The sequence below is a fragment of the Python bivittatus genome, unplaced genomic scaffold (assembly GCF_059951505.1).
Source record: "Python bivittatus isolate LINGU-HERP-01145 unplaced genomic scaffold, Pbiv_v1 ctg000850_np1212, whole genome shotgun sequence".
Classification (NCBI taxonomy): Eukaryota; Metazoa; Chordata; class Lepidosauria; order Squamata; family Pythonidae; genus Python; species Python bivittatus.
The window spans coordinates 34,878,231-35,166,588 of NW_028277112.1; the positions used below are offsets into that span (position 1 = coordinate 34,878,231).

The 288,358-nt window shown below is 37.7% G+C and overlaps 1 protein-coding gene across 1 annotated transcript; it reads right to left on the bottom strand.

Annotated features, from left to right (window-relative positions):
• Positions 1–47,341: 47,341 nt before the first annotated feature.
• Positions 47,342–239,634, bottom strand: NTRK2 (neurotrophic receptor tyrosine kinase 2). Its single transcript, XM_088130010.1, has 23 exons — positions 239,535–239,634; positions 238,485–238,585; positions 238,050–238,400; positions 219,248–219,322; positions 218,827–218,898; positions 215,986–216,054; positions 208,705–208,862; positions 193,750–193,886; positions 190,587–190,719; positions 189,443–189,739; positions 185,155–185,205; positions 182,412–182,444; positions 178,191–178,294; positions 177,258–177,357; positions 160,248–160,274; positions 136,733–136,762; positions 128,734–128,742; positions 121,026–121,214; positions 93,748–93,878; positions 87,424–87,596; positions 78,012–78,246; positions 51,320–51,478; positions 47,342–47,527 (listed from the first exon to the last, which is right to left on the bottom strand). The coding sequence occupies exons 3-23, from the start codon at positions 238,295–238,297 to the stop codon at positions 47,342–47,344; spliced, it is 2,616 nt and encodes an 871-aa protein (XP_087986136.1). The 5' UTR covers positions 238,298–238,400; positions 238,485–238,585; positions 239,535–239,634.
• Positions 239,635–288,358: the final 48,724 nt, after the last annotated feature.

The following is a 288,358-nucleotide window of genomic DNA, read 5'->3' on the forward strand; positions in this document are numbered from 1 at the left end:
TGGTAAAATTTCATTCCAATGTTTAGTAAAAACCCATCAGAAAAGTTGCCAGATCAGGCAAGGTTGATGGAAGCCAAGAGGCTATTTTCCTTTGAAATGGCTTTGTGACTAGGCTTTATAAATAGGCCTGCCATTTTAAAGGTAAAAATAATAACAAAATGATAGCATAGAGCCCTTGGTCTGCTACAGTACTCCTCCCAACTGCAGGTAGGGTGATTTTGTTCATCTGGTCATGGATTCACTGTTGCAATATATTCAAATTCTCCCAGCACTATGGCAGGCTTCTTTTTCATTTCTGAGGGTGATCTTATTAGGGTAGGTTAATATAGTAATAATGATTCTGTCTCTAAAGTCCTAATCCACTACAGCTGTATCCTCTTGCTTGCTTGCTTGGATTAGCGCAATATTTATACTGAAGAAACTGTCTTTGGAGACAGCCCTCAAACTTCAGCTTATTCAAAGTAGGATAACAAGATTGTCCATAATTACATTGCAGTGATAAATATGCATTGCTAGTGAATTGGTATTTTGTTACCTGCATTGCTTTTAACAATAGACTAAACAGACTTTCTTTTGCATATTTTTAAATAGGATAACTAGGACCTTTTGATGCCTCTGACCTATCAGTTTTTTAATTTTTCAATTTGTGAGGGTGTGTGCATGTCCGAGTGTCAGAGTCAGTGAAATAAAATGCTTAATTAGGTTTATCTCATAGAAACAATATCACACTGAATAAAAATAAAATGATAATATACAGATTATTTTAAAATAGATATACAGTAGTTTCATCCAAACAGCACAGAATGTCAAAAGAATTAAAGCACTTAGACTGCAATGTGATATATTTAAATTGCATATAATGTTAAACTCATTTGGGCTTACATTTAACTTCTAAATGTATGTGTAGAACCATACTCTTCCTCCTCCTTAGTTCACTGTACAGAGTTCGTTTGCCAAACCCTGTGCCACTCCTTTCATGCTTCCATCAGCTTACACCCAGGAAAGGAGTCGCCTTGCCTGCTTCTCCCCTCACTCACACCCAGAGCTATCCTTGAGAGTTGTTATGCATCCAAGGATTCATACACTGATAATAGGTGATTCACAATTGCTGAAGAACCTATTTCAGGAAAATGATCAAGGTGCACCTTTCATTTAGAAATCATTAGATTTTCATAGTTAATACTAGTGTATATAAAGTGAGGGGGAATCCTGGGACAGTCATGCTAGTAATCATCTTTAGGAGGCATTTTGGGGCAATCATATCTAATCCAGATTGTACTAATCTCAGTTGTCATTGTTATGCTATTATACTATGCATTATCTGTTTTTCCTTTCCTTTCCTTTTTCCTTTCCTTTCCTTTCCTTTCCTTTCCTTTCCTTTCCTTTCCTTTCCTTTCCTTTCCTTTCCTTTCCTTTCCTTTCCTTTCCTTTCCTTTCCTTTCCTTTCCTTTCCTTTCCTTTCCTTTCCTTTCCTTCCCTTCCCTTCCCTTTCCCTTTCCCTTTCCCTTTCCCTTTCCCTTTCCCTTTCCCTTTCCCTTTCCCTTTCCTTTTCACTAAGCAGTACCATTTGCTATTTAGGAGCTCTAATGCTAATCTTTGGAAGTTTTCAGTGTAGAAAACTAACAAGACCTAGATAGGAAAAAAAAATACTAATAGCATCCTATGGAGTACCTTTGTGTTATGCTGTTTTCTTCTCAGCTTTAATTCAGGTAAAATGGCAGCTGGAACGATATTTTCTGCTCTGAATGTGCAATGTATTTATATTCAGACATAAGGCCTCCTGGTGTGTGAATTTCCAGAAGAATGACAGTAATAAACACATGACAATTTTTATCTGTTTTATTCATGGATGAAATTTAATAACATCTTAAATTCAGAGTGAATTTCAGTGAAAAATGATGCATTATAGAACACATTGAAGTTGAATTTATGAGCTCTTTTTAATCAAATTAAATTTAGACAAAGCAGAGTAAAATGAAGGACACATTGCAAAGATATACACAGTAAGGAAAGCGATGCCCCACATTCTACTTTTGGTGGAGACTTTAACTGCCAGCACACTGTGGGAACAGATTAAATTTTGCAGGAAGCTGAACATTATAAATTATTGAGCAATGATAATCTCATATTTCTGGTCTTCCCTTCCCTATTCTGTATAGGAATTATGATTTACTGATTAAATCAATGGTGACAGACGTACACATCTAAATGAGCAATGAAACAGATCTGGTAACATTGGGCCTATCATTCTCTCTCAGCTGAAGCTATTTTACAGGGTGATTGTTGAGACATAACAAAGGAGAAAGCCTATAGGCTGCTCTGAACTCCTTAGTGAATAGGTAGGATTAAATTCAACAAATAATAATACTAAGTTTTGTAATTCTAGTTTAGTCATATCCAGAATGTGTGTCAATACTTGTGAGTTGATGGGATGTAGGCAATGAAACATTGGCTTGCTAAATAGTCTTTACAGAAGAGATCCTAGCTTGCAGAGAATAACATGAACACATCTGGGATAAAATTGGGCTTTGCTTGCACTTGTGACATAATGACCAAAATGTAGTCTACACCTTATCTATACTGTCTTACTAAAAAGCATTATATGAAAGCCTCAATAGACCAAGATGGAGATCAGTATCTGTGGGCCCACCTAGTGACTCTAGCATAAGGAAGACTGAGACTTGGAATGTAAAAGGAAGGATGAATGGGAAGAAGGAAGGAAGGAAGGAAGGAAGGAAGGAAGGAAGGAAGGAAGGAAGGAAGGAAGGAAGGAAGGAAGGAAGGAAGGAAGGAAAGAAATAGATTTGTCTCTGTAAGGCTAAGAAAAGGAACAAATATAATAGATCTGAGGAAAGGTAGTCTGATTCTGTGAATCAATTGTTCATTAATACATGCAGAGAGGTGACAATATAGGTTTGATTATGAATAAAAGATCTATAATATATGTCAGAAAGTATGAATTGGTGTCAACTAGTGTATAGGAATCCATAGATTGATAATAGTTGCATGTTACGCACCAGTGAACAATGATAATGGAAAAACCAGGGGTGAGTTTTAGAAAAAATTGTGCCCTATTCTGAATGAATGTAATCCAAGGGGAGGGGGGGATATTGTGTTAGGTGACATGAATAGATGACAGGGAATGAAATGAAATATAACTGAAATCGATGGTTCCATTCAGAGACCCAAGAATGAGAACAGTGCCCACTTCTTGAAAGTCTGCCTAGAAAACCAATTTTTCCATATATGGTTTTATGTACAAGTATTCATATGTATACATGGCAAGAGAATGAATATAAATCTAAAAGCATGATTCATCTGGTTATTTATGATCAAACATTGAGAAAATTAGTGAAGGGTGATGAAATGTTCTGAATATGGGATATACAATTTTGTAGCAATGTCAGAAGTTGATCTGGGTGGAAACTGGGCATGGAAAAAAAGGAAAGAAGTGGAAGAAACTAGAGTGAAAGTAGATGGACTGCAGGAAGAGAAAGTTTAGGTCCTGCATATAAAAGCATTAGAAGATAGATTAACTTCCCAATATAATGGAAAGAGAATATGGAAACTGCTTGGAACAATGTGAAAAGAATTATATTTCAGAGTGCCAAGGAAAAGTATGCTAATAGGAAATATGAAAAGAAGAGCATGGCAAAATGGTGAAATGAAAGACAGTGGGTGAGAACAAAAAACCATTTAAGAGAATGATTACTACAAAAAACAAGGCTGAGAGAATGTATAATACATATATAGAGAAAAAGACAATTGCAGAGAACGTAATCAAAGAGGAAGGAATGGTTAAGATTTTAAAAAGGAGAAAATGCAGATTGGTGTTGATATAAATAAAAATTATTTTGGAAGTGAATGAAAAGAGTGAAAACACAGTCTCCAATAAAATAAATGGAATTTTTAAAAAGTGATGAAATTATTTGGGATGAAACTGAAAGGAGGGAATGCTGAAAGTGATTTGTGTGGATAAGTCAGAGAGTGGAATTGAAGCAAATACTATAATTGCCCAAGGGAAAAAATGGATGAAAAGGAAATAAAAAATGCAGTGAAAATGATGGAAACTGGTAAGGCTCAGGAGCAGATGGTATAACTAAAGAAATGTTAAAATATGGATGTGATTTTGCTTATAGAGCAGCTGTGCAATTTGTTTAACTTGTGTGAAGAGTGTATCTGTGCCTGATGATTGGGGAAAAAAAGCTGTTATTGTTCCTTTATACAAAGGGAAAGTTAACAACACTGACTCTAAAAACTACAGGGGCATTCGTTTGTTAAGTATATCTGGGAACGGGCTTGGCAGAATTATGGTTAAAAGTCACAGTGAGCAAAATTTAGGAAGTCCCAGGCAGGGGATATGTAGTCTAGATTTTTGCTCTTCAGGAGATGACTAAGAAATGGATCTATGTGAGAAAGAAAGTTTATTGCTCTTTTGTTGATTTAAAGAAAGAATATAATAAAATAAATAGGGTTGAATTATGAAGTGTTTTGCATGAATGTGGAGTTGAAGAGAGAGCCATATGGTGTTGTGGTTAAGGTGCTGGACTAGGAGCAGGGAGGTTCCAGTCCTCCCTTACACATGGAAGCCAGCTGGGGGATTTTGGGCCAAATAGTCTCAGTGAGCCCTAGATTGGGAAGTCAAGAAATATCCTGCACTGGTCCAGTGGGGTAGATTATGGTTTATAACCTTAACCTTAAATGAAGAGGGCTTCATTCTACCGTGGATTGATTCAAGCTGATAACCACAACAGCAACAACCGAGTTGAAGGTTGACTGCTATATGTGATGAGAGTGTAATACAATGGAAATAAAGCATGTGTGATAATAAATGAAATGTTTATTGAATGGGCCAACATTGATCGGAGGAAAGGACATTTTGTTATTCAGTGTATTCATAAATAAATGTATAACAAATGTTTATAGTGTTAGAAGCTGGGAATTTGTGTTGTTAGCTGAGAACTCAAATAATTTGCACTGAGTATTTAATGGTAGATTGTGTAATCCAGTAGAAGTATGGATTTGATAATTAATATATGAAAGATCAAGATAGTTGGGATTAACAGGGGAAATGTGATAATAAGGTAGAAAATGTGGAAAAACTAGAACAAGTAAATGAATTTGTATAACTTGGTAAAGTGTTTCCCATAAATTGGAAAATGGAAGGAAACATTTTATGACAGACAAATGTCATAGAAAGGTAGTATATAGCATTTGTTCTGTGGCTCAGAAATGAATATCTGTGAAAACAAGCAAAAATAGTTGCAGATAAGAGCATGCTTCTGCCCGCTTTGGTATATGGAAATGTGAGGTGGCTATGTTAAGAAAAGCATAAATGTTGAATGCGGTGGGAATGCAGTACTTAAAATGGCGTTGAAAATAAGACAAGAGGTGTTAAAAACAAATGTGGATTAAACAGAAGAGCAAGTGCTACTATAAAAGAAGTATTTTATTTATTTATTTATTTATTTTTATAAAAGAAGTATATTTATTTCATTAGATTATATGGCTGCTTACTCACCAAGTAAGAATGGGTTTTGGTCATATAGGCAGAATGAAATGCAAGACACATATATGAAAGAAGACTGAAAGATCAAAAGGAATGGGAGGACTGAGAAAGTCGTGGTTGATTGGAGTTGATGACATCCTCAAAAAGAGAACTGAGAAAGTTTAAGAACTAAAGAAATTGATGAAGCACTATATGGATTGAAAGAAGACAAGAATGATTTGCAAGGATATGGAAATATGGAAAAATGGTTTACGTTTAGTTAGATAGCCTTTTTTGTTTCTTGCTTTTGATTTCTCTTCTTTATTATATCCTATTCACTTTCTGTTGGTTTGAAAATGTTAGCCTACCCAGAAAGGGAATAATGTGATATGTATGTATGTATGCATGTATGTATGTATGTATGTATGTATGTAGTTTGTCTGATTATTCTCTTGAAAGAAGTAATTTCTAGCATTAAATACCCACCAATGATAAAAGTGAAAATGGATTTCCAAGAATAATCGGCAGTACCATATTATCGTAAGTAGATCAACCTATAGGAAGTGGAATGCAACCTGGTCATTTTTCCCAGTCTGCGTCAGCCCCACTAGATGGCCCAGACCAGGAACCCAATTCCCCAGGAAAGCTAAAACCACTTTTACTGAGATTGGCTATCATAGCAGAATCTTGCAAATTTGATGGTGCTGTACCTCCTCCTTCTTATAGTTCAGTGAATTAGGGAGGCATCTGCCTGAGCCACTTCTGAATGTGATTTCACTGTTCTAGGTTTAAAAAAATGTTTCATCCTCTTTTGCTTAGGCAGCGGCTCCTGCATGTCCATCAAAGTCATCTTCCTTACTATATCATCCAGATTTAGTACTCTTCCATTATCCATAACCATCATGGGAACATCAAGTGAAGATGTCTACAGTATAGTTTCCTGAAAGGATCTTAAGGCAAACACATCTTAAAGCAAAGTATAAGTTATTTTTAAAAGCAGAACATGCAACCATAATCCAATCCAATCAAAAGCTGTCTACTTCTCTTGCTTCATGGAAGAAAAAGAAACCTTACATTCATCTAAGGCCATAGCTGGGTCATACTTTTATTAGGACCAACCAAATAAACATTTAAAAATGAACACGCTTTTGGGTTCTCCGCCATTAGGCTGATGTTCTATTCAGCTATGAATCCAATCAAAGTTAAACCTTTGCCCTGAAGAAGGACAGATTCATGTTTATGCTTTATTGTATCTCGCTTGATAAAAATTATATTTACAATGTACCCTTACACGGGAGATTACCTTAAATTAGTTTATACTGAATTGTGAATACTATTCATTTTAATGATAATATCTTGCCAACACAGTGTTCCTTGGATGTGAAAAAAAGCCATGGGATTAAGCTAAATATTGTCATGGTAACAGTAAGAAAAAGAAATACTTCTAAAAGGATTTCCCATAAGTGAGAACAGCTCACATTCAGTAAGTAGCCTTCAATAGAAGTTGACATCTGTTATTCATTTGTTGTTTCTTGGTTTCAAGAAAAGGCAGGGATAATTGGAAATAGTCAAGTGTTCTGGGAACACACTGAGTGAAAGAGCTCTTAGAGCTTCTTAAATTCTGGTCTGTTTATCCCAAAAAACATTACGTATGTACCTTCCTTGTCCTTATTACTCCCTGAATGGGCTAGTTGGATAGTTGTCTTGAGTCACTTATTTTTGAGCAATAGAAGATCAAAGCAGACCCTTTTATGAAAGAGAAGAGAAGGCTGCAGTTTAGCAGTACAAGTAGCACCTCTCTTTTGAACTTCCAAAGGTGTGTGGGAAAGAGGACAAGAGAGAGGAGGCTTATGTTAATTTCTTATATTTCATGATGTTGATCTCTTCCTTTCCTTGGATAGATAGGCAAAATAACCCTAGCCCAAATCACGTACCTCTCAACCATCGTAGTGCATATAATCAGGATTTCATAGAAGAGCTCAGATTGGAGATGTGATGCATGCGGATGACCCAAATCAACAAAACCATACAGAAGCATCTTGTGATATCTGTGATGATAAGAAAAAATGAAGCACTATATTACATCCTGCTGTCCCTGATACCAGAAAGCATAAGGGTAGCTTGCTACTGTGGAACAGCTTTGAGTGATCATGGAGAACTGAATGCAGAGCTATATCAAAGGAGTCCAATTCTTTTCTCTGTGGAGAATAGGACTCCCACTCCACTTTTCTTGTTCTATTTATTAAGCTTTCAAAATTCTCAAAGCTTGGAAAATTGAGCCTATTTCCTCATCAGGCAGGAACATAATAGGGGAGCCAACTTTTTGAAAATAGATGGAGCCATATCATGCATGAGGGTGGGTTTTCTTTTTTCTCCCACTTAGGGTTTGAGTTTTAAAACACTGTGTAAGCCTATTGAGTCTGCATTATAGTTTTAATGTGTTTCCTGTCCCCAAATGGTAGGAAACGTGGTAATTGTGGCCAGAAGTGGCATTGAGGGTCCAAAGAGAGAAAGAAACAAAAGAGCTCCCAGTGATTTTGGGACTAAGATTTCCCACCCCAGATATAAACTGTGGAAAGTTTTGTAGAATATGAGGAAAAAAGTAGCTTGTAAGACCAAGATCATATGATAATGGAAGGAAAGATGAATGTGTCAGTGACCAGATTCTTTTTGTTTATGCCCACATTGATATATAGACTTGGACAGAAATGCAATTGTAAGGTTGGGGTAATGGAAATGTATGTTGATTAAGGATACTACACTGCATCGTGCTAAGAGCGCTGGTTCTCACCTTGATAGAGGATTATTTTGTAAACAGTCTCTATGTGATGGAATGGAATTATGAAGGCCAGACTCAGGGAGAAAAACGTTTTCTTTCATCTCCTGAGGCGCGAGGGAAAGATAAGAGGATGAGACTGGCACCTCCCTGAGGAATTCACAGTGTTGTGACTGGCATTACTTGGGAGCTGGGGTTTCAGTCTGGGAAGATTCTTGCTAGAGGTTGTAGCTAATAAACATTGCTGGACTGAATTTACATGGTCTCTTGGAGTTCCTTGGGCTAGGCCTGACATCAATCAAAGAAAACATTTTTCTCCCTGAGTCTGGCCTTCATAATTCCATTCCATCACACTCTAGGTGCTAATTGTCCACTTTCTCAAAAGAGACAGGCCACCTCTCCCTTAGATGAAAAGAGCACAGAAAAGAGAACAAGAAATGAAATACAGGTAGGTCACAATTAGTGTGAGTTTGAATCGTGTGATATTCCATTTAATGTAAATTATAAATTGATAACAGATCATGTTTAATGCAAGCCAAAATTCAGTAAGTGTAAGCTAGTGCCCACGCAGCTGAGGCTAGTGCACACACAGTTGTCACTGGGGTTTTAGACGCTAATCGTCTTGTATGCAAAATGGAGAAAAGGAAGGATCCATTCCAGGAAAACTCCAAAAAAAAAAAAAAGAGGCTAATTTTGAAGGCCTACAGCAGAATACAGAATATGACAGAATGCGTGGAAATAGCAGGTATGCTTTGGATATGGGTTTATCCTCTTTTCCTGTTATACAATATTTCATTAATAAATATACAAAAAATTATGTTTAAACATTTTGAATTGACTATTTCCATCGATCTGGAACCAATTGCCGTATTTTCCATAGAAATATCACTTTGAATAGTGTGAATTCGAATAATATGACCATTTCGTGGGATTCAGTAACCCCACTAATCGAGACCTATCTGTACTTTGATTTGCCTATAAATGGGTTTCTCATTTGAACACAAAGTACTTGACAGAATTTTTGTGTTGGTACTTTAATCATTTTTCTTAACACATTTAGTCATCTGAAATGAGAGAGAGACTGCTTCCTGGATTAATTGTTTCCGATCCCAAATGCAGTTGGAGAAGTCTGACAAATGTCATCAATCCTGCAATTCATATTTGATCTGTCTATTCTGGGGTTCCATGAAATTGTGAGCATTACAGCCAGAACATCTGGAAGATGGGTTCGATCAGCATCATGCCAGATTACGATCCACAGTAAGAAAGCCCCAGCAAAGATGATAACGTCTTCATTTTCCTTGGCCAAGGGACGAATGTCTCGTTCATATGATCTTAGCCAAAAGGCCAAATACATATAAAATAAAGACAATTAATGTCTTGATGCATTATTAAATTGCAGCAAAATCTCAGTACTCCAGCAGCAACTAGCACCTGTCTGTTTAATTGTAACATGCACTGCAACGTAACATCTAATGGGCTTGTTGAGAGTTTGTTTCTATCTTGTGAGATTTTTTTTTTTTAAAGTAGAATAATAGCACACGTTTAGCTCAATTATCTTGGCAATCAATTAGTGAAGGGCATCAGTCATGCTACAAAACCCTGCAGCTGACCATTAATTATTCATTATTTTGTATGCTTTCTGTATATCATATGGAGGATTCAAATGCCGGAGATCAATAAGTATAATGCATACCAGCATAGCAGACTGAAAAGGTATTTTATGCACTGTTGGAATTAACGAGTACATATAGGCGATGATTTATTTTCTTCCAAAAGCGGTCAAGGCAAAGGTTAAACTATTGACAATTTGTGCTATTGGACTTACACCGCAGCCTAGACCAATGGTGCACCCAGACTATTCCATGCATATCTCCATGTTTTGCAAAGGGTTCTGACCTGCTTGATTCTCCTCTGCAAAGCATGTATAGAGAGTATGCTTCTGAAAATCCAATCAATACTATATCAGCTAACAGCCTCAGTCTGGCTGGGCAACCTATCCCTCACCCCCAGACCAAAAAAATGTTAACTGACAACCATTAGCATTTCCTTCGGTAAATTTATAAGGGGTTATTGTGTGTATTAATGTACACGTGTTTTCTAAGTATTTTACTGAGCCTGAAAACTTGTACTTGAGCATTGCCATCTTCCTAGCCAATTCATCACTAAGTGTGATTCTAGCTCTTTTGGTTTGCATCAACATGTATACAGTATCTTCAAAAACTAAAGGAAATTTACTTCTACAAGTATACTTTTATGACATTTTTAATTGAAAGAAGTTCCCCTTATGAGCAGTGTTTACTGCAAAGTTAGCTACTGTACAATTCTGTAAATGTATTATTGTGTTTTTTATTACACAGATGTTTTGCCTGGTTTTACAACAAAAGTATTGTGTTTTTGGTAAAAGTTTTTGGGCTTGAAACACTGAAGAACATACATAGGATCCAACTTCATTTATAGTGCCAGTGATTGCAATTTGGCATCAGCCTCAAAGCCTAATCAACTGTATTATTCTCCCTCCCCCTCCAACATTTTAAACATTTAGCTTAAAAATGGTTGGTTGTTACTGCTTTTGACCCTTTTAAACTGTGCTGAAATACTGCAGTATATCCTTGGTATCCTTTTACAAAGTTTTAATTTTAGTTTCATGTGATTAAGATAAGCATTGAAAAGTGACAGAAGGGTTCAGGCTGATTTCTGCCTATTCTCCATGCAACAATACAAGCATAATCATTTGAATGTTTAAAGTTGGCCCCAGATTGGCTCAGGTTTTGTTTCTGTGCACATGGACATCTGTTTGTTAAGTCTGGATGAACAACATTAATAATCATAACAGTGTCTTTAGAAGACCCTTCCTTCCCAGTGAGCAGCCATTTGATTTCCCACAATGCCCTTGGAGCCATTTTTGAAGCACTGGGGAGATGGAAGGGATAGCTTGGAGCCTCAATCCCATGGTGTAGATGGCTCAAGATGGCTATCAGTGCTACATGAACCCCACAGGCCCCCAATACATGCCTGAGTATGCTAGATGCTGATCCCATTCTGCGACATATTTGTTCATCTAGTTAGTATCAACTTTGTTTCTATTTCTTTCTTTTCCTTTTAGCCACGGCATCAATAGTTTTGGGATTATTAATATGGCAGTCCCAAACCTTTGTTTCTTTCTTATGTGGGAATGGAAAAGAAGATTTGCACAGAATAAGCCATGATGGGAAGGAAGTGAGGTATTACTTAACTCTTCACAGCTCACTTTTTGCTTTTCTTCTATTTATCTTTCTCCTTTTGCTTGAAAAATCCCACTTTAGGGCCATGTTGGTTTAGGGATAGGTTGCAGAGGAAAAGTATTGGTTTGAAGATAGGGTAAGCAACCCCCCTCTGGGGAGTCAAACTTTTCCTTTGGAAATGCTTCCTTACCATATTGTGTCACAGAAGAGGGAATGACAGTTTTGCATAGTCCCAGGATGGTTCATTCTGCTCACAAAATCTGATCTGTTCATACATTTGCGCCTAGAGGTATGGAACTATTAGAAAGGTCTAATAGTTTCTGAATGTTCCCTGACATTGTCTCTATGCTTAACATAGCCTCAGATTTCCTGCAGCTCCCCTGAGACAGCATGAATTTTTCTAACACATTAACCCTTGCTGAGGAACTTGCTATGTTGACTTTATGCCACTTTTGGAAATCCTAGCATTTGTGATTCTCTCCATTTCCTGTAACCCAAAGAAGGCAAGACAACAGAAAGGACGATGGATTATGTTCAAATGGAGTGGCTGAATGAAAATCAGGATAGTGGTCGTTGTTTTAAACTCAATTATTCACTGGCAAAATTTTCACGACATAACAATGCTTAAAAGACAAATACTGTTTTTTATTGCTAAAGCCAAGGCAGGACTAACTGATGACAGAAAGAGACCACTTGTTTTGTTGAAAAGGGGCAGGGGAAAGGTGATGGCCAAGTGAAATTTAGACAGGCAAGACAATAAGATGAGATCATTCTTGCTTTCTTTCAATTTTTTGCCTGCTGAAGTGCAGCAGAAGGTTGTTTGCACTGTTGTTCTGAAGGGCGTGAAAAATCTTCTCACTCAAGGTTATCTTTGGTACTACCATTTGAAGATAGGCAGAAATCGAATGATTTATTCTCACTGAACATTGTTATCTCAAGATAATTTATTAAGGATGTCCCTAAGGTGAAGAAAACTTCATTAATACCCATCTGTGCCCCAATGGTGCCCATTTTGCTGGTTCGTGCTAATGTGATCCATTTAAATCCAGGATGGATTATTTCTTTTTCATCTCTAAACTACATCTCCAACCTTCTAGCAGATCATAAGATCACTATTACCTATAATATAGCCAATTTTTTTGCCTCACTGCCATGAGGGTGAGGCAACAAATATTGTCTAATAAAACTGCATTTCTTTGATACTTTCCAAATGTTATCTTCTCCTCCTTTTTCTTCTGAACACTTTTCATTCCTTTTTAACTGTTACATTTATGAACTATGTAGAATTTTATGTATATATGTATATATATTGATAAAAGACAGTAATATAGTTTACAACCTACTTATCATCACTAAAACATGATCAGACCAGAATATTAAATGCAGGTCTTGGGCCAGTGCAATTGTATTTTATTGGGTGATCTAGAGCAGTGCTTCCCAATCTCAGCAACTTTAAGATGTATGGACCTCAACTCCCAGAATTCCCCAGTCAGCATGGGAGTTGAAGTCCACACTTCTTAAAATTGATGAGGTTGGGAAACACTGCTCTAGAGCAAACCACTGACTTCCAGTCTAAACAATTTCCTAGACACCATTCCTAGTGTGATATGAATATTAGCTTGAGTTTGTGTCAAGAGTGATAAGCAGATGTGGTAAACAACAATATAGAGTGGGGAGGTTTGCCCGCTGATGTTCAACAGAGTAGAGAACGGTATGGATATATTGTTCAGAGTATCAAGCAACATGCACCAGAATCTTGACCAAAATAATATATGTGAAATTCAAGTTCTGCAGTTCAACATTTGAAAAAGTGTTTCCATTATGTAGAAATATGTTTTTCCAATTGATATACAAGCTCAGATGTGAGGCGCAAAGGCATTTCATGTAACCATGCACACTTCCGTTTGTGCTCAATTACAGTAAACTTCCGTCTCTATTACAGTACCAACCTATTACCCTTCAAAGTGTAAAGGAAGTAAAAGCTTTTGTTTCTCTGAGGTTAATATTGTGGTTATACAGCAGCCCTATAAGCAGAAGCCTTTTTGCATTTCATCACTCCCAACTGGCTGTTTTTTCATTGCCTGTGGTTTATTGTCTAAAGTCTTCAGGAAGATTAATTATCTGATTGCTCACGATTACAGTACATGATCTGAAAAGCTCAAAGCCAAATTCTTTCATTGTCTCTGTGTATGCATATATGTGTATTGGGGAAAAAAGAGAATCTGAACTGTTCTTCACCAACCATAAACTTTAGAAAATGTTTAACCATTTCTGATCATGTTATCTGTTGACTATAGCTCTAATTTGTCAAGCTCTTTTCAGTTTGTAGGGTTCAAGAAAACAGCTAGTCCAACTAACAAGGGATGTATAAATTATATTTTCTGCAAAACTTCCACAATTCCTTATCCATTAGAAAGCCAGTGTGCATCCATGCCTAATACAGTGGAACCTCGGTTTACGAACTTAATTCGTTCCGTGACTCTGGTCGCAGCCCGAATTGGTCGCAACCCGAAGCAAATTTCCCCATAAGGTTCAATGTAATTACCGTTAATCCGTTCTGGCGTGGAGGACAGGGAGGCGGCTATTGCTTGGAGGGAGAGTCCCCCTCCCTACGACCACGTGTCAGGGGCATAAAAATGGCCGCGGACCACGTGTCAGGGGCGGAAAATGGCCGTGGACCACGTGTCAGGGGCGGAAAAATGGCCGTGGACCATGTGTCAGGGGTGGAAAAATGGCCACGGACCATGTGTCAGGGGCGGAAAATGGCCACAGACCACGTATCGGGGCGGAAAATGGCTGCGGACCATGTGTCAGGGGCGGAAAAATGGCCACGGACCACGTGTCAGGGGTGGAAAAATGGCCGCACACCATGTGTCAGGGGCAGAAAATGGTCGCGCACCACGTGTCAGGGTGGAAAAATGGCCACAGACCGTGCCACGGGAGGGAAAATGGCCGCGTATCCTGTTCGTACCCCGAGGCGGAGTTCGCAAACCGAAGCAAACTTTTGCGGCCGGAGCTGGTCGTAACCCGAAAAGTTTGTTAACAGAAGCGTTCGTAACCCGAGGTTCCACTGTAGTAAGATTTTCTGATTTGTGTTCTGAAATGTATTTTAAAGATGCATTGCTGCTTGTGGCTTTATTTTACAGATTCTCTTACAATATTTTGATCAGTTGTGTGATGTTGTTAATCTCTTTCTTCTTTTTAGCTCTTTATGCTAGCAAGCTGATCCTCCTATTTTATCTTGAAGTTGCTGGCTCTTGGCTTGTACAAAGCTACATTGGTTGAAGGAATTGTGAGTTTGTTCCTAACAACATTACTTTTCCAGTGCTTTGCAAAGTCCTAATAATTAATAGACTAAAACAAAACAAAAGTAATTGTAATTACAATTTTTGGAGACAGTAAGGAACAGAAAGCTGAATGAGCAGACAGAAAGAAACATAGCCACCCCACCAACAGGCACAAACAAAAAACACCTCTCCCACCTGCAATCCAGGAAAGTTAACCGTATATAAAATTTTCCATAGAATATACAACTCCAGTATTATGTTCATATGCACTTTGTATCTGTCTTTCATTCTAAAAAATAAAAAAAAAATGTTGTCCTTCCAATGTACGGATGCCCTATATTATAATGTTGATGTGTGCTTTTAAAAATTTCTGCACAACATAGGAGAAAACTACTGTCACAAAAATTAAGTTCATACTTGAGAATCTCTTAATAGGTTACATAGTGTAGAACATGTATTGTTGTGTGACTTGGAACTTGTGAAGGATTCGGGAATGACCATTTTATTGCACTTCATTAATTTTGAAGGAGAGAATGACTAATGCAAGTGACTTTTGGAAAATTGGCCCTTATCGGAATATTCACACTGTATAGTGTTGCTCTGCTATCCGTGTTATTCTTGGACTGCAGCCTACCCTTACCTGATTTCCATGGAATTTATTTAAAATCCTCACTGCCTTCTTCTAAATAAGGGCTAGGAAGACTTTAATCTTGCAACATTGATTTGTTTTCTACCTAAATCACGAGAGACACCTATTGGAGCTTAGGTGTGAAATAGCAGTGTGGGAAGACTTACGCTCAAAATTGCACAAGCATGTGCTCAGCTATGATCCAGACCAAAAACAAGCCCAAACATATTGTAAAAAAAAATCTTGTTGCCTCTTAAGCATTCTTTTTCAACAAAGACATTTTATAGTCAGAGTATCTAATAAATTAACGTTTTCCAGGATTTCCTCAAATTTTAAATTGAATCTGTAAGGGTCTTGCTATGAACTTTGTAATATTTTAACTGTAATATCTAAATCTCTTTAATAAACTTGCTGTTTATTCCTGAGTTCTCTCTCACTCTCTTTTTTAACTGGCAATTTTGGTAGTTGTTTCTCCAGTTATAGCTTTCTTCATGTTTTTCCCCAAATTTGAATTTCTCTAGTTTTGTCACTTATTCCTAGGCTTTCCAAATATATAATATTTTATTCTGACAATTCTTTAATAATCTTGATCAGATATTATCCTCTTTTCTCTGCTGTCTATGTTTTAAAAAAATTCATATAGACATGAAGGTAAGACTGGGAAAAATGGCAAATGGACTACGTTTGGTCTCAAATTCATTCTGAGAGCCTTTGCCTGAGATGAAGTGCTTCCATAATCCCTGAGTCAGCAGAAAATTATACCAGCATAAAACTTGCTGTCCCCATTGCTGATCCCTATCCTGCCTCTATTGCTTCAATTTCCAGTTATTGCCAGTCACCTGCCTTCCTTTCAAGATCATCTGTACCAGACCCTAACAGATTTCCACACCTTACATCTGCCCTTGGATGTGTCAGAATAAGGGTGGGAATACTATATTACTAGCATAGGTAAGGATAACTTAAGCCCGCTTCATAACTTCCATGGGTTGGAGGTGAAATTTAGGCAACATCATGGAAACAATGGCACAAAAAGTATGTTGCCAGGGCATGTTTATTCTGTGGTTAGATGCAAGTAGGAGAGAGCCTAAGATTTGCACAAAGTGTGGCTCTAAAGATGTGAGGGAGAACTGCTCTCTCTCACAATGTTCCACAGCCAATAACTCAGCCATCAACTGTCCTGTAGAGGTACTGATATAAGAATCCTGTCCACTTCCTCAAGTCCAACAGATAATAGAGCAAGACTCCACCTAGGGATCTCTACCAGACCCGCAAGAAAGCCAGCATCCAACTGAGAATGAATCTGAGCGATTTTATCCAACAGATGCTGGGAAAATTCCTCCACACGTCCCTGTAGAAGATTCTCCAAGCCCTCCTTACCCAGGAGGGCTCGTGTCACCTGAAACAGGGCCGCAGCGGTGGCTATCTGTGGAACCAATAAGAGCAGAGGAGTAATGACACTTCGCTGCCCTTATCGCCACTAGGTAGGCCTTAATAGCAACTCTAACCTGTGTTTGGTCAGGTTTGTTCCTCGCTTAGCACCAGCAATGTTCTAGATGTCTCTTCTCTCACTTCCTCTCCCTCAACTCTTACGTAAACCATGGAGAATGCTGGGATCCCCAAGAGGAGAGAGGTTGCATGGTGGGATCTGATCCAAAGTCTCAGCCAACCCTTATTCCAAGTGGCCACCAAGACTTCAGATGGACCATGCAGCAGACCAGCAGGAACAACCTCCAGCTCCTCTGGAACCCATCTGGGTCCATTAGTCACTAGGGGCAAACCAAACTAATGGGCCCAGCCTCCCTGCAGTGGATAGTGGCACTAGAGAATCCCATCATAATCAGACCATGACAAGAGGGACACCAAAATCTCCTCCAATTTCAGATCACATAGCCACTGCTCCGAGAGGAACACCAGATCCAGTGTATGGCCACTGAACCATACTTGGGTTCTAGATTATTTGGGATAGGCCCATAGCTGTCATGGTGGCCACAAACAACCAAGCCACATTGGACTCCATCCCTAGAGAAGGCAGATTGAAGTCCCTCAAGACCATAAGTCTGGGGAACTCCACTGCCAACCCAGTGGAGTCACTGCCCAGCCAATGGCGTCAAGATGCTCAAGGAAGTTGCTGTGCAGCAGGGAGGCTGGTACAACAGCAGCAAACCCAACTGATTCCTACAGCTCAACTTAATGAACAGGGTCTCAGATCTTGTGACCTGTGGTGCAGCGCCCCTGAAAGATGTAAGAGATTCCTGGATGACAATCGCCACACCTCCAGCCCTGCCCTGGGATCTCAACTGATACCACTCTTGAAACTCGACTGGGTATAATTCTGAGAGAGCTACCCCCCCCACCCCCCCCCCCCCACACACACATTATGAGCAAGTCTATTGCTCATAAAATCTATTACACCCATTTTAAGGGTGTTTCTCTGTTATAATTTTTGTTGTGTGACACTAGGTTGAGAGGGGAGTGGGAGTGGAATGAAGTCAGGGTAGTCATTTTTCTTCACTAGTATTTTTTTCTTTCCTAAGAAATCCAGTACTAAAGTCTGCATGATGTAACTTGTTGAGGTAGATTTCAGACATACAAGCACAACTTGATATTGAAGACAGTGAAATATATGAACTGCATTAGAGATATTGCATGCACCACAGAAATAATGGATTGGAGCTAAAATACAAGATTTGTTGGAAAGGGTTGGGAAGAAAACATTTTCTCCTTCATTTCCTATAGAAAAAGGAAAAAAAACAAACACCAGATTCGGGAACTGAAATCTCCATATATTTTACCAATAATATCTGCAGAGAAGTTTGCTAATGCCTGCAAGAAATCTTTACAGTAAATCAAGACAGAGTGTTACTGTACACTCTAATATCCTTGACTATAAAGATTTGATGGACAACACATGAAATTTTTATCAGCAACTGGAAGTAAATTAATGATAAACTAGTAAATAAAATTAATAATAATAACATATCAGCAATAACATTATAATTATGCCATATTTTCTAACACATTGCCTGTAATGTCGACTTTTCAAATATAAATAGGGCATGTTTAAATTAAGCTTAATATATTTAAGAAATCTGTTGTTGCACATTATTCTGATCAATGTATTTGATTCTTTTTTGGATTTCATGAAACTGTTCTAGCTTTTGTTATTTTTTTCAATAATTTTATTAGAAACTGTTCTAGGTTCTGTTACTGTTAGTATGAAGTCACTGATTTTTTTTGTTCTGCTTTGTTTATATGTGTTCATACATAAGTGGGTAAGTCTCACTGATGTGAGCTCGCATATTAATATGGATGTAGTAGCAAGTTTAAATATCAAGTACAATGTTAAAAGAAAGATAAAGAACTAGAGAATAGTGGCAGTAATTCATTAGATTGCCTGTTTTTTAAATGTAGATTTAAGATATTGTAAGCAGTTTGGTTTATATCCTATTTTTAATATGACTCTGGTCCATCTTGAACATATAGAAAAAAAGAATGCCTAACGTAATGAACACAAATGACAGTTTTCTAGTGCATGTACCTGGGCATGAGAAAGGCTGACATCCATTTATTCTGAAAATGTTAAAAAAAAGAAGACCAGTATGTATGTAAATGCTTTCCTGAGTCAGATTTCTTGTATAGGCACTTCTCCTTGCTAGAATCTGAGATGTACAGATTCATCTTGATCAAATCTGTATCTGTTTTGCAAGTAGGCAGAGATAAATCTATTTGACTAAATTTCTCCATCAAATTAAAAAAGGCTAAAACATGCACATTAAATGTTGTGTGCAGTTTTCCATAGACACGTGTATACTACTTTCCCTAACAAACACATGTTGTATGCAGTTTTTGAGCAACGAACTACATTGCAAAATTCGGAGACATACACAATCTGAAGAATAGCTGTTCTGGCCCCATATTAGCCTGAGATATATGCCATTAGGTTAATTGCTTAAACATATGGACTAATGAAATTCTCTATCATCTCTAGCTAATATCCCATATCTGGTATCAGGTTGCACACAGAGCTTCTCTTGCTTCCTGTGGCAATATATAAAAATAGAGATGATTATCACTGATAATTGTGAAAGTGGCTTGAAATTAACAAGAGCTTGAAGTTATTCAATATTCTCAGCAGTGCAGACTAGGAATATAAAATAATTTGGCTGAAGGTGGGGTTGGGAATTTTGTTTCCACTGCAAATTGCAGTGTATGAATAATAACTCCAGGATAAGTCCACTAACGTCCATCTCTCCTCAACCAAAACTTTGCAGATATAAAGTTTTGAAAAGAAAGTATGCTGCAGCAGTAATTGCACTTTTTAAAAAACACTTACATTAGGGGAATGTGCATTTTTAAAAAGTTTGAATTGTAAAAAATTATATGTCAATGAAAATAGAGTAACTTGATTTTTTTTTTTTTTGGTTATCATTGATAGTAATATCTATGTAAGGTAGGGAAAATTCATAGGAGATACTATAACATTTTCTATGGATTTCTTCCAGTCCATTAAAAAAAAAGTTCAATAAGATCCATTTAACCAAACCAAGAACATGTGTATTTCCTTCCTTCCTTCCTTCCTTCCTTCCTTCCTTCCTTCCTTCCTTCCTTCCTTCCTTCCTTCCTTCCTTCCTTCCTTCCTTCCTTCCTTCCTTCCTTCCTTCCTTTTGGAAGCAAGAAATCAGCAGATGCTGAGAAATTTATCCTGTGAAGTTATTCCTATCCCAGAACATGTGTGACAGAAGCCAAAAGTAATATATTCCATCATTTTCCTTGACATAGCTTCTAAAAGGATTGAGATTTTCTCCACAACTAGCTCTGCCTAGCCTTGAAGGTGTTTTTTCCTTTCTCTTCTTGCCCAAACACATGACATTCAGTAAAGACCTGATGGGCTTCTTTCAACATTTGAAGTCTATAAGCATCAGAGCAAAGACAGTCATGAAACATATTAAAAATTAGCTATTTGCTTTCATTCAAATTTAATCACTGGCATAGTTTAACTTGCATTTTCATGATTGCAAAAACAAAACAAAACTAAATCAAAGATGAATTTAGAGCTGGAGCCAAAGAACCTTGTCAGACAGGAAGAGAATGGTCTCCTTGGTAATGTTTAGACTTACTTTCAGATCCAAGTGCTTTGAATTAAAGCGTTCCCAGCAGTTGAATTGCATTGTTAGCTCTTTAACGAATGGGGAATTACAGCTAAACCTAACCAGCATAATAACTAGGAGAACAGAATAACTAGATAATGGCTTGCTATTTTATAAACTATTAAGCTGTCTTAATTTCATATTCATTTTTTTAACCTTTATTTATATATAAGAATCTGAGCTTGGCTGTTTTCTTGCAAATGTTTCCTTACCCGGCTAGGTAACATGTTCAGTGCGAAAATGGGATGGGGTTTGCTCTCTGCTTATATACTGTGGCCTGCCTTGCCAGTGCTGGTGGGGGTTTTGTTTTGCTCCTCTGGTAGTTCCTTGATTAGGGTATGTTCACTGCTTGATTGTGTGCCTGGTGGTAACCTTTGCTTATCTGGGTGATGATTGCTGGTGAGGCGATCTTCTGATCTTTTGTCTCTTTTGAATAGTATGTAGATGCTGTTTATCTCTATGTGTCTGTTAATGGCTGCCTTCCCTGAATACCAAGCTTCCAAGAATTCCCTCGCATTTTTGGATTTAGCTTGGTCTAAGATGCTGACAGTTTCCCAGTTGAAACTATGGTTAAGTCTGTCCATGTGTTGTGAGATTAAGGAGTTTTCATCGTGTCTTCTGATTGCTAGTTGGTGTTCATGGATGCACTCTGCTAGCCTTCTGCCTATGTGTCCTACATAGTAGTTGTTACAGTCCTTACACTGTATGTTGTAGATGACTCCTGTTTTTTTCTTCTTGGGCTACTGGGTCTTTTATTTTGCTTAAGGTGTTTTGGAGGGCTTTAGTTGGTTTGTGTGCTACAGAGATGCCATGTGGTTGTAATAGTCTGTTGGTAGTTTCTGAGACGTTTCTGATGTATGGCAGTGTTATCCTTTTCATAGCTTGTGTTGGTTGTGTTGTAGTAGGTTGAGTGGTCAGGCACTTTTTGATAAAGTTGTGTGGATATCCATTTGGTTGGAAGATGTTGTATAGGTGGTCTGTTTCCTTTTTCTGCTGTTCTGGGTTGCTGCAGTGCATTTGTGCTTGTTGAATAATGTTTGTACACAGCTCCTCTTGTGGGAGGTGGGGTTGTTACTTTGGTAATGGAGTACTTGACTAGTGGATTAGTATTTGTTATAACCAAGCATCCCTGGAAAGAATGACAAAAATCTGCAATCCTATGATCTCTAGAAAGGCATCCCAAATCCTGTATTTTTTTCCCTCTTGGAGAGGGATATCATTCTGGAAACCTGTTTCCCATTTCCTATAATACCTCTGATGATAGGGTCCCCCCCCCCCCACTTTTTTTTCCTGGTGCTTAAACATCATACTGGAAAGAGAAGAGAGGTATGGAGAGAACTGGCCAAAGAGGTATTCTGAAAGAAAGGTAGCTTGCAATCCATTTCCAAACTAACGCCTAATATTTACCAAATATGGAGCTGGTAAGCATTTATCCCCTTCTGTTGGAAAGGCTAATAGTGGCATCCTCTGGGCACAAGCCATTGCTGTGTTGGGGTTCTAGAGGTTTCAATATTCTCCATAACTGCTGGTAGAAATGCCCTGTTAATCTAGTGTTTCTCAGCCTCAGCAACTTTAAGATGTGTGGACTTCAACTCCCAGAATTCCCCAGCCAGCTATTCCCTCTCTTGGCACTGGCCTTTGAACTAAGGTCTCTCCTGAAGGCGCTGAAGGCCAGGTGGGTTTCCCCAGTCTTTCAGTCTGGCCCCAATCTGGCCCCAGTCTTTCAGTCTGGCCCATGCTGGCTGGGGAATTCTGGGAGCTGAAGTCCACACATCTTAAGCAGTGTTTCTCAGCCTCAGCAACTTTTAGTCTAACATTCCTGTGAAATATCAGGAAACCAAAATGCATAAAACTTCTGGCATTCCTTAATACTCATTTTAGGCCAGCTATTAGTGGCTACCTTTCTTCCTTTTATGATCCACTCTATACTCAGACCTCCCACGACAGCACACAAATAAAAAGAAAATAGAAACCTAATCATTAATCAATAGTAAAACTTTAAAAACAAGAATAAAAGCAAGTGAACCTGGAAGATAAATAAGCAGGCAGAAAAGAACAATTTTTAAGAATTCATTTACTTATTTATTTATTTAGGGAAGCAAATATTTGGGGGGGAAAATTAAGAGAAATCCTAATTTTTAAATCTTAAAAGACCTCAGAAAATGAAATGGTTTTTACCATGTACTGAAAAATGTATATTAAAAGGGCCAATCTAGGGAAAATATTGCACAATTTGGAGGGCAGCACACAAACAAAATGCAACTATACATGGTTAAAAAGTCACCTGCTAAATCTTGTAGTCTATTTTTTATGTAGGTGGAACAAACCAGAGTAAGGCATAAAATATTATTCTGAAGGCATAAGCAGGAACTGATCTGAAAAAGTGAGTTTTTCAGATATTGAGGCTCATATGTCTTGAAACATTTTATACTTTCCACTTAAAACCTGAACTTAAAAAACAAGCTAATGATTACGTAGTTGAGATACAAGGTTTTGGATAGTTAATATATCCTTCTCTTGTGAGTTATCCTGTGCTGGCGGTAAGTAAATCTGTCAATCTGGGTTATATTCTAGTTTCTCTTTTTTAAAAAAAAATCACAGCTTTTGCAAATAATTTTCTTTAACGTGATGCATTTTTGTCAATTATTTTACAAAAGATACGACATAAGAATATATGTTATCTTTGTATTTTCAGATATACATATTTAAAATTCTTGGCATGGAAGACGAAATAAGAAAGACTCTAGAAGCATTTCTTTCTATTTTTCATAGGATGCCTTTCTTCTTCTCCATTCGTAGCTTTCACCTGCTATAACACAAATTGCCCAACTCTCTTGACAATCACACCATCCTGTCAAAACACCAAAGTTACACAGTCTCAATAACCAAGTCAAACTGTCTCCTTTCTTGCTGAATAATTAATGCTTTATTATTGCAGTTAATAGCAGTTACCATCAGGAGGAATAGAAAAACATTTCTGGTAGTGGCCCTTGCACTGTTGTTCATGTTCTGTGGTTGCTATGCAACCAAATGTCACTACTGATGTTTCACTAGGGTCTTATTTCAGATTAGGACAGAGAAGAGCAGAAATTGAAGCAGGCACAGATGCAATTCATAGAAAGGTCAACGTATCTGCTTTTGGATATCATCAGTAAAAAATTCTATTCAGCTATGCTCTATATTAAGGCTATTTGTTTTTATACCCAAGATAACCTGCCATAGATTCTCTTGGGGAACATTTCTGTGTGAAAATCGCACTTGAGAAAGCAGCCTTCTTTTCCCAAATGCTGCTTCTATATTCCACTAATTTCCTACTGGATACCTAGGAGAGAGACCTGGGAACAAAGGATCTTGCTCTCGCTGTAAGTCCATCTTCTGCTTCAAGGGGTGGTTCTTTTAGATGAGTGTTTCTCAAACTTGGCTCCTTTAAGATGTGTGGACTTTAACTTTCAGAATTCCCCAACCAGCATGGCTGGCTGGAGAATTCTGGGAGTTGAAGTCCACACATCTTAAAGGTGCTAAGTTTGAGAAACACTGTTTTAGACAGTCCCTGAAAATTGACCTCTACATTTCAATTCTTCAGGAAGTATAATTTTTCACATTAATCTTAAATATAACTATAGGGTTATATTTGAGATTTCTCAAAGGGTTTGAGAAAATGGCTTAAAATATTTATTTTACCCAGTCAAACCACTCACTACATTACATTACATTATATTATTATTTATGTCTAATTTTCCCAGGAACTTCTTGTATGATCACCCCTCTGTTGAAAGGATGAGGTACTGGAAGTGTTTCTCCCCCATCCCTGGTGTAGAGAAGAAAGGATGGTGTTTTGTTTTACCTTTTCTTCATGTTATAATTAATTTCCATCAGTGGAACAATGCGTGCAAATTAGCTTCAGCATGCACAAGTAGGCATGTACAAGAATGGGTATGTAAAAGGATAATTATCTGGGCTGCTTCTTATTCCATAATATCCCAGTTAAAGTATAACTTCCTGTTTGATGTGACCTTGACTGAACCTCAAGCAAACCACAGAGAATCAATAAAATCGTTAGTGACAAATCTTAACAAATGATGTGATTTCATTATATACTGTACAACGCTACTAATGCATTTTAGGTATGATAAGCATTGTAGATAATTATGCAATTCCAACAAAGATTAGATTTCGAAAACAACAACACGTTTGCTCTCAGGGGACCTAACTTCAGCCACATGCCAGTCAGGGATGACACTGAGACTGCAGTGACTGCATGTTGATATGGCATCTACTTGAGTAGCACGTACACTGGAGTCCCTTTCATATTTGAGGCATCACATCTGTATTTGGGAGGAGAATTAGAAGGTGCTAGCCAGGTCCCATGTTTCTGGAACCCTGTGATATGGCAGCTGTAGGCTCCTTCCATACTTGTTTCTAATTCATATATTTACTTTTGATTGTGCGCACTAAAGAGGTCTAGAAAAAGATTAAGATAAATGTGCTTTAGCATATTTGAAGCCACCTTGCTGTTTGTTTAATGTACAGTACCTCTTGGGAAAAAAAAGATTTTCACCACTAGTGTCTTCCCCTCCTAAAGGCTCCAATAATGCATGCAACTTTACTTTTTACTTGGTTATTTATTCCACCTATAGCACCCTCATGACACTTCAAGGAAGTGCTGCTTCCCCAGGCCTGTTCATATAGGTATATTCTGTTCCTCCATCCATTTCTGCAGTTCAAAATCCTCTTATCAAGAAGCTGCAATACCCAAAGCTTCAAAACAGTTATGTCCGTCAGCACATGGAAGCTGAAATCATTCCAAAGAATCACCAGAAATGCAGGCAAAAGGAAAATATGGAAATTCTAAATAATATAAAAATAACACCCTGGGGAGTGTGGAATGGGAATCAGGAGATATACAGTATGTCACAATGCCAGGATAATATATTTGGGCAGATTTGTCCAAATCTGGCTATAAGTTGGTTTCACAGTATGTCAAGTCAGCACAGGTGAGAGTAAATTAAGGAAAGATAAACAGTTCAAAAGAAGAGATGATGATGATGATGATGATGATGATGATGATGACAACTGTAACAATAACAGAATGTATTTTCCTAGCCAGTTTAAATATTTGCAAAAACCTCTAATTTTGCCTCTACCTTAATTCTTATATTTACAGTTTGATCCATCAGTTGCTGCCTCCTCCTCCTCCTCCTCCTCCTCCTCCATCTTCTTCATCCTGGTTAGTTGCAGGGCCCATTTATTTTGCAGTACACACTGTTGTTTCAGTGAAGCTGATCAATGCATGCTACCACAAAGGGGTTTTATTTTTCAGCCAGTTTGTCATAGAAGCTGATGGTTTGATTTTGGGCTGAGAGGGAGTTACTGGCCCAGTGTCACCCAACTGGCTTCCATACCTGATGGAGAACTAAAACTGGCAACCCCCACTGCTAGGCCAGCTCCTCAACCACTACACCACACTGGGTCTCTCCGATCTGTAGGTGTTTTATCAAAACAGTTGGAGCTTCACTGGATATAAACAGCCCAGCAGGAATACCTTCAGGCATCCATTAATTCTCTATAAAACTTTCTCTTAGTTCATTTGCATGTGTTTTGTTGTTGTTCCTGATTGTAGAAAAGACCTTTGAATTGCCTGTAACAAGGAATATGCTGTATATTTTTTGCATGAAAGAAGCAAACAAAAGACAGAAAAATAAAAACAAATCCAACTAGTTAAAGACATGAGTATTGCTATATTCTGCACATTTTTGAAGTCCCTCTGATTTCCTTTTCATCCAGTTTCTGAACTGCAAAACGTCTTTCTTATAATTAGACTGAGCAAGAGGAAGAAATGAAGAGTTAGATGCAGACATCTCTGTGTTCACAAATATTTCATAAGTAGCCTCATGAGTACAGAATGCAATGTTTCAAGTAGAGCCTTAGTCTGTTTATTGCATAGCTATTGATGTGTATTGGACTTGTTCTATTTTTGAAACAATGCCATGGTAACTAGTCTCACTTGACAAAGACCTGATGTCACAGCGAAATTAGAGGACGTAGAGACTGAACTTCAGGTAGCCGGTGAGATCAAGGCTGTTAGCACAAGAGTCACATCACTGGAAAAACAAGTTGCATTTGTCTTTTGTAGATGTACTCCTGATTGGAGACGATAGCATGAATCGTCAGTGAATCAAGGACAGTTGTGTTTTTTCATTCCTCCAGTGATCCCATCATTTCTGCCTGCCTTCATAAACAAATAATACTGGACAAAAAATCGAGACCACAAGCAAAAAGGCTTCTGAAACATTTTGGTAATAATGAACCTATTATGGAAATATAACATGCATCTGAATGTGAAAAGTTCTTAATTACTGCTGAGAATGGCATCTCCAGTAGTAAAAGCAGAGACCTGTAAAGGTTTGCTTTTTAACCCCAACCATTCACTTTCATTAATCTGCACATTAAAGACTCCTTGGGCAATGTAAAATCTCCATCCAGAGTTTACTTTTAATCCCCTTGCATACATAAAAGGAGAATTCCAAGTCAAAGAAAAATGCATCCAAGGCGTATTCCCCAATATCTACCTTAGCAACACTGAAAAAAAGACAGAAAATGCAGATGGGGAAATGTATTTTCACTGGTTAGCTACCAATAAAAGAGTTAGTGTTCAAAGCTGTCTTGAAAACCAGAATCGTGGGATACTGGAGTTGCTCTGAGAGGAAAGGACAAACCTCTGCATTGGGGTTGTGGTGGCGGTGGTGATGGTTATTGTTTAATAGGTTCTAAAAGAGTCCACACTTATGATTCAATGTTAATTTGAATCCAACTGCTGCAAATTGCTAGTTAGGGATGCATAACCTGTGCTTTCAAGACTGCAAGTAACTCTCAAATCTTGGGGGTGCCTCCCCTGCAAAAGTGGCCAATAAATTATAGTGTTGTATATAAGAGAAGAGAGCCAATTTGGTGAAGTGGTTAAGGTGCCAGGTTAGAAACTGGGAGACTGTGAGTTCTAGTCCTGCCTTAGGCACAGCCACTCTCTCTTAGGGCGAGTCCCTTTCTCTCAACCCTAAGAAGCAGGCAATGGCAAACCAGTTCCAAAATCTTGCCAAGAAAACTATAGAGACTTGTCCAGGCAGTCGCCAGGAATTCAGCATTGACTTGAAGGAACCAGATCTCTTTCTCTCTTTCTCTCTCTCTCTCTCTCTCAAGGGCAAAGTTAGTAGACATAAGGGGCATAATTGTATTTACTATTACAATTACATTTAATTAACTTCTAATTAAAGTCAATCAAATGTACGTTTTCTCCTGGTTCCACCCACTTTAAGTGGTATGGCCCTGATATGGTACTTGAAGGCCACATCAGTCCTCAGCCTGAAAAATTTGTGGCCCTTTCTCTATTCAGTTCTGCGTTCCTGGGAGTTTAGGGACTTGGAATAAATCATACAGGCTTTGTCAGATTCAAATTGCTGTCACAATGTGTTGAAGCTTGACATTCAGGTTTCACTTCATATATTCTCCAGAGAACAAGTTTCATGAACCTCACTTTTTCTGATGCTTCGCCTAAAGCAGATTTACATATTTTTCTTTCTTTCTTTTTCTCCCTCTCTCCCCACACACACACACACAGACACACTATTATATTTAGAACTATCATTGCTCATCATCTTCCCTTCAAAATATGCTTACAGCATGCAAGAAGTAATTCTTGACTACCAATTATAATTTTAGCAATGTCTGTTTAGCTTCTAAGAGGGAATGTTGGCCTGTTTCCAATTTTTTACAATTTTTCCCACATCTTTCTCATTATTTGAGAGAAGGGAAAGGCAGAAGCTACACCACACTCTGAGAATAAAATCTATGTTGGAAACATCATCCCCGACCACCAAATTGTTTCTTTTTTATGATGCAAAAGAGAGGAGGGATTACCTGGTGTCCTACTTTCCATCTCTATTCTGTCGCTTTGTACATGAAAGAATTAAATCTGGAATAACCAAAGACCGCTGCCTTTGGGACTTTCCATACTAATCTCCCACAATATTGTTTCCAGTTGCTCTGAAAAGTGTTAGGGTTAGGGTTCTTGTTTCAGCAATAAAGATTTTGATATATAGATATCAAGGCATATAGATAAAGTAAATGTTTGCCTGCTGTTTCTGTCCCTCCCTTCCTGTTTTTGCCTGCCTTTTTTGTCCTCTTTTGCCAGTTAACTGTTTCTGATGTTTAATACATAAGCATTTATTTATTAACTTTTTTTGTTTTTTGCTGGCTCAACTGAGTGACATGTGTGCTTGCTCTGATCTAGAGACAGGAATAGAATGAGCGTATGCTGGAGTATGTTTAGCTATCTAAACTGGAAATGACCCACAGTAATTTTCCAACAATCTATCACCAGATTGCATTAAAGTATTTAAATCAGTCTCACTGCGCAGAAATAAACTAACTAAGTTATTAGAAAATTATGTTCAATGGCTGAGTACAATTTTTTTTTTCTCTACCACCTTTCCATAATAGAAGAAATCTTACAGATTTGGAGTGGTTCATTCACTAGCATCGTTTCTCAACCTTGGCAACTTTAAGATATGTGGACTTCAACTCCCAGAATTCCCCAGCCAGCATGCTGGCTGAGGAATTCTGGGAGTTGAAGTCCACACATCTTAAAGTTGCCAAGGTTGAGAAACACTGCACCAAGGCATACAAATTCATAAACCATGGTATATTTGCATGTGGGCATATAACTTCAGCATTTGTAGAGTCAAAGTCAAATCCAAATGTCCCTCTAAATCTAACAGCGGTTATTGGAAGGAAAGATAACTTGCATTAGGATTGCAACTTGAAAGGAGTATCCTTTCCATATAATTAAAAATAGCTTCCTTTCTGATGCCCGGAGCAGCAGATGTCACTGAAAGTCTTGTTAATCTTAACTTCTTTAATGTAAAGAGTACGTGCATGGGAAAACAAGTGCAGTTTCCTGCAAGTCAAGTCCAGCTCCTGGTGGCTTCATAGCCATTTAGCTATGTAATTTTCTTGATAACATTATGGAAGTGGTTTGCCACTGCTACCTTTTTCAAGTTTCCTGGCTAGTCTATGGCCCTGTATTCCCTGGAGGTCTCCCATCTAAGTACTAACCAGAGTTGACCCTTCTTAGCTTCTAAATCATGTAAGTCAGCTTGTTAATTTGGAATGTTTTTATTGATTAGCCACTTTATGGTTGTTTATGCCGAGTAGTTTATAACTGAGTTTTCAAAGGTTTTCTTAAAAAAAAAAACTAATATATTTTGCAAAGTTATATCTGTCTCCAGAAGGTTTGCTGCTCTAATCCTGTCTATGGAAACACAGGAAAGGGTCTATCTGCAGAATAAGAAATCTACCTGCAGAATAAGACCTTCTTATTTGTCTGAATAAGGAACAAATCAAACTGGTTCAGATGATTCCAAGTGTGAAACAGCTCACTGCTACCTCTGTTACAGAAAGTGGCCTTTCTGTTATACAATCAATTCAGTTCCTTATGCAGCTGGACTCTTTGAGCTCTCTCCCATTGTGAATCTACATATTCCACTCTAAAGATTGGGGTATGGAGACTGAATACACAATACAGAAACTATAGATCAGGCCAGGGAAGCTTAAGCAGTGGAAGCAAAATGGTTCCTATCTATTTTAAATGTCCCAAATTATGGATTTGCTGTTTGTTCTCTTTTAAAATGTATCCCTAATATTTTAGAAAGGAAACAGGGCACTGGATTTGACATCCAATGTTATTTAAACAGCAATGTGGCAACTATAAAAATGTAATAATAAACAGCAATATATTTATGTAAGGGTGGATGGTTGATAGATAAGACTACACTCATTTTTTTTTTAAATGAAGTTCAGTTTTAAACTTTCTGCCCTCTTGGTCAGAACTGGAACCATTCTACCTTTAAAAGGGGGCGTTTGCTTTATTTAAACTTGTCTAAAAAGATTTATATCTCTTTAACACATCCTATTTTTGTCACTCACCAGTTCCTACTTCCAGTTTTGACTGCCTGAAATGTTGACTTGAGGATTTGGGAGTATTAATGGAATTCTCTTAAATAAGTAACTTCAGTGACCAAAATATAATTTGATGTATAAGAACTCTATTTTAGAAATAGCAATCAAATTCAACAAAGGCAAAATGCGCAAATGCTTCACACACAGAGCTCTGCTCGGCAGCCAGGTCTCTGGGATTTTTACCTACCCTGTTGCTAGGAGACAGGACATCTATATTTCTACTGGCTTGAGAATCAACTGGTGTGTGTGTGTGTGTGTGCGTGCGTGCATGCGCGCAAGCATGCATGTGCACACACATGCCAGTTCCCAAAATATTGCAGAAATATATTTGGAGAAGAAAATGAAGGAAGGTAAAACCAAAGTTAGAACAACCTTAGAAAGGCCAAAGATACTGGGAAGGAATAAGTAAAGTTCAACACTACACAGGATCAAGAAGAAGGAGTTGGTTGAGAAGCAGGAACCACAGATTACAAATGAAATGGCTTTGTGAAATGGTCTCCTATTCATGTTTGATTTCAGTTATTGTGACAAGATAAATGAGTCAAGAGTGCTTGAACTGTGTAGATGGAGAGACATTTACAGGGTTATTGTATATTTATAGATTAAGAGTTTCTTGCAATGTACCCAGGATAATAAGACCAAATCATAGACCCTGGTAATTCAATCTCAAAACCACAACAGTCATAAAACACAAAAGTAAGCTGTTGCCGTGTGTGTATCTATAGAGCAGAGATTGGCAATGGTGCTGGAAAGGCATTTCCCTGTCCTCGTTTTCTCTTCTCAGTTTGTTAGGGTTTTTGTATTTCTTTGTATGATACCTACCTCCTACTTCTGCTCATAAGGCACTTAAGGTAGCTAATAGTTGAAATAGATATGATACTTAGCATTTCATAAGAAGTTAATACTGCTATTAAACTAGCTGAAACTACAGAGGCCTGGAGGTTACTGCATCTCAGATTAAGAAGAAACTGCATGACAGAGAGGGGTGGATGAACAGGGCAAGCAGCAAGGATTTGAGTACGTTGGATATGAAGAAGAGATGATGTGAGAAGGGCCTGCCTTGATTTCTGAACAGATATTTGTGAAAAAGAATTATTCATATTTTTATATCTATTGTACACATTGACAATTTTTACTCTGAATAGTGACAATGCCCTTACTTAGTGTCAGCATTCTCTGTATATACAACTATAAGCATGGGAACCTCTTGAGGAAAATACAATAACTATCAGAGCAGTGGGAAGGCAATGTGCATTTTCTCAATAAGGGAGGACACCCCCATGGTCTGGACATTCCACATTGTCACTGAACGTGTACACTAAGCCTTCTAGAACATTTTATAATACAGTAGTCATTTTTTCCTTCTGCATCCCATTTTCACATGTTGGAAAGGCAGCCAAACACAGAGGTAATAGAGCAAATTTAACTTTGGTTACTCCAGAAGATAAGAACTGAATCTACAGATTCAAATTACAAGAATTACTAGAGTAAACATTATGAAGAACTCTTTGATAATTTGAACAGTTTGTTTTGATCATAGCAATCATATCTGATCATGATATATAAGCAGAGGCTAGATGGTCACCTATCAAAAATGGTACAGTTGGCAGAGAGTTGGGCTAGATCAGGGATGGCCTACCTTCTTCTGCAGAGGCTACACATTTTTAAAAAATAGTTTTGCCTCCAGTTTCCTAGTGTGATCTTGGGAGACAGAATAAGCTGCATGAAGTCAGGGGCTCCCCATCACTACATCAGATGATTCTTCAAGTTTTACCATTTCTGTGCTTCTGTGCATGAGTTAGACTTTATTCCCATAGCATCAAACTAGGAATTGATATCAGAGACATGAATGATATTTCCAACTTTTCCTTCAGAGAACCCCTCTTGGTCAAGGTTACAAATGAATGCTAGACTAGTAAGTGTTGAAGGCATAGTGAGCCCTCCTTCCTGGAAAAGTAACAAATGTTCAAGATAAACAGCTATGCGTTTACAAGACTTGACGCATTTTCGTTAACTCTCTTCTTCAAAGGAATCAGTTTATATAAATAAAATACTGAACTCAGAGCAGGTAAACTGTAGTAGACTTACCCTCACTGAGTAGAGTGCAGATTTTCCTCCTACTGTTTCCCAAGTGTACCTATTTATTTTTACTTAAATAAACTAATGGTTGCCATTCAGTTCTATGAAACGAAAAATATATTGTATAGGTAGATATCACTGTAATAAGAGAAAAATCTGCTGATTGATTTTTCACAGGATTTCACAGGAAGGTGAAAATGCTTTACCACATACTTTTAAATTCACGTATATGTATGCATGCATACACTCTCTCACACACACATGCATCCCCACGGAATAGCATAGAAGATATAAAGATTTTTTTTTTTTACTATCTCTCTATTTTTATTTATTTATTTATTTATTTATTTATTTATTTATTTATTAATTTGTCCCCGCCCATCTCCCCACAATGGGGGACTCTGGGTGGCTTACAACATACTAAAAAACATGAATACAGTTAAAAGTTATAAAACCAAACATTAAAAAAATAAAAAAGCTAAGAAATCCAAGAGGCCGCTGGGGCCACAGCATACCACTAAGGGGCCAGCCAACCCCAGTTCTGATTTCTTCCCTCCCTGCCCCAGGCCAGATGGCAGAGCCATGTCTTTAAGTCCCTCCGAAAGGCCTGGAGTGAGGGGGCCTGTCTCACCTCCGGGGGAAAGATGTTCCAAAGGGCAGGGGCCACAGCAGAGAAGGCCCGCCTTCTGGACCCCGCTAATCGGAGTTCTTTTACCACGGGGATCCGAAGCGTGCCCTCTCTGTGAGATTGGGTGGGACGGGTAGAGATCGTGGGGGCGAGGCGGTCCTTCAGGTAGCCTGGCCCCATGCCATGTAGGGCTTTAAAGGTGATAACCAACACCTTGAATTGGACCCGGAAGCAAACTGGTACCCAATGCAGCTCACGGAGCAGAGGTGTTATATGGGTCCTTCTTCGGGCCCCAAAAATCGCCTCATTCCGCGCGGCCTCATTCTGGACCAGCTGCAGCTTCCGGATATTCTTCAAGGGTAGCCCCATGTAGAGCGCATTGCAGTAGTCTATCTGGGAGATAACGATGGCATGAGTGACTGTTCGCAAGGCATCCCGATCCAGGAAAGGGCGTAACTGGTGCACAACCCGAAGCTGTGCAAAAGCCCTCCTGGCCACGGCTGCCACCTGCTCTTCGAGCAGGAGTCGTGAGTCCAGGAGGACCCCCAAGTTACGCACTGGGTCTGTCTGGAGCAGTGCTACCCCATCCAGAACCAACGATGACAACGTCCCGGATACAGGAGAGCCATTAACCCACAGCCACTCCATCTTGCCAGGGTTCAGCTGGAGCCTGTTGTTCCCCATCCAGACCCTCACAGCCTCCAGGCACCGTGAGAGGGTGGAAACAGAATCACTTACCTCACCAGGGATGGAGATGTATAGTTGAGTATCATCAGCATACTGATGATACCTCATCCCATGATGATGGATGATCTCACCCAGCGGCTTCATATAGATGTTGAAAAGGAGCGGAGAGAGAACCAAACCCTGAGGCACCCCACAAAGGAGGAGCCGAGGATGGGACCTCTCACTCCCTATCACCACCGATTGGGATCGGCCCTGGAGAAAGGAGGTGAACCAGCACAAAACTGTGCCACCCACCCCCATATCCCTGAGCCGTCCCAATAGGATACCGTGGTCGACGGTATCAAACGCCACTGAGAGATCAAGGAGAGCAAGGATGGTCGCACTACCATCATCCCGCTCCCGCCAGAGATCATCCATAAGTGTGACCAATGCCGTTTCCGTTCCATAGCCGGGCCTGAAACCTGACTGATAAGGGTCCAGATAATCCGTTTCCTCCAGGACCCTTTGGAGCTGCAAAGCCAGCACTTTCTCAACCACCTTCCCCAAGAAGGGGAGGTGGGAGACTGGACGAAAATTGTCCAGTATAGTAGGATCCAGGGAGGGCTTCTTGAGGAGGGGGTGCACCAACGCCTCTTTAAAGGGTGCCGGAAACACTCCCTCCTGCAAGGATGCCTTAACCATCGCCTGGATCCAACTACATGTCCCCTCCCGAGCTGCTTTCACCAGCCAGGAGGGGCATGGGTCCAGATGACAAGTGGTGGCCCTCACAGACCGAAGGATCCTGTCCACTTCCTCAGGAACAACAGGATCAAACCATTCCCAGTTAACTGGGCAAGAACGATCCCCCGGTATCTCCCCAGACCCTGCGCCACACTCGGAATCCAACTTGGAATGAATCTGAGCGATTTTATCCTGCAGGTGCTCTGCAAATTCCTCCGTGCGGCCCTGCAAATGCACCGCCACATCCCCCTTACCCAGGAGGGACTTGGTGATGCCAAACAGGACCGCCGGGCGGCACTCTGCAGATGCAATAAGGGTGGAGAAATATTGGCACTTCGCCGCCCTTATTGCCACAATGTAGGCCTTAATAGCGGCTCTAACATGTGTTCGGTCGGATTCAGTCCGTGTCTTCCTCCAGCGGCGCTCTAAACGTCTCTTAACCCTCTTCAGCACCCTCAACTCCTCCGTAAACCACGGGGAGTGTCGGGGCCGGCGTGGTAAGAGAGGTTGCAAAGGCGCGATCCTGTCCAAGGCCCCAGCCGCTCCTCTATTCCAGACAGCAGCCAGGGCCTCCACTGGACCGTGCAGCAGGTCCACAGGAATATCCCCCAGCTCTATCTCCGTTTATGCAACAAGAAAATAATTGCAAAAAATATTTTTGTATGAAAAATGCAGTTGACATTATTTATTTTGTCTATTTGAAAAAGTATTTTTGAGTTTCCTATTACCCAGAAGGGTTCCCATAAAAAAATGTAAAAGTACAAACCTTGAACAATTAAAAAATGTAAAATATCACATGCAGCAAAATTAAGGTCAGAAAAAAACTCCAATCCTGTACCAAACAAATGTTCTAATGCATTTTAAATCCTTTAAAAGTCATATGGAAATGAACATGACTTAACAACTAACTCAAGCTAAACAAAATGCCTTAATGAAAGAGATTACGAATGTAGGAGACCATGGAGAAAGGTACAGTCCTGTGGTCCCACCAACCTAATTTCTCTTGGTGATGAAAAGATTCAAAATTATCTCCAAAGCGTATCTTAGAATACAAACAGTTTATTTGGAAATGGTGGTTTTTCAGGCAATAAACTGAAACCAATTATGGCTTTATACTTAAGCCCCTATGTCTTAAACATTACCAGAAATAAGCTTATGTGCAGTTAACGAAAGAACTGTGTAAACTATCAACAATACTGTACTTGTATCAAAAAGTGAAATGGCTACTGTATTTTGTATTGACGTAGCTTCTTCAGTAATTTCATCATGAGAATATTTAAGACAAACAGGAGATGTTTAAAAGCATGACTTGCTGGGGTTAGATTTATCTTCTCCAGAAAGGGCACCATTGTGCACGTCTAAATTGGGAAAAGATCACTTCACCTCCAGGAGCAATGCCAGATCCAGAAGTCCCTTTAAGCTCTGTTTCTGATTATTCAGAAGAAGTATAATCCTATCAAGAACTGACTATAGGCCCAATCCCCTGTTAATGTTACTACTATCCAACAGTCCACATCTTGTACTTGGACTGAGCTGATACTTATTAATCCACATTCATACATTTCTTTGTCTAAACACCAATTCAGGACTTTTACATCTTCCATTGCAATTTGATAAATAAAGTTAAATATGACCACAGTATGAAGACCCAGCCCACAAACTTTGCATAATATTTTCAAGCAACTTTTGAGAAAGGTTGGAAACCACAGAAAATAAAACATAGCCCCGAGAAATTTGCAGACTGGAAGTGATGAGGCAAGCAATAATTCTCTGGCCACACTTGGAGATAATGCTTGATCAGATAAGCTTAGTGTCAAGCTGTACACCCAAATCCATGCTAATTGAATACCCCAGAAAATATAATGGGTAATGTACTGAACGCTGTTAAAAATTCCAGAAGAACCAATAAACACCATTCCTTTTGTCCAGTTAAGGTAATCTCTCTCCAAACAACTAAAATCCTTTCATAGTAAAAAAAATATACGTGTCTGAGAGAGGCTTACAGTCATGATTGTCTGGAAAGACCATCTCCTCAGTGCTGACTAACTATGAAATGTGGCAGAAGAAATTTCTAACACTATTCTATAGATACGGATATGGATATTATCCACATTAATAAAACACATTAATTTTTCACCATGCCTCTATTATTTTATCATCTGGCCAAAAAGCATACTTGCAAGATAGTTGCATAAATGTGATAGAACTGCAAACCAAGACTTTCCTTAATAGTTGAAATGTTGCATAACATTTAGGTTGAAAAATATTGGCCTTCAGTATTTTTTGTGGCACATTTAAAATCTGGTAAATATTTCAGCAGAAGGCCCTTTCAACTTATCAATGAATGTATGCTTTTCTCAGCAACTTAGCCTTTGTACATACTTCCTTTCCCAACAAGCAAAATGCCACAGTTTGATTTCCAATCTGTATATAATGGGTAGAATTAAGAAAATTGTGCTTCTCCTACAGGGACCAGCAAGCAGGAGAACAGCTGAATTGCTTGCTGGCTGAAATATAAATAAAAGCAAACTAGTTGTGGGGATTTCAGAGTTGGGGGATGCTTAACCTCATCAAACAATCTAAACAAAGCTTTCAGAAGCAAAAGATTTATTTTGAGAGTTTGATGTTACAAGAGGGACAGGAGCTCAGGGAACTAAGACAGCACACGATTTGTATGCAGAAGTCTGAAATTCCAGTTTAAGGAATTGATCATGGATGATGGGAAAGACCTTTCATTACCTCAGTCCAGAGAACCATCACCTGAGAAAGCAGATGGTGCTTGGTGAGATGGTAAAGACTTAGACCTTTATCTGTATAAATTGGTGACCTTGCATTTCCCTATTCCTAAAATGGCTTTCAGAGCAAAAATAAATGTGGGATAGCTTGCCACAAACAGGAATATTTTGTGTGAGATGGGCGGCTATATAAATGTGACATATAAACAAATAAAATAAAATAAAATTTAACTAATATATTGTTTTAAAAGGCTGAAATTCCCCTCTGCAGTTGAAATCTGTAGTTTATCATTTGAAGTCACACATCATTTTTAATGCAGGCTAATGACTGGTTAATTTCAGGTGGCCTTTGGCTTAAGGAAGAAATCAGTTCAGATCTCTGGTAAGAATGATCTGTCCCTTTTCTGTAGCTTGCTGTGTGGAGGGAAAGGAAAGGAAAGGAAAGGAAAGGAAAGGAAAGGAAAGGAAAGGAAAGGAAAGGAAAGGAAAGGAAAGGAAAGGAAAGGAAAGGAAAGGAAAGGAAAGGAAAGGAAAGGAAAGGAGGGGGGAGAGAGAGGGAGAGGGAGAGGGAGAGGGAGAGGGAGAGGGAGAAGGAGAGGGAAAGAAAGAAAGAAAGAAAGAAAGAAAGAAAGAAAGAAAGAAAGAAAGAAAGAAAGAAAGAAAGAAAGAAAGAAAGAAAGAAAGAAAGAAAGAGGAGGGAGGGAGGGAGGGAGGGAGGGAGGGAGGGAGGGAGGGAGGGAAAAGTCTGAGAAAGAATATGGTTGGCTTGGCTCTGGTTCTACCCACATGCAGCTACTAACAGATTAGATCTGAGACAATGAGACTTTCAAGAAAAAAAAGGTGCCTCTGGTGAGAAGCAATTTATACATGCGGGGTCTGAATTTAATTTGAAGCAGTTTATTAAGATTAAGAGGATTAAGAAACCTCTTAATCTTGTCGCTGTGTGTGCCTGGCAATTCACAGAATGTGACATATTTCCTAAGGCTAAATCCCATGACTCCAGACTAGGCAGGGAAGTTGAAACACCATCCCGAAGGGTGGTAAGGACAACCTTTTTCCATAGTTATGTCAAGAAAATAACATAACACCTCTAGGAATTGAGCTTGACTTGAAGACATTTCCCTTATAATTCTTTACAATGCTGGATAGAAATTATGTAAAAGGCAGCTGGAAGTCTATCTGTTGGTTGAGCTTTCTGCCCATCAGTGTAATAGTTCTCCATAAAGAGAATAGAATGGGACCGAACTTGGAGTGAGGAGTGAAGCCAGCAAAAGAAACACAGAGTTTGAATCTGGGGTGGGTCATGTTGGGGACTGCAAAGAAAAAAATGCCTGAAAAATTTGTCAAGTTCATCCCTATAGAGGATAGAGTTGGGCAGAGGCTTGGAAAGTGCAGCTTACTCAGCCATCTAACTCCCCTCTCCCCCCTCCCTGACTTTCCCCAGTCACATGACCCAGAGCAGAGCTACTATGAAGGGTTGGAAAGCATTCTAGAAGCCATGCTCTGCAGGCTTTCCTTAAAAGAAGCAAGCTCTGCCCATGCTGGGCTAATGCCCACTTCCATTGGCTTATTATCCTTAGATGTTTATGCTCTTGAGCTATAAAAACAAACAAAAAAGTCCTAATTGAATCCAAAACACTTACAGTATTTGTGGCCTTGCGAAAATGTTTCAGCGATAAACATGACCACAGGATTGTCTTGATACATGTCAACTGAAGGTACATGGCATTCCTAAAGTGAATTTAGGCAGGGGACAGAAGTGGTTACATATAGCAAACATGGTTAGACCAGTGTTTCTCAACCTCAGCAATTTTAACATGTGTGGATTTCAACTCCCATTTCTCCCATGCTGGCTGGGGGAATTCTGGGAGTTGAAGTCCACACATCTTAAAGTTGCTGAGGTTGAGACACACTGGTTTAGACATATTGCTCCTTGCAGTGGAAACATTAGACCGTCACACACTTAGAGTTGCAAGAAGAAATTTTGCTTAAGCATTGCCTTTCAGTATAAGCCCTGATCACAATCTATAAAGCCACTATATCTTAAAGGTTGACTCTAAATAAACCAGAGATAGGAAAGTTGTGGCTTTCGGGTCTTCAAGAATGGTGATACATGACCCTCAGGTTCATTTCCAAAGTCCTGCAAAAAAAAATAAACCAGTTGTAATCCCAGCCAAGTGTTGACTGACAGCCTGTTTGTTGCAAAGCAGAGTGTGTGAGAAAAATAGGTAGCAGAATGTAGTGCGAGAGACAGGTGTACAAAGAGTGATCCCATCCTTATATATTGCAAATATGCTGCTGATAGATTACCCCCCTCCCCCTACCCAGAATGTGGTTCTCATACGAAAAATCACACACTCCTGACAGCCAGACAGTGATCTGAAGAAAGCAAGATACTGCAGGTCACTACAACGTGTGCTTTCTTAAGTAATAGTCATTATATAGCTGATTTCATTCCTTTTTTAAGGATGACACTGTTTATTTTTGGACATAATTTGTATTAAATACACTTTAGTACAAGAGACTTTCCATGTCAGACTGAGAGAAGCTGATCACATGATTCATCATGAACAAAACTTCTAACACTGCTATTTGGGCTTTACTTCAATTTCAGCCAAGATGCAACAGGTCTTTCATTTTATTTAATTTTTTTAAAGCAATGGAAGTTGGTATCAAAGTGCAAAACAAGAACTACTAAATATCTCTACGGAGACATCACATTCAGCTAAAAATTAAACAGGATTAAAGGAATTCCGAACACCAGGTCACAGCTTAAGTGACATTATAGGTATTTTATACTGATATCTAGATCTTTCTCTTGTTTATCACACACCAAAACAGGAGAAGCACAGAGAAAAATCTAGAACCATTATCTATATACATATATCTATGTACGTATACTACAAGTAGCCCATAGCACTGGGATGAATAGTTTTAAAATTAAACTTATTTATGATGCAGTTAAACTGTAAGTAGGGCTACTTACTGATTTACAAAACATTCTCAGCTGTTCATTCAACATGTAAGTTTTTTTTTCAAATTACAGAAAGATATTTTTAAGAGCTGCATGTAGGTCTATGAAAAGGTTTGATTTCTTCTATCTTCCTGTCGCACAGTCTCAATATGAACAATTTCACAGATGTTCCTGCTCAGATTTGGCCAATTATCAGTCAAACTTTTCCCAGCAAGCAACATACGTCATAATGAAACCATAGACCTGGCTTTGAATGCATAGACAGTAAACATAACATATAACAATCCCAATTCTGCTCCTGAGACATATGTTTAAAAGATGGCAAACCAGTCGCTTGGTTGTTTGTGTGAAATTCACAGTGTTTTCCCTGCAACATGCATTTTTTGCTTCATATTTGCAATGAATGTATAAAATTAAAACAAAACATGTTACCTGGGGATACCCTCTCTGGGCTGCAAATATCCTGATAAGAAACCCCTCTTTGGAGCCATCAAGTGGGCATCCAGCTATTTGCAGCCCAGACAGAGTGTGCCTATTATGAACTAAGGCTGTATAAGGGTCTCTTGAATCAGAGCAGCAGTCTCTCTGCCCTGAAGAAAATGCACCTGTGTGTACCATCAGATGTTTCACATTTAGCTATAAAGCCCCAACTCACACATATTTTTCAAAGTGGCACTCACAGTTCATACACAGGTTGCACCAAACCCATGGTGGTCTTCTTAATAAGCTAAGCTAATCGGGCAGTTTTCTTCTGGGTTAGTCACAATTAAATGATAAAGTCCATTCTTGGTCTACTCTGAAAAGCAGAGACAGCAAAAGATAACTGAAGAAAAATCAGACCTGGATGAAAATATATGAGTTCCATGGTGTGATCTAAGCAAAAGCTTTCAACAGAGCAGGGCGTAGAGGAGGAAAGGACAGGAAAAGCTACATTGGCCTATCCTAAACAAGATGTCTCTGTCTTTTCTATTGATTGTAGATCAGAAGCTAGGGATGAACTAGCTTTCTAGCTTCTCATCTGTCTGAGGCAGCAATTGGCAGCTTGGCCTAGGGGTCAAGAATCATAGGATGGGAAGGAACCATGTTGCCACCTAATCCATCTATCCTATCAATGCAGGATCTGCAATGCAAAATGCAACTATACTGTGGTGGAATGAAGAGAGACAAAATAAGTCAAGGAGCTGAGGAAATAGGTGATGCAGATCAAGGAGCTTGACTCAGGTGACTCCTGACTGACAATTGTTTGTAAACAATCCCTAGGTTATTTACAATATAGAGAAAACAAATCCTTCAAGAATGTCGACTTCCTCATGCCGGGAAGGTAATTTTTGTCACATTACCAAAACTGCATTCCCTGTAGCAATCTAAGGAGTTCCATAAAATACATTTATGGACATTTCCAAAAAAAAGTCAAGAGTTACTTGTAGAGTTACTATGCTGGAGCTTAGCTAAAACCGCCCATTTCATTTCAGTTTTCTCATGATTGTTCAATTTTTTTTTTAAAAAAAAAACCTAGATATTAGCTGTGTGAAGAAGTCTTTTATTAAATTCCTTTCAAAAGCTGCAGGGTATTTTATTTTCAATATTATTTACTGTCCTTATATATAGTTGCTCTTAATTAAAATGTAATATAAAAATAGCTACGCTTAAAGCTTACAACCCAATTAAAAACAAGGCATGTTAATTTGAAAAGCTCTAGCTAAAAGAAATCCATGAGTTGTTTAAAAGACCTGGATGAATAATAAGGTCCACGTGTGCTACCGGAAAGCCCATGCAAATCATGGCCGGGAGTGTCACCGTCCAAAAGCCTTGCACACTAATGTTCATCCTCCTCAGCTTTATTTGACAAAGACACAGTGAAAAAGAGTGATGCGCTATTCCTGAGCTAGGCCACACCGTTTATATTTCTCTTAAGTATATTACTCTTTGTAAACTCTTCTACACCTTAATCTGGCTAAAAACAGCCCAATGCTGTCTGTAGTCACAAAGAGCTTCTGCATACACTTGAGAACAGTGATGTTGGGAAATGGGAAATGTTTCCCACTTAGCCCAACAAATACAGACGTTTTAAATCTCAATTGTTCCAGTGGCTTAGGGAATTCTCTGAATTACCCAGCTAGCTCCAGGAAGTACATAGTTTTCATGGGCCTAATCAGTATTTGGGCAGTGTGTGTGCACATGTAGGGGGGCTATTGTACAATAGCTGTTATCTGAGGTTTCATAGTATCTAGGACTTGGGCATCTGCTTAAATTGTTCATGAAAAAAAATTAAACTAATTGGACCCAAAATTTGGGGGCAAAAATTCATCCCACTCTGTCAAATCCAACTCTCCTTGAGCTCTTACTGAACAGCATCCTTTTTCTTCATATGGCAATTCTGCCTGAATTCCAACCAGAAACAAGAATGTTCATTAAATAATAATAATTGCAAAAGAAGTTGATAGTTATGGAGCAATTCTATGCATGTCTAACCAGAAGAAAATCCCTCCAGTATTTTTAAGTAAATCTGTACAGGAGTGTAGCCATAGCAAATCTACCTCTTAGTCCCAAAGTCGACAACTAAAATCAATCTGAAAGAAATCAATAGATGGGAGGAAACAGTGGTTTTTTGTTTGGTTAAGTAAACAATCTATTTTTAAGAATTTCCTCTATTATGTAGATCTGTATGGAAGTTTAAAACTGACCCCCAAAATATAGAAAAGCATACATTCATTTTTTAAAAATGGAAATTTTGGTTACTTAGCATACTCAGCATAATCAGCCTATTCATATCACTGTCTTCTATACATCATCAGTAAGAATTCGATGTGTAGTTTACACACGCTTATACATATACACAATCACCAATGTCTGCATATGTATAGATCAAATATTTATAAGACACATGTTCAGATATGTATCTGTTCTTGATATATACAGAGTTTATGTAAACACACACACATATTTGTGTGTATATATATATGTAATGTGCATGTATATATATATATATATTAGTGTATGTGTGTGTATTTATATATTTATATTTGTAGCATAGGGAAGAAAGACTTTCTCTTTAATAATAAATGTGATTGTCATATTTGCTCAATGTAGAATGTTAGCTGACACTGTAAGCATGACAAATATATGCTATACACAATATTAAAACCTTTCTTTCCTCTGGGTATGTACATGTGTGTGCATGTATATACACATATATGTATGTGTGTATGTGTATACACACACATACACATTTGCGTGCGCGTGCACCCACACACACACACACACATTATATATTATATATTTGCAGGTTCACATTTACAGCACAATCCAAGTTTTAGCCACACTGTACAGAATGCTGGCTGTATAGAACATTTGGTCCTTTAAAAAGGATATGTGGTTATGCTACTGCACACTACATTATAACACAGTACTTTTAATTACTCTATTATTCTTTTCCAGAAAGGAAAAAAAAGGATACCATTTGGTAAAAAAATTACATCCATTTTGGTATACAGTTCTTCAGCGGTCATACAATACACATGCTTTTTTTCAGACTAAAGCCCTCTTCTTCTTTTTTAGATTTTTTATCCCGCCTTTCTTATTTTTATAAATAACTGAAGGCGGCGACCATACCTAATATTCCTTCCTCCTCCTATTTTCCCCACAACAACAACCCTGTGAAGTGAGTTGGGCTGAGAGAGAGAGTGACTGGCCCAAAGTCCCCCAGCCAGCTTTCATGCCTAAGGCAGGACTTGAACTCAGAGTCTCCTGGTTTCTAGCCTGGGGCCTTAACCACTAGACCAAACTGGCTCTCCAAAGTGATACCTTTTAATGAAGATGTTCTCCACACTAACCCTGCTCTGGAAATGTCATCCCTAGTTCACTGACTTCTGACTGATAATCCAGCTGTTATCAAATTCAGGCAGTCTCTGAACTTCCATATATTTTCAGTTTTGATTTGTAGCAATTCTACACCCCTAAAACACAAATACAACACCAATTTGTTTGGTGTGGAAAGTCAAAGTGCTATTAAAGCTCCTCAGCACACCTGTTTTTAAACTAATTTCTTGTTTATAAGCCCTACCTGTTTTATGGGTTCCCTGTTGATCAAGGCTGAAAGATTAATGATAAATATCCTCTTAATTACTCCTTGAATAGCCTTTCTTAATGACCTCATGTCAGCTTCTATTTCCACTGATGAGGAAAGCCTTCACCACAACCTCCTTTGTGGGGTTTATTGGTTGTATTTATTTTGAATAACGAAATTACGTTTCCTTACTAAAAAATAAATTTCCTTACTAAAGAAAGAAGTGAAACAATCATTAAAGCTTCTCATTCTCCAGCAGAAGAGAGAAACTGATGGGACATGCAGAGAGGGAGGTTTTAAAGAACATTGGCAAAGGGCTTGCTCAGCATCACTACTTTTCACTAAATATTACAGACTACAGAAAGATCTGGGATATAGAGAAGAACAGAGCTGAAAATCCACTACCATCAGAGGTGTGAGTAGCTTCCCTTTTAATTCTGTTTCTTTCCACTGGTCATAAAAATTAGGGAACTCTGTCAAAAGAATTGAACTTTTTCAGAAATTATGAAGGACCATAGTCCATGGAAAGATGTGCTTTTTGGTAACCTCTGACACTTCAAATTTCATTTCCTCTCTATATTTTTTTACTTTATTGGATATGAACTAGAGCAGCTTTTCCCAATCTGTCACCCTTCATCTTTTTCAAGACTGCAGCTTACAGAATTCCCAGTTAGATACGTATGGGAATTGCAGTTCCAGAATAACTGGAGGGGATCAAGCTTGAGAAGATCAAACTGGAATGTCACTGTATAAATAAAATTAGTTCTTAAGTCAGTAGGCAAAAATGAATGTTTGGTATTTTTCTTTTTTTGTTTTAATGTATTATTTTTCAGCCATCATGAACTAATCTTTAAAGTCTATTTCATATTAATCATCCTGACATTTAAAGAAAATCCTGTTCAAACCTTATTTAGGAACTAATATATACGTGTGTGTGTACATATTAATATATATATATATATATATATATATATATATATATATATTTATATGGCTTTAGACATACACCGTTATATGTATAACTCAGCAACTTTTGAAAATGTCATAATAGAGTCCAACTTCACCACTATTCACATTTCTGATTTTAGTTTAGATTTTGAAACAAGATCAACATCTTTCTAGATTGCAAAAGGGTGTCTTAAAAAAGAAATGTGAGCCAAACACATTTAAAATGATTCTGGAAACAATTAGAAAAATAAGTGTCAAATCTTTAAAATAAAATTACAATTACAAAACATTTAGGAGCTTTGTATTCATGGCCTCCTTCATGTGATTTAAAATATCCCCTCCTCATTTTTACAACAGTTTTGAATTTATCTCATCATAAGATCTTATAATAAAAATAACTTGACATGAACATCCTAATCCTTCCACGTCTATATGTTGTACGTTTTTCTCAGCCATGTAGTATACTTGTCACTCCTAAATGAAAGGATGGCTATTCTCAATATTCCATATTCAACTATCCGATCAACCAGTAATTGGTTCTCATCTCCAGTTTTGCTGATTTTTCTCCAGAGTTTACTCAAACGTGTCCTATTTCACATCAGTAATAAATATTCAACATTGCTGCATGACCCTATTGCACCTGTAACAATATACAGATGTTCAACAGCAGCAATTTTGTTACAACTAAATATAGGCTTTCCTTCAGGAATTTGCTATGCCTGCTTGGGTGTACAATGAAATATGGAACTCTTTTCAGCTTGAATGGTGGGGTATTAACTGATAAAATGTACGATGGGTTTGGGGAAAGGATAAACAGAAGACAAAGAGGAGGACAAGGATCAGTAAGTGTTGATAAAACATCATGTTGTAACTTCTACATCCTCCATATCTACCTTCTGCCGTATCTTGGGCATCCCTAAACTAATGCCATCCAGATGTGTGGAGTTTCAACTCCCATCATTCCAACCCGCATCAGATTTGAGATGACTGTATTATACCACTGTATTATAGCCCTATTTTCGAAACAGCCCTAGAAACTATTCTGCACTTTAATATACCCAACCATGCGCCTGCATTATCAAAAAGCTAGCCAGGGATTTCTTGTAGTAGTGGCATCAAGAGAAACGATGGCAAGGTGAGGTTAGGGAATCCTAGCTGTGCATAAAGTTATGCAATTCTGGGAAATGTGAGCAAGACCTTTACTTTTCAGTCCAGTTGATACTGAAGCTCCTTTCAATATAAAAAAGTTTGCACGGTAGCAATGCCTTTACTCCCCTGTATGCCTCCCAAGGGAAAACACCTGGTTCCTTATCTTTCATCAAATAATTACATTATTCTTTAAAATGTTACATTGGATACCATCTGATCTGACTGTTTTTCAAAAAAGAGGATTACATAAGATGCCAATTGATTTTTCCTTTAGCTTGACCTCAACTAAGAAGAAATAACATTATCCCATAGCAAATGCCAGTCTTCCATTTTCCACACAGATGCCAAAGCAAATAAAGCAGAGGTGATTCCATAGATGTTCCAGATATCCATATAGCAGAAGTCACAAAGTTGGAGTCTTTTTTTTTTTCCCTTTTTTATCCAGATCAAAGGCAGAAATACAACAAGGCATTGTAAGCTGTGATGGACAGAACTGAGTATCTGCTGATAAAACAGATCAGGTTGTTAAGGCCTTTGTCTATGCAGAGTTATAATAATGCAGAAGCCTGGTTGAATGGAAATTGAAGGAAAATAGAACAGAAGGAGAGAAGAGATACATGTCAGTAACGTCAATACTGTGTTTACAGAGGAAGAGATGCACACAGCTTGCCCTTTGAAAGCTTCTCTGTATCTTTGTATTTAATACTGCCAGAGTTAATAACACATTATAATGGAGTTTAGTTGCAACGGAAACATTCATTCACACACTTCATACAAGGAAGTGCTAGGAGTTTCTACCCTAGAATATCCAGGTAGACTGGAGAGGCCTTGGCCAAGTTCTGAAGGAGGGAGTGGATTTCTTTGATATTGAGTCTCATATGAGGCTCCCGCTGCCAGCACCCAAGCATCAGATCATACACTTCCTTCGGGCAGGTACGAGGTCGCTGCAGGACACGGCCCTGAGTTATACACTCGATTACCTGGAGAAAGGACAGAGAGAGAGCCCATTAATTGGTTTCTTTTATTGGCGGTACATCATTGGCCAACACCCGCTAAGATAATCTCCCAATATGTTTGCCTAACACTTTTGTACTCTTATTTCTATTTATTTACTTTCAAAAATACCACTTTTCATTTTCATCAAAAATACCAAATGACAACAAGGCAAGACAATGCATTAAAAAGTTAAAGCGATTGCATTTCATTGATACATTGGGAAAACATGAGCTATACTGGTACGTAAGGAAGTGCCTGAGCTAACATTTAAGTCTTCAACTGTCTGTGGAAGCACTCCACATTAGAAGCTTTCCAAATCTCGGTGGAGAGATGATTCCACAGAGCTGATATCCCAACTGAGTATATCTTCTGCGGAGCTGTTAAAAGAATTTAAGCCATTATACAGTAAGCAAGAGAGAGACCCAGTTTGGTGTAGTGGTTAAAGCATCAGGCTAGAAACAGGGAGGCCGTGAGTTCTAGTCCCGCCTTAGACACAAAGCCAGCTGGATGATCTTGGGCCAGTCACTCTCTCTCAGCCCTAGCAAGGAGGCAATGGCAAGCCACTTCTGAAAAACCTTGCCAAGAAAACTGCAGGGACTAATCCAGGCAGTTGCTAGTAGTCAAAAACCTGACTCAAAGGCATACACACACACAATTAGCAAGGTATCTTCTACAGAGCATGGTGATGGTGAGGCCTGATGTTGGAGGAAATAGACGGTAATTTATGGGCTGACTGTGTCTGATTGTATCAGAGCAGCGTAGTAGTGTAGCTATAAAAGAGGTAGCGTTTATTTATTTATACATCACATTTATATAGCTGCCCATCTCACACAAAGTGACTCTGGGTGGTGTAGAACAATTAAAATAACAAGTGAATAAAAACAGGCATCATAAAAAGATAAAAAGTTATTAGAATAAAAACATTATCACACATTTTAAAGAACAGATTCTTCTATTTTTAAAAAAATATTCTAAAAAATAGTGTTCTTCTCTTGTAATGAAATTTGAATGAGTCGGGCAAGGCTTGTGGAACTGCTTAGACAAGTAGCATCAGAATATCGGGTATTAGGGCTGTGCAAAGTTTCCAAGGGGGGCTTTGACAAAACTTTGACAGAATCACCCCATCAGAGCAGCTTTGCAAATCAAAGCAGGAACCTGCTTTGAAGCAGTGAATCGAATCAAGTAGCTTTGAAGCACTTCATAGTCTTTCAAAGCACTTCATAGATTCAGTGCTTTTGCAACTGCTTCTGAGGTTGTTATGTGCAATATACAAAGCTGCAATCTCACTTCTATTTATGGAGAATGCTAAGGGGGTAGAGTGGAATGAAAAGAACCGACATGAGTAGTCAGTCAATGAATTTTATAATTTCATTAACTTTCTGCCTATAAAAGCTGTTGAGGGTAGCAAGCCTAACTTTGATTTGAGCTTCATGATCACTTTCTTTACATTAAACCCTCAATTTAACAATCTAATGGAGGAAAGAGGTATCCGTTAGAAGAGAATGCTCATTAAATTTGAATGGGATTTTACCTATTTTATGCATTACAGGTAGTACTCAACTTACAACCACAATAGGAACTGGAAAATTCATCATTAAGTAATGCAGTCGTTAAGTGAGGCATCACATGACCACAACTTGCGACCTTCCCTGCTAGCTTTCCCATTGACTTTGTTTGTAGGAAGCCACCTGGGAAAGTCGCAAATGGTGATCACATGACCACAGGATGCTGTAACCATTGTAAATGTGCGACAGTTGCCAAGCACCCGAATCACAATCACATAACTGCGAGAATGCTGTGATGGTTGTAAATGTGAGGACCAGTCATAAGTCACTTTTTTCAGCACCATCGTAATTTCAAATGGTTGCTAAACAAATGGTCATAAATCGAGGACTACCTGTATATGCATGTATAAATTGAGAATGGGATTATGTGTACTTTACATGTGCATAAAGTGGGAATCAGATTTTATACATATGTATGTGATGTATTTTATGCAATACATATATTTTGTCCATTGCATCCAAAGTCTTCTAAATCTTGGTCCACTTTAAATTGTAGATTTATTATATGACCAGGTATAAGCCTTTCTTGTGCTAATTCAGTATTTTTCAAACTCAGCAACTTTAAGATGGGTGGACTCCCTATGCTGCTGGAGAATTCTGGGAGTTGAAGTCCACAAATCTTAAAGTTGCCAAGTTTGAAAAATGCTGCTAATTGAATCATGCACATCTGGGCAGGTCTTCCTATCAGTTCACCTTACTTCTCAGAACTTCCTAGAGTTCAACTTACTTCTCAGCACCCTGAATATGGATTCAAGGCAGATTGTATTCTTGGGCCAAAACTTACTTTTAAAGTTTGCATGACTGAGATAGGCATCTTGACAGTGATGGTTGGGCGCCAGGCTAACATTTATGGGTGTTGGCCTAAATTCGTACTCTTTGTAAGAAAAGACAGTAGCAAAGCCAAAAATGCCACTTGTTCTGTACGTATCTCTGTGGCATTGTGTGCGAGCCAGCTTTTGTTGTCTCTGCCAGCAAATTACAGACCCAACTCAGCCAGGATCTGCCACTAGTGATGGAGATCCTTTGCAGGAGGGCCCAAGCATACCAACCAGCTATGTGAACCCTCCTGGCACCCCAGAAAATCAAGAACTTAGAGGCAGTAAAACATATCACTCTAAGAGAGCAAGTCACTGGTCCTTCTTCAGGGTCATGCAAAGCCTGACATCCCATAAAAGCAAGTGGAAAGTAATAATAATAATAATAATAATAATAATAATAATTTTTTAAAATAATTTTATTGAAAACTTTAATAACAGTAACAAAAGACAAGGCAAACTAAACTCAGAAAGAAAAAGAAAAATGAAGAGAGAATAGAAAGTGCAAAAAAAAGAGAGAAATGAAAGAGGAAGAAATAAGTAACTTCTTTAAATATTTCTTTTCTCCTTTACTACTACTACTAATAATAGTAGTAATAATAATAATGATACTAATAATGATAATAATGATAATAATATTTAATAATTTATTAAATTTATATGCCACTCAACTCACAGTGACTCTGGACAGTTTAAATGAAGGGCTTACCTCTTAATCAGCTTTTGAATATTTTTATTTTGGGGTTAGGTTGCCTGCAACACTGGAGCAGCACAACCTAAACTCTTGGCTCGACAACTTAGAGGTTGCTGTCTATCCCTTCCTCATCCCTGAAATCTCTGCCTTAAAATTATTGGAGGAAAAATATTTCAAAATTTTCTTGCAGTGAAACCCTTGATGATATCCAGTGGAAAGTAGATAGGTTTCATATCCTCTAAAGAGCTTATTATCACTCTACTTTTATCACAATCTGACAAAGATGAAGCAGCTCCTGGCGTTTTCAGCTACCTTTCTTGTTTTATTTCCTCCTTATAGCCTATGGACAGATATTTTTTCAAGGCAAGCTTCAAAGGAGCTTGAATCAAACTGGTTTCTCCTCAGTTTGCAAATTCAAATTAAATCTCTTCAAATCTTAAATCTCCAGTTTGACTTGAATAGGATTGACTTTATACAGGGCTATTGCACTGACACTGATGCTATGATTAAAAAAGAAGTTTCCACCACGCTTAGTAGTACAGAATGATCACATAGGACAGTGTTGTCCAAACTTGGCCACTTTAAGATGAGTAGACTTCAACTCCCAGAATTCCCCAGCCAGCATGAGTTGAAGTCCACTCATCTTAAAGTGGCCAAGTTTGGACAACACTGACATAGGACAATATCCACATGAACACGTACCTCATTGTTCGAGAGCTGATACCATGGCTGTTTGCCATAGGTAAAGATTTCCCAGAGAACAACACCAAGGCTCCAGACATCACTTTCTGTGGTGAATTTTCTATACATAATACTTTCAGGTGGCATCCAACGAATAGGTAACATCGTATGCCCACCAACCTGGATGGAAAAATAAAGAAGTTTAAGGTCTTGGGGGTAGAGAAAGTGACATGACATTTTATTATTTGGATTTGACTTATTATTTACAATTATTCAACTAGAGTTATCAAGCATTTTCTTTCAGTTGTGTGTATATTTAGAGAATTTTACTACATGTACTAATACTGATCTCCTTGTGGAAAATACCACTGTGGAAATTTAAAGGAACCAAAAAGTATTTTCTCAATGACAAGTTACTGCTGATTTCACCAAATCTAAAAAAGTCAGCTACCTTTCTTGTTTTATGTTCTCCAGGGTATATGAGGTACAGGGAAAATTGATATTTTTCAGTTAATCTTCCTGACCAGAATACATGGAACATGATAATCAACTAGAAGTGGGCATTGAATTTGGCTAAATGTCAGATCTTGGCACAAAACTGGGTAATTAGGAACAGTTTTTCCTTTTCCTAGGGCAGAGTAAATGAACTTCCTGTCACAATTCTGGACTGCAGTAAAGCTCTCATCTTGATCTCCAAAGACCAATTTTGAAACAGCTACAGCAGTACACATATATATACACAGTGGTGGACAATGAAGCTGTTTTTCCAAACCTCAGTCTGAATCTTGATACTACTGAGTTAGCTCTGACCACTTCTGGAATGACCTGGATGGAACTGGGTAATTTCTAAAATGCCAAACCAGACCCACAAATGGATTCATTGATGGTGCAACAGTGGACATCTTAGGCAAATAAATAGACAAACACACATTTTATTTATGGCTTGCTTTCTCACATTTGGTTTGCTGGATTATAGAAATTACATAACCCTATAGTCAAAGAGAGCTAGGTTGGTGTAGTGGTTAAGGCATCAGGCTAGAAACTGAGAGACTGTGAGTTCTAGTCCTGCCTTAGGCACAAAGCCAGCTGGGTGACATTGGGTGGGTCACTCTCCCTCAGCCCTAGGAAACAAGCAGTAGCAAACCACTTCCAAAAAAACCTTGCCAAGAAAACTGCAGGGACTTGTCCAGGCAGTCACCAGGAGTCAAGATTGACTTGAAGATACACACACACACACACACACACACACACACACACAGAAGTCAAAGGACTGACAAGCTTTTCAAGAAGACGCTAGAAAGAAATTTGTTGGTGATCCTATAATTTTGGATTTTCTCAGCTAAGCAGAATTGCATTAGAGTTCAAGATTCTGCCCTAATCTATGATTCTATGGTCCAGATCAAAAGATTGGAATTCTCTCTCTCTTTATCACATACTTACACACATATACCCTGCACAAAGCTAAATTATCGAGTCACAGTGCTCAGCATACAACATCCCAAAAATGGACTTCTACCATTTGCTCTGTCAGGGCTTAGCCTTTACTTTGCACATCTGGGATCTATGTGTGAAGCACTCCTTGTGTTCTCTGTTACTCTTGAGATTTGTTTTGCTTCTAGAGCACATTACGAGCTGCTTATCATGGGCTGTCAGAGCCAGGATGTGTAAAAAAACCTCTTAACTGAATCAATATGATCTATGGCTACATATGAAAAGGAGAGTGTTAATAATGTATTGTCAGCATACATACCAGACATAAACACAGATTACATTTCTGACCTTTGCTCTAAGAAGAGCTGGGATGGCAAACAGCTTTTTCATTTTCTTGGTGGCTGCATTAACTTTATTAGAAAGTTTTTTTAAAAAAAGTAAAGTCACAGAAATATGTGGCTACACACAAGGAGCAAAGGGCAAGTGTCATTAGAACATTATTAGTTGTTAGAGGCTTGGGGTTCATTAAATATTCAGTGGCTTTTAAGCCTGTTCATCATATTGCATCTATAGCTGCTTTGATTCAATGGATTTTATGGCATACTCTTTAAAAAATTAATGAAAATGGCCACTGTAAAACATGTTTTTTTTCTTTTATTGGGATTTCTCTAGGATTTATGTTTTTCCACTGCCATAAGAAATGTAAAAGCCTACAAGACACTATAGTCATATTCCTTCTCTTTATTAGCCTGTTATGTTAGATACTGCAGCACAATAACAGAAGTGTAAGAACATCACTTGACAGTTAAGATTATACACACATAACATGGGGTGGGGTGGGGAGAAAGAAAACCACTATATTAAAAATGCTTAATGTTTAGTTAACTAACTTAGCCAACTTAGTATCAGAATTGTTTTTATTTCTGCATGCATGATTTTGGTGAAGTGATTTGCTGGAGATGAAGCTTCTAGCTTTATGGCAAAACAAAAATTAAATCTTTTAATTTTAAACTAAATCCCCCAGGTCTAAAACCTAATTACAAAATGTAACCCTTGTCCAATTCTTATGTTTTCATCTAACTGGCTTTGATTTCATCTCTGGATGTTGTGACACAAAGATCGAGGCTAACTGTATACAAAGTATGGATTCGTGTAGACCAGTGTTGTCCAAACTTGGCCACTTTAAGATGAGTGGACTTCAACTCCCAGAATTCCCCAGCCAGAACATGGCTGGCTGGGGAATTCTGGGAGTTGAAGTCCACTCATCTTAAAGTGGCCAAGTTTGGACAACACTGGTGTAGACCCATCCCATCAAGGGCTTCTAACGGTACTGAAGGTAGAAAGAAATGTGGGGGAGATGCTGGCATAGCAAAGTCATCTAAGTCCCTCAGTTGTCAAGAAAACCATAAAGGAGCAGCAGGGACTGGGCTGTTCATTTCCCCAGGCCCATCACACACAGAAAAGCAGAGGCCAATTCTGGCAGCTCTGGTTGGAGATGGCAAACATAGACGGGATCATACAGCTGCATTCATTGCCATTGCTCCTTCCTTCCATCGCTGTCATGCTACTCGATGGGACTCCTACCCTTTTTAAAAAATGCATCCTTCACCCCTGTTGTAGGACACACTCATGTTGCTAAAATGGCTACCTGTTTATAATATAAGAACCCTCTTGCTTACTATTTCATTCATGTTCACTTTATGGCCACGGTGACAATAAACAGTGCCTGCTTTTGTGGAGCACACGAGAAAGACAGCGAGGAGAGCGCTGCATACTAATTGACACATTTTAATGACTGCTTTCTCTTGCACTCCCTCCTTGCTCATCCCCTCTTCTGAATTGCTGCTTTCAAGCGTGTGAGGCTTGCAACCATGGAAACCAAGTCTCTAAATGCACAAAAACCACCACATCAACCTTTGGCGCATGCTGCTGGTGAATTTCCAAAAGATACAATAGATGGAGAGATGGTCATGAGGAGAGTGATTGCCTTTACAGCCATGGCGCTCTAATCCTGACAGATTTATTTCTTAGAGGATAAAAGCTTGCACATGCATTCTACTAATAAACACTACTTAGCATTGAATGTAGTATGTAGCATCCCAGCAACCATGCTTGTACAGCAATAGATTATAGTACAAAAAAACCCTTTCAGAGTTCAAATGCACCAGCTAATTTACTTCCTGTTCCTATACCATGGTAGCAAATTCTTTAAAGACAGAGCCTCTCTCTCTCTCTCTCTCTCTCTCTTTCTCTCTCTCTCTCTCTCTCTTTCTCTCTCTCTCTCTCTTTTGGTCCCATTGAGCCAGTCTTGGCTCCTGGCACTTGCCTGTACAGGTCCCTGCAGTTTTCTTGGCAAGATTTCAGAAGTGGTTTGCCATTGCCTCCTTCCTAGGACTGAGAGAGAAGGACTGTCCCAAGGTCACCCAGCTGCCTTTGTGCCTAAGGTGGGACTAGAACTCATGGTCTCCTGATTTCTAGTCTGGTGCCTTAATGTCACCAAAGGACTCTGACTTAATGTTCTTACCTTGGTATAGAACTGAATCGGTAGAGATACCATATTTGAAAAAGCATAATGGAGTAGTTTAAAATGTGGTTAAGTGGATCTGCAAAGAACAGAATTAAAGGTAGAACCAAGGGTTACAGATGGACCAGGTCCTCCACTGGTATACAAGTGATTGAACACCAATATGTAAGGAAGTCTTTGCTCACCTGATAGCATCCATCCATACATTGAAACAGCTTTATTTTATACTGAATAGACACTGGTGATGTTATATATGCAATGGCAAGAGGCAATTTGGCTGAGATGGCCCTACACAGCTGTCATTGTCATGATGTTTTGACAGCACAGTGTCTTTGTTTCTTACTACTGCTGGAGTAAGCCTTAATAGGGGTAGTTTTTTAATAAGGCATTTCTTCTAAGCAGAAACTTCCTTTCCTCCCTCTTTCCCAACACACAGTATTTGCAACGAGGCTTCTCAATATGCTCCCAGGTCCATCTTATTCAATACCTAAGCATAAATTTAACTTGGTCTCCATTAATATGTATCACAAATAAAATAATTTAGAACTCTGTTAACAAGCAATATGCTCCTATTACCTTTTTTTTGATCCTATTCCCATGACTATTTGATTTCATGCCATTTACTTTTTTTTATCCCATTATTACTAAATCAGCTAACTCCTCTTCAAATAATAAGTATAACTCAATCTCATTTGAAAGGCAAGTATAAGTTTGCCAGTTTGCTTATAGTTGCAAACTATGAATTTTGCTAAAGATGTAGTCATGGGTTGAATCAAAATATGCAAGTCAAGGAGGAAGGGGACTAAGGCTTATGCCCATAAACCTAAACCAAATTTATATTGGACTAGACCCTGCTACAAAGTATTATCTCATAATAAAGGTATCACAGTTATAGAATATATGTGCTCAGAAATTAGTTAAATGCAAGTTTAATATGACTTTATATTATTGTATAATCACATACTAATTATAATGTATTTACAATAATGTGTGGGCAGATCAAAAGACAGTGGCTGGCCACTGGTGGTTCAATGCACCACTGCACCAGTATTTTAGATCAAGGAGTCTAATCTTTCTCTCTGCATGCTGTTGGGGAAAAGCCAGTTGTTGATGGGAACCAAAGCAAGCAGTGAGCAGAAATCATCTCTTTTCTCTCTCTTTCCTTCTCCTACCCAGTTGGGTGCCAGGAGAAGATCAGGATGCTTTCACCCAGTCTCTGACCTGATCCTATGGAGAAAGGATTTGAAATTAGACCAAGGGCTGCACCAACATCTACAAATTATCCATCCTTGTCATTGATGCCGGCTTTTACTTGTAAACTCTTAGTTGATAAGATTTATGGCACCGTCTCTTCCTACTATATAGCCTCTCTGAGATGATGCAGAGCACCTTCCCAGCAATAGTACCAAAATAACATCAAACTCCAGGTGTAGATATGACAAAAGACACTGATATCCCAGTAATGCTACTCCATGAATTGTGAAACTCCTCCTTGGTATTTTGATGTTGGATGCTACAAAAGGGAGGTTACATTTACCTCCCTTTTTCTGTATGTAGCAGCTTCCTTATCAACAGAGCTGCTGAAGTCATAGAATCATAGAATTGGGAGGGACCTTGGAAGTAATCTAGTACACTCACCTGCTCAGGGTAGGATCTGAAGCTCTTAGGTTTGACCAACAGAGCAAAATTAACATTTATCAGTGAAAAGTAAATATAGATTTAACATAACAGTTAAACATAATGTGTGTGTATAGTCAGTGCAATATTATTTATATAAATCTGTTCATTTTTGAAAATGTTTCTTCAAAAAACCAAAATCCAATTCCCACAAATATTTAAGTCTCTTTCCCACTCTTGTCTCTTGTTCTTTTTCTTGACTTCCTCCACAGTTTCCCCTGTACTCTTCCAAATACATTTTTTAGATCCTGTGACATTCTTCTTCATCTCCAGCTCAGCTTGCATCAACTGCCTTCTTCTTCCATCAGCTAGATACCTCTTTCTGGTTCTCAGCTACATATACCTAAGTATTTCATGTCTTTGTAAAAAACAAACAAGCTTTATGAGTATATATTTAATGCCAGGAAAGGGAAGTATTGACAGCCTATAGATACACTGTAATATCAAGGGAACCTGTTTACAACCTATGTTATTTAATAAGAGTTAATTTGATTTCTTATTTAATCATTAATAAATTGGCTGCTGGTCCACATTTTCCTTCCTTTCCATCTAGTCATGTTACCTCACATATATACAAAGAAATAGAAAAGAAAAACAAAAGATTTTCCAGATTGGTGGCGGCAACAAAACCGAACTTTTAGAGATGTCCCTAGGTTAATGGAATCCCTTCCTTCCTTCCTTCCTTCCTTCCTTCCTTCCTTCCTTCCTTCCTTCCTTCCTTCCTTCCTTCCTTCCTTCCTTCCTTCCAATTTGTGTCTGGTATATGCGTGTAAGTATGTGATAAAGAAAGGGAGAGGTAATTCAAATCTATTGATCTGAACTATAGAATCACAGAGAAGGGCGGGATCTTGAACCCTAATACAATATGCTGCTTAGTTCAGGAAATTCAAAATTATAGGATTGCCAACAAATGTCTTTCTAGCTTCTTCTTGAAAAGCTTGTCAGTCCTTTGACTATAGCATTATGTAATTGCTATAATTGCAATTGGAAGAAAGGAAGGAAGATAAGAAAATGTCCTCCACAACAGAGAGGATATATGGCTCAAGTTTATATGTACACCTTAATTTTATCTACAAGGAAATAGAGAGTCTGACAAATCTGGACCAAGCTAAAGCAACTCAGCCCCCCAAAAAACTCAAACTGGTGTGACTCCTTTGGCAATCTGGGTAGGGAAGGATGCATTTTTTTAAAAAAGGGAAAAAATACATAATGAAAGCATGTTGTTTCCGTAGAGAAGGCAATGACAAAATAATGTTCTGGAAAACCCAGACAAGCTGTAATGAGCAAGAGGAAGCCTAGAAAAGTTTGCATTTCAGTGGAATCTCATGTCTTAGCTCCTCAGGGATAAGTCAACTTTGATCTTTAAATAACTTCCTCTTAATAACTGTAATTTAACCTGCCCATACTCAGCAGTCTTCAGATTCCTTTAAGACTCTGGGATGCTGCTTCACAGAAGGCAGGGAGCATCTCTATGTAATTAAAATTACATCTGCAGAGAGCTGTTCATTGAGCTTTCAAATCTTGGTCCCAAAAACAATGTTTGTAGTTGTGAGGGCAGCCCCTTGAAATCCATGAGACTGGAAAATAAATCTCACAACACACAGTAATAATAAAATTGTACCCCCCAGAACTGCCCCAAGAATTAAGAAGGGTCACATCTAGGATTCTTTTTTCCCTTGCTGGTTTTACATTATGCTACATTTTCTCTTTTCTTCACCCAGATAGATAATAGATAAGGGGTATATATGTATGGTATGTATGTGTGTCTATGTATGTGTGTGTGTGTTCCATTAATCCCATAGTATTAAGAAGGTGAGAATTTGACTGGAATCATAGCAACAAGGCTTCTCCTGTTTCCTACCTGTACAATACTTAATATGAGGATTTCCAACAAATGGAAAATGAGCTCCTTATTCCTCAAGGGACTGACTGAGAGCACTTCACATCACCAGGATTTCTACCTCCCAACCACTTATAAAGCAGCTTGAAATCAACTCACAGTTGTATTCACAATATGCTGATCAAAACACACTATGGTCATATCTATATACCTGAGAGTCTATTGCTTAGAGAGAGATTCACATGCTTTCCAGCCGACCAACAAAAGAATATGAAGAATGTCATCCAAAGCAGTACTGAATCATTAGCCTGTCCCCTGAGCTACTAATCATGCAGTAACAAAAATAAAGAAATATGAAGTAAATAAAATAAGTAGTCCTTCACACTCCTTGATCCATAATTTTTCTTTACTTGTCTGGTGATTTTTTAAAAAAAACTTCTAAGGTGTTGCTGTGAGGGGAAGCTAAGCAGGGAAAGCTGAATTGTAAAAAATATAAACCAATCCATTGAAATATTCCCTCAAAGTGTCCATTCACCGTGGTTCCAATTCACGATTGTATTAAAAGATTCCTGGGACTTGTGAAGATGGCGTGATAGCAAGCTACCAATTTGCCAGATAGGTGTTTTTCCCAATAATTGTGACCATAGTTGTATATTGCTAAGGTACTAGAAGTGGGGAAGGAGGATAAAGAGGGTTAAGTTCTAAGTTCTAAGCAATGCAGATATGAAGGGAAAGCTCCAGGAACAGAATGCTGAACTTCATGGATTGGGGTGGGGGAAACCTTTATTACAGCTACTGGGTAATGACTGACAGGTCCCCAGAAATGTGAAGTTGGAAAGAGGCAAGCATTATCACGGCCTCCAATGGGAAAATGGACCATCTATACAGGCTGCATCTATAGCTTTCTGAAAATATTAAAATTTAAAGGAAACGTGAGCTCAAAATGACATTGCTACAGGTTCTAATAAACTGGAGCAGAATAAGAAAAAAATAAATTCAGCTTCTCAAAAAGAAAAGAATAGATGCATCAGAAATCAATCCTTAAATATCTCAAAACATCAGTCTGGAACTACCATGAAAATTCCTTCTTGCTTTGACAGCCATTGTTATTCCCAGGCTTACCATATACTCAGCCTTTGATATATTTTTTCTCTACTTAGATAAGTATGCTATGTTCATGTTATCTTGCAGATCTCTTTATCGTGCTTACTTTCTAATTCACAGGATGATCCTAGGGATGGAACTACATGTTACATTTCAGTATATGCATAATTTAGGGAGGCTTCAGAACTAGGAAACTTTTAGCAATATATGGATTTGTGATGGAGCCAGATGAAAAGGAAATTGTTCCTTCAAGAGGATGTATCTGAGAAGGCCATTGTGAGTTTTATGGGCTGAGATCAAGAGGAAGCTGCACATTTGCCTTCCCCAAAGGCCCTCCAAAATTGCCAATGTATTATAATTTTAAATATTTAATACACAGGGAGCAATATATTCATCATGCAGTTGTTAAATCTTTGCCTCACCCTCATTTTGGAGCGCAGCTCCTGCAGCATACAAAACAAAGGCCAAATAAGGCCCGTGTCCATGGCTCCAGCTAGATTTGGGAGGAAGCAATTTTAGATGCACGGGGTAGAGGGGAATGGTTTGGAGAAAGATGCTGAATCATTTCCCCAGATCCTCTTTGCTGGCTCAAAATGGTTTCCCTGACATACTATTTTTTCATTCTAGTTGGGTTCCCCTTCAAAATATGCATTTAGAATATCAGATGGTAGCATGGATCTGAACAAGGAAAATGGGAAAAGGAAGCCCTTCAAAATCAAATATCTTTGCCCTTATTTTCTACCACAAAAAGAATTATACCACAGAATTCCCAGATAAACCCATATGGAGGCCATTCCCTTCCTCTATAACTGATTCTCACTGCATCCAACATTTTCCAAACAAAGTCTTAAAATGCTGTCCCCAGATGTGTTATTCAAATATTTTTTCTATTCATGCAAAAGCAGCATTTGCTTTCCTGTCATATTTTAAGGAGGCTGCTGAATATTGTTTGGAGGGCTTTATTGCTGTGATGTGGCAGAAAATCCATTTTTGTTTATTAGCTTGTTTCCTGTTATACATCACTCTGTGGCTTCTTTTCCTGCCCCTGCCTCCTCAAATAGAAAAACTCTACCCTGTGAGTGGTTAAGAGAATGTGGGCCCTTCATCAATCCTTCTTGGGGTAGCCTGAGGCTTCTATCTCCCCCAAGGTTGTTGTCTCCCTCCTTATTGGCTTTTTAGAAGGTGAAGACGGTTTTCTTCCAAGAAGTCTAGGGTGCTAATTGTGGTGTTGGGCCACTTTTGGGGGGTTGTTGTTCTTTCCTGGATTTATTTGTTTTTTGTTTTTGTTAATTTTAATTGTGGTGTCTGGAAATTTGAGGCAAGGGCGTTCTATAATTATTTCATATTTTTGACTTTGGTAAAGCATCTGAATAAATCTGATTGGGCAATATATAAATAACTGTAAATTAATAAATATTTATCTCCATGATATGCATCTGTCCCAGGTTTAATTCAGGACAAATACCATAAATCAGCTACAATTACCAGTATTCCCTGTTTGAAAACCCAAATGTTTTCAGAATGCAGAATGAGGAAAACAGGACATAAAATATACACTGAATACAAAATGGTCTTTGTTTCTACTTTGGATGACAAAAATAGGGACAGCAAAATTTGCAAAAGAAATAGTGAAAAAGAAAGCTTTAAAAAAAAATTTAATTAAAAAAAGCCAAGAAAAATATTCCGATTGGCAGGGGATCTTGTTTCAAATCTCAGTGCATAATGAGGTTTCTAACATGGAAAATCTCCTTTGTATGAGAAGAAGTTATCAATGTGGTTGGGTGCTTCATCATACATGATAATCTATATATACTGATAGAGGACTTAAAAAAGACTTGAACTGTGAATGAGATAATTCCCAGGAATCTACCAATTGCTCTTCACCATCATATATATCCTATGTATCGAAATGCCATGCTCAGAGGAAAAAATATATCATTGTTAACCTGACACAATGGAGAAAACAAACAACAACAACAAAAGTGTGTCTTTTTGATCTGATCCAGCACTGGAATCACACAGGCAGCATATATGCTTTATGTATTTAGTACTTTTCTCCTACCTTTCAAAGCAAAAAGCCTTCAAAACAATTTATACCGAATATGAAGAACAAAACAAGTGTCATTTCAGAACAGGAATCCTATAAAACAAGATAGTTAATGGAATTCCCCAAACAGAAAAATCTTCAGGGTGTGTGTGTTCAAACTACGAGTGAATTTAACAATTGCAAAGTCACTGGTGAGAAGGTCTTGCCAAACTGGAGAATATTATAGTGCCAAAGGCACTATGCCACTTGTGCCAATCTCACAACTTTGCAATATTCATACAGACATAGCCATTGCTGGGCATAAGCTAGTTTAAACTGTAGTTTGGTTCAAACATTTAATCTTGGTAGCACATAAAAGGTAAGTCTGTTAATGGCGCTGTGATACCTTATGCCTCATGCATTATTTGCCACACACAAATAATACACATTGACGCACTGACTCCTGCAACCCAGAAACACACAATATCATCAATCTCTTTCCCTTCGAATTCTAGTTTTGTTTGAAACTCTTCAGTGTAATATTTGGCTCTGATTCTTATACCTGACAATAAAAAGCCAAACACATGACAGCGCCTGAGTTTCCCTGTTTTCAGTAGCTAAACAGGGTCAGCCTTAGTCACTACTTGAATGGGGGACCACCTTAGAACTCCAGGTCTCTAGATTAGATTGGGAAGTTGCAAAGAATATCTCAGAAGAAGGCAATGGCAAACTGAGAATCAATGTGGTGTAGTGGTTTAAGGTGCTGATCTAGAAAGCAGGAGATGGTGAGTTTTAGGCCTCTCTTAGGTATGAAAGTTGGCTGGGTGACTTTGGGCCAGTCACTCTCTCTCAGCCCAATGGGAGGCAGGGGTACTGGGTATGTTTGCCACCTTGCATTGGCCAAATATAAAGGTGGGATAAAAAGAAAATCTAACAGTAATAATGGCAAACTACTTCAATAATTCTGGCAAGAAAACTTCATTATGGCAGTCAAGAGGAGTCAGTCTTAATGGTCTCTTTACCTTAGTTAATAACATATACCGTTAATTGTATAACCTCATCTTCCCTCATTTTTCTCTACTGTCTTCCCTACAACAATTATAAAAGCAGACTTTGATGCTTCAGGACCTACAGGGTCATGCATGTCAGCAGTGCTATGGCCACAAGCAAATAAGTAAACAATTCTACTCTGATGGGGCCAGATAGCTTTTAAGAATTCCATGCAAGGGTCCATCTTGTCCTCATCCACATTTTCTAATTCTGCAAAAGCTCTGTGCTAAAATTGGTTCTGATACTAGCTGAACCAATAGGACCTGATCCAACGGAGAAGATTTATTCCCACCTCCCCCATCATGTTCTTTTTTCGCTACCAGAGACATCCACACAATCTGGCAATGAGTCTTTGATTCACAAATCATTTTTATGTAGGCTTACTTTGGGGCAAATGAATTAAGGACTGCATATTTTAAAAAAACCCATTGAAAGGGGGCTAAAAATAAAGCCAGCCGCTGCGATAATTCTGGCACCCACTTGTAGCCCTGAAAAGCCCGTTCGTCATCCTCCAGATCCCAGTGTGATGCAATGGCCAGACCTGGCAGTGATGTAGCAGCAGAGCTGAAAAGCAAATGTGGGGAAGAAGCTAATTTCATTTGAGTACCAGTTGCCAAAATAGCATCTAATAAAAAGCCTTCAACTGTGACAGTTCAATACAAACACCCACAAGCACTCCTGGCAAGCGTCTTGACTCGTCACCAGCTCACTCTCACTTTTCCTGTGCAAGACCTCAACACAACTCACCCACGCAGGTATACAGCTGCACAGTGACAGCTGAAACCTGCAAGTGTTTGCCAGTATTGCCATTTCTGAAGAGATGGAGGAAGAGAGAGAGAAAGACAACTGATCTCTGGCTTTAAGCATTCGTACTATGGTGTGTGTATCAGCAGCTAAAGTCCCCACTATTATTTAAAGAGGAAAAAAAATAATCTGTCATATGTTGATTTGCTTAATGAATAGGCATTTTGTACTAGAAATAAGTAAAGCAAGATAACCCTCTGGGCTTCTTATACTGCCATTTTCTTCAATAAACACTTAAAAGAGTCGCAAGTAAAGTCTACAATGAATCAAAGCAGGATTTTGAACAGTAACATGGAAATTGATGCTCTGGTTATCTGTTCTTGTTATAGCCTTTTCTGACAACTAGGTGTCTTCCAGATGTTTGGGAGTTCAGCTCCAGTTAACTCTGGCCAGTACATTCAATAAGTAGAAATTGCACTATAGTCCCAAATACCTGGAGGACCCAAAGGTGCTGAGGCTCTGGACTATAGCATTGATCCACAAGATGCATCATTCCACAAAGTAGAGGAAAAGGGCAATTTACACTTGAGAAACTAAGACAAAATCTGGTACCATAAAAAGCTGTGTATCCATATATCTGTGAAAAATTAGCATGCTGTCATAATTTAAAGACAAATTTAAAACACAAAATTGGAGTAGCTCCAACATGGCAACTTCTAAATCCCCAAGAAAGTCTGAGAAAGTGTTCAAGAGCTGAATAGTCAGCATGCACCACCTTCTTGGTAAATATCTGAGGCTGTTTGGTAAAACACAGTAGTTTTCCATGGCATTGGGATAAGCAATGAGCACCTTGATACAGTTCAGTAGGAAATATATTGGGGAGTGGGAGGAGAGGAAAATATCAGAATTGCATTGTCTCTAACATAGATAGATAGATGTAGATGTAGATGTAGATAGATTTATGACATGCTTTTCCCTTCTGAAATTCAAATCAAGAGAAAAAACAGAAATTGGATTTCTTCCCATTGCTAAAGAGAGGTCTCCATTAATTTATTACTTGTATTATATAATACATGAACCTAGAATATTTAACTTTGTGACATTTACTTTATAATATATTTACTTGTGATAAGAAAGTACTACTGGGCTCAGGTTGACTTTTGAATGTTTTTCCTGAGTGCTTCCTACATTTCCAGCTGTATCATGTGCAACTAACTTCACATAAGTGGAGGAGAAAGAGGATTCTGATGTCTTTGCTTCAGAGATGGCAAGATTCCAGGCCACATGAGACCTTGTAGCACCAACAGATGTCACCAAATTCTCAGTTTAATGTGAAAGAAGGGGAAAATTGTTCAATGCATGGGGACTAATCACATGAATTGTGTTTAATTAATAGGACTGTGCAGATCTGAAAAAGCACTTTGTGCCAATAAGATACACAAGAAGCAATTCTTCAACATTTTTAAAAATTTCTTAAAATTTGTTACACTAATGAAATACAAAAGAAAAGAATCTATATTAGAAAGCGATTATACAGTGAAGAAAAAAAACCTAAATATATCATCTACCCCTGATCCTAAACAGAATGGAAGATCCATATAAGTGGACATAATTCAGTTGTTAAACCTCTCATTAAATCTAAACTATATGAAATACTATGCATCTTCTCATTTTTAGAACACAAAGACTTTTTGAAAAAAGATACCAAACTTATATCCTGGATCCCTTCCTTAAAATCAGAAGTGACTTTCTTTCCAGTTACATAGGACTGTCCTTTTTGCTGTATCCCAGGTTTGATAGAGCTGAAGCTATTCATGAAATGATAGAATCCATGTTTTAGAAATATAATTCAGCACTATACTGAGATATCCAAGTATAGTATTTCATTATATTAACATACATGTTGGTTTTGAGACTTAAAATAATATTTTCTAACGAATTAGTTTTGTTTTTAAATTATAGGAAGTGCATTTCATGTTTCTTGATATCTGGACCCATTGGTTTTCCAAAATTGGATAGTTCAATTCTTCCTTCCATAAATCAAATATATAACCGATACTTTCATTTCACCTTTTAATATTTCATAAAATTGAACTGGTGTTTCCATTCAAGCACAGCTTCTCCTAGAGAAGCTAAAATTGCAGGTGTCTTGGAGGCTGCTAAAGCATCTAGGCCAAACTGTTTAATTAATAATGTTTCAGTGGTATATATTGCCAGGGTTATATCAAAGGTAAATCAAAATGCAATCTCTCAAAATCTTTAAAATAACCATTAAAAACCAACTGATTTAAAGTATTAATCCCTTGTTTAACCCAAGCATTCCAACAGAACATCTGCTCCACTATTTTCATATTTGAGTTATTCCATAGGGTCAACTTCTCATGTAATTCAGGACTGTTTTCCTATTAATAACCAAATATGTCTAGTAATTTTCACAGCAGGAAACAGATCCCAGTTTAGTATACCTGGACCCTAAAATATGCCAAGATTTCAAAGGCGTTACACATTTGTTCTCCAGTTGGGCTCAAAGAGGAAAGTAATCATAGTAAGTGTTTATTAAAAAAAAAAAAGAATGTTAAAATAAAAGCTGAGTGATATAGTGGAAAATCTGGTAGATTAAAGGCTCTGTCCTCATAAGGTAACAGCAATTTTGCCAAAGATATTCTAGGGACTGTAGCCTGCCATAAAAATATTCTCATTAATTTATCTATTTGTGTAAAACATATAAGAATGAACATTGGAATCCCTCTAAAGATATACATTAATCTTGATTTTAGTAATATTAATCTTACCCCAAAAACTTAATGGGAGTTTTAACCACTGAGTAATAACTGATGAAACTGCCTCTATATTTTTCAACATATTTAAATCAATACATTTTGATAAACTTTGAGAAAGATGTAAAGCCAAGTATTTTATAGAATCTGTACTGTAATCCCCTATAGTAATCTATAGCTATGACTGATTGTGAGCCATCAACTCATTTTCAACACCTAGCAACCACACAGATTTCCTCTATGATGCTCTATCCCTAACCTGTTCTTTCAAGTCTCCCAACAGTGCACTCGTTGCCACTGTAACTGAGATCTATAGCTATACTAGACCCCAAAGCAACAAATCACAGTTAATCCAAGTCATGGTGATAGAGCTCTGGAAATCACACCATCATTTCCTCTATTATTAATTGTCTTTTACTTTTTTAAAATATAAGCCACCCAACTCACTCTGGAGTCAGACAGCCTTTAAACCTATCATCATCAGCAGCAGCATATAAGAGCAAATGTATATTCAGTGTTGAGCGCCACCACCATGCCTGTAATAATTTGGGACTGTCTAAGAGAAAAGCCATGTGAAGCACAGCGTGCCACTTCTAAACAGTGCAACAGCAGCAGAGCTTTGCTTATCAAAAGTGTCCTTAAAAGAAGCAGAAAGAGTGGCTAATTGGCCATGTCTTGATGCTTCACCACAATGAAGCAGAGCAATGTCCCTTGGCACAGACTGAGTAATTAATTGAATGTAATTTTAATTACAATTATATTTGAATTAAATTAAATTAAGTTTTTGTGCTGGTCCCATTATAAGGCTAGCACTAGCCTTAGCCCAACATCAGCCTGGCAACTAAATGCAGATTAGTCCACACTATTGTGTTTCCCTTGCCTATGATTGCAAAAGTTGGACCATAATAAAACTAGACAGGAGGAAAATCGACTCATTCAAGCTGTGGTGTTAGAGAAAGCTCCTGCGCATTCCTTGGACAGCAAAGGTGACAAACAAGCAAGTTCTGGAGCATATAAAACCAGACATATCACTGGAAGGTAAAAATCACAAAATTCTGCCTTACTTATTTCAGCCATATTGTGTGATCAAACTCACTGGAAAAGGCAATTATGCTCCGAATGGTCAGTGGTAAAAGGAAACGAGGCCACCAAAAAACATGGTGGCTAGACACCATCAAAACTGACACCAGCCAGAGCATAAAACAACTGAAAGAAGCCATACAAGATTGGAAAACATGGAGAGAGTTGGTCCATAGAATTGCCGAGAATTTGACAGAATTGAATGGATAACATCAGCAGCAGCAGCAGCAGCAGCCTTAGCCCTGGACCTAGCCCTAACTCAAACTCCTTTTGTCTAGGCTTTGCCTACCCTTACACATATTTAGTTAAATTCATTTCTAATCCTCCTCCTCCCACAGCATGCCAGGTATATCTTCTATTACTTCATTTCCCAGAATTTCTTCGTAACATAAGGGGCTTCCTGGGATCAATGGACTGGGAGAGGCTACGTGGGGGCTATCTCATCCAGCACTCTAGCAACCTCTGAATTCCAGAAGCTGACCAAGTGCTTGGTAGAACTGCTATGAGATTGCTAGGATAATTCCCAAGGGCCTGTCAGAATACCTCTGGATGCAGAAATCATCTGGGACAGACCACGTTAACTAGCACCCTCCACCCCCATCTTCAAGAGGTTGATAGCAGGGAGGAGCTCTATCTGGACCAGGAAGTGATCTCACCATGGCAAAGGATTAATAACATCCTCTTTCTTCAGATCACATACCAACTGCCATATAGTGTCTATCTACTGTATATGACTCAAGCTAAAGTTACCTGGAACAAGCCCATACTTGCCTTGGAAGCCATGAATTCTTTCCTTTCCAGAGCCCCCCATGGCATGGAGACCCTAAGCACTAAGTCTCCAATATTAACCCTGTGATGAGATCCAGGAACTCAGGAAATGACTCTGCCATTCTGCAAGGAGGTGGTATGTAGGCAAGATTTCCAACTTGCTCCTAGAACCCAACTTCACATATAGACATCCACTGCTCATTACCTGTAGAAAAATGCTTCTGCTCTACAGGTATCCTGAAGTATCATCATCATCCCCTTTCTCCTACCTTGGGGTCATGGTTGCCAAAGGACCTCAAACCTATGCTTTATGCATACAGTATATTCATACTCAACACATGAATATAAGTGGTGGTAGAATCAAAAGCCATAGGACACTGGAGATAGGATCAATGAACTGTGTCCCACAATAGTCCATTGGAGAAGCAAACCAACCCCAACACAGAGCAAACACAATCTGCTGACCTTCTGCATCACACCATTGTAGCATATTGCTGGTTTCAGGGTGGGAAGTTAGGGTGTGAGAGGGAACAACATCTCTAGTTGCAAAGCAAAGGAGTGGAGACATATGCATACAAATACTTTCTCCCCAATACAAAGGCAGAGGAGAAGATCCTTGCTTTTAATAACTTCAGGACATCAAGAGCACCAAGCTACTGAATCAACTGTTACCAGGTTATAGCCAATATGGCATTTTAAGGGAGTCACTTTCTGGAGCAGGAGAAGACTTTCACTCTCTGTGTTAGACCCCAGTGACTTAACTCACTGTCCTCTTCTATCTATGGAGATTTGACCTAGATTTTCTGGAAAGTAAATGTCCCTCCGCTGCCCTAAAGCAACCCTTTCCTCCAGGGTAATATAAGATTCCAGCTGCAAGCAGTAGTAAATGCCAGCGCTGCTTTAACTGCTCTGCACCAAGAACACTGTGGGTGGCTGAAGAAGAGCTGGCACTCATAAGTTTCAGCTGCTTCATCCCATTTCCTTTGGGAAAACACACAAAAATGTGTATTTCCAATTGGAGTGTCTTCAAGTACCGAGTTTGGCTGCTGGTTACGCAGGGAAGAGCTTTGGGGAAGAGGGAGAATCCATTCCCGATACACTCCAGAATCAGTGGGCCAACAATGAGCTGAATTACATCCATAAGCCAAAGATTCCATCTGACTCTACATAATATTACTTTCCTATGATCCTAAACTTACACATATGACTGGTCTATCAGATCTGGGTTGCAAAACACCAGACAACCCATAGATGGCAGCAAAGAGATACAGAAACATAAAATTCTATATTTTTGCAGCAGTAATTCTTTCTTAACCTTTTTACCTTGGAGAAATCCTTAAAATAACATTCAGGTCTCAGTGAACCCCTGCATAGAAATTATTATATCTACTGCTAGCATTGTGCAGCACACAAAGTTCAGATGATGATGATGATGATGATGATGATGATGATGATGATGATGATGATGATGATGATGATGATGATTGTAATGGTCTCTCACAGAACTACAAGTGAAGCAGCAGGCTGGCATGTAAACATTCCAACACTGCAAGTCCTAGATTGTGCAAAGTTCAAAAAATGCTCTTTTTCCCCCCATATCTTTTCCTAAACCCCTAGCAACTCCTCATGGAACCCTAGGGTTCTGCAAAACCCCAGTTGAGAGAGGCTGCTCTGGCATATTCGCAAAGCTACGGAAGGAATAACAATAATTAACTTGTAAGAAAAAACATATGATCCTATATCAGCACCTGTGTTTTCTACATGGAGGTAAATAGCAGCTTCTGGTGTGTGGGGAGGTCAAACTGAGGACACCGCAAGGATATACTTCCTGTTCCATGATGCTACAAGTCTTAACTTCATTTGCCACTCCTCTGCCTTTCTTTCTGGAATACATTTAAAATAGAGGTATTGTGGCATAATACCATGGCATTATGGGCATCATTCTGACAAGTAATTTCCATTTTGCTCTTAATATTATCATGTGTGCTGAATTGTCCTTGAGCTGCATCCACTTGGATCTGTCCACTAAGAGATGTGGCTCCATGTGCTCTTCAGACCCTTCCTCAGATCTGCTCTGGAAAAGCCAACAAGGGAGAAATCCTGCTGCCCTAGGGAACTTCATTCTTGAAACAGTCTGGATGTAGCTATGGATTCTATGAGAGAGACTATAAACCCAAAACTTGGGATTTCATGCAAATCAAATCAAAGACAACTCTTAAGATGAATGCAAGACTAGGAAGCAACTAGGTTACTGCTAATTGGCATTCCAATTAATTGAAAGCGGGGGACAGAGAGGCTAAATAATATAGATGGTATGAAAGACAGAAAAGATTCAAAAGAGAAGACTAAATTCTTATCCCACTAGCTGTAGTGTTTGGAAGTGCCAGTATCTTTTAAAAAATCTATGGATCTTCTGAAAATTAACAACAATCTTAGTGGAAGGATAAACTATGCAGAATCTGATAGACAGTTTTACACGATAGCAAAACCAAATCAAACCATACAAATGTATATAAGCCAATGGCATTAAAGAAGCCTTTTTAACTGACCAACTGTATCTCGAGGAACATATTTCATTTATAGACATTCTCGATTCAGCCTGTAGATATTCCAGTTAAAAATGGTCCAATAGAAGTCATGAACTACACAGCCAGTCATGGGAGATATTATTTAGTCAACTACACAAATTATGACAGCTTCCTATACCAAATTTTACTTCCTGCTTAAACCACTCCCAGCTCCCAGCTGCCTATCTCTCTTTGTTATAGTTATTCAGTCTTCTGCTAATGAATGGCTTATTTTGCCCCTGAAGAATGAAGGGATATCAGAAAGAAAGTACAGTTGCTTGTATTTGATCTGGAATAACATAGTGAAGACATCTAGCAAATGTGCTGTGTTATATCCAATGGGCGGATACATTCATAAGTTGCTCAGTTTAGGCTCCATGCTGCAAAATGGGGGATTCCAAATATTATGGATCTGAAACAATGGGCACCAAAAGAACCTGGTGCTCAGGAAAGAGTAAAAGGCTTCTATCATGTCTGGATTTCAGCATCTGATTTAAACAGGAGAGTAACGTCAATAGGCAGCAATTCCATATGAAACTATTTGTCCTTTAAGATCAGACATAGGATTTGGTCAGGTGCCCCATTTCCTTCTGAGGTGTGGCTCACAAGGGGGTCTTTTCGTGGCAGGACCCCATCTACAGAACTCCCTGCTGTGAGACCTTAAGATATTTTTCTCTCTGTATGTTCTGCCAGCAATAACAAATGTTTCTTCTTAAACAAGCTCATGGTTCTGTTGTTGCTTAATTTAACTTGCTTATTGTTTGTTCTGGCTCTCTGTACTTTTTGCTTTTGATGCAGCTTTTAGTCTAATAATTTTGTTTTAATGATGGTTTATTTTTATCCTTTCGTGCTGTCAGACAGAAGGCTGCTCGAATTGCCATTCCTTGTTCTTCCTCCACAAGCAACCAGCAGCCTGCCATGGCCCGTCCGCAGGGCAGAGAGCCGAGCAGAGCCAAAGTAGCCAAGTAGGTAGTAACTTTCCTGCTTTCTTATTAATCATAACAAACTCTTCTGACATTTCAGCCTGACATTTAGAAAGAGATGCTTCTCTGCACATATAGCACAGGGGTAGGCAAAAAAATAAAAATAAAATAAAAATGGCAGCCATAACCATGTGACCAAAGCTCCACCCCTTTTTACATGCATTGTGCAACACATGTAAAAAGGGGCAGGGCTTCAATCACACAAGTCATGGCCGCCATCCTGACTTTTGGAACCTCTCTCCAGTCGGTGCCCCTGATATATAGCAAATTATTTGAGGGGATGTGTGTGTGATTTTTTTTCTGGGAATGACTGCCACACAGAACAGGTGAAATATGGCCTGAACCTTTTGGCAACTAAGCTGAGCTGCTTAGTCATTCAAATTTCTAGCTCACTCTTGATTTTCAGATTCCTTTGACAGGTGGGCTACGAAACTGCAAAAAAAAAAAAAATTGTTACTGCCCCCTTCTCCTAACACTGAATCTCCTTCCATTCACTATTTGCGGGGGGGGGGGGTGTCTTTATATGGGAAAGAGGAACTGACAAAATACATACCAGATTCATCTCACTGATGAATTCAGTTTCATAGCCCAGTGAAATGTCATGCTTTGTTTTGTTAAGCATTTAAAAGGATTGCGCCCTTACAGCCAGATGCCAGACATATTTACTCACATTTACAGAGGGCCAATGTGGTGTAGTGGTTAAAGTATTAGGCTAAGAAAGAGGAGAGCCAGGTTTTAGTCCAGCCTCAGCTAGTAAAGCTTGCTGGATGACTTTGGGCCAGTCACTCTCTCCCAACCTAACCTAAATCACAAAATTGTAGCAGTGAAAAAAAAAATAGGTCTTGTACTTCATGTAGATGTAAGTGCATACCAAATAAAAATACGGCCTCCTCCCTGTTTTGTAAGCTCAGAAAAACAGAAGGGGAGAACACACTTTGCAAGACACTGAAATATAACTTTGGGAATCTGAAATGCACAGGACACAGCTTCCCAATCGGTTCTCCCCCTTCCTCTGAGTTCTCAGGTCCTCCCATTTGGCTTCATTCCACCCTTGCTGAAAAAAATTGTGCTGCTGGTCTTCTCTTTCCTCCATGGCCAGATTTTGTGGCAGGTTTTTGTTGGTTTCTCAATGGATGCACCAGTGGGAAAAGACAAGCTGCTGACAAACAGGTTTCTTCATAATCTGGATCCTCTGCAAGTTGTAAAAAGGAATTGTTCAAAAAAGCTTCATCTGGATACACCAGATATTTGGGTTAGCCACTTTAGGCAGGTGAAAGTGGGATACAATATGCCATTTAAACTCTAAGGCTTCAGAGGGAGGGGGGCTTAGCTTTTCAGACAAAAGATCCTTTCCTTGCAGATTGAGCTTTCTACACTGGATAATTAAAGTACTTTTCCATCCTATCTGTGCTACCATTCCAGGCTCTAAACAAACAAACAGCGCCTATGTAGCTAACACCATCAGGAGCGCACCATGCCAATTATCCAAAGGTTATCTCTCTCTGCAGTCATCCCTGCAGTATCTCTTAATAGCTGTGCCGACACAGTGCAGAACATTATTGACAATCTGACACCAAGGAAAAGGTTGGTCCTATTTTTTGTTGTAATGGGACAACAGAAGACCAAAAACTTGGGGGCAAATTAATATCTTAATCAAGATCCAGGTTCTAATGCATCAGTGAAGATTATTTTGTGAACATTGCTATCCCTCACCCTCCTTTTCATCATGTTTTGCAGCACACTCACAGGCAAGGCAAAATGACAAAGTGATGCAACAATCAGTGACAGAGCACACAATTAAGGAGTAACAGTGTGTTCCAGTGCTTTTTATAGTTGCTTTATAATATTCAGTCTCCAGGTTTTCTCCAATATGCCTGTGAATCTCATCTATTAATACCTCTTGCATACTACAGCTAGAAGTAATCATATCTGGCTGAAGATATCTGGCTAAACCTGCATTGTCCAAACAGCAGCTTGATATTTGAGAAGGCAGCAACTGCTGCTTGTATTGGAGGGTGGGGGATGTTATGAAAGAGTAGGAAGTTGGGCAAGTAACTAAGGTTTTATAGCTTTGCCTTGCCCTTGTGGGTTTAAAGGTTTTTGGTTTTTATCATTGGTTTTTTGAACCATCTAGAGCAGTCTTTCTCAACTGGGGTTCTGCTGAAACTTATGGTTCTGCAAGAGATCATGAATTTTAAAAAAAATTGTTTTAAACTTTGCATGCAGTGCAATGCTAGCACTCAAAATGGTGGGAATGTTTATGCACCATGTCTCAGTTTATTGATCATGCTAATGTGCTGTGAGCTGTAGATATAATAATCTTTATGCAGGGATTCCCTGAGACCTGAAAATTATTTCAAGGTTACCTCCAGGGTAAAATGGTTGAAAAAAGATGATTTAGAGGTTTATAATTTGATGGTATGTAAGTAAATAAATGTCAAGAATATGGCATTGGCTCAGCAACAAAGTATGCTCAAGTTTATTTATGGGGACTCTATAAGGTCTTTCCAAGTTGAAATAAGAGCAGGGTTTTGCTTTTAGCACTACTCCTGACCTCTCCTCTCTGTATCCACTCACTGCGGGATCCAGTTTGCAAAGGAATTGACCAGATGCCTGGATCCCCTGGTTCCTGAATAAGATACTTCTTTGCAAATGACTGTGCTCAACACATGAATGCTGAATATTGGAAAGACCAAGTCAGGGACACAGACTCCTGTGCCTGCTTCAACACAGCTAAGTCTGCCTACTAGTGACAGGTAAAGAGGAGAGGTAGTGTATCTGCCTGTGACCTGAAAGCTAAACCAGGAGATGGAAAGAAAGAGGTTAACTCTCTCTCCTGCAATGGAGCTATCAAGGGTGGGGGAGCCTTGGGCAAGAACTTCATTCTGGTTGCCCCCCAAAATTTAAAAAGAAATGAAAACAACAAAAAGGGGCCTTTTTGGTTCATCAGGGAAGCTAAGGTCACCATTTCCCTGACCTCTTGGGACTCTGATGATTGCTACTACAGAACCTGGCCCTCCCATCACTCTAGGAAACAGAGACAACAGCTTGATTGTCTGGTGCTTTGCTCCATAACAGTGGGCCATTTTGTGAGGATTTTTTTCAAGCAAAAACTTTTGGGTGAATGCTGCAGTTAGTTGAGCTGCTCCTGCTGATTCAACCCCAAATATGCCACTGTTCTCCTGCTTCTAATCACCAACTATGTGATACTGAAGTTATTTTCCTTTTGGTATGATGGTTTGTCCAAGCAACAAATGCTGTGTAGGACCCAAGGGTCAAAATGTGCATGCTAAACAAGCAACAATGGCAACAGCTTCAACTTTGTGAATATAAGCTAGCTAATGACAGCCTTTTTCCATGCTAAACTTGAACATATGCCCCTAAGTCCTTCTTCCTATCCCATGTTCTCTCATATGATGTAATGACATTCTTGTATTGAGAGAATGAACTAGCTTAGAAAGCCGCTATTCCAAAAGACAAGATGTGACAGAAATCTAGTTCAGATGTCAACTAATTGCTGAGTCTGGATTACTAAAGGAAGAAATAGTGCAAACCAAAATAAAAATGTTCTTCTCAGCTCTTAATGAAAATAGCTATATGAATATAAATACTGTCCTTGTGTATAACTTCCTCAGCTTTACTACTAACCATATGAAACCATTTGCTTTTGAAGCAAACTCTTAGATGATACAGTTGCTCAAAAGAGGTTCTATCCAATCAAATTAATGCTGCTAGAATAAAGAATGAGTTTGCTGAGACAGCAAAACACTTTGACCCAAATGTCACATGAATGTGACCTTTCCTTTTTATGGGATCAAAATCAAATTACGTTTGCCCAAAACTTGTTGCTTTACAATAACTGGAGCCACTTGTCCCATTAAAGGAAGTTTCAGTGAGGGCAACAATGAATAATGTGTTTACAGAGGAGCTGTCATTTTTTGCAAAAGTCTGTGGATATTTAATAAATCAGTTTATCAGCAGTGACTTTAATTTCCTCATCACATTGAATATATGATTCAGACAAATGCACAAGGACAGAATTATTTTAATAAGGAAGGTAAATATGGCAAGACAGAGACAGCCCATCAAATGCTACTACTAACAGCATTTGTCACATATAAAGGAGGAGTTGTTTTCTTCAGTAAAATACGTTCTCTCCAGATACATGGCCAGATAAGATAGCCCTGAATTTTATGACAATTACAAAATGGGCCTGACTCAGATCAACTGGCAGTAAACTTTCCAAGAAAATGCCCTTTGTCTTATTCAGATCAAGTGAACTATCTGTTAGTTCTTAGCCCTTAGAAGAACCTTAAAAACGACATATGGGAAAATTAAGAATATTTTGAGTTTTTAGAAATACACTTAACAATTTACAACTAGAGTATTGGATGAGGCAGTTGATCCAACAGGTCAACAGAAGGTACAAGGACATTCATAAGCAAGCCAAGCTTATATTATCCCTGTTGTTGGTCCTTAGCATCTTGTCCTTAGATTTATATATCATTTGTATCCATCACTGTTGTGTTTCTGTATCTCTTTCACAAATAACAATCACTACTTGAAGAAAGCTATCTTGTCCAAGTGTTATAATTAGTTTCCATTTTACCAAAGCTAAAGGTCAATCTAGTAATTAATGCTTTGGCCTATATCTTCAATTCAATTATGATCTAGTAGGGGTTTTAATCTTGTATCTGTCAGTATTCTACATGTATCTCCTAGTTGGTGGGATGTGGGGAACAATATATTGGACTGCAAAGTAGTGTTTAGATTAGAGATCTTGGCTTGCATAGAATGGCATGGACATGCTTGGGATAATATTGGGCTTTAGTTTCCCATACAAAATACCATTTAAAATGTATTTATTCTTACCATTACCAGGGAATAGTGCATGATGTATTTATCCTTACCATTACCAGGGAATAGTACAATTAAGGCTGGTAACCTAGTCTGTTATACTCTTATCTCACTAACCATCATAATGTGAAAGCTCAGTTGACTAAAGCCATGATGTAGTAGAGCTCAACATTAATGGGCATGGGCATACAACTTGGAATGTAAGAGGAGTATGTGGTAAGTTGAATGAATGGAAGGAAGGAAGGAAGGAAGGAAGGAAGGAAGGAAGGAAGGAAGGAAGGAAGGAAGGAAGAATATATATGTTTTGTGCCTGTAAGAGCAAGTAAGGCATGAATGATAGTAGTCTGATCTGTAAAGTGGAGATGAGGAAAACTTGCATGGAAGTAAAGGTATAATTCAGAATGAAAAAGCTAAAATGTATATCAGAAGGTATGAATTGATGTCATCTGTACTGCAACAGATACTGTACATCTGAAAACAGACATTCATAGGTTAATGGTAGTTGTGTGTTATGTTACAGTAAATGGCAATAATGAAAGAATCACATATGAAAAAAAAATGCATAACATTCTGGACAAATATAATCTAGAGGTGACAATAAGTAACATTTGGGAAGTACAATACAGCTTTATGCCAACCAAAGGAGGTGCAGGCCATTTTTATTCTTTAAAGATAGAGAAATGTATGAGTGTGAAAAAAAAAAGTTTATTCTAGGTTTGTTGATTTAGTGAGAGCATATGTAAATAGGTTGGGATTATGGAATGCTTTGCATGAATAGGAAATTGAAAATGAGTTGCTGAATGTGATAAGAGTGGAATATGAGGAAAATGAAACATAAGCATGAGACTAAATGAAATTCTTAGCAAATGGTTTAACACTGAGCAGAGAGTGAGGGAGGGAAGTGCGATGTCCCCCTAGTTGTGTAATGTATTGATGTATTGATGTACAAGAAATGCTTGTAGTGACATCAGAGGTGAATGGTGATGGTATAAATTTAAGTTGTATTTTCTTTTATCTCCTGCCTTTAATTTCTTTTGCTTATTGTTCTTACTGTTCTTCTGTGCTTTGCTAACATTGCTTAGCCCAAAAGGGAATAGTGTGCATGAATATGAGATTTTACTCTAGATTTTTCAGAAAAAAAAGTCAAGTAACTTACCATTCAGCACAATAGATCTCCCTTTCTTATTTTAAGATCAACCCAAATGATTTTTTTCTTATAGAGTCTCACTGGAAGAAATTCTGCCTTATAAAAATAAGCCACCTCCTAAAACAAGGTATTACTTACCCTGTAGTAATCTGTGCTATATACATCTCTTGACATCCCAAAATCTCCAATCTTCACCAGCAGGTTTTCCCCAACCAGGCAGTTCCGAGTGGCAAGGTCACGATGCACAAAGTGCTGTGATGCCAAGTAAACCATGCCAGCTGCAATCTGCTGGGCAATATGCAGCATCTGGGACTGGGTTAGTTCAGCCAAACGACTCCCTTCGGCCATCAGAACTGCATCAGGTCCATGCGCCCTGTGTGGAACACCAAAGAATTTAGGAGATCTAATGATACCTTTCCAAATGATGGTCTTATAAAAGAAAGCAAGAGGGAGGGAGGGATACAAAGCATCAAGGGCAGGATTCATCAACTGGACCAGTCACTCTCCCTCAGCCCAGCCAGGATTGCTACTGTGAGAAAAAATTGGAGAAGAGAGCACTATGTATGCCACCTTGAGCTCTTGAACAAAAGGCAGGATATAAATGTAATAAACAAATAAATAACTAGAGTTTGTTTTCTTCCGTTGAATTGCATTGGTTAGTGTCTGGATACAGAAAGCTATCCATACATTCCATATATAGAGGAAAAACGACATATAGATAAATGCATTTTGTTACTGTTGCCCAATATTGCCTTTTGAAGCTCTATTTGGAGGCATAGCTTTAAGATGCCATCATTTTATTTAATTTGTGGGGAAAGAAGTTGTGTTCTGTGATATAACACATTGAAATTCACATTTGTTTCTTTGTTTCTACTCATAATTCAAGCATTATAAAGCAAACCACAGGACAACTCTAGATAACTATTGTATCATATACCATATATCAAATTATGATGCTGTTATTTGTAGTAGGCTATTGTCTGAAGGAATAGTAACTGTGCCTCTCCAGGAGGAATGTGCTCAATAACATGATTTCTCTTCTTTCCTGGATGCGAAGCAAAAGTTAGAAAGAAAGATTAGAACAGAACGTATCCTCCGTAGTCTTCTCACTCTGACCTTCTGCAGGTGGCATGCTTGCCTTGATATTTACTTACTTACTGAGAGAAGTCTAGAAATCTACTCTAAATATAGCTGTGCTCAGAAAATACAAATGTATTGACTAGGACCAAATTTTCAGTTCAAATAGAGTGGTAGACATTCAGTTTTGTTTCTGTATTATTGCACGTGCAGACATTGTAAATTCTTGAGAAAGAAAGAATCACAACAGTATGTATGTGTATGTATGTGCATACACACACATACAGGACACTGCTTGTCTATAAAAACAAATGCTGAAATGCAAAGGGTGGAAAATGGAGCTGGAAATGCTGACATCCCACCTTTGAAAATTTTGTTCTAGCTATCTGTCTCCTTATTTATATTGCTCAATTGCCAAGGAACATGAGAACAGCTGCCAAGCTTCTTCCAGCCTCTTAAAAGAGGGAGGGCATTTGAGGGCTGTTGAGAGGACCTCGGGGCATGTCAGTGAATGTAAGTTTTTGCAACCCCTGCTCAAGAGCCATAAATAAGCAGATATGTATCATTACTATGAAATGCTTGAAGCAGAGTTTGAAGCAGATGCTGTTTCCCTAATAATTAACAGTGAAAAACAGTCAAAAGCAAAGAACTTAAATGAGGTGCAATAGGTAGAAGAGAAAAACAGCTTGAGCTGCACTGAGAAATCAGGTTAGTTCATATACTCTTTATTTAGATATTGAAAATGAATTAACTTGATTTCTCAGTGGAGCTCAAGCCATTTTCCTCTTCCTGTTACTAGCCCCCCTCCCCATGTTCTGAACACATTTGTTATTTCTTTCTTTTAATAAGTCATTGAACCAAAATACACACTTCCACTTAGTGTTGATCAAAAACATCTATAATACACATCACTGATCAAATACATTTCTTTGCCTGCTTATGGAAACATCACTTCACCCTACGTTTCATCATGCTGCCTTTCAGGGGCTTGTTCTGTTTCTTCTTCCTCAATATAATGTAAGATTTTAAATGTGCTGCATCATGACTGAATGATGCACTTGTTACTTCTGTTTCTGAGATACATAGCCAAGAATCAACTCTTTCAGCAAGATAGTAGAAGCCCAGATCAAGGTTGCCCAAACTGAAGGCCATGAAGTACATGCACTTCAGAGGTACTGCCTACTTTGAAGCTCAAAGAACGCTACGCTGCAAATGAGATACAGTCATATTCTTGGTTGTGACCAAATATTTGGAGTGAAAATTGAACATAACTGAGGGCTTCTGGGTGGTTGAAATACCTTCAGCTTCTAACAGGGCTCTGTGATCTAGACTTGTTTTGCTTCTGCTCCACTTCTTACCCCTCCCCTCCACACACATCAAGTCTACCTATCTTAATTCAATATAGTTTTCTGCAGTAATCATATATCAAGACTATTCAAGGGAATATGAGAATAAGAACCCATTCTGATCCTGCTGCTGATGCTGTGACAAACTTGGTCAGCTCTGAACAGCCACCAAAAACACAAACACTGATTGCATGGCTTCTGGAGTTTCTGCAGACAATTATGCATAGCCTGTAGTTTTTGAGTTGCACTCTATAGTCACTGCCTCCATCTCAACTTGAAATGGATTTTCCTTTTCAATGTTTCCTCCTAGAACATTTGTCTGTGGCACTGGCACAGCCTTACGTTTCTCTCTGCCTAAATGCTGCACTCAGGAATCCTTCCTGACCTTCAGACCCTGGCCTGCAATTGGACACTATGCTGCAGGAAGCCGGTAGTGAAGGACATGGGTGGTGTGTGTGTGAGAGAGAGAGAGTGAGTGAATGTCTAATTGTGAGATCATTTATTTTCTTGGTGGCCTTGGGGGGCGCTGCAGGGCAAGAAATAAATGTACTTTCAAAGCATGATTACATGCAGATTTTCTTCCATATCGTAGTATGGAAGTAGTTTCAAACAAGAAAAGAATGCTAGATTTCAGTTCATCTTAAGAGGGACTCTTTTTCACTGAATCGTTCTGGATGCTACATACGAGGAATAACAAACTTTTTAAAAAGAAGATGTTATGCATATTACTGTAAGATCGCTTCAAATTGAAACGCAAGAGGCAGAATCCAAGCCAGTACCAAAAAATATAAATGAATGTGCGCTTGAGTTGCTATTAAATGGGTGCAATTATAATGAATGTTTAACGTGTTCAATCAATTGTGGGAGGCTGTACCTTTCCACTAATTTCCAAGCCATGTATCAGAAGCAAATCTCTATAGTCGGTTTTCTGAACTTTCTAAGACTGATGTGTATCTTTATTTGGGGGCCAGAATCACACAACATAGAGGGATTTATTTCTAAGCAGAGATCAGGCCAGAAGAAAGGAAATCTCTCCATGGCAGGCGCAGGAGTGCTATACAAGCTGCGCTGCAAAAGAAAAGCCCAGTGCCATGGCTATGAGATGGGTGGCCTATGAATAATATAAACAAGCAAAAGATAAATGTATATGCCAGAGCTTGCCATCGAGGGAGCCTCTCTCTCTATGTGTCTATATATCTACCTATATCTATAGAGAGATATATAGATATGCATGCAAAATAAAGCCACATAGCAGTCCTTGCTCATGGTTAGTGGCATTTCTCATCAAGAGTTTTGTTAGGCAAAACAGCTTGTGGTGTGATGTAATATCATTCTTCGGTTGTCAGTTGCAGCTATAACAAACAGACAAAAGGATGGAAACAAGAATACCAAGACAAGACCATGTAATAACAAGGAAAACCAAGCTTATTGGTTTATTGGGAGAAAAGAGGAAAAAAGCCTGAGGTAGACTGAAACTGATTCAGAGGCTAAATCCAATACTCCTGCAACAGGATTGTCCTTATCTGCTTGCTCAGCGCCTCAGTCTAACCACTTGCAGTACATGAAGCTTCTTTTGTGTCTGCATACTAAAATCTAACAAAAATTAGCCAACTGATCAGACTTTAGTGCAGTGTTGTCCAAACTTGGCCACTTTAAGATGAGTGGACTTCAACTCCCAGAATTCCCCAGCCAGCATGAAGTTGAAGTCCACTCATCTTAAAGTGGCCAAGTTTGCACAACACTGCCTTAGTGGAAACTAAAGATACATACTGAAAAACAAAACAAAAAAAAAACCATGAGTTTCTCAAAATATTAAGCCTTACATCATAATTCTTGATGTAAGGCTTTATTCCAAACACATTAACCTACAATATTTTACAGAAGAAAGCTCAAATATTTAATAAAGAAGCATTTTTAGGTGAAATAAGACACTGAGTTAGACTAGAACAGTTGATTCACTCATTCTGCTAAGCTACACATTGGTGAGTAACCTATTTGGAGTCACACAATACTCTAAGCCCTAAAACACTGCTTACAAATCACACTGGCTAGATTTATAGAACATGTAAACTAAAAAGCAAATAAATCATATTATGGCTGAGTCTAGTGGTACAGCTATTCCAATACTCAGCAGCAATTCTTGGGGTTATTAGGCAAAACTATTTCACATAATTAGAAATACCTAGTCTTGAACTAGGTTCTATCATCACTTTTGGCCTCTTCTTTATGGAGTCAAGCTTCTTTCAGAACAAGACTAGACAGTTTTATTTCCTTATTTCCACTTCCTTATTTGAAATATTTTATCTTTCTTCAGGTGAATGATGTGCATGCATTAATAAACAAAAGGTGTTTTGGTATTTGATGAAATAACTTTGATTCAGAATTCTAATTCTGTAATAAATGTATTAGACTTTAGGGTGAAATAACTTTTAATGTGTGTAAGTAAGTGAAACCACTTTTAATGTGAGTCATGTGTAACCCAATTCTGTGGTTTTCCCTGAAGCAAAATTCAGAGCACTCGGTTTGAAAGGTTTTTGTTTATGAAATGAGGTATATTGTGTTTGTGTATCTGCTATAATGTAGCCTATTATTTACCCAAACTAAATTATGATATATTATTTATAAAAAATAAACAATTTTTTCAGATTCCTTGCCCTAGAGAATAAAAGCTTTCTAATAGAGAACTATAGATATTACTAGTAGAAAATGCTTTATTGACACATTTAAATATGTCAGTTATGAAACTTGAGTTATAATGCTATTTTCAAGTAAATACACATAATCTTCACATACTTGAATAATAGTTTATGTAAATATTTTTATTTTAATATCCTAAACTACAGTTCATTTTTTTTATCATGGTTAGATGGCTAATTCTAGTTTTATCATATTTTTCACAATAAGTAGAATTCATAGATAGTAAGATAAATCAGTTCAGAGAAAGTAAGATATAAGCAATATAGAAGACCAGATTCCCCCAGAGGATCACTATGGGCAGTAATATCTGGCCACAAGTATAGATTAGATCTACAGATATGCAATATTATATAGGAAAATAGAAGTTCTGGTAATAATTGGAGAGTTCTATTCCCTGACATAGACCAAGCTTAGGCTGTGACAAAGAAACCAGTGATTAAGTGATTAACTTAGCATAATTGGGCATGAAACCAGCCAAAGGGAGGCAACTCTAGACTTAATCCTAAATTATGACCATGATCTGGGAAGAAATGTAACTGCTGCAGAACTGATAGGGAATACTGACTATAATATTATTATATTTAGCATGCATTCAGTTGGGGAACTGCCTGTGGAGTCCAACACAGTCACATCTGAGTACAAAAGGGAATACTTATCAGATGAAGGGATGGATGAAAAACAGAGGGCCAAAGAGAGGTTATTTAAAGCCTTGATAATTGAAGCTCAACTAGGTACTTTAACAAGGTAAAAAAGACTGCCAAACCCAAGAGGCCAGCATGGCTTTGTAATAGTGTCCAGGTAACTGTAAAACGTAATGAATGGAAAGTCTGTCTTAATTAGGAGTACAAGAAGGAAAACAAACTTTGCTAGATAATGGTGTGGTGGGGGGGCAAATATGTGTATGGAAAGTCACAAAAAGGGGAATAGTAAGAACTCCTTTATATATTAGAAGCAGAAAAGTAATTAGAAGCAACTGGGCCATTAGATGACAAAGAAGCAAAAAGGATGCTTGAGGGTGGAATAGATTCAACAGACAAACTGGATGAAATTATTTGCATCTGTCTTTCCTGAAGAAGACATGGGATAGATACATGAACCTCTACTGACTTTCTCAGGGAGAGAATCAGAACTAAAGCAAATGGAGATAACAAGAGAATGTGGGGATCCATGGCTATTAGCCTTGAGGGCAGTGACGGCCTCTGAAGGCCATCTGCTGGGAGATTAGTAGGCTTCCTTGCACAGTTGGTTGGCCACTGTGAGAACAGGCTTCTGGACTAGATGGCCCATATGTTCTGTAAGGTATTCTTGGACATCTTAAGAGATCACACTTTAATTAATCAGATCTAATGGCAGCTATTTGAGTGCTCTGAAAGAAGTCAGATATACAGTTGCTGACCTCCTAGCAAAACAGGTGACTTGTCAGTGAAATCAGGGTCAGTCCCAGGACAGAAGCCAGTGTGAGACCTGTTTTTTAAAATTGACCCAGGTAAACCCAGGAAATTATAAGCCAGTCAACAATGCTTGTTTCAGGCAAATTGGTGGAAATAGTAGTTAAAGAAAAATGGCTCAGCACATAGATAAATAATTCTTGCTGAAGGAAAAACAGTCTATATTCTTAAAAAATCAATCCTACCTTAGCAATTGATTAGTGCTTTCTGAGGATGTCAGGCCTGTGGATGAAGATGTATTCTTGGTTTTTGTTTTTTTTTAAAGGAAACCTTTGACAAAGTTCCTCATCAAAGGCTCTTGAGTAAACCTAGCATCCATGGGATAAAAGGCCATGTCTTTTTATAGATTGCTAACTGGTTAAAAAGAACAGAAAGGAGAGAGTAGGAACAAAGCAGCAATTATCTCAGTGGAAGGAAGTAAGAAGCAGAGTCCCTCAACAATCTGTATTGGGAATCAGTTCTCTTCAACTCTTTCAGAAACGATGTTAAACAGCAAGCTGGCCAAGTTTGGGACTGACAATAAAATATTTGAGCTGGTAAACAACAAAAGTAACAGTAAACAGCACCAGAATTATGTCTTTAAATTGGATGAATGATCAACCAAGTGAAAATGTAGTCCAATTTAAGTAATCATGAAGTAATACACATTGGAGCATACAAGTCTTACCCATATACAATTTGATGTGGTCTAAGCATTAACTAACCATGAGAAAGATCCTGGGGTCATAGTGAATAACACACAAAGATGTGGTTTCAGTGTGTGGCAGCTGTGAAAAATACAAATTACAAGCTAGAGATCATTAGGAAAGGGACTGAAAAAAATGCCAGCATTGGAATCCCCAATTATGGGACTCAGCTTGATAATAAAACAATTGAGTGGGAACATGACTAAGGCATATAAAATCATGCACAGGCTGGAGAAAGTAGATGGGAGGCTTCTCCCTCTCTCTCATATATTAAGACCAGGGCCATCCAATGAAGCTTGTTGGAAGGAGATTTAAAACAGACAATAGGAAGCATTTCTCCATATACTGCATAATTAGCCTGCAGAATTCATTACCACATGGCATAGGGACATCTGGAAGGCCATTATGAGAAACAAAATGCTGGACTAGGATGGGCTTTGGCCTGATCCAGCAGGACTATTCTTACATAGGAATGTGTACCAATCAAATTGTTCCATTTGGACCACAACTCAGCAATTTGGAAAGTAGCCCAATTCATCTTAGACCAATTTGAAAGCTATCCAGTTTGACTTCAGGGCCAAATACAAATTAAGAGTTGGAAATCTGAATCTTTGCATGCTCACTGATTTTCACGGAGAATCGACACATGACTATAATTGTTTACCTTTTTTACAGAAGTGTATTAAATGCTTATGTATGGCAGAATTTTACAAGAGGGAGAAGTCTACCAAGTTTGTGTGTGCTTTTCAAAAAGGAATTTGGACAAAATTAGATGAAATGTGAGAGCATAGTTGCCCCTTCTGAGTGGATCAGGTCTGCCAAATTTAAGATGAATAGCTTCAGGAATTTTTCTTCATGGCCAAACTTTACAATGTGTTGTGCATTTACAGGAAAGTGGGTTTCTGAAAAAGAGATGCACTATTTTTCCAATATTTTTGTGAACAACTCTCACAAAAATGACATCCAATATACAGTTTGTCCTACCTAAAAACCTGCATAACTTCAGCAGGAAGTGCAGAGTTTTAATTTTATTTTTACTTTTTGTGTAAAAAGAGTTTTCACATTTTAGCAGGGCAAGTGATTTCTTTCAAGCCATGCCATGTTCTTTTTTTAAAAAAAAATGTATGCATAAAAAGAAATAAATACAGATAAGTGTCTGTAAGAAGCCTATAACATTTCAGGAGGCTTGGTGCTAGAGGTAGAATATCATACAGAATGAAATGCAAACTTTGTTTTGCTGCGTTTTCTGTTAAGATGATATTAAAGAACCTGCAATAGAATGGAGCTATATGATGCTGTAGTTACAGAGTAGGACCAGAGAGACCCACTTTAACTGTAAAGCTTACTTGGTAAAGTTGTGCAAGTCATGAGTGTTGATATCTTAGATGTAAAAAGAGAGGAGATGTTCATATATGCTGCCTTAAGTTCCCAGAGGAAAGGGCAGGGGGGGAATATAAAAGTAACAAATAAACCAGAACAAGAAGACTTGAATATCCATAATTTTCCGACTAAGTTTTTGGGACTATGTCTCTCATGTCTCACGGATTGTTTTTTAAGATTCATATACTTGGGAGAGAAAATTGGCAAAGAATACTGAGTGCTGGTAAATCTACAAGGAAGCTGCCCTTTGAGATGAGCTTCACTCCTGGGGACACGCTGCACCCATCCACACCATTTACCTAGCAGCAATACAGTATGGAAGTCACTTGCCACTGCCATCTTCAGCAAGGAATTTCAAGTTCCCAGTTGGCCTATAGCCCCTGGGATATTCCCTGGAGGTCTACCATCTCATTGTCAATCACGACTCTCTTTAGTTTCTGAGCCCAAATAAGATCTACCAGATGCCACCAGTCCTATTATATATTTCAATGTCCCTTGCCTAAAATACCATGATTGGAGAACCTTAGTAAAAAGATGTACTTTTAATAGTTAAAACCAGTACAAAGCTGAAATTGTTACTATTCCTTCATCTTCTCCACTTTGGTGTTTTTCTTATATCAGAGATATATCCCATCAGATACTGCTGAATTACAACTCTGAGAATACTACTGTCCTTGCTAGCTGTGGCTGCTGGGAGTTGTAGTTCAGTACCATCTAGAGGGCCAAAAGTTCCCAGCCTTGCATATAAAAGGCTTGGAGGAAAATATATAAATTATTGCAGGCACACTGCATGCATCTTTTTGTCTCTCCAAATCTCTAAGTTACTAATGAAACTTCAAGGGAGTTCAGGGGAATTCAGATCTGAACATAGACTGTGGAAAAATTCAAAACATATCACAGATTTTTCTTAATTTACCTAAGGAATTTGTTGAGATCTCCATGTTTCATGTATTCAAAGACCATGATGAGAGGATCCCCTTCCACACACACTCCATAAAACTTCACAATGTGTTCATGCTGTAAATTAGTCAGAAGTTCTGCTTCTCGATGGAAGTCTTTGCGGGCATTATCACTAGCATCCTTTAAAGTCTACAAAGAAAGAATCAACAAGTTGAAAGAAAGGTATACATTTCCAGAAGCTTAGCAACTACTATACCTTTTTTTTTGGGGAAAAATCATAAAATTGGAAGGAGTTAGCCCATAGAGATAAGGTGCTTTGATGTATCTATATCACAGTTCCTGATACTATTGGTAGAAGAACACCTATATCTGGGATTCCCAACCCTGACCTCAGTGACTCTAATGTCCATGCAGAATCCTCACTTGACACCATCTGGGTTTTTGACCCATCTTTTATTTTTCCAACCCAATTTTGGAATATTGGAAAGAAATTATGTCAAGGCTTGGCACTGTCTCCATTGATCTGTCTGTCTATCAGCATGGCAACTCTCTCAAACCTGCACTGAATGGGACCACATTTGTCATTGGGGAAGAAGCCAGCCAAGAAGACTGGGTTGAAAAAAGGGTTCATTTTTGTCTTGGACTACATCTCCTCACATTATTGTTGTTCCTGATGAACTCAAAAGAATATTGTGAGGTTTTTAGAAATACTGCAGTAAAATGTCAAGCCTCAGAGCTTGTGCTGAGCTTTGTAATATTGCAAAGATGGAGATAGATTTTTGAGGAACCACTATGTCATAGCCATATATCTACATACCAGGCATAATGGTATTTATACAGAAAGAGAGTCCTAGTGGTCCAAATACCCACCCTTATCTCTCCCAGCACTGTAACAGAGATAACCATAAAACTTCATTTGGTAGAACATGTTGCATCTCTAGTGCTATTAAGCCCATGCTATGGAACCCCCAAGGACCCCAGTGAGCTTTTGCTTTTGATCTCCAAGAAGCAGCTGAGTTCTATGATGGAACTGTTGCTGTGGTAACTATACACTGCCTGTCAAACAGCCAAATGAACCATTTCTCTTAATCCAGATAGGTTGCCTTTGTCTGAGAATTACTCTTGGGGGAACATTTTTATGACATCCTCTAATGTTGGTGTCCTCAGTGTAGTTCTCAGAAGAGTAGAAACTCCCTTAATAATTTTTTTTCCTTCCCCTCTCCATCCCTCTGTGACCTCAGCACTTTCCAAGATGTCTTTTGCAGGAATAATGAGCATGCATTGGGAAGGGAGGAAATTCCAGTGGCAACCCCTCCCTCCTATCTCTTTTTTATATAATAATTGTATTAAACTTTACAATTAAAAAGATAAAAACAAATACAAACTAAAAAATGAAAAAAGAAAAAGAAAAAAGAAAGTGCAGAAAAGAAGAAAAATAGAAAGAAAAATAGAAAAGAAAGAAAAAAAATAAGAATACAGTAAATAAATATATAAAGAGATGATTTTCCCCTTTATCACAACAAATATAAACAATTTTAGTAACTTATTACCTTCTCTTAAAATACAACAAATTATCTGTTCTTCCCATATCCCATCGCTTTTCTATAAACAAATCCTTAAAAACCCTGTCATTTCAGTACTGATCAGCACAAGTCCATTAAGGGTTACCAGAGATAACAACATATCTATTTTAACCTTGATCAAATAAACCAACTTTATATTCCTTCCTTTTACTTTTAATGATCTCAATCTTTAGTCCCTTCAAATAATGTCCTAGAACTTGATTTCTTTTCATTTTTTCTTTATCCCTTCTCACAAAATCCTTCAAAACTTTAACAAGTTTCTTTTGCAAATGCAGTATAGGACAGTTATCCAGGTCACTCTTTTGGTTTGTTACTTGTATATCACTTATAATTATTAAGACATCAACCATTTGTATATCCAGTGTAGCATCTTTTTCCATATCATTCTTGTAACCTGTCATTTTTAAATCCACTGTCAAATCAGTCTCAGTCTTGTTCAGTAAAACTTGTTCCTCTTCCATAGCATCTTTTAAACACAGTCTATCTATAATGGCAGAAACTCTTAAAGTTAACTTCTGGATCCATTGTTCACAAATATTTTTCAATATGTCCAATGTCAAAATATTTTGCTCCATTCTGTATTAGTAAGATCAAATTTATGTGTTCTTCTCCTTTAATTGTAATCTTTAGTTCCTTCTGGTTCCCTCTAGTATCCAACCTCAAAGTCCCATCCTATCATCTTTTTTTTAAAGAATTCAAAATAACAGCATTTTCCCATGGGAAGGATTCTTATAATTAATTTCAAAATACTATTTCAAATTCCTCCAGACCTTTATTCCATTTGTAACTTTCCAAAATCAATGTTCTAAGCACTCTTTTGTGATTTATTAAAAAAAAAATTTTTTTTTTTTTATTTAAAACTTCTTTGGCTAAGGATTGAAGGAAACTCAACCGATGCTATAAAACTTGTCAATCCAAAGGTTCCTAACAGCTGAAAAGCGGTTAAGAAACAATTTCTGAAAATGATTAAGAAATGAGGCTCAGCAAACCTTATGTCCATATAGGCTGCTTTATGGCTGTAAGCTTGATTGAAAACCCTTGACTCCCAGCTGCTCAAGTAAGAAGCTGACCTGCAGTTCCTGCAGTCTACTCATAAGGAGCAGCTGTATGGGGTACAAGTGGGCAATCTCACGATCTCTCCTTTTTCCGGAGAGATTTTGCCAGCCAGAATTTGCTGTCTGGCTGCCAATCTCTGCCGCAGTTCCACCCCCATTCCTTCAGGGACATCTAGTTTACCATGAATCCTCACCAGAAGTCCCCCTCCCTCCTATCTCTATGAATTTATTGGAATCTATGAGGACAGCTCTCATGTACATGTTCTAATATAGTAGAGTTGCCATAAAGCTTTTCCTCAGATGAATGTTCACTGTTCTTGAAATGGAATAGATACAAAGAATAGATAACTTTGTCCAGATTATTTCTGTGTCTGGAAGAGCAACATTTATTAAGATTTTTTTTTGTCATCCATTTTCAAGAGTTACTGTCTTCTTAAAATTTTCCTTAACCAACTTATCTAAAATGATCCTGAAATGTAAATGTCCATTTATCTGTTAGCCCATCAGCAGGTTAACTCCCTAAATACTAAACAGAACTGGAGCAATTTTTGGGGGGTGGAGAGCCAGGAAAATGAGTTCAAAATTGGGTCAAATCAGTATATGGAGAAAACAATAGTTTGGAGCAATTTTTCCCTACGTTGTTGTTGTTCCTTAGGAGCTCAAAATAATATTGTAAGGTTTTCAGAAATATTATGATAAAGTATAAAGGCCCAGAACTTATACTGAGCTTCGCAGTAACTGCTGTGAAGAATATCAGAAGGTACTTCTTTATATCTTTCTTTATATCTTTCTCTTTCTTTCTACTTTCTACTTTCTTCTATTTTCTTTTCTTATTGCACTTTTAGCTTTTTCTGTTATTTCTCTCTCTTTTGTTTTCTCTGTTCTAATTTAATTTGTATTAGTTCTTATTATTGCTTTTAAAACTTTTAAATATATATATTTAAAATTCTCATATATATATATATGAGAAACAACTATGTTGTAGCTGTAGATATGTGCCAGATAAAATTGCATTTATACAGAAAAAGGTCCCTAGTATTTTGAATACTCACCCTTATCTCTCCTAGCACAAAATAAAATAAAATAAAATAAAATAAACATAATTTTTTATTTGAATACAATTATCTTGATTTCTTAATCTCTTTCTTCACATTTATTGATTTTTATTTTTAAACAGCAAAATTTAATGTTAGTGGCTTGAAGGTTTTCAAAATGAAAAGAGAAGATGGAAACCCTTCAGAAAACTGGCAAGGAAGAGAGCACAGTATATTAAAGACTAGAAATGGAGAAGAAATTTGTTGGTTCCAGGTTTTGATGCAGTTTGAATTAATAGGTGCTCCCACAATTGATAATAGACAAACTAGAATGCAAACACAATTGTCTTTTAGTTTTTGCAGTACAGTACTTTGGCCAATAAAAGTATTTAAAAATAGCATAGAAGATAGCATATAAGAAGACATATATTAGGAGAAATTGCTTGCAAAGAAATGCACATATTAAGACAAAAAATGCCTAAGAATGCAAACTGATGCCAAACCAGGATAAAATATTTGTGGTTTAAAAAAAATGCTAATGTCATAGGAAATGAAACAGGCAATTTTGTCCATCTTTACAGAAGACTGCAATTTAGCCTGTTGCTGATGCGGCTTCTTAGAATGATATTGCTCCGCTTCTGCATTTAGTAATATAGACAGGCAAAAGTCGAATTTCAAACAAGATGGGAAAGGCTATTTCCACTCAGCACAACCTCTCATCTGATTGCTTTTAGAGGGCTTACATTTAAAGCCATTTAAATCTCGCTTAAATCCTTCTGCACAGAAGCCGACTCCAAAGTGGGCGCCTACAAATCAAGCTCTCTCCAAACAAACTGAAAGTAAAAATAAACCCATCGCCACCCTTCCTCCCCCTCCCCCTCCTGCTCCTCCTCCTCCTCCCCTTCTTCTTTTTCCTCTTCTTCTTCTTCTCAGAACAGTGTTGCATGAACATGTATGTATATATTTATCCTATTTCTATATAAGATCTCTGAATGCCTTTTCTTTTCAAATTATTGGTGGTTACAAGATGAGAATATTTGCTGAATTCTTTCACTCTCCCCCTTCTCTTGCCAACCGCTGCATTTGAGTTTTAGACTTCCCACAAGGCACAATAGTAGCTATTTCTTCACATGCATACAGTACACAATGCTTTTCTGGGTTGCTCAGCAACCAGTGAAGAGGCATGTCAAAGATCCAATGAATGAAAAGAAAATGTGACAATGCCTGAACATTAAAAAAGATATGGGGCAACTTGTTCTGCTGCTCTTCAATCTACATTTCTTCTGAAATGGACCTATCAGTCACAAAGTACCCTATTTCAACTGGGGAAAACAGAAACCTTTTTGCAAAATTGATTTCAGCGCAACTCTGCACCTATTTATTCTGAAGCTGGCCTCACCAATTTCCAGAACATGCCCTTACTGTGCTTGTGTTTCTGGATTTCTTCTTGCATGAATTGTGCTTGTCCATTTCATCTCTATCACAGAGACAACCATGGGGTTAGAAAAACAAAGTAAACCTGAATGAATGCCAGTGCTTAGCTATGAAGTCAAGAGCCCCGGATCTGTCAAGAAACGACTTATTTTGAGCATATTTGTTAAATATATGAAAATAGTTGAGGAAGAGAATAAGATTACATGCACTGGGGCTGCCCAATCCTTACATTCTTCTGATAGAGTAAACAGAACTGTCTAAGAATACAACTGTAATAGCATAGGCTGTTCCACAACTGGGAATCTCTGGAAAAGACTGGGACCCTCACTTCACAAATAGAGTTTATCAATATCCTTCATTTACACTTTCTGTTAAATGTACAAAACTGAGACTGGGGGCATAGATGCAATACAATGGGATTAGTTGCTCATCAAGATTTGCTACAGGGGCCCAGAACTTTTTCTGGGCTAAGGCTTCACCTTTCCTTTGAGGGGTGTTCTGAGGGGGGCATAATCTCCCCAGTCGGTAGGGCCAGGAGAAAAAGTTAAACCAGATTGAATTTGTTTGTATGCATCATTAACATTGCATTAATTTCATTCAGCACAGGTAGCATGATCACTCCTCATATACTTAATAGTTCTCCCCTTCATCACAATAACCATTACAGTTACCAGCAGCTCTTGGTGAAGCTCGTGGGGCACCAGCATCCAAAATGTTGCAGAGTTGTGTGTAACACTGGGGCTTCAGATTATAGATCTCTGCTTTAATATGACAGAAACTAATATAACATTGCAAATACATAGACAAAGGAGTTGAAACCCAAATGCCTTTGTGGACCAATTTTTACCTAAAAAGCATAATAGAAGGCTAAAGGAAGTCAGTATTCTCAGAAAGATATAGCTTATTCCTGGAGAAACAGAACTGACTGATGTATATAACACAGGTCCAGAGGGTATCCATGTGGCAGGTTTTATGCACTCTTCCACTAACAGGGCTAACCCAAATTATAGCCCCAACTCTACCCTCAATGAGTCAATATAGCTACCACATTGGACAGATGGTACTACCTGGAATGCTAGATAGGAATGCTGACTTTATACTATAGCAGAAACTTCGGTCCTGCTGCTAATCTTGGCAAAATATTTTTGTTGGTGGGCCTACGCTCTATCCATTAAAAATTGCAAATAATCAATCAGCAGCTGCACCTTAATAATAGACATGCAACTTTTTTTACCTTCACAGCAACTAAGATCTTGTCTTGCTCAGGACATAGGTTATAACATTCAGCCAAGAAGACTTTGCCAAAGGCTCCTTCTCCCAGCTCCCTCTTGAGAACAATATTGTGGCGCTTGATATGCTGGACAACTGTAACGTAAAGACAAAGTAAGGATCAGCCATCAGTTTCTAGTTGGAGTGTCAATAGCAGAAGGTTACAGCATGTTGAAAGAAGCGTGCTATATGGGTTTGGCAATTCCTACTGAGATGGGTAGTAGAAAGTGGGGTGGCTAGGTTTTGCCCTTTCTCATGATTAAAAAAGGTGAAAAGAGATGCTCTTCTATTCAGTTGTTTAAGGGTCAAGGCTTAAGCATTCCACATATCACTCAAGACAATTAATAACTCTAACACTTATTCAACTTGTGTTAAAATGAAATAAGAGGGTTGTAACTTGGAGCAGCCAAGAGGGCTATTTTAGCAGCCATATTGATTGTGAAATACATAGCACTACATAGGAAAGATGCCAGATGGAACTCAAGGTGGCTAAAAACAAAACAAAAATCACATAAAACAAAGTACTTTACAATATATTCATGTTAATATTTTGTATATATATTTATTTTGAGTATTTATATTGCTGCCCAACTCAAACAATGTGACTCTGGGTGGAGTACAAGAAAAATAAACATTAACAGAAAAGGAATCAACCATACCTCATTAAAAAGTAGTCCAATATATAAAATGGTGAACTGAACAGGTTAATTTCAAACAAAAAAAAGGAGACTCCAGTCAATGAATCCCACACGGCTGGAGAAAAAGTCAAGTACTTGTTCCCAAGCCTAAAACCTTAACCAGTTTTCTGTTACTTTCATTTAGACAATAGGGAGCATGTAAAATGAAAAACAAAAGGGGGGAGGTGTGAAAAAAGAAAATGAGGGGAAAATGACAAAGTTTAAAGAATGTCAAAGTTTGGAATGCTGCTAGCACTGGATGGGACACCTTAGCTGGACTTCTGGCTTCAAGACAGGCTGCATTCAAATAATTTCTCACAGCTCCCTGGGCAACTTCTTATTAAAGTTACTGGAGCATAAGACCCTACAATCTTTCCAGGCAATTTGCTTCATTTCCTTATTCAGCTGAGTTTGTACTCAGATATGCCACTATGATGGCTTCTAGTAACAAGTACTTAAGAGTACTGATATTGGTATTTGATGGAGCAGTGCCAGCCCTGTCCAGACTGAATCTTTCTGAACAACTTGGGTGGTCATAGAGGGAGACTTCTCAAAGATTTGAATGTGTCATAGAAATCTCACAGAGTCCTAATCATGTGGTACAATCTGGCCCATGCAGGGTTAGGAAAACTATCACAGGGAGAGTTATTTCATATCTGTCAAGGGCAGCATGGATTGTGTCTGTGCATGTTTCATTTCACTTAGATTTTAATTTTTGTTTCTTAAAAATCAAATCAAAATGGCTAGCAACCATAAAAATAACAAATATTATAACATCAGTCACTAACATATTTCCCTCCACCTTAGAAGAAAACAACCTCCAACTATTCAATCAAAGCAAAGAATGCCAAAGCAATACTTAATAAAAATAAATTTAACTGAGAAACCCAAACTTACAATGCAGTAAAGAAAGTGATAAAATAAACACATAATCATAAAACCATTTGTAGATGTTACATTTGTATAGAATCTACATGAGTATGTAGTATAGATCAGTTGCTGCAATCTTCATCCAAAACTTTCAAGAGGTCAACACATGTTGACCTGAACTCCAATTGGATTTCTTTCAATTATCACAAAATGTGGTGATGGCCACCAACTCAGATGAATCACAAAGAGAATTAGACAAATTAATCAAGGACCAATCAATCAATGGCAGACAGTCCTAATGGCTATGATACTTCAAGAACCAAAGGAACCAAGTCTTTGAATACTGGCTCCTGGAGAACCAAAGTAGGAAAAAGGGGCTACCCCGTATTCTGCTTCTGTGCTTATTATGGGCATGGCAGGGAGTGGGGGAATGTGAGTAGACTGATCTTTAGTCCAACCAGCATTGTTCAACTTGGATAAATAGTAGATGAAGAGGAGAACTAGAGCACATTTGTCACCATCATTTTTTAAAATTCCTTTAACAACTGTTCCCTTTTATTAACTGGAAAAAGGGACGGGGGGATTTCACATAACCCAGGAAGATAAAGTATGTCCTCTTTTAATTGAATCCAGCTTTCTCTGTGGCTCACATCTCTTGCTTTTTTAAAATTAAACTGCCACTTACTCTGTTTCATTCAACAAGCAGGATAAAGAAGGCATTTCATTCTAGCAAATATGATTTACACTTGTGGTCAAGGTAAAAAGCGGAGAGTAAGAGAGAAGAGAGAAGATGGGGCAATATTTCTAACAGAGCTTGTACAACAGGCTGCTAAAGGAACTTATTGCTAATAGACTTAAACTTGATTCCACTGGTATTTTCTTTGAAGTCTCTTTCTGCATCTTTTTGAAGATAGATAAGATTTAGTGCTTAAGATACAGGACTAGACAAACTCCTTGGTTCTGATTTTGTTTTTTGTTTTGTTGTGTTGTGCCTTCGAGTCACTGTTGTCTCCTGGTGACTGCTGCATGCCACTAATGCTACATAACTCTACCTGTTTTATAACCATTTGAGAGGATGAGAAGAGTATATAGTAGAGCAAAGGATATTGCAATAATAAGATAATGAAAGCTAGTTTATTTGTTTATCCTTATTCATAACATGATCTTTGTAAAGATGGCTCCAGAGTCCAACATCCCACCTGTAAACCGAGTAAAGGAATCTAACCACAGAGAAAAGTAAACTTCCAGTTGTAAGCCCAGGCTTTCCAATTTAATTGAGGCTAAGCCTGGCTGAGCTGAAAGGTTTTTATGACCACCCGAACCAATCTTATACATTGATCTAGCTAGCTTACTGTTTTCTACAGACTTCCCCAACTCAGTGATATGTACTGGGACTTAATTCCCAGGGCGTTGTAGCACCAAAACATGGTGGGAGAACCATGGGAGAATGCTGACTTACTTTGCCTATTAGTTGCGCCAAAATATCTAGGCAAAGGTCTTTCTCCACACTTGCTGCTCAAGTCCCTTTCACTGGAGAACCTTGACACTGAACCTTCTACACATGCCCTAAGATGAGTGGATAATAAGCTTTGTGAACTGAATGAGAAGCAGGCTATATGTGCAAGACATTCACTCTGCTGCTAAGGGCCAAGGCTAGACCACCTGACAGAAAGAAAGAAGTGCTGGATTTATTATAAATGAGGGCTGACATTTGCCCCAGCGATGCAGTGACAGGGAATCTACCTGAATCTCAGCAGGTAGGATAATTCTTAATATGATGTAAGTCCAATGACAAGCAAGTAATGTCCTTTCTGTAATTTTTCTGTACTAGCTGCTGTTCTTATTCTCTCTCTCCAAATGCCTCTCTTTCTGAGTTGATAATTACAACATTTGATGCCAAGCAGCTGTCATTGAGGAACAGGAGCTGCCCAAATACTTCCGCTGCACAATGCATGCAGGCTTATTGGCTAATTTAGCACACTATAATGAACTCTCTCACAGGCTGCCTTCCATCCATAGCATGGGACACAGTGAAACACAGGCTACAAACTTGGACATTTTGTTCTGATGCATCTGAAAGGAGAGGAAACAATTGGGAGAATCTGTACCCACAGTTGTCCCTCATACACAGCTCATTGTTGCTTAAATAGCGAGCATCCGGAAAGCCTCCAAGGGTGGCTGGGATTGTCAGAAGGATAACGGATCTAGCCTTCTGACAGATGTAAGGTGCTGCTGAATAAGGATGCACATGGCCAAAGGGCAATTCACATACACACACATGCATGCTGGAATGGCTGTTTCAGCTTTATTAAGGCTTTCACTTGCTCAGTCTAATGAATTTGACCTTCACACAGCACACACCAATCTTTTTGAGCTTCTAAATTTACTCTTTTATCTAATTGCATGCTTAAAAATCCTGTTTTCCTCCAAGAAGCTTAGCATATAAATCCTCCTATTTTTTTTAATCCTAACAAAGAGATAGCAATGAGCCCATGGTTATTTTACAACCCTTTTGGTTATGCAGATATTTGAACATGGTCTTCCTTAGCCAAAATCCAACAGTCTAACCAATTCTCAGTTCTGGCTGTCATACTGCATATGAATGCCCAAAGAAACATCAATTAAGAAGTAAATCAAGTACCTGACTGGGCCTGGACATCTCATATAATAGTTGGGAAAAAGCCATACACACAAATCTAATGTGGATTGGTCAGAGGACCAATCAGCACACATTCATCCTACACAGGCCTTAGGAATTTTGATGGGGAGAGAAGGTGTTGATCTAGCCTAGGATCTCCGCTTCCCCAGAATATTCCTCTCCCAACCCCATAGGAGTTCTACAGTCCTTGAGGGAGTCTGTTTTACAGATGGAGAACTTAAAACCTAAGGCCAATTGCTCTGTTTGTTAAGAAGACCAAGCTGAGATTCTGATTAATTAGGAATCCTTAATTTTGCAATTTTAGCTAAAAGTGGTATGTGAGCATTATGCACAAATAATGCTTCTCTCACTCTCTACTCACTGCTGCATTTGAGTCTCCTATTAACTGAAGACTGAACTGAATGTCATCTTCAGATAAACAATGGATATCGCTTTTTTTCTACTTGTCAGCAACGTGCTGCTATTACTTGTCTTGTTTTAAACCTTCTGTAGTCAGGGTTTATTAAACATGTTCCACATACAAAAACTTCTGATGTTCATATTATTAAGCCTGTGTGAAATGACACTGCTTCCAAAGACATGCCTTGATTCTAATCACTGGAGTTGTCTGCTTAAAAGTAGTGCCTCATCTCAAAAATAAAGTGTTGTCCCTCAATGCAGCTAATGTCTCACTTCTGTCAGCCTTATTGTTTTATCTGAAATATTTTCTGTGCCAGCACATATATATGAGGAAAACAGGGGAAGGCCAGGGAAGCACCATTTGGCTGGAAACAGCTGAAGACCTGGCTGTTCTCCCAGACCTTGGAGACAGGGTGATTGTGGTGCACCCTTCTGTTGTGGGTGGTTTACAGGTGGTCCTGCTCTCCTGGTTGATTGTATGTTTTTTCCATATATTTTTTATCTGCAAGCCACCCAGAGTCATTGTAGAGTTGGGTGGCCTCGACCTTTGATAAAATCAATCAATCAATCAATCAATCAATCAATCAATACAAAGCCTCTTGTAGGTATGGGCACCACACAGCTTCATGAGATAGCTATGAAGGAGCCCACTTTGAGCAAAGTGAAGCACCCATCCAATGCTTTGCCTAAGTCTAGAGGGTACCATTTGAATTATAGTAAAAATGAAATGAGCATAAATTGGAGCCAGGGGAGGAAGATCTATGTATGAGGAGGGCAGTATATGATCACTTACACAACTAAAAAAACTTTTCCAAGGCCTATTGCTTGCTTCAGTCCAAAAGCACAAGAAATGAAATATCAGAGTCCAAGACTACACAATAGCTAATTACTAGGCCAGCGTTTCTCATCTTTGGCAAATTTAAGCTGTGTGTATGTCTATAACTCCCCTTCATGGATCACTGCCTTGTCGTGGCAAAGGGGCTTGTGTAACTCAGTGAAGCCATGAGCTATACCGTGCAGGGCCACCCAAGATGGACAGGTCATGACAGAGAGTTCTGACAAAATGTGGTCCACTGGAGAAGGAAATGGCAACCCACTCCAGCATCCTTGCCAAGAACACCCCATGGACAATGTTAAAAGGCTAAAAGATATGACGCTGGAAGATGAGCCCCTCAGGTCGGAAGGTGTCCAATATGCTACTGGGGAAGAGCGGAGGGCAATTCCAAGTAGCTCCAGAAAGAGTGAAGCAGCTGGACCAAAGCCGAAAGGACGTTCAGTTGTGGATGTATCTGGAAGCGAAAAGAAGGTCCAATGCTGTAAAGAACAATATTGTATAGGTACCTGGAATGTAAGATCTATGAACCAAGGCAAGCTGGATGTGGTCAAACATGAGATGACAAGATTGAACATCGACATCTTGGGAATCAGTGAATTGAAATGGACGGGAATGGGTGAATTTAATTCAGGTGACCATTATATCTACTACTGTGGGCAAGAAACCCTTAGAAGAAATGGAGTTGCACTCATAGTCAATAAGAGAGTGGGAAAGGCAGTAACCTCAAAAACAACAGAATGATCTCAGTGCGTATCCAAAGCAAACCATTCAACATCACAGTAATCCAAGTCTATGCCCCAACCACTGATGCCAAAGAAGCTGAAGTTGACCACTTCTATGGAGACCTACAACACTTTCTAGAACTAGCACCAAAAAAAGATTTCAGTTTCATCATAGGGGATTGGAATGCTAAAGTAGGAAGTCAAGGAGTAATGGGAATAACAGGCAAGTTTGGCCTTGGAGTACAAAATGAAGCAGGGCAGAGGCTAATAGAGTTCTGTCAAGAGAACAAGCTAGTCATAGCAAACACTCTTTTCCAACAACACAAGAGACGACTCTACACATGGACATCACCAGATGGTCAATACTGAAACCAGATTGATTATATACTTTGCAGCCAAAGATGGAGAAGCTCTATACAGACAGCAAAAACAAGACCAGGAGCTGACTGTCACTCAGATCATGAGCTTCTTACTGCAAAATTTAGGCTTAAATTGAAGAATGTAGGGAAAACCACTAGACCACTCAGGTATGACTTAGATCATATTTCTTGTGAGTACACAGTGAAGGTGATGAATAGATTTAGAGGATTAGATTTGGTAGACAGAGTGCCTGAAGAACTATGGACGGAGGTCCGTAACATTGTACAGGAGGCAGCAACTAAAACCATCCCAAAGAAAAAGTAATGCAAGAAAGCAAAATGGCTGTCTGATGAGGCTTTACAAATAGCTGTGGAAAGAAGGAATGTGAAAAGCAAGGGTGAAAGGGAAAGATATAAGCAACTGAATGCAGATTTCCAGAGAATAGCAAGGAGAGATAAGAAGACCTTCTTAAATGAACAATGCAAAGAAATTGAGGAAAACAATAGAATGGGGAAGACTAGAGATCTCTTCAAGAAAATTGGAGATATCAAAGGAACGTTTAGTGCAAAGATGGGCATGATAAAGGACGAAAAAGGCAGGGACCTAACAGAAGCAGAAGAGATCAAGAAGAGGTGGCAAGAATACACAGAATAACTATACAAGAAAGATCTTAATATCCCTGATGTCCATGCTGGTGTGATCACTGACCTTGAGCCGGACATCCTAGAAAGTGAAGTCAAGTGGGCCTTAGGAAGCATTACTAACAACAAAGCTAGCGGAGATGACAATATTCCAGCTGAGTTATTTAAAATACTAAAAGATGAAGCTGTTAAAGAGCTGCACTCAATATGCCAGTAAGTTTGGAAAATGTAACAGTGGCCACGGGATTGGAAAATGTCAGCTTACGTTCCAATTCCAAAGAAGGGCAATGCCAAAGAATGCTCAAACTATTGCACAATTGCACCCATTTCACATGCTAGCAAGGTTATGCTCAAAATCCTACAAGCTAGGCTTCAGCAGTACGTGAACCGAGAACTACCGGATGTACAAGCTGGGTTTCGAAGAGGCAGAGGTACTAGAGATCAAATTGCCAACATTCGCTGGATCATGGAGAAAGCACGAGAGTTCCAGAAAAACATCTACTTCTGCTTCATTGACTATGCAAAAGCTTTCGATTGTGTGGATCACAACAAACTGTTGCAAATTCTTAAAGAGATGGGGGTACCAGGTCATCTTACCTGTCTCCTGAGAAATCTATATGCAGGCCAAGAAGCAACAATTAGAACCGGTCATGGAACAACCAATTGGTTCAAAATAGAGAAAGGAGTACGACAAGGCTGTATACTGTCACCCTGCTTATTTAACCTATATGCAGAGTACATCATGAGAAATGCCAGGCTGGAAGAATCACAAAGTGGAATTAAGATTGCAGGGAGAAACATCAATAACCTCAGATATGCAGATGATACCACCCTAATGGCAGAAAGTGAAGAAGAACTAAAGAGCCTCTTGATGAGGGTGAAAGAGGAGAGTGCGAAAGCTGGCTTGAAACTCAACATTAAAAAAACTAAGATCATGGCATCTGGACCCATCAATTCCTGCCAAATAGAAGGAGTAGAAATGGAAGCAGTAACAGACTTCATTTATTTGGGCTCCAAGATCACCGCAGACGGAGACTGCAGCCATGAAATTAAAAGATGCTTGCTTCTTGGGAGGAAAGCTATGGCAAACCTAGGTAGCATATTAAAAAGCAGAGATGTCACCTTGCCAACAAAGATCCACATAGTCAAAGCTATGGTTTTTCCAGTAGTAATGTATGGCTGTGGAGCATAAAGAAGGCTGAGCGCCAAAGAATTGATGCCTTTGAACTGTGGTGCTGGAGAAGACTCTTAAGAGTCCCCTGGACTGCTAGGAGGTCAAACCAGTCAATCTTAAAGGAAATCAACCCTGATTGGTCATTGGAAGGATTGATAATGAAGCTCAAGCTCAGATACTTTGGTCACCTAATGCGAAGAGAGGATTCTTGGGAAAAGACCCTGATGCTGGGAAAGATTGAAGGCAAAAGGAGAAGAGGACGGCAGAGGATGAGATGGTTAGATAGCATCACTGAAGCAATGAGCATGAAACTGAGCAAACTCAGGGAGGCAGTGAAGGACAGGAAAGCCTGGCGCAATATGGTTCATGGGGTCACGAAGAGTTGGACACGACTTAATGACTGAACAACAACAATGTCTATAACTGCTGTTAAGAAGATTGGAAGTTGCTTAAGTATTTTGTTTTCTTTTTCTTTCTCTTCTCTTTCTATTGTTTTCAAAACCTTCTCTTTCCTTTCCTTCCTTCCTTCCTTCCTTCCTTCCTTCCTTCCTTCCTTCCTTCCTTCCTTCCTTCCTTCCTTCCTGCCTGCCTGCCTGCCTGCCTGCCTTCCTGCCTTCCTGCCTTCCTGCCTTCCTGCCTTCCTGCCTTCCTATATTGTTTCGTGTTTATCTTTCAACTTTGCAAAATATATATGTATGTATGTATGTATGTATGTATGTATGTAAAGTTGTGTAGACTTCAGCTCCCAAAATTCTGGGGGATTCTGGGAGTTGCAGTCCACATGTCTTAAAGTTGCCAAGGCTGAGAAACACTGCAATAGCACAAGGTATAGACAATGTTTCTGGCACTAAGTTACTCCCCAATGGCAAGTTTTATACAAAAGCCTTTAGGACTCCTCCGACAATAAACTGGCATGCGTGTAATTCAGCTCAGAATGCAAATGTATTTGGAAGCAACAGTGATTCCCAAGTAGCTCATTATTCTCACACACTTCTTGTCATCATGTGCTTTTGTGCCTCTCAGTTCCATCTAGTGACACCATTGCTCCCCTGAGGTGTTCTGAGTGATTTGGCTCAAACACTAGTTCTGCAAGTCTGATGGTCACAGAGGCTAATACCTCCATGCTTGCTCTGCTGGCCCATTGCATTCACTGGCTTCCAAACTCTCTGAGGGATGAGTATTAGGGTTATGACACTGTTGGTCAATGGCTCCTAATATAAATCAATGAATCAATCCAGAACACAGTGCAATATATATATGAATGAATCTCACACACACACACACACACACACACACACACACTGTGGCAACATGCTCAATCTAAGAAATGCTGAAAAAGAAAGATCTCCCTCTGTCCACCTCGCACATAATCAAAATGAGTTGGATCTTTTTCTTGGAAATAACAGATGCTACCTGGACTAGAGTTCATCCCACCACAGATCCACTGGGATATCCAAATTCTTTTGCATCAGTAAGATTATTAGCCACAAGTGAGAGTTTTAATGTCAAGGATTTTTCTAATCTCCCCCTTTTTTAATTTTTGCTAATTTAATGGTATTACAAGACCTGATGGAAACAATTTCCATAATGTAATGATGCACTCTGTGAAGTATTTATTTTACTTTTGTCCTTATTTTCTTGCACATGCTGATTGTAATGCTTGACGTTCTAGAATTATAATGGAAGAATAAAAGGTTCGGTACAGTTTAAGATATGATCTAACTTTGGAGTCACGCAACCAAGCAATTTGAAAACTTATAGGCTTAGAAAATTATAAATGATTCTGCAGTTCAAAGGAATAGTAAACATTGGTACAGCTGCATGAAACATTTGAAGGCTACATAACTAAGCAATATATTTAACTATGACATCTTTTAATAAAACATTGTATTTTAAAAAACGTTTAAGGGCTATAGATTGTATGGCACAAGCTTAACAGTATTTATTCAACACAAGTTACTCACAAATTAACATACTGAAAATTCCATGTCCTCGCATCTGTAAATTTAGTCTGAAGGCTAAAGTACATGTTACTTCATTTTTATTTTTATTTTAGAAAAATAAAGCACATCGTGGAGTTTTTCTTAATCTGGAGTTAGGCTGATCACCATATTTCCGATAAAAACAATAACTCATTCTCACTTTATTCCTGAGGATGCTCCATGTCATGAGCAGCACTAAGGACATATGGTAATCAGGGAGATGATTTTCTACAAGTATTGAAGGACCTCAGTCAAGATCAAAAGCATGCTCTGGAGAACAACCATGCAGAAGCAGATGCTTTCCCTTCAGAGTACATGTCAATACGGTAATGAGTGGCTCTGATTTAAGAAGTCCTCCTTCTGAATGATAATAAACTGATTTTAAAAAATGATTAGCTTTAAAGTGTTGATTCACTTAGCTAACCTTTAAATTGTCCTTTGAGATCCATACATTTTATTAGGATACCTCTAACTATAATTAAGGTTCTTCCAACCTTAAGTATTTAAAAAGAAATAAAATGATTAATCTATTATTGATCCTGAGACTGTAGAATTTTCACTGAATTTGGGTCAAGTATCAAACACCATATATATTACACATGCTAATAGCAAAAATCTGTAATGTACTGCAAATGCATCCCAGAACGTCCTGGGCAACCTGATCTTCACGGACTCATACTTACATCCCGTTGTATGCAGCTGAACTGGATACAACCAGTTCCAGTATCACAAAAATTGATGGGAATATTTTTACTGAATATAATGGGAACAGAATAAAGGTACCTGACTGCAAAGCTGTGTGGAAGGCAACAGCTGACAAAGATGTTTGGGCTTGAGGAACTGGTTATGGATTATGCATCTAGGAATTGGTTACTTACATTCATGGATTATGCATCTACCCAGATTCTGGCGTAGTACCTTCAGAGGGAATCTTACCTCACATGTACTGTGCCCCCACCAAACTCCTTTATTTTCAAAGACTGGCAGAGCAAACCCAGATGGTTCATCTGATACCAAAGCAGATAGGATGGCAAGTTTTGTGAATTCACATATGACCAATCAAAGAACTGCAGTTAGGTAAATAACCAGTTCTTCTTCATCATAGTCTCTGTGATACACAGATATAAGTGAGTGTAATGGGCTGTCAGTGAGTAACAAGCTTCTTACCTGGAGTTTGGTCTGGCCATCAAAAAATGACAGAAAAGAGGATGGCCCTTCCAAAGGTTGCATCTCTGTGGAAGTGGGAGGTCTAGTCTGGACAGTGGTGAAAGGCTGAACCCAGGTGGCTACTTGGCATAGCCCCACAGGGCAGTACCTGAAGAAAGCTGCTGATGCTGCCATCACTTTTGTAAAATAAGGGCAAATCAGAAGGGGGCACAGATGTTTGGACAGTTCACAACAAAATTATCAGGGAGAAAACCATACCCTTTTAGATGGGCCCTGGAAGTAAAGTAATAAAAGCTAGTCCCAGTGCTGTATACTAGAGGTAAAAAAATGAGAAGTTGAAAGACATCCAAAGGTTGAAATAATGTTTCCAATGTTGCTGAGGAGCTGGGGAAAAAGACAGGCAAGGCTTTGAAGCAGGCTGGGAGACAAAATGACATCTCAATACAATCCAATTGTTGAGATTTCTGTAGCCTAATTCCCCCCTTTTTTCAATAAACCTGGTTAAAGAAGCCTCAATGAGAATCTTGCTTTTATGTTTATTCAGCAGTCAAGCGTACATAGGATAGACGTCTCCAATATCCACCACTGTCCATTGTGTGAAGAATGGTTGCCAAGGACACCAAAGTGTGATAAGAATGCAATTGATATCCTTGTCAATCTTCCTAGATCAGATGAAATATGAAACAGAGAAAATAAAGGCATCACCCAAGAAACTGGAGATTTATCCTGTCCCTGCTGGAAAAAGTGAGGATTTTTCTGTTGTCCCATGATGCAAATAAATCAGTTGTCCCAGCTGGATTTGATAAGGACCATTTCTGATGGAATATTTGATTGAGATCATTTCCAGTTTTGGAATATAATCTGGACAGTTTGATCATAGAGACAGCCTTGGAAAGCTAAGGTTGCCTCCACACTTTCAGTGTTTCATACCTTTGATGCAGAGGACTCAGAGGTGTGTTCCTCCACTGTACATAGATGCACTGTAGTGAAGACATGCATCATGGAGAAAGGTATGAAGGGAATATCTCCAGAAAGATTGTCTGAGAACAGCCATCAGTGGAGGGATTCCTAGATATAGAGTGGAATGGAGAAGAGGAGATGTCATATCCAAGTCCAGAAAAGTGGAATGGAGGGGGCACATTCAGACAAATGAAACAGACATTTGAAGCTGCAGTTGCCCTAGGGCCCAGCAGTTGGAGGATGATGTCAGCTTGTTAGGGAGGAAATACTGTGTGGAAACGCCTGAAGTGCACGTTGGTACCAAGCAGTAAAAAACTGGCTCCTCTACTGGAATCTACAGTTGCCTATATGAATTGGGTAATCTATGAGGGAAGAAGGTAAGTGTTCTCATAACTGACCCAAGAGCTAAGACATTCTAGTACTTGAGCTAGGTGGCAAGATAACTTTTTGTGGGGATATACAACTAGGAACCAGATATCTAAATAAGGGAACAAAATGATGTTTTGGAGACATAGAAACAAAGGACATGTGTCATATATTTAGACAAAAGGCCTGGGGCCATGGGTAAGCCATATGGCAAAATGTTACATTGGTATATAGATCCATCTACTGTGGAGCAAAGGAAGGGGTAATCATGCTAGATATGTCAAAGCTTGCATCCTGCAAATCTATTGGTGCAAGCCATATCACTTTCCACAAGAGAGTAAGGTTAGTCAATATCATTTTGAAATGACAGTGCCTCAAAAACAGTTAAGATGGTGAAGGTCCAATGCTAGTCTGAATCCATGATTTGTAAGAACAATAAAATACCTAAAAAAGAAGACTGGAGCATAGTCCCAGTAGGAACAGTCTCAATTGCCTTTTTTCTTTTTCTTTTGTAGAAGGAGGGGAAACTCCTGATATAACTATGAAGATGCCTTTGAAGATGCAGGATGGTTTAGTGTGGGGCTAGCCCAGAACTCACTACAGTAACCCTGTCAAACAACCAACAGAACCCAAAGGTTCAAGGCAGTGCATCTATCTTGAAAGTGAGGTTATACTGTTCTACTGTGAGAGCCCCAGGCCACAGGACAGTATGCTCTTCCATTTGAAAAAGTGACAGCCTATGGTTGTGACATGAATAAGACCATGGACAGTAGCAGAGTGGAGACAACATAGGGTTGCTGCAGTTTCCCTTTGCATACTATTGTATGAAACTCTAAACACGGCTTACTTTTCCAAGGAGCAGGAGTCCACTGATTGGAACTTACACCAAGAGGGCCAATTATCCATCCTAGAAGAGCAGGACAGCATGAAACCAACCAAAATTGGAAAGAGATGCCAAATGTAGCAGAGTGAGCTTAGGTGACCAATTGTGATTCTGGTGATCTCCAGCCAGACAAAGGGGAAGATCTCAGTTTCCGCTATCTCCATGGACAGTGAGGCAATCTGGAGGGATAGATCTCAAAGGGAATCTCCCAAAAATTTTCCTTCTGAATTTGAATTTTTTAATTGAAGATGAGTTGGTAAAAACTGGACAGTACAAATTGGAGAGTTCATCAACAGCAAGAATGGTAGGAGTAAAGTTGGAGAAGATCATTGTAGAAGGAAGCTCAAGGCTGCCGGAGACAGAATAAGGGATGCAATGGGGTCTTTATCACTCCTTACTATTTCTTTTTGCTCTGGCTGGGATCAGGTGAGGCAGCTTCTCTTTAAGTCCTCAATGGGCAATTTCCTAGGTGCTGATAATAGCATAGTAGAGGAGGAGACAGAGAATTCAGCCAAATTCTCAGAGGTATCAGGGAACCACCAGACAATTTTTAGGATATGGTATGAGGCTTGGAGTTTGGGGGACATCAGAATATCTTCAGATTGTGCCACTCTTTCTCACATACAAGTATAACTGTGATGAGCCTATTTAGTAAATTCCTGGCATTTTACAGGAACTGTAACCAAGGCAAAAAAGACACAGTTTGTGCCCATCAGAAGGGGGAGCTTGGCTCCTGTAGTGCTGGCACTTGTGAAATGGCTCTTTTGAAGCTATAAGGCTGAAAGGTGAATGCCTTGATGGAAGAACAAGACGTATTGATGGAAAATTCAAAGGAATTTTGAAGATTTGAGGGAATCAGAAGAGGAGAAGAAATAAGTAAAGAACTTTAATAAAGCAAAAGAACAAACAGCTCATCAATGGACATTCTAACTGTGTAGTTAGAATGCAATTGATGGGATTGGTGGTGGCCATGCCTAGTCATGTGATGTTCATGAGGGCAGGACTCTTACCAAATAATTCTATAAACTCTGGAAGGTTCCAAATAGGGATCTATATAGGCACATAACCAATGTTTGTGATTCATAGAGAACCCAATGAAGAATTGCAAAATACCTGATAAGTCACTTAACTTTGTCTAGATGAGACTTCCACAAGTGGTGACTCATAGATAGATTGGAATTGGCTTCCATAATCTCCCAGCCAACATAACCACTATTGGATGAGGTTTGTGGGAACTGAAGTTCAATGCACCCGGAAGTTACTAGTTGGGGATATTAACGAAATTGTATGTAAAATATAGGTTGCTTAGCTCAACAAATTCATATTACTATTATCTAATATGACTGAATTTAAATGTCCAGAGTCAGCATCATATTTATGTATTAGCATCTACCCTTTCTGGTTAAAAAATTAAACAACTTTTTTCCCAGTAACATTATGGGCAAAGTCAAAAGAATTAAACAAATGATACCTGGAACAATCAGTTTGTAAAATTAGAAAAGATGGCCTGAAGTTTCTAAGATATCATAAGCCATTATCACCATATTACAGAAAGCCTTTTTTCTGACCCTTTTTCCAACTGACAAGAATTGGCCAGATCCTGCAAAGTAAATTACTGAGGTTAATGACAAAGTGGATATTTACTATTTACCTATCATCTTGGATCTGATCCAGAATGAGAAAGCTGGATACTTCTTTTCTTTTCTTTTCTTTTTTAACTAAAAGCTGGATCACTGGGATAACATGATCCTGGCCTGATCCTGAGACTTGGTTGGGTGAAGCAGGGGTCAGCATAACATGGCTTGCATTTCAGATAGCAAGCTATCAGCAGTGACAGGTAGACAGAGTCACTGCATTTTCTGCTTTGAAACAACAACGACACCAATCACAATCCTATTAGTGCAATATCCAGAAAGCAATCATCTACTGGTAAGAGTAGGGAAATGGGAAATGCTGTAGGGATTCCAACACAGGGAAATGGGAATGCTGTAGCTCGACTGCCCATCTTGCTTCCTGAGTGGGCTTGCTGGAGGCACTTGCTGCATTGAGGTTCCCCAGCTGTTAGTCCAGGTGGATTTGAATATGCATGATGATGTGGCTGTCTCTGGAATAGAAGCATCTCATGGATCTGTCTCAGTTAATAACTGGCAGTATTTATATCCCATGCATATATTTGATCTGGTATTTGCTCTTAGGTTGGAGAATGTTCTGAAGGTAGAGGTCACCTTTTCATTCATTATGATGAAAACATCAGTTGACAGAGTTGAGATTCAGTGAGGCACCATATCTTTGCAGAGGCAGGGGACTATGAAGGAAAAAGATTACCATAATACATTCTAATCTGGATTCAAGCCTTGGTACAGCACTGAAAACCCCTTAGTCTACCCTGGAACTGAAAAAGAACATGTGTCCCTCTTGAATTTCTCAGTGGCTTTCAATATCATTAGTAGATGCTATTTTTCTGGCCCATCTTCATTGGACGTACTGAGGGGAACTGTTGTATGGGGGATCCTGTATAATAAGTTCCCAAAATATGATGCTAGGGGATACTTAATCAACACACCCGTACACATACACAGACACACAAACACATCCCAATAAAGAGCCTGTTCAGGGCTTTTTTTAGGATTTGGGTTTTTTAAAGATAGCAATGGGAGCAGTTTGCCTCTCAAAGGCTATCCATTTCCACTCTTAAAACCCCGGGGGGGGGGAGGAATGGGAGAAATAATGGGCAACATTTAAAGGTGGCTCCCCTATTGTGGTTGATATTGTGAATGATATACTTACTCTATCCATTTGTGGTTTGTGTGCTCTAATTTTATAATATTTTAATTTTTAATCATGATTGTCTATATTTTTATAATGATTGTTTTTATAATGACTGTTTTTATATATTGTTGTTTTATTTGATTCTTGTATGCTACCCAGAGTCATTTCTTGTGAGATGGGTGGCTATATAAATTTGATAAATAAATAAATAATAAAATAAGTATCACTGAATTATCCTCTGGAAGTTCAGGAAGCTCTTCTGACAAAGAGGATATCTTTTCCAGTTTTGATTGATCCACCGTGTTGACTCCAGCCAACAGATTACAGAAGGTTACCAAGAATTATGTATGATTTATGCTTGGCTAAATCTCAGAAGCCATGACCCACTTGAAAAAACTATGTTGGGAGGCACAGTTTAGGGCCCACACCATAGTTCTTATTGAAGCTCCATCCATTACTAGTTTGTTTCTAAGTAATACTCAAGGTGCTGGCTTTCAAAAGTAGCTTTTGCTGTGTGTGTTTTTTAAAAATTGGTTCAAAATAAATGAAGTAAATCAATAATAAACTTTAGTCACAATAAAAAGGTATATGGCATATCTGCTGTGCATCAAAAGAAAGTCTCCAGATCTCAGCTGATTTACAGTTTTAATCAGATTTATCTCCTATTTTCCTGGTTAGGCATTTTAGTGACTATTAATTTAAATTCATTTATCTTAAGACAGCCAAAAGCACCTGTTTACCAACTGGCCAAACATCTGCTTAAAAAAAGAGTTTTTTAGTGGGTCTGTCAGTCACGCAGTGAGAAATTGTCCATTAAACTTGTGCATGTAATAATAATAATAATAATTTATTAAATTTATATGCCATCTGGCTCCCAGCAACTCTGGGCAGTTAATTAATTCCTTGTTATTGGGCACCCTAACTCTCAGAGAGTTATGTGATTATTTAATGTCAAACTAGAAGACATATTTGAATTGTACACATGGATTTTCAGTGTCTTCCTTTCAACCCCACACCCATCTTTCAAAATGGGCATGAAATAACAAGAAAAGTTCAGTTGTGCCTAACTCCATCTACTCTTCCCTTAATTCACATGGAAAAATCTACATATCATGGAGTTTCTTTCTTTACTGTCTTGTGTATATATGTGAATATTAATAACATGAGGATGGAACTTGGAAAAGAGGCAGTTTTAAAACTCAGGTGCATTTAACTACAGGCAGTCCTGGCTTACCAACCATTCGTTCAGCAACCATTCAAAGTTATAATGGTGCTGAAAAACAAGACTTACGACTGGTCCTTGAAGTTGTGGCCGTTGCAGCATCCCCATGGTCATGTGATTGTGATTTGGGCACTTGGCAACCAGCTTGCATTTATGATGGTCTCAATATCTGGTGGTCACATGAAGGGGAAGCTGGCAGGAAGTCACAAGTCACGTGACATCACACTTGATGATCCATGGTGATTCACTCAATGACTGCAGCCAGAACTGAGGAAACTGATGTCCTAAGTCAGCATAGTCATGTAGTGTCACACTTAACAACCGTGCCACTTAGCAACGGAGTTGCCAGTCCCTATTGTGGTTCCTAAGTTTACTCTAGAGGTCTGGAAAATGCAGCTTATTAACTTGAAAATGTATGAACCACCAGCTCAACTGTGTCCATCAGGAGAAGATGGGTCAAAAACATCAAGACAATTGTCACAGAGGTGCAGTTGAAGTCCTAACCCTTTGTACCTTTGTATGTGAGTGTGCACCAATGCATATACAAAAGGGACAGGACTATCTTGATCTTGTTATTCCCTCCCTATGGATGCTAGTGCACCCCAAATTGGGTTGTTTTTGAAATAGTAGCATTAAAGTCACATGGTCAGCAGCATAAAAAACTCTAAAATTCAAAAACCCAACCCACCATATCCCATATGCATGAATGCACTTCCTCAGTGAAAGTCACTGACCAGGAAGAGTAGTAAAAGATACAGTGACCATTCCAAATGCCTTCTGTGCCTTAACTCAACTTCTGCAGATCTACACTCCAGGTATGAAGAAAGGAATATCCTTAATAGCTTTAATTGCCTGAGATGTGGCACAGCAAAATATTGTTTGAATTTAAGACATCAGTGAATAAAAGCAAACACTGCAAGACATTGGAGTGTCTTCCTCTTTATCTGCCTCTATTGCCACTCTTTCTCCCTGCAACTTTTAAAGACTAATATTCCACATCGACATGTTCACAGAGTGACTCTTTTAAGCATATTGTTCTCCCTGCCTTGGCAAAACAAGCCAGTGATTATCTACAATCTCTATTTCTCTCTTTTTCAAAGGAAAGCTTGGGTCAAAAAGTACTCATTTATAATGAACTGTGTGTGGCTGTAAGAGCAGTCAGGACCAGGAGACCTGGAAGAACACATCAAATAGAAATTTAAATGTGCCCTGTTTATTATGTTACCTCAAATGTTTTGCTAAATACAGAGGCAAACTCTAAATGAGCAACAGTTAATTTGGTCAGCCACTGCCATGTCAGTGATCAGCTAAGCTCATTGTATGAAGGATCAAAGGCACATAGGATGCTTCTAATATAGCTCCTACCGCAAGGTTTCACCTTACAAGCAAACATATATGTCCATGTATTGTCGAAGGCTTTCACGGCCGGCATACGATGGCTGGTGTGGGTCTTCTGGGCTGTGTGGCCGTGTTCTGGAAGTTTTGTTTCCTAACATTTTGCCAGCACCTGTGACCGGCATCTTCAGAGTGCAGGAGCACTGCTCCTGTCTGTGCTCCTGCACTCTGAAGATGCCGGTCACAGGTGCTGGCGAAACGTTAGGAAACAAAACTTCCAGAACACGGTCACACAGCCCGGAAGACCCACACCAGCCATATATGTCCATGGTCTGTTGAGAGGATGGTGGCTGGGAGCTGCTTCTCTGGTCAGCAGTGTGCAATGCACAGGATATAAGTTTGCAATTTAGTTCACTGGCAAATAGTTTTTATTCAGTCCATGTCTGGGGAATTCTGCCCAAAATTATTCCAAAGGGAATACTTTTTTCTATGAGGAAATGCAATGCTTGAAGATTTAAAAAGTATATATTAGAAGGAAGACGGATAAAATTGTTGAACTTGACAGATATAGGGCTCTTCCTCACTGCCATGTCAGTGTGCTTTCCTCCTGTCCTTGAGTCAGGAGGAAAGTATATTGGCACAGTAAATTATGCTGTAACTATAGCCTGATTTCATTGCATCTTAGCAAGAAGGCTGGGCAGTTTTGCTGCCCACTCACAATTTCATATCAGGCAGTTTCAAGGCAGCGATTGGTGGATTTCCTCTGTCCTTCTATCTACTGGCAGGAGATCTATCATCCCATGAAATGATGCCATCTCAAGGTCATCCGATCAGAAGATATATATACTTATGTCAAAACACCACCCCCACCCCCACCCCACAGGTCTGCCTAAGTAATTGGAAGAGTTGGTTTGAAATATAAAGCAGAGAAGCTGGAATTAGAGAGCTGTCAATGTTATTGTACTTCTGGAGCTTCTCCCAACTGGAGCCAATTTCCCCCATGAACCTATTTTGGTCAGGGAAGCAGCCTCTTCTCTCGCACACCCTCATTCTACTTTGTGTATGTGAGTGTGTGTTTATCAAACACTTTACCTACTTTATGATCTCCCCAGCACATAGACACACCCAGACACACAGAGACTCACACATAATGTACACTCATATCAAACACCTGGATTCCTGGGTGATGAGTTCAGTGTTCCAGAGCAAAGAAGAAAAAAAACAGGTGTTCAGTCTCTCTTACAACCAAGTGTAAAATAGCCAAGGCCAGGGCCCAACAGCTGGATGGGGACAATGTGTTTCTGTAGCCCTTGCTAAACCACCTGGAACAGTTCCTTACTGCATCATCCCCATGATCCCCTATATCCTCCATTCTTCATGGAATGTTTTGTGTTGGGAAAAGAAAGAAAGTACCACTTCTACACTGGAACAACAAAAGGTGGATTAGTGGTGGGCTCAAATACAGCAGAGTGTTTTTATATTGCAGCAACCAGGATGTGAGGATGAGCCCATCAAACAAATCATACTCAGAAGTAAACGTCCACCTTTTTTTGCAAAGCACTTTCCTTAGCTCCCACCGAGGAATTCTTGATATAATTTCATACTCTGAGGATGAATTTTTTTTCAGATGTGCATGGGCAAATCTGGCTACCAATAAGGATTTTTGATACATTACTCTCAATAAATAAAACACGCAATCTTAACACTTCTTTGTTTCAAACATTGATACAATTGCAAAAGTATTCTCTGGGTGCACACTGATCTCCTGATATGCACCAGGAGTGTTACTTTCTAGGATACCCATATGACATGCATGATTGCTTGGACATTCCATAAATTTCTGGAAAATACTGATGAAGAGAAAGCTCCATGCCATTGACATGATAGAAAGAAAATTAGACCTCTTATTCACCTTGCATCAGAAATTGCCAAATTTCTATTATGTTTTTGTTTTTTGTTTTTTAAAAAAAACCCTGATCCCTCTCCTCCAGACTGGAATATTAAAGTGGGGAGTAATGTAGAATAATTTCTTCAGATCTCTGCATTGTGTGGAATAATCTATTGGGCTGAATTACCCAATACATAGTTTCTCTTGAAACTGCAGTATCTGGATCCCATCTGAAAATAGGACATTAAGCTTTGGAACTTACAGTTTTTTGTTTTTTGTTTACTAGTACACCTCCTTCAAATTAACCCCCAGCTCTGCTTTTCATGTTCATTCTCTGTGACTGACTCAAAGGACCTGTGTGTTCCAATAAGGGCTTGAGACAGATTTTGCATATGTTTAAATAAGAGGAACGCCCAACAGCTCTGGGATCTGTCTTGCATTTTGAGAAGTTAATTTCATTATGTCTATAAAAATTCTCCAGCATTCCAGCTCAAGACTGTTAGAACTTGTAGACTTGGGGAACAATGATATTGTTCTCTTGTCCAAATCCTCCCCTAATTTTTTTTTTTAAATCCAACCTGATAAAGAGCTTTGGAGAAATCAAAAGATACTTTATGATCTTGTGCTATTCTAACAGGAGGAGGGGGGGGGAGGAGGAGGAGGAGGAAGTGAAGAAGAAGAAGGAGAAGAAGGAGAATCCAACAATATTCCATATACTAATATGTTACTCATTATGTTGCTTCTGATTGTATCACTGTAGAAACAATCCTTTGGAAGCAACAGCATTACTATTATAATTGAACACCAGCTTGTCAACAACAAGACTGTTGAATCAACAATTGCTTTTATTCCAGACTCTCCTCTGGAACTCTTGCCAGAGGCAAGGAACATAATGCAAGTACAGACACTTGATTAATTACATGATCATTTGATAACAAATTAGAGAGAAGTTTGACTGATTTATGAATAATTCTGGCTATGTACTGTTTGATTTACTTCTAGTGTTCTTACCTTAAGGTTTCTGAGATACTTTAATGCAAAGATAATAACAATAAACACAGACACAAATTCATTAGGAATTAAAAATGAAACGGATTTTTTTCCACCGCAGTTTGCAGACTTTTTTTTTTCTTCCCTTCAGCTTACACTTGTCATTAAAGTAAAATTCCAAAGAAGCAAAGTAATCATACCAAATCATACTAACAGATATTAGAACAACTTGAATAATATCCTCATTTTATGCGTTACGCTGGATAAATCATACAAACAGACAATGTACACCCTAAGTGTTCAACACATAAAAGGGATACCTAGATGAGTGCAGTAGTATGTACAAGGACTTCCACGACACTAAAACCCTGGTCACCCTGAAGGCCAGACTGTATGAAAGTCCCTATGTACATATAGGTATATTTGTGTAGGACCCCCTTTGAGGAAATGAACTCAGTTCATGGGAGTGGGGGCATGGCCAGCAGGACGCACAAGCACTAGAGGCAGAGCACAGTCCTGTTCCCTTTCTCCTCTTGTTCACTGAAAGCATGAAAAGGTTCATCAGAACTGCACTATGGTCCATCTGAAACATATAGAAACAGTAAACATAACAGTGGCAACTGTAATAATAATGGTGATGAAATGGATTTTAATTAATGGGTAATGTATATATTTGATTCAATATGTTCACCAAGAAGGACCAGAGATTCCATTTATTGGAAAATATTGGCAGCAGCCACATATTGGATGCCAGAGTAGTTCTGAAAGAATGGGCTTGTTTGAATCAAAGGAGATTATCTGGATGAGCTGAAGCCACTTGTCTATTTATACATACACAATACACAATCTGGGTGGACAACTTTTGTGCACAACTGAGGTGGCAACCACATTGCAAATTTCTCAGAAATATGATAATTGACAGGGAATTACTTTGTAATTTATGTTAGTTTTGGAATTCAACTTGAATAAATTATCTAGAAGTTTGGATGGAATGAATTTCTTCTCCACCCCTTGTGCTTGTTTTTCCCTGTACTGAGGACAAACATTTCGTCTTCCTTGAACAAGATCAAGAAAAAACAAGTTGTAGGAACAGACTTCAGTGTGTAGAAATATTTACTCTGGTTGGATGAACGTAATTAAGTAATAAAATTAAAGTAATAAAAAGTTTACAGATAAAGAGCAGGTGTTTGGTTTTGCTTTTTGAAAAATCTGGCTTATTTTGTGATATCCTGTAGATGCTTGACAACAGTACTTTAAAGTAAGATTAGATAAATGCTTGGACTCAAAACTATCTGTGCAATTCCCTGCCTTCCCAATGTCTGATATTCATTAAAAATAGCCATTCTTTGGGAAAAAGGGAAGGGAAGGGAAGGGAAGGGAAGGGAAGGGAAGGGAAGGGAAGGGAAGGGAAGGGAAGGGAAGGGAAGGGAAGAGAAGAGAAGAGAAGAGAAGGGAAGGGACTACTCTCACTGACTACTATTGAAAATTACATGTTGGGGAAAAAATGAACTTTGAAAGGGTTATCCAACATGACAATTTCGAACGGCTTTAATTACATAATGTGCCTTTTAAATTGTTTTCCTAACTTTCTTCTTCTTTTACTTTAAGTAGTAGAAGTAGTATTTTTATTGGCATGAGCTTAGGTTCTCCAAGTTTGGGTCACAATTTCTACTTGCTTCCTTTTCTTAGCAAGGACATAAGAGTTCCATAAACAATCAACAACATTATATTCTTTAAATTATTATTTATGGCTATCGAATAAGCCATCCTTATTTTGAAGTAAACTTATTGGATACTCGCATACCTATTTATTTTGCAAACTGTTTAAATGCACGTGTTGAAATCCGTCATGTGAAAAATACTGATACAGCTGTTGTAATTTGTTCTAAGTGTAATGTATTTCATGGGTTAAGATTTTTAACACAACTGAAATAGGCAAAACATTCATTTCTACAAGCATGACAACTAATACCTATTGATCATGTGAACCAATACTATTACTGGATATTGGGGATCCACTGACACTGATTACAGATAGCTTGGTTCAGCTCAGCAACATCCACCAGGGTGGTCAAAACAGGAAAGATGCCAGTTGTGGCACTCCAACCCAAGTCCCACCCCTTTTTATGTACATTGATATTACACAAATATACAAAGGGGTGGGGGTTCAATCAGGTTTCAAAACTACCCTCTTGCCTGTTTTGACCCATAGATGCCACTGGTTCAGCTTCTCTTGGAAATAATAGCACATCTCTGGCATCTCTACCAGCATGGGAGTATCTGTAGAGGTATATACTGTAGTGAAGTTCAGTACATATTTCATTTTTATTTTATGAAGTTGTAAATTTATATAATTGAAATGAATTAAAAGTTGACTAGAGACTGCCTGAGTGTGCATCAGTATATTGCATGTGGTTCCATTTAATGGAATGTCGGTAGTCTCTAGGTTAGTGTTTAGATTACAGATCCCAGCTTGCATAAACAAGTGTGAGCATGCTGGAGTAAAAATGGGTTTTGGCTACACTTGTGGCCTACTGCCCAAAATGTGGCAAAACTGATCAGTATTGTTCATACCGTTAGCAGGACATGCTGCAGATACCATGGGTATGAACAAGGCATGTAATCTAAACATTATCAATATTTCTAAGAAGCATTATGTTGAAAATCTTGGGTGACTAAAGTGTGATGGATCACAGATAGTGATCTATGACCCAGTAATGATGAACATGGCTTTTCAGTTAGGGTTCAGATCTGAACGCAGACTGAAACAGCACTGGTCACTTTGGTAGATATCTTTTTTAAGGACTTGGGTGGGTCAAGTACAATCTTCCTGATCCTGTTATATCTCTTGGCTGTGTTCAGAACCACTGACCATGCTGTTGTCCTGGTGAAGGTTGGGGTGGGAGACTCTGCTTTGCTCCTTCCTGGTTGGACAGTTTCAGCCATTATTTATTAGGGAGCAGCAGCTGAGCCCTTGGCTCCTCCAATGCTCTCTCCATGCTATTTAAAATCTACATGAAAACCCTAGGAGAAGTCATTATCTGGTATCTAAAGGCTGTGAGGAACTGGATGACAAAACTAAACCAGGAGCCTCCAGCAAAGTTAATGGAATGAAAAACAAAAGTGATGAAAAGATTTGGGATGAAATTGAAGGGATAGAATGCATGGGAGCGACAGTGGTGTGATATTCCTCTGAATGCTGTAAATGTTTGTGTCCAAAAAAAGTGGATGAGAAGGAAGGCATCAATGCTGTGAAAATATTGAAAAATGATAAGGCTGCAAGTGAAGGTAGAAAACATTAAAATATGGATGTGGTTTGCTTATGGAATGGCAGTGTAACTTGTTTCAAGTGTGCATGAAGGTTGCATCTGTGCCTGACAACTGAAAGAATGCTGTTACTTGTCTCCTGTACAACAAGTAAGGGAACATGTGGAAATGCCAAAATTAGAGGGGGATTAGTTTGTCACCTTGCCCAGTTTGCCTGTAAGTGTGTTTGGCAGAATTCTGGCCATAGAGGTGAGAGTGAGCAAAATTTGGGAAACGCAGTTCACTTTATGCTGAAAAGATTCTTCTGTTCAGCAGGTGATGGTGAACCATATAGACATGAGAAGCCTTGTACATTTGTTGATTTAGAGAATGTGTGTGATAAAAATATGTAAGCTTAAATTATGGAATGTGCAAATGTGGAGTTGAGGGTTAGTTCCTAATGCACTAAGGGCATTGTATGATGGAAGTAAAGGATGTGTGAAAATAAATGGCATGCTTAGCAAACATGCAGCACTGAGTAAGGGTTAAGACAAGGATATATGATGTCCTCTTGGTCATTTAAATGCATTTCAAATGTATTTATGGGTAAATGTTTAAGAAATGCTTGCAGTGATGGTAGAGGTGTGTTCACTGGGGATGTGAATATTTGTGTACTTATGTATGCAGATGATGCAATATTGTTGGTTGATATTCTCAATGTTAGACTTTGGGATGGATCTGAACATGCTTAAGTCAGAGACCATCATAGTTGGTCAGAGAAAATGGAGTGAAGGGTTGTAAGTTAAAGATAAATGGCAAAAACCTGAGCAAGTTCACTAAAGATGAGATGGAAAATTTTAAGACATGGAAATGCTGGTGGAAAGGTAGGATGTGGTGTATTGTAAGGGAAGAATGTTTGTCAAAATAAGTGAAAATCACTACATGAAAGAAAGTGATTTTGCCCACTTAGTTATATAGAAGTAAGAGTGTGTTAGGAAAAACATAAGAACACAGGGTAATGGGGTCCTAAAGAAGGGTATGTGCTAAAGGAGGAATAGGGTCAGGGCTGCTGAAGGAGTGTGCATTCAGTCCAAAAGTGAATGACCATCGCAAAAGAAAGAGGTTGTATGCCATGTATGAGGACTGAACAGCAAAACAAATATGGATGAAGGAAGAAGGGTTGGGGGAAAGAAGGGAAGGGAAGGGAAGGGAAGGGAAGGGAAGGGAAGGGAAGGGAAGGGAAGGGAAGGGAAGGGAAGGGAAGGGAAGGGAAGGGAAGGGAAGGGAAGGGAAGGGAAGGGAGTTGTGGTCAGATGGAGTTGATGAAATCCTCAAAAAGAGAGAGGTAAGAATTTTAAAGAAGAAAAATCAATGTATGATTCAGTGCATGGATGTGGTGGAAGCAAGGATGATTTTCAAGGAAGGAAGGTATTGAAATGTATTGAGAATGCTGCTGATGTAAACTAGCAATATTTTATTTATTTTCTTATCTTATGCCATTAATTTCCTTGGCTCACAATTTCTTACTGCTCATCCCCCAAAGGGATTAGGTGATAGAAATGTGTGTACGTCTGCTAGTGGCTTTACCTCAAAGTCTATGCAGTCAACTATTCTTTTTATCCACTCAAATATCTCTGATGTCATCTGAAACATGTATCACAGTTTGGTCCCAATTTGACCTTCATTGTTCAGCAGATTTAACAACCACTAAATCTTACTTCACCTACTAAATTTGCAGTTACATTCATGCAAAAAACACATTTTAAACTTTAGAGGTCAACATGTATTAAACATCTGGCCAAAGAAATAAAAGATAATTAGAATTAATGTATTGGATTTATTCCATTTGAAAATGTTAACTTTGAGGCAATCTTAGCCACACTTAATAAAATAGGCCTTATTAAGCTCCATGGTGTGTAATCTGAATAAACAAGCTTATGGTTGTATGGATAGCTTGTTATTTAGCATTCATAATCAATATCAGAAAGGGGAAGAAATCAGCCATAAATCATATATGCTTGGGGAGACACCTATTTATTTATAGACATACATACACACACACAAATATATATATATATATATATAAATTTGTACTTACATGTGTCAGGCTTGAGTTGACTATTCGTAATTCCAAAATATTGAGGATTTTCAATTACAGGAATCTTTGTCATTCCAATAATTACTGCATCTGGGCCACCCTCAGAAGAAGATGGCGTGTTACTTCCATTAGAGATGTGATGAAGAGGACTTGCTGAATCGTCGTCATTGCTGATAACTGAAGAAGGGCCTAAAGTTAGAAACAAAGATTCCCCTGTAACTTGGCATAGTTCTTCCCTCCCTCTGCTGTCACTTTGGCATTCAAGAGACCAAGACACTTAGAAATTACACTCTATGACCTTATCTTCAGCACCACCTGGGTAGGACGCCTATCAAGGGAACTGAGAGCACTTCTGCACAGCCATTGGCCTCCCCCTTCAAAATTTGGAAGCAGGTTTGCGCCACTGTAGTAGTGTCCCTAGTGCACCTACATTCTCCCACAGAGCCACCCAATACTCCCTCCAGCAGCTAATGGAAAAGTGCAAAAAATAGCTGCCAGTTATTGACCAGCCCCCAGCCCTCAAGGCTCTTTTTCCCTTCACCATGTTTTGGCACTGAAGGAAAAAATAGGAACCTAATTGGCCATTGAGGTGGACCAATAAAACTGTCCTTCATGGCTGGGGAGGACAGAAGGATGGAGATAGATAGATAGATAGATAGATAGATAGATAGATAGATAGATAGAATACATGAAGATAGAGAAAAAAGAAAGTACAAAAAGCACTAAGAAACAACTAATAAATAATAACAAACTAAACAGAAAAAAGAAAACTGTAAGCAATCTAAGCAAATTATATATGTATGATATGTTAAACATATTAAAATTCTATTTTAAAGGCAAAAAAATTAGCAATGCTTTAATGTTGTAAAATATCATGAAAGCTGTGCCAAAGGGAAACATATTGCATCATTTTTCTGATTAGTGGAAAAATGTATTTTCAAAAATGGATAGATTATACATCTCCTGAATCCAGTCCTTAATATCTGGAATAATACTTTTGTTGCTGTCATCGTCATCGTCATTGTCACCACTACCACTTTAGCAAGTATTCAGGATATAAGTTTAATTAGGACAGGAGGATGGTGAAGAGGCACCATTACATTCTGGCTATGGGAGGGAGGGTGGAAAAGCCAGCATCCAGGAATTCTCACCGGTGGAAAATCCCCTGTGCTGGAGCTCCATCAGACACATTACAAAACTAGTTTCACAATATTTTGTTTTGAGCAGGAGATGAGCATGGTTGTCTCACATGCCCAAGACTCAAGCATTGGGTGCCATATGCCAAGCCGATCAGTGCAGTCCTTGTGTTAGAAGATTGTTCAACCACCCAGCTCAGCCCTGATTGATTAGTGTCTCCACACTTCCTGACAAGGACTCTTCATCAGTCCTACTTGGCAAGGTGGGACTTTCTAAATGAAAACATGAACTTTCCCTAATACAGTTCTTTTCTGCTTTTAGGTGTTGATGATAACATGGTGAACTAGAAGCAAGCAGTACTTAATAATTAAATCCCTGTACCACTTTTCCTCAAGTAAGAATTGTGCAAAAACATAAATTGTAAATTAGTTAAAGTGGAACGTATTGCAATAAAATATGACAGCAACACCTCAAACTACAAGAATGGATTGAATAAGAAAAGGAGGTTGGCTTTTTTTCCTGACCTTACTGCCTCACAAATTTCCACAAGAATTTCTTCAGCCCTGCAAAGTTTTGGGACTGCAGGGTGAATGTGGAAGTTGTTTCACGGGTGCTGTTCATTGTTGGATAGGCTCCACTGGCTTTTTCCCAAACACTGAGCAAACATCATCAAAAATAGCATGCTTGCACATGCAACACACACACGCACACACATGCACAGACAAATTACAAGGGAGACAGAGTAATTATTTAAATTAAAATACCTAGCTAAATAAAAATGTCTTAAACAGGTGCTGAAAGTTGGTACAACATGTATCTCTTTGAGAAAGACATTCCAAAGCTGAAATAGCACCACTGGAGGGGGAAAAAAAACCAACTTCTGCTTTGTGAAAACATAATGCACTTTCCATAAAGAAGACTCCTCAGCCAAAGGTCTTGTACTTCTTCCCCAAGATCCATTCTCTATGAACCACTAATAATGTACTGTATTTCTAAGAATTTCCACAAGACAAGAAGGAATGCTTATTTATCTACAGTAGCTGAGTATGCTGCCGACAGTCAAGGCATCTTGAGGAGTTACAATAAAACATAGCATCAGAATTTAAAATGTAACATTAAGATGGTAACAGAAAATCAACATTAAGTTATAATTTTCAAATCTAAACATTCAAGGCTTTTGACTGCAATAGTCCAAATGTAGTCCTCATTAAACCCATTAAACTAAGACCCTTTATGATATCACAAGCCCTTTATTCATGTTAATACTGTAATGCCTATAAATATTCAAGGGTTAATCATAGTCAAGAACAGAAGAAAAATGCTCCTAAATAATTTACGCTCTCTAGAAAAAGCTGCTCACTGGGTATTCTGCAGCTCAGTGCCTAAAGTACATAACAAGATGGCAGAAAAACACCCAAAGAAATGCAAATTATTTTTTCCTATGTTACCTTGTCTTTAGGTAATTATTGGCTTTCTGACACTGAAACTGTAGACATTTCAAAGTTGCAGTGACACTAGCCAGCAAACAATACACATTTAGACTGAAGCACATTCTTAAAATAAAAATGGAGCACTAAAGGCCAGGTTAAAGTTAAGCTCGGCTTCTGATGACTTCATGGATGCTGCAGTGTAACTTTTTTGGCAATGATAGGGAAGCCATTCCACACTAACGAATTATTCTGGAATTCAGACCTAGCCAGACTTGATAGTCATTGAGTTGGATATGTATAGATGTATGTGTGTGTGAGAGAGAGTGAGAAATTGAAGGAGTGAATTAAGCATTTAGAGCGTGTACTATATTTCAGAAAGAGAACAATAAAAGTTGCGAGCATGCATTTGTTTTTACCTGTCCTGAGTCTCTGGATAAATTATAACAACAAGTAGAACTGGAGATATTGCCTGTTTATGACCTTCCATAAGACCCGTATGGGCATGTGATGAGATACTATAAAGGAACATTTGTCATTTCTTGTCCAGATGAATGATCCTAATACAACACAACTCTTTGTAAGGATGAGAGTTGAACAAGCAATGTAGCTGAAAATATACAGTTTGAATTCCAAACGATTTTCAATATTATATCCATACATACAACATTTAATTTAATTATTTCAGGATGTATATGCCTTTCAGAGTAAAAGTATCCACAAGATCAGTTACATAGCCCCTATCAAATAGACCGGAAGCCCCAGATATTAAATTCTAAACAAGCAAGCATACGAGAAGTGTTTACATCTCAAAGGTGACCAAACACTTCAAGAACACCAAGTGTTTGTGGAAGATTGCTTCAGATGTCAAGCTTCTAGCATGAGATCTTTTGAAAGATCAGGTGAATTTGATGACATATAGGGAAATTGGGAATCAGGTGATTCAGGGTGGAAGGGTGCCTGAGGCTGGAAAAGGTTGCCAAGTTTTGTATCATTTGGCATGGCTCTACAGCAGGTGACAGCAGCTGGCTGATCTTCTCTGGGCAGGATCAACTCAAGTTAGCACTTGGAGGGAATACCTGCAGGGAATCTCAGGGCTGTACCCTAGACTGGAAAGTTTAAAATAAAAGCATCTTAGAAGAAGACAGTGGCAAAACGCTTCTCTACTGGTGCCAAGAAAACTGCATAATTGTCTCCATGTAGTTACCAGGAACTGAACTCAACTCAAGGCTGTCTTTACCTTATTTTTCTTCTAAATAATAAATTGTAGTAGACTCAACCTTACCTTGTGTTTCCTTGACATGGAATTCCTCTCATATAGAGGATTATTTGGTGATTTTATGTTCCTGTCTCTACTGCCTACGGAAAGTACAGCACAGGTGATAACAGGAGGTGTTTATATGGGCTTAATGTATAATTGTGTAAGTGGAAAATCTTCAACAAAGGAACTATTGTATTGTAAGGTTTCACAAGAAGAGAAAGAAATCCTTCCAAACAAAACTGGGATCACGTAAGAATGGAATGAGTTTTCAGAGTTTGCAGTACTTTTTTTTTTTTTGGTGCTGCCTTTGTTACGCAACAGATGGCAAGAGTCTATGTGTCAGGAGATTGCTAAATATCCATATATTTAAATGCTTAATTTGTCAGCACGCTTGACAAATGAGTAAACTGCCATACACACTGTTTTAATGCTTGCTTCTTTGACAGATGAGCTATTTGACAAAGAGCTACATTCCCATTTACTTAATGCATTGTTAAAATTACGCCACAATCAAAGGGAAAAGCCAAACTCAGTTGAGCAACCGGATTTATGCATGAAGCTTAAAGAACAAAGAACAATTTTTCAGAGAGAATGTGAAAATGCTCACTCTGGACTGAACCAAGTATTCACAGACTTATCGGCTCTCTGAAATATAGACCAGGGACTCTAGAGGCAAAGGGCAAAGGGCATCTTTTTGCTTTACCCCAATGCTGAAATGGCACCATGTCAGGCTTAAGTGGGGGCTAGCTAATTACTCATAAAAAGCTAAAGGAACCATTTGCTATTATTGATTTAGTTTTCACCAATCTAGTTTTGGTGCTCAAAAATTTAAAAAGAAAACATCTTTTAAAACTCTTCGGCATAAAAATATAGCTCATGAATAGTGACCATATTGTGCCTGGGCAGTGGGGGCTAAACTGAGGCTAAAACAACCATACAAGCCAACCACCCTTAAAACACTGAAGGTTTTGCAAAAGCAGAAATGTTGTCTTGGTATATTCATCTGATTTTTTAAAAAAACAGCCCTTTGTTATGTTGAAAAGATGGAAGCCAGCTAAGAATTAGTACTCTGTCATGAACAGAGGAAAGAAAATAGGAGAACATAAATAGTTCAGGACTGAGATTCCTGTCTCTGAGACATTCAGCATTTCTGAGCTCTGCCTCTCTCTGCCACATTCATCATGTGGGTTTTAGCATGGAGCCTAATTGGAATATTTCAAGCCAGAAACTATCTTTCTCAAAAAGGCACAGATTGCGACTGGCCTTTTTGTAGGTGTGAAGTTATGTGGAAAGAACCGTCTCCTGTTACACAAGCCATGCAAAATGCAGAAACAGTCATATAATCTGCCTCCACATTAGCTTCCTGCCTGTTTATATTCCCACATACAACACTGATACTCTGGGGATCTGCCTGCAACAACTTATAATGACAGTACAGTAGTAGCACACTTCACTTGTCCCACTAACACTTTTACGGACCAATACCTACTGCCTGCAGTCACAAGGAGCAAACCTGAAACTGAAAATCCAACACTACTGAATGTCTGTTCTGTCATCTCCACAACGCCCCCCTCCCAACACCAACACACCAATCCCCCACCAAGGAATGTTGGAGGAACTTAATAAAAATGTGGCTGTTAAGATAGCATTGTGTTTTTTTCTTTAAATAAAATACTTCATTTTGCTCTGTATTAAGGCAAAGTAGCACGAGTGGCAGTGTATATGCCTACTGTAGTGTATATGCCTACATACTGTATATGCCTACTCAAAAGCAAGTGCTTAAGCACAGGCTGAAATCTTGCAACCCCTTAAAACCTATATTGCAGTGCTAGCTTTATTTATTCTGCTCTGATGTCACCTTCTAACCTTTAAGTGGCAGAAAATGGATCCTCTATCTTATTTACTCTTAGTTAACTTTTGGCTTGAACTGAAATCTTGAATGAATTGGAAAACAGAATTAAGTCTTCCCTGGGGAATAGTTTAGTAAACTAGACCACATAACTTTAATCCTCTTGACAGTGCTTTTCTTGTATCTGAAGATGATGGCAAGTTCCAGTTCCACCTCAAACTATGCAATGAAAAGCACTTCTTCAGGTATTTTAACCTTCAAGTATTTTAACTTTTGTTAAATTTGCTTCATCTATTCTCTATTTCCTTTAATCAACATACCAACATACTAAGATCTTAATATTAACTAATTAGTTCAAGACTGAAACTATTATCACATAACTAATACTTTGTTGTGAATTGCAGTGGTTCTTTCTTATCTTATATTCAACTTCGGATGAAAAGTTAAATAATCTTATGCTTCCACTGTATACTGGCATATACTGTATACTGGCAATCAATATGGATAGAAGGTTTACATCTCTTTTATTTTCAATACTTTAAGCTTTTTGAATAATAGAATGATAATAACTTTTAATCATATTATCTAAACATTGAACATGTTCTACTGCATTGAAACCTGCTTTGAAATAATACAATCCATCATGATTTGCAACATTACAAAACAGGAAAAAAATATTTTACTGTGTGTCCCACTTTGACTATCACTCTGCCTCTTAAGAGATTGTTCATCTGACATCACTTCCTTCTCCTTTCTTTCCAGGTGCATGCATACCACACAAACACTTTTTTGACTGTCCTCCCAGTAGGATGTGGCTAGCTAGTGCTAGGCTTTGCCTATCCCTAAAATTATTCCCTGTAAATAGTTTTCTTTGCTGCTATTAATTATAAATCTGCTTCACTGATCATTGTTCAGGTTAAATTCCTGCTCTCAAAAAAGTTCACATGTATACCTATAACACTCCAGCTCTGACATGTTTATTATAAGATACATTACAAACAAACCCTCCAATGTAGAGATGGAGTCTTCTGTTGTCCACACATTCAGTGAATGTTTGGAGAAGAGCAGAAGATTGCTGAAGGACACTGAGCAGGACACAGTCAAACTCTAGTAAAAGATAAGACTTTTTCAAGTTGAGTTTGGCTTTATTTCTTTGATTTATTTAATTGATGTATTCTGCCTTCTCAAAATGACTCAAGGCAGTATACTATTAAAAAACAAAGAGAACAAAAATAAACTGTCATAAGCTATAAAGCATGGTAAAAGCTAATACAAAAGTTCTGCCAAGACAATCCAACAATCAATAATACTGAACAGGATCATAAATCTTTCTGGCTCAATGCTTGGGCGAAAAGCCAGATCTTTAAGGCTTGATGAGAAGCAGATAGGGTTGGGGCCTCATGGTTATGTCCAGGTAGCTTCCTTCTTTTTTTTTCCCTTTTGTTTTTCCCTTTTATTGTAATGTTATAAATCTTGATACATTGTACTGTTTCAATGCAGATTTCAATGCAATAATATTTATGTAATATGATTATAAATTAAGGACATTCTATTGTTTAGAAAGCTTAAAGTATTGAAAATAATAAGAAAAAAGTAAAAATTCTATCAATATTAATAGTATTTTAGGATGTCAATATTACAAGCGTAAAATTATTTAACTTTTCATCCAAAATTGAATATAACATTAGAAAGGACTGCTACACTTCATATCAAAGTAGTAATTATGTGACAGTAGTTTCAGTTATATAAAAGTAGTTTGCCATGGCCTTTTCCAGGATATTTTTAAAATGTGCAGTCTCATTACAGTTCTGGGATTCCCTAGTGGTCTCCCATCCAAATGTTAATAGACCCAGCCCTGCCTAGCTACTGAGTTCAGACAAAGGCAGATGCTGTGATCTGCTGAGATAGTCAATCATTGAACCATGATTATGAATATTCTAAAGGGGAAGATAAGACCTGTAACAGAATGTATTTTAGGATTCTCTTTCACTTTATAATAAGGTAGATGCATTATTGGACATACTTCCATACTACTTTCTGAGTCTAAGTTCCATGGCTTGCCTAAATGCTCATTTTCTCTTTCTATACAATCCACATATAAATCTTCTCATTTTGCAATGGCAAAATTGACAATAGATATCCACAATAAAAGTTTAACTAAATTCAAGCAGAAATGGCTTCCTTATATACCCAGAGCACAGCAGATTTAGACATCTGGCACATGGTCTTTAGGACTCAAACAGAAACTAACTGCAATTAGTTTCTTTGTTTGATGCAAAGTTCAAATATCTAAACTGTGGCTAGTGGTTGAGGATACATATGGAAGGGAAAGGAAGGACGTACCACTAAAAAGTAATTAACTTTTTTTTTTCACTATGCTTTTTTTAATTTAAATGTAGCAGAATTTTTTTATATCATCTTGCCTTTTTCCTTTTACTTTCTTTGTATTTCAATATGTGCTTTTCTCTACTTTCTTTGAATTTCAATATTTTAACAATAAACATATGGCTTTTTTTAAAAAAAAAACAACCTCATTTCCTTTGACTCCAGTTAAATACATATCTTGAAAAGCTGAGAGGACAGGATTCCCAGCTATAACTCTTCCAAATTTTCCAACAGTTACTCCTCATCCCTCTTTCCTATCCTCCAAAGGTATCTATGTATCACTGGAGAAGATATAGGCCTTGCATGTTACTACTAATCGCAGCAAGAGGCTATAAATCAAGGGTGGAACATATTCACTTCCCACGTTTATTCCACTTTCTTCCTGACTCCAAAAGTAATTATTTCCTCTTCTTCCTCATAATACAACCATTGTATTACTGACAACAACAACAAAATGATTGTTTTGATACTACCTGTGCCTTCTGATGATATGATAGAATGCACTGCATCATTACATTTTTTGGAAAGAGCTCCTTTCCTAGACTCCTAACTGGGAACATCTCAAATGAATCCAGTGAACTTTAGTGAATGTTATAAATCATTGTAGGAGGAGAGACGTATTCATGTATGGCGGGGGAGGAGGAGGAAGAAGAAGAAGAGGAGGAGGAGTGGTGGTGGTGGTGGTGGTGGTGGTCTGGAAACATCTTTCCTGACTAACAGATTTTATTAAACTAATTTTGAGTTAGGATAGGGTTTGTCCAAAATCAGCTGCAGGCTGTGACTGATACTTAAAAGATGAACAGCTGCAAATAGCAATATTATTATTTATTAAATATATAATACTATTACTATTAAGTGATCCAGTTGACCTTAATGAAAACTGGATTTTTAAGATGGTACCTGAAGTGAAATTTGCTGACAAGAGTAAATATATGATATTAAAAATGGAATATTTGAAAATCCTTTACCCTTTTATTATCTTGTATAAATAAGGCTGCTGTGGACTGGCAAATGTTTAAGCAGTAACTGCAGATATTTCTGATAGGCAGTCAGCTGACTGATAAGTCAGAAGCTCAGAAAATAGCAGTTTTTTCTGAATGTAATTGAAAATGATAATAAATCATAAATTTGGTATTTAAAAAGGAATATCTGGCAGATATACCTCTGTATTTATAAAGGTTTTTTTTTTTCAGCTGCATTATCATCCTGGAAATAAGGTAGTCCTAGCTGATGTTTTGTCCTAGTCATTTCTTAGAATGAAGCCATTTCTTAGATATGGGTCAGGTTCATGTTAATGACTAAATATGATAGGTGACAATATTGACTAGTTTTTATTCTCATTATCCAGAAACAGGTTAGTTATATAGTTCAACTACTATTAGTGTAGTCTGAATATTACTTTTAGTTGATAGTATAAAAGCTGCTTTTACAGGAGATAGCATAGCATTAAATGTCATGACAGATAATGGACTTCAGTTTCATTGTCAGGAAAAATTTTTCATGTATCCATGTTACATCAAGAATATCCACATTTACAGTATTTAGTTAAGAATCAAGTATACATTTTAAACATATGTTTCAGAAAGCTAAAGAGGTTTATTTAGTATTGTGAATGACAGGGTAGCAACTTTGACTCAGGGTTGTTATCCTGAAGAATTATTTTTCACAAAACACTACTAATTTGTCTATGGTTAGCAGTGTTGTATCCCATGTTCAAACAAACAAGAAAAAAAATCAGGTGGCATGGAAGAAGAAAAGATATCATAACAGAGAGCAAAACTATTACTACTTTTGTTATATATAATTGTAACTTTATTGTGTATTAATAAACAGTAATATTAACAATTTAACCATCCCGTTATCTTCATTAAAAAAATCCCAGATGCTTGTACAGATCCCAACTCTGTTTGGCCCCCTTGAAGGACTTTTGAAGTTCCTAACTCATTGTGACCCAAGAACAGAAAAGATCCAGATGTTTTGGTTTCAAATAAGGCAATGCATTTTCTATGCTTTCCTTGATGTTGGCTTTTCACATCATGCATCATTGTAAAGTTCTCAAGTTCTCATTTCTGATTTTTGACCACAATCTCAGTTTGTGAGAAGAAGCCCAAGCAACATGATTGTAACACTGAATAACTGAAGCACACTGCCAGAACGGTAACACTCCCATTGGGGGAGATGGGCGGCATACAAATTTGAAAAATAAATAAATAAACACAAAATGCATGCAATCCTCTGCCTTTGTATCTCATTGCAGTGGATTAGAGGATCAAGCCCTTGGTTCCAGAGCTTGTAATATATCTCCCCCAGTTAGAACTTGAGTAAAATCAGTAATAAATAAAGCAATTCTACATGCCCTGATATCCAACTGCACTGGTACAAGGGCTTGTTCAATATTTCTCTATGCTTTCTATTTAAGTATTGTATGCTGCTAGCTTATTTCAAGGACATTTGACACACTGGGAAGGAGAGCATTCTTTTTGATCTTTGACAGGAGTGGCTGCTGGTACCTAAAATTCAAGTTCAAGAACCAACCTGCTGGGTTTTTGTCATCCAGAACTGAATGAGATCTCAGCACAAGGACACAGTTCATGAACCCTGTTGGAATGAAACACCTCTTCATGCATCTTTCATTTTATCTATCAGGGTACTGTCATGTTACACCTTTTTGCTTGACAGGAAAATCAATTTCTCTAGAGCTTAGAATTGCAGTGGGATATCTTGCTATTTGATTTTGATGAAGAGGAAATGCACCAGGATGACATTTTAAATGTTCCCCACTCTTAATAACGTTGCCAGTCAATAACAGGGAAGGTAGTGCTTTCTTTCCAAATAACAAATGACCTGCAACAATGTCAGAGGGTCACATGCTAATTTAAATACATCTTTAAGTATGGAACAGGTCCTTTATCATAATTGCTCCACTGAAAAAGAAAAATAGAAGCTATTTCCTTTGAACTATTTGCATTTTATAACTGCTCTGCTCTCCGAATGGATCAAAGATGGAAATGGATCATGGATTGCAAGCCGCCCTGGTTGCAATGGACTTCTGGGTGCAATTCAAGGTGTTGGTTATCACCTATAAAGACATTCATGGCGTAGGGCTCGGCTATTTGAGGGACCTCCTATATCTAGGCAGAGTGGGTTCATTTCAGGTCCGTTCAATAAAGGGAACCAAGTGTCATCTACTGGGGCCTGGGGGAACAGCATCCCCCCAGAGATCCTTATGGCTCCTACCCTGATGACATTCAGGAAGTCATTGAAAACCTGGCTGTTCTACAGACCTTGGGGCAGAGTAATGATTGAGTCCCTGTAGATTGTTTTATTGGTAGAGTCTGTCTTCTGGCTGCTTATTATCTGTTTCTTTTTTTAAAAAAAAGTGTTACTTTTTAATATAAACTACCCAGAGTCAGCTAGAATTGGGCAGCCTCTAAATTGAATGCATGCATGCATGCATACTGAAATCAGGAGGCTGCTCCTGAAAAAAATAGACAGTTCAGCCAATAGCAGCAGGCCTTACTCCTTCTAACTGACTCTCTCTCCCAAGTTGTCTTTCAACTTTGCTGATGAATGTGTTGGCGTGTTTATTTTACAACCATGCACAGGTGGGAAACGTTTGGTGGATGGGATCTGCAGATTTTAGGGGATGAGGGGGAGATGGTGAACTGCCATTGGCATGGTGATGATGCAAAGTGGCAGAACATGTTACGCTTCTGAGTGAAACCCAGTATAATCCCCCATCCCCAACTATAGTGGATGAAGGATTGAAAGTATTTGTGGTTCGTCAGATTCTAAACTATGTTAAGTGTACAGTATATTTCCCACCTTAAAATGATGACAACAGCTATCGCTGTTTAGCCACTGTATCACATTCAGCAATGCATTGAGTGGGTGGTCTCCAGTGCCTGCAGGCAAGGTCTATGTCCACCCAGGGGCTACAGGCTTAGGATGACCATGTGTGGGCAGTAAATAACCAGATGGCCAGTAAATGGAAATAAAGAGTTTTCAGTATCTTCTTGCATCTGTGCAGTGGTCATCCAGACATTTGCAGCTCTGATCTGGTGCCTATGCAGATCGCCATTACAAAGTTTAAGGAAAAATGCTTAGTCAAAACCCATCACAGCTCTGAACCAAAGGCAGTGAAGAACTGGTTACTGATACAATCTGGTGCTTCTGGTTTCAGAGAGTTGATCACTCTTTTTTTGTAATCTAGAGTTAACTATCCATAATCAAATGTGAATTCCTGTGTTCCATTTGTACTCTGTTGGGATTAGAAGGATGACCCAGTTGAGAAGTGATTGTGTAAATTGTGTTCTTGGGTATGCACAAGATTCTCCTTTAATTCAGACCTTGGAGTCCTTTTTTGTGATGATCTTAAATTCACTTACTGCATCTCCATTGTCAAATCAACAGTAGCTAGGAGTGCTTTCCCACATTCCCATGCTTAACAGGCAAAATCTTTCTAATCTGCAGCACTGTCTGCAAGGAGAGGCAAGGCAGTTGCTGATCTTGTTCCCCCTGGATAGATCAAGTAAACAGAACAGCAAGGAACTGCAGAAAAATGCATTTTCCTTGGCTCAATAGCCCACTCTGTATGAGGATGCCAATGTAAAAATGCCAATCATTGATACCAGCTGATACAGAGGTCAACCTATCTCCCTTCTGGACCTTCTCTGGCCATAATAAGTGGCATTGATGTAGCTTTCAGAGAATTCAAAGCTTTTTATTGTTATCTTAATGATACTTGTAGTCATTCTTGTGAGATAGCCAAGCTTTAGTTTCTTGCCCAAATAACACAGAACTGTGCCAATTAAAGACCTACTTTTAAAATAAAGTTTTTCAAAGAAAGGTCCACCATTCATGGATAAGAAGTACAAATAGGTGAATTATCCACAGCCCTTTTCTCCTGGTTATGGCGAACCAGAAGTGAATGAAAATGAGAAAAAGTTACTTCAAAAATGTTATTTTGATTTTAAAATGGGATGTTTTTCCTTGTTTGGTATAAAGGGACCAGAACCTGGAAGATGGATGCCTCATTCCTACAACAGAGCAGCTCTCAGGAAGAGGGACAGGCCATTTTGATTTCTGTTGTGCCATCACAGAGATTGTATTATAACCTGGTCAGCACAGCCGTACTAGGTACTTTTGGAATCAACTGGAACTTTGCGGCCCTATAAAACTTAGAAGATTGGTTGTTTGGTTTGAAAAACTTGTCTGTGAAAGAAGGTGCTAAACAACTTTGCCTCCTCAGAATTTCCCCTACTTGTTCTAATCATTGATCTGAATGGATCTCATTCTTCCCTTTCTGTTGAATCCTATTATTCTTCTATACAGAATGGCCACTCGAACTGGCTATCACACTGCCCAGTTCAGCCCAGACCTTCAGTACTGTAGCAGCCTGAAAAGAGGCATCACCCAATCTATCGCACCCTCTGTGAGCCACTACAGTATGGTTATTCTCACAGGGAAAAGTTGAGTCAGATATGTTGGAGTGGAAAGTTTCTACTTAGTGCAATAGGGTGTTCAGCTCTATGATACAAACGTGGTGCAATCTATGCACGTTTATATTCAGGATTTAAAAGTTTACTCAAATTTACTTATTTCAGTAGAAGTAAATCTTCTGGTAGTCATAAGTCTGGCATGTAGGGCAGCTGGGCTGACCCTCTTTTTCATATAGTAGTAATAGCAGTAGTAGTAGTAGTAGTAGCAGCAGCAGCAGCAGCAGCAGCAGCAGCAGCAATAATAATAATAATAATAATAATAATAATAATAATAGGTGTGAGCTGTTTTTTATCACATCCGTGTACTTCCCCACTGTCCTAGCACACACAAGTCACCTTTCTTGAAAGGAAAATCCTTTTTTTTTCCTACCTTTGTCTCTCACACACAAGCATTATGGAGCATGATTTTTTTGGGAAGTCCATTGCAGAATAAAGGAATACAGTATATGCTACTTCTCCTTCTTCCATGTTCTAAAGCCTGCTGGTTATATATGCACTACAATGTGTAGGCCTGCAACTTTAATATTTTGACAAGGTAAGCTGCTAGTTGCATAATATTTCTTCTAAGGATTTTATACTCATCTTATTAGACTGATGACATTTGTTCCAAAGCATGGGCACAAAGGATCGGCATATTCATCTACTCGTGAGAGAAGGGCCTTTTTCATACTGCAGCTTTAAGCTGCTTGACTCCTGTATATAGACCAGCTGAAAATGAAGCCAGATTAAGAAATTCCTTTCCAGATTTCAATCCCTTCCTCTGCTTTAGTTTACCACACCCACTAGTTGGTAGATTTCCTTGCCTCTTTGCCCTTCTCATCTGAGTCAGGGAAGCAAGCACCAATTGCTTTCCTTTCCCTGGGGGAGTCTTTGTGGTCATATGGTTTTCACTGACAGATCTTTGCTATGAGTCCTCTTCCACCAACTACTTTTTGTACTTGACACCTTCCCATCTGGGGCATCCACCAGCAGATGGAAAGGAAAGAAGACACCAGAGTTTTATTTTTCTTCCATTCACTTTGGCTATGAAACTTGCAGAACTCTTATTAATTAATAACCAAAAAAAAAAAAATCACCTTTTCAATTTCTATCAGTGGAGTTATATAGAGGACAACATCATGTATTCCTACGTTCAAGAAATGGTTAGCAATCAGTTGGTTATGCAGGTCAGCCCTATGGCACTTGTGCAGAGCAGTAGTCCACTCATTAGGTTTCTTTCTAATCTAGGCCTCTGTTCAAGAGTCCCTGGGCATGAATTAGCCCAACCATACAATATTGGGGCTGAGGCTATCAATGTTACCTCACTTCTCCTTCTATATGCAAATGCCTTCCATGCCCATAACAGATTGAGCTATAATATTTAATGCATTTTACCTCTGTTTTGAAGTTCCATCATGCAGTGGGAATATTTTACTCATACAGTCACAGATTAAGCAAACTGATGTTATTAAAGCATCCATGTGATGCATCTTCCAGATTTGCAAAGTGGAAGCAGCCACATTAGAAAGGCAGACACTTTTATGTCTTCATAATGTTTAATTGAAAATTCATGCAATCCATTCCTGTTTTATTTAACTCTTCAGAAATAAAATGTAGGATCAAATCCTGAAAATACCTTGATCCATGCTGAGACCAAGTACAAATGGGAGTTTTGCCAGCCTAATATTAAGGATCTGCGTGACTTGGCCCACAACACCAAAGAAAAATGAGTTATTCCATCCATCCATCTATGTCCAAAAACACATTATTCAAGTTTTAATACTGTGATTGAACCTGGTTTTGCCAGACCTCTTGGCACAAATACTAGGGCTCAGCAGTTGTTCTGCATTTGTGGGGACTTCGCAACTGTGCTCTAAGTCCTCTAACTAATAAATAACACTTTGTCTGGCCAGCAAGCTCAGGACATTGTCTTCTCACCAGTCCAAAATACAAAACAGGATGTAAAACAAAGAATTTATAGTATAGAGCTTTAAAGATTGGATAGAAAGTCTGAAGACTTGCTCCCCAATGAAACTTGAAAAAAACCAGAAAACTTGAAAAAATATCTCAGATATTTCATTATGTGTCTTTCTCTATTTGTTCCCATTCCTGCCATTCTCTAAGTTCCATGGGTTAGGGAAAAAGGAAATCCACTGTGAGAAGAGAACTGTAAGTCTGCAGTTGATTTCTCATTTGTTCTATGGACGTGCCTGCTAGGATGAACTTCCCATAGAAGGAATTTGTTTCTTATCTTGGCTAGCAAGCTTCCTTTGGTTATTTATATCATGTTCAGGAAAGTTACACAAGAAGATGCATTGGTTCATCTAGCCCACAACTATCAACTCACAGTAGCAATGGTTCTTCAAGGATTTTGATGGCCCTATTAACTGGGATTATTTTAACTGAAGCTTCCAGAAGCTCAGCTGGGGATCTTGCAGACTGGAATGCATGTGCCCTATATCCCTGGTATGGAAATGACATTTCATGTATAAGGTATGTACAACTATTCACATCAACTCAAAAAGAGAACAAATTATTTTCCTCTGAAAAGCATGCAGTATAAATCAAATCTAAGAAAACAAAGTATTTCCCCGCTTTAGCATTTCTTAGAAAGGTGTGGGTATTTGCCATAAACTTTTCAAACAATTGCTCTTTGTCAGTTTGATTGAGCAACACAAAGTAGAAATAAAAGAATGCTCTAAAGGCATTATAGCTCTTCAGCTGTCTTGCCTGAAAAGAAATCCATATGTTATGAAGTTGTAGATGAAGCTCCAGACTCATTCTTGATATAGCTTGGTACAAGAAACCCACCCATATCCACCCATCCATGCAAACCAAGAATACAGCCTTATTGAGGGTACCATACCTTCCAAGTTTGGGTGCTTTGGCAATTTTTATTTTATTTATTATTACCCTTCTGTCTCAATTATCTGGGAATTCAAACTGGTGCAGATGGAAATATCCTGATCTATACTCCCAACAATCACTCTGTGAGATAGGCTGAGCTGATTAGCCTGAAGTTATGCAGTGAGCTCAGTGACTGAGCAGAGACTGGAATTTGAATTTCCCTAGTCAAGTCAACCCCCTTAACCAGTACACCATTACAGAAATAGCAGTGGGTTATCTGAATATAATAGATTACTGCATATATAATAACATATATTTCTTCACATATAACATCTTTATATAATGTAGTTCTTCACAAAACTCCTGTATATTGAGGAACATTCAGAAAGACCACATGAAAGCAACTGGCCTGCATGAATCAGCCTTTCATAAGTTTAAGGTTCTTCCATTGCTCCATCCTCCAAACAGTTTCTAATTGTTCTCTGGTATGAAGAATCTTGCACACTCATATTATTTTTGTTTTAGATGCCCTTACCCCCCTTTTCCTGCCAAATGAAAAGCTTGCGCTTTCATGCAGAAAGGTATGCAATCTCTAAAGTTAGAAAGAAACTTTGTGGTATTTTTCTGTTTGAAGACTGCATATAAGATGTTTCATTATTAGATTATATAATACAAAAGTACATTATGACACCAATATTTTTTTCGAGTCAAACATGAGCTAATGAATTTGGAGGAGGAGGATCATGATAGTAATGTTTCGAAATAATTTATGATGCATTTGCCTGCTGGGAAGAGCTTTTATCTACCCTTAACATGGGCTTTATAATAAAGCAAGAGAAGCCAATAACATCAGAAACCAAAGCTGTACAAACATACCCATTATGAGCAAGAAGTTCACATTTATTTTGCATGACAGAATGTGAACCTGGCTTCTATTAACAAAAATAATGGAAAGATTGGACAGGGGATCGTATGATGTACCAGTTAGAACTGGGAAGATCCAGATAAAGGCATAACATGTATTGCCTGGTGTTGGACTACTTGCTTGTCATGAAGGCTACCCTATGTCACAGAATACTTGGTGGTTCAGAACAAAATAAAAGGCACAGAATAGAAAAATCACTGAGTTCACTGGATGGATAGGATCTAATAAAGAAATAAAACAGTTGAAGCTGAGAACTTAAAACTAACAATTTACAGATAAATTCTATACACTGATTGCACTCAGGTTTCTTTTGAAGCTTCCGGTAGGGAAAAATAACAGGAGGATGCTCTCCAAAGTGCAGAGAGCCATCGCAGCTGAGAATGCTGGCTGGGAGGTGAATTCCAGCCAGTGCAATCTTCCTGGATCAAAGGAAGATCGAGAGATAAACCATATGTACTCTGGAAGGCAGTTCCTTCTGAGTTAACTACAGAAACTGAAAAGTTTTTGCAGCTGGCATGAAGGTTGAGCTGCTGGGAGACCTGGAATTCCAACTATGCTCCTAACTGTGGTGGAACCTTATGGACATTACAGCCTTGCTTCTCCCCACTTCTTAATCACCTTGGGAAGTAATTAATTACAGATGAAGAGAGATTTCTTCTGCAACAAAGATAAGATTCCTTGTAGTGAGTTAAACCTTTTTTCGAGATTACAAAAAAAAAAAAAAAACCAAGAGAGACTTTGATCTAAAGATTCAAGAACTATTTGGAAAAAGCTCAATTAAGAGAAGATATAAGAAAGTTTTTAAAATGGACAAGGGGACGATCTTTTTTTCTTCCTATTTTTCTATTCCTATTTTTATTATTTTTACTTTTGATGAAAGTGCTTTGCTATAATTTTCGCTTAAGCCAGCTAAAAAGAGGGAATGCTGCTAGCTATCCTTAAAAAGTCTATGTGATTGATGGAATTTGCATAATAAAAGATAAGGCACAGACAGACAGTAACATTTAGATAGAGTGATAGAGTGAAAATTTTAAAGAGTAAGTCAGAGTTGGAAAGAGAATTGGATATCCTGGCTTTACTGGAATTGAGAGAGAAAGAATTCTGTTTGAGATTTAGAGCTGTTCCAGAGATTCCAGATGAAAATATTAGAAAGCAGCTTATTAAAGTTTTGGCAATTTTTTTGGATCTAGAAGAGGGAGATATGGAGGCAGAAATTGATAAGATTTATAGAATAAATTCCAGATTTGCCAGGTTGAGGGATGTCCCTAGAGATATTTTGATGCCCTTTGTTGGGCAGCAACATTTTAATACAAGATTGAAAATGGATAATACAGATATAATTGTTTTGAAAGAGATTCCTATTAGAATTTTATGTAGGAGAAAAGAATATTCCTTTTTGGCTAAAAAATTGAAACAGAAAAAGACCTCATTTCGATGGGATAAATTGGAAGGTGTGATTTTTACTTTTAAACAGCAAAGATTTAGACAATTCTGTTCAGAAAGCAAGAGATTTTTTAGAAAAATATAAAGGAGAATTGGAGGAGATGGAAATAGAGGTTTCGGAGGAACTTACACAACAATCACAACAGATGCAACAGAAACTGAAATATGATGCTGAATTAGGCGCTACAGGCATGGACTTTTCTAAATTTTTGGGCTGGGTAAGCACATATTTAACATGGGATATAAATGGAGCAAATGCTCCTCAGAAAGGAAAAAAATATTTCATTATTTGAAAAAATTCAAGGTATTATTTGCCTACAAGAGACTCATTTCAGGAAAAAAGATATAAAATATTTGACCAAAGAACTTTGGGTGAAGAATTTATCTCAGCAAATATTAATAAAAGAAATGAAGTTGTTTTGTATATTAATCCTCAACTAAACCCAGAACTTGTACTAACTAATGAACATGGTAGATTTGTTGTAGTAGAAGTTACATTATATGGGTTAAAACCATGGTCTTGGGAGTTTATGCCCCAAATGAAGATAAAGTGACTTTTATAAACAACTTATGGAGCTATTAATGCACTTTACTTATGACATTGGTGTTTGATGGGTGATTGGAATGAAATGGTCTACCCCCAACTGGACAGGACTTCTGAGAAAAATGTTAAAATTACTCAAGGTAAATTACCAAAAGTTTTCTTTCATCTGATGGACAATTTAGGACTAGTTGATTTATGGAGACAGAAGAATGTAGTTCAAGAGAGTATGCCTATTTTTCAGAAAGACAGATCAAGAATAGATATGATTTGGATTTCAAGAGACTTGGCTACTAAAATTCCTAAGGTAGAGATTTTACCAAAGACTTTCTCGGACCATAATCCTGTGAGTCTGGTTTATAAAAGAAAATCTAACTCTTTCAGATTGAGATTAAATGAAGTGTTGTTACAGAAAGATGAAATTGTTGAGGACTATAAAAAGAAATTAAAAGAATTTTTTGAAAATAATTTAAATAAAGGTACTAACATGAGAATGGTATGGCATGCAAGCAAAGCCGTTATTAGGAGTTACCTGATACAATACAGCTCTGAACTTAAGACAAAGAGGCAAGAGAAAATACAAAATATTTTGGATGAGATTAAAAGAAAAGAAGAAGAATTAAGGAACTCCTCTGGGTATACAAATATCTCCCAACAAATTAAGATTTTAGAGCAACAGTTATCTATGTTAACAATAAGAGAAATGGAAATAAAATTGAACTATGCAAAGCAAAGAAATTTTGAATTTGTGAATAAACCAGGAAAATGGTTGGCTTACAAACTGTAAAAAGAAAAAGAGAAGAAAATGATATTGAAATTAAAAGAGGGAGATGGATTAACGGATAACATGGCCATACAAAAAACATTTTATCAGTACTACTCTAATTTGTATAAAGGACATAATATTCCATTGGAGAAAATAGATGAACATCTGAGAAAACAAAATTTACCAAAGATTACAGAAGAACAAAGACAAATTATGAATGGACCTATAACGATAAGGGAAATTTCAGAAGTAACTAAAAAGAGTAAACCAGGGAAGGTACCTGGGCCAGATGGATTATCAAGTTTGAGGACGAACTTTTACAATCTTTACAAAATATGATGAATTCTATTTTACAGGATAGAAAAATGCCAGAGACTTGGAAAGAAGCTAATATAACAGGGGAACCCCTCCCCCCCGAATCAAATATAAGGTACTACAAAATGCAAAAGAAAGAGGAGGATACAAGGATTTGAAATTATACCTTGCTGCCTGTTGTTCAGTTTGGATGAAAGAGTGGGTGTTGTTAAGAAACAGAAGGCTCTTAGAGTTAGAAGGACATGATTTGAGATTTGGATGACATGGATATCTATGGTATGACAAAACTAAGGTTAATGTAGATTTCAAAAACATTATGTTAGGCGGACCATCCTTAGAGTACGAAATAAACATAAACTTATGGTTCTTCCAGAAAACACCTTTGTGGCTTTCAACACAAGAAGCATTTTATAGGTGAGAAATGATGAGTAAACATAAATGGTTAACTTATTGTGATGTACTGGAATTCTTTCAAAGGGATCTTAAAATGAAATCAAGAGAGGATTTGCCAACACAAGGATATACTTGCCAATTCTTTTCTTATGTACAATTATCAGAAAGGCTTAAATTGAATAAAAGATCTTATAGTTTGAACAAAGTGAGTTTGAAATAGAACTATGTACTAATGATGAACATGTTATTGCTAAAATGTGTAAACTTTTGCTGAAATATGAGACAGAGGAAGAGTAAGTGAATAAGTGTATAATAAAATGGGCTAAAAACTTTGGCTATAATATACTAATGGATCAATGGGAAAATATGTGGTTGAAAGGATCAAAATTTACATTATACTTTAGCCTTAAAGAAAACTTTTACAAAATGATGTATTGTTGCATTTGTCACCAGAGAAATTGTTGAGAATGTAAAGGTATTTTAAATCTTTACTAGAAATGTGAACAACATGAAGGGATATTTTATCAAGTTTGGTGGACATGTAAAAAAGCCAAAAAATGTTGGATGCAAATATGTGCATTAATCCAGAATAATTTAAAGGTTAAAGTACAACTGAAACTAGAGATTTTTCTTTTGGGACTAATGGACAGACAACTAGAAAAAAAGTTATGAACTTTGTTTTTATATATGACAACTGCAGCGATATTATTATATGCTCAAAAGTGGAAAAGCTCAGCACTACCCACAATGGAGGAATGGTTGATGAAGAAGATAGAACTTGCAGAGATAGTTAAATTAATGTCCTTAATTATAGAAAAGACAACAGCTACATTTATGGCTGACTGAAAACCCCTTATAGACTTTTTGCATGAAACAGAAAAAAAATGCACTTATGAGTTGTGGTTTTGATGATTAGAAAAAAAAATGGGTAATAGAAAAAGGTGAGCTTTTCTTTTTGTAATCATAGAGTAAGAGATAATTTTGTAATTATATTTGCTGCAGAGAAAATTGGAAGCTTCTATTTCTTTTTATTCTTTCTCACTGTACTTTTGCTTTTGCTTTTTTCTTCCTGTCCTTTTTTCTTTGTTTTCTCTATTTTGTATTAGTTGGTGTTAGTTTTTATGTTCTCTTTACAATTTTAATAAAATTTAATTTAAAAAGTAGATCTCTTTTTGTAAAATGCACTTTACTCCCAGGTAAGTGATTTTAGATAACAGCCATAGTAACTGAGGTCTTTTTTAGGAATTAAACTCCAAACTCCATAAAATGTTTCATTTTAGTGGTAGTACCTTTTTAAGAAGACATTTTTTTTAATTCTGTAGAAAAATATGACAGCTAATTTCTTCAGAGCTATTTTAAAAGTAGTTAGTAGCCACTTAAAAAGAACTTCCTCAAAAATGAAACATGAAAAAAGTTTTTATTTTCAGAGTAGATAAAGGTTTATTCCAGAAGCTATAATCAAAGCTAGCACTCATTTCGAAAGAAAGCAGTTCTAAATATTGACTTGTATAATCAAACATCAGAGAATATTTACAGCTTGCCAAATTGTTGACACTAGAAATGTTCTAGGAATCCATTATACAATTATTGTAGTGTGACTTAATTTATGTTCTTTTAGGGGGAAAAAAGTGTGAAATAAAGATGTGTGTGTTCTTGTGGCTTTTAAATAGATGATATATACTGTATTGTGAGAAGAAAGTGAGAGAAAGGAGATTTTTAAAAAGCCTAATGGTGCTAATTTTGAAAACAATTTAGGCTCCTGAAATACAGATTGCTGTATTTATAATTTTTACACACTAGAATTCATTTGTCTTTTATTCAAGTAGCAGTGTGTGTCATTAACATTGCTGACTAGATATATGCATGTGTGTGAAAGAGAATTCTCAGATTAAGACTGTCCAATCTCTTCAACTTCTACCCTACTTTAGAAACCAGACAATCTTTGAAGTGTATTGTTTGCTGGAGTGGCACCCTATACAAGTGGTCCTCATTTAATGACCACTCGCTGAGCAACTGTTCAAACTTATGTTGGTGCTGAACAAGTGGTACTTATGACCGGTCCTCGTACTTATGACAGTCACAGTGTCCTTGCAGTCATGTGATCATGATCCAGGTGCTCAGCAGCTAGCTTGCAATTATGACATTGCAACATCCCACAGTCACGTGATTGCCATTTGCAACCTTCACTGCCAAAAGCAGTGTCAATGAGGAAGCTGATGGGAGGCCACAAATGGTGACCACGTGATGTTGCACTTAACAACAGTGTGGGATTCACTTAACGACTGCAACCAGAACTGCCACTGCTAAGCAGTGTAGTCATGTGATAGTGTGCTTTACAACCGCATCGCTTAGCGATGGAAATTCCAGTCCCAATTGCCATTGTTAAGTGAGGATTACCCTATGTATCCCTATGCCTTATTTGTAAATGCCATTCATTTTGTTTTGCACACTTTATATATACTGGTGCTTAGTAAGATTTCCAGGAATGAAGATAGACACAATCAGAATAAAAAAATAATTTTTCATCAAATATACAGTATATCTTTGGTGAAAGAACTGTGGTGAATCAAAGTCAGTGCTAGAAAGTTTGCTGTGTTACAATAAGCATTAAAAGCCTAAACCAAATCAAAGCTAAGAGAAATTAAAGCTTCTGATATAATCTTTCACATGATTTACTGTATGTGATTTTTCAATGAATTTTTAATACTTCCATCCTTCCATTGTTGGCCAATATAATGCTTTGATATCTTGAGAAAAAGTATTCAGGAAGATAGACCTCACTCTGTATCCTTTCAGAAAAAGTGTTAAGACCATCTTCTTCAATCTGAATTTTTGTGGCACTAACGGTTATTTTTGCTGTTCTAGCAGTTTTAATTGTGTATATGTTATGATTGCCCTCTTGAGTTCTCTATGGACAGAAAGATGGAACATAAAGTGAAGTAACAAGCACACTGACTATGGAGAATACTCCCAAATGAGCAATAAGGAGCTAATAGTTTGATACAAAAAGCAAGTCAGCTGATTTCATTCTTCCAGGGCAGAAAATTGAATGAGAACACAAACAACACTAGCATGGTTGAGCAAGTACTATGTTTCATGTCCCATCTGCGAGCCACACCCCCATTCCTCTTCCTCATTGCCTCCTTGTGACCAAAGGGGTTAATGATACAGCACTGAGGATATGAAGCAGGAGCTGTTCACCTTGTAACTAGCAGGGTGAGGGCCTAGGAATCATGCTAAAAAACTCTTGGATTTGAAGCTGGTTGGAGAATCTAACAAGCTTTGCTACTGGCTCACATCAAATTCTAGCTCTCACAGCAGAACCCTGGCATATGTGAATGCCCCTTATAGACTTATTTGGAGACAAAAGATGTGAAGAGGAGCTGACTAACATTCAGCATAAGAATCCAGTGATTTATAAGAAGAAACAGAAAACGAGTGCTCTACAGCAGGGGTTTTCAGGTCCTGGAACCTGTCAGTTAAAAAAACAAAACAAAACTCAGAACCTCTGATCTACTAAATGGCAGCTGTGGTGTTTTTTTCCACAAGAGACTAAGTCCTGTCTTTTCTTCTCTACCTTAGAAAAATGATTATGGATGTCTATGGCTACATTCAAGGGGATTTTTTCCCCCTTAGTTTCTCATGGAATCCATTAATTTCCCTAGAGTTCTCCGAAACACAATTTGAAAAACCCTGCTCAGGAGCAGCTGTTCCCAATCTGAGTTCCTTCCAGATAGAAATACTTCAGGATTCCTCAGCCATCATGGTCATTGCTGAGAATTCTGGGAGTTGGAGTCTTCACATCTGGAAGGCACTCTGGTTAGGAAAAGCTGTTCTAGGCTACAGCGAATTGCCACAACCTAAAGTTCTACTTATGCAAATCAGATGCAGGCTTCAGTCTCCATTTCAGTTGAGGACACAATTCCACCATTTTCATATTATGCTGTGTGGGGGGACAAAGGAACTCATGTCTACATCAGTGATAATGCTCACAAAGGACTTTTGGATCTGGGCAGAAGTATGAAGAACTACTGTTTTTGACAGAAGGTCCAAAAGGAAAATCATGATCAGCCTCAAACAAACTCTGCTGTTCATTAGTTATTACACAATTATCATTAACTAAATCAAGGTAGTTAGGTGACATGGACAGAGGGATCATGGGAGCCCAAACAGACGTGCTGTGTTGTGAGCCTATCCAGTATTTTTAAATTAAGCCAATTTCCTAATTTGGTGAGAAGTCAATATATTTTAATCAAAAGATATTCCACATGAGAACTGAAAAGCAATATGTATATTATATATACCATGTGACAATTATCAGCTATTGTATCAGTTGCAAGAAACAATGATTCCCAATGGCCAAATTAGCCTGATTATTGAAAGCGCTCAAGCGGTCTCCTGTTCTCTCAGAGTGAAAATATGCATTTTCACATTCCACAAATGAAAGTAACTTAGAATATAAAATCTGCATCTGCCTAATTACTTGAACTGTGAAATTCAGATCCATGGGATAAAAAATTACATGACAGTAAAAATTGCAAGAAAAGGCAATGATAACCACAAAATTGTTTTAACACTCATAAATTGCTTTCCTCATTCTATCTTTCCTCAAACTCAGAAATTGCTATTGGGCATAATAGCCCATTGACATTCAGACAACCTACCTAGAAATGTTTTAGAGCTTTTCATTCTGTTTTCTTATGAAAAGAAAGCAGCACATTTTCTCAGACTGTTGCGGGGGGGGGGAGCTGTTCTAGTTCCGTGAGAAAGATCCATTTTTAAAAAAGCAATAACCTGAAAATGCATCTCTGTTATCTAAGTCCTGCTCTCAGAGTGAAGCTCACAGTCAACAGGCCATATATGACATGAGGGGGGTAAAAGCAAAACTGACAACCCACTAAGCTATATATTGTACAGGACTGATTTAAAGGAATGTTGCAGGACATATTTAAATAAGGTGCCTCAGAGATACATTCCAGCTCAGCTATAAGTGCCCCCCGAGAGTTAAGCAATTCTCCTCAGCATGTCAGTCTTATTTCTAGTTTTCATATCCAAGATGGTAGAACAGACCGAATTGCTTTTGATTGTATCTACAGAATCATATTTCCAATATCATCATCATCATCATCATCATCATCATCATCATCATCATCATCATCATCATCATCATCATGATGTTATTACAAAGAAATGAGTACTTGACACTGCAGTAGCTGGAGATAGAAGGGTCAATGAGAAACAACTGGGAAAAAATAGGGAAATATAAAGACCTTCAAAGAGAGATTGAGAGAATGTGGAGACTATGAATAATAATAATAATAATAATGATGATGATGATGCTTTATCTTAACTATTGCCTAATGGGCTTATTTCTATTTTCTTATGTTTAGTAATTACAAATGTGATTTTCCCCATTCATTCTATAACATGAGGACTTCACCATTATTCCTACACTTTCCTACCTTATCTGTTGTCACAAACAGGCAAGGATTCTATCAGTCCTTCATTGTGTAAACCACAGGCCCCCTCACTTCAGGCCTTTCAGAGGGATTTGAAGACCTGGCTCTGCCATCTGGCCTGGGGCAGGGAGGGAGGATATCAGGAATGGGATTGGCTGGCCCCTTAGTGGCCTGGTGTGGCCCCCATCGGCCTCTTGGATTTTTTAGCTTTTTTATTTTTTAATGCTTGGTTTTTATAACTTTTAATTGTATTTATGTTTTTAGTGTGTTGTAAGCTGCCCAGAGCCCCCCATTGTGGGGAGATGGGCGGGGACAAGTTAAATAAATAAAATAAATACAATAAATAAAATTATCCCTCATAGAAAGGGAAAGCATTCTGTCCCATCCTGCAAAGCCTTTGCAATGAATCCTTAATTCTCGCCAGCCAGAGATGTGAGAAACAATAGAAAAGAGCCATTGTCTGCAGTCATCCCAAGGACCATTTAAATAGAAACATGGTCAAATTGAGGAATTTGAATCCTGGGATATTCTTAGTCCAGGGAACTTCCAATGCTATTGTGATATTTGTTGCACCCTGATTCCTGATTATTAAATAAAGATAAACATAAGGAATACTGAAAATACTTAGTTGCAATAAATCAATTGACCAATAAGCTGTAGTTTTTTTAAAAAGGCAATTTAGCAAAATTGATTTTATTTTATTAAAGCTAATTAATTAATAGTTCCAATCATTGTATGTTTTCTTGGTAAAATGTTCCTTATCCACTTCTGATCTTCTGAGTATCAGAAATATTGCCAGTCAAAGTGAAATCATTTGGGAAATAAAATTTCTTCACTTCTATTAATAATACCCTCCAGATGCCAGGTGACTGAATTCAATCTGTAATTGTGCCCATCCCTAAGAACAACCACCATTAATACTACACTAATAGTCGATTAAGTGTGCCTAGTAAACTATATGCCTCCTTGTATTACAAATTACTGGATTGACTGAACCAGGAGAAACTCTTAGCTGATGAGCAAGCAGGATTTAGGGAGAGCAAACCTACAATGGATCAGTATGCCATCTTATCCCGTCTGAAAGAAAAATACACACATAGGCAATACCACCAGTTATATGTACCTTTATTAACCTTTAATTAATTGCCTTTAATTGCCTTTAATAATCAGCCTTGAATTCTGTTCCAGGGGACAGACTCTGGTGGAAGCTGTCTCTCACATCTATTTATCTGCAGCTACTCTCCCTAATTAGAATGAAAATAGTTACCCAGTTAGACGTGATAGAGTTGGCCACCTTAACTGCAGATATTCTAATCTATTGAGTGAAAAAAGTTGCTTTCTAGTTCCCTTGTTGTTTAATATCTATGTGAATTTAGTGGTAGCTGCCTTAATCTAAAAAGGAATTCCGCCTTCCTAAACTTAGTGAGAGGCATTTGGCAGTACTCCCGTATGCTGCTGATGCAACAATTCTTTCACTCCCACAGGTAGCTCTCAGGAGAAATGGACCTTAGCAGAAATCTGTAAGGAAAAAGGGCTTCAATCAATCCCTCTAAAACCAAGAAGTTTCCTTGGGAAGACCCAGTCACCACAAACACCAGTGGCAAACTGGAAATAATAACACTGAACAAGTTCCAGCTTTTAAATGCTATAGTATAACTTTTCAAGCCTCCAAAGTTTGGTGGGAACAAATTAGAGCCATTTTTGCCAAAGCCAAAAACAGCATCAAAGGAACAGCACTCCCTTCAAACCTGCCCATCATTAAGCTTTTTAAAGTTAAAACATCACCCCAAATAATGTATGGGGCACAGATATGCATCTACAATGATTAAAAACCTTTAGACACTGTTCAGTCTAGGTTTTTATGAGCTGTCATCTGTGTCCCATGCAGCATTTCAAACGCTTTAATCCACTGGAGGTGAAGGTCTGTGTTTGTTGACTCTGCTATTGGCTTAAAATCCTCTTTTCTAATGGCCCACTGGCTCCACTAATTTTCCTTGATTATTTTTCATCAAGGTGGAAAGAAAAGATCTTAGCTGATCTTGGCCCTTCTATCTACTCTCTGCTGCCCCTAGGTTCAGAGAGAGCTAACACCAAAATCCATCAACAAGTCTTGGACATTGCAAAGCAGATAGATCTGATGCTATAGCCAACTCTGAGTGGGGGGTTCCATATTGGAAAATGTTTCTAACGACAAATTACTTATTCAAATCTATTTGCCCAGGACACTCTACAGCCTTTTCTTTGCTTCAAAGCCTCACTCTTGACAGCACTCGATGGGAGGTATAGTAGGACCCCATTCACTGAGAGAAGCTGTTATTATGGTCAGAACAAACCTGAGATCTTTTCACATGTATTTTTCTATGCCAGTTTACATGGAGAAACACCTCTACCATCCCTTAACAAAGAATAGATCTTTTATGAGGGAGAGGCTGTCCTTTTCCTACTCACAGATCAGAACCCTACCATCACCAAGAGAGTTACTAGGTCTGTATTTGCAGCAATTTCCATAAAAAGGCATAAGACGTCTTGGAGTGATGATATTATGAACTCTCCTCATGATTTTCTTTTATTGTATTTCTGTTTTACCCTATTTCTATTTTACCTTATGTTTTATATTGTTTTACTGTATTTTAATTCAATTTTTCCTTATACTGGTTTTAAGTTTTTAGGTTTTATACAACTACTACATTGTCTTTGCTGTATTTGGTCATTCTAAGCTTCTAAGTTTTTTCTTTTTTCTTTTGCTGGTCATTAGCCATTGTTAAATAAATTTGAAAATTTGATACTTACTTGTCCCAACAGGTCCTGAAACCTAAATTCTCTAAAGAAATGAAAATCTCATAGACACCATACATGTGAACAAAACAAACAAAACAAACTGATATCATGTCACAGAAATAAAACAATCTATAAATCTTATACAAAGATATACAAACTTTAGAAAAATAAAATGAATTAAAATGTAAGAATCCCATGTCCATAAATTCAATTTTCAGTGACGTTTTGCAGGACTAAATTGATATATTTATAAAAATTCAAGACACAATAGTAACGAATTATAAAACTTTATTACCCTGTTAAAAATAAGTTTAGAAAATTCAGTAAGTACAATCTGCTCATATTATCAAGAGCATATTTTGAAATAAAATCAGTGATTGTCAATTATTTACAAGAAATACAAAAAAAAATCCTTTAAAATTGAGTGTGGGCAAAGAGTATTTAAAATTCTACAGTCAGTGGATGGATTACAGCAGTGCTAATTAGAATAGAAAACTGGATGGAACAATGATCATAATTGATAATAATTATATTAAAGTGTGTTATGTTTTAATTAGGCTGTAAACAATTCAATTGTCTGTCATGAACCATAGTGTTTCTTTCTTTAATAAAATGCAGAGTAAAACATAGGATAAATCCTGTCAACCTCACTAGTATATGAATGTTCCATAAACTCATTTTATTTCCTAGCATACCCTATCAAAAATGCAGCAAAAATTTGCTCATGGATATCATCTATCTACACAATTTCCTCACAGGACTTCCAAGGTGTAGGAATTATTTGGAATATCTTCCAATGAACAGATGGAAATACTTGGGAATAGTGATGGTGAAATCAGTGAGACATGTCTAGGTTTTTAACAAATAATATTAGTTAATCTGTTAAGAAATTAAATTAAAAACCAATGTATTTTCAGAGAGATAATCATAATAAATATTCTTTTTCTCATGTTGAAAATGAGATTTATATTCTGAATATTTGGATTGCTATTTTCCTCCTTTTGCAGAAATATACTATTTATTACATACCGTTTGCAAAAATTATATGTGTTTATGTTCTATTAAAAAATAAAATGGCCACAATTTTAAATTCTCAGTTTAAAGTGTCATTATTTTGTTGTTTGTAAAAATAAAAAGTTCTAAGACCCCAAAAATAAAAATGATTCAAAGACTGCATTAACTGGACGATCATTAGTATATGACCTGGGAAATCAAAATTACACTTGAATATGATCAAATGTCAGCAATGCACATAAGAGTTAATTCCTTTCAAATGGTGAGCTTTTGTATGAATTTTGTGTCACAGAAGAATAACACAATCTGTTATTAAGTATGCCATCATACCTAGATCAAAGGAATTAGCTTTTCTTAATAGTTTGAGCCATGTTAGGACAAATTTCCAAAATAGTTAAATGACAAAGGATGCAAGCCATCTCACTATATGAAACTAATTGTGGAAGGAATTACTCTATCTTTTAAGCAACATGATTTAACATGATTTAAAAATGGGTTAACATGAACTTTGCTGCTTGTCCCAGTGGAAGCATCTGGGCATAAGAATTCCCATGAGGCTCAATTCAACTGATTTCATGAATTATCACAGCATGATCCATTTTGTGTTTGTGTGTGTGTCTAAACCAACCCTTATTCTTCTAAATGACAATATGGGCTAACTAAAGCCCAATTTAAACCCCATGGGCAAATCTTCCTTGTTCAGGTCTTATAAATGTATAAAATGTATAAAACAAAATTTAAATATTCCATTAGCTCTTCTTATTGCCTAGTAAAATACAAAAGGCCATTTAATTTTGAATGCTGAGCACTCAAGTGTCTAACAATCTTAATGGATCCTGGCTGATTTCTTAGTATGATTGGCGCTATGGCTTAAAGGGTCATTAATTTTATAATTAACCATGATGTTTGTAAAGCAATACTGTTTGGGCTGATTAAAATCTCTCAAGTGACAGATAAGGATAATTTATGATTCATTTATTTATCAATGAAATAAATGTAGTGCAAGTTCCAGCTCAGAGATTTGGTTTGAATAAGTTTTATTTGTTCCCCTACTGGAAAGGAAATCAACTAACAATGCTAGCTTCGTTCATTATTTAAGCTGGCTTTGCTGTTGCCGAAACAAAAGTAACAAACAGCCACATGCTATAATCCATAAAGCTCTGGGAACAACTACAATGAGAACAATATATTTGGTGGCTAATGTGGTATACAAAAGCATCCCAAGATTATTCTACATTGTATAAATTGGTGGTTCATAAAACAGTTCTGTTTTATTAAAAGAAATGCCTGGATTACACAGAACCAAAATACTCTGTCAGTACACGTAGAATTATTCAAAAATCAGACCTGCGGCTGTAAAGTTGAACTGCAAAATATTATAAGAATAAATTATAGAAAGACTGCAGGAGAACATAAACCTATTATGGGGCTAAATGTACATCTGGAAGCTTAAGTACTTTGGCAGAATTAAATTTTGTGACTGGCTAGAAGCTTGGTTAATCCAAATTGGGGATTTAGTCTTCAACTATCGATCCTGTGCAGATGAACTACAGTATGGAGGTTTGAGGAGACTGGAATCAGTTAAAGGTATCATTAGCTCTGTGGCCCATACTATTATTTAATAATAGCAGATTTAAAAATAGGTGGTTGTCAATGTTGAAAGATTCTTCTCTCTCCCGTGCAGCCTCCCAATAAACTCTAGGGTGCTGAGGGACTCCCCCAAGCCAATTTGGAGATGTAAAAAACTGGAGGGAGGACCGGAGCAAGAGGAAGTCCTAGTAGAAAAATTCATCTCATTCATATCAAGATGTTCCAGAGATGCCGTAATAGAATTAAAACGGAAATGACAAATGTAGATACCCTTTCCTCCTTAAATATAATCAAACTTCTTGGGCTACTATAATAGAAACTGTACCTTTCTCACAACTTTTTACAAGGGTAGCATGAGAAATATTCCACTTTCCAGAATAAAAACTTTTAAGATTACCACAGGGCTGTTTCTTTCCTGCCTTTAAGAAAGAATGGCACATACAAAGTGGGAGAAAATTGATAGGGCTTGTTTAGGGCCCCAGATATTATAGCTGGTAGGTAGTATGGCAGCAATTGTAACATTTTTTCTACTGGATTACAGAAATTCATGCATATTATATTAAGATTATCTGAACTACGTATATACACTGAAGGTAGCAATTCAGTAAATTTAATGGAGATGGTGATGGATGAGACAAAGTCATAGGAGTGTTTGTTTTTATGTGGTTTCTTTGCTAACACAGATCTTTAGAATGGAAAGTGGTCAGTTTTAGAACATGTCATTGCACATAGTCAAGCAATACATGTTAACAATTACTTTTATAGATTATTTTTACTGCTTACATTCTCTTCAGAGGAACTCCTCCATACTGCTACTACTACTACATACTACTACTTCATACTACTCCATACTACTCCATACATACTCCATACTACTACTCCATACTACTCCATACATACTACTCACATGGAGAGGCTGTGCAGCGCTACTTTTTAATACAGTTTTAGGGCCTGCTAACTCACAGAAGGGCAAGTTTAAATAAACAATTGCTCTATTAAGTTCAATGATATACTCCAAGGGCTAAAAATTAACACTCTGCAGAATGACATAAAATACTTATTTACTACTTTTAGTATTCAAAATATTTGCAGTTCACCTTTAATAAATAGCTATGAAATTAACTCTCTTTGCAGCTAAATTCAAACAATAAAATCAAAAAGTAGCAAAAATTTGTTGAAATGTCGCTTTCTGAAGATCATTGTTATATAACATAATTGTTCATGTTTGTGCTTTCTTGAGTTTTATAGCTGCCTAGGGCTGATTTTGTAGTGAAGTTGCCAAAATTGTGCATACTTCCAGATCCTTCAAATAAAACCCAACTCTACAAGACAGGTCCAAGGAGTGTAGCAATTGATAGAACAATAAACTGCCTAATATGCAGCACAGAAGTTCAAAAAACATTCTCAACAGCCCTCTTTTTTCTTTATTTCATTTACTCATCCAGTGGGATCTTATGAAACAAAACAGAACCTAAAAGAAACAAAATGAACACATGAGAAATAATGCCCATAATGATTAACAAAATTTAACACAAAGTTCCAAACACAAATGAATTCTTAAAAATTAAATAAACCTGAAATGCATTTACAAAGCATATGACAAAACCATAAATTAAAAAAAATACACACACAGTTTAACAAAATTTAATATGACTTACATGTATGGTTTTCTTTAAAAATAAAATAACATGCACAACTGACTCTAACTCACACATTTAGGTAAAGGCAGCACTGAAAAACATCTCTGAGCTCAGTGTAAGCTCTGCTTTACTCCCAACTAGCCAAAGAGGAAAGAATAACTATATAGATCTATTCCAATATAATTCCAATTTTTAAAAAAAAGTAGGGGAGGATAACAGGGATCAGGCAGAGAAGCAGAAGCCAGCTTGCTCACGTGATCAGTAGGTGGGTAAAAAAAGAGGTGGATTTTAAGTTGGTTTTAGGATGCAAACAACTATTTTGTTAAAAAACCCAAGTATGCTGAATCCATAATGGCAAAGAGCCCCCATGTAGCTTTTGTTGTATTAAAAGAAACAACTCATTCAACAACAAGCTTTGAGTAAGATAAATGAAACTCTTTTGTCCTAGGGACGGACTATAGCCAAATGTAAGAACACTGTTTACAAATAAAGTTCCTGTTGTTATCTACTAGCTGGATTCCCATATATTCCTTAAGGTTGTGAGATATTCTGCTTCGCAGTGGCTAGAACCCTATTTGAAGCCATCCCTTTGAAGGGATATCTGTCCAATCCAAAGCTAGATAGAGCCATATGGAAAGCAGGAAATCCTTCAAAAAGCAGCATCAAGAAGCAAACTGAGCAGGTACTACAGTTTACCTAGTCCAAGTCTTTTTCACTATAATGAAATTTATTTTATTTCTACTTACATTATAATCTTTCTAATTGTGCACATGTATTTACAAAGTTGAATTCCATTTGCAACTTTTGTGCAAATCTTTATTTTTTTTTTGTGGGCTACAGTTCTGCCTTTTTGGTAAGATGGTTAGTTACCCTTTCTTGTTCTATTTTTCCACTCAGTATGTACAGCAAAATGTGTAAGACAAAGTTTGTCCTATTGTTTCATCATGACAGTGCAGTACCATTCTAACCTCAGTGCTTTAAGCCAAGGTCAGTTTTCTCTTCAGCATTTTTACTGTCAGAGTTCTTTAACTTTGAATTATACACATGTATATTTTTTGCAGTACTTATGCGAAACAGTTTCTGTGTAGAAAATTTCTCTCATGTGAAGTTGCCTTACAGGAGTTTGTTAATTGTTTGTCTTTCCATTTATCGTCCTATATTTATCAATAAAAATTTTGGCATATAATGGAGTAAACAGCAATTACCTCATTTGCATTCCATCTGATTGCTAATTGAATACCTGAGGCAGCCAGATTATTTTCTGCTTCACTGTAGGTAATAGAATATGTGCAAAGCCAAACAAGCTTATTAGGTGTTATTTCATGTTTCTAATAGGGCTTGCCTAAATTCCTTTTTGCTGAAACAATCACTATTATTTGCCACAAAAAGCCAACAAAAACAGATAGGATAAAAGGGATTTGGCTAAATCACACATAGAAATTATAAACTGAAAGCAAATGCAATCAATTTAGAACTGCCAGGATTCTGTAGTAAGGTGTTTCAAGGAAAAGGCTTTAGGATATTAAAAAGATTAATTTCATAGGGTAATACTTGCTGCAATGTCAACTGCTTCTGAATAATACCACATTCATTTCATATTAATACATCACAGTGATATAAAATACAATGGCACCGTCAACCTTCTCAACAAACTATTTGCCTCTTGCCCAGGATACAAGCAGACATGTTTCAGCACCCCACTCTTGGTAGCACTTTGAAAATCAGTTAACCTCATGGATTGATTAACCCTGTATAGGAAGGTTTACCATCCAGTAAAAACTAGAAAGCAAAATGATGAGTTATTCTGAAGGAAGAAGTGTTTTTTCCTGTGAAAAGTGGCATTCCTCAGCCAGATGCCTTTCAGGTATTTTAGACTGCCACTATCTTTGTTAGGAATACAATGAACATTGTAGTTCAAAGTATGTGTCACGTCTCTGTGTGTGTGTGTGTGTGTGTGTTATTCAATGCTGATCACCACTACAACCATTTTAAACAAGCTAAATATAAACTGTGCTTTCACATGCAGTAATTTGGAAATGATACAGACCATTAAATGAAGAATGATTTATTGAGAGATTTTTTAAAAACTTCTGGAAAGTTAGAGAGAGAGAAGGGGGGAAGAAAGAGAAATGCAGCAATATTCCCTAAAAAAGTAAATTTATCAAATTGTTCAGAACTGGGCAAAAAACACAGCAATTGGTGCCTTTTCAATTGCTGTAGGGAACTGAGATTATTTTATGTGGTAATGTTGCTTAATGTTACTTTCTAATTTGTACATTATTTTACTTCTTTTATTTACTGCAAAGAAAAGAATGTTCCTACTAGTTTCTGGAAACTATTTTCTGGGCAAGAAAGCATTCATATTCAATATCATCAGCAAAATGCAGGCATGACAATAGATAACTTGGAAATTTTTTTGTCTAGAATTTCATGCAGAACCACAGTTGGAGCTAATGCACGAACATCTCACAATGAAAATACTCTGAAATCTACTACTATTTTATATGGCTAGCAATATAAGTTCAAAATTTATTTCTCAGTAACTGCTTAGGTATACTAAAATATTTCAAGCAGTTGCCCTGATGTTTCTTGTATATTTTTATTTTTATTTGTTTGGACTTTATTTTATGGTTTTAACTGTATATTCCTATTGTGTTGTTTGATGCCCAGAGTCCTAGTTGATTGCATTGGCCTATAAATCTAGAAAGTAAATAAATATAAAGTGAATATGTTTTAAAGCTACATTTATATACATTTTAATAAATCATCCTTCTAGTCATGGAACTTTGTTTCTGTATATGATAACTGCAGCGAGATTGTATGCACAGATATGGAAAGATTCGGCAATACCTACAATGGAGGAATGGTTGGTGAAGATGATGGAACTTGCTGAGATGGCCAAATTGACTTCTTTGATTAGAGAAAAGACAATATCTACATTTATTGCTGACTGGAAGCCCCTTATGGACTTTTTGCCTAAAACAGAAAAAAATGAACTTATGATCTATGGTTTTGATGATTAGATAATATAGGCTGTAGAAAGAAGAGGGTCATGTTGTAATTTTAGAGAAAGAGGTAAATTTATAATTGTATTTATAACTGTTGTAAATATCAGAAGCCACTTCTTTGTATCTTTTTTCTTTCTATTTTTCTTTTACTTTTTTCTCCTTTCTTCCATTTTTAACTTTCTCTTTGATTTCTTTTTCTTTTTTCTTCCTTACTTTATATTAGTTTGTATTAGTTTTTATCTTCCTTTTTAAATCTTTCAATTAAAAAAATATAAAAAAAATAAAAAATCATCCTCCTTTTCCTTCTTTATTGTGACAGTTTGCCATCAACTAATAAAGAAACATTTTTCTATTCCAGATAATATTAGAATTTTAAATATTGGAATATTATATAATAATGTTTAATATTAGAATAATGTTAGAAAATATTAGAATTTTAAACTTAGCTTAGTAATTCAAATAATTCAAATAATTAAAAAGACTGCACTTGTTTATATCTTAATGATTTTAATTAGTTAGGGTTACAGGAGGGGTTAGGGTAAGGGTTAAACAGAATTATATAAAGTTTAATGCAAAGTATTTATAAATCTGGACTTCTGGGGGAGGTATGGCAAACTAAAGACAGCTCTTCAGACCACTGTGGGAAAAACCAAGGAACTGGTGAGTAGAATGGTTCCTTGGAACCTCTCCAGATAAGGAGAGGACAGGAGATCACCCCTATGTGCTCCAAACAGCTGCTCCTCAAGAGGAGACTGCAGGACAGTGATTTTCTGCAGGTTTGAGTACCAGGAGATGATGGGATTAGCCATCTTGCTCGCAACCGCAGTGGAGACTTTTAAATGACACTAAGTTTGCAAACCTCACTTTCTAATCAGTTGTGGAAATTGCTCATTAACTACTTTTAAGCTATTGGAGACCATCAGAATGACAACTTGGAAAACACTGGGTGAATCTGCTTTCAATCCTAAAGAAAATTTTAATCATAAGCTTAAGAATTTAAAGAATCTGAAATAAATAGCAAAAAGCTAAATAAGATTTTGGTCTTAGAAAGTTGTAAACGAACTAAGGGTCCAGATAAAATTGGAATACTGAAACTTTTATAATAAGATTTTGGATTTAATTATAAAGAACAAACAGCTTCTCGTGGGAAATAGATTCTGTTTTGATTTTTACAAGACGTAACAAAGATAAGCAATTTCATGATTTTAAAAACTGGATACTAAAGGGGACTAAAGATTTTAGGCAGGGGAAAGATATACAAACCTACAAAATGATGCAAAACATAACAATAAAAATATTGAATGAGACTTTTGAAGAATGGAATAAAAAAATAGTAGCCACAATATTAACAATGTCAGTAATGATATCTGCTTCTATGGATAGACTATGTCTAAAAGATGTTATTGAAGAAATGACAGATGTGGAACAAATTTTGACAAAATAGAGATGGTATCAAAAGTGGATTTACACCTGACGGATCAAGAGAATAACTTATAAAAGGATGTTTCACTGGATTTACAAAAGAAACTGGCTGAGGTTTTAAAATTTAAAAGGGAAATACAAATGATAAACCTAGAGAATGACCTGGATAATTTTTTCTTATTGGACTTACAAAAGAGGCTTGTTAAAGCCTTGAAGAACTCTGTGCAATGGGACAATGAAGAAAAATCAAATCCTACAATATTTGAATGAATTAAAGATGAAGACTGTTAGAAGTAAAAATGATGGAATATAAAATTGGTTTATTTGATCAAGGTTAAAACAAGATATGTTGTTACTTCTGGCAACCTTTTATGGACTTTCTGCTGACACCAGGACTGAAAAGATGATGTTTTATGGATTTGTTTATAGATAAGAGATGAGATATGGGATGAAAAAATAAATGTTTGTAACCTTAGAGGGGGTGAAGAGTCACTAATTTGTTTATACTTGTGATGAAGGCCACTTCTTTACCTATTTCTTTTGTCTTTATTATATTCTTACTTTTCTCTTTCTTCTTTTTTTTTTCTTGCACTTTTTACTCCTTTCTGTTTTCTTTAAGTTTAGTTTGTATTAGATTTTACTATTATAATCAAAATTCTTAATAAAATTATTTATTAAAAAACCAAAATATTTATAAATCTGATCTCTATAGAAAAATAATTAGGAATGTGATGCTGAATCTAACCTATATTATTGGAATATTAAAGAGCATAAATAAATATATGAATGAATGAATGAATGAATGAATGAATGAATGAATGATAGCCCCATGTCTTGCCTTCAATAATTATTCATTGCTTTAAGTTCTCTTGCAGTGAAATTGCCTGCAATAATTCTCACATTGCCTTAAGGAAGTCTATGCACTTCCTTCTTCTATAATACAATTAGTGTTAATGATATGGTTCCTTGTCTTGTATTGATGAATGAGTGACAAGGTCATTTAAAAAAAGTTTGAATAACTTTTTCAAAATAGTATGTTTGCAGGTTTGTTATATTATAATTCATTCAAATCAGGAGTGGGCGGAATACTCAAAGAAGAAAATGCAAATAACTGTAATGGATATAAAAACCACCATTCTCATATTTTGGAAGTGGTTTACATAAAGCTATGTGCAATCCATTCTGGAGAAAAAGAGTCATATTAGATGGATTAGATGGATTAGAGTGATATTAGATGGATTAGAGTGATCTGACAGCTCTTGTTTTTCTTTCAATATAAAGCATACTATCATATCGAAAGGAAGCTAGTGAGAAAGAGCATGGCCATTCCAAAGGCTCTATGATTAAATTATTTTGGTCTTTACTAGGGAAATCAATAAAAAATAATCCTTCATACAGCAAGGCAATTTATTTGATGCTTGAATTTCTGTAACAAGTACTGGATTGTTGTTCCCCCTATCTTTTAATATTGTTAAATAAATAAAATTCCCAATAACTGTGTATAGAATAACACAGAAGGCTGCTTTATACAAGAGAAAATACCAATCAAACCAACACTGTCTACTCTGACTGCAATTTTATTGAGTCTTAATAACATCTACTACTTGATCCCTTTCCAACTAAGACCTTCTGAATACTACCAGGAAACACTGCCAACTTTAAGATATGGTCTTTCCCCTCTATTAGTCAAATTAAAAAGAGCAGGATGGTCCCAAGAAGAATGGAAAGATATAGACATATTTTTTTAATTACAGCTGTCATTCCCAACCTGTTATGCTATACAAATGTTGGGATTCCATATCTTTAAAGATTTTCAAGAACTACAAAATCCACAACATGTTGATTATGTCACCTCACAGCTATTGAAGCAGTTTTCTTAAAGGTTCAGCACATCTTTAGACAGAGCCTCATAATGTTCCTAAATGGTCTTTCGATGATGGAATGAACTAAGAAATAAACGGTTCAAAATCCAGATGAACTCAGGAAAATCACTATATAATGGGGCAGGTTGCATTGAGTTCAGCACATAAAAATGAGTCAAATTTACAAGTTCCTCAAAATACTATCTCCAAAATACGTTGTAGCCTTTTTATGAGTAAAAAAAAAAAAACTGAAACAGAAAAATCAATTTAAAATATTGATTAATAATATATATCCTCAGTCCCTATATTATTTAATTTTAAGAAAACCGGAAAACCTCTGCCAGAGCTGTGCACATACCAATTGTGTCAAAATGTTTTACATAAAGAGCACTGTATACTTTGCTGGAATTTTTTCATGCTAAGCCCATTTTTATAAAGAAAAGTGAATTTAGTTAAATCTAAGGTTAACAACATGGCATCTGTGGGCCCCACATTATTCTCAAATGGCATTTGCAAGATCCCAAAATGAATGCATATTATTTTTAAATACAAAAATATTGTGATTGAAAGAGCAAGAATAGGAAAATCTCTGAGATTTGGTACTTCTGTGAGTTTTCAGCTATTCTAAAATTATTACTGTATCGTTGCCTGAACATGCCATTAATGACATCTGGCACTAAAAAAGAGTGCAAGAGTCTAAACACTAATGATCTCACTTTAGAATCATAGAACATAAGAACTGGGATGGATCTTGGTGCTAGTTCATTACCCCAGGTTTGCAATGACAGTCAGATTTGCTCTATTAGATCAACAAATTACTTAGGGATTAATGGACTAGAAAAGGATACAGGTAAAAAAATAATTCAACTTGAGGTTATATAATACAGGGCATCTTTGCACAAGCATTCACTTTTTAAGTACTTCCTAATGTGTGGTAGATACATGCACACTTTGTTAAAAGAAGAGATCATACGTTCCTGCTCCCTGAACTATTTCTTTGTAAGAACCTGTACCATGGTCCATATATCTTCACAGGAAAAAACACCTCCACCCAGGAAGTAATTGAATGCTCCTTCCTGCTGTTTGTGGGGAAAGGATGGAAATATATACAATGAAAATAAAGTGTGTGACATACATAAAACAGAACTGCACATGTCAATGAATAAATGTTATAGGGTTGCCTGGCTTTCTTTGCTGGTGTTCGTATCAATGTAGAACAATGTAGTGGCACATGAGTCCCAGTTTAGATCTGATGCTCATTAGATGTTATCTATATAATCTATGCACATGTTTTTTAATATGCAAATAGCAGTCCTTGAGGGGCTGTTCAGCCATGTGATAAGTGGGGGTTGGAATGAAAAGTTGGGGGGGGTCCCCCCTGCCATGGAATGAATCAAAATGATCTATCAGGAGCTGCTATTTATGTTTCAGGGGAAGTTTATTATGAGGGCTACATTTAAAATGCATATGGTAACATCCAAGTTGCTTTTCACAAAACTAAAACAACAAATTACACCCCCACAGTGCCAAGGCTATCCTCAGTAGTTACTATGTTTACCAAAAACATGAATGTTGATTGCATGCATAGAGTTAATGCCATGACTAGCTTGGTCCTGTCAAGAGAGCTGATAAAAGAGAAGACTGAAAGAATATTGATTAAAAGTGTATGTGTACCACAAAAGCAAAATTATCATGCTTCTTTTCCTTTTCAGCCCTTCTGAGATTCAAAAAAGTCACCTCAGGGGCAGAAGAAGGCCTTAATAAAGCTTAACAAGGCTTTTTGTTCCTATGCCACTTCCTAATCCACTTTTGAAAATTCCCTCATTTTTCAAGCACGTTGCCACATAGTGAAAGCCTGTTCAGGAGCTTCTGCTTGAGGAAGACAAGTACACAGCCCCTTGGGCACACAAACAGATTTAATCCTACATCTGCATATATGCCTTTTTTCTGGTTTTAGTCCCACATTTAAATAGAAAATCAATATTTATGTTTGTCATTCTAGAGGGATGATTTAGAATTTCTATTTAGATTTTAAATTGGTCAGCTTCCACCCCAGAGAACTCAGAAGTAGGTCAGTAAACCAGGTCAAACATTCATGGCTATAACATTCCTTTTGTCTCTCCCTGTTTTCTACTTTTCTGGAGTAAGAGCAGGTTTGAATAAATGGGTTCTCTAAATATTCCTTCTGCAAGTAAGGACAGTGTGCTAATATAATGAAGTTATTCTTATATGTTCAGAAGAAACACCCAACTATACAACTATGTTCTCATGGAGAGAAAAGGAGAGGGACATAATAAAAAGACTCTGCAAGCACATATTCTTATCGCACTGCAGCTGGGGAGAATGGGTGGGATAAAAACAGTGATTTAAGCTTGGAAACAAATCAGGGAAACAAAAACTTTGCTCAGGACAAATTGAAACCTGCCCTGCTTTATGCAACAGTGTTAAGTTTTAAGTCCAGTAGTTGCATCTCTGAAATGTCATGACATCTCTGAGCTGTCATTCAGGCAGCATGTTAAGACAGGCTTTTCTATATGTAAGCATAGAGTATTCTTGGGTATAATTTTCAGCTACTATTTTTTTTAAAAAAATTGGTGATTCTGATGCATTTTATCAAGTAAGCTGCTTTGGGAATGCTATGTGTAAACTTGATTCTGATTCTTTTAGCAGAATAGATTTGCAGCATTTTACCATCAGCAGTTCCCTACCATTCTGCTAAAATAATCAGAATCAAGAGAAGAGAAGAGAAGAGAAGAGAAGAGAAGAGAAGAGAAGAGAAGAGAAGAGAAGAGAAGAGAAGAGAAGAGAAGAGAAGAGAAGAGAAGAGAAGAGAAGAGAAGAGAAGAGGTTATAAAGAAGCAGCTTCTGGTCTTCTTAACAGCAGTTACAAGTACATTTATATTTTACACTCTGTCTCTAAGGTTACAACATAATTTCCTTCTTTCCATAGTCTACCCTTTCTAATAATCAAACCCATAAATCACAAGTTCATTTTTTTTCTTTTTTCAGCAAAAAGTCCATAAGAGGTTTCCAGTCATTAATAAAGGCATAGGGACTGGCAATCTGAGGAACTTTCTGTAGTTTTTGCTCATCCTGCATGATCAGACAGAGTTGGCATGCTTTGGATCCCATTGATTAAACGGTGTCATCCGACTAGACCTAGGTGGCAGACTTCCTATGTTGCAGCACCTGTCCTCTAGAACAGCATCCATAAAGTACCTACTCTGAGCTCATTTCAACAGATCCTAAAAACCTGTCTCTTCCTCCAAATCTTGGGCGTGTCCTCTTATGGGAATGTTTTGTGTTCAGGATGTGTGGTTTATTGCTCCCTTATTATTCTTTCCTATCTGTTACATTGTTTCAAACTATTCTTAATATTGTATGCTGCCCAGAGTTGTTATGGAGTCAGGATTAGGAAAGAGAGAGAAATTGAGAGATAAGCAAACAGCCTGAGATCGTACAAGAAAGCTATCAAATCGTGGTGCAGGTGCTCTCCATATTGATGGCACAGCCACATAAATAAAGATTTAAGATTTAAATCTCTAATATTCTGAAGTAATTTATCTCCTTTGTTATTAAACTTTCTTGTATCTCTAATAAAAGCAAAATACCTATCCAAGTCTTGTATTTGACTCTTCTGTTCTTAGCTTCTGATTGCTGGTTGAATTTCTAGAGTGAGAATGGTCTTGCAGAAACCGAGACAGAAACTCTAATCATGCAGGAGCAACCAACCTGTTCTTCCTGGGGAAAAGTTACTTCAGTAGCTTCTTAATAAATTTGGAAAAAATGTATGGTGGCTTTCATTGGAGCCAAATGCCTAGTGCTTTTATGCTTCCAAAAGTCAGGTTTTACACTTACATTCATTAACAAAACATTGGGCATTTGACTTCTTTCTTCCAAATCAATTACATTGCTGCTGCAATAGTTTTGTTATATTAGCCTGCCCCACTCGGGCCGGCAGAAGAGGCATGTTGCAGACCCCGCCAGTCAAGGAACTTCAACTGGTGGGATCTGGGAAGAGGGCCTTTTCTGCTGTGGCCCCCCTCTATGGAACAACCTACCTCCTGAGGTGCGGTGTGCCCCCACTCTCATGGCCTTCAGGAAAGGTGTGAAATCCTGGCTGTGCCAGAAGACCTGGGGCCTGGATGGGGGCTCTCACCAGTGGAGGTAGCTTGTGGGGTGATTGACTTTGCCCCCTCCGTCATCTTGAATGTTTTTAGTATTTTGAATAGGGTTTGCTTTTTATATTGATTTTTAATATTAATTAGTTCTAATTATTATGGGGTATTTTTAATTGTTGTCGGGGTTTTGATTTTAACTGTAAGCTGTCCAGAGTCACCCGTTGGGGGAGATGGGTGGCATACAAATTTAATAATCAATCAATCAATCAATCAGTCAATCAATCATTTTCCCATATCAGAAGATTGGTGGCTGCTGCATGAAAAACAAACCAATCTTGCAACAGCACAAACTTTAAAACAAAAATAAAATTTGGACTCCTTGTTACAATTTGGTCCTTTTTTAAAAAACCCACAATGAAAAAAAAATCAAACTTCTGCATCATATGTATAAGCAGCTCAAGTTAAAGTTTTTTTTTCACTGAAAGCTTTCAAAGTTGCACATATGATTTGTACCTGCTAAATGTCTGTCATCTGAAAACAGATAGCATGTAGCTAATGGCCATACAATTTCATTTACCAAAAGTTCTAATTTAATTCCATTTCCTCTTACCACCTAGCTGCCAAGCTTAAATTTTTCCTATCAATTTATGACAGGCCTGGCTAACTGCACCTGGCCCAAAACTCAATTATCTATTCTCTGTATGACTGATTTAAGGTAAGTTTTTTCTCACCCCAGGCAGAAAAGAGAGAATCTCCATATGAAACTTGTACTAACTTATCATTTTAATACAAATAGCTCTATTTGTTCTTCATTCAAAGTAAAAAGAACTCTTCATTTTTGTTCCATAATTAAATGCTTCCTAAATGTCTGACAAGATGGACTGAAACAAAAAAGGGGATCTTTCAGAAAAATTAAGAAAAGGTGAAAATTCAAGAATGAACTAGAGAGGGGGCACAGTGACCTTGGCACAGAAATATAAACCAAGATTTGTCTTGTGACTGAAGGAGTGAAATTGGAAACCTAGATTATTCTGAATCATTAATGAATTCCAACTATGTACTTTGAACTTAATTTCTCTTTGGAAAAAGAAAATGCAAGTTCTTAGATTTCTTCCAAAAACTCTATATGCATGTTTTTCTTAACTCAGACCACCTTTATTTAACATTTGAAAGGTTTTTTTCTGAATTGTTCTGTTTAGTATAATTACTCTGAAATCACTTGATTTTTTTTGTATATGAAAACCATTTTATATCCATGTCAGCAATAATGTCTGAATAAGGGGAAGGTGTTCCACAGGGACCGTAATACATTTATTATGGGTAACTTGCAACTGTATTAAATCAAAATACATTGAGCCATTTAAGTTTAAGAACATGCTCCTTAAATTGCTTGGATCTTTTTGTTTATTATAAAAATATGTCATCATGAAAGGAAGCTGAAGAACTTGAACCAAAGTTTCTAGAAAAACTGGAAAATCTCTTGGGTGTCAGAACCAGCTCCTATTCTGGGAAGTCTGAGAAGGAGGTCGCTTCAGATGACCCTGTGGAACAGCAGCCTACCTCAGAGAGCAGCAGGGAGACACCTGGGGCTGATTTGGCTACAGAGCATTTGGAGCAGGTGGAAGCAGGAGAGGATGAGGGACCTGATCCAGGACCTCCTCCCAGCCCTAAGGTGTGTAAGGCTGAGTGAAGGGCAGAACAGAGGAGGTATCTGTGGCTCCATGCAAGACAAGGGCATTCTCACTGGTGATTGATTGCACCCAGTGGGGGCTCTATTTTAGAGCCATCCCTAGCAAGCAAACCCTTGTTGGGAACAACTGCTGTGCTTGCCGGAAACACTGCCTGTTTGCACCCTGAACTCCTGCATGTGGAAACTCTTCCTTTCAACCCAGACCAGCTGACAACATATCATGACACTGAGATCTTTGGATCATGCCCCTGCAATGCTTCTGCTCATTGCTTTAGACCTAGTTACTGAAAACTCCTTACAGACAAGTTTTCAAGAGAGGTGGGATTGTTCAAAACTGTGTGTAACTGCATACATGCCTTGCCTGCCACTGCTTATAGTTAACACAAACCATAATAAAAGCTTTTGCAACTGAACTTGTGCGAGTATTCACATGTGTACACATCTGAGATAGGACACTGGGTTCCCCTATCAGTAAGGAAATACATAAGATGCCCAGAAAGCAATGTTGTTTAGTGGAATGGTAGCACATGTGAATGATTATAGCTTGCTTTTATAGTGGGATGGAACTTTTACTGTGCTGTAAGATTATTATGGAATGTAAGATACTATGAATCTAATATGGCACTGAAAGTAATTGGGTAAAAGACTTAGCATTTTGTCTACCATCCACAACAAATATTATAACTGACTCATTGGTGCATCATCAATGTTCTAATAAACAGAGGTTGCCCGCATTCCATTTAACCTCTGCCCAAAGGACAATGTATTGCTACTGACAGTGATGAGTATTAATATACGTGGTGTTCAATTCCTGCCTTCCTATAGTAATATGAACCTACTAGCTTGTGCTGTAACATCTTTTAATGAATCATGGCCCTATTTACAACAGTTAGAAAGCAAATAGTATTCTGAAGTGTAACACAGAATGCAGCTAGAAATGACTTAACTGCATAATAGTAAACTTACAAAATAGTAAAAGCTACACTGTTTTGAATCCAATTCAATAATAGCTATGTTTTCTGAGAAAAAAAAACAAAACTATATGTTGGTCATTGAAGAAGAATAGTAGTAAATGCTATTCAAAAATCACAAATTATAGCTGCAAAATATCTGGTGAAAATATGGCATAGGAACTGGTAATTGTGCTTGGTGGGAGAAGGAGGCCACAGTGTTGGGCCACAAGTGAAAAGATGGAGGATGGGAAAACAAGAAATGAATTAACAGCAAGCATAGTTGAAAGGCCAGGTTAATTCTGCATTAAGTGCTGATTGTTGTGAGTGTGTATTTGTATATATCATAACATAAAACAATGATAAAATAGTGTATACGTGAGAAGAGCTAGAAAAATCCCTGATAAATGTAGTGCTTCGCTGCACACTTTCTGCCTAGTTTATTGGTAACAAGGCAGAACTGTGGTATCACGTTGATCAAATTATTTAAAACAAGAGGTATTATTCCAGCACTTTGCTGTAGTAACAATTACTCTTTAGAAAAATAATTCCCTTCCCTTCCCCTTCCCTTTTTCTTTCCACAAAATAGAAGCTACCAAAAGAGACAAAGAAAGGGCAAATGAGACTGCTTTTGCTCTCTTTTGTGTAGGCTCCACATTTTTCATTTAGTGTTCTCTTGACCCTTATTTTTGAGAAACTGCTGGTTCCTTGATCCTCACTGAATTCCTTTGAAGCTAAAATACATGTAAGCTTCTAATGTAGAATTTGGAATTCCATATTAAATCAAAGGTTTTCCTAGTGCATTCATTAGCAAAACATCATCCCAAGAAAACATAGTCTCTAATCTGGGGCCCTGAAGAGTCCCTAACTTCTGTACATGTATACTACTGTTGGCACGTTTTTCTCTGCAGAGATATTTCAACTCCTGAAATGAAGTGAATAAAACAAAGCATAGTAATAGTATATTTAGTATTATGGCATAAACAAGTATAAAATAATGCTGAAAAGTATAATGCTAAGTTAACCCAATTTTAAGCTATGGAAAAATTTACTTAAAAATATTTGTCCATTTCTTTCACTTGAAAGTCAACACCAAAATGTCTTCAATGAGCACTGTGCAAGAACTGTACTAGCTTCCCCAACTGGTACTTCAATTTGAAATTTGGTTATTGTAGTCCTAACATATCTGGGAAGCATCAGTTCCATCATCTTATGTAAACAAATGTGGTGTTCCTCCATGTAAAAATTATTCCCATTCATTCTGATGTCAAGATTAGACATTTGAAGAATTAAATGTATGTATAAATATATCTTTTCCCATTAATCTGAATGTCCAGACCCTGGCACAAAGGTGCACACTTGAAATCCAGAACACTATATATTCTACTGAAACAAAACAAATAATGAAGGATGTCAATAAGACTATCCCTATTTATAGAATGAATGTGCCAATTGCTTCATATAGCTGATTTTGGGGATCTGAAAGGGCAATAAACTGTTAGCTTCTTGATCTATTATCATTGGATTTTATTCCCAGAAGTATTTGTGATACTTTTTGCTTTTCATACTAAAATAACAACCCTCCCATGTTTTGGGAACCTATGGCTCCCCAGTTGTTTCTGAACTATAACTCGAAGCAGCCCCAACCCACGTTGCTAACAGAGAAGAATAAACACAGAATAGGAAAAACCTTTCAGCTATTAGTGTGTCAGATTAAAGCCAATATTAGTAGATCTAATTAAGAAGTCCCTGTGAAGCAAATGTTTTAGGGAATTAAAATGTTACTCAGTTATAATACAGCCTTGACTTTTATATTGATTTTAAGCTATTTAGATTGTAATTAATAATGTAAAGGAGAGAACTTCCTTTATACCCTTCCTCCATATGTTATCTTTCTATTTAAAATAATTTATCTTTTCATCTATTGAGGAAAAATATATAACTATCGTTTTTTTATACTTCTTGAGGATGATTACATGTTATATTTGTTCCCCCCCCCCCCGAGTCTCAGAATGATTTAAAAGCCTATATTAGAAGGAAAGGAGGGAGGAAGGGAGTTCTAAAACAAAGCCAATGCAGGATGTGCAGAAGCTGTCATGGCCCTAAAGTATCAGAAACATTCACATATAAATAACCACTATTCTCTGTGCTTCACTACCAGCAAAATCACAAGACAGAAGTCTGGAAGAAATAACCTAGTGGTGGAGAGAAGACTTTCATTGTGCACTAACTCTTCTCCATTCATATAGCTTTATAAGGGAGGTGATTTAAATGATACTGTCTTCCATCTGTAGCTCCATATTTTCCCATTACTTTTTCTGTCTTCTTTCTTCCCCTGAAATTTTGCTAAGGAGTGAAAGAAGAAATAGCTGCACAATATTGCTTGTACTTCTGGAAGCAGCCTTTTTGTCTGAAAAATGAACCGAAAATGCCTACCTGGTACAACCCTACAAAACATTTCAAGATAAAATATATATATATATATCTAAACATGAAACTAAAAATATCCTATACCAATCTTATCAAAAGTGTTCCAACATCAAGATGGCCATTTCACTCACCAAAATAGTCTGAGTTCAAAATGGGGTGCACTGCAAAAGAGAGATCAGAATGGCCTGTACCTATGGCAGAGCAGATAAGGTTGGAAGAGGACATTTCAGTTCACTTTGAACTCAAAACATTTTGCAAACCTCTACAATCCAGTTTATTGACAAGAGCATCCCTAATACTTCTAAGAAAATGTCCTAGAAATAAAAAAGTTCACAAGCAATCAACCAAGGAATTTTACTAGATTTGCCTACCTAGTAACAAGTAGATGAATACTCCAATCTACAGATGTATGTGTGTTATAAAGGGCATGAGAAGCTTTCCTAACTGCAAGACATGCTCCATTAATTGCAACAGACATTTCACTTCTCCACATACTAAGAAATGAAGGTTGAATCTATATTCTTTGCAAAAGTAAACAAAGCAATCACTGCAAATAAGAACTCCTGTACCTGCAATGTCACACTCTATGCACATTTACCTGAGAGTAAACCCATTCACTGGTGTTAGACAACAAGCTTAACTTGATTACCTAAGCTGTGTTTAAGCATTTACCTACATGTATGAAGGACTCTCTCCAATCTTCATGCATTCAAATAAGTGATCCAAAAGGGAAATGTATTCACACTGATTTGAAGACAAATTTAGCTCTCCATATGATCCAGGATAGAAACAGCAAATTCTGGATCACATGACAGCTGTATGCCCCTCAAAAATGAGGAACCACCACCAGTTTTGTCCCAGGAGGATCTTCTCTATTTGGAATAGTCAGTCCTGCAAGTACCAAAATGCCAAGGCATGCATCAAAACTATCACTTTGAATTGTGCCAAGAAGCCCACTGTATCTAATGCAGGACCTGAAAAATTGATATGACTAAAGGGGAGTACCAGTAAGTTTACAAGCTACTGCGTTCTGGACCAACTTAGTTCCTGAGTGGTCTTTAAAGGCAGCCCAATGTAAAATTAAGGGTCATTATAGACACTTCTTTCTGCTCCAGGGAGGGCAAATTCACCATCCAGATTTGGTTGAAAGCCCTCCTGACTGACCTCCATCCATTCTCCTAGCAGTAGCTATGAGTCCAGGCAGACCATCAGATTGTGGACCTATTTCCTTAGGGGCAGTGCTACCAGATACCTCAATGAACAAACAGCAACTCTATTTTGCCAAGGTCCAGTTTCAACCTGTTTTGTCCTATCCAGACACTGACACAAGATTTTGATGGCAATTCCACAAGGGTGTGGTATAGTCAAATAAAGCTACATTTAATAGCATATTGATGGTAGCACACCATGAATTGCCAGATGACCTTTCCCAGTAGCTTTATATAGTCATTAAACAGCAAGGAGGAAAGGACCATCTCCTTTGGAATCCTTCAAAAAAGGGGCATCAGGCTGACCTTTCTTCCTCTATTGTCACTGACTGGAACAATCCACTGAGGGAGGATCAGAAGCATTATAACACAGTGCCCCCAATCTGCACAGGCAGTCCAGGAAAATACCATGGTCAATGGTATGAAAAACCATCAAAGGTTCTAATAAGGGGTGCAGTACTCTGGTTGATATCTCTACACTGCACAGGCCTGAAATCTGACTGAAAAGTATTCAGATAATCTACTTTTCTGGATTCCAGGCATGAACTAGAAAGGGAAAGTTGGAGACTGGGCAGTAGTTATCAAGCAAGCCTGGATCCAGTGACAGCCTCTTAAGGAGAAGGCACACCACAGCCTTTTTCAAAACTGCTGGCATCATTCCCCTCTTTAAGGGAAGCAATGACAATTTCTTAAACTTTATCCAGATTGTCTCACATACCCTAGCTCCACACTGAAACCAAGTAGAAATGTTAGAAACAGTGGATTGATGAACATAATTTAAATGATCATAGGGCTATATTACATCAAGCTATTCTATTTTCAAATTGTATTTACTTTACTGTAAGTGCATACCAGCAAAATATGTGTGGGGACCAATGTGTATGATGAGTGGGTAACCAAATATTTCAGGCCCAGACCCTCTGTCTGGAAAAATTCAACCCACTAGTCCTGTACATTAAAAAAAAACCCTCTCTATTAGGTCCAAAGGAAATTAAAACAAAAACAAAAACCTGTGTGCCTTGTGGGTGTATTTCAAAACAAAAAGGTTGTGGGAGGAAAGAATTAGATAATTCTTCCTGTATACTGTGAATCCAAACCAAATTGCAAAATAAGTAAAATCAGAAGTGGAGTCATATGATATACATTTTATGTGATGTCTAGTTCAGCTCTGAATTGTTTAAAATTCTAGAGTAAAAAAACCCTAAATTGATATGTGTAATGTCTCATTTTGTAAAGCTTGTGAAATACAATGTAAAAGCAATGTGTCATGTATCAAAATGAATGCTTCAAATATTATCCTAATTTTATTTCATGCTTATCAAGCACATTTTAGTTTGTTTATTTAGAATATAGTTTCTTTGGAATACTTTTTAAATATCTTTCATGAAATGGTTGTTTAATTACTGAGCAAAAACTACAGTTACATAACTCAGCCTTCCCCAGCTGATCACCTCCAGAAGTATGAGCTTCAACTACTTCAACAATATTCCTTCTGAGTTAAAGGGCTTTGGGTAAGGGTTAAAGTTTACTGATCATGTCTTTCCTCATCATCTCACTTGCCATGAATAATAATAAATAAGTCATCAACACTACACAAGTTTTTGTTATGATGTTGTAACTCCTAAAAATCACTACCCTATAATATGATTCTATAAATCGTAATGTTAAAAGAAATAAATAAATCACACTTTTAGCCAGATAATTAAACTTTTAAGACTAAACTAAAGAAATATTTATAGCAACTGACTGATTCATTCTTATTATAGTCTTTAAAAGTGCTTCCTTTATATGTGGGCACTTAAGAGAGCCAGAATGGTGTATGGTTAAGGTTTTAGGCTGGCACCAAGAAAGCCCAGGTTCAAGCCCACCTTCTGCCGTGAATGACTTTGGATCAGTCAGGGCCTATCAGCCCAATCTATCTCACAGAATTGTTCTGAAGAAAAATGGAAGGAGGAAGTGTTATGTATGCCATCTTGAGCTCCTGATTGAAATCTAACAAATACATTTCCATTTTCAGAGGCATCAGCCAAGGTATTGTTTCTATACAGTATTCTGCAATTAGCAAAAATCTTTGTCTGCAAATCTATTTCTAACTAACACGGTCTCCTGGTTTCTAGTCCAGTGCCTTAATCACTACACCAAACTGGCTCTCTCTTATAGAAATATTGATGAGAAAATAAGATTAATTACAGCAGCTTTTGAAACTAAAGTAAAAGAGAGAAGAGGAGGCATATATAAGCCGATATTCATGATATCCTTACTAATGATTTGAGATCAGATAGTGTTACAACTATTTTTACTTGTCCATTACTGCTCTTTATGATTGAAATAAACTTGGAGGCCCTTTTCCAAGAAGCATTAAACACACTTAAAGTCAATGAGCACAAGCACCCTTAACTCTGTGTTAAATTGTAGCATCATATATTAGTCAAGCTATTAGTCAAGCAATTCTTTGCTATTAAGATTTTACCTGTTATTCACTCCATTTCCAGAACTGTCATGAGAGCACAGAAAGAACATGTTACAGATATCAAAGGGCCATAAGAACTGTTAGTGTCTGAAATCCCCTACAGGTGAAATAAAAGATTTCCATATTTATACCATGCTCTCTGATGTCTTTTTCAGAGAGAGAGCTTTTTTAGTCTATGCCCATTCAGAAAACAAACAAATAAATACAAGACAAGCAAATAAATAAACAAGCAAACAGGAGAAAGACAAACGTTAATTGTTCAAAACCCCAGCAGCAATTCTTCTAGAAAGCAGAAAGGGCCAAAGAAAAGACTCCTCTAACATTTTAAAGCATTTTCTACATGGGGGGGGGGGTGCCTTCAAGTCAGTATTGACTCCTAGTGACTGCCTGAACTAGTCCCTGCAGTTTTCTTGGCAAGATTTCAGAAGTAGTTTGCCATTGCCTCCTTCCCCGGGCTCAGAGAGAGTGATTGGCCCAGGGTCCCCCAGCTGGCTTTATGCCCAAGGTGGGACTAGAAGTCATGGTCTCTCGGTTGCCTTAACCACTACACCAAACTGGTTCTCTTCTGTCTACATAGTTTGTCTTAAATAGGTTTTACACCTCAAACAAGGAGTAAATGTTCTCAAAATAGTTGTCATATCTCTCTTATAACTAACCATTAACTCTACCACTTTTGTTAACATGCAAAGTAATTTGTAATTAATTAAAATTAATTGTAATTAATCAAAAAGTAATTCCCAACACACATTTTCATCATCATCATCATCATCATCATCATCATCATCATCATCATCATCATCATATCATCATCATCATATTCATCACATATTAACATGTATTGGGTACTTCTAATATATAACCCATATTTTTAAAAAATTTAAAACTATAAGCATAGGTTAAAAAATTTCTAAACTACATTCCCAGTGTATATATAGATTTTATTTTTAGCTTTCTTTTAAAATGAATTAAGAAACCTAAATTACAGAATCTGAGAAATACGACTTCTAAATAGAGTGGAACCTCGGGTTACGAACGCTTCTGTTCACGAACTTTTCGGGTTACGACCAGCTCTGGCTGCAAAATTTTGCTTCGGTTCGCGAACTCCACCTCGGGTCACGAACAGGATCCGCAGCCATTTTCCCTCCCATGACACGGTCCGTGGCCATTTTCCCGCCCGTGACACGTGGTCCGCGGCCATTTTCCGCCCCTGAAACGTGGTCCGCGGCCTTTTTCTGCCCCTGACACGTGGTCCGCGGCCATTTTCCGCCCCTGACACGTGGTCGTAGGGAGGGGGACTCTCCCTCCAAGCAATAGCTCCTCCCTGTCCTCCACGCCAGAATGGATTAACGGTAATTACATTGAACCTTATGGGAAAATTTGTTTCGGGTCGCGACCAATTCAGGTCGTGACCGGAGTCGCGGAACAAATTAAGTTCGTGAACCGAGGTTCCACTGTAATCCTTTCCTTCTACATAGCTATTAACAGCTCTGACTTGTACTGGCCTTAAAATTACAGAGAAAAAGTGACTCAAGACATACACAAATCTTTTTATCTGAAGAATGGGATTTTATATTAAAGTGTAGGAATATTTTTCCTTTATACTCTTTATATTCAAATGAGAGAAAAACTGTAACAAACTACACTATACAGCCTATAAAAAGTGATTGGTAGTTATAAGTAGGGCTGTGCAATTCCTCAGTAAAAGGTGCTTTGGAATAAGTGAGAGCACATACCAAGCACCTCTTTTCCTATTGTTAAAGCAGCCATGTCTTCTTCCAGGATCATGTGGCTGCTCTGAAAACTGCTCCAAAGCAACTTCACAAACAGCCATGCAAGCCTGGAAAAAAGACAGGGATGCTTTAAAGATCTGAAAAGACTCTTCTTTTATGTGCTTCCACACATTCCAAATCCCTCTTCTGAAGGCACTGCAAAGGCCTAATTATAACCTTGCTTACTGGAAATGTGCGGATGAATGCAGTATATGTGGAAATGCTTAATCATTATTTCTATTAAGAAAAAGATATAATTTACTCACTCATTTTCATCTGTTTTCTAACATAAAGATCTAAGGTCATATATTTTCACTGAGGCCAAGATCCTATCCCTATGCAAAAACATATGTACGTACATACGTACGTACGTACGTGTGTGTTTGCGCACATGCGTGCACACCCATGTGTGTGTATATGAAATTACTTTTATTACTCATGAGATTAGGAAGCAAGTGGGGCAAGGGACACTTACAAAAGACAACAGAAAGAGTATGGCAAATTGGAATGCGCTTAGGTGACATGATATTCAACAGTCTGCCTTCTGAAACATCCACTCAAATCCATATTTCTCCTCTTACCTATTCAGAATAACCAAGGTGGGGTAAAAAAGTGGTGTGCTATGAAATGAACCCGAAGCATTGGAGGGAAAGGAATCAGCCATGAAGAAAAACTGAAAAGGAATGAGATTCTGTGCTCTGCAAAATGCACCAGAATATTCATATATGAATGTTTAACAGTATGTTAGCCTACATCTGCTTGATGGGCAAAATATAGTAAATCTTTTCAGATGTAGTATTATTTAGGTAATACTAATTACCTAGACCTTTGGTTCTTAAACTGTTTCAGCCAATTACCCCTGTTTCTGGGCTCGAATAATGTCATTACCCCACAAAAAAAAAAAACTCTCTTGTTTCGCACAAGCATCTTAGCAGTGGCAGTTCCAAACTGGATCCTTAACTCAAAAACCAGCAATTAGCAATTGCAAATTACCCCCAGGGTATACCCCCAGTATATCCCCAGTTTAAGATCCACTGACCTAGGCTAAGACAGTGACCTTAGAAGTGGTGTTTGCAGCTTCTCTGCAATCCCTCTCCTCAGTGATTTCTTCCCTGGTCCATAGGTTAACTGCCAGCCAATGTTCACTGGACCATCTATCATGCAGGAGCTGCTGCTCTGTTCTGGCAACAACCATTTTAAATAAAGAACTTCCATGAACAAAAGTGTGGGTTTTCAGCTGCTTCTACCACCACAGGAATGTCAGGGTAGCCTGACTCTCACTACACCCTTGAGAATGAAAACTGGTTTTTCTTAATGATCAAAACACAACGTTTTGAACTCACTTTATATAAAAGTCAAGCAAAACACCTCATTATGATAAGGAACCTGTGAAAGGAAGACCTAAAGTAGTCTCATTTATATGCCCTACTTACACTGGTTCTTCTGCAGTAGGAGAGCTCCCTTACATAGCAATTAATTCTATTTTATGAATAAACAATACCTACTCTCTTGGAGGAATGTAATCAAAACATATCAGAATTCTGCAGTCATTTAAAAGTGCCCTTATCTTAAGGATCCATGGATAAAAACCAATGCTGGTTAGCCAGGAGGAGTTCTAGAAACACTGCCACTGCCGGGACCTTTAACTGGTCAGTGAGGAAAAGGCATTGGGAGTGTTGTTGTTGAAGAAACGCTAAGGTAGAAAAGGAGCTTGTCCCACTACTTTGACATCCCCAAACTTCAAGTTCTTCAAAAATAAAATAACTGTATCATTTCTTGCAGCACATACAACTATATATCAAATGAAGTTGTAACCTATATTTCCTGTTAATTGGTTTCTATATGTCAGAACCAATCACCATACATCCATCTACTGAAACTCACTGAATTCAATCAGAAATGTTGCACTGTTACCTCTATGTTATTCATATTTGTTTAAATGTGTAGTTTGAATAAGAGAATCAAAATGTATACCTGTAAGTATCTAAATAATTATATAAAACAACAAGCAGAAAAACATATAGAAAGAAGAATTAAAAGCATCCCTCTTACCTTTCATTCCAAACTTGGAATGTCTTCCAAACTTGAGAATAATGAGCATAATAACTAAGCCAGTGCAGACCAATGCAGCAATCCCCACGACAACATACACCTAAGAAGAAAACAAGCTACAATAAATCATGTATCACAATACACAAATGTTTCAATTTTCACCATTCTAATAGTATTAATTAGAATACTATTAGCTATTAATATTAGTATTATATATTGGTAAATTCTGAAACATACAATATGGTACACGGTACCAATTTACCACAACTACTTTTCATAGGGCACTAGTATACAGATAACACCAAATACTTAGCATTTGTCCCTTAACAAGATACAAATATTGCTTCTTTAGCAAAGAGCCATTTTAGAATATGTCTGCTAGGCTTTAGTGCTAACACAGCTACTTTAACTTGGTGTCTTCCAAATGTGCTTGGGCTGCAAGTACCAGAACCCTGAGCTTACTCATAAGATCAAAGCATAGAGTTCTGGAAACTGTAATCCAGGCTCAAAAGGAGGACACAATGCAGTAGCCGTCTCTATGAAGGAAACATGAACATGACTTAAAACAATATTGTGGCAATTTTCTAGTCATTTCAAGTATTTCAGTGCATACTACAGCCATTCAGTTAGTATTATACTTTAGTTTTCTTGCTAAAGAAAAAAAAGTTCAAAATGTAAATGAAAGCTGCATTGTTGTGGCTTGGGAGCCACCATTTCCTAATATCAGCTGAAGTGTATGATTCAAATTATATAAATAATGTTATGTCTAAATTTGACCAGCTTGTCCTAAAAAAAATTGCTTTTAGTTACAAAGTGATAGTTAAAAGCTCTAAAAATAGTGTCTTGTTGCAAGCTAAAATACCGTAGGCCAACTAGATTCTTAGTCAGAAAGTCTACTGAGATTACAAACCAGGAAATGATGTTTATACTTACAGTGATGCTATCTTCATTGTCTTTGTTTGACACATCCGTAGAAGTAACTTGGTTACTATTATTTGTAGTATCTTCAAAATCATTTGTTGGTGTTCCATAATCTTCTAAGAGAAAGAATATATTTATTTTCTTTGAGTATAGTAAAGTTTTTGTGCGTGTGTCTACTAAAACTTTCAACACATAAAATTAAAATTTGCAATAATTTTGCAACACACTGTTCAGTTCTATCTACTTATTTGCCACATTGCTATATGGCTTGTTTAGGACTGCAGTGCATGCAATTCAGAATTAAGATAACAGGAAATAACTCAAAGAAACCATGGAAGAGATGTGCAGATATTTAGAGAGAGGGGAAGAAGGTACACTCATATGTACTATGGGACAGAATACTAGACACAAGGGAGATACCTGTAGAAAAAGTGTGGAAACACAATTGTTTGAGACAACTGAAATTCCCTAGCTTTTTCTGATGTTTTTCTGATCTGCCACTGTTTGTGGGCTGTGGGTGTGTGTATCTTTTAAATCTGAAGAAAAAAATCTAAACTATTTTCAAGTGAAATACAAAGATTTTAAAAGATGTGGGAATATTTTTTAATGTAGTAAAACTGGGAAGTTTCTAAGCTGGAACATATATTGTATCTTTTAATACAATAAAATTAAATTATTGCATAATGCAAAAACATTCCAGACTGGCAAAGAAGCTGACTTCCAGCTAGCATTCCATGGAATAGGGAAACAATTTAATTGATGTAGGAATCTGGAAGGACAAAGAAATAAATAATTATTGAAAAGCTCTTCAGTGGCTGCATAAATTTTCTTCTAAATTTCATTCATTGATAGACAAATGTGATGAACCAAAATTAAGACTGCACAAATGAGAACTTGAGAGAAACCAAAATTCACAGATTGGTCTTTCTCTCGTGCCAGGCTGGCCAGAGCAATAGCAGTATGGTGAGAAACAATGCTGCCTTTTGAGAAATAGTCAAATTGCCATTGTTTGTTTTTGTTTTGCTTTAATTATTTCAGCTTTCTCCAATAGGTGCCTTCCAGAGATACTGTTTAGAAATTACCGGAGTTATAAATGAATGTATCTGGAGGCACCAAGTTGGGAGTGGTTACATGAGTGAATATGAGCCCAAAATATAAAGGGCCAATAGAAATATCTGATCATACGGATTGAGCCATTTCTGAAAACTAAAAACAAATAATCATCAGGTAGAATGTTCAGTATAATTATATAAACATTTAAGAGGAATATTTCGTTTCTCATTATACTAGGTGATACCATACAAAATGTTTTCTGTTGATGCTTTTAAAGTTATACAGTTTGAGTTCATTCTTTTATATGAATTTTAATGCCTTTTGGGGTGGGAGGGCATGATGTATCCAGATCTAAGAATAGAAATAGAGCAAGCAAAAAATAAAATAATTTTAGTGGTAGAAATTCTTTGTCTGAATATTATAGAATCACTTTAAGTAATGCCATTCTTCTCCCAAAGTATATAAAACATTTTGACTTTTCTGAAATATATCCTTTAGCAAGTTGATCTGTGTTGCTGGCAATTATTTTAATATAGCTTTTGACAGTTTGGGAAGGGGGTGGGAAGGAGGAAGAAAAAGAAATGGGAGAAACTAACTGAGCTTTTACCTAATTCTAAGTCAGGATTGAGTGCCCTATCAGCCTCTGTAAGTCCAAACAAACATTAGACACCAGCATCTCCTTTTCCCTCTCTTCTTCCTATACTTCCAGGAAGAGGACTTAACTAGATTTAACTCCTTCCTAATTTTTTGCATAAACCAGGAATCAATCTGACAAGTTTCACCATGCTAAAATAACATAGTAATACCAAGTATCTAGAAATATAAAGTCATGGACAATATTTTAATGTGCATTGCTACTATACTCTCTTTTGCTCATTATTAACAGAACTTATAAGCTGCCCCAAAATTGACATTTCCTAGGCAGTTAAAAATATTTAAATAAAGGTTCAGAGCTAAAGTACCAAAACAGTTTATAAATTGCTGTTTTATCTCATTTAAATTAGAATTATAACACTGAATTCAATGCAGTTTTGTCACCTTAAAGGCTATTTACTTATTGCTCAAATTTGTATTCCACTAGCATAAAAAGTATTCGGTCACTACACTGAAGAAGAAAAAAAAAAAGACAACTTTTTCCTGGATTTGTCCAACATTTGTTGTCTAGGGAGTCTAATATGCATTAGATCCCTCCACATACCTAGTTCCACCTCAACTCCATTGTGTGATGACTGCAAAAGTCTCCCAGCCATGGGGGAAAAAGGATTTTCTGATGCTCTGCTATGAAGATAATTGTAAGAGAGAGCAATGGTTGATATAAATGCAATGCTGCCAGACTTAATAGGGGAGAATGTATTAAAGACCTTATTAAAATCTATCTCAAATAAGGGCTATTTTCTGTTAGAAAGCACAATTTCTATTGCTAACCATCACTTTCCAACAATATTATGGAGCAAATTGGTTTTAGCACTATGGAGAGGGAAAGAGAAGGAGAACCCAAAACAGCCTATGGCCCTTTGTTCAATGGCCCTGGAAAGCTAACTAACTGTTAAGGGGTGGGGAAGGGGGCAAGAAATGAAAATAGAAAATAGGGAGGAAAGAATGCACGGTTGAAATCCTAAACAGAAAGAAATCAATATTACCGTAGTTTCATTGCCCATTCCTTTTGTTTTATAGATTTTGAAACTTTCCATGGATCATTTATTCTTCAATATATACAATTTTAATGATATGGAATAAAGCCATAATGTTTTATCTTTTATACTGACTGATTCACAATTAGATACTTGTGTTAAAATGTGTATTTATTTATGAGGATTAAGAAGGTTTCCTACTTTGGCAGCATGAACATATGAGGGAGTATTGAAACACTGTTCAAGATGGACTTTCATATCCAAGAAGGATTAATGCAATTACACAAAAATATAGTGTTTTATATATGCATCTAATAATATCACCGCACTCTAAGTAATTTTAATTAGTATATGAGTCCTACATATTACTAGTCTTTAAATGATAAATTTATGCAGACTGTACATTGGATTTCAGTCTTCAGTCAATGCAACTCAGTTGAGTTTTTTCTTCAGTTAATAGATAATCTGATAGGATCAGAATTATGTTTTATTCCATTTTCCTTAATAATTATATGAACAATATACAAAAAAGCATTTGAAAGAACAAAATCATTCATTGATCTTTTGAAACAGTCCTTGTCCAATGATGTTTCAATTAAATCTATATCTCACAAATCAAGTAAATAAAATTATGGATTCAAAACTTAACTGAAAACTATTTACTGTTCTTTAAAATAACAATTCCATTAACTTAGATATACCTGCCAATTCTAAGGCTTACAATGAAGTTTACTCCATATCGGAAAAAAGCCCTACTTCCAGATAAATATGAATAGCCTTATTTTTCTGCATATATAGGAAATGAGGATAAAATTACCAGAAAAGATTGTTATAAAAAGCTGAAAATTCAAAGCGCCTTTGAAAAAGTGCTCTGAGAAACAGATTCATTTCTGATTTAACAACATTAGATACATCACTATACATTGTACAACTTTTGTTCCATACTGTGATCTGAAAATGGTGACAACGAAAATGTATTATCTAGTGCTAATCCAATATGCTTTCTCTTTGGGGTCAGGGGTATTAAGATCTCAAAAATAAAACAAGATTAGTTCTCAAGATTGTTATCTAAAGATAAAGAAATATTAAAATTACATGACCAGTCTCCATGATCACTAAGAAACTGGAATGGAGTTTTCTTTTCTTTTTTTTAACTATTGTATCAGAATGAATTTTTTACTTCCTAGCCAGATATTTGGCTTCCAGTGATTACATAATAATATCTTGTGCCAAAGCATTCAGAAGTGAACCACTGGTGATGGTATGAAATTTTAAATGAGAAGAAAATTATTCTGATTTTAAAAAGTGAGCAGAAGAGCACCATCATTTTAATGGAAGAATTAAGTATATGCCAACATCTCTACATTCAAATTAATGATATTAAAAATGTTAATAGTGGCTGAATCATGCCCATCATAAACATTTCTAGTGATATTTAAACAGCATGCAAATTAATCATATCAGAGTATAATAGTCTATTTTCTCCTTCAATCATTTAATTAATTATTACATGTTATGTACATATGTATAATAGAAAATGAAAATATACCAATATAACCAGGATGATCATAGAACGGACTACCTAAAGAACAGAAAGAAAAAGAAATATATCATAGCGGCGTAGTTAACAGAAACAACTGGAGTAATTTTATCACAGTTAGGCATACAGACAACTTTATATTTAATGTAGAACTGAGTTTACCACTGCCAGAAGCAACTGATTAATTCTAAAATTTCCCATGTCATGAGAGCAAAATCCCAAACTGTGAAAGTGAACCCTTGCACACATAGTAAGGTTTTCTTATTTTCTGCTCCCTACTACAGCCCTTACATAACCTCAGATCTGCTGTGGAATGTCATCCTGTTCCCCAGGATAGGACTGAGTGCGTAAAGAATGACTGTCATAGGGAGAGAAGATCTACTCCACAGTTAGGAACAAGTGAATTTCACTTTGGAGTATACTAATTCAAAAGTCAATTTTCATAAGACTAGAATTCAGATTTTAACTGGGATCATTTATTTCAGAGAATCTGTAACTATGAAACAGTATTTTCTGAAAGGAAGAAAGTAATACAACAGTCTACCCCACTCCTTAAAGCAGACTTCCCTCACTTAGTGCCTTCCAGGTATGTTGGAGTACAATTTCCATAATTCACAATCAGTAAATGTGACTGGGGCTTATGAGAGCTACAGTAAAATACATTTAGGAAGATACCATGTTAGGGAAGACTGTGATATTAAACATGTTTTGTACATTACAGTTTTTTTAAAAATTTTGGTCATTCTTTTGAAATCTGCTGTAGAAATATAATTGTTAAACTTGAAAAAAGATTTTCAGTCCATAAAAGCAAAGTCTGTATCAAGGGGGGAAAAAAAAAGATACACATCTTTTACTGAAGATCAACAAAGGCAAGTTTCTTCTTTAATGTTACTGTTACAAGATTAGCATAACTTGGTAAGACTGTCTCCCCACCCCACCCCACCCCAAATTATCTGTTGAACAAATAAATCCAAACATGTAAATGTATTTGCATTATATATGTATCTTAGCTTGGAACACTCCAAGTTCTGAACAAAACATACTATATTCTAGTGCTTTGTTCAGAGCTTGGAACAAAGTGGGGTGTTTGTTCCAAATTTTTGAGTGTTCCGACATACCACAAGTGGCTTGTTTGTTTTTAAACTCTTTAAGGACATAGAGACTTGGGGAGTGTATAGCTAATAAAATAATAGGCACAGCTACTTAAGGAGAGGATAAGATAGAGAGTCACATGCTCAAAGATTTGGAGCCATTCTGGAATGTTGCTCATGGAGAGAGAAGTTGGAGATTGTAGACAGATGCTGAGACTGAGATTCATACATGAATGTATTGTTGCTTACCTAGACAATTGCCCTCCCATCCTATGCCCTAAAGTTAGTAATACTGTGTATGTTAATTACTTAATTAAGCAATGGTTGAGAGGGAAGAAAGAAGTTCATGTATGAGAGAAATTCCTTCACGTCCCTTTAATTTTAGTTCTACATCTCCTTCCCTCCACTCCCCAAATATGCCCCAATAAGAAGTGTTTCTTTATTGAGGAGAATTCAATTAAATTGTTTTAGCGTACTGGTGCGTATTATTGTCCTGGGCGCATGTGCATATTGGTTACTGGACTTTCCAACTAGCCAGTGGAGGGTGATTAAATAAGACCCCCTACCCTCACCCTCCAGATTATCACCAGGCACTTAAACACTTTATCCAAACATTTATTAATCGGCACTGATGATGTGGCTGGGCCCTGTCACTGACTCGCCCAAGTTACACAGTGTGTACTGTCTGTAATGTCATGTGCTGTACAACTGAGGACATCCTGGAAGGCCAACCAATTGAATATAGAAAAAGACTTTTCATTTCCTCATAGCTATAATTCCTATTGTTTCATATTCTTTGCTATGAAGAAAGTGAAGTTGAGTTAAAATGTGATGTAGCTGCCCATATGTGTGATATGTTGTGTTTTCTTTTTCAGACACATTGCCAAATGTAGAAATGTGCATGATTCATATGCATTACAGATAACGTGGCTCTGCTTTTCAGCTTTCACGCTGCCAAATGCAAAAACTGTGTTGCTTTAGTTATTTGTGGAGGTTTACAGAGATACTATGGAATGAAAAAAGTGTATTTTTGTTGTTGCAGTGTGATAAAGGAGGATTGTGTTGAAATTAATCTATTGGTGCTACTCTTTTGCTGAGATCAGTTCTGTGGCTGTTGTGCAAGCACTGACTGCAAACAGCACGGTAACAACTGTTGCTTACACTGTTTGCTTTGGAAATGTTTGTAATGTTGAAGAAAATTTTTAAAAACCATTTCCTTGATAATTTTTTCTGTACACCAGGTTATTCATAGCATTCAACACAGATGACTACCCCACCTAGGACACTAAATAAGGGAATAAAAGGGTTATTTCAAGTTCCCATTGTTCCAGATGGTGGAACACTTGAAGCATTTCAAGTTTTGTTTTGTCAAAACACAATCCACTCAAAACATTCTAAAGGTATGTTCTGAGTGGGTCTGGTTTTTTTTTCCTGAGCTAGGAACACAACTTCTTGCTTTGTATACACCCCTACTTTGCACCTGTTTCAACTCATGCACGTGGCATACTTATTATTTATACTCTTTTAATTATCTGTTGATCATTTTACTAGTTACTAGCAAAATGTCCATTATTATAAAGTGGAGAAAAAAATCCATATATTATTAAGTGCCTATGAGGAATTCTCACATGAGCTTGCTTAGGAGACTCTGGGTTGCCTACCTGTAAGTTCTGTCTCATCTGGGGTTGGAAACCAGCATTCCAGGTATTGCTCTGTGGAGGAAGAGCTCTGTGAGCTTACTCATGAGACACTAAAGTGCCTACCTGTAAGACCTGTCCCACCTGGTCTTGGGATTTGAAGGGAGAGGCCCTACAAGCTTTTTCAGAAAAAAAGTGGCCTGATATCCACACAGTGCCTGAAAGGAAGACTTAAATTTACTTGAACTGACTTCTTCTGATGACTATTTTTATGGTGTCTTGCCTTCCTTGGGAAAGAAATGGATCTAGAAGCTTTTGGAGAAACTGAGAACTCAGTTTTTAAAGGACATCATTTCTTTGGTGCTAGTGAAGTCTTTAATATTCTAGATTATTTAATATAATATTCCAGAATATTTAATAAAAGTCTCTATTATATCACTTTTTCAAATAGGAGAAACACTGCATAAAGGCCAGTGCACACCAATTCCATTAGGAGATTTCTATCATCTACTGATTTGTACACCTGTACACTAATCCTCCAACATGAGCTGGGGAAGGGTCCCAAAGGCAACATGAAACACATTCCAGTGAGGAATCCACATCCAGATGATCTTTTCATTTTTGATTTACTCCAAATTTAAAACTGGTGATTTTATTGTTAGTTGTAGCTATCACTAAAATTATTTGAATTTGCCAACAGTAGCCATATTAAAAGAGAGAGAGAGAGAGACAGAGAAATATAGCAAGTGTTTGACTTTTCCCACATGTTCCAAAACCCATTTTGTCTCTCCTACTTTAGAAGCAAATTGGTATCCTAATCCTCTATTACTTATTTAGAAATTTTGAAACAATTTCAGTATCATAATAATAATAAATAATACTGCCTGCTCTGAATAAGAACTGAAGCCAAACCTAACCTCAAAAGTTTGTGCCCAGACCAAAAATATATATATATATATCTTCTCTACAGTTTTTAGGTACACATTTTCTATTAACAAATTATCTGGATAATGAACTTGTCTCCAAGACTAACTGGTTTAAATATTAATAATGGAAAAGTCATCCTTTTTGTAGTTTGAAATGTATTATTATTCTCTAACAGCAAATTGATAGCCTTGTACAAAAAATTGAGCAAACAGGTGCAACCTCATACCAGTCAGAACATTCTAAAAATGGTTTGAAATACAGTTAAAAAGCAAAATGAAGCCAACACATTCTTGAAAAAAAAAGTTGTATGTGCAGCTGAAAGGTCTGGGAATAGCAGGGCGAATTAGAAATTAACTTCTTTCCCCACTGAACCCTCCCACACAATGGAGAAGGACGAAATAAATTCCTTTCCTATGCTGCAGTACTCTACTTAGGGCTGGTTGTACAATTTTCCGCAGGCTCTTCCAATAAAATGGCTGACTGTAGCTTGTTTACTGTGCCCCATAAACCACTGACAATAAAAGCCTCTCTTATTTGCTTAATAGTTCTATTTTTATACCTGCATAGTTCTAACCATTTCTCTTAGTCATAGTAGCATGCAACAGTAGACTATGTCAGACAGAATACTGTTACTAAATATTATGCATACCTAATGATAAATTTACATAGCAGACATTAGAATAATTACCTGTCAGTCAGTACAGATTCTTAGCACACATTATAACTGTTTTCATCTTTAAGATGAAACTGATCTTCTGAGTTTGATTATGATAATTGTACTTAAAAATACAAGGTAAATAAATTAAACTTATATCTTTTAAATCTGCAATTCTGTACACACTTTACAAGGTTTAGTGAGAATATGCCTCACTAAACTCAGTGAAACTGACCTCTGAGTATACAAGTATAAGATCACACTCTTATTCAAATATTTGTCTGTTATATAATGACATAAAATCAATTCTGATCTCAAGGAGCATATTCCTGCTCATTAAACATCCAATAACATTTAATGCTAGCACGTAGGCATGGAAATGAATATAATACCAGGGTGTGGGTCTACTTGTCATGTTTCATTGTGCAGAATGTACAATTTACAATGACAATGCAAAGAAACAATAGCCATGCTAAGGTTCCAAGAATGATTTGTATTCATCTTAAATAGCAACAAAAGCGTTGAATGTAATCACAGCAGATTTTATCTTTTCACATTTATCTTTATTTACATAATGGGAAAAGGTGGACAAATACTGTTTATTTTAATGTCCTTTTTAGAATGCTGATAATCAAACTACATAACCAAAAAAAAAAAAGGAGGAATTTTAGTTTTTGGCATACTAAATTTAGGTCAGAGCCTAAAAGAGCAGCACATTTCTCTTGTTAAAACTCTTGTTAAAAGGAGTGAGGCCACTGGGTACAAGTTTACCTGCACCTTTCAGGCCACTCTCCCACACTTTAAGCAAAGCTTTGCAGCACAGGAAGAGTTGTAGGACTGCTTTGTAGGACAATGAAGACATCTAGATTCGAAGGACAAAATATGATTTAGAGCACACAGTGGAGTACACTGTTGGGAACACAGTTTAGGCAGACGTTAACTAGCTGATTCCCAAACTACCACATGCTTGCACAAGCAAGCTTCCAGAATTTCAAGTATTTGACAACTACCCCAAGATGCCATCCTTCTCTGTACAAGATCCAGATCCAAAAACGTATTAGTATGCCTGAAAAGAATAATAAAGGGAACAGAGAGCATGGCTTTGCAAAATTTTAACTAATATTCTGTACTTTCCTACTAAGGATATGCAAAACTTTCCATGTATAAACTACTCCAGGCAGAGAAGAGCTAGTTTCACCTATCTGCGGTCCTTTGTCCATGAAACTCTATGAACTTATGAAAATGCAGCCCTTTTGTTCTGGCAGAAGTGGCTGTGGGGAAGAACGTGGGCAAGTGAAGGGAGTCAAGAGAGGGAGTGAAAGAAAGGTACTTGCATGTCACGGAGTTGGGAGACTGGTTGGATATGGCATGCTAGGAGTTCAGCAATAACTGCAGCTAAGAAGTGTGGGGGAGAAGAAAATGCTAAGAAAATCAGGACAGGGAGGCCAGTAGGATATGGTGTACTAAGAACTGCAGAAGAAGGAGAGGTGTTGGGCACTAGCCCCCATCTCCTATCCCTTAACCAACAATATTCAAGCTCATTTATATTCAAGAACTATAAAGGAGATTTTGTTAAAGTCAATGATATATTAAGTTGAGGAATAAAGCCATTAATAAATTACAGGAATCATTTAGCTTAGTCTTCTTTCCCAGGATAGAGTTTTAGCATTAGGCATTAAGTACTACCCTACTCTTATAAGTTACAAGATAAAGAGAACAAGACTATTAGCACTCCCTCAGTTCTGTCCTCATACAATCCACTTTATTTCTTTCCCCTTTATGCACTGCATTTTTTTTCTTGAGGGAAGGCAAGAATCTTATCTAGCATTCCCCAACCTGGTTTTGTTCAAATGTATTGGATACAACTCCCATCATGCCCCAGCCACTTTAGCCCATAGGCAGGCAAGTTCTAGCCAATTAATCTGCCAAGTTTCTCTTCTAAAGTGTTCCGATACATATCACAAATTTATAGATCATTCCACCACTATGATTGCATTTATGTGATCCATTCATCACAGAAGAAACAAAAAATCCCAGCATTCTTAGAGTTTCCTATAATTAATAACTTTGCTAACACTAGTGATAAAAAAGAAAGATGATATGACTTAAATCACATTTAATTAAAATCACAGGTAAATGTAAGAAATTAAGCTCTAATTAGCTGTAAGTGTATCTGAAAACAGGAGTTAATTGTTTTTATTCAAAGGAAAACAGTAATTTCACATTGAAGAAATTATGCTAAATCCATCTGATCTAATCAGTTACTATAAGTAGTCTCTGGTGACTGATGGCAAAAAGAAAGTAAAAGTTAAGCAAGCAAATGGATGGAAAATGCTCCCTTCAGCGGCAGTAATGTATTTTTAATTGTATACTGCAATGTAGAAAACAGGAAAATATTATTTTCATAATGAATTTAACCATATAAGAATATCAATTATTGGCTAAAGATCCTAAGCCGAGATACTTCAAGCCATCATGGAAAGTTAAGGCTACTTTGCTGTCCACTCAGAGGAAGACTATATCATATTGGCATATCTTTTCTTTTTAGCTTTTTAATCATCTGACCTTTTAGCTTAATAGTTCAAGGGACTAAAATAATTTTTCAAGTGAATAGATTAATGTAAAAAAGTGCTTAATTTTCAGTGACCTCATCAAACCTAATCCTTCCATTATGAAAAAAAGCACTACTTAATGCTTCAATAATGTTCTAATAATATTATTACTTACTACCTCCAGGATCTTCCATAAAATAAGCAGAGATGTTGGCTTCATCTTTTCCATATTGATTCTGTGCCACCAAGGTATAATTGCCATTGTTGACATGAGTAGGATTGTCCAACTGAAGGCAGCCATGATATTCTGTCCGATTGGTAACATGTATTTTGGTCCAGATATAATCTGATTCATTCAGTTTAACCCCATCGTGCAGCCATGTCAAGACAGGTTGTGGATTTCCCCTCACACTGAATGGAATGCACCAGTGATGGTCTGAATATGGTATTTCAAGAAATGTGATATTTGGTGCAACTATAATGAGAACAATGAAAAATAACCTGAGTATTTCATGTATTCTCTTCTTTGTCAATCAGTCAGCTTGCTCAAAAAAAGCTAAGGCACAAGCAGAAAGGCAAAATGAACAAAATTTGAAAATAAGCTTGTTTGGGTATAATAATAAAATAATTATCTAGAAGAAAAGTTGCTAGAATAGACTCATACCATCTCTGTCGACTGCCATACTGATGGGCTATGGTGGGAGTAGATTTGGAGGCTTCTATGAGAACCAGGAGGGCTGTGCATCTGCTTTGCCAGAATGCCTCCTGATGGAGTCTCAGCAACCCTCCAATTCATATTCCTTTTTTAAGGTCACTATCAACAGTAAGAATTGCCAAGCAAATTTCAGCAGTTGGTAGGAGGCAGTATTAGAAACTGCATCTCCTTTAAGGACAGACTATCTTAGAAGACAATATAAAGGACAATATAAGACGACTATCTTAGACCACAATATAAATAATCTAATATTGACTGGGACATCCTCCTAGAGACTATAGCGTATTATTATTTGTTTAGCGTTGGCATTTCCCAGATCCTTGCTCAGTGGCTGATATAGTAATAAATACACTGAACAGTATAGCAAATTCAAAGGAAGAATTTCATTAGTGTGCTGGCATGATAATTATGGCTATAAGTCATTGATGACTGTCAGAAAAGAAAAGGATACAATTCTCAATCTAATTCACTTTTTGCAAATATTCATTTTATAAATTACCTCTCTTTCTGGGAAAAGTTTAGCATAAATTCCAAAAATTTAGTTCTCAATTTTTTCATTAGGCTACGATTTTCTGCATGAAAATTTTATATAATGCTATTTACATACAGAATACGGTGAGGTCGACAGAAGCTTGGTCTTCACCCACACTGTTTTCTGCTATACAGTAAATCTGTACACCACTGTCACTTGATGAGACATTCTTTATAGTAAGAGAAGCTGGATTCTTATATGTATCACTCTAGAAGGAACACAAAGAAATACACAGATTAGGAGGAGTTCTGCTGAAAACCTAGTATGATCTTCTGCATACTATTAATGCTAACAAATGTATTTAACTAATTTACATACAAACACTTTAAAAAACTTTATTCACTACTAATATGGGTGGAACAAGCACTTGCACACACATTGCATGATTTTGTGGATTTTTTGCAGATAGTCTATTATGTCCAGTCTAGGTTGGATGGCAGTTGGACAGAGTCCACCGTGGTAAACAAGGTGGTGTGGCATATTGTGTGGTAACATGGGCTTGTAGAACCCAAGGAAGTAGAAAGAGGTCTTGGTAGTTTGAACTCCCCCGCCAGCGGGCTTGTTTCAAGCCCTTCCTAACTTCTTAAGAAGCAAGGGAAGGCACCCAGTTGATTTCAGGAGAAAATCAATTAACACTTCCTTGAAGGAAGGTATAATGCCACTCATTCTGAAGCAGGCAGTTGTGCACTCTCTTTTGAAAAAGCTCTGTCTGGACCCAAATGTCCTTGATAACTTTCACCCGGTTTCTAACCTGACCATTTTAGGGAAGGTTATTGAGAAAGTAGTTTAAAACCAGCAACAGAGGATCCTAGAAGAAATTTTCTAGATCCTTCTTAGTCACAATTCAGACCCAGAATGGGAAAGAAATGGTACTGGTCACTCTGGTGAATAATAATCACAGATGAGGGAAGTGCCGCACCTATTGGACTTCTAGGTAGCATTCAGTACAATTGACTATGGTAATTTTCTATGCTGCCTGCAAGGACAGTCATTGAGGGTGCTGTCTTACATTGGTTTAGCTCCTGAGTGAGAATGGTAGGTCAGTGGGACACTGGAGACACACTCAAATTCTTGGGTTCTCCAATGTGGACCTCTTAGGGCTCAGGGCCCTCTGTTATAATATTTAACAGCTATGAGAAACTGCTGGGAGAGGTCATCTAAACATTCAGAAAGTTCAGAAAGAGGTGTAATCAATATGCTGATGATACCCAATTATATATATTGTCACATGGAGATGCAGTGGAAGTCTGGAACCAGGGGCCTAGAGGTTCATGGGATGAAACAAGTTGAACTTAAATCTCTCCAAGATGGAGTTGCTGTTCATCAATAAACAGAGACTATCCTATCAATATTGGTTACAGTAATTTTTCTGGATGCAGATGTGTTCCCCACAGACAAGATAGTTCAGGACTTGGAAGTCCTCCTGGATTCTCAGCAAGAGGAAACTGTGGCCGAGGGACCTTTGCCTAACTTTGGTTGGTATGTCAGTTACAATCCTATCTGGACCACGGAATCCCTGATGATATTAACTCATCTCCATTTGTTGGACTACTACAATGTAGTCTGTATGGGCTGGTATAAAATGCAGTGCCAAGACTGTTGGCAGGACAATGCCACCACTGCAGAATGACACCTATTTTAAATGGGCTGCCCTGGTTGCCAGTAGCTTTCCATGACCAATTCTCTCTTCCCACTCATCCCCATAGTTAGGTTCAGTCCCAACCTTCCTTATATTCTTAAAGAAAATGAAATGAGCCCTCTTCCATATGCTTTTGGCCCAAAATGATTGGGAATGCCACAATAGGTTTTAATAAGTTTATTTTATTTGCTAGTCATGTTCTTTTACTGGAATTTCTTTTTTGCTTTTGACCTTCCAGAGTATTTCACAAATGTGATAGGTCAGAAATGAATAAAATAAACAATAATAGTGTTTGTCAAAAGGTTGTACAGTATTCTAGTTTCTGATTCTGCATACCATTCTTCAGGTGAGAGACTTATTGTTTAGGATATATGGAATGAAAGGAGTTGTAGATTTACCATTTTTAGAGTGACAAATAAAATCTGTATGCTCTATACTGCTTCCCTTTTTTCAAGGAAAACAAGAACGAGTATTTTAGAGACTCAATGGGACTAAGATAAAATGATTGGTAAAACCCTTGATCTCCCCCACCACCACCAGCACAATTTTTGGTGATTCATCTGGTCTAATTTTTTGCCCTTCACTTGCGCCCTTTGTTATGTCAGCACTTCTGTAACAGGTCCCCAAATGGTATAACTTTTGCATTTTGGAATGTACAATCAAAGTGTATGGAATGTTCCTTATATAGGTTCAAACAGAACTTTTTAAATGGTTGGACAATGGAACTTTGGGGTCTTCTTTTGTCAGAAAAAGCAATAAAAACTACCAGGAAAGGCAAGTAGAAAAGGAAGCTTTGGAAGCCTCTCCACTGAAGTGCAAGACATACTTTGAGTCAGTAGCTGCCAAATGCTTTGGCTTTATAGTCTCTTCCCCTTGTCCAAAGAGAGTGTGGTCTTGCACGTGCTAGATGAGGAGGACTAGCAAACTGAAGGTATTCTTTTACAAGGCAGAGCAAAATGAAATAACCAGAATATGTATCTCCAAGCATATAAAGAAAAGGTTATCACAAGCCCACCCATACTAATCTGTAGTTCAGGCTATAATTGAAAAGATTCTCCTAATAATACTAAAGAGTTATTATTGACAGGGTTGGAAAGGAATGTTTGCTAGGACTGTTTATCTCCCTGATTTTTTAATTCAAAATACTTATTGTTGGTTAAACGAGTATCATGTGTGCACAGTCATCTCCAACATGCCACAATGATGGCAAAAGGATGGCAAATGTCAAACAGAGCAATTTTGTACTTCTATCATAAAGTCTGACTCTAATACTTGAGGCACATATTTCCCCACTTGTCTCCCATGCAGACGTCCCCTGCTTTTCTGCAATTTGGATTTTTATCTCAGAGAGAACTTGGGACTGGGTTAAAGGAGTGAAAAGGATTATCTTTAGTAGTCTTTAACATATCTGAATTGGTATCTGAACAGGTCCTGCATGTATCAAACTAATGAATTTCTATATTCTTGCCTAAATGTACACGTATTCTGCATTAGAAGTGAGCTTCAGCAGAAATGAAGGCTAGTCAAGATGTATTAATACTTGCTCAAAACTTGAGTTCTGCCTTGGCAAATAAATATATTTTAATATTAAAATCTTACCTCATGTTTTGAAACAATATTATTGAAAATCCAAGTTATAGTTGGTGATGGACTTCCTGTAGCTTCACAGTACAAAGTGGTACTTTTTCCTTCAACAACAGTGAGATTTTGTGTGTTCAGCTTGACTGAAGGCATGCCTATAGAGTAAGACAGAAATATTTCTTTGTGCTAAATTTGCAGAGTTACAAATTACAGTAAATGTTCCTCAGTCCTCAGAAATTAACAATTATATTTTGGCACATCAAAACAGAACTTTATAATAAACAGAGTACCAATTCATTTGTTGAGATAGCCCCACAAAACTAAAAGGACTTCATTCTAATGACAACTTCATGATTGTTTGATGCTATCCCCAAGAACCTTCTGAAATATCTAGTATGAAGTATTTTTTCTCTCTCTCATCTATTTCATTATTGTATTCAGTTAAATATGTTTATTAAAATGTGTGAAGGAAATTTAGGACATGTGACTTGGCGGATTACTCCCCATTCCTCCCAAGTCAAGACATCTCCAAAGTAATCCATCTCTCACAGTAACAGTGACCACTATGGGGTGGTCTACCATTTAGATTACACTTTAAAATACTCAGATATGCCATTGGTGGGATTCTAAGCACCAAAGCTTCTTCATAAAAATCCTTTTCCTTGCTCCAAGATTTGGAGGAAATCTATCCAAAGATCTAGAATAGGCCTGGGTCTATTTTAGCTTTGTGCTTGTGAAAGTGCTTAAAGCACACAATAAATACTGAGTTATCTTTTCCAACTCCAAGTCTAATTCTGTTTTTCCTGGGCCACTCTGACATCAGCCTAGAAAAAGTAGGATCCTGTTTTATTTGTGTAGAATTCCCGTTCCAAAGTAGAGAAGGGAATTATTTCTGAACTCATGCAACATGAGCACCAAAATCAAAGCCCCAGCACTTGAAGAGAAAAACACAGTTTAACCACAAGAAAATTTGTTCTTGTGTGAACATTCTTTTGTTTTCATGTAACCTGACTTTATGCTGATGCCACCAAATTCACCCAAGGGAAGGTACTGCACACATGTATAGGAACCAATAGACTTTACAGCATCTATAGATGAAATTTCATTCCTACCCATCTAACTAATGTTTGATGTTTTTACACTCACGGGAGAGTTGGATATAAGGTAGTTTACATTAAACAGAAAACTGTTTTAGGGAAGTTTGTTTGCTCACTGCTGATAATGAAAATTAATACCTGCCCATATAAAAATATTAACAAAGGCAGTCAGTTTTATATAACTATTATTCATTCTAAGTAATATAGAAGTTCTCAGGGGCTGTGCAATAATATGTTCACTACTATAACATTCCCCAGGCAGTAATGTTCCTCCCTTGTGAGATGTCCTTGGAAATCTTACATTTGTTTTGTAATGTAGCTGTTTAGTATATTGTGAACATAATGAAAATTGCAAATATTATTTCTTTTCCAGAAGAAGTGAAGTTAAATGGAATATTGTTGATACTTTTGGAGTGATGAACAAGATGACAATCTGAGCCTGTGTAACTTTCTTTTTCTTTCAAAATCTGTACGTCTTTTAATAAAAATATGAAGTTATATTTTGATACTGCTACTTCAATTTTCCATTTGCATTATTACTTCATAAAGTAAACTTTAAAATCTTTTATTTATTTATTTATTTATTTATGAATGAATGAATATGTACAAAGACATTTGCAATTACAGGCAAATAGACTGCTAGGTTTTCTGGACTGAACTTCCCATGCAGATTTGAACTCCTGTTCATCAGTTTCAGAAAATAAAGGCAATGATAATGCCAGTTACCATGTATGTGACAGAATGGAGCAGAGTAACACTGTCTGTCAACGTGTCACATAATCTCCCAGACATGCAACTATATTTACAGCTGATAACCTGAGGATGGGAAGGAACTGGGAGAAAACAGTTTTCACATACATACAACTCTCAAGAGGGGAAAGGAAACAAAAATCATCTAAGAAGCTCACAGGAGGGGTCATGTTGGATCAAAGAAGGAGAGAGAATATGGCTAGCAAGTAAAGTGGATTTAGGCAATTTCAGGTTGCTGAAGATATGTACCTTCCTATGTGAAGGAAAATAATCAACAAAGGGGTGTCTATGCATGGAGAAGAAGATGCTTTATGATGTCAGCCCACCTGGTGCAGAATTTCCAAGGAAAAAAGGATTGAAAGATAAATTGATGATTAACTTTCTGCTAGCCACAAGAAATTGCCAGCTAAGTCTAACAGAAAGAAGCCTAACTAAATACCTATGTCCATAACAATAGGCACACATTAGCAGAAGTATTGCTTTTGGAGGCAGGGAAACAGTTTTGCAGAACTACCTAATTGGAAAAAGTCAATTAGAATAATGAATGCCCTTCTATTGTGAAATGTTATGAATAAAGAAAAAAATCTGAACTGAATGAACCCCCTTTTATCCTGCTTCTCAATAGCTACAAGCTTCTATTCAAAATACCAGTCAATTTGCACTAATAAGACAGTCTAAGAATTCAGAATGCTAAAATCTCAGGGCAGACAAAACTGACGTTTAACTTAAAAAAAATAAGAAGATGTAATCAGAGCCCTTCCAAACTGTGAAAATCTAACACTTGTTTTGTACTCTACATTTATTACTTAGTATTTAAAAAATCCTCAGAAACTCTATTGGACACTTATATAACCTTTCAACAGCATATGTTCAAGTTCAAATGTGTGAGGGTATGATCAAGACAGAATGCAAGCAATGTTGAAATAGTAATACAGTGGAACCTCGGTTCACGAACTTAATTGGTTCCGTGACTCTGGTCGCGACCCAAATTGGTTGTGGCCCGAAGCAAATTTTCCCATAAGGTTCAATGTAATTACCGTTAATCTGTTCTGGCATGGAGGACAGGGAGGCGGCTATTGCTTGGAGGGAGAGTCCCCCTCCGTACAACCACGTATCAGGGGTGGAAAATGGCCGCGGATCACGTGTCAGGGGCGAAAAAATGGTCACGGACCACGTGTCAGGGGTGGAAACATGGCCGCGGACCACGTGTCAGGGGCGGAAAATGGCCACAGACCATGTGTCACGGGCGGGAAAATGGCCGTGGACCGTGTCATGGGAGGGAAAATGGCCGCGGATCCTGTTCGTAACCAAAATTTTGCGGCCGGAGCTGGTCGTCACCCGAAAAGTTCATGAACAGAAGCGTTCGTAACCCGAGGTTCCACTGTATTAGAATCCTAAAAGTTTCTACTGGAAACAAGCCCTACTGAACTCCTAAGGCTTATTCTTAAGAAAATATATACAAGATCACAGTCAGGAACTAGCTGTGCTTAACATTTTGAGGGGCGCAGGACTGAGAAATACAACAGGCAAAGCTATTATGCAAAATGGATGTGGTATCACAGCTGGGTGAGGCTGAGATTTTTCTGTTCAATTTTCTTTAACAGAGTTTGTATTTTCTGTACCAGCCATTATCAGCCAAAAACAAGCTGTGATAGAACCAGGCTTGTATTTGTTTCTTACTCAACTAGTCCTCTAAAAGTTATGCCCATGCTTGCCTAAACCCAAACTATTTACAGATATTCCATCCCAGAATGATTTTCCCAGCTTGAGGTATGACCCTACCCACAGCCCATACTCCTGGGTATACACAGAATCAAAAATGTATGAGTGGGAAGAAATCTTTTAAGTCACCTAGTCCAAACCCAAGACTTGTTTATCTGACACTTAAGAAGAAAAAAAGAAAGCTCTGGATAGGAGTCTCTCCTCGTTTAGAAGTACAAGCCTTGGGTCTGGATTCTCACATGTTCAGGCTGACCCTTATCAATCGGAAATCACACAAAAGGTACCAGGATATCCGTTTCTGAAACATAAAACTCAGAGTTGTTGCAGTCTATCCTACTCAATCCCTAAATTGTCACAATGTTTTTGAAAATCATAGGTGAGATTATTGGGCTCCTAAGATGTATCTACAATATCTGAATATGTTTTAAAATACTCAACCACAGCTTAATGTCTATAAAACAGCAAATCTTATTTTTTTCTATATCACAGGGGCCTTGCATTCACAGATAATTTCATCCGTAAGTATTTTTGTTGCTCTTAGATTTTTTAAAGATCATGATATTGATATTTTTTTAATAAGGCAGCTATGATTCACTCAGTGAGGCACACCATATCACCACAAAGCTTTGACTGGCAGTTACATAAATTGGAAGAAATCTCTTCATGTGAGTTGCACGTTCACTATAGCCTCTTCCACTGCTTTCAGTACTGGAACTACTAGACAAGGTCTCAAGAGCAAAATTAAACAAAGCATCCCATTAAAATCTTAGTTCTTAATATATTTTTGAACCTGGTTTACTGCATGTATATTTTAATACAGTAACTTGCATTACACAGAGAATATCTCCATGGTTGCAACTGCACAAAGCAAATAACATATGATCCACTTATAAGTAACATTGCAAACTATGTATGCACAAGAAAGGAAAAGTGGGATTGCATACTAATTGGTTTGACTACCAGGAGATAGCTCCTCTAAATACAGAAACACTGCATAAGATATTACTTGTTTTTGTACACCCTCATTCAGAGACCATTGTGCATAAATGATTTGGCACTACCTAAAATGCTTGCATATTTAACTTAGACATAATATCTGCTATCATTAGCACTTTAATGTGATGTACACAACAGAAAAGGTAAAATCTCCTTAGGAGTCAAGCTCAAATCCTGGTGACTCCATGGAAATATTCATGGAATCATCCTGGCAACAGTACAGATGATGGTTTGCCATTATTTATTTCCAGAATGTTCCTAGAAATGCTGATTTGGTATTTCCTGGTGACATTTTCAAATATTAACTAGGTCCAGTCCTGCTCAGGTTTCTAAAATCAGCCACAGCAGTGAGGTGCTGCTGCTTAGATGATCTATGTAGATGATTCTCAGCTTATATGGTTCCTGGGTCCCTTATTCTTCAGTATAACTAGTAAGACATGAGTAGAACTTTTTTTAAAAAAAATCTTTTTTTCAATTAACTGTTGAAAATTGTTATGTTTAAATCAGAAAATATACTTAAACTAAATAATTAGGGAACAAGCTAACCATAATCCACAATCTGAAGTTCACTTGTTTTCCTAAATGATAAATCTAACCAAATTTATCCAAATGTGAACATCTTGAGAAACTACTATTACATTAAAAAAAAAATGGAAGTTTCTGATCTTTTTGCTGCCACACTGGAGGGAACAGATCATATAAACTGAAGCAGGTTGCCTATCTGAACAAGAATATTTATGCCTCTGCTTGATTTCTAATTTCTGATTATGTGCGTCTCTTATAACAAAGGTTACATTCTTTTGCATCAATAAAATAAAGTATAAATTCTCTTGAGTCAGGCTTAATTCCCAGTGACTACATAAATACATCCATGTAGTCTTCTTGACAGCAATATGGAAGTGGTTTGCCACTGCTTTTGTCTGTTATTTTTTCCTAACTTCTCAGATTAATAAAGCTTTTGGATTTCCAAGTGGTCTATCCATGTACACAGCTAGTTCAACTCTGCTTAGCTTTTTAGGATCAGCAAAGTTCAGCCGGATATTGTTCCCTGTTGTCATCATTTATATAATAAGAATCATTAAGTGTATTTTTCAGATCAGGATATGTTTTGCAGAGGACAGCAAGCTCATTGGAGCTTATATTGATGGCTGCATAATGAAGTAAGCCACATGGGTCTGCTGGATATTTATGCTCCATGCCAAAATTTGTGGAAAAGCAACTTGACAAACCTTCCATTCATCTGGAATCCTTCTGATTTATATATACTTTCCCTATTAGTACTATGGCTGTACAAGGATCTGTATTCAAAGAGCAAAATGTGATTCTGAGTATGCATGGATCTTGGGATCTTAGGAAAAGATGCATCTGATTTAAGGTGTACCTGACAGGGGCTACATATATGCCCGTGGGTGCTCCAAATCACTTTTTTCCCTTTAAATCTGGACCTCTGCACAACTATTATCAATATAAAATTCTTCTGTTTTTATTCTAACTAAAAGAACTACAAATAACCAAAAATCATTTACAATCAGTATTACAAACAGGGAAGGAAATAATTTGAAACTTTTCTGGTGCATCCATTCTTCCAAGCATTCCCTGGTAAAAATAAGTAGGGAATATTGTCTAAGATATCTTGGATGTTGATATCTCTACTGTATAGAATTTCAGCATAGTCCTCCTTTGTTGGATCTTTTTTGACTCAGTTACTATCTATCCATTGGTGTCTCTTAACGTACCAGTTCAAGGTTGGAATCTCCTGAGTTAGGAGAACTTTTGGAAGACTTTCCTTATTTTGCTGTGTCTGTTTTCATTTTCAATGTGTTTACTGTTTCTTGTCTCTTTTAACAGGTTTTTGAAATCCTTTGTTAAGTTCTTTCCTGAAATCGTGTCTTTCTTGCCTTTGGCTTGTCTTCTCCTCTGGGCAATATCCACTGTCTGTCTGTTCTGGCATCCAGTTTGCTTTCTTCTGTTTTTTGGAAATCTCATTTCACATTCATCCTTAAAAATGTCTTTGATTTCATTCCATAGTTCCTCTGGTTCCCTATCAATGAAGTTCAGGACTTCAAAGCAATTCCTGATGTTCTCTTTGACAACAGTTGGTGTATCTCAAGATTGTATTGATAACTGGTTGGCTTTGTTCTTTTGCTTTAGCTTGGCTTGGAATTTGCACATGAGCAGTTCATGAGCTCTTCTACAGTCAGCCCTTTGCCACACCTTTGCTGTTAAAACTTACCTCTTCCACTTCCTGGTACTAGTAATACAGTAAACCTGATTTCTGGGTGCTCTATCTGGTGACGTCCATGTTTACATGTGTTGTTTTGGTTTTTTGAAGAATGTGCTAACAATGAGGATGTCATTGGTTTATCAGAAATGTGTAAGTTGTTTTCATGTTTCATTTCAGTTTCTAGGCCATACAGTCCAACTACATTTTCCTACTTATTATTTGCAACACTGGCAATTCAAGCTCCAACCACAAGCTGCACATTTCATTTCCATGTTCTGTCATTTTCAAATCAAACTTGACTACAAAACTCATCAAGGTCCTCCTCTTCTGCATCAATGGCTGGAGCAACACCATTTCTTCTTCATTTTTCATGTCCTGAATAGTAAGCAGTATAATCTGACTGGAAGTGTCAAATTCCAGTCCATTTTAATTTGCTGATGCCTAAAATGTCAATTCATTTCATTTTTCATTGTGTTTAACTTAATCATGTTGATCCTTCTCATATCCCATCTTCCCATTGTAATTCTATTTTTGCAGCTTCGGATTTTGTTTTCTACATGGCAACATTGGCAATTGGATGCCTAAAAGGCTTTCCTCTAGCCAGATCATAGTCACTATTAGTGACTACGCTAATCCTCAGCTCTTCCTCAGTAGCATGTTGAGTGCCATCCAACCTGAAGGATCTATCATCCAGCACTGTATCAGCAATCGCTTTATTTTATGTGTCCATATGGTTTTCTGAGTTAACATGGGAATGGTTTACTGTTGTCTTCTCCTGGTATGAAATGCTTTTGCCATTGTCACTAAAGTGATTATCTACCTTCAGCATCTTTCTATATACAATAGCTGCTGCTTGGAATAGGTGTCTGCTTGCTTTAGCTGGGCAGGTGGGATGTCATTATGAGATCTTACTGGGAGTGCACACTCTAGAGGTACACTCCCAGCATTCTTCATTCATTTCTCCAAGAACACACATTCACACACCACAATAATGTTGCATTTCAGGAGGGCGCGGGCAGGAGGATTGCATGTCAGACTGGGATTTATAGGCAATGACCAGCACTTTGATTTGTAACTAGTCTGACCAGTTTACTCAACAGAAAAGCAGGAGAAATCATTTTGCAAGTCATGGTTCCTTGCCAACAAGCTATTAAAACGAGCACACTCTGTGTTAGCTGCTTTGTATTCAAAGATCAGTTCATGTGAGTTACAAAAACTGCAGATGTTCTATGATCAGTTCACAAATGATACTTTATAGGTTACTGAAAGAAGCTGTATTTCTAGATGCAGTAGTTTGTTAATAATATCCACTATTTATTCATTCAAACCTCAAATCTCACTCAACTGTACAGTAATCTCTGCAGTGATCTGAATTCAAAGGGAAAAATTCAATTTGGAGTGTTTGTGGAAATGCACACAGCACTTCATGGGAGCATCTTAAACTGAACAATATTTTTCCAAGGTCAGCTATCAGGTGTAGAGGGCAACTGCCAAGCCCAGGAAGGACACACCTGGTTTAAGCTGTTCTGAACAGATCCTAGATTCACACCCATGCATGCTCCAAATCACACACTACCTTTTACAGATAGTCCTTGGGTTACAACCACTCATTTGGCAACCGTTCAAACTTACAACAGTGCTGAACTTTATCTTTCTTTTTCTTTCTTTGTTTCTTCGCACTTTTGACCTTGCTCATTCTTTTTTATGATTTTTTGTTCTTTTTCTTATTTTCTTCCTTTAATATTAGTATTTGTAAGTTTTTATTGTTTCTATTTTAAAATTTAATAAAGTTATTTTTAAAAAATACTTTCTCTTGGCAAGTATATATTTAATAAGCTTATGTATGTGGCTTAGACACAATATTACACAAATTATAATAATCCCATGTAAAGGCTTAGCAATTTAGTATAACCAATACTCCCTCCCACCAATCACTGTTCCTAAAGTAAGGAGGGCCCTAAGTCTAGCACAGTTTAACACACTTCCATCAGTGGTTTTAGAAGGGAGATACAAAGGGATTCCATTCAAATCCAGACTCTGCCCATGTGGAAAAGGAGCCATATGTATCATCAAGCATGCCTTACTGTACTGTCCATTTTATGCTGACACTCGCTGTGAGCTGCTAATTCCACACCTAATTAAATATCCTGGTCACTCTGATCAGTTCTATTTAAACCTCTTACTGTCAGATTCAAATGACTCTACCTCTTTAAGTGTGGCCAAATTATGTCATGTAATATGTAAGATGCACAGCAGCCTGATGGACATATCTGTTCACCTAACTAACTAACCAATATTAATTTTATGTATCCAAGTGTTTTATGGACTGGTCATTGACCACAATAAAGATTCTGTTCTATTCTGCTCCCTCCCAGCCTTATTTTCTTATCACAATTATTATTCAAAACAAAATGTTAGAAAGAACTCACAGATTAACAGTAGACATACAGTACGCCTGCTACAGAAAAGGTTCATTCCCTGCCATCTTCAAGTGGGACAGGAATTAGTCCTGAGTACCTGTTATACCTGACTCAGTATAAAGGGTGTCTTGTGTTTTCTCCAGAATTACTAAACTTTATGATCTGATCAGGATTTAATTAAATTATTAGTAAATACTTACTGATCAGTAAATATACATTACTTCCACAGGTGCTTAAATCATCACCAGCTTTTCTTCAACAAGGCATTTAATACAACTATTCAACAATACATTAAGCTAGTCCAGTTCATGGGTGAGTAGCTGAATCATAATAATCAGCCTACAAAACAACTGAAATAGAACTGGTATACACTGTAGGACAAAAGAGGGAGAGATATATCCCAAATCTTTAGAGTTATTGGTGTTAATAATGGCATGGTAATAGTGTTACAGTATGATAAGTGTTGAATGCCCCATGTAGAATTTTTTCAACGAGTTTAAAGCAAGATATTCACCATTTATACCATGAAAAGCCAGTACAGATAATAGCATCCTACCTTCTTCACTAGAGGTAGTCCTCAGGTTATGACAGCAATTGGGACTGGGACTGCCATCACTAAGTGATGTGGCCATAAAGTGTGACATCATGTGACTGCATCATTTAACAACAACAGTCCTGGCAGTCCTGGTTGCCATCATAATCCCAAGAGTCATTAAGTGGGTCATTAAATGGGAGGACATGGGAGCCCCAGGTAAGGAGCACAGGGGTGCTGCGGAGAGTGGAGGTGTGTTGTTGGTGGGTGGGGGAGGCTGGGGGAGGCCCTGGGAGGGCCAGCACAGGCCACACATAAGTTGGGGGAGTCCAGGCACAGGCCATGCATGAATCAGGGGAGGCCAGGGGAGGGCCTGGGAGGGCTGGCGCAAGCCATTATGTAGGGAGGATGGTGGGGCTGCAGGTGGAAGAAAAAGAGAGGGACTTACTGGAGCAACTTGCAACCTTCCCTGCCGGTTTCCCATTAGCTTTGTTTGTGGGAAGCCAGCAGGGAAGGTTGCAAATGGCGATCATGTGACCATGGCTCCCTGCGACATTGTAACCAAGTGCCGGGCACCCAAGCGCCCAAATCGCAATCATGTGACAGGGGGTACTGCAATGGCCAGAACTTCGAGGATCAGTTGTACGCCCATTTTTTTAGTGCCACCATAACTTTGAATGGTCGCTGAACAAATGGACATCGGCTGAGGACTAACTGTACTTCTTTTAACACTAATAACCTCACTAGGAAACCACAAGTTTTGCTCCATTTCACAGCAAAAATTGTATTAGGAAATGAGTGTGGTAAAGCCTTGCATTGCCAACATTTATAGTGCCTTCTACACAATGCTAAACATACACTGTATGAAGAGAATTATAATCACAGAAAGTATAAAACATCTGTCAAAGTAAATAAAGTTTTTAAGACTTCTATATCCTTGATTCTTTCTTTTTCAAGAAGTATCTACTAGGCGTTGACAAGATTTACAGGAATCCAGACTAAAGTAATGATGAGGATCCCTGCCACCTGGCGGGACCCCAGAAGACAGCCTTTTCTGCTGTGGCATCACCCTCTGGAATATCATCCCCCCGAGATCAGACTTGCCCCGACTCTGCTGGCCTTTTGCAAGGCACTAAAAACCTGGCTTTGCCTGGGGCCCTGAAGGTGTGGGCGAGTCCATCTCATGGTTAATTTGAATGTCGGATGTTATGGGCGTTCTTGGCTGCTAGTTTATGCTATTTTTAAATTTTGATTGTTTTTATTTCATTTTTAATTGTTAGCTGCCCAGTGTCATACATATGAGATGGGTGGGCATATAAATTTATTAAATAAACAAATGAGAAATGTAGTCATTGCATAAAAAAAAAAATGACACAGAGAGATGATGCAACAATATTGATTTTAAAAAGTGAAGCCAGATTCTAATCTATCAAAGAAGTGGGTGCTTAATTTCCCTTGGGAGGAACTTTCTGAGTAGAAAATCAGGTCAAAAACAGTCTGTTTCCACAAAACAGAATAAAAAACTAGAAACAACATATTAGATACTAAACCGAAAAACAAAACTTTGACAGAACGAAGTCTGTCTTATGTAGATCTAGTGAGTAGCAAGTCCCATTGCCTGGATTAAAATAATGTGTACTAAGCCATGATCTGTTTATCCACAGTTTATTGATTAAAGCCCATTTGTCTGTAATGACCCAGCACATTAAATAATAAATCATGTTTTACGAATACAATGGCTGGGTTTTATATAACACACTAACTAATCACATATTGACTTAGTTCATGATATGGGCATATTTCCAGTCTAAAAACTATACTCCAACATTACTGGATAGAAGCCAGGATAAAAACTAAATGTCATTTACATTTAAATTTAATTAAAATTTAAAATAGTTCATTTTTCTCTCCTGTCATATTAACATTTTCAGTTTGGTGACAACTTTGGAAATCTCTGAGGGTTACATATGACATTGGCCTTAGGACGTCTCATGGTACACTCTCATGTAAATATGTGTATGATTGTCGTTTAAATTTTCCATGCTCCTCAGTTAAACTTCTTTGTTCTTACTTTTTTCTTCAGCAAAATAATTAGAAGCACTGGTTTTAAATGTTTTTTACATTAAGGCAGGAGAGGGTTTGTTTAGATGTCTAATATGGATAATTTGATTGTGGCAGGTCTGTGTAGTGAAGCTATGACAACTAAAATATCTCTCAGTCTTATAATCTTCTCCCAAACAAGAGCATCAGGAGATGAAAATTTTATCCTTGAATATTTGCACTTTATAAACAATGCCCTTGGCAGCTGCAATTGTAACTGAATCTCATGGGAAACCAAAATACAAAATTAAAAGAAAGAAAATACTAAAGAGCAAAATAAGGATAATAATACTACAAGTTAACGTTTGTATAGTGAGATTCATTCTCTCTCTCTCTCTCTCTCTCTCTCTCCTAATTATAAACCTTATACAAATCTGTCTAAGTAAATTCTATTACCTCCCACATAATAGGTGAGGGGCCTGAGCCTGTGAGGGAGAATGGTTAGTTTTGCCTACAGACATGGCAAATATGAACTTATCCAGGAATTTCCAGATTAATAGCACAGCATCCCTAATATCTTCTCTCAAATCTATACGTATGTAAGGCAACTGCCCATAAGCTGAAGTGTGAGTTCTTCCAATTCCTGACACTTGGCTACTACTACACTTGCTCTCCAAAACAAAAATGGAAGAAAATCTATAAGAAGTGTGAGTTTGTGTGTGTGTGTGTGTATGAATATGTATATGTATATATGTAGTATGTCCAGCTTACGTAAAGCAGCAGTCTTACTGTCACTGTTTCAACAACAGTCAGAGTAGTGCAGTCCACACCACAGTATCAATGATGGGATCAGCATTTATTCTTTGCATTAAGAAACGATATGCTTTAAATTCCAGAAATCCTGAACAATGGTCTGAACCTTTGCAAAATTCATGCGTATTATTTTGCACCAAAAAAATATATAATTTGCAGACTCTTTTAAGGACTGGTCATTGTGCAAGAGATTTCATAGCTATTGAGAAACCCCCATCTTAAGCAGCATTCTGGATACATACAGTAGGAATAAAACTGTCAGATATACCACAAAAGCAGACAAATAACTTTTTCAATGGTATGCCCAAATACTGATTCCTATCACAATTTTTCCATTCATGCTGAATGATATTGTGCTTAATTTGAAAATGCTTGATTACATCCTTATTTTAATGTTGTCACTTTTGGTACTGAAATAAATAGGCTACCATTTTCAAGTTATAACTATATATGGTTTAAGAAACATACTATCAAAATTACTACAGGAACACATTCTAACAGAAACCTCAAACCTGATTTATCCATCACTCCACGCCTGACCATAGTACCATATGGGTAAATAATTCTATTCTGACTACTGCCAAGGAGCAGAGCTAAAGCAGAAATTTCTTACCAAACAAGAAATGCAAAATGCAGAAACACCGTGGAAGGGGATGAAAGCCAAATGCTTTGACTCATCTGTGGGGTTTTTTTTATGATAAAACACCATAATGGATAACCTAAGCTATCCCACAGCAATCACTGGTTTCATAAAAATTTTGTCCAGAAATCTTGTACTAAAGTACTAAAAATAATCTGGTTTTAAATCAGTGAAGCTCTAAGCTTGGTTTCTGACAAAACCAGCAGATGCCAGAGAAACTTTCCTAATGGATTTTTTGTCTTTTAAGGTTTGTAAGACTTAGATTTTTTAAAAAGTCAAGATCTTCAGTGTCAGTTGCATTGATCAACTAAACTGTAAAGCAATGTAAGAATGTCTTCCTTCTACTCAGTGCCAAACTCATATCTATTTATTCTTTTAAAAAGGAACTTCAGACAATCTCACACAGGCCAACAAAATTGCACCATACGAAATGCATGGTAGGCAAGCATCTAGGAAATCTCTTCAGTTTTATTCCCTGCTGGATCAGGAGCAAAGAGAAGTATGAAAAAATACAGTGGAATCCATTTTAAAAGGGTAATAAAGTAACGCTTAAAACTTTTTGAAGGTGAAGCCCCAAAAGGAAATTCTACACAATGTTGCTGTAATATAAAACAATATAAATTCACTCCTGTATTCTTTTTAATAAGAAAAGGTAGCAAACAAAAGAAAAAATAAATATGGGAGTTGCCAAACATTCCAAAGAGGAACTGCATTGGCACAAATATTAATGCAAGGAAAGGAAAACAGGAGACAGGATACTGAGCATCATAACAAGCATGCAAAAGACCTCATGACATTCAAGAGTTTTCCATTTCTACAGCATAAACCTCAGAAAGGGCAATGGGTTTGTGCATGAATGTATGTAACTTTTGGATACTACATTTTCCTTCCACAAATAGAAGGGAATTTTATGAATTTTGCCAATTTCTCCCTCCCACCATAACCTCCCAAATCGCTGCCTTCTCATTGTTTGGGATGGTCAGCAATCCTCCAGCATGTATTTCTATGGAAATGCAACAGAGAGAAGAATCAGTGAAAATTGTTTTTCTTTCCACCAAGAGGAGTGTTCCATGAATGGAATGACAGTGCAATCCATTAAATACCAGATTATTTTCTCAGATAAATAGCTTGTTTTATTCCAGATGCAAGTGAAACTTTTGTTTACTGAATATTCAAAATTAACTAATGTGATATTTGAAATGTTTAAAATTACCTTTTTTTAAGCAAAACTTTCTGGAGTGGGAACAGGTCTAGAGTTCATTCAACCTACAATTATCTGTTTCAGAGCAGACAGTTTTATGTATAGAATAAAAGGACATGAGCAGTTTTCATCATCTCATAATAGGAACAACACTTCATTAGACAAACTAGAAATAGGAGAACATTTTCTGAGGGGAAAATGTAACAGTGAATCCCAAAATGAATTTTAAAAATTATCAAAGAGAATCATTTGGGGCAGAAAATCCTGCAGAAAATCAGCTTAAATCCTATTAAACATGATTCAATTTAAGCACCTTGTATATGACTAGAATTTCAAGAGTTGCCTGAAATAGGATATATGTCTCTCCCAATCCAAGCTAAAGCCTGTTTTTAAAATAAGAATACAATGCACTAAAATCTCTAACAGATATTCTATCACAATTAATGATCTTTGGACAGAGACAGAGCTGTCTGTTGTACTCCAAATTTTTTAACAACTTAAAACAGATATCAATTATTTTTCATTAAAAGTGTATTACCACAGTTTGGGACTGGCTTCTCCATCAGAGATATCCTCTGGTTGTAGTCATTTATACAGTAAAAATCCTGAGTTTCTGCTTTTGGAAACTTGGTCTCTTGGAATACTTTGATCCACATAATATCACAGGAACACTTGAATGGGTTGCCTTCTAAAATCCTACAGCAGTTGGAGAATTCAACAACAAAAGATTATATTTATATGAGATTTAAGAAAAAATGCTCCAAATAACAGTTGACCAATCAAAGACACTTTAAAATATGACCAGACAGGTCTATACAGTGACAAAAAAGACCACATAAAACCATATTGAATTACACTTGTCTCTGATCTGGCCCATAATTAAGACAAGGATAAAAACACTTTTTATCCCTGTCCAAACAATGTATTTATTCTTCCACTGATTCATGTATGGATATTTAAATATAATATCTGCATTGCATGGAGGTCCATGAGCTTTAACCTACTAATCAAGTAAATCTACATATCAATAAAATAATATTTCTGTAGATCTCACAGCATTCATTGAATCAGAAAATCCCTTTTGCATCTATGTGAAAGGGAATGCATCTTCTAAGATGAGGGCCCAAACCACTATTGGTTTGTTTTTGCCCAAAATATTTTTAATCCATTAATCTAATTTAGTATTCTACAGTCTGGTCCCCTCCAATTCTGTTAGGACTATAATTCCTAATGTTCTTAACAAGTATACTGTAGCTAGTTTGGACAGATTTGGAGAGAAGTAGGTTTGAACAGCTGCAGCTCAGGAGTCTGGTCTTGATTGCATAGAAAAGAATGCCATTTTCTTCAATTCAGCAGAAAAAATATTCTGGACTGAGGACGATAATAATATTTAATTCTGAGTATACGGTTCCCCATAATACAGTTTTAGATGTTTTCTATTATTGTGGATAAACTGAGCTCCCCCTTATGGTCAAACATCACCGAAATATATTTCAAGCAAAAGATGCAAAGACTTGAAAAAGAAGTAATCTATGAAACCCTTGGAAGAAATACAAAGATGGCTTAAGTAACATTAAAGACTACCAACAACAAATACTAGGCTCTAAGGTTTAGAAGAATATATAAGCACATATTGAGGAATTAAAATAAAATTTTTATTATCCACTTAAAATTAACACATTCAAGAAAGCCTAGTTAATTTTGTATTTAAAGTACTTCTTATACTTAATGTATAAAGAACCTAGAATCAAAAATAGCAGCAAAAAGTCCAGATGTCTGGCTCAGGCACGGAACATTATCTCAGCTTTGCTCATAAAAGCATACCTATATTTCATGAGATAATTCATTGATGCACCACTTGATGCCCCTAAGACATTTCATTAAGATGAAACAATCCAGCATTTATTATAACAATCTACAGGAGGTACATTTGATTTGGCCATGATCTTCAAAATCCTTCTGCTAATGTAATTTCATAGAATATTCACAGCAGTTCAGATGTTTTCAAAGCTGTCTAACTAGATCAGCTTAAATAAATATTCAGATCAAAGAGACAGTTTTGTAGGTTTGACAAATTCATGCTAATAGACTGAAAAACTTAAGCAGTCTACTTCCACCTGTTTTGCAGAAACACTAGTTGCTTTTAGCAGCATGTAGAACAGCAGAAAGTATGCAGACCTTGGTATAAATATACATCTACACCAAACACCCTCTATTCTCAGCTCAGTTACACTTTAACTGGAAAAAAGTGGGAACTACATCAGGATTTTTTATCTCCCATATCACAGAATACTTGTTAAACTGCTTGAAAACCACATTATTGTATTTTCCCCAAAATAAAGCAAACCTGCATTTGAAGCTCCCCAAATGGCTTCCAAATCTGGAGACTTCTCCCTCCCCAATAAATGGATGAATGTGCTTATATGTTTTTGTGCATATATGTTTAAGTTTATATAAGTCCAGGAAATAAATGGAATTAACTGACTACAATTATTTGTCTACAAAATAAAGTATCCCATTTATGAAGTTAATTGCTACAGTATTGGCCTATGTGACTTATTCTAAAAATACTGGATAGAGAGGTGATGAAGAGAGACAGGAAAGTGGACAAGGAGGGAAAAAGAGAAAGGAACAAATTGGATGGAAATGAGGTGAGGGGAAGAAATACTAGGATAGGAGAAGTGGGGGAAAAGATAAAGAGCTGTTTAGGCATTTTAAAAGAGCTTAAAATTCACTAGCCCTGCCAAGCAAAAGCTTATCTTCAAAAGCATCCATGATTTTCAGGAACAAGGTTTGCTTTGATTTACAACTATTTAGGAAAAAATTGTCTTCCTATCTGATAAATATGAGACTTATGAAATTAACCGTACTAATACATTGAACAATACAGTTTCTATTATGCAAGTAAAAAGGGGTGGATTTGAACAGATTTGGCATTGTGGATGATGGAAAGGAAATACTTTAACTACCAAACTTGCAGCCAGATTCATGATCCTTCTGGGCCAAGGAGCAAATTTGAAATGTTATGTACATGACACTGGCACCGTGGCAGGTGTAGTCAGAAACAGAACACACATTTACCAGAAAGCAACCTAGCAAGATGGCTCTCCATGAACTCTATAGATTTCCAGGTTGATTTCTACCACTCCAATTTATCTTTGTCATTTTTAACTGGGTAGATGGACACTAGGCTGTAGAACCCTACCATTTACATTTCCTAAGAATGCCTCTTCATTCTAGATGGGTTCCAGAAGCATTTTATTTTTTAAGTAAAGATGATGCCTGAGGCTAGCACTTTGATTTTCAGCAAACTACCTTCCTACCTATAGTGTGTTGGACAATCTGCATTTATGCTTTGAACAACTCACTAAATATATTCTATTGATTAAGTATATTTTGGTGATTTAAAAAAATCATTAAGCCCAGCTTGTAGCATTTTACTTGCTTGCAAGCTTCTTTGGGATTTTTTTTTCATCCTAAAGGGCATGCCTGCACAACATACAGCCCACAGGCCACATAAGGCCCACCAAGCAGCCGTTTACAGCCTGCTGGCATTTTTTGAAAAATACCCAATCCACTGCTGCCAGACTGCTGCCATGGATTTCTCAGCCACTTCCACCCTGAAAGACCCACTGCCAAGCTGCTCCAACACATCCAGCCTTCATAGACACTGCCCTCCTTTGCTGCTGCCATGCCACCATACAGCTGATCGGCACACTTGCTATTTCTTTCTGGTCTCTGACTATTTTTAAGGTATCAATCTCACTCTTTCCCCTTTATGAGTTGTGCAGGCCTACTAAACAGTGAGGTTTAAACTGTACTAAAATATCATTTTTTAAAATGTTTTAAAATGTATATATTTTGTACGAAGTTGTGCAGGAGTGCTAGTGACTGAAAAAGCTGCTGATCTCTGGTATAAGTGACAGCCAAAAAAAGCCAACATAATTGAATTAATCATCAGGAAAAGGAAGGAGAAAACCTCCAAGTCTACAGGAAAAGAGTTTGTATTAACCCTACCACGTTCTTGAGTAGGAGAACCTTGAAAAGACAACTGACAAGGCAAGCATCAAAATACTTGACAATCTGGGCTTGATAAAAACTCGTTTTTAATCAAGAGAGATACTACAGACACATTCTAGGTGCCTCAGTCAACAGACAATGTAAAGATTTGTAAATGTCAAACAAACAAACAAAAACCCTTGGCTTAGTTAATAGATATGTAGTTCAATCTTAGCCATTTTTTTCTGTTACAAATCCTACTAAATTCAGTAGGCCTTACTCCCAAGTAAAACTGCAGAGGACAGCTATCAAATGCAGATCAATGAATGCCTATGGGGCAGCCTTTCAAGATAACAATTACTAGTATCCAAACAGATAATTTCAGTAGTATCTGTCAAAACTTCAATAACCAGCAAAGTCTAACTTTTCTATCATGGCATTGCCACTTCAAGTAATAACAACCAAAAACTGAAACTGCAATCAAGTCTAATCCAGGATTTTGGAAGGAATGAATGAAAAGAGAATTTAATCACTGCCTAAAACTAATTAAAACTAATAAAACTAAAACGGGGGATGCAGTGGCGCAGCGGCTTAATGACGCTGAAAGTTGCCGGCCAGAAATGGTCGACGCTTCAGCGGTTCGAGTCCAGCCTTTGCGTTAGCAGGGTGAGCTCCTGTTTCCTCCCCAGTTCCTGTCAACCCAACAGTTCGAAAACTCACGTGAGTAGATAAATGGGTACTCTCACTCCGGTGGGAGGAAAAATGCTGGCAGCGCCTTGCAAAAAGGAGTCGGGAGCAGTTGCCGGTAAGCGCGAAAAACTGCACACGCCCAAAAAGGGCGCGAAGCAATGGAAACCCCGCCTCCTGAGCTCACCAGCTGGGCTCTGCTCTAGGAAGGAGGCTCTGGCAAACCACTTCTGAAACAATTGCCTTGAAAACTGCAAGGACTCGTCCAAGCAGTCACTGCAGAGTCGGTAACGACTGAGCGCAGATTAAAAAAAAAAAAAAAACTAATTAACGCATTTCCTTGGATTTAGTTCACCCTCAGCAGGAAATTAGGTGGACACAGAAATAGAAATGATTATGTTATCTTTTGCCCTTTCCATTGTAAGTAAAATTTGAATTTTATTTATTTCATATTGATCACCGGCACATTGTGTTCTTTATCTAATATATAACAGGTCTGCAATACTTTTGTTTGACTTTTTAAAACTCAAATCATTTATGTCTCCAATATAAATGCTAGTCCAATTTTAATGGGCTGTTTATAAACCATGCTTCATCTACCTTTGGTACATCAACATATTCTAGCAGCAAGTACAGTGTGAATGGCAAAAGTCACGTATTTGTCTGCCATATAATGATCAAGCCCCTGTTCAATGTTCTGTGCGCATTTTCTGGCTTGTTGTCCTATTCTGTTTTCTTAGGAATATTTCTTCTGTCTTCTCTTTCCCCAATAACACTTTCATCCAATAACTGCTGTAATTTTAGTATTATGTTTTTCGATATCTTCACAGATCTACTGAACTGGTTTATTGTTAGAACATTAAGATGCATAAATTTAATCTTTTAAAAGTTTCTTAAAGCTGCAGCATTTTAAAACTTCGTCTTTGCTATGATATCTAAAATAGGACTGTTTGATTATACCAAAGTCAAAGGACAGCCAACACAGTGGATTGGGTTAGTTCTATTTGTAACAGTAATTCCCTATCTCACATTTATGATTCAGAATAATCAAATTGATCCTTAGAGTATAAAGCAAGAGAAAAACTGCACAATCAAATCAATGTATATAACACTGATGATATGCTCTGTTTAGCCATAAGCAAAATTTCTTTTAATCCTAAACTGAAATTGCTTTCACTTAAACTTTGAACAAATGATATCATAAGCGATGGCGCTAAATAATGAGACTTATGACCAGTCCTCAAAGTTGAAGCTGTCACAGCATCCCTGAGGTCATGTGATCGTGATTTGGGTGCTTGGCAACCAGCGTGCATTTATGACAGTTGCAGCACCATGCAGTCATGTGATCACAATTTGTGACCTTCACAGCCAGCTTCCAACAAGCAAAGTCAATGGGGAAACTGGCAGGAAGCCGCAAGTTGCAGTCACGTGACATCAATCTTAACAATTCGCAGTGATTCACTTAATGACCACAGCCAGAACTGACAAACTGCCATTGTAAGTTGGACACAGTGACATGATTTTTCACTTTACAACTGCATCACTTAGCAACAGAGTTGACAGTCCCAATTGCGGTTGGTAAGTGAGGACTACCTGTACTTCTATACCACATAATCAATGAAGTCTCAAATCTCTGCAAATGCATTTACATGACATGCTAAGCCATCTGAATAAGATACATGGTTACACTGTGATTAAAGCAACGTCTTACAGGTAGTCCTCACTTAACAATGGTACTTGGGATTGGAATTTCCATCACTAAGTGATATAGTCATAAAGCGCAATGTCATGTGACAGCATCGCTTAGCGATGGCAATACCAGCAGTCCCAGTTGCTGTTGTTAAGTGAGGATCACAGGTCATTAAGCGAGGACCTCATGTGACTGGGACTTGCAACTTCCTGCTGGCTTCCAACAAGCAAAGTCAATGGGGAAGCCAGCAGGAAGTTGCAAGTCCCAGTCACAACAATCCTTTCGTTAGGTGGCTCGCAAGCAGGCCAGTGGATAGATGAGTGCTACAGAGTGTGGATGGGCAAGGGGGGTGGGTGCTGCAGTGTGGCATGAGTGCAGGCGGGCAAGCAGGGGGTCAGTGCTGCGGCCTGGCATGAGTGCAGCTCAGCAGGAGTGAGCACTATATAGTGCAGGTGGCCACACAGGTGGGTACGAGTGTGGGTGGGGGGTGGGTGCTGCAGTGCAGTGTGATTGGGGGGTGGGGCTATGGCCGATCATGAGCTCAACCAGATGGGCAGGGGGTCAGTGCTGTAACCCAGCATGACCACAGCCAGGTGAGCATGTGCTATGGAGTGCAGGCAGGAGGGTGCTATGGGCAGGCACTAAGGAGTATGAGTTCCCTGGGAAAAAAAGCAGAGGACGTGGGAGTGACTTATGGGAGCGACTTGCAGCCTTCCCTGCCAGCTTTCCTATTGACTTTCCTTTTGGGAAGCGGGCAGAGAAGGTCGCAAGTGGTGATCATGTGACCACGGGATACTACAACTGTCATAAGTGCAAGCCAGCTGCCAAGCACCCGAATCCCAATCATGTAACCGTGGGGGTGCTGCGATGGCCAGAACTTTGAGAACTGGTTGTAAGTACCATTCGTTCAGCACCATCATAACTTTGAACAGTCACTGAATGAGTGGTCGTAACCCAAGGACTACCTGTATCTACAATCTATAGTTATGGATTATTCTTGGCTTACCTGGACTGGTAGTAATTTTCCATGCTGTCCAAACATGGACTAATGGCTAGTTCAGAGTTAAGGAGCCATTCGTTTGCATGGTAACTGAAGCAGTCCAGGACTAGCTGCAAAGTGAAACCACTCCTGCAGCAATGGCTCTGTTGCTCCAGTGCAGTTAGCCTAAACACAAAAACATTTTGATGCTTGGAAGAGCAGCCGCGAGAGGCCTTTAACTGTATGTTCTCTTGACTGTGGCCCATATGTAAAATAAACACATACACACAACACACATATTAAAAACACACACTACTGTAAAGCAAATTTTACTTTCCCTAGAAACATAAACTTTTAATATTCTCTTGCTGGAATCTAAATCCTAAAATACTATTGCATGGTAATAATGCTAATAACATTCACTACAACAACAAACTTGATTATTTAGAAAAGCAATTACTTACAGATCTGTCAAATTCAGATGGCGGAAAGTCTTTCTGGACAAACTTGAAAGTTTATTTCTAGAGAAGTTACTGTAAAGAAACAGTGTAATAATTAAAATGAGGACTATTGGAAACAAAAGAGTCTTGAGATCTATGTCCCAGGAAGTTAAATTCTGTCAAACAACTCTTGCTAATGATCTCCAAAACTGATACAGATCGTATCCTAGTTTGACATCTAGACTCGGCACAGATAAACACTGATTGCAACATGTATCTTAGAACAGTTCAGTTCATGTAAAGGAAAAACACAGGATTAAGTTTTACTCCAAAGATGTTCTCAGATGTTGACTAAACGCTCAATTTATTCATAAGCAAAATAGATGTTTACCATATCTTCTTTGATCCTACATCAAAGCCTGTACTTACCCAAACCCTGACCATATCCCAAACAACTCCATCATAAGCCTTTTAAACATACTTTTTTAAACTATGTGTTCACAGGAAACATCATGGAAAAATGGTAACATGAATTCATTAAGCCTTTCAGTTCAATTAAGTATTTATTGCTTCATACTGCAATGTACTTTATCATCTTCTACTACAATGAAAATCAGATGCATTCTTGCTCTCAACTATATTCACATGATCGCCTACACTGTGGGAGGCATTCCTTCACTAAGGAATATTTAAACTGGGCAAAATATAAAATTTGCAAACCAGCACCACCTTTCTTTTTTTCATAGGAGATATGTTCCCACTGAATAGGATATAGGCTTCCTGCCACAACAGAACTCAGAAATGTTGCCAACTAGTGCTTGTCTGAATTTTTCCAAACCAGATCTGGTAACCCTAGTATACAACAGTTTCCAGTGTTCTGGTTTAGATCATGGGCTCCTTTTTCTGACCAATCATGTGAAGCTGTCAAATTAATGAAAAGGTGGCATGATAAAAAAAAAAAATCCAAAAAAAAAAAAACTTTTTGTAAAGCAGACTAAGGAGATGTCAACAAAAAGTCCTGGTGATGCTTTCCCCTTATGAGACCATGGGCCAATTTATATATAAGTAACAAAAGTAGTAGAAGATATCCTTTATTTTGTCTTTATAATAGATATGCACTGATCTTTTGTGAAAATATACAAAAGATTTTCAGATTTTCCCCATTGGAATGTTGTCCTGATACTATTGCTTACATTTAAGTAGTGTCTATGGAATGTTTAATTTCCTTTGTTTACATATTACTGATTTTTTTTTAATCATACATTAGCTAAAGACAGCCATTTTGGTTGCATAAATTTCACCTGGGGAAAAGGGGGGAAAAAGGCAAATATGTTTATAAAAATGCTTCATTTAAGGTTCTTTAGCTTTTGATATTGCTGAAGTTGGTGGATATGTCTATGCTAGTTTTGATATTTTTGTATTATTTATATTGTAGTATATCCATTTTAAAGAGGATTTTAAATGGAATTAAAGAGCTCTCCTGTGAGTCAATTAAAGCCAAAATGGGGGGGGGGGGGGTTAACTTGGAAGTTCATATAATTTATGTCTATAAAACAAAAGAATTTTCTAAACCACAAATGTGCCAAATTCATGTAAGAGAAGACAAAGGGAAATTGTTTATGTACATTGTCACTATAATAATGTAAATTTCCCCATATCCCAACAAAGCAAATTTAAAAACAAAACAAAACACAATGCTGCTCCCTATGAAAATACTCTTTATGAGATTTGGAATGTAGAATACACACAGCTATCAATATCCTCTTCAATAGCCAATGGAGTAGCTCCTTTCCCCATACAGTACACTATCACAACAATCTTGGACAGCAGATAGTCAAAACAACACTTCTCCCATCCTCTGCTTTCCTCCCAGGTCATCCAATATCCTCCTTTTTTCTAATGGATGAGATATTTCCATAGAAGTGAATTTTGCAAGTGATTCAGCACAATACAGATAATTGCTTACTAGCTATTTGTCCTTAAAGTTAGAAGTCAGAAATTCACTTATCTAAGATCTTTAGCCCTTGCTATATCTGGCGGTGGGAATTACTTAAAGAGCAAAATCAGTAAATCACATCTTTATTTAAAACAACATTCCAATATGTATCCAAAAATAGCTGGATATTTTCCAGTTATCATTCCTTCTAATACTAAACTTGGACAGTCCACTGCCATCTGTTTGGCAGTAAATTGTCTAACCATTTTGCTGAAAATGTCATTTGAACAACAGAAAGGGAAAATGAGCGTGCACTGATTGGCTGGCATATGCAGCTCTAACAATTTATAATACTCTCAAAAGGGAGGAGGAACTCAGGTCAGGAGACAGATACATAATTAGCAAGAAGAGCGTTGCTGGATTAGTTCAAAGGGTTTTCTAGTCCAACTTAATGTTCCTACTGCGATCAGTCAGATGTCCATATGAAGACATGAGCTTCTGGGCTTCCCATACTTCCTCCAGCTTGCATTCCCCAACAACTAATATTAGGTCATGCCCAGCAACACTGCAACAGACACAATACTTTTGTAACTGAGTGTGTATGATATATATAGGGGGTGTGTGTGTGCATATACTGTACTACTGTATACTGTATATATGTATAGTCATATATAAACTGATTAGCAACCACTGATAACCAAGAAGTTTAAAAACATCCTTCCCACCTAATATAGGGGAAAGATCATATTTTTATTTTTCCAGACACTTTTTGCTTTGGTATATAGTGATATATTCAACAACAGTGGTAACCAGTTGCAAATATGAGTCCATCAACATAGGATAGAAGATAACATTTTGTTGTAAGTCCCCGCTGGTAATTGTTAAACAATTCTGCTTGTTCTAAAGCCATAAAGTGGATTTTCACTTACATGTACTGCAGGTTAATATTTTTCAGGAAAGCTTGGCGTGAGACAAACTTCAAGCCTGAGTCCACCACAGTTCTATAAAAGTACACAAGCATAAGTTACAATTACTGAGTGATCTGTTGTCCATTCATTTATTCATGGAGAGTACAGCATGTAGCTCAAGGAATTTCAGAATAAATCTTGGTTCAGGAATAATTATTATATTGCCCCAATTCAGCAATCTGTGGTGCATGTGAGAAAATTCTCTATTCACTACAATGAGTAAGGCAACTTCATGAAAATACAGAGTTGCTTCTTTTAAATGAAATAAATGAAGACAACGGCCCATGGAAGACCTCAGTATATTCTATTATAGAGCTTACACAAAGGGGGCAAAATATGTAGTTTATAATAATAAATGTACATAATTAAACTATATACTTACAAATTTCTTAATCCAATGTACAGTCCAACATCTATTTCATTTATGCTTTCTAAATCCCGCTGGTTTGCAATATAACTGTTTAAAAGGACAAAAAAAAAAAAAAGAGGGAGAGAGTAATGTTACTGTGGTACCATATTATTTTCTTATTTATATTTATATAATAGGTATGCAGATAGCATTTGTCTGGCTTGGAAGTGGGAAAATGGAAAAATAAATCATTCCTCCATTACAATATAATACAGCAGGACAGACTTGCAGAAACATATTAAGCACCATAATATGTTAAGAAGTCCTTTGCAAGATGAGAGCAGTGTTTCTTAAACTGGGGGTAATAACCCCCAAGGAGTTAATTTGGGTATATCCTGGGGGTAATGGAGCAATTTGTAATAGATTGCTTGTGAGTCAAGGATCCAGTTTGGGACTGCCACTGTGGAGAAGTTTATGTAAAACAACAAGGAGTCTGGGTTTTGTGTGTATGTGTGTGAGAGAGAGAGTGAGAGAGTAAGAGAGAATGAGAGAGAGAAATGGGATTATTCAAGACTGGGAAAAGGAGTAATTGGGTCAAATAGTTTAAGAGCCACTATATTAGAATCTCAGTAGTCCAGTTCTGGCATATTATACCATAACAGCTTTCAGCCACTGCTCTCTTGAGTCTTTTTTTTTTCTGTTAAACAAAACAAATAACTAGCAAATAATAATATAACTATTAAATTCTGTATACTATATGATAGCAGACATGGAAAAGAAATTTGTTTGGTTCTCATTCTGATACAAGGTTTCTTAATTTGCATATGCCAAACCAATACATGAATAAAAAATACAGTTATTCAGTTTGTTGTTCTGAACTTTTCACAATGCCTCCTGCAATAAAAAGGAAATAAAAAATAAATAAAAAGAGAAAAAGTAAATAAAATAAAAAATAAAAAGTACAAGAAAATTCCTGAATAGAAGAAAACTATTACATTTTGTAAAACCACATTAAAAAAACTTAGGTAAGCAAAATTGCCCGCAAAAGTTTGGATAGAATTACACATAAAAATATGTATGCATTTTCATATGAAGTTTGCTTTTTAAAAATTGTAAATGCAGACACAGAATGAAAAGAACTCAGGGTTGGAAAAATGAGATATCAAAACTGACAGACTAATCCATCCATGAATAATAATGCACCGATAACATGCCCTAAGATTGTTAGGGAAAGCACATATACCATTGGAAGACCTGAAAAACCAGGTTAGGTATAGATTGTCATGGAGAAAATCTATCTATGTAGTCAGTAAGAGTCAATACAAACTTGATGACACATTAATAACATCAGTAAATCAATCAGTTATATTTATATATTTATATTTATCACTGAAAACAATAGCAAAAACCCTGAAAATTACAGTAATCAGGTCTTAATATAATAGGGGTAAAAGAAAAGATACTCTTCCAATAACTACACGGATACAATCAGGCAGTTTTCCTTGCAACAATATGGAAGCAAGATTGGGGATATTTTAAACTTATTGTCTAGCTTAAATAGTCCTTACAAACGTGGGTATACCAGGCTATCTCATTTGCTACTGAAGAAGTTGTAGCAATAGTTAGAACAGCATATGAAGCAACTAATTGGTTTAAAGTTGGGAAAGGATATGCCAAGGTTGTATGGTGTCACCTTGTTTACTTAATTTATATGCAGATATACCATGAGAAGTATTTAACTAAAAGAAATAGAAAGTGAAATTAAAATCAACAACCTCAGATATGCTGATTATACAATTTTCATGGCCAGAGTAAAGAAGATTCAAGGAAACTCGTGTTGAAAGCAAAAAAAGAGCCTGCAAGGGTCTGCTGCTTAGTATTAAAAATAAAAAAGGAAAGCTAAGATTACGTCAGTAGCAACACCAAGCCAATGCCAACAGACAGAGAAGTCAAAGCGATGGTAGACTTTATCTTTCTAGAACAAAAAAAAAATCACCAGACTGGTGACTATAGCCATGAAATAAACAGACCTTTACTACTTAGCAGAAAGTTTATGACAAGTCTGCACAAAATATTGAAGTGCAGAAACATAATATTGATACAAATATACATATTATCAAGGCTACGGCTTTTCCAGTTGAAACACATGGTTGTGAAAGCTGGCTCCTCAAAAAGGCTGAAGGAAGGAAAATCAATGTCTTTGAATTGTGGTACTGGGGAAAATTGTGGAGAAGACCTTGGACTGCAGCAAGAACAAAACATTCAATATTAGATGAAGGAAACCAGATTATTCATTGGAAGCTTCAGCTCAGTTATTTTGGACACATAATGTGAAGTCAAGAGTTACTGGAGAAGACCTTGATGCTTGGAAAAATCGAAAGCAATCAAAAAGGAAACTGACAGAAGATAAGATGGCTAGATACCATCACTGACATCATGAACAAGAGCTTCTTAGAACTCAAAGGAGCTGTTACTGACAGACTGACCTTGCCAAATGATATCCATCGGGACACAGAGAGTTGGAAGCAACTAAATGAACAACAAAATTGAATTGCCTGCCTCGCTTACACGACCAGATATTCAACATTTTTCTACTAGCTATGATTCTAGAATTTATTATTTATATATTGAAGTGTATTTAAACAAATCTACAATATTGTATTGGCATCTGATATTATATACAGCCCCCAAATCTACTGTATGACATACCTCAAATCCTATTTTATCTGATGCTTAAGAAGTTCAGGCATAAAGTAGGTTGGTGTATGTAAGTGGTCATTATCAGGTGCCATCTAAGTATCATGTACATCATGTAACAGTAAAACCCAGCAGGACATGAACAGGAAAGCAATAGAAAAATAATCAAAAATAAATCAGAAATTCCAAGAGAGGTTTATTCACAATGGTTTGCCCACAGTCTCACCCTGTGTGGTATCAAAATCAAATCTTTCAAAACCCTTAGTGCTCATTAAGGGGCACAGCAAAACTAATGAAATAATACTACAGATTATAGGATAAAATTCCTAGCACTCACTAGATCACGTGACTGCAAATCTCACACTGAACATTCAAGTATATTTACAAAAATACACAGAGAGAAAAAGAAAGAGAAAAGGAGTTTCTTCATCCAGAGTATTTTGTCCATTTGTTGCCAGCCTGTCTGAAATAAGTAAAGCACCGTGACTAAAATTCAGAGGGATGTGTTACTCTAGATGTATTCCAGATGCACTGTGCTAGTTGTTTTCAAAACAGTATTCCAAGAAACCTTGGTTTCCTTGGAAGCTTATCAACTGTACCCTGATCAAAAGATCAGCAATGGCATGATCTCTTCCATAAAAAACAATTTACAGTTTTGGATGATTTACCAATTCCAATGGGTATTTTGGAAGCTGCAGTCACAAAACATCTAGAACATGCCAGGTTGGGGAAAGTTATTTTAGGATTTATTTTTAGCTGATGCAGAGTGACAGGAAGGATTAACAGGTTTGGCCAGTGTTCCAGATGAACTGAATGTGCTCCAGTTTCTTCTAACATAGAGGGGTTCTGAGGACAGAGATTTCACAACAAATAAAATCACTGCAGAAGATGTTCCCTGAAGATGCACAGTTTCAAAATCAGTGACCTAGGCAATACATGTATGAACATAAGGACAATTCTGAATCAGTCCAGCATTTTGTTTCCCATAGTAGCCAACCAGTTGCCACTGGGTGCTCACAACCAGAACATGGAGATATATCCCTCTGCCACTGTTATTCCCTGGCAACTGGTATTTGAAGGCATGCCACACACCCCCACACCTGACCTAACTTTGACACTTCAATACTATTCAACCTTAATATACCTGACCTCCATGAATTTATCTAAGCCCTTTTTAATACCATCTCAGTAACTATCACCATGTATTATGGCAATTAATTCCACATGTTAATTATGCACCATGAAGATGATTTTCTTTTGTCAGTCCTAAACTTCTTTACAATTGTTTTACAGTGTCTGGTCCTAGTATGTCTGGTTGAGATAGAGAGAAAAACATCTCCCCCTCCATTTTATCCATGTCATGCATAATTTTATACACCTCAGTCATGCCCTCATCACCACCAAGCTAAGAACTCCAAATATTTTAGCCTTTTTTTCATAAGATGCTCAAGGCCCTGATCATTTCAGCTGCCCTCTTCTACATTTTTTCCAACTCTGTTATATTCTTTTTCAAATGTGGTGGGCAGAACAGTATACACTATGTTCACATACCATATATTTATATAAAGGCATCAGAGTATTATTTGTTTAATACCACCTTGTATTTTATAATCTAAATGGTTTATAATAAAATACCAAGTAAAATTCAACTTCATAAAACTATCAAGATAAAAATGAATTCAAATGTTATAAATTAATTTTAAAAATCAAGCATCAGCATGCATGACAGACTGTGGGAAGAAGCCTTTCAAAAAGACTCTGCCTTAATTAATTCACTGTAAGTCTGCCTGGGAATTTACTCTTACTGTTTATAAGATTATGTTTTTATCCCTGATTAGCATCAGATATGCCTTTCTGAAATCTGTATAGTACTCACTTTTCTGATTTGCCAGCTATTTGGAGCTTGACAGCACCTTGCCCATGAAGAAAATAAAACCCATCAAGCCAGTCTGAAAGCCTTCTGAAAAATTAATTTTCACTGCCTTCCTCAGAGTCAGAATGTAGGGGTAGTCCTCAAATCCAGAGGGAGACTATACCAAAGAGATGGAACATATTTTGTACGTCACCTAGAGTCTTTTTGGAGTTGGGTAGCCTTAACAAATCTAAAAAATAATAAAAAAACCGAGCAAATCTGCCTTAAGCACACACACACACCCATGTACTGTATATTTTGAAAGGTGGGAATATGGTTACAGTGGTTCTCACCTACCACTGTAGGCAGGCAATTGCATTCTGCACAACTGCAGTTTCTAGATAATCTTCAAAGGCGGCCTTTAAAGTGCACTGCAGTAATTCCAGCCCCGAGGTGATGAGGGCATGAGTTACTGTTGCCAAGATCTCCTGCCCCAAATAGGGCCACAACTAGCACACAGCCACAGCTGTAGGAGGCTTTCCTGTCCATAGACTTCACCTGCTGATCCAGCAATAGCCATGAGTCTAGGAGAAACTCCAAGTCACAGCTCTGTACCTTCATGAGGAGTGCAAGGAGTGCAGGAGTCCTGTCTACAGTTAAAGTATACCAACAATGTACCATATGCATTTTAGACAAATGGCAATTCCAACAAGCTTTGGCTTCTTTCTTTCCACATTACTCCTATAGCTCCAGACACCAAGTCAAGAATTCTGTTACATCTATAGCTTGACTAGGAGTGAAGATGTTTGAAAAATTATAGTAATATAAGAACCTGGGAGACAATACACAAAAATGCTGGTTTTTGCAGGATGTTTTTCTGTACCAGTGTAAAAATTCTAGCATAAAGCCATGTATAATTGTGGGAAATTGTGGGAAGGCTGAGAAAATAGACAGAGGGAGAATAAACAATACAGAGATAGAAGGTGAGTCCATAAGCAGCTTATCTTATAAATTTCAACTCAGCCCAGATGGCAAGAAATAAGAAAGTAGCATTTTAAATCATTCATTCCTTATTGAATTCACTATAAATGAGAGTTGGAAATTCCTATAACTTCCAATATTCTGTATTTACTCCAAGGCTCACATTAAATATACTTTACTGAAGTCTGTGTAGTTCTTGCTTATTTGATCTTACCCAGCTGCATAGGGCTTGACTATTTGTTAGAGAGTCATTTATGAGAAATAGCAATAATGCCAAGGTCTGTGAAACCATTATGATATATCTCACCAACCATTATATATGCTATGTGTAGTATGGATGGAAAGACCTGAATAACATCATATAAAACACCAGTGAAGCTCATTCAGAATACCATGGCCAATTATGGGTGTCCATGTTGAGAAAACCTACAAATAAAATAGGGGCAACTAAGATTTCTGAATAAATGAGAGATCTGAGTATGATAAATGAAGAACAAAGATCAAAGCACCTATTGACAGCATATAACTGACCAACCTACTATAATTCCAAACAAAGGAAGCATCACATTGATATCACATGCCTGGGTTTCTTAAAGCTTTCCTCTTTCCAGGTGCTTGGCATGGTACCAATGGAAGATTATTTTGTTTTAAAACTCTGGAGGCAATTAAAAACTGAAGAATCTGGGTGGAAAGAGTTGAGCCCTCAAACTCAATAAAGATCTAGATTTCACATGGTAAGAATAGAACATCTTTCACATACCACATAGTTAATATAAAGTGTTCTTCAACCTTAAAAGTACTGTTCTACTTAAATAGAAAGGTAAGGGTTGACATATAACAACCTGGAGGAAGAAACAACACCACAGTATGGGGAAAAGGTTACTGCATTTAAATTAGAAGATTACTGTAGTTGCAATAATTGTTGCCTAAACAATAAATTAAAGATGTACATTTGAAGGATTCCAACATTATCTATCTTATTAGATTTACTTCCTGCCTTATTTGTACAATTCAAAAGGGTGTATATAATGTTCCTGGCTATTTTTCTTATAACACCCCTGTGAGGTGGGTTGGGCTGAGAAAGAGTGACTGGCCCAAAGTCACCCAGCTGGTTTCATTAGAGCCTTGATAAAGAACCTATAGAGCATCAGACGTTGCTCAGTCACAACTTCTAGTGCTCCATGGTGGTTAGGTGCAGATTAGCAACTTTAAAAGGCCTATAGTTTCTTTTCCCTTGTATATCTTATATGCCACAACAACACTTTATATACAGGATGTTATTCAACCAACCAGATGTACTCAATAGAGGATGAAATAACGCTGTTGGCAGGCTTTGTCAACATCCTCAAAGTTTTACCGCTGCTGAGAGTCGTGGAGAATGAACTGGTTGGTTATGGTATGGAATTAAATTTGCCTTTGTCCAGTCCAGTAGCGATCTCCCTGAATAAACTGGGAGCTGCTGCTGCTCTGTGAGCACTTTGATATAAAGCTTCCACTTTAGCTTCATCTCACTAGGGGATGGATGAAGAGCAACAAAATTCTCTGAATATAATATTGTCAGAAAGAGATTTAAGAACAAACCTTATCTGACCAAAAGCTCTTTCACAACTACTTCGCCTTGATGTTACTTATCAAACATTAATATTCTAAAAGCTTTGGCTTTACAGTGGCTTTCTGAGCACAATTGTGAGAAATTCAGTGTGTTTTTCTGCTCTCAGAAATGGCTTTTATTTAATTGAATCATCTTTCTAAGTTAGGCAAAAATCATTCTAACACGGGGGGGGGGAATTACTGAAGTCATGTAGAAGATCATGGTGTTCTTTTAATACACCACAGCAAATGTAAACAACCCTGACATCTAAAGTTCTTTGAACCATTCCAATCACTAGATACCCTAATTATTTTAGTAATTAGCAAAACCCAGCATGGTGATATGGTTATTTTCCTCTTTATCAGCACCATGCAATTGGTATCTCTAAAGAACTTACCTTCTGTCCATTTTCATAGTCTACTTGTAAACTGAGGTGCCTGAGGATTGAAACACTGATAATGTAACATGGGGAATCCCAGATGAATAGGAAATGTCAGAATTTCTTTAAAAAATATACATGCACTTACATATTATTCATCACAAAAACATGTTACTGTAAATCCAGAACTGCCAAAGGCAAGGTGTGAATTGTGGTCACTATCATCTAAGACCAGCACATACAGTCTAATAACATGGGAAGGGGGAGAATTTTCTTGCAGTAGCAAGGTTTAGAATCGGTTAATATTTATTGTTAATTTTACTCATTTCTATTTCAGACTATGTGAGCACAGTTGCACAGTGGTACATTTTGAAATACAGATCATTGTGACTGCTCCAAGAATTCATAATTATATTATCCCTCAAGGATATCTATGTTATTACATCTTTGCTTTCTACTATTTATATTAACAGAAGCTGGCACTCACATTTGGAAATAGAAAATTGATACCTCAAACAACTACTAAAAAAACCTGCATATTTACATTTTATGAGGACATGATTGCTGTACAAGTTATAGTTACTTGCAAATAAGATGCACTATACTGTAGAGGAAAGAGGGAGCGGCCTTGAGGGACAGGAGGAAGAGATGCCAGCAAGACAATGGTCAGATAAAACAGAACTGAGTCTGGGCAGGAATTTAACCAAGACACTCCCTAGTTCTCACAAAGATAACGGAGGAGGGGGGAAGTGCATTCAGACTTGCAAGATGCTGTTACTATAGCTTTACAATAAAAGTAATACTGAATTACATGATGTTGGATTCCTAGTCTGGTCTGCCTTGAAGGGCTGACATATACATAGAGGCACATATTTCTAAACATACAGGCTCATTTGCAACACACATTGAACTTTAACATTCAACCACTTGAAATGCAACTCATGGGCACCAATGTGTGCACAGATACCTTCACAGATCCTCCTCAAGTCCCAATTATTTAAAAGAATAAATGAAAAAATAAATAGAATGCTAACACAAAGCATTCGTCTTAGGTACAATCTGTATTTTCAATAATGCCTCTGGCCCCAGACAGACAAAGAGGCAGTATTAGGAAATAAAATGGAGTTGCTACATTCCACCAAGGCAAACATTTCATGAGAACGCCTGCAATGTATTTCCAAACTTCCAAATATGTTGATCAAGCTAAAAGGGTTCAGCACCCCTGCCTTAATGGCTATGTAAAGGTGGGGGGAAATTCATACACCAATTCATTCACTGCCTCTTGTTCTTTACTTTACCACCCTGTTTTTCAAAATTATTCTCAATCCATCCAACTCAAACTTTCTGGGTCTTCCCTTTCTCTTAACCCATTGATTTCTCTTTTGTATATTTGTTTTGATTCACTTCTCATTCATTCTTTCTGTATGACCAAGTCCTCTGAATATTCTTTGCAGTAGTCACTCACTTTGGTATTCAAAGGACCCATTTATATTTGGCTCTATCCCTTCTGGTTTTATCACATATAACCCATTCCCACTGCATGTAACATAACTCTCATGTTTCCACTGACATACCAACTCTCACTTAGTACAACGAAGTGGACAGAAGCATACACATTTTCACTTCTTTCAATATTCATTTCTTGCAGCAGACCATGTACTACTGCATGCCTTAACATTTCCCCATCTATTTCCCATCTCTAATAAATAATTTACAGAGGTACACAAATACATCTACTTGCTCTAATTTTTTGCTGTTTAGGTAAAACTTCCAATCGTTCACTCCATTTTCCCTGTGAAATACAACTATCTTGGATACATTAAGTTTTCAACATTTTCACAGCATTTATTACTTTTCTTTATAGCCCAATGTTCTTGAGTACCAATAGTTATGGCATTTGTTTCAATTCCCCTCTTTTATATATTGTTCCCATCTTTTAATTAATTATAATAAAAATCACTGAAATACTTCTTCTCGCAAACCCTCCCTTCAGTTTAATCCTAATTCATTTCTTTACTTTTATTTTTAATGCCACTTATTCTGCTGGAAGCGCCTTGTTTAGTCATCTTTACCACTTCCAAAACAACTTTTTATTTCCAAGAGAACTGCTCTGTATTTTCTCTGCCTCTTTAAAGCCTAACTATTTCTGGTCCTCTTTGACTAAATTCTTGCAACTATCTTTTTTTTTATACACATTATAAGATTCATGCACAAGTTCTAAGCCTGGAATGAAACTGTACAGCACAGGAAGGCTTAAACACAGTGAAGTATCCTCAGTTTTGTAATTAAGTGCTCTGCTCATGGCAAACATTCCTTTAGGAGTTTAAAGACTGGTTCTTCCCACAGGCACTAGATTAAGGATGATGTGTGAATCCATCACAATTGTAATGTAGTCAGGATTGCTTCTCCTCCCTGGTGTGGTTGCATTTTATTATTTCTGTCTTTTTTACTTGTTCTTACAGGTAGTCCTTGTTTAGCGACCACAATTGGGACTGGCAACCCAGTTGTTAAGCGAAGTGGTTGCCCAGGGAAACCCATGACTGTGCTTCTGCTCTTACTTCAGTTTTCCTTTGCTTTACAGACCTGTGAAGGTCATAAATGTGAGGATTGGTCACAAAGTTACTTTTTTATCACCATCGTAACTGCGAACAGTCGCTGTACAAGACAGTCGCTAAATGAGGACTACCTGTACTTGTTTTTAATCCTCTGCAAGCCATACAGAGTCAAGTCAAATCAAACTATTTATTTACAGTCTTAGACCAATAAAACAAAAATACAAAATTTAAAATACAGAAAAACAAGCAAACCTGAAACAATTAATAATGAGAAGAGGGTATCAACCGGCTTCTGCAAGCCACACCTATTCCTAGAAATTTGGCAACCTTTGTAGTGATTGTCCAAGTTATGTCTTACATACAGTACAAATTTTAGGTCTCTGGAGAAAAAGTGTTTCAATCTAGCTTCAGTCATCAATACAGCCTGTGACAGAAAATCCACAATCTATTAAGATCTAAATGAATTTTTGATCATGGTACTTCTCTTTACCTCAACTCCCACGAACAATCATGGCACTCTAAGCCTCTAGTCTCCCTTTCTTTTTTGTCCTTCAGATCTTGAAAGTGTCAAGGGCATTTTTCCATTAATACAGGGTATGCTCCCTATGGTACCAATCATTACCCAAAGCAAACACACTAGTTCCAGACAAGGTTCCCCTAGTGTCGCTCACTGAACCTGCTATACTCTTAACAGGCTTATATTTAATAAAACATTTCACTGGCTTAATTGGCAATAACTAACAATATTTCCTCACTACCCCATCCATAATTTTGTAGGATGCATTTCCCAAACCCATGGATGGGCAGTAATCGACATATTCTGGGACTGGATTTCCACCAATAAGCAGTGCCCTTCATGGCATAGGGCAAGCTTATCTGAAGGACCACTTGTCTCCCATGGTTTCTGCTTGTCCAGTAAGACCAGGCAGAGCTGGTGTGCTTCAGGTCCCTTCAATAAAACAATGCCAACTCTTGGGACCTAGGAAGCACGCCTTCTCTGTTGTGGCACCTGCCTTCTAGAATGATATACCCCAGAAATTTGTATGGCTCCCACCCTAACATTGTTCCAAAGGTCTTTAAAAACATGGTTGCCCTCCCAGGCCTTTGGGTAGGGTGATTGTGGAGCCCAGTCACCATCTTGTTATATAAGATATGGTTTGTACAGATGCTTTAGTTACTTTACACTGTTTTTTCTGTTTTAATTGTAAGCCACCCAAGGAGTCATTTGTGAGTCGGATGGCCTTCAAATCCAATAAATAAATAACTTTCAAATATAGATTTAATTTTTCCTTATTAATTTCAGGCAGATTACAAGGATTCTAAATTCTGTAATTTAGAATTGTAAAGCTAGTCTGGACTAGTATGGTTTGATAGGACTATTAAGTGAAAATATCATCAACGTTATTCTAAAAAAATTTAGGAATGGCTACTGCTTTCCTATGCAAAGGAACTCTATAACTGAAATACAGCATAAAAGTTTCTGCTGTATCCAACCCAGTTTTACAATTAGAGTAGGTATAGGAAGCGAGGACTTGGACATACTGTGAATTTCAAAAGTAAGTAAAAAAAACTGTCTCCCCTTAACTGGAACAATTTTTGGTCCAAATATTGACGACCAATATTAATGGTCAATTTTGGTCATTAAAAATCAGCATGTAAATCTGCTAGAGTAGAAAGCTATCCTCCAAAGAAAAAAGAAAGTAGATTGGCTTTATTCTGATCTGTATTTTTCTTTTGATCATGAAATCTGAGCTAGCATTTACGGACAAGAAAAGAGATGCTAAGTTTCTGGAGAACAAAGCAATGAGAATTTCACCTCAAAATGCAGCAACTGTAGAAAAAAAATTAAATTTCACACTGGGATCAACAGGAATACAATCATGAACATAACTGCCAAATACATACATACATACATATGGAACAACTCCATGGAGAAAAACTATCTGTGTGGTCGCTAGGAGTCAACAACAACTTGATGGCACATAATCAATCAATCATGGTGCAACTATGTGTGTGTGTGTGTGTGTGTGTGTGGTACAACCACACTGTGTATACTGTATTTTAAAATGGATCTGGTTGAGGTGGGTAAATCCAGTAAAGAGCAACCAAAATAATCAAGAGCGCTGCACAACTTTTAACTGAGCAAAGATTACAATGTTTGGGTCTTTTTATTAAATAAAAAATAAGTTAATAAGGGGGAACAGAGTTTTTCTCCTCTCCAAATACAAGAATCAAAGGTCATCCAATGATGAGAAACTGAGGATATACCAAAAAAAAAAAAGTACTTTATGCATTGCATAATTAAGACTATGGAATGTGATACCACAAAATGTGACAGCCATCAACCTTTGAAAGAATATGAGGCAAATTCATGGAAACTAAGGTTATCAACGCTTGCTGTTAGATCTGCAAGATTAAATGCTATGCACACACTCAAAAGACTGATCTAGCACCAACTTGTCTATCTTATAATAATTGTGTTATGTTTCTGTTGTTAGCATATGACACTTTATTATGAAAGTTCAAATAAAAAAAATAAAGGAATCTTCCTGTATCACATAATAAGAAAAATAGCAAAAATATATTGGCCCACATATAAAGTGAATCTCCCTGAATGAGAGTATATTCAGAGAGGAAAAGAGCTCATAAAATGTTATAAAATGAAACATTTGTTTTGTTATAATTGATAAATTATTCTTTCCATGCATCATAAAACACTGTCCACTGCTTCATAAAGTTTCCTTAGCATCTCTGACAAAGTAATCCCTTAATATCCTACAGTCTATGACATTCTTACAGAGAATCTTCCATTATGCAACCACTACCAATTAACTGGCAGCACAAGTACTATCCTAAGAAAATTAAAATCAATATTTTAACTGCAAAATTGATATCAAATGATTTCGTTCATCATAGATATACTCTTGAATTGATACTAAATTGCCTCAAAAGTGGGCATTGGCACCTTTAGGAGGGGCAAGTGACAAAACATACTTCATGATGCAAATGCTCCTCCTTATGTATTTCTGTGTGAAGTTAAGAAACAAGAATAGGCAGAGTTTTTGCCATGTGGTATCTTCATCATTAGTAACAGACCTATGCAAATGGAAACTAACAAAATGTGGTGTATCTTCAAAGTAAGAATACTCCTATTTAGAATTCCATGTCCCTTGTACCTCACCCCATTCTAGCTTTCTTTTCTACCAGTCATTCAATATTCCAGAGCCATTTTTAATTTTCACTGGTTTATTTATTTTGGTTGAATATTATGAATTAGCAATCACAGAAACCCAATTGCGGGTTTATTTAGCTCTAATCAAGAGTTACCAATTCATGACTCTGCTTTATAGTAGTTTAGATTTATTTTAAAACTATCTCAACTACACTTTTGTTCTAGGATAAGGAGATAAATTCTGTAGAAGTAGCAGATTTAGAACTCTGCCTCTTAAATACTCATGTGAAAATCATATATAAATTAATGACTCATTTGACCCAAGACTTTTCTTTAAAAATCAGAGTTTAATATCTTGCACAGAAAAACAAATTCTGCAAGAAGCTAAGTACCTCATTAAAAGTTGTGTTCTCCCACTGTAAAAGTGAACATAACAGGTTAAAGGCTCAAATAAAGCCATATTATTGAAAAATTGAGAAAAACATTGGAGAAAAAGAAAGGCGGTATGTTATTAGGGATAGCACAGCCTTCTAAAGCCTATCTGGATAATGATGCCTTAACTTCTTTCCTAACCATTTCCTATCTGTTCTAGAGCAATATGGCTAAAAAAGAAGGAATTGTCCCTTTAAAATTACTTGCAAGCAATTTTTCATGTAGTATCTTAGACACATCAATTATACTGGGATAATAAGCATGTATGATTAGCCTTTTTGTTCCTGTCTTAAGAACCAATGTAAGCTATTCCACAATATATTGGTTGATGTTGATTGTATTTCTGTCATAAAATTTATCTGGGTCTGTTGGAGACACATTGAAATCTGCCAAGGATTTTGTGCATGAGTTTTCCCTGTCATCACACATTGAAAGTAACATCTGATTGAGTTGTCCTCACCAGAGAGGACTAAAATTTCAATCCCAAAAGAACTTTCTGTGGAGGCAGAAATGGCCATAAACTTATTAAAAAAAGAAAAAAAAAGCAGATAAAGTAATGGGTCTTCTTTCAGAGGAACTTTCCCTAAAAAATAAAAAAAAATTATGCAAGGAGTAAAGTAGTGAAAAAGGCTACGACATCAACAACAAAGCTCTCTTCTCTCTCCTTTCATCAAACCTTTACCTTGCTATAGTTATTAATACTTTATTCTTAAATCTGTATAGTGCACTGTATTGATTAAAAGGTTTGGATTAGTTTATATAACTACATCATACTTTTGTTTTGTGGTTTTTAGATGTATATAATCAGTACATACAGAACCGTTTTTTTAAAAACTGGAGTACAGAGGTTTTGGGAGAGACAAATTAAACAGAGTGATTAATTTCAAATATTCGTGTTCCAAAAGTTGTTAAGTCAATGTAATATTGTTCTGTCACAACCCCACTAAATTTTGCTAAAACATTCAGTAGTCTGTAACATGATTTAATAGCGTAAGCTATTGTTACACTGATTTGTTTGCAGTTGCATTATTTTAGTACAAAAGGAAGTATTAGCAAGAACTAGAACCTGAAAGCTCAATGTCCATTTCAATGTTTAAAATTCTACTAGGAAAAAATTCTGACTTAAACCTCTAAACTGATTTCATAAGCCTCTAAAATCTAGTGATTTTGCTTTCTCTTTTTCTAACAGAAGTGTCTCAAACATGTTCCTTAGCATCAGCAGCAGTTATGTGAGGCCGGCATTAATGTTCGTGGTAAAGTGTCTCTCTCCAAAGATCGGAATATTTGTGTAACCAATAACCTGCAACAATTGCTTCAGAAGTAGATTATGGCCCATTATGGAGCAATAATCATTGCCAGGGTATATATGTAACAAAAGCTTTTCAAGCCTATGCCAGGACCCCAAGGAATGGGATCAAACACAATCTCATTATAAGCATAGGTTTGTAAGATCATGACTGTGTTATTCATTAATACAGACAAGCAAGTCTGTGAATAACCTACTAAGAGAGAGAGAGAAAGCTTGGTGAGAAAAAATCCATCTTCTTCCTGATTCTATCAATCTAATTCCAAACCCAAACAACAAAAACTCAACGAGTTTCTTTTTACAATTCATGAGTTCTGGATAAAGTTTATAAGGGAGGGTAATTTATCTGAACTTCTGATACTTAAAACACAATAACATTTTTGCCCCAAATAAAATCTATGCCTTTGCAATTTTATCTCTCAGCAATTATTCTGAGCTGGTTTAAAACTCCTCTCTTTCTCACTCACCTGTACAGTAGATACCTACTCCATCCACACCTTTTGCCTTTTCCTGATTTAGATCATACCTTAAGAAGCACTAAATGAAAAGCATGAATGTGATCAAGTGTTCAATTTCATTTAGGGTACCTTTCTCAATATGGGGCTTTCCAGATATATCAAACATCCATAAATTTGTTCAACTTCCATAAAGCCTACACAACACGGCTTTTACAAACTAAAATTCAACACATCTCAAGAGTTCCAGGTTGGAGAAAGCTGAAATGTACCTGCTTCAGAAGCACTGTGATTCCCACCCCCCATGGTTCTAATAACAAGGCCTTGAACTCCCCCAAATCTATAAAAAATGTCATGAATCCTAAACTGGACTTTATCATAAAATATGACAAAAACACATCAGTTCCAAACATTGTTTACAGAGAACATCATAAACAAAAAATCATTTTTCATGTGAAAAGCATAAGGAACTCCATAATGATACTATTATGAGTGACAATGCAGTTGAGTAGAAAAAAAGTACTTACTATTCTTGTGAATCTATGAACTCTCAAGTAATATTCCACAGCACTTGCATGGAATATTGCTGTGCCTTTACTTTGTGTGTAGTTTTCTTTACTTGTGGTATTTTAATTAAGATGTAGTTGCCATGCAAGTATTGTTAAACTATTAAAGCAACTAAATGTTTAATTATCATTGAGTATTAATGAACCTTGCCTTTTCATCTTTTAATGTCAAGGCCAATTTCAATGCTTCATATCTTATAGAGTAAAGTATTAATATACAATAAGAGCTCTTGGGAAATCTGTAATCTTTGTATGAGAAAAACTGCCAAAGAATGTGACAGAGGAAAAAACCATTTTTAGTCTAGAGCTGAATCCAAATCAAATGATTAAATAGAGATATCAGAAAAGACATAATGATAAATGTATTGCTACAAATTTACAAATGTAATGAGGAACATTTTTAATGAAGAGATTTGCTGGGATCTGTAACAGGATTTATCAAATCAATGTCATGTATGGTGACAATCAACAAACAAGCATTAAAACAAGCAATTACAATCACTGCCTGAAACATGCACTCATTTTAATGTAAAGCAAAGAGCTAAAATAAAAAGCCTTGGAATGCTAAGGAAATAAGTCTAATTTTTTCTATCAGGTACAGGAACTGATAAATGATACAGGAGATCTTGTTCAGGACTGCTTTTTGTAGTAAAGATTTGTGGTAAAGAATTACTTGAAAATTATCATATCTGCAATTGATTTTCAGCTTTTTAAAAAAGCATAATGATAAAAAAGATGAAGTACAGAACATCCTATATACTAAAAATTTTGCAGGTAACAATATTGCCAAGGCTGGTGAGGGAGCAAGATATCTTCTCTACACACACAGACGTACACATACATGTCATGATTACAGTCAACCATCCTCAGCTTCTGATTTCAGAAAGAATAAAGCTTGAGTTCAAGATAATAGTACCACATTCCAAAGAAGTTAATTGCCATGATACAAACTTAACAGCAATTAAAACAGTCCCACTGGCTACACATTAGCATCTCAGATAGACTCATTTGGCTTAGTTAAAAGGTTTACTTTTAGTTAAAATATTTACTTTTAACTAAAAGTAAATTTAGGGCATGTTGTTAAAACAGTCACACAATAGTTTAATCCAGGGTTTCTCCAGCATTATTAACTTGATCCTTTCCTCCCTCCTTTTCAAATTTACCTCCCTGACACCACCCCACTGCAGCATCAACTCGCTGCTGCAGATACTCACATGCCATTATTGGCACACATGCATGAATTGTAGATTTGGAATATAATCTGACTACTATACCAGAAGAGGGACTGAACCCAATGAGAAGAGGAACAAGACATTTCTATCCCCCTCTTTCAAATATATGGATATATGGTTAGATAAAAATTCTCATTTATGTCAGTTGATTGGACTGATGGCAGTCACCTCACAGCTCCAGTACAGATCAGAGAAAGTGCTCTGCCCCTGGACTTCACTCTCCCTGTATCTACCTCATGCAGGGAGAGAAGGATCCACCTGCTTAGTATGTTGTACAGCCTCTGAAAGCAGTAGCCCAGCATTTGAACACAAGATATAATCTATCCTAGAGAAGTGGAAGGTAAGAACATCTTTATTTGCAAACAGATCCAGCTGTTACACATAAGAACATATTCTATACCAAAAAACGTACATGTTAGCAAATGAGGACTATTGTTAAACTAAATATAAGAGCTGAAAATGTGTAAGGAGGGAATAAATCCTACTATCTTCCCTGGTTATACATAGAAGAACATAAGCAAACTACACAGCTTTTACTAGTACTATCGCACAGAACCAACCTATGCAGCTTTATCTGCCTTGTTTTCCTTTATTTACATAATGTAACTTTTTCGTAAATGTAAAAGGTCAGTAATAGGAGCGTAGAAGTTAGCAAGCTTCTGCACAGTAAAATCTGACAGGAGGTAATACAACACTCATCTTCAACCAAAACCAACACCAACCTATTTGCTTTATTGCTTTATCATTTAGCTGATTCCCAGGAAATTGGACTCAGGGCAATTAAGATTTATAAGCTAAATGCTTTTAAAATTGTATCTGAGGGAAAGTCAAATCTAAATTAGATCAACCCAGGCTTTTAGACTTTCAGCTAGTTGCCTTCGGAGCAAGTGCATTGCTATACAGAGACCATCTCCTCTTACACATCCTTTCCAAAACACTGACAGGCATATCCTTAGGCAGAATCCCCATAATAAAAAATCTATCTGTCTACCGCTAGGAAGCTATTTTGCCCAGTTCACCAAAACAGGTTGAAAATGTTTGGGTAATACTGAAAGACTTGGTGGAGGGATAGCAAAAGGAATGTGGTGTTTAAAAAGCAAACCTCCAGTTAAAAGCACTTCAGAGGGTTCTCTCTATTTTTTTGCTAAGGCGGACTGTCAAGAAGGAGGCATACATCACTGCCTTTCCCGGGGCACTTTAAAATGCCCATAAATGTTGTACGTGTACCACAACGGGATACATAAAAAGCAGATAAGAAGAGGTATGCTTATTCTGAATCCTCGTTTTATTTACTCTGTAAGAAACGTTATGCTTTCTCCAAGGAGCACAAGGATGTATGCTTCTTAAGCATCCAAAATGTACAGTGGAAAAAGATGTATGTCTCCACATATCAAACTGCAGGAATTGCCAATTTAATTACTGTTTAGCATATATATCTGAACCTTGTTTAAATCAGTAAACAGCACATTCTTACAAATAAGGGGGGGGGGAATTAAAAACTGTAAAACCGAACGATCCGGCCGATTCTCCCTCGCTCTCCTGTTACTTTTCTCCCGTTCTCCCCGTACCTGCCCACCGGTCGGTTCCCGGTCCCCAGCCCAAGCGCCGCTCACTCACATGTCGGTGACTTTCTCCCGCTCGCTCCTCTTGCCAAGCACGGGGAAGGACACGAGGCTCGCCGCGGCTTCGCTGCACCAGATCCGCTCGGGACTGCACGTGCACGAGGTGGGGCAGGCGGAGGCGAGCAGCCCCCGCCAGGCGCCCAGCATCAGCCAACACAAGCTCCAGAAGCGAGTCGCCGTCGCCTGGGGCGAGCCCTGAAGCCGCTGCCGCCGCCACCACCATGCCCTTGGCGAGGCCCCCATGTCGCCGCCGCTGCTGATGGTGGTGGTGGTGCCGCCGCCGCCGCCGCCGCCGCTCCTCGGTGGCTGTTCTTCCCTCCCGCCAAACGCGATCAATCCAGCACGGCTGCCGGGACACCAGGGAGTCAGTCACTCGAGCATCCCTTCTTGTCCCTGCCCGGGAGCAGCTGCTACCTCTTTCTTTCCTCACCTCTGAGGGGAGAAGGCAGCAACTTCTGGGTTTTGGTCAGCCGGCAAAATCCCTCCTGGGCGCAGCCGGCTCCCGCCAGAGAGCGTCCGAGGAGCAAGCGTCTGGAAAAGAAAGAGACGCCCTGTGAGGGACAACCGCCGCGGAACTCGGGCAGCCAGCGACCTGTCGGGAGCCGCCGCCGCCTCCCCTTTCCTCCCCTCACGGGCTCCGACCCGGTTCCCACCCTACGACCAGGGGGCGCGCGCGGCGCGGGCTGAGCCGTGCCATGCTCCCCGCGCGGCAAGCGTCTGGCCGCCGCCCGACCCGGGATGGGAATAATATCGGTGGCGCAGTCCCTCCTCCTCCTCCTCGGCCAGGTGGCCGCTGCTCCTACCTAGGGGGCTGAGCCTTGACAAAAGCTGCAGTGCCGCCACCCAGCTCCGCTCCTCCTGCCCCGTTCCCGCTTGCCACTCCAGCGCAGGGCTGGGAAAAGGAGGAGGGGGCGATGGGGGCGTCGTCGCCTCTCGCTGGCGCCCCCACACAGGCGCTGTCACCCGCCGCCTCCTCCTGGTCCACGCGCTGCCGATAATAAAGCGCCCCAGGCTCCTACTGCAGCCCCAAACGAGGAGCTGTCACCGGTGAAGTGACGTTGGGCTGCTGACGCAAGGAGGGGTAGAAAATCCCCCCAAAAGCCGGATTCTTTTTTTAAGGAGGGGAAGAGGAGGGCAACGAGATACCAATAGTGAGGCAGAGAGTCTGTATACACACACATAACACGCGCGCACGCGTGAGGATGAGCGAGACAGCCCGTCGCCCTGGGCAAAAAACCTCGAAGCCTGCCTCCCTCTCTCTCACTCCCCCCCCCCCGCTCCCTCCCTCCCTCTCTCTCTCTCTCTCTCTTTTTTTAATCCTGCAGTCTCTCGCCGCCGCCGTGCAAACCCGAGCGCTGGCAATAGCAGCTGCGCCTTCTCTCTTCCCAAACGCGCCGAGACGTGATCTGAATAGCACCCGGCTTGACCCGCTTGAAACACCGCCCGGCGCTTTCCCAAAGAGAGGGTGGATCTTCCGTACGTTTCGCCGCCCTCCGCGGTGCAAGTGACGGCGGGCGAACCCCGCTTTTCGCTTTCGACGAGCTCGCCGCTCGCTCGCAGCAACTCGGGCCACTGCGGGTCCTTTGCTGCGGCCTGCGGGCTCTCCCGGGCTGAGAGATGACGAAGCCGGGGCCAGATGTAATCAGGGTCACTGATGCTGGCATTGGAACCCTATTAAGAGCGTGGGAGAGGGTGAAAATCCAGCATCCATTCCAGCCGGTCTGGTGATCGGACTAGTCAGCTTTTTCCGTTGAAAGGCACGCGCGTGCATGTCACATACACACGGGTGAATCTGGAGAGAAATGTATCGCACCGCGGAAGGTGTTCTCACACACACATTCACTCTCTCTCATTCTCTCTCTCTCTCTCTCTCTCTCTAATAGGGAATATATTCTTCTTTAAGCGCCTTTAATACCCGGGCACGTGTGATGGATGGCTGACATTAAAACAAGTTGTCGTGGAATCTGTCTTTTCATTAGCGGTTGTTCCCTCCCCCTCCCCTCTCTTTCCGCAGTAATTTAAAAAGAAGCAGGAAAATGCACCGCAGTGTCTTCACCCAGAAGCGACGTCTGGCGCCACCCCGTGCCTGAAATGCGAACTGCTTGTAGGAACGAAAAACAATACTGTATATATGTGCGTCTTCTGGGGATATTGTCTGGTGGAGGTAAACGGCAAGATTGTGAGCGCTTTTCTTTGTTAACCCCCATTGTGAAGTCTCACACAGACTGCTCTTGTGAAGAGCTATGTGCACAGCCAAGCCATTGGGCACTCACGAGTCTGATATTTAAGGTTTTAATAGGAGAAGTGGAAATGAAGTAGGCAGTTTAAAAGCTGGTACCTAAAATAAAACCACTCAAACTGAGCAGAAGGTAGCATGTCTTCTCCATGTATACTGGCAGGCACTGCAGCTTTTAGTCTGAGCAAGAAGATAGTTGGGATGCATTAAGGAAGTGACTTTTTTAAAAGATTTTATTCCCTGAATTGCTCTCTGGTGTAGATTTAACACATAATATTTCTTCAAGGACAAATATATATATATTTTTAAACTTTATTAAAGTATTGCCCAGTGTCAGTGGGAAGATAGTTCACTTTCAGTGCTGGGAAAATGGAATAACTTTACAGTTCCTGGCAACCTTTTAAGCAGCTACTATGCTTTTTTGACACCCACCATCACCACAGAAAATAGATGAAGCTCAAATGAGGTATTTTGGACAATCCCAAGATCCTAGATACACACACAATGTATAGTTATTTCACATAACCTGGGATTTCCACTGTGAATACAGACTTCTAGAAAAGCCTAGTTTCTATAATTTGGCAGTATACAAATACTGGAAATAAAATAAATAAATCTCCTGAGATGCTGCCTCCTTCACCTGATTTCATTTTTAAGAGTTTTTTCAAAATAAAAGGGAAACAGTTATACTGCAGAATGTATTTCAACAATACCTTTGAGCTGTAATAAACTATAGAAAGTCAGATGGTGAATAGCTGCAGCCTAGATTGTTTGGAATGTGTCAAACTACCCCCCATCATAATGGTTTTGGTTTTGGTTTTCATAATAGTAACCTGCTATGATACAGAGCATGGTGGGAGGGAGGGAGAACAACTTTGCCAGATTACTTTCTGTTAAATGGGTGTTTTTGTGATTGGCCAAGTCCATCATGGCAGCCACTTGGTGAAAGTGTTGTAACGTGCTTTCAGATGTACCTTCTTGTCCAATTTTTATTTATTATTTTATCTTATTGGATTTAGAAGACCACTCAACTCCCAAATGACTCAGGGCATCAAAAGTGGGAAAGCAATAAAAAAGAAAATAACATGTGTCCAAATAAAACACACATTGCATTACAAAATATCTTCCGGGGGCTCAACAATGAACCTAACCCAGACCAGGGAGCACAGCCACATTTTCAAGGACTTGTGAAACTCTTGTAGGATGTATAAATCTCTGGGAGGATGATGTTCCAGAGGGCACCATGATAGAAAAGGTGTGCTTCCAAAGTGTCATTACTTGATGTCCAGGTCGTATGTCATGAAGGGATTTATAGGTGACAAACAACACCTTGAATTGCACCTGGAAGAAAACTGGGAAACATTGCAGCTTGCAAAGTATTGATGACATAAGGTTGTATCAAGGTGTACCCATCACTGCCTGCGCCACTGCATTTTGGACCAGCTGCAGGTGATCTTCAAGGGCAGCCTCATGTAGAATACATTTCAGTAGTCCGACCATGAGGTGACTACAGCATGCATTACCATCTGAAGGGCCTCCCATTCTAGGAATGAGTGCAACTGGTATATAAGATGGACCTGTGCAAAGACCCTCCTGGCCACAACTTCCACCCGCTCTACTTTGAGTCCAGGAAGACCCCCAAGTTTGCACCAGTCTCAAATGGGGAAGCGCCATCCCATATAAGACCAGAGGAGAAAAATTCCCAGATCCAGGGGCCCAAGCAGCTACAGCCACTCAGTCTTGGCAAGATTGACCCTGAGTCTGTTTCTCCCATCCAGACACGAACAGTATCCATACACTGACATTAACAGTATCACCTGGGCACCCCAGGGTTGAGATGTACAATTGGGTATCATCAGCATACTCACAATACCAGACCACAAACCAACATATGACCTCATCCAGTGGTTTCATGTAGATATTAAACAGGAGGGGTAAAAGTGAAGTACTGAGTCACCCCACAAATGAGGGCCAGGGACACAACCTCTCCCTCTCTGTCAACACTGATAAGAACTGACTACAGAAGAAGGAGAACCACTGTAATACAGTGCCTACCATTCTGAATCCCTGTAGTCAGTCCAGAAGGAATACGTGGTCAACTGTATCAAAAGCTGCTGAGAAATCAAGGAGCACAAAGATGGACACACCACCCCAACCTGGCACCACTAGAGGTCAAGAACAGTGCTTTTTTCTACTGTACCCTGGCCTGAAACCCAACTGAAATAGGTTGAGATAATCCATTTCCTCCAAGAGCCTCTTCAACTGTTGTCTCATCTTCTCAGCAACCTTCCCAAGAACGGGAAGGTTGGAGACTGTCCAGAATAGTTGGCTCCAGCTATGACCCCTTGAGGAGGTGGCATGTTACCACTTCTTTCAAAGTCAGAGGGACCACCCCCTTCCTCAAAGAGGCTGAAACCATCTGATGGACCTAACTTCATGTCAACTCCCAAGCCTTTTTTACAATCCAGGAAGGACCTGGATCTAATAAACAGGTGGCCAAATTCACAGTTTGAAGTACTTTGTCCAATTCCTCAGGAGTCACAGGTTCAAACTCAGTCCAGATGATCCCTCAAGACCAAGTCCCAGGTATCCCACTTGAGCCTGCCTAATTGAAGTTGAACTCTGAAGGGACCTGAGTGACTTTATGTACCAAGCAGCATGCATATTCCTCACAGTGGCCCTGAAGATGTTCCTGTAGTCTGTCCCACCCCAGCAGGGGTCACCCTAAACAGGGCCACGGGATGGCTATCAGAGGACACAATAAGGACAAAAAAGTATTGCCACTCTTATCACACAGTTCAATCCCCAATATGGGCTCTCACTCATGATCAATCATATTTGCTCTTCATCTTTCTCCAGTGGTGCTCTAGGCATCTCTTCTGGCACTTCATATACTGGAGTTCCTCAGAAGACCAAGATGTGCTCTGGAATCAGCTCACAGGGAGAGTAATGCAGTTCAAGGCCTCCATCGCATGTGTATTCCAGGCTGCAACCAAGGCCTCAGCTAAACTGTCTATGAGATCCAAAATCCAAAGTTACCTCTAAAACCCAGTTGGGTCCATTATTCACCTAATGTGGGCTGATCTAACACGCCCTGCCTCCCTGCAGGGGTGGGTGACACCAGCAAGCTGCAAGTCAATTAGAAAGTTATCTGAATACTGCTACACTGTTGCTCTGGGTAACAAATAGAACTTCCACCCACATGATTGGGGAGTAAAGGCTAGTAAGAATCATTCCAGAGTTGTGCAACCAGTTTAGCAGATAAATGTTGGTAATGAAGTTGGAAGATAGAAACATCTCTTTGCAAGCTAGAAAGAACTGCTATGACAACATATGCCAGCTGCCTCTCATGGCTTTGAAGAGAAAACTCAGAAAGGCATGAGGAAAAAATCTAGGATTTAAACCTGGAGAATAGACATACAGTATATGTACAGTAGCTGTAGGCAGATCCTCTGTTCTATATGGCTTTTCTATAGTCCATAATATACTAACTCATCTAGCTCAGACATGTCTATATGCCTTTTAGTAAGTAAGATGAGAATCTGAAGAGCCTAGTCTGGCCAGTTGCAAAGCCTGATAGCAAGTTCACTCTACTTCTTCACCCTTCACTACAAGAGGAGAGTGTGCATCTAGAGACCAAGGGTAAATTACGGTCACAGGCCCTTTTTACAATCCTGCTGTTAAGTCACCAACTCCATTATCAAAATCAAGTAGTGACCCAGATGGACCATCTAGCCCAGACAACAATTCAGATAGCCCAGCAAATAGGACAGAAATCTGCCACAACTGGTGGTCCCCCTACTAGTGCTGTTCCAAGACCTGCTAGTGTTGCTGGAACAACTGCAGTCATCACTGCAACCCTTTGATGCAAAATACCCACGTCCCGCCTGACAAACATGGTGAGAATGCAAGCAAATATGCTCCCTTCCTTGCTCAATGTGCACTGTATATCTCCCTGGGTCCTGAGGAATTCTCTTTCAGACTCAAATAGGATTTGTAACTGCCCTAATGAGAGAGGGAACCACAACCACCACCACCCACAATTCAGAATATCCTGGATTTGTACAACTAGGCTAATTTTGTGACACACTTGAGAACTAACTTTGAGGATCTAGCAAAGCAAGTTGCTGACAACTCTGGAATGCATCATCTTCATCTGTGTAAGCATTTAGTGAGCATTTAGTACGCTTTTGAGTTTCAACTGTTGGTTCAGGATGAAGCTGGAATAAAAAGAGACTTTTAAGAGATGAAGAGAGGTAAGAGATTCATTAACCTAGATCTGCTTATATAGCCCACTAAGTTGTTGCACTAATGTTACCACAAAAACATGGGTTCTTAAACAGGGCAGTATTTCCAACTTTTTGCTTAAATGCATATTCAGAAAAATGCTTTTGACAAATGCAGTTAAAGTACTCACCAAGCAATGAATACTCAGTGCAGAGATACCCTAACAGTCCAGTCTTTAACATTTGAGTATTTCTTTGCCTTCTGTATTTTAAGCAATTTTATTAACTCTCCTAAAAGAACCTTTACTTGAAGTTCAAACTGAAAGCCTTCAGGCTCTCAAGAACTCTACATTCTTGCATGAAACAAAGGGTTTTGGAAACAAAACAGTGTCAATATAAGAAAGGCCTGTTCCCTTTAGGCTCCTGATCTACCCTGCCTAAGGATACACCTTTTCTTCTTATATGATAAGACATGGTGGCCTCTACTGGACAACACCTAGATTTGTTCAGTTGAACTATAACAGTATCAGAAAGTGAAGGTTACAGACAGAGGTAAGCTGGTAAATGTTTAATAACCAATTCTGTCACCAAACAGATGAGCTAGGCATCATGGTTCAGTTCTGTTCTCAACTGGCTTGCAAAATTGCAAAACAAGCTGGCTCCAGCACACCACTGGTTACAGTTATGCATCAATGGAGGAGTATAGTCAGGAAAGGAAGATGCCACTGTTCCCTTTCTCCTCCCTTCATCCTTTCATCCCCAGATTAGAAGAACATGCTTAAATGCATCAGAGTCTTCAGAAGTTGAAGCCATACAGGTTCAACTGTCCAACCCTCAAAAGAGACTACTGATAGCTGGCTCTTATACTCAGGACCCATCACTGAGTGCCCTGAACTACTACATCTCACTATCAGCAAAAGCAATAAAACCTTCCAATTTTGCATAGCCTCCCCATTACATTTTTTGATAGTACTGGCCATAGACCAGCTACATAGACACACATTCAAGTATTCACTGGGATTGTACTAATATCATCTTTGATTTCCCAGGATGCAAGCCTGAGAAACCCCCACCACTTATCAAGTATATCCTCCTATGATATCTGTCAAATATGAGGACTCTCCTGATATATCTGGAAAGGGAAAAGCACAGATCTTGCCCCGCATCAGTCCTATTATGCAGAATCAGCAAAATCCCACTGGCCAGTGTCAAATATAGGGTTAGCCTGCTTGAAGAAATGTATTGACAAAAGCCTTCTGAATTCTTGGTATGGTTGCAGAAGGCATGCATTTTTATGAAGTTGTTTCTCAGAGGAGCTTGCGATATTTCATAAAAAGGATGATGAATGATTATTTAGCTGCATTTGATTCTTGTTATAAGTCTGAATATATTATGCTGTTTGGAGTAACTTGCAATCCCTTGCAATGTATTTTATGAATCATATTTTTCATGATCTTTTGAAAAATAAATTTTCTAGTTGTATATAGAGAGCATTTTCTGGTTTACTCACAGGAAACTGTTCTCCAGTGAGAACAAAATAATATTCCAAAAATATAAATATATATGTTGGAATATAATATTCCAACAAAATAATATTCCAAAAATAGAACTCCAGTGCCTTTGTGACTACAATACTTAGGCCAAACTAAAGAAGTGTGCCTTTGATCTGCTTATCTGTGAGTGTTTGGGATACTGAATTTTCTTGAAAAGAATTCATGTGAATCCAACTAAAATAAAATCCACCCCAACTTGAGAGCCGCCACCACCGCTACCTAGCAGTATTAGCAACATATAGCATTTTCTGGGCTTTGCCAATTTTTACTGTAGATTTATTCCTAATTTTGATAAAGTGGATTGAAGTACATTACCTACAAGGCCAACTCATAATTTCTTATCTACTGGACTTCACTGACACATATGCATATTTCATCACCAAGATTTACATTTTAAAGTTCTCTTTGTAATATATTATTTGATGCTATGGAAATAGGCAAAAATATGCTTGCATAAAAATGACTATTTAGCATATTGATTGAATATACACATAGTACAGAATTTCTAACATACTGTTTCTCATAATCAGGAATTACATCCATGAGATCAATGTTACTTTGTCAAAACAGGTTCAAATAATCTAATAGGAAGGGAAGGAACATCCCAGGAAATGATGCAATGTAGGCTATAGCAGATAAGTGTTCCACCGTTAATTAGGATACCACTTAATTATATGCTTGCATAGAAATTATCAGTACCATTCAGCAACAGGATGAGTCCATACAGTGAAAGGCTGGAAGTTTCAAACCTTCTTCCCCAGAAACCCTCTGGCTTTATCCCCTTATTTCCACTTCCTGCCTTGGTATAGGAGCTTGGTAGTTTTTGCTACTGTCACCACCATCTTCCAGAGGGATGCCTTTATTTAGCATCGTTGTGTGTGAGATATTAGGATCCCCCAGCCTGTGAACCTTACTAGCAAGTCCAAGAAAAAAAGCTGATAAAATGAGATACATACTATCACCATTCCTGGCTCTGGATCATTGAAGAATTTGAGTAGAGAAGTCACCCCTGCCCTCCTTTGGGAAACAGATTGATCTTACAAGAAATAGATAAAAAATTATCTTTATTAAAAAGAGAAAGGATAGCTAAAATAATAGCATCTTAAAAGAACTTACAGCAGAAAAATATACAGGAAAAGAACATTTTGATCCATGAAAGGATGGTGCTGATCTGTTCCTAGTTTATGATGCAAAACTGCTGTAAAGAACTGTGGATAAAGCATACAATGACTGAGCTTGTATACAGACAGTAAAATATTAACTCACACACATTAAGAAATTAAATTTAGCACAATTCTTAGTTATTTTTTCCGGTTTCTCTAAAGAATAGATGCTACCTCTGTGCTTTATTACCTGGAAAATCCTTCTTTCTGCAATTTCCAGCTTTAATGTGGGGCTGAGGAGATATGTTAATTTCCTTGGTTTCTGGCCTCTTGTAAAGCAATTTCCGCTTGATTTTAAAAGAAGGAAAACTTTGCATCACTAGGAGAAAGGGGGTGTAGGGGGAATCTGCTTATTGCATTTGTGCCCAATTCCATACACTTTTGCTTGAGATGGGAAAGAAAGAAAGAAAGAAAGAAAGAAAGAAAGAAAGAAAGAAAGAAAGAAAGAAAGAAAGAAAGAAAGAAAGAAAGAGAAAGACTTTCTGTGTAACAGTTGTTGCCAATATCTTATAGAGTTTATAGAGTTGGTGTGATCACCATAGTGGATTCAGATCCTACCATGGACCAACAGCTCAGCATGAGCTCAGCATGAATGTTCCAAAGATTCTTCTTCCCTAGCAGAAGTCTTGCAGGGTTATCTGGAGTGGGTTTGATTCCATGACTCCTATGAGCGTAGCCACCTGTTTGTTAGAGCCAAATCCTTCTGGGATGATTAAGGCCACCTTGGAAGTGAATTGTGGTTGGGCCGTTGAAGTGGTATCTGCTTCTCAGAGAGCAGTCCCCTCAGCCTTGAAGGAGACTGGTGTGCTCTTTCCTTAAGAGGCTTCACTGGATCCAACCATCCTGGACAATTTTTGTCCAGACTCCAACTTTCCTCAGGTTTGAAACTGAACAAATAAATAAAGCATTGCTCTAAGGACCCACATAATACTTAGGTAAGATTAGCCCATGCTGATCACCTGAGATCATAACTAAAAGGTAGCAACTTCCTTGTGTTCAGCTCCATTCCCGGTGACTGCAGTACACAACCACACGGCAGCAATATTATTTGCCCAACCTTCTTCCAAGATTTTTTTTTTTAACATTCTAATGTTTTCCATACCCCTAGGAATTCCCATGGTCTCCCCTTCTAGTTCTCCCCAAGCCAAATCCTGCTTAAATTCTGACCCAAGACAAAATCAATAATGTGCTCACCTGCTGAAATGATATCATAACTGGTCACTTGCAATTATGAGAAATTTAGTATATCCCTGTGCTAGTGGAGTTGTTCATCCTGGAGAATGTTTATGTGTGACCATTAAGAGTTAGCACGTAATCAGTCAGCTGGTCAATGGAGTTGCATCTTGGACAGGAAAACTGCATTTCAAGACAGTGAATACAATACTGCTTCAAAAATGACAAGATATTGCTACTTTGTAGGTGTACAGCTGTGCTTATAATGGAGGAGATTTTGGTTCACTCCACCTCCCTGTATGCTGATATGATTAGGATAAGGAATCAAAATGTAGAATTACTGGTATATGAGCCGTAAGAGTTTTGAAGGGAGGTTTACCAATATGGCTAGCAAAGCAGTCCCACGAGTAACCCAGTCCTGTGCCATGTAGAGCTTTATAGGTGACAACCAGCAAATTAAATTGCACCCAGAAGCCAATTGGAGCCAGTGGCAGCTCACAAAGTGGCCATATCAAGGTACACCATTATTACCTGCAACTCTGCTTTCTGGAGCAGCCCCATGTAGACTACACCACATAATCCAATGGGGAGTTGACTAAGGCATGAGGAACTGTGATTTTGGCCTTCCAATTCAGAAATTGACCCAATTGGCACATAAGATGAAGTTGTACAAAGACCCTCCTGGCCATGGCTGCTACTTGCTCTTCAAACAGAACTGCAAGTTCAAATTTGCATACCAGCTCCATGTAACCCCACCTAGAGCCAGGAGTGGAAAATACCAGAAATGGAACCCAAGGGACCCCAAACCCAGAGCCACTTGGTTTTATCAGGATTGAGTTGGAGCCTGTTTTTCCCCATCCAGACTCAGGAACAATTTGAAGGCCATCAAGACAATCCAATCTTGGGTATATTTTACATTAGATGGAAAAGGGTTGAAGATAGTTGCCTGGGCCTGCTCTGGAGAATGGTGTCCACATAATGCAATGGTTGTTTCACATGGAACTGTAGATTGGAAGCACAGTGCCTAAAAGCTTGGACCCAATTCATCTAATGGTCCTCTTGGAAATACTTGGAACCTCTCCTGAGTTTTCTGCTGAAAAATTGTAGTACAGTTTGCCACTGAAATAGTGATCTTTAATAACAGGCAGGCCAGGGTGTTAATTCTTTGCTCTTTATTCTTGGCATTGAGAATGGCAGCAAATATTGAGATACCAGGGAATGGAAATAGCTGTGGTGTACAGGTACCTTAGAATTCTTGCATATTTTATTGTCCAAATGAGTTTCCTGAGGCAATGCCTTTTAAGACCTGGCAAAAGGATAGTTGACAACTGAAATTGTGTTTCAGTGGCCCAAGATAGTAATATTCCAAATTATATTTTTGCAAAAGGGGGGGATACACAGTGATGGGCATCTGTCATCTTCCAGCAGGCCCTGGCTCTGGAAGACTTATGAACCTGCTTGAGTGTCTATTATTTTAATTTCTGTATATTCCCTGACATACTGCTATTGTTGTATTGGTCCTATATTATTTTTATGATGTTTTCAAACCTACTATATGTCACCTTCAGTCATTTTCAATTAGGTGGCCTTGTGTGTCAAATAAATCTAATCCCTCCCCTTTCAGCACTGGAGTCTCATCTTAATTTCTTTTTCTCCCTACAGCTTAATTTACCCTTAAAAATAAAAGTGTCATCAATTTTTCATCATATGATCTAGCCATGCCCTCAGTTTTATGTTGCGTAATTTGAAAAAGCTTTCTTCATCATATGAATGGGCTGGCTTCATTGGGAGCAGACAGGTACACATTTGGGGAACAAAATCTGATGGATAAGCCATATATACTGTAGGTTACACTCACTGAAAACTGGGGGGCTGTCTAGATAATGTTTTTTGCTCCCAGTTACTGCAGATTCTATTTAAATTTACCAATAGAATATTTATCAGCTTACTGATAAAAACTGACATACTTTGTATAAACTATTAAAACATAAATTGCTAAAGCAAAATGAGCTTGTTCTTAATGCCAGTTTTCTGGTAATCTGGAGCTTACTGGAAGTTCAGTCTCCGGGGATGTTTAAGCCAGGGTAGACAAAGCTCTCAAAATTATATTGTAATAATTGTGGAAGGGCAACATTCAAGCCCATAGGCATTTCATATCAGTTTTCAGTCTTTTACTTCTAAGAATCCATGAACTTGAGTTGTTTAACAGAGAAACTTGAATATGCCTTGATGTCAAAGTAGTCATATCATTGATTGATTAGATCACATTTAATCATGTTAGACAAGCTAATGTTTGTACAATCAATAGTGAATCTGATGGAAAAAGCAATCTCCTTCACCTTTATTTTTTAATCATGAAAAGTCGATAATTATAACAGGCGGGGGGGGGGGGAAGAGAGTGCATATCTTTCAAGGATCCTCTTGGTCATAGTGGAGTAGTCTCTGAAGCTGTTTTTCATAATGAGGGAGAAAGAGAAAGAAACCCACTAAAGTAGTAATAGCATATCTATTTGGATCCAAATGGTTATACTATTTTCTATTTTCTATTTTCATATTTTTTGTTAAGATTTTCAACTCCAGTTTATTAATCTTGAAACTTACTAATGCACCAAATTCTTTTAATTTGCCCATTAATATTTCAGTTCCCTTTAAAGGATCTTCCAGAACCAATACCAAGTCCTCTGCAAAAGCCCTTAACTTATAAGTCTCTTTTTTAATCTTTACTCCCACAACCTCTCATCTTGTCTTACATCTCTATTCAGTATTTCCAGAACCAAAATAAACTAGAGAGAAGACAGTGGGCATCCTTGTTCTTTTTGTATCTTGCAGAGTTTTGTTAGATCTCCATTAACAATTATTTGTGCTTTCTGTGAAGTGTACATCGATCTTACCCATTTTATAAAGTTCTCTCCAAAATTCCTATCTTCCAAAACCTTGAACAAGAAAGCCCAATTCAAATTGTCAAAGACCTTCTCTGCATCTAAGAAAATCAATGCCCTTGTTTTTCATTATGTTGCTCCAAATATTACAAAATGTCCAACACATTTCTAACATTGTCTTTTAACTGTCTTTTAGGTAAAAACCTACATTGGTCCTCATGAATAAATTCTTGTGAAATTATTTTCAGTCTATCAGCTAGAATCATTGTGAACAACTTGTAGTCATTATTCAGTAATGATATCAGCCTATAGTTTCTAGTTAAAGTCAAATCTGGTCCCTCTTTTAGGTATTAATGCTATACTAGCCTCTTTCCAACTCTTTGGCATCTTACCTCCCTGTAGGATAGAGCTCGTCATGTTTTGTAAAGTTGTAGAAGTTCATCCTCAAAACATTTATAATAAGAACCTTATAATCCAGATATTTTTTTATAGCTTCAGAAGCTTCTTTATTATTATAGGTCTGTTCATAATCTGTCCCTGTTCCTCTGTAATCCTCAGTAAATTTTGTTTCTTTAGGTATTCATCTATTTTCTCTAGAGAGATGTCACTTCCTTGCTACAAATTGGAATAATATTGATGAAATGCTTTGTGTGTGGCAGCATTGTCCACTAATACAGTATCTCCCTCTTGTGATTTCAATATCACTTTCTTTTTCTTTTTCTCTTTGTATTTTATATGCTAGCCACTTCCCTGGTTTATTTGCAAACTCAAAATTTGTTTGCTTTACATAATTCATTTTTGTTTCCACATCTCTTACTGTTAACATAGATAATTGTCATTGTAAAAGCTTAATTTGTTGAGAAATGCTCTTCTCTGGAAATTTCTTCAGTTCTTCTTTTCTCTTTATTTCATCCAAAATAGCTTGTGTTTTCTCTTGACTCTTTTTAAGTTCACTATTATTTTGTATAAAATAACCTCTAATAAAAGCTTTACTTGCATCCCAAACCATTCTTAAATCAGTGTCTTTACCTAAATTATTTTCAAAACATTATTTTAATTTCTTTTTACAATCCTCCACTATTGCTTCCTTGTGTAGCAACATTTTGTTTAGTCTCCATCTAAAAGGATTAGACTTTCTTTTATAAACCAAACTCAGAGGATTATGATCCAAAAAAGTCTTTGGTAATATCTCTACTTTAGAAACCTTAGTAGCCAGGTTTTTTGAAATTCAAATCATATCTATTCTTGAAAAAGATCTGTGTCTTTCAGAAAAGTAGGTATACTCTCTTGAATTGCCATTTTTCTGTCTCCATATATCAACCAGCCCTAAATTTTCCATCAAATCAAAGAAAACTTTTGGTAATTTGCCTTGAGTGATTTTAATATTTTCCTCAGAAGTTCTATCCAGTTGTGAGGAGATCACTCCATTCCAATCCCCCATCAAACACCAATTTTCATAAGAGAAACCTATTAGTCTCTCCATAAATTATTTATAAAACAATGCTTTGTTCTCATTCGGGGCATAATTCCCAGTATCAAAGTCTTAATCCCATGCAAATTAACTTCCACCCCAACAAACAAGTTCTGGTTTTAGTTGGGGATTTATATACAAAACAACTCAATTTTTGTTGTTGTTGTTGTTCCTGCTAAAATAAATTCTTCACCACATTTGTATACATCAAATATTTTATGTTCTTTTTTTTCTAATATGTGTCTCTTGTAGACAAATTATATCTTGTTTCAATTTTTTCAAATAATGAATATTTTTTTCTCTTTTGAGGAGCATTTGCTCCATTTATATTCCACATTAAGCATTTATAATCCATAATCAAGCCAAACATTTAGAAAAATCAATACCTGTAGTGCCTAGTTCAGTACCATCCCTTTCAGTATCCTGTTACATCTGTTAAATTTTTGTGTAGTCTCTTCTGACACTTCCATTTGAATCTCCTCCAATTCCTCTTTGCATTTTTCTAGAAATTCCCTCACTTTCTAAACAGAATTAAATCAAAACCTCTGCTGTTTGAAAGTAAAAATCACATCTTCCAATTTGTCCCATTTAAATGGGGCAATTTTTTTTTGCTTTAATCTCTCAGTCAACCCTCCCCCCCCCCCTTTCCTTTTACACAAAAGTCTAATAGGAATTTCTTTAAGAACAATTATATCTATATTATCAATCTTCAATCTTGTATTAAAATGCTGCTTCAAAACATGATCCCTTGTCTTCTTCCTGACAAAGTGCACTAAAACATTCCCTGGGATCATTTCTTATTCTCACAAATCTTGTATATGTTCTATATATTTTACCAATTTCTGCCTATGTATCCTCATCCTAATCCAAAACAAATTGCTAAAACCCTAATAATCTTTTCTCTAATATCTTCACCAGAATCCTCTGGAATTGCTCTAAGAATCAAACAAAATTCCTTTTCTCTCAATTCCAATAGAGCCAGATTATCTAGTTCTCTTTCCAATTCTAGGTCTATAACTTCTGTCTTACTCTCCAAATTTTCCATTTTGTCATTAATTTGTTCTACCTCTATGGATGCTTGTTTTCCAGAGCTCTCCATCTGCTTACGTCTTCTTTCAACTCCTATTTCATCTTTACAAGTCTTTCATCCATTCTTTTTTTCAAAAGCTATCAATTTAGTATCAAGTGATTCTAACTTACTGCCCAGTTGCTGAAATATTTTTATGAAACACATCTGGTATAATTCCTCTCTCTGCAGGTTGCTCTAGTGATCCTCTCCTTCCCTCCATTCTTGCCGCTTTTCTGGTGGTTGCCATTATGTTATTATAATCCAAAAATGAAAGTGTCTCAAACAAGGGAAAAAGAAGAGGTAAGCCCCTCCCCTTTCTTTCCCTCTTTTGTCTTCCTGTGTCCTTAATACTTTCATCTCTACAGTAGTAGCACTTGGTAGTTACAGTCAGCATCACAGTCAACATCTCCATAGTTACAGTTAGCATCACAGTCTGGCTCGTATTACCTTTACCTTTTGTTTTGTAAAATCCACCAATTGTCTGAACTCTTTAATAATAAACAAAAAACGTTCCCACAAAGGTCTGGTTCCTTTGTCTAATTTAATTCCAATTTGTTCAAAAGCATTTCTTTCAAAATAACAGTCCCCTTTATCTGTTTTAAACTTTCTTATATTGACTCCTTGTTAAGATTTTGCCAAAAGTTTTAAAGTCTTTAAAACCTTTTTTTCTTTATTCCTTTGTAATCCAGAAAAATTAATGTCTCACCAAGTGGAATTTTCTTATCCTGCCTCTCAGAAAATCTCTTTTTAGCTGTAAATTAATTATGCCCAATTACAGCTTCCAGTGAGGATTCATGGGGCTTTTGGTGAGGATTTGCAGCAAAGTAGACAACCCTAAAGGAATGGAGATGGCATTGCAGTGCAGATTGGTGGCCAGACAGTGAATTCTGGCTGGTGAAAACTCTCCAGAAAAAAGGGAGATCATGAGATTGCTCTTGGTCATAGTGGAATAGCCTCTGAAGCTGTTTTTTTATAATGAAGAAGAGAGAGAAAGAAACCCACTAAAGTAGTAATAGTATATCTATTTGGGTACAATGCCTGCAGATTTTTGCTTTGGTGAATATACATTTATTTAGTTGGGAGGAATCAGGTTTGGAATACTTGACATAGGAACAAAATATGCCACAATTTGCATCCCTGTGTCCAAAACCCCAAGATCCCAATACTGTTATTTGTATTTAGAAAGACTTCAAATGGTAACTTGTAGTTTGGGGCCTGAAGATAATGCAGGAAGCAGGAGCTAAGCTTATTCTTATTCATTCATGATCCCAATCTACAACAAAACGATTGTGGCTGATATTTTTCAGATTTAAACTATGAAAAATCCTGACCCATCCTGCAGTCTTCAACATGAGCTCCAACATGTCACAGACACCACCCCTGGATGTTCACCAAGCTCTTTGCCCGAGATGACTTTTTTTAATTTTAAAAAAAGGAAAATTGGTGTGCCTGAAAGCAAAACCTCTCTGGGCCTGACAGAGTTCCCACAGGATATATAGCCTGTTTTCTCTAGAAGTATGCTTGCCTGCCCAGGAGAGAAGGAAGAGGCAAGCTTCTGTTGTTTTTTAGCAACTGGTGCACAGATATTTACCATAACTAAATCTCAGGATTGCATCTAATTATTCTGATTGGTAACTAGTGGTTAGGATAACAGAAGATCTTTTGCTGTCTGACGTAAAGGATGAAATGGCACCCTTCTCCCACTTCATGGATACAAGCTGAACAGACTGCTGGTTGAATTTTACTTTTATGCTGGGACAGGTAGGACAGTAAGCTCCCCAACTGTGGTGTTTATATGCATACCCACACCATGGATTAGCATTGTAACTGCCAGAATTCTATCTGGCTTAGAATTCCATGAATGATTGTCCCAACACATCTGGCAGGCATAAGGCTAGGGAAAGTTGTTGACCATGCTGGACTAGAAATCTGGGTCTGATAGTTCTAACACATCTGGGGAGGGCAGTTAGAGCTGTTTACTCCCTATTAGGAAGGCACACATCCAGTTTTCCTTATCACCTCCTTTCCTTCTGAGAAACCTGCACCTATTAAAATTATTGGGTGTTTTACAGTTTGGAAAACAAAGAATTTGGCGGGTAAATGAGACTCCTTGAAAACTAAACCCAGGAATACCACAGGACAGTCCCCAAGAGCCTTATATCCTGAAAGAAAGATTTCCTGGTGGTTAAAAGGCTAAAAGCTTTGTTAAACATTGACATCCATGGCTATCGATTGTGGATTTAAATGTTCTTTTAAGGTTAACCACTGATGGAGAGGGCATATTTTGTCTTCTTTATGCAGTACCCACAAAGAGTAGTTTAGCAAACTATCAAATTATTAATTGTCATAATTAACCAATATGGTTTTTCATCTCTAAGGGTCGAGTTCCACCCCAGTGAGGTGAGAACTCTGGGCAGAGAGATGGAAGGAGAGAAAATGTACCAGCTTAAGCCAAGCTCCAGGGAAAGATTTAAAAGATCAGGTTGCATAGTTCAATTTGGTTAGAGCAGGAGTTCTCAAGCTGTGGTTCATGGCCCCCCAGGGGGTAGGAGCAACTTTGAAGGGGTTTGCAAGTTTTTTAAGCTAAAGGATGCAAAGTTGGAGTATTATCAAAGTTGGCTTGTCCAGAGAAATCAGGGCACAAAGCTCAGAATGAATTCTGATAGCATCACTTTTTCAAGACCTAGGAAAGGATCAGAGTGCTTTCTCTGCAAGCTAAATGTTGGGGGAGGGGGCAGTGCCAGTATCTCACTCAAGCTGGATTTTGGGCAGCTGAAAGTGAATTGCCCTCAGGACTGCCAGGAAGGGATGTACTTCTTCACTAGCCAATGCCTAAAGTAAAGGGAGAACTTTCTTGGTCTACAAACCATGGACCTAGAGAGGGCTGGAATTATTCAGGCTGGGGGTGTTGGCAGCTCAAGCTGGTTCCACTTTTCAGGATTGAAGTGTGAAGGCAGCAGTGGTCATGCACAGAGTTCTGATGCCCTAGCAGTGAAGCTGTGTGGCACTCATCTTTGCCTCTGTTCCAGGATGGTTGGTGAAGACTTGCCATCCATTTTGATACCCAAAGCCCAAGAAAGGAAAGCAGCAATAGCTGAGGCTGCTGATAGCTCTCTGCATGTAGCAGCCAGCAAACTATGTGAGGGAGGGGAGTCAGGTTACCATCTTCAGAATATTTCTGCTGGGAGCCAAGGATCCTGCGTGCCCAGTTTAGTACAGCATAAGGCTTGTGTGCAGGTGGTAGCTGAGCATCTTGAGGTGCTCTTGTCTGATTCTGCTGCAGCTGGCTAATGTACCACCTCCTCAGGAGAGCTGGTAGTGAGGAGGTCTGATCCTAGAGCATATTGTGGAGCGGGTGGTCTGCAAACCAAGGAGATCAGGTTGGCCTTCCCTCAACCACCATGCCCTAGGCCAGACATCTGCTTCCCCTGAAAATACACCTTTTCTAAATGGAGCAGAGAACCAGCAACACCTTGTCTGTTGAGTAAAGTCATCCAGCAGCTACTGGGCAGGGACTGGAGAACCTTTTGGAACATAAAGAGCAGCAGATCTTTTTGTGCAGACTACTTTATCAGATGGCAAAAGTAGTGGCAGGTGGCAGCAGCAGACACATTATGCAGAGAGAAGAAATAGGGCTAAGGGGGAAAGGAAGGCAGATGTTTTCTTCAGGGCCACAAAGGCTTTGGTTCAGCTACCACAAAACTCTCAGTACACACATTTGGTTGTCTTTCACTGGCAAATTGTTTGGAACCAGTCACTGCACCGGTGAGGAAAAAAGAGGTTCTGGACATTCAATTTTAAGAAGGATTTAGAAAACTGGTACAATGGTGTGCATGCAAATCTGGAGTGCTGTCAGAATTTGTCCTCACACTGCTTCCTGCTCTACATCAGCAAGCCAGCAGCTGATTTGCCCAAGTACAGTGGGAAGCAATGCCCCCCCCCCCCCGCCAAGATTTTAGAGTTGGCTAGACCCAGGACAAAGAGAACAAATATCAGAGTGAGTTTTGGCAGTGCAAAGCAGAGAAGAAAGGTCTGAGTGAATTTTGACAATGCTCTACTTTGCATGCACATGCATATGAAAAGTAGGCACACGGTCAAAACTCACAGGAGCGGAGGTTTGCAAAGGTAAAACATGGACCAAAGCCACATGGTCCATGTTTTACCTTTGCAAACCTCCGCTCCTGTGAGTTGCTCTAGTCATCTGTCAAAACCATCTGCCAACCACAGTGGTTTTATTAGTTATCTATTTATTCCTTTATTCCTTAGTTTTATTCATGAGGGGAATCACAGAAATTTATTTATCATTTTAAGAAATCATGGTTTCAGAAAATTGAGAACTTCTGATACAGAATTACTCTGGTGTCTGATAAGTTCCTGGAGGGGCACTTCCAGGAAATAAAAATATTCTATTCTATGATGCTACTGGTTCATAAAATGTACTTATCAGGCTATCAGTGTAAACATGGGAACAAAAAAGAGGCAAAATTATTTGATGGATTTATTATAAGATTTACAAGCTGCCTATCAATCACATAGGATTAAGTATCAAATTTTGCAACCATACTGAAAAAAATAAAGTATATACCTAAATGCACAAAAAGTAGCAATACCTGAAAAAAGTGTGTGAAATGCACCACCAAGAACCAGTTGAAGAAAGTAAATTTAATTTAAAAATCTGGAAATAATTGGAAGATCAAAGAAGGAGCCAGATAAAGCTTCCTGAGCAAAGCAGTCCTCATTTGAGGCACCATTACCATGAAGGTCCTTATGGGATCAGGAGAAGGAGGGGAAAACTCAATTGACTAAAACAAAAACTTGGATGAAAGAATACAGAAACTGATGTCTGTAAGTAAATCACCTTCCACTGCTCCATCCCAGCTATATCCACAATTGCTGAGGGCAGCACATGTGGAGGAAGATTTGTGTGATTGTGCCTGTCCTGAAGTTATTTTATGTACTACAATTTGCCTACCCCTCCAGTAAAATCAACATTTTAATTGATATAAGGAAATGTCTAAAAGATTGGATAAATCAAAATGTAAAAGGTCTCAGACACTCAGTGACAAATTGAAAACCCAACTTAGAGCTCAAAAGTGCATGCCTAAGATTTATTTTGACTAGTAAAAATGAAGTTTTCAACCAACAGGAATCTCAAATTAGGAGTCTTAAGGACTCATGCTTTTGTGTGTGTGTGTGTATAAAAATTAAAAATCTAACTTCAGAGTATTTAATCTAATTGCCACTAGTTTGGAAATGAAAGTCTTAGTCTCTAACTTAACTCCCAGTCTCTACCCTTCACCTTCTGCTGTAGAGATAAATCAGTGCCTTTTTTTAGCAGGCACAGTAGCTGAATAGAGATCCCAGAAATGATGATGATGATGATGATTATGATGATGATGATGATGATGATGATAAAATCAACATCACTCAATTGCAAAAGGCAGCTTTACTTGAAACAGCTTATATCCTGCAATGATACCTTTAACACCATCAAACAACATCTGCCTATCCCAGATCCTTGGGAAGGACTTGATAGGTGGATAAAAATACCAAATCCATCTAAACATCTGGCTGATTGTGTGACCAACAATAAAAATATCATTATCAACCCTGTTATCGGATTCCACTTTGTCATGGTAGTGAGGTTGGTCATGGGAACCCAGCCCCTAAAAGGGTCACCCATGCCAGAAAGATCTCAACTGAAGACCCAGACTAAGTGTATGCCATAACCCACTTGCAATGATGAAATAAACAATTTTCTATGCCAAACTGACCTGGGTCAGCAAGGGCTGCATCTGATGCTATGGCTCCTGGCAATCAAGTGAAAAGCGGCTACAGGGCTTGGTTCCCTTTGCTGGGCTGCCAAGCAAGGAGTGCAAGCCAAATGGAAGGTGAGCCAAGATGAAAAATGTGGACAATACTGGAAAACAAATTGATTATGGAATGTTATTACCAATCTAGACCATCAGAAAGGGGATTTCAAAGGCAAATGATCCAAGTTTGGAAACAGAAATTCCCAGACTCAGCTATTACTAAACAGAGGCTAGTGGATCAGCAGCATATTATTCTGGAAAGCTAGATTTTCTCTTGATACCGAGTTGAAAGCTATTGAGCAGGTCACAAACACTAACTCTGCAATCTGAACAAGCTGAAATTACTGATGCTTTGAATTTTGGGCAATTAACAGTATATGAGGTTGTGGAAACTTTAGAAGAATGTAATTCTGACCTACAAGAATGGCAGGTAACTCAGGAAATAGAAGTTAACCAATTGGTAAATGGAATTGGGCAAGAAAACCAAAGTCAAATGAAAGAACCAGAAAAAATACGATTACCACCACTAAAATAAATAAATAAAAAAGATTTGGCCAGTTTTCATGATATTTACATGGCAATCAAATAAATTCTAACATAATCTATTGCCAAAAAGGAAGTATGTATTCCACTGCTTATGTTGTAACTGCAGAAAGGAAGACAAAAGCATTTGTGAAGGAAAAACCAAAGTGGAAAATTCACCTTGAACAGAAAGTCAAAACATTTCAGATAGAGTTAAACAACCTGATGAACCTGAAACCAGACTGTACTAAAAATGAAAAAGTGAATATGAAGTTCTTACAAATCCTGATAAAGAAAAGAAAATGAATATTGGAAAACATTGTGGGAAAATGATCGAGAACACAACAAAAAAGAACAACAGTTTGACACAATAGGGAAAGAATTTGATAGACAGCCAATGGAAGTTATAACAACAACAGTGGTTCAAATTCAAGTCAAAAAATTAAAAACTGGAGTGGAAAAAATGAACTACAGGCTTAACACCGAACAAGCCTATACTCTAGACTAGCAATGTAGCTGAATGACCTTTTGCAAACAACCAAAAAAATGAACAGCAGATAACAGAATGTTTCTAGTTAAGAAAAGCAAGGGAAAAAGAACTGAGCCTAACAACTACACACCTATAAATTGCCCTCCTACAACATTCAAGTTGCCGGAATTATATATAGTATGCTTATTTGAAAGAGAACGCAGTTTTCCCAGCGGAACAAAAAGGGGACTTGCAAAAATTCACATGGCACAAAAATCAGCTACTAATTGACAGTGATCCTTAAAAACTCAAAGATAAGAAAAACAAAACTTTTTATGAATGGATAGTGTTAAGAAAAGCATTTGACTCACACCCCATAGCTGGATTCAAAACCACTTGGAAATTTTGGAAATAATTAAAATATTAGAAAATTCCTAGAAATTTAGTTAGTTAGAAGTCTTATATAGGCACTCATATTATGAACCACAACCACAACCCTTATATAGCCATCCATATTATGAACCACAACCCAGAAAACCACAATAAAAACTCCTGGCACCCTGCAGCAACACTCTCTCACACATCAGTGTTTTGCTTTGCTGTGCTCCAGTATCATTCTACTCCAACTGTTGTGGAAAGAACCAACTCTTCAGGGCTTTCCAGAATAACAGGAGGGTGAGAGCCTGCCAGATATTTGGGAGAAGTATACCCCCCAAAATGAGGTTCCACATTGCAGGGGCCTAGAACTCAATCTGTCCCTACGCCATACCAACTGTTCAGGCCACAGAAAAAAGAGAAGCACCTCAAAACAGTGTCCCCCACTCTCAAACCCCAGAGCCAGTCCAGAAAGATAGAGTGGTCAATGATATCAAAAGCCGCCAAGAGATCCAGGACAGATGCACCATTCCCAACCCGAGTCCTCCACATAGGAAGAAGAAAAACATAGAAAAACAAAATGATTATGTCAGTAAAATACAGAGGCTCCACAGGTCATCCATAGGTGCAACCAATGCCATTTCAGTGCTGTAGCCCTTGATTTCATAGAAAACCAACCTTAAGGGAAATGGGGAAGGCTTGGGGGAAGCAAAAATAAAACAAGGCATATTCCAAGGACACTCATTGTCATCATTACTTTTTCCACTGACAATGATTCCACTCACAAGTATCCTAAACCAAATCAATTGTGGGTACCAAGTCGCAAAACAAAGTCCCAGAATAAGCCATTTGCTTTATATGGATGACCTAAAACTGAAAATGAATCTCTGTTGAACACTGTCCACATATTTAGTGACATTTGGTCTGGAAAAATGTACTAGATGGCAATTAAAAGAGGCAAGATTATAAGAGAAGACTACAGCTAATAAGTGGAAATGCCGTTAGATACCTGTTTCCTGAAGAAGGATAAAATCAGAAGCTTCCACTGGGTTTAGTGGAAGCTTCTGATTTATAGCATAACCACCTTAAAAAGACTACTAGTTCTAAAATTAAAAAAAAAAAATGAAGACTACTAGTTCAAATTATACCAAACAAGTCCATTTTAAAATATATGTATATAAACTAAATGGTGGAAATATTGTTAAAGTGATAAACACTTGGGCAGTTCCTGTAATTAGATATACCACTGAGATAATTAGTTGGACGCAAGCCAAATTGGACAATCTTGATCCAAAAGCAAGGAAATTGATAACCAATCATAATGCGCTTCACCCAAAAAGTGACATTCACTGCATATGATTGAAATGTGATAGAAATATGATATATGAATAAAATAAAATGTATCCAGAAATAGAAGTAATAAAGGACTATTGCAAATACATCAAACAGGAAGAAGAAACACATAGTCTAAATGATTAATGTCAGTAAAATACAGAGGCTCTGCTGATAGAGGTTTGTAACAAAAGGCCTCTAAAGGGAACAAAAACTAATCAGAAGGAAGTAATTCAAAGTTGAACAAGTACCTGGAAAAGCAAACTTCTCCATGGCCAGTGTATGCATGAAACTGAAGGAAAAGCAGATCAATATCTAACATCGTTTGTGGCTGAAATCTGGTACGCTTAAAAAACAAAATGAGGGAATAATCATGTCAGCTCAAGAACAAGTCCTGCAAACCCATCCCGTCAAAGCCGATACTGAACATATTTCAATGCCCATTATGTAAAAGTAAGGATGAAACTCTAGATCATTTTATCAGTGGCTGTACTGAAATCACTCAGGGTAGAAAAAAGGTTACAAAAATTCTACACTGGAATTTAAGTAGAAAATTTGGCTTTATTGCTTGCAAAATTTAAAATGCTTTGCAAAATGAGACTAAATCTTTTTTTATATAGCAATTTTATTAAAAGTTACAATTACAACAATAAAAAACTAATACAAACTAAAGAAAATAAAAGAATTAAAAAATAGAAGGTGCAGAAGAGAAAAAGAAAAGAAATATATAAAGAAATGACTTCCCCTTTCATCACAAGTATAAACAATTTTAGTAATGTATCAGCTTCTCTTAAAATTCAGCAAATGATCTCTTCTCCCCATATCCCATCTCTTGCCTATAAACAAATCCTTAAAACCTCATCATTTCAGTCCTGATCAACAAAAGTCCATTAAGGGTTACCAGAGATAACAATATATCTATTTTAACCTTGATCAAATAAACAAAGTCTATATTCCTTCCTTTTACTTTTAACAATCTTGATCTTTAGTCCAAATAATGTCATAGAACTTGATTCCTTTTCATTTTTTTCTTGTCCTTTCTCACAGAATTCTTCAAAGCTTTAACAAAGCTCTTTTGTAAATCCAATATAGGAAAATTATCCAGGTCACTCTCTTGATTTGTAATTTGTATATCCCTTTTAATTATTAAGACATCAGCTGGTTTCTTTTGTATGTCTAGAGTAGCATCTTTTTCCATATCATTCTTGTAGCCTGTCATTTTTAAATCCACTTTCAACTCAGTCTCAGTCTTGTCAGGTATAACTTGTTCCTCTTCCATAACATCTTTTAGACACCGTCTATCTATAGAGGCAGATACTCTTAAAATGAGCTTCTGGGTCCATTGTTCAAAAATATCCTTCAATATGTCCAATGTTAAAAAAATTTGCTCCATTCTGTATTAGTAAGTCAAATTTAAGTGTTCTTCTCCTTTAATTGTAATCTTTAATTCCTTCTAATTCCCTCCAGTGTCCAACCTTCAAAGTCCTATCCTATCATGCTTTTTTTTTAAAGAATTCAAAATAAAAGCATTTTCCCATGGGAAGGATTATTATAATTAATTCCAAAATCTTATTTCAAATCCATCTAGACCCTTAGTCCATTTGTAACTTTCCAAAATCAAAGTTCTAGTCACCCTTTTGCTGTTTATTTAAAAAATAAAATTAAGTCCTTAAATTTGTATTTAAAACTTCTTTCACTAAGGATAGAAGGAAACTTACCTGGTGTTTTCAGACTTGTCGATCCAAAAGTTCCTAATAGCTGAAAGGCAATTAACAAGCAATTTCCTAAAGTGATTAGAAAAGGAAGTATGCAAACTCAGTCCTCTTTCAAAGGCACCAACTGCAGTTTGAGCGAGAGGTTATTCCCTCGTCTCCCCGAGCTCCAAAACCATTGGAGACCACTGTCTTGCAGTCTCCTTGTGAAGAACAACTGTCTGGAGCACTTGTGTGTGATCTCAAGTAATTTCCTTGTCCAGAGAGGAATTACAATGAGCCAGTCTACTCACCAGCTCTTCATTCCACCACGGTTGTCAGCTCTGTTTTTAGCAAAGCCATTTTCAGTTCATCATTTCTTTCCTGGAAGTTGCAAAATGAGACCTAATCTTTGTGGGATTTCAAAATTCAATCTGATAGTCACTTAGAATATAAGACCCCAGAGATTAATGTTATAGAAAACAAAGCATGCTTCATTGATGTAGAAATACTTGGAGACAGTTCAATGGATAAAAAACAACCGGGGGAAACTGTCCCTGCAGTTTTCTGGGCAAGATTTTCAGAAGTAGTTTGCCATTGCCATCTTCCTAGGGCTGAAAGAGACTGACTGGCCCAAAGTCACTCAGTTGGTTTTGTGCCTAAGGTACAACTAGAACTCACTGTCTCCTGGTTTCTAGCCTGGTGTCTTAACCACTGTACCCCTATTAAGGTAACTGTAAAAGAATTGTTCACAGAATGAGCCTGCCTACTTTTGTGACATCACTAGATCATCCTCATTCCCCAAACAGCCATTGGTCGCCCAGAATAATAGGCACAAAAAGTGCAGCTCCCCATTGCACAAATCATATCCATCTGATCTCTCTGAACAACTTTTATATTCCTATTTCTTATGCTTAGAGTTCAGAACTTTATATAAAACTTGACGTGCTTTTTAGGTTTAGCATGCACTACAGCTTTTTAATGTGAAATGCACTACAGCTTTGTAGAAGCACAGAGGATTTTCCAGGCATCCCTGGTGCCGTTTTTGTAAAGAGGAACTGAAGCATTTTTTTCTTTACTTCAAACAGTTTCAGACTTTATTACAGTCTTAGACCAGAATACATCCCAAACACTAGTTGTTAAAATAAGAAATAAAATATACAGGAAAATAAAATAGCATAAATATAAATTTACATATCCCAACTCTGTTCAGATGGAGTCAGTGCTATGGAGTTATAGACATACAGTGAGTCTTTGTTTTTAAGAAACAAAATGTTAGAGTCGCTGTCTGCTAAAAAGAATTGAATGTATATTTGTCTGAATGATGTAGAAATGTTTTCATAACGGCTGAATTAAAGTAAACCAGAATAAAATAACAGAATAGTAGAATATCCTCAATTTACTCATTCTCATCCTAATGGTGGACAGAACCTCTGGAAAACTGGAGTTTTGTGAAGTTCATCTTCTAATAGAGCTGACAGTAGGGTATTGAATTAAGTTCTGGAGAACATCCATCAATATTTGGGTCATGTCCGTCTCTTTAATTACCTTTTTAGCTTTATCTAAGTAAGGGCAGAAAAAATTTAAGTCAGGCAAAAGATCAAAGAAAACAAGGGCTTAGTATGTAATCTGTTGTGAGGAACAAATGTTTATTGAAAGAAGCACAAGTAGCTATGGTGAGAATATGCTTGTATCCACTTTGTTATATGGAAATGAAATTAGTGTGTGTCTGGAGAAACATAAGTTGAATGAAGTGGATTATTTAAGAAGTATCTGTGCTAAAACAAGGAGAGATAGGATAAAGACTAAATGGGTGCTGAATGAACATATGGACTGAATAAAAAAGAAATGACCAATGTTGGCCAAGAAATTACGTTGAAGTGGTTTTGTCAGATAGAGAGAGTGAATGAGGACTGAAGAGGAGGGTGAGGAGTTGATGAGATCCTCAGAAACAGTAAGGTGAGTATTTTAAAGAACAAAAGGCAAGTTATACATCAATGTATTGACACTAGTGAAAGCAAGGATAGTTTGCAAGAATAAAAAAGTACAGAGAATTATAATAAATGATGCTAGTTTAAACTAGCTTTACTTAAATTTCTCTTTATTTTCTGTTCTTTCTTGCCTTTCACTTATTTTAGTCAACTCTTATTCTTTCACTGTACTTTGCATAATGTTGCTTACCCCCAAATGGAATAGCATGTTGGGGAGATAGATAGATAGATAGATAGATAGATAGATAGATAGATAGATAGATAGATAGATAGATAGATAGATAGATAGATACAGGATAGAGGTACTCAGTTCTGCTTAAATTACAGCCAGATTTTTGTTTGTTTTGTTCTCCGAGATGTTTTCCTACATGAAAATTCAATAAAACTATTTAAAGAATAACATACAGGTGGGTTCATTGCCTCTGCACTATCATAACAGCACAGGTCATATATAAATAATGGCACTAGAAATTGTGGTTCAATTATTAATAGATTGTTATTGTCAATAAACAAGTATATAAATTGCATTTTCTTACAATAATCCATGTCCATTAGATTCCCTTTCCCAAGTGCATAAATAGAACCATATTCCCCAAGCTTGCATAATATATTTATGGAGTTCAGAAAATGGTTACAGTCATTCTATTTAAAGACAGAGCAAGAGGTTAAAGCTCCGTTCTGTACTTTGTAAAAACGAAAAAAAGCGACCGCTTTTCACATGATCATAACCCCACCCCCACCCCAAAAATAACAGCAAGTTCCCTGAAAACGAAATAAGTACACAAGGCTGTAAACACAGCGACACAAAGAGAAACATTTTGATTGGTGTGCTTACACACAAGCATATTTGAGATTATATTTTGATATTCTAAATATGCATAGAAGATTACATATGTAGTATGAAAATAACTAACTGATCTTTCTCTTCCAGTGCATTCACTTTGGGCATATCCATCTCTGTTATTTAGTAGCAAAACTCTGACTTAAGACATTATGGACAAGTTGAGTCTCTTCTTCACATTTATGGCTTGCTGCAGCATTCATTATACATACAAGAAAAGGGGCTTTGATGACCAGTTTGATAGAGTTAGCTTTATAGTAAGATGACATCAGCTGATTGTGATTGGCTGGTATCCTTTCTTTGGAAAGGATTATAATGGTTTGTAATTTTTTTTTCTCAAAAATGTTGCAGAGAAAGAGAAAGAGAGACCTTATCTTTACAGAAGTTTAGATCTCCCTCCCTCCTTCCCTCCCTTTCTCCCTCCCATCAAGTGAACTGAAGCAGCTGCCTCAGGTGTCAGACTATGGGATGAGGGGATGCCAGGACCCAGAATGCAGGAAATTGTGTCTGCTGCTGGCATATATGAATCCTCTCTGCTCTGATGCCCAGAGATGGTGGAGTGCTGTGCTGGAGGGAGGAAGGCTCAACAATCAGGCAAGGGAGGAAATGAGAAGGAATAATAGAAGCAGGGGAAGAGGAAGCCAATTTACCTCTGGCACTTCCTGGAGCCAACCTGCAAGATCAAAGTGGTTGGGCAGATACTATGGGAGACGGATGGTCCCTCAAGTAACTAGGCCCTATGCCATATACATAAAAGGGAGCAGGGGAGGAGGAAGCTAATACACCTCTCGGGCACTTCCTGGAGCCTGTAATGATCAACTCCAGCTTCTCAGAGATCTTCCTATTTCCTTTCACTTCCCCGTACCCACTTGAGGAGAACAGGCAGGGGTTTTCTTAAATACATAGGCCCAGCTGTTTACATAGAGTCTTCTGGCCACTGTGAAGATGTGAGTGGCAAGGAGATGCCCGATCTTGCCGTTAGAGTGCAGGAGACCTGCCAGTACTTCAGTATCCATTATCTCCATCTCAGATGAATGTACGTACATTCCTGAAAAAAGCATAATTGTAGGGGTAAAAGAAACAACTTCTACTGACTATAGCTCTTTAAATGTAGATGATCCAAGATTGTGGACTCACTTGAGTTTTAGCCAGAATGACATCCTTGTCTATTGGGTCACAGCAAGTAAAAAAACATTGTATTCTCAAAGACAATAAAAACTGAGGTTTCCAACTAACACATTATTGGCGTGAAACCTTGTTTCTGCTCATTCATACATCAACATTTAATTTCAAATTTGCAGGACAGATAACAAAGAATGAGGGCACCAAAGGAGATGCCAGGACAGCAACACACTTTGAGAAAATTTATTAAAGAAATCTCCCTGAATATACTCACAGCACTAGAGGCTTCTTCCTTAATCAGCTGCATGAGCTTGAGCAGTGAGGATAGTCTCCAAAATTCAATTTACAAGGAAGTCAGTTCCATGGGGCAGACATTATAGCCCCTTACCCCAACTACCACCCCTATCCCCACCTGTTGGGATGCTTATCCTGGTATTAGGATGATTAACTAGAAGGAAATCAATGTTTGTGCTTATATTCATTGAAGAGGAAAGGAATATCATAGAGTAAACAAGTACACTATGGGGAATTCACACTGAAGGGAGTGCAATAGCACTGGCTGTTTGCGTAGCGCACTCCTGGTGGCAAGTCACAAACCATTCTAGAGGTGAAAGCCATCAGCTATTAACTTACTGAAGTCAAGGCAGGAAGTTTGTTAGTTGCCAGCAGTGCTGTGAGCCATGCTGGAGAAGACTAATTGACTAAACAAGGTCACAAAGAGGAGCTTGCTAGTTTGAGATTAATGCTTATTAGGGAAGCACCGTGCCGTGGAGAAAAGCTGCTCAGGAAGAGATAGCTTGTTTAAGCAATCTCTCCATTTTGCAAGAGGGGAAAAAAAAAACACAGGTCAAGCACAGGACAAACCTTTAATGGTGACAGCAGATACAGTTCATGAGTTATGTACTCAAAATTCCAGAACACTGCATACATTTTTGTTCCAAACTCTTCCAGTCTAATGGTCCAATTACACTGGGTTCTTCAGGAACAAATAATTGGAAAAATCTGGCTAGAAATTTGGCATGTCATTAGATGGTGCAAATCAACAAAGACTACTTCATAGGTAGAAATAGCTTGAGATGAAACTAAGGCAAAAGGCCTCCATAGATTATTAGCTTCAACAGAAAATTGTATCAGGGTCTCTTTACTGGAAAAATGTTCTGAAAAGGATTATTGCTATTGTAAGAGTGGTCTGTACAAAAATCTAACATTATGCAGCAGTTAGATCAGCTGTATGTGGCAAAGAATGAAAGTTTCCTTAAAATTGCAGAGTGGAAGGCTATGTGTGAAACTGTATTCACCATCTAAGTAATCTATATTGTAAAATGGACAACCTCTCCTGGACTTCCAATTCAAAACTCCTGGACTTGGACAAGTACATTAATTTTGTAACATGCCTAAGAACTAATTTTGAGGATCCAGTCAAGTAAATGATTGCCAATTCTGAAATCTGTCATCTCCAACAGGGTGTTTGGTCTGGCAGTAGGCTGCTGACTTTCAGCTGCTAACTCCAAATGTGAGCTGGAATAAAAGAGGCTTTGTTGTTTGTTGCCCAATTTAACGAGGAAGTATCAGATGAAATACAAGATGAACTCATTCATAAAGGCAACCCAGAGTATTAATCCAGATTTGCTTGGGTAGTGATAAAAGAATCAAGGAATTGTGATAGAGAACAGGTGGGAAGAGAAACCACCACTAAAATGTCAGAAGATAAATTCACACATCCTATTAAGAATCCTCTTCTGAAGCATTAACCAAGTATCATACTTATGATTTAAAAAGGTAGAGTGCATTATGAAAGCAGATATCCTAAACACACCAAACTTGGCTTGTTGAGCAACCCTGTATCTTGTAGCTAAAAGCCCATTACTCAACAATTGGGGTGCCTTAATAAAAATTTTGCCATGTGTTTGAGAATCCCACTGAAGCAGAAAGGGCCAACTGCAGGGCACCTGCAGACTCAGCGATGGAGAGGAGAAAATAGAAGAGGAAGTGATATAAGGGCTGAATCTGATAAAGCAGGATCCTATGGTTCCCAAACTAGAGAGGGCTCTTGTGTAAACATGCCTGATCTCCACAAGCCACCCAAGCAAATCGCCAAGTATCTATTAATTGAGAAATATGAGAAGAAAACATCTAGAGTTTAAGCTCTAGAGCATAAACCTACATAAAACGTCTTTTGACTTCTTTGTTCTGCAGATGGCAAAACATTTCTGAATATATGGCATCATACTTGTCTGCAGTAAAGAGTCTAATCCAGCCAAGTCATGTCTGAGAGCCTTCTGCCAAGTAAAACTATTCTTGAATAAGCAATTATGTGTCTGAAGAGCCAGGTTTACTGTTAAACACTGGCATGAAGCCTGACATGTTCTAAACAAGAAAATCCAAAATATTGTCCTTGGACAAAGCAAAGTCATAGCTACAGACTTCCTGGTCAGGCAAGGGATATGAAAATGTCTAAAAAGTACACAGAGGTTGGAAAAGAAACTTCATGCTGAACCTATTTTCCCATTCATTCAATAATAAAAAAAGTCACCAGAGACTTTTCTATTATTACAAAGTCTGGGATAATTCCACAAGAAACCTCAAACAACAGCACCTGGTGCTAAGTTATGCAAAACAGTCAGCTGAAAATTGTTCCATGCAGCTCAAGGCACCTGGCAGTGTATTTGGGATGTTGGGTGATAGTCCAAAACCTGAGGAAAACTTATATAAAAAATGCAGGTATATAATGCAATACACAGTATTAATGTGAGTTGATTTAGGATGGAATAGAAAGCCCTTTCAGATACATTTCAGCAGAATCAGGTCCAAAGGCTGCTTGGGAATATCAGTTCACAGATACGATGACCACCTTCTTTCCAAAAGTTTCCTGTAACACTCCCTGTAACAGTTGTCACTGGAGAATGCAGCTTCTCCAAGCTGTAGTTAATAGAGACACATCTTCGTTCCACAGTAACACAAGAGAAATGGGCTGACCTTTCAGCCATTTCAACAGAGCATGAACTGGCTGAGATGATGGACCTTCAGGAAGCAGCTCAAATCTTTGCACCAATTTGATGATTTAAGCAAATTAAAAAACCAGTGTTTGCTCTGCAGACAAACATTTGTTGCTCAGTCATTTGGAAGTTATTTCATGTTTCTGAATAAGGAATTTCAAGATGTTAGCTCTTCTTTACTGTAGTACCATGAGAGAGGTAGAATAAGAAAAGAGCAGAATGGATAGCTTTCAAAATTTTGATCCAAGCATGAGGGCACAGGGCATTATTTGAGTCCCTGACTCCATTGTCAAAATGTTGTGGGGTTGGCACTGCAATCTCTCCCATTCTCTCTCACACACAGAGAGATTCACTCACTCTCACAATTTTAGAACAGCTAAGGGTGCCCTCAGATAAAATTATATCATAACCTAGTCATTAGGAGCAATAAAATTATATATACACAACCTGAACTTTGAAGAATGATGAGAAATTATTGTAGGAATCATCTGGGTAGGAATCAGTAAAGCAGCTTGCCCATGCTGGCCAGAGAAAGAATGCAATCTTAAATTATCCCAAACCAGCTGAGACTTTAATAGGCCACTAACAAGCTTGGTGTTTTTGTGGCTTGTTATACATTTAATGCTTTCTAAAGTCTCAAGATCATGTGTCCCCCCCCCCCCCCCCCGTGTACATAACAATAAGCAATTGGAAGAAAAGAAATGCTACATTCTAAAACCCTGGCAATTGTCAAATGAATTGTGTCATCCAGAAGTATTCTTCTAAAAGTAATAATTAGGTCTCCATAATATAAAAAAGCCCTTGGGCATTGTTTTCCAAGCTGGTGCCCTGCAAATGTTTGGTCTATCATTCCCATCAGCTTCAGCCAGCATGATCAATGGACAGAAGTAATGCAAGTTGTAGTCCAGGCCAACTGGAGGGCACCAGTTCAAGGCATGCAGCACTTGAATAAGCTTAATGCAATGTTAGGCAAGTTGATTGCCTGTCACATGATACATTTCCTTTTCCTAACCTGCAACATCATAAACTTCTCCAAATTTTCTCCAGACAAAAATATAAAGGGAGCTGCCCCAGTAAATTAAATCTACTAGCAAAGCTTATTCCTCTGGTAGAAAGACCCTGTTTCATACAACCTATAAGCTTCACGCAAAGGTACATCTGAAAGCTGCTCAAATCAATTGGGTTTTGTTTGATTTATGTCTGATTAACTTCACACTCACAAGACGATCTTTCCTCATCAGATTCCCTTGAAATGCATTGAGACTGCGGTTCCCAGCATTCCTGGACAGCATGGTTGAAAAAGACTACACAAGATCATTAAAATGCTGCTCGTGTCAAAAGGAAGCAAAGATAATTGTGGGGTGTACTTACACACCTATGTTCAAAAACTACTTTGGTTAGACAGTGTCTCTTTTCACACATTCCCTACCTCCTTTGTACGTTACTCACCTTTCCTTTTAACTTAAAAACTTCCGTGGCAGTAAAGGATTGAAAGAGCAGGACCTCAATAAATGCTGAATAAAAGTGTCTTTAAATGGGGAAAAGTCTTCAAATGCTCCAGATTATCTTTATAGAGTGAATATCCTACTTGCTGTACTATATGATTGGGAAACTCACTGGTTGAGCTTCCAGCTTACAAATTAGTTTCCTAAACAGAGCTGACATCATCATTAACTAATGAATAGTCATTACCTTGCTAGACATAAAGCATTGGTGTAGAATTCTATGGGCAGACTTTCTACTTCCATCCCTTAATGAATAATGTTGCAGATGGTTCTGACACAAACGGTGAGTTTCAGAGCAAAAGTGCATAAATGCTATCAGGATGCCATTTGCACTGCCCTTGGGGTTGTATGTTAAGGCATTTAATTTCCAAGCAATGCTTTCATGCACTACTAGCACCCTATTCATAATCAGGGAGTAATGTCCTTTTGATGGTAAAGCTATCACATAAAATAAACTTTTAAAAAATCTTCCAGTTAATATGGATAGGAAATGCATAATTCATAAACCATGAGATACAGCTCATATTATAACTACAGCATAATGAAATATACACTTTCCTTAACAAAAAGAGCTTGCATTCAATTTTCCTGCAGCCCATGATTACAGTATTCAAACAGAGTAGTTTGATTATCTGTGTTCTGGCTTCCTCTCAACTGGACCTTATATCTATTTCATAAATATTTCAATTGCTGCCTGACTACATGCTTGTGCAACTAATATTTCTAACTATATTATAACCGTTTTTCACACCCTTGTTTTGGCCAACAGTATGAAACCAAAAGTGACTAATATAATCTCTTCTATATTACAAAGTGGGTAGTAATGTACAAGATCATATATAAAGTCATCATCAATAATGAAGAATCACAACTGAATAGATATTTGAAATATTTGGAACTGGAGAAGGAAGCAGAGGCATTTGAAACTGTGAAATAATGTGGGGAAATAACCAAGCATGGGCTATCAGATCTCTGACTCTTTGCTGCCTTCCAGTATTGTTGTCCAGGGTTTTGCTGATCTGATAACCCTCCTCAAGCAGATCCTCTCCCTTTTTCTACTTATCTGCCTTCAATCTCCCCTCTAAAAGCTGCTTCAGGAGATCAATACGGCCACTGGGATATAGCAGTCCTTGCCAACTTGGAGCCCTCCTGATGTATTAGATTACAACTGTCATTATCTTCTGCTCATGTGGCCATTGAAGAAAGGCGGATATAGAGAATACCAACATTAAGGGGACAAATGACAGAAGAGGCAATAATGACAGGGAGAGCACAGGTGCTAGAAAATATGGCTTTCTTTGTGCAAAGTAGGATCTCGGTGACTCTGAAATAACAAAGACTAGGATGACTCTCAAATTCAGATCCCGGTCTGGAAAGGTGGGAAGATGGACTCAGGCTTTGTCACCCTTACTTTGGAGGACAGTGTGGTGATTGCAATGACTGGAAACAGACCCAGTAGAAGTAGGATGGGGATCAACAATGGGGCAATAAACATCAAATCAGTATTATTTCCTGGAGCATTTCAATTCAGCAATGGGGAAAGGCTCATCATCTATCTTTTTGCAATTTGAAATGTTGTGCCAGATCCCCATGGTTTCATTTAATTTGATAAGGATTGAACTAACTCATTTTCACTTATTCCTGCACATCCTTATGAGATCTCATTGTCTCACCTTGATGATCAATTTAAAAAAACAATACTTAGTGTAGATGTATAATTTTCACAGCTAGGTTTGACGCTGCCTGAGAATTCTGAAATCTGCACATCTGGTAGATGCCCAGGCTGAAGAGGTTTGGTTTAGTCCTTGATAAAGTTACTTTCCAACTGATGCAGTTGCTATACTTTTGTTTCCAATTTAAAATGATGCTCATTGGAAACCATCTGCCTTCAAATACTCATGAGACATGACTAGAGCACATGCATGTGCCAAATATCATCATGGAACTTCTGGCATAGCAAATCAAACAACTAGTGGATGAGAACCAGAACAACAACAACCACAACAAATCTGGGAAATCTGAATTCAAACATATTGAATCTAACAGGGTTTCCCCAACCTTTGCTTTTTAACTGAGAGTAATGTTGATGTTCATGTAAGTATTTGTAAAGTTCATTTTACAGGTTGCTCCAAGTGTGGGGGGTTTTTTAATGTCAAGAGCAGATGCTGCAATGAAGGGGAAATCAAAAGCATCTGTGACTTCTGATAAAATATTTAAAGTTATGTGTTAAACATTCACAGTTTATTTTTCACACCAGTCTGGGTGATTCAACAAACCTTGTGCACTGTCTGGGTAAACTATCACTCTTGTTAAAAATTTAAAAGACATGCACTTAACATCCTTGGTATTAACTTAAGTTACGGCAGGCCTATAAAATGATAGGGCAGACGTGGTTAAAAGCAAGACAAATAATAAAAAGAGACACGGCAAAGAAAGGAGCTTTTCCCTTTGCTAGATAATTCAGGGATGATTGTCGTGCAAACAAATGTGAGAAGTACATACCATAGGTGCTGTTTTACAATTCAGAAAGAGAGCTTTCTCTCTTGAATGTTAGATTTAAAGTCAAATAGAACCATTCAAACTACACATGAAGTTAATTCAAGAGCTTCTTGAATTCAGTTCAAGAGCATTTGTTTTTGTTTTTTTAATGCAAAATGTGACCCAGCTCAGGTGGTAGGAGCTAAACAGACATGGAAGGATATTTAACTATTTCCTGTGCTGCCACTGTGCTCTTGAAGAATTTGCACTAATTTCTTCTATCACTTGCTCAGAATCCAAGGAATATTTTACTGCTAAGAAATTTGCTTCCCAATCTGATTCTAAAATATGGCATGTGTTAGTATATATTGGACAGCCTCTCTGATGATCATGATGAGATGATCATTATGATGCCCACCACTTTTCAAGTAATGAAAGAGGCAAAGTACTTGGGAAACTTTAGCTGCTCAAGTACATTTTGTATAAAGTCACACAGCCAAGTCTAAAGAAGGCCCTTCTCGGTTACATTTTCAGCACAAGTTCCTCTTTTCATATTGCCTCTATGTCAACAGTACCAAAGGTTTTGCATCTGAAGCCATGCCTCGGGGTACGTGTGTGTGTGTGTTTTGTTCCCTGCAGGCCAAATGTGGTCACGTGATTACCATTTGCGACCTTCCCAGGGGGCTTCCAACAAGCAAAGTCAATGGGGAAGCCAGATTCACTTAAGGACTGCATGATTCACTTAGGGATCATGGTGATTTGCTTAGCGACCATGGCAAAAACGGTCATAAATTTGGGCGCAACCACTTAACAGCTGCATCGCTTAGCAATGGATGTTCCGGTCCCAATTGTGGTTGTAAGTCGAGGGCCACCTGTACGTCCTTGTAATTTAAACCCATTTTTTCTTTCTTTGTCTTCTGGAACAACCCTAAATAAAAGTACTCTGGCTACATGGCAGTCCTTCAGAATTTTTTATTTTATTAGATTTAAAAGCCTCCTGACTTCAGTGTTACTCTGGGAGACTTACATTTCAGAAGAGTTTAAAAAATAAAAATAATATACAAAGAAAACCAGGTATGTCCAGACAAGACAAACTCCATATACTACAAAAAACACCCCCTGGCAAGGGCTCAGCAGTCCCCCTGCCCCAAGGCCTGGGAGAACAGCCAGGTTTTTAATAACTTCTGGAACACCATCAGGATAAGAACCACATGGGTCTCTTTGTAAGTAAGTAAGTAAGAGATCCCATTTCCCCACAGTCTTCTCTTTTCCAGACTAAGCATAATTAACACCTGCAACAGTTCCTGATAAGTCTTTCTTTCAAGTTCTTTATCATCTTGGTTGCCCTCCTCCAGTTTGTCAGCATCCTTCCTAACAAGGTATTTATTTTATGTATTTATTTCAAATCCTTTTATACCTTTTCAGTCATAACCAAATCTAAGTGCCTTACAAAAGCTAAATTGACAATAATAGGTCAAATCAAGCACAAAATTATCAATAAATATCAATAAATAAATCCACATATCAAAATACAACAGTCATAATAATTATAAAAGCACAGTAAGGAGTTCCCACCCAAATGCCTGTTGGAACATATATTCTGGGTGTAGTCTGATCAGCGTAGAATAGAGATGACCAATGATTTCTCTTGATCTTGGCACTATACTTCAACTGATACAGCCAAAGATTACAGTTCCTTTGTTTTTAACAGCCACGTAATGCTATTAGCGCACTTTCCACTTGTGATCAAGATATCCAGATCCTTTTTACATGTACTGCTGCACAGTATAGTCACCCCATCCTGTAGTCATGCCATTGATTTATTTTTCTTACTCAAGGACTTGAGATGTGCCTGTTTCTGCCCATTGTTCTAGATTATTAAGATTTCTCCTGAGTCTCGATACTGTCCTCTACAGCCCTGCTATCCCTCCTACCTTTATGTAGTTAACAAATGTGATATTTTCTAAACCCTCATCTAAATTGTTTAGAAATATGTTTAACGGGACAGGCCTAGAATACAGAACACCACTTGAGAACTTCTTCCTTCCTGATATGGAGTGACTGACATATACTCACTGGGTACAGTTCAATCAGTTTGGTATTCATTTATGATAGCATAGTCTAGCCAACATTTTGCTATCTTTTTTGCTAGGACCTCACAAATCAACTTCTTAACAATCTGTTTCAGATTTTTCTCTGGTACAGATATCAAGCTGACTAGCCTGTAGTTACCCTGGGTCCACTCCTCTCCACTTTTTTTTTTTAAAGATATAAACAATATTTACTTGTTCTCCAATCCTCTGGCACTACACCCTTCCTCCGTAATCTCATACAGCTCACAGAAAGAAGTTGGGAAATTACATGCAGAACCTCCTTCAAACGTCTTGGACGTAGCTGTCATCCCTTCAAGGTAGGTCGGGTCAGGAAACAGTTATTGCAAAGATTACAGAAATGCTATTTTACCATTGTATTGTTGCATTCTGTAATTACAGAATCTTGAAAACTTACCAGAGTTTCCCTCTGGCCCCTCTTACACCAAACAGAATCAAGACAAGGTTATTCTGAGTTTCTTTCTCATGCCTTCCCTTTTGGAAGAATGAATTGTCTTTTATTTTCCCTTAATGGTTCCTGCATACTTTTGTCAACATTTTCTCCACATTCCTCTACATTAATAGACCTGGTCCTGGAAGCTTAAGCTTGTTCACGGTAACTAGGTGCTCTCCACTTCTTTGCTTACCTTGAGTAGTCACTCCTTCCTTGAATCAATAGTTTAGCTTACATCTATCTGAACATAGCTCCCCTTTTGATTTTTTTTTTTTATGGGTGCCTTCAAGTCAGTGTGGACTCCTGGTGATTGCTTGGGCAAGTCCCTGCAGTTTTCTTGGCAAGATTTTGGAAGCGGTTTGCCATGGCCTCCTTCCTGGGACTGAGAGTAAGTGACTGGCCCAAGATCACCCAGCTGGCTCTGTGCCTAAGTCTCCCATTTCTAGCCTGATGCCTTAAACCAGTGTTTCTCAACCTTGACAACTTAAAATGTGTGGATTTCAACTCCCAGAATTCCCCAGCCAGCCATGCTGGTTGGGGAATTCTGGGAGTTGAAGTCCACACATCTTAAAGTTGCCAAACACTGCCTTAAACACTGCACCAAACTGGTTCTCTTCTCCTTTTGATAGATACACTTTATGACATCAGTGACCAGGACAAGTTCCCTTTTTGGAAGAAGACTGAAGAAAAATAGGAATTGAAGAGTTCTGCTTTCTGGTGGTTTCATCCCTTCCTTTTTTCCCCTTTCTTACTACTATCATGGCCAAAAAAAGCTCTTTTTTAGCATTTAAATCAATTAAATTGATGCAGTTCTTTTTTAGGGAGGAAATGAAGAGTGCATTTCCACTTAAATGTACGTGTGTGTGTGTGTGTGTGTGATCTATCTATATCTATCTATATAGATATAGATATAGATATAGATATAGATATAGATATAGATATAGATATAGATATAGATATAGATATAGATATAGATATAGATATAGATATTTGTTCTGGTTTACATAAGCATGGCCAGTCCCAAAACCAAGCCCTATCCTCCTCGGCAAGACATTTTCCTCTCATCCTTTACCTGCCATAATAAGTACATTTTCAAAATCTTTGTCCCACATATAAAAAACATTCATGGATTTTACGGGCACAATTCTCAACTCACTGTATCAGTCCATTTCTTTTTTTCTCATTTTAATGAAGGAATTAGTGATTTTTAAAATCAATATTCAAAGAAAAAAATGAACTGAATGACATTCCCACATATCCCTAGCACAGTGCTATAATGAGAGAAGTAAAATCAGTGTTGAAAATAATTTGACTGGGGAACACATTATGGGATCATATGAATAAGTCCATGGAGAAGTAAATAGCAATTACCTTGATTAACATATATTAATATCCATTCATTTAGTTGTAATCATTCTAATGTATTGGAAACCTATTCACAGAAAATGATTATATAATAAAGCAATCTTCTCCCAACTTTGGACACTAGCACCTCTAACAGTAAGACTCTTAAAGAATTTATCAAAAGAAAATAGATATGACATGGCTATTTTAGCAGAAATTATTTTGTTCAGCTCTAAACCAAAAATTGCTCAGCATGGAGACTGGGAAAGTGAGGAGATGAGTGATAACAGATGAAATTTTCTGAGCTCATATAGCTAGCCACAAATGATGCTCCAGTCTAAAATGCAATGCAATGCAAGGTATACACATAATTCAGTTCAAGATGATTTGTTAAATATCATGAGCAAAATAGTCCTAGAGTTAATTGCCGAGGAAGTCAAGGAAACTGATTTTTTTGCATTAATTTCTGATGAAACAAAGGACATATGTAAGCAGAAACAAATGTCATGCTTCTCTGTTATTGTTAGCTAGGCAATATATTTAAATGATTCATTGGTTTTTATTTATAATATTTACTGGATAGTACTTCATCAATGAATTGGATGCCCTTCGAATGGTCACTCATGCCCTTGTTATCTCCCAGATAGACTACTACAATGCACTCTATGTGGGGCTACCCTTGAAGAGTATCCGGAAGCTTCAGCTGGTCCAGAATGCAGCTGCGTGAGCTATTTTTGGGGTCCAAAGAAGGACCCATATAACACCTTTGCTCCGTGAGCTACATTGGGTACCGGTTTACTTCCGGGTCCAATTCAAGGTGTTGGTTATCGCCTTTAAAGCCCTTCATGGCATGGGGCCAGGCTACCTGAGGGACCGCCTCGCCCCCATGATTTCAACCCGTCCCACCCGATCTCACAGAGAGGGCATGCTTCGGACCCCCTCGGCAAAAGAACTCCAATTAGCGGGGTCCAGAAGGCGGGCCTTCCCTGCTGTAGCCCCCACCCTTTGGAACATCTTGCCCCCAGAGGTGAGACAGGCCCCCTCACTCCCAGCCTTTCAGAGGGATTTGAAGACCTGGCTCAGCCATCTGGCCTGGGGTGGGGAGGGAGGTTGTCAGAAATGGGGTTGGCTAGCCCCCTAGAGGCCTGGTGTGGCTTCCATCGGCCTCTTGGATTTTTTCTGTTCCTTCTATTTGTGTAAATGTGTTTTTCTTTTTATAAATTTTAATTAGGTATTTATTGTTTTAATTTGATGTAAACCACCCAGAGTCCCCCATTGTGGGGAGATGGGCGAGGACAAGTCTATTAAATGAAAATAAATAAATAAATTATATAAAGAAGACCTTGGCTTGCTGTGGCATTTAAAAACCTGCATGACACACAACTATGGTGTTTTCATTGTAATGAATGGGACATGGCTTATTTTTAATTTATTTGGTTAGATTTGTATCCTTCCTTCATTCAGGAGGTAAAGGCACCATACAGAGTGCTGTGTCCTCCTATTTTTTCCTATAACAATAACCCTGTGAGGTAGACTGGGGTGGGAGAGTATAAATAGCCCAAGCTCACCCAGTGAGTTTCTGTGGATGAGGGTGAACTAGAATCTGGGTCTCCCCACTCCTAGTCCACCAACCTAACCGTCATGCCACACTGGCAATAAACAGTGTGCAAGCATTGTTTCTGAAAGAGGTACCTCAAGTTTCATTGTTACAACTACTGTCATCAACTTGACAGTAGCCACGTCTGTCACAACATAGCTGTTATAACATAGCCGTTGTGAACTTATCTATGTCTGTCAAAACACACTGTAGGTAGATTTCTTTACTCTTCTTCAACAACTGTTTGTGTTTAGATCATGTTCCTCTAATATTCACGTTTCACTGACTTGCAAAATGAAACTGGGAGCAGAATTATTGAAGAAATTGTCCAACACTTGCTGGGTATGTCAATTTGCATTACGCCTTGCTGCTAAATCAACACTTTCAGTAATTTTATCACTTCTGAATATAATCAGCAATACACTGAATTCTGAAGTCTAGAGACACATGGTATTCTCAACAAGACAGACTTTTGCTTTGTATTTGGTCTGAATCTTTTCTGTGGCGTGCTTCTTGAACCTGAAGTGGTATCAGATGACTTGCAGAAGTCAGATTGTGATGTGGATCAAGCTTGCTTCTTTATTAACTCTTTATAATAAAGTGCAAGGTCTGAAGGTTCTCGAGGAAATTTCATCAAAATTATGTCTGATGTGTGCAAATCAAATAAAAGAGAATTCACTGTGTGCTCCAAATATTTCAAAGCTATATTATGAATTAACTCAACACGGTAGAAAAATCTGCTCCCAAACCAGACCATGATTTTTAAATAAATGTGTTCCTTCCTGTTTGTGATCATACAACCAGTGAACATAAATGATGATTTACAGACACCTTACATGTTTTAAATAGGGTCGGTGCAGTCAATTCAATGTGCCATTACTTTCTTGATTCAGAGAAACTCAGACCATTGCAGGATATTACAACAGTGATACAGACATTTGAAGAAGAACTGGGACAATTTCCTATCATTTTAGGGAGGTATAAATGTATGAAAAAAATAAAAATTGCTACAATGAACTACATGGACAATATATGGGAAGAAATGAAAATGTCTCTGGATTCTATGCTATTGCCGTAACCATACCTCCAACCAAGCAGATGTTTATATATCTGCATTAAATTAAGACTTATATGGGAATAGTAGGGGGATGAAAACTAAGTAACATGGTCATATTGGCAATAGAAAAGAAACTCTTCAAAGTCCTTGAGCTGGAGGTCCAGTAGTACTTAACCACTTTGCAAAACTGCATAAGAATCAGCAGTTTCAAATTCTATTCTCCTCCTCCAGTTGATCATACTGATTATCCAGCTTCATCAACCAGACCTTGGATAAACAACAGCACACCTTTTCTTTTTTCCCTGGCCAGAGTTTGTTTTGTCTCAGTGTGCTTTGCCTCCTCTCACTGACATCTTGTGGAGGTCCCTGTTCTAGTATTAGCTCAAAAGCAAGCAACAGCATTTTTAAAAAGAAACCCACTCTCAGCGGGTTTTGTTCTACCTAATTGGTATATAAATATTTATACAACAGATTTGTTGATATACAAATTTGTTTCAAAGCTATCTTCCTTGCTGGAATTTGTTTGGTGAGGCTTGCTTGCAGTAGAAAGAGCAAACCACTCTAATTTTATTTTCATGAAGTATCAGTGTAGGATTACCAGTTACCCACCCTGAAATTCACTACAATCCCTCTATGCCCCCTGGACAAAAATTTCTGGATCTGCCACTCATTCAGCTGGGCATATTGTACTATTGCTGGAATAGAAATTTTGCAATACTTTTTCATGTCTAGCTTTTCATTCCAGCAAGTAAATATTGCTAGGAAAATGGGGAGGAGGGAGAGGAGGGAAGGGAAGAAGCAATAACACAGTATAAATAAATCAATAGATTTTGACTTGTTTATAAGTAAATCCTCCCCCAAATGTAAAAACTAGCTTTTCTGGAGCTGGGACAAGAGGCCATCCCATAACATCCATTTAAGCACTTAAGTTAACAGAGGGCAGAACAAGTATCTGTGTCCCTGTTTATATTATAAACAGGGCAATGTTTATAAAGTATAATTGGCAGTGGACACGGAGAAAGTCATTATCCTCACGCGTTCCCAAACAAATTCCTCTGCATTGCAATGAGGTCCCAGTTGTACTTTCGCTTGTTTTCTGTGAGTTGTAATGACCTTTAATTTATTTGTATTCTGCACTTTATTTTTAACTTCTAGCCTTCAGATTTCCTTAGCTTTTCAGACACAAATTCCCCGCAGTTAATATCATTAAAAAGAAAAAAAAAATCCTTGAAAATATTTTTCTAGAGTAGACACATCATCAGTTAGCCCACCCCGTTCTATACTTAGTTCCTCTCCAAAAAGATTACATTAAATTTAAAAAATGGTGCTCTATCTATTTCCAGGTGATGTGACAAATCTTCTTTCATCATTCTGGAAATTAAACTATGCAGGGCAATGTGGAGAAAAGATTAAACAGAAGCACATATTAAATCTAACCCCTGGGAGTAGAGAACATGGTCACGGATGAAGCACCTGAAAAAAATGCCTTTGTCATAAGTCGTGGGAATCACATCAATGCCATCTACTAATGGTTTCATTATGGATTTGAATGCAATTTCTGCAGATAAAATTTCTACAGATAAAAGCGCACCCATATTTCTATCCTCCAAAATATCATAAATGCTTTTTTCCCCCTGCATGAAAGCAATTTTTTAAAAGAGAATGGGTTGCTTATGTCATTTGTATGAGACTGAACCCTACAACAGTTCAGAAATTTTTAAAAGAAAATATGGTATGAATTTTTGGATGTTTTCTTCTTTGTGGGTATGAAAGTGAATGAGTCTTCTCATTTTGCACTCTCTAAATCAGCTCAGGCAGCCTTGATCAATCCACCAGCCAGGAAGATTAATGAGCATCCAGGAAAGATGACCATCCAGTATTAAAACTGTATTGTTTGTAAAAATTAAAATACTGTATAATTATAATATAAATACTGTAAAATTAAAATACTGTATTAATCAAGGATGCCATGACATTTTTTCCTACCTATGTTGGTGGGCTTAGCGTTTGCTATACATCCACATTATAGCAACCCAGGAGTAAAATTACACAATTACCTCTTTTGATCTAAGAATATCTGTCATCTTTTTAAAAAAAAACTTTCATTTTTTGGAGCAGATGAGAAGAAAACAAAATATTGCTCACATACGTCTTCTATGTTCTCAATGAAAGTAAATGGAAAATGAGGGACACCATTATATGTACAACCTGAAATATAATTACAGTCTGTTTCCCTCTGTTCTGTCCTTCATTCCATCCTTCATGCTCACTAAGTGTTCAAACCACTTCACATTTATATGCCATTTTACAAATTTATTTTGAGAGCTATTCCTATAGAGATAAATCATTAAAAATATATATCAAACACCAAATAAGTGATCATCCAAGGCAGAATGCAGCCATTCAAACAGCTGAAACCAAGTGGTATAAAAGCTTATTTCTCCGATGAAAGAAAAAACTACAACACAAAAATAATAGGACTTTCTTTGAGTCAAGGCACTTCACAAATAGGGCGCTAAAATTGAAAAGGCCCATACTTTTATTTCTATCTATTTCATCTCTGAAGAAGGACATTCAGAATCAAAACTCAAGGGATCCTAGATGATCTCACTGAGAATGACCTCAGCAATTTATATACCTCCATAAACAATAAATCCTACCCTAGCATTTTCATGGTTGCATTGGCTTTTCATTGTTACTAGCACAACAATTTGTTTTACATCTTTCAAGTATAGCCTTCTCATGAAAAACAGTGACCTTTCTTCCTCAGATAGAAGATTTGGGAAGGCAGGATGGAAGCATGCTTCTGCCACCTACCAACCTACTTTCTGAACACTACATAACCTGCTCAGCTGTTTTACTCTGATCAACGTACTCCAGAGAACCACGCCAGTAGCAGCAATGGAACAGTAAACAAGGTGGTTGGCTTTCTGAAGCACCTCCATAGCCCAAATGCCTTCTCCAAGGAGTCTCTTCTTGCAACAAGAGGGAGGTTGTTTCCCTGACTATCTTACCCTTGATGTCTGGCTCTGAAGGTCCCTTATGTAGGAAGCAAAGAGTATGGCAAAAGGAAAGGTGACTCCCCCAAGATCAGGCAATGATAGATCCTGATCTGCTCCTTAACAGTCTTACTTCTGGATCTTATTGTTTTTGCTTTAAATTTCTTTTAGATTTGATTTTGACTCTGCTTTGAAAATGCCTTTCATAACAAATAATGAAGAGTTTTATTCAGATGTGCCATTTCATTTCTTGGTAGGAAAACATGCTTACTTCGACCAAGGTTCCATTAAATGCAGTAACTACACTCAGTCCAGTATCTTTATTTCAGTCTGAATAATATTGCTGACATTTCAGCAAGGCAATACATTTTCCTCTTCAACTGCTCCAATCCATATCCTGAGAATATATCCCTGATTGATCTCATAAAGCCAAGTGTATTAATAGTCCCTCTTTCACACAGATACCTAATATATAACACTGTAATCTTCTGAGTAACTGACATTATAAGGAATGGAATGCTTTCATTCTGTGCTCATATACTAAAGAATAAATGCCAGTGAAATCTAGGCTGCCCTAGGACATTTTGAGGCTTGAATTAAGGAGAAGGAGCGTTCCCCGCATTCTTCCATTCCGTTTGTGGAAGGCCACAGAATTGGCAGTTGACTACTGTACTCTGCACTGCTAAAAAGTCCTACCCGAGGGCAGCAGGCTAGCTTGGGAGTGGAAGGTAATATAGGTTGCATGGCACATACAGCTGTAACCTTGGGTGTTGCCATTGGATACACCCAAACCCAGCTTCCATCTCCTCACTTTGCATGTCAGGTCTGGCCCTCACTAGTAAATACAGCAAAGGTTCTTTCTCCCTAAATATTCTTTGTTGCTTTATTAAACTAAAACAAAGCACACCAAAAAAAAAAACCCACACAAATTTCATTACATTTGAAATGAGGTCAAACAACTGACAAGATAACAAATATAGGATATGTACATCATCATCATCATCATCATCATCATCCCAAAATAAAAAGTTACTTGCACGGAAATATATACTCATTGAGAGAACAACTCATAGAAATGTGATCAAATTATTTAAAAAATTCTTGCTCCACTATTGAAAGAGAATGAGTTCCAATGTTGGAAGAGGGCCCATACCAATAATCCACTGCTGCAAATAATGACACATGTGCAAAAGCTGCAACTTACAAACCTGCCCCAGACATTGGAGCTTGAGTATGTAATGGTGGTGTTCATGTGAAGATGTACGATGTACATGTCATTTTGATACCATTTTGATTCACAGCAGATGCTGCTGATTGCACAGAGTCAGCCCCACCCCAAAATTCAGAGCTTGCTAGCACTCTGCCAATCCATCAGCTAGCATAGTCTTCCCAGATGTGCCTCCGTTTATGTGGGATTATAACTCTTAGTGTTCTGGAAGTGGTACTCCAGCACATCTGAAAACTGACCTACAGCAATCGGATTATTTCAGATTGAGATACCTCTATAGTAATTTCCATTGTTCATTGGCATATTCTGGCAGAACATATTCTCAGGCCTTTCCAAATCATTGAGTTATTCTGCAAAAATGGGCAGTCATCAGGTCCAAGCCCTCAGTTAGCCTTGTGACTGCAGGAAAATCATGTTTAGGTAGCAAATTTATGCAAGGTAAAACTGGGAAAATTCCATGTCTACATTTCCATCATCTGTGTCTGCCATTTTTCAATAGGTTTAGATTTTTAAAAAATTCCCCAGACAGCGCATGCTCTCTGCAATGCCATGCCGAAAGGAATACTCATTTAACTTTCTCAGCAGCAGAGAAAACAAATCCAGACAAATACAATCAAAGCCATTTCCTGCTCCTATAGCAAGAATGCATCCCACACTCCCATCCTAATTTTATGCAGTGCTCAGCTTCCTTTCAAAAGCCTTCTGAAAGATTAGTTCAGACTTCTGGTAAGTGATATGTGCCCTTAAAACAGCCTATTGCTATGGAGAGGTGAGAGAGAGGGAGAAGATGCAGAGAAGATTTAGAAAGAACAACTAAATGGGGGGGGGGGGGGAAGAGGTTGCCAGAAAGAAAGAAAAAAGAGTGTGTTAGAACAGAATGCAGTTCCACCCATTTTTTATTCCAGTCCCATCCATTTCTTGCCTCTTCCCCATTCACTGTAAATCCTCCAAAAAACTGAGCATGTCCCCACCTCCTGTCCATTCATTTGTTGATCAGTTGGTTCTGCACCTGATGCTCTTCCAAACTGCACCTGGCATGTTGTCCTATAGGCTGATTGTCCAATCTTTTCTTCCTCCTTTATCACCCTGCCCCCTATTTTTACTACCAGAAAACAAGTATGCTGCAAAAATGCATTCATTTCCCCCAAAAAACATATTTCCCCAGTGTGAAAAATATTCAGAGCTGAAGTATAATGTAACGTAAGGCGGTGATTGCCGAGGCATGATGCCAAGTGATGATTGATGGTAGGGGAAAATCTGTAACCTGAAAAATCACAGTATCTGAAAGAATTTGGTTCTAGATGGAAAAATCCACCTGTGTCCTTTAGGATAATCTTTCCCAATTGGGTGTTTCCCATGTGTGTCAAGCTACATTGTACAGCCTTGTTTGTGATACTGGGACTGTAGTCCAAAACATCCAGAAAAGTGATGAGTTGCAGTTCTTCAGAGAATTTCTTGCCATATCAGAATTTTTATTTTTCCACCACTGACGCCAAAATGTTTTGTGGATTGTGCTAATTCTCTCCAGCACTGGAATGAATGAAAAAAAAGGAAAGAAAGGAGGAAGGAAAAGATTTTTTCTCACAGCAATGCTATTCTACCCAACCAAACTGTCCAGTGAAGATAGCAATAGTTCATCATTATCTTTAAGAGCAACACTTCATAAACTAGAAGAATCATGTTTTTCCCACGAACATCTTACATTTCCATACTAAGTTCAAGTCAATGCAGATAAGACTTAACAGCCGCTAATGCAAATAATTAGTGTATGGTTGGAGAAAATCAACTACCTCTTAAGGGAAGGGCTACAAGCAAAATAAAGCTACAAAAACAAATAAAACCATTTAAATTACAGGAGATGGACATCAGCAAATGTTTGAAAGGAAAGTCATTTGTTGAACATATGCTTAAGATTTATGCAGAACAAGGTGGATGAATTCTGGACCATTCACATCAAAGCAGGAATTCCATATTTATGAATATTTCAGAATATAATGCAATTTCCATTTAGCAAATGAGTACATCAAGGAATAGTTACCTTGAACATGGAGGAAATGGTTCAGTCCCAAATTATACTGTCTTAGTCTACCATTTCATTCAGTGAAATGTGCAGAAAAGTTGTGTATGTATAGGGTGAATGGAGAAAATCTTGGTTTCCTATAAGAAGAGAAGGGAGGAATGGGAAGATTATAAGTAAACCCTCTTTCCTGCCTGCATATACACTACCAAATTTCAACACTGATTTAAACAAAAACATATTTTACCTATTGAGTGATTTCATTTTTCCAGGATATTCAACAGCAACTGAATATGAACAAAATTAAACTGCACACTGATTTTCATTATCTAGAGATTTCCTGTATTATGCCTGTGTAAAGATTTTATCTTCTCACTTGTAGAAGCAGTGAAATAATAGCTTTCTTTGCATCATTTAATTCACACAAGATTGTTCAGATGGCTTTCAATTGCATTTTCCATTCATGCTGTTTCAAATAAAAGTTGTGGCTTTTCTGTGTCACTTTTCTCATAGCAAGAGCTACATTCCACCCCCCAACCCCCCACTCCCAAAACCATAATTAGGTCAATGAATAACTGCACCCTGCACTGTTTTTGGCATTCTGTAAATTGCA

Excerpts from the sequence above, each read along its gene's own strand:
- NTRK2 (XM_088130010.1), bottom strand. The coding sequence starts at position 238,297 with ATGGGGGCCTCGCCAAGGGCATGGTGGTGGCGGCGGCAGCGGCTTCAG. Across the intron at positions 219,323-238,049 it reads CGGGAGAAAGTCACCGACAT|TTATATTGCAAACCAGCGGG; the intron begins GTGAGTGAGCGG and ends CCTTTTAAACAG. Across the intron at positions 178,295-182,411 it reads TGATCATCCTGGTTATATTG|AAGATTATGGAACACCAACA; the intron begins GTATATTTTCAT and ends TCTTTCTCTTAG.